General features: G+C 44.2%; 1 protein-coding gene across 8 annotated transcripts; it reads right to left on the bottom strand.

The window, feature by feature from the left end:
* Nucleotides 1-92,942: 92,942 nt before the first annotated feature.
* LOC137321684 (doublecortin domain-containing protein 2) lies at nt 92,943-263,590 on the bottom strand. Of its 8 annotated transcripts, none has more exons than XM_067984226.1 (16): nt 262,894-262,997; nt 261,703-261,910; nt 259,487-259,606; nt 250,953-251,242; nt 247,734-247,782; nt 238,493-238,569; nt 217,563-217,694; nt 204,204-204,350; nt 164,801-164,855; nt 130,116-130,181; nt 126,643-126,814; nt 121,962-122,020; nt 118,424-118,891; nt 104,792-104,861; nt 104,024-104,086; nt 92,943-93,732 (listed from the first exon to the last, which is right to left on the bottom strand). In XM_067984226.1, exons 4-15 carry the CDS (start codon nt 251,237-251,239, stop codon nt 104,064-104,066), a joined length of 1,605 nt encoding a protein of 534 aa, XP_067840327.1. In that variant the 5' UTR covers nt 251,240-251,242; nt 259,487-259,606; nt 261,703-261,910; nt 262,894-262,997; the 3' UTR covers nt 92,943-93,732; nt 104,024-104,063. The 8 variants fall into 8 exon arrangements, with proteins under 8 accessions (XP_067840327.1, XP_067840325.1, XP_067840320.1 ...); XM_067984224.1 differs by having other exon boundaries at nt 121,917-122,017; nt 262,894-262,995; XM_067984219.1 differs by having other exon boundaries at nt 121,917-122,020; nt 262,894-262,991.
* Between the last annotated feature and the right edge of the window lie 24,768 nt (nt 263,591-288,358).

Below are 288,358 nucleotides of genomic sequence, written 5' to 3'. Positions count from 1 at the left end.
TCTAGTGAAAATAATACTAGAGTCACCAGATTGCCTGGAGACCAATGGCTTGCAATGCTCATTGAATTCCTGCACAGGAAACCATGAATATTTTTCAAGTATGGTCAAATCTAATTAATTTAGCCAAAGGATGTCACAGAGAACACTCGGGACTAAGCCCCAATTTTAACTCGGGGCCCGAGTGGGACATGCAGTGGTTGAGGAGAGGAGCAAGCTGGCATAACCACGCCAATGTGAGACGGGGCCATTTTAATTCCCGGGCCTAACTTCTATTTGTCATGGGCTGCCTTATGACGATCATATCAGGAATTGGGCAGCCTGCCCACCTGCCACACACTCCCGAGCCCTATTTAAAACGAGGTTGCATCCATTTCTTGGATTTTTTCATCGTTCAACTCAGCAAGATATATTGGCTACTGAAATGAGTAGATGGTCTGCCCCTGGCTTTTCTGAAGTCTCCCTTGAGGTCCTGGTGGAAAAGGTCAAAGCAAGAAGGGAGGTAGTGATCTCCAATAGCCCTATGAGCATTACAGGGCCACAGTTGTGCAGACCTGGACAGGGGTGGCTGACAGGATCAGTGCCACCAATATCACCCCCACGACATGGCTTCAATATAAAAAAAAAGGTTCAATGGCCTTACAAGAGCAGCAAGGGTGAGAACAGCTCTTCATCTCTCCAGCTCTCTCAACAGCACCTCACAATATCCCTTTCGCCCCCCTCTCCCACCACTCTCAACAATTCCCTGCCCTCCATCACATTTTTCAAAATATAATCACAAGGGTACACTGCAACACCTCTCTTCCTCGTTCCAAACACACTCACTTCTTCCTTTCCTCTCTTCACACCACACACTAACACCATTCTCTTCTCACATATTACCTGTTGCACAGCCACCAATTCCTCGCAGCACCTCTTCCTCACTTCACCACCTCCCCATCCTCATTCCATTTGGCTTCTTCACCTCTCAACACATGCACAATATGCACAAGCCCCACACATCTCCACTTACCTTTTAACAGCCACTCACTGACTCTCACCCTCTCTTTCTGCAGATCAAGACAGAGCATAATTTGAGGGAGAGGACCAAGACGGGTAGAGGAGCAGCATCATCGCCCTCACCCAGGCAGGGCAGGAAGCCTTTGAGATCAGTGGACCACGCTGAGCCAAGAGTATCGAGGAAGGCGAGGCTAGCAGCATATGTGAGCAGGGTGTCTGTTTTTTACTTGAAACCCTTCATTCGTCTCATCAAATATGCAGCAAGCTTCACGACTTCAAGCTACATTTTCAAGACTCTCAACTCCTCATGTCCAGCTTCCCTGTGCCATCCTAACTCTTGTCCCTTTTCTCTTTCCTCTAGGTCCTTCTCAGCAGAAAAAAAGCTGTGGAAGACGACACCTCAGAGAAGGATACTCTTCCTCGGGGTGCAGCATCACATGCTCCATTCCTCTCAAGCACCAGCTCAGAGATTGACACCCCGGTTGGGTTGGGGTGTGAGATAGAGGGGTCTGCACTTGGTGGAACATCGAACCCGAGAGGGCAGCAGCAGGTGCTGGTGGCAAGGACATCCAAGAAGAGAGCTTACTAGAAGGCAAGGTCCTCTCCCAGCTCTGCTGAGGAGGACAGAGGTGAGGACTTTAAGGGCCCAGCCATGAAAAGAAAACTGCAGGCCTTACACAAGCAGTTATATCAAGTATTGGAAGACCTGCCCAGTAGTTTCCGCACTATGGCTGAAAGTGTGGAGAAGCCCACTTCCAGCCTGTATGGTATCATCTCACATGGTATCAGCACCGTGCATTCTACAGTGGAGAATGTGATCACCTCCAGAGACGCTGCAGCTGGGCCCTCACAAAGGGAGTCAATATCACCAGCCTTTGCAGCTTTGTGATGGAGAGGATATGTGGTCAAATATGACACTGAGGTTGCAAACAGTTTGGTTCAGCCTGAGACGGTGACTGGGACGGGGAATGGAAACGGTGGCCAAGGAACGAAGTTTGTGATGGGAACCAAATACAATGGCTACAATCTTCCCAAAGTTTAATTGGAGGAAATTGCGGCTCATCCAGGACCAAATGTTGGACAAGCAGGTTGACAACGCAGAGGCAGTGGAAGTGTGAAGAGAGGTGATGGGGAGGTAGAGCAGAGTTTCGTCAGCGTACATGTGGAATCTGATGTTATGTTCTTCAGATGATGTCACCGAGAGGCATCATGTAGATGAGAAATAAGAGGGGACCTAGGATAGATTCTTGGGGGACTCTAGATCTAATAGTGTGGGAGTGGGAAGGGAAGCTATTGCAATAGATACTCTGGCTATGACTGGATAGTTAAGAGTGGAACCAGCCGAGGGCAGTCTCGCTCAACTGGACGACGGAGGAGAGGTATTGGAGGAGGGGGGTGTGGTCAACAGCGTGAGGTTGCAGACAGATCGAGAAGGATAAGGAGGGACAGTGCACAGAGGATGTCATTTGTAACTTTGATTAAGGCCGTTTCAGTGTTGTGGCAGGGGCAGAAACCTGATTGGAGAGGTTCAAACGTGGAGTTGCAGAAAAGATGGGCATTGATTTGGAAGGCAACAATGCATTCAAGGATTTTGGAGAGGAAAGGGAGGTTGAAAAACATTATGGATTGATCACTTGAGTGTGAAATAAATGAAAGGCAATTATTAATCTTTGCAATTAAATGAATCACCTTTATCACATTTGGCACTTTGGATTGCGTTGTGGTTTAATCATAAAATCATACAAAGCTACGGCACAAAAAGAGGCCATTTGGCTCATCGTGCCCGTGCCAGCTGAAAAAGAGCTATCCAGCTTAATCCCACTTTCCAGCACTTGGTCCATAGCCCTGTAGGTTACGGCACTTCAACTGCTCACCCAAGTACTTTTTAAATGAGTTGAGGGTTTCTGCCTCTACCACCCTTCCAGGCAGTGAGTTCCAGACCCCCACCACCCTCTGGGTGAAAAGAATTCTCCTCAGCTCCCCTCTAATCCTTCTACCAATTACTTTAAATCTATGCCCCCTGGTCACTGACCCCTCTGCTAAGGGAAAAAGTTCCTCCCTATCCACTCTATCTAGTCCCGTCATAATTTTATATACCTCAATTAAATCTCCCCTCAGCCTCCTTTGTTGCAAAGAAAACAACTCCAGCCTATCTAATCTTTCCTCATAGCTAACATTCTCCAGCCCTGGCAAAAACCTCATAAATCTCCTCTGTACCCTCTCTCGTGCAATCACATCTTTCCTGTAATGTGGTGATCAGAACTGTACGCAGTACTCAAGTGGTGGCCTAACCAATGTTTTATACAGTTTGAGCATAACCTCCCTGCTGTTATATTTCTATGCCTCGGCTAATAAAGGAAAGTATCTCGTATGCCTTTTTAACCACTTTTTCTACCTGTCCTGCTACCTTCAGGGATCTGTGGACATGCACTCCAAGGTCCCTCACTTCCTCTACACCTCTCAGTATCCTCCCATTTATTGTGTACTCCCTTGCCTTGTTTGCCCTCCCCAAATGCATTACCTCACACTTCTCTGGATTGAATTCCATTTGCCACTTTTCTGCTCACCTGACCAGTCAATTGATATCTTCCTGCAGTCTACAGCTTTCCTCCTCATTATCAGCCACATGGCCAATTTTTGTATCATCTGCAAACTTCTTGATCAAGCCCCTCACATTCAAGTCCAAATCATTAATATATAACACAAAAAGCAAGGGACCTAGTACTGAGCCTTGCCGAACCCCACTGGAAACAGCCTTTCAGTCGCAAAAACTCCTGTCAACCATTACCCTTTGCGACCTGCCACTGAGCCAATTTTGGATCCAACTAGCCACTTACCCTTGGATCTCATGGGCTTTTACTTTTTTGACCAGTCTGCCATGTGGGACCTTGTCAAAAGCCTTGCTAAAATCCATTTAGACTACATCAAATATGTTACCCTCATTGACTCTCCTCGTTCCCTCCTCAGAAAATTCAATCAAATTAGTCAGGCACTGGCAGACTCTGAGAGGAAAAAAAAATTGGAGTATGCCTATTATCGGATGTAGGTAGCACAATCCACTATTAATCCATGCCCGATGGCCCCTACGCAGGCAGCACGTGAATTTCATGCCGCCTGCTAATTAACATGATAGCTCCACGCAGCCTCTCAGCAGCACAGGTAGTGCTGGCTGCACGGAGGCTGTTTCCAGTTGGGTTCCGCAATAGGAGAATGAGGAAGCCGGAAATGGGGCGTGCTCAGCGCATGTCATTGGCAGCCTGCACCTCTTAAAGGTTCAGGTGCACATTTTAAATAGGACATGCACAGTCCACTGGGAGGAGGGAAAGATGGCCGGAAGGATGCCTGGACCTGTGCAAGAGCGGGCCCCAAGCTTCGCCAATGATGCGTTGGAGGCCCCGGTGGAAGGGGTGGACGAAAGGTGGGCCAACATGTACCCGCAGGGTGGCAGGAGTCCCTCCAGACTCCAGACATTGGGAGGCTGTGGCCCAGGAAGTCAACGCCAGGAGAATTGGACCACACACGTGGGTGCAGTGCCGAAAGAAGTTCAACCATTTGACACAAGTAGTCAAGGTGAGTGAACATAAGCGTCAAGTGGCACAACCTACCAACTGCACTACTGCTCCATGCATCACACCCCCCACCCCCCCGTCACCCACCCACCCAACAAACACTGCCCGTCCATACGCAATGCTGCACTCGGCATGCTGCATCTCACCCGCGCATAGTACCACACTTGCAGGCCACACAACCACCACTCACAGGTCACACACACTGGCAGCTATTTGAGCATGACAGGCACATCACCCACACACCTTGCAGGATACTGACTGATGCACTGCCCTCTGTCTTGCAGGAGAAGGTGGCGCATAACAGCCGGCAGCGGGAGAGACCTGAGGGAGGACAGGCACGCCTACACGTCCCCACCCCTTTGGACGAGACTGTACTTCAGATCATGACCGCATGCTGCGCTGGAGGTCCCGATGAAGGGGGTCTCTGCATATCTAATGCTCCTTCTTGTATCCCACATCTCCCTCCTCCTATAAACTTTTCTGACTCGTGCTGCAGATGCTGTCAGTACGCACGTCTTACTTGCTCCACTCCCCGCTCCACAACTCAACCTGTTTTCCTTTGTCATTGCAGATACCCAAGAACACGTGGCGGCACCGTCCGAGGAGAAGGAAGAGGACGACACTGAAGCCACACCATCACTCAATCTGACACTCGCATCCACCAGCTCAGAGACTGACACTGCACTTTGTTTAGAGGCTAGTATAGAGGACGGATCTGCACATGGTGAGACACCAGGCACAAGTGCGCAGGAGCCGGGGCGGGGGGAACGGATACTGCAGGTGCCAGCTCGCTGGAGGCCGAGGTCACTCACTAGTTCTGCTGAAGAGGAGTCATATGAGGACTTCGATGGGACAGGCTACAGAAGACGGCTGATGGGCGTACACCACCAAATGCTTGGGGCACTGGAAAGCCTGCCAGAAAGCCTGCGCACAATGAGAAGGGGCATGGAGGAGTCCAGCTCCAGCTTGGCACAGGGCTTTGCGCAGAGCTTGGAGCCCATCTTTTCCAACATGGAACGGGTGGTCACCTCCATCAGCGCACCTGTGGAACCCACCATGATGCAGTGTCTGGTGACTGATGTCACAGCATCCATTGCAGCACAGACCGACGTCATCAAAGGTCTGCAAGTTATGGTTGCAGCTCAGAATGCTGCAATGGAAGCTCAGACTGCTGCTATCATGACTCTGGGGACCACTGTTGAACAGGGCTTCCAGGGCATCACAGCACTCCAGCAATCCGTTCTCTAGCTGATCACCAGGATTGCTGAGGCGCCGCCCCGGGAGATGACAGTTACGCCATGGCAGTCGGACCTTCTGTCCTCTCTCAGGACGACAGCCTTCCTGCTCCCACCCCTGCCACTCCCCCAGTGCCCTTGTTGTTGCCTATCAGCCAGCCAGGCCAGACTGCTGCAGCCCATGCTGAGATGGTGCAGTCTGAAGCCGGGCCCTCCCGGCCCAGAGCTGCTCAAGGTCGTCCTCCAAGGCCATCTGCACACTCCTCCATTGAAAGTCAGCAGCCTCCCACCACCCATGCTCCAGCCACTGGGGAAGCACCTCGTAGGAGCACTAGGATAGGTAAAGGCACACAGACAACATGCACTAAGGGAATGCACAAGGGTGAATAGTCCTTTTCTGTTTCCATAATTTTATTTGTTTATTGATAAATGTGACTTTGATTTTGTATTTGGTGGTGGTTTTTATTTGTGCGATGAGCTGATGGAGAAAGCAATGTGCAATCAGATGGAGGGTGATTTGATGGTCATGTGGGAATGGACAGGTGGGGAGTGTAGGACTGTTGGTGAGTTGGGGGATATAGTTGACATTATTGATAGCGGGCACGGATCCACTTCCTCCTCCGGCTCCTCCCCCTCCTCCTCCTCAACCTCTTCCTCCTCCTCCTCACCTCTGGCTCAGGGTCTTCTCTGATCATTGGTGGCAAAGGCTGGTCCCTCATGATGGTGAGGTTGTGCAGCATGCAGCAAACCACCACAAATCTTCCCACCTGCTCAGAGAAGTACTGCAGGGCTCCTCCAGACCGGTCCAGGCAGCGGAAGCGTTGTTTGAGGAGGCCTATGGTGTGCTCCACGATGTTGCATGTGGCAGCATGACTCTCATTATAGGCTTGCTGTGCTTGTGTGCGTGGGTTCCTGTCTGGAGTCATGAGCCACAGAGTGAGGGTATAGCCCTTGTCGCCCAGTAGCCAGCCTTTGACTTGCCGAGTCGGGTGAAAGATAGCTGGCACGTTGGACTGCCGCGTGATGAAGGCGTCGTGACTGCTCCCAGGGTAGCGGGCATCGACCTCCATGATTCGATGCGCGTGGTCGCACACCAGCTGCACGTTCAGGGAGTGGAAGCCCTTTCAGTTCACGAAGACAGCCGAGTTGATATGCGCGGCACGCAGGGCAATGTGCGTACATTCATTGGCACCCTGCACCATGGGGAAGCCAGCAATGCGGGTGAACCCCCGTGCTCACTCGTTCTGCTTGTCTCACTGGAGAGGAAAGGTGATGAACCTGTTCCTCATCTTGTACAGTGAGTCTGTGACCTCTCTTATGCAGCAGTGCACTGCATACTATGAGATGTTGCACATGTCACCAACAGAGGCCTGAAATGATCCTGAGCCGTAGAAATTCAGCACCACAGTGACCTTCACAGCCACAGGCAATGCTGTCCTTGCCCTGCTCTGAGGCTGTAGTTGTGGCCGCACCAGTTGACAGATCTCAGTCACGGCTTCCTTGGGTGAACCTCAGCCATCGGATGCAATCCTCCTCGGTCATGTTGAAGTAAGAGAATTTGTCCCGGAAAGCCCTCATTGGATTTTGCCTCCTGCTCAGTGCCCTGCGCCTCCTCGCCCTCCCTTTCCTCGTAGCTTGACCTGCTGTGCGTGGCCTCTCTGCAAGCTCCCAGTCGTACTCAATGCTCAGCGGGAGCCCTAGCAGACCGCCCATGGTTGCCAGGAATGTTATTCGACCACGGTTGTAACTTTCCGAAACGTAAGGCAGTACCTGCCAAACCATTTTCAAATGTACTGTAGGAACTCTCAGTAAGCATAGGGAGCTTCAAAAGAACACTTCCTATTCCACCAGCAGCCAGAAGCAATAATCCAGCGACTAACCTGCAACACCTGCATGATCCCTTTAAATAGCACTGGTGGGGGGTCCTCCAGGCACTCTCAGATATGTTCAGTTTTACGTGGTTAAGACTGTGTGTTAAGTTGAGCGTTAAGGTCCAAAATGGTGTCTATCACTTTAAATCAGCATTGCACACTGATTGTACGCATTTTCTCCTTACTTTACATGCTGCCAGCATTCGGTATTTGCGCATGGGCTAACTCCTATAACAAGATGGCGTCCTATGCATGTCACACTGGAAACGTGCATGCGCAGCCAAGACGCCATCTTGGCACTTCAGGAGGATGCGTAGCCCCAAAATAACGGGCGCTACAAGGCCCAATTTCTAGCCCTCTGAGTCTGCATTGTCACAATGTCATTGATACTACTTCCACCTCCGTAACGGGCGCCTCAGCTCATCTGCTGCTGAAACCCTCATCCATGCCTTTCCTATCTCCAGACTGGACTATTCCAATGGTCTCTTTGCTGGCCTCCCATCTTCCACCCTCCATAAACATGAGCTCATCCAAAACTCTGCTGCCTGTATCCTAACTCGCACCAAGTCCCGTTCACCCATCACCCCTGTGCTCGCTGACCTACATTGGTTCCTGGTCTGGGAACGCCTGGATTTTAAAATTGTCATCCTTGCTTTCAAATCCCTCCATGGCCTCGCCCCTCCCTATCTCTGTAACCTCCTTCAGCCCTACAACCCTCTAAGATCTCTGCGCTCCTCCAATTCTTGCCTCTTGCGCATCCCCGATTTTAATTGCTCCATCATTGGCAGCCGTGCCTTCAGCTGCCTAGGCCCTAAGCTGTGGAATTCCCTCCCTAAACCTCTCTGCCTCTCTCCCTCTCTCCGCCTTTAAGACGCACCTTAAAACTTACCTCTTTGACCAAGCTTTTGGTCACCTGTCCTGATACCTCCTTGTGTGGCTCGGTGTAAATTTTGTTTGATAACGCTCCTGTGAAACGCCTTGGGAAGTTTTACTACATTAAAGGTGCTATATAAATGCGAGTTGTTGTTGTTGTTGTTGTGGAAGTTAGCTGATTGATTTGAATGTTCTTTAATGCAGGATGAAAGAAATGGTGAAGGATATAACAAGAACTGTTAATACAGAGGAGCTCTATGCATCTTACGAGGGGTAGTGAGTGAGCAGATCACCGGAATCTCTGAGCAATTAGCTTATCCTTCACATCTCTTGCTGCAAGGTGTTAAGATGGCCCTCTGCTAAAAACTGCTCCCTCGCCTTCCATTTGATTTTCCTCATCCAATGAGGACTACCACTGCTGCAGTTCCTCTTCCAAATGCAGGCCTTTCTGTATGGGGAGGTTGTGCAGTATGCAGCACACCACAATGATGCGGGAGTCTAGGTTTATGGCTGTATAGGTTTATGGATGTATGCATAGGTGTATAGCTGTATGTGTAGGTGTATGGCTGTATGTATAGGTTGATGGCTGTATGTGTGGGTTTATGTGTGTACAGGTTTATTTTTATTTTAAGGCATCATCCGGGTGCAGTGCAAAGAAGAAAATCGACAGAGAGGATAGTATTCTTGTAACAGGGCCCACCCGATTTCTCCGTCCGTTCGCTAAATGCAAAGAAAATAGGGTGGGCTCTGTTACAAGTGCGCGATCCTCCTCTCCCGAGGTTTTCACTGTGCTGCCCCCCAGGCGATGCTTTATACGAGGTGCTACCGATTATGACCTGTGCCTCAATCTCCGTCATAGAGTGAGGCAATGACCTTCACCTCTCTCTATCTGCAGTCTGCTGAAGAAAAGAGAAACTAGATGAGAATGTGGATGTCTAGTGTTGCTACGGTGTTAATCATGGAAAATTTATCGGATGATGTATTTCCATCATTAACATTTCATTTGAATATGTTCGCTATCAGTTCCAGGGGAAATTCTGGAAGTGGCAGCAGAGGCCAACAGAATGGCTCCCAACCAGCCTGAATCCAGCAGGGAAGGAAAGGCAAATCCTCAGAAAATCAGGGCCTGGGGCTACTGGTAAAAGAATCTAGCAGAGAGTAAAGATCCCATTATAAGTGTTATGTCATTCTATAAAACAGTCCTGTTACTGCTTGTGGTAAATGCTATTTTATTTATAACGCCCACATTTAATATCGAACCATGGACTGGTGAGAAGCAGAATGTATCCCGCTACCTGAGATACTGCGTCTTTTTTATTGATTTAATTTGCTGCTTAGACAATAATATATAGAATTAATGAATCAACGCAGTTTTACCAAGTTGGCAGAATACAGCAATGAAAATTACACAATATAATGGTTATTTTATATTTATAAAGTGTCAACTGCTTCCACCATTAAAAATAAGGAATGCAATTAAGCTGAAGAAAGCAGTTGTCAAAAAAGAATCCAAACTTCTCCACATTCTTACTGCAACATTCAATTTAATGAAACTGCACATAGCACAACATTACCACTCATATATTTCTTTAAACTGGGAGGATGCACTCTCTTTTAGGCCTGCGTCTTTTCACAAAGACCCAGGCTTGTGAGCAAATTGACACTTTTTTTCTGCAGCCATAGCTGGATTATGCCTATTGCATGGCGATTTAGCCAAATCAGAAGTGTGAAAGAAGCACAATTACATTTATGTCATCATTGGCTACCTTTTGCGAGCTCCCTCCCCTGTATGTACCTGGAAGGATCCTGTGGCATAAAAAGTGAGGACAGTGATGACCACTACAGTGTAGATGATTGACTGTCCCTGTCTATTCTGGTGAACCAAGCATCGTACGTCAGTCACTGCATTCCTGCTGAGCCCAAGTCTTGTCGTGCATTGTTCCTCCAGGTCAAAGATTTATTTTACTTTATTTGACGATTTGTCACAAAAGTCACCATCTGAGTATGTAATTCATTTTTTGTCTGAACTTGCAACCCAGTCACATTCTATTACCACCAAGTGCTTTGGGAGGAATAGCTGCAAAGTTTAAATGTTTATGCTTTTCTCCTCTCTCACTGACCCCTCCAATTTTTTCCATTTTTTCTTATTTAAAATAAAAAGCTTGAGAAACGATGATTTTCACGATGCCACTACCAAAGTGCTATTATCTGTGATCTGTGAATTAAATGATGTTGAATTAATTCAATTTATTCTCTCTGTCCCCTTTTCCCACTGGCTCAACATTAAACTCCAGAAATATTGTGAAGCGAAAACCAAATGGACTTTTTAAACTTCACAGCGCTGAACTAGTTTTGCATTGCATGCCTTGACGCAAAAAGGGATTAGCACCATTACTAAAAAAAAAGACTCTCCTTATAGAATTCAAAACTAAAGCATAATATGGGGAACAATCTTATACCGCACATAAACAGATGCTGCAATTTTCCTAGCTATGGAACCCTGCATAGTTTGAAGAATCCATCAAACATATCCCAGTGATTACCATTAAAGTAAATGGGTTTCAAACTAAATTGAACCAAACACCCAACATAAAATAAACAGAAATTCCTGGTTTGACCAGTTAAATCAACAAATAACTATAGGCACACTTAATAAATTAATCAAATACATTACAACTTTTGGTAATCGTTACTCTGTAGCCTTAAGAGCAACTATCGAAGAGCAAAGAGCAAGAGCTGAAAGGTTAGTCACTAATATGCTCAGTATTTGGTATTGTCCATCTGAGTAATGAGTTCTGAATTTAAAAAGTTAGGCCATTGCCAGTGAGCAATATTAATGAGGGGCCGTGATGTAGCTGAGGACAGACAATTGTTGTGGGATTTCTCTCCTTTTATAATTTTCACATGTGAAATATAATTTGAAGTGTTCTACAAATCCGTTACTTTAGAGCAGAGGAGGAGCTTCTCTGCAAATGCGACTGCAGCCTTGCCTACCAAAAAGGCAAATGGAATCCTGGACCTGCCCGAACAGCTCACAGGGACTATGTGCAGCTTCCCATGACAGCAAAAATTACTCAGTCAGACAGAAATAACAATGTTGGTCAGAACAATGAATGACCTTACTCTTGTTTGAAATGTTAGATTTTGTTGCCTTTTAAGAACCGATTGCCTTATCGAGGTCACAGATTTGAAAAATGAATTAAGTGGCCCCGTCAAGGGAAGGAGGGGAAAGAAACTAAATCTAACATCCACAAAATAAATTAGCTAATTCCCCCTTCTTTGGCTGAGGTATCAACTCTGACTGTATCAGTGTCATTCATTAAACAAGGTAACATGATACAAATATTTGCGTGATATTTGCATTTTTTCCTGATATGGTACTTTCTTCATAGTTGCCCTTTGGGAGGAAAAATCTTAAATAACTACAAATATTCTGAGAATAATTAAGAGTTTGCTTTTTTCTTCAAAGTAGAGGGTAGATCATTGGAGATGACATCATCTTCCTAATCTTGATCACTGCTCACACACTGAATATTTATTATAGACAACGAGAAAGCAGTGTTGCTTCCTGTGGGAAACCAGCATGATTCTGGAATTTTAAATGACAACTTTACATTACTTGATTGTATCAGATCCAAAAATTAAACAAATTTACGTGGCAATTATTAACCATAAATTTATGTGCATTATATCAGGTAATGACTCAATGTCAAATAAATGTTAACAGCTGAAAAGAAAGGTTATAAATCTACACAAACAAGAAATGTCTTTAATGTATGATTGATATCATCAAATTACATTAGCAGCGTAAAGGAGCAGAACTACAGGGGTAAATTTATGAATTCGAGCTCCTGGCATGGAGTTCTCCCCACCAGGAAACGATAGTGAATTCAGGCACCACTCTACATGATGAACGGAAAATCATGGGGAGGGGGGCGTCTAAATATGTGCTCCCGGTGGGGGACGCTCCATTCCAGGATTGTAAACTCATTAAATGACCCCTTATATTTCCTAACATAAACCTCAGTTGTCAAGTCATTTAATAGGTATGTAGAAACAGAGGAACAGGAGTAGGGCATTCAACCCCTCGAGCCACCATTCAATTAAATCACGGCTGATCTGTATCTTAACTCCATCTTTCTGCCTTGGTTCCATAACCCTTAATACCCTTTCCTAACAAAAATTTATCAATCTCAGTTTTCAAATTTTCAATTGACCTAGCCTCAATAAATTTTGGGGGGAGAGAGTTCCAGATTTCCAGTACCCTTTGTGTAAAGAAGTGCTTCCTGGCATCATTCTAATTTTAAGGTTATGCCCCCTTGTTCGGGACTCCCCCACTAGAGGAAATAGTTTCTCTCCATCTACTCTATCAACTCGTTTAATCATCTTAAACACCTCAATTAGTTCACCCCTTAATCTTCTATATTCAAGGAAATACAAGCCTTGTCTATGTAACCTTTCCCCATATTTTAACCCTTTTAGCTCTGGTTGATTCCATGCTATTAATCTGATTGAGCTGGTTCTCTTTAAAATCCCAAGCCTGAGCTCCGCTAATGACTTAGATGATAAACGCACTGCCAATGCTAAACTGAGCCATGCAGACCAGGAGGGTTCCAGATTTGATCCCCAGTCTGTGCCGAGTTATGCAGTAAGAGGACTGCAATTGGCCTCAGTCTTCCTGGAATAGGGAGTTTGAAAATCAGACAGTGTTGCTGTTCACTTGCGCTATCAGTGACTGGAAAGTGCGCATGTTGGAAGAGGAACAGGCTTGACTATGATGACTATCACAGCCAAATAGCCTGTGGACACTCACTGTCTGGGCTCACAATTGAGGTATTGGAGAACAGCCAATGGATCAATGCAGAGGAGGAGGAACATTGGGGAAGAAATATTTTTTTAAATCCTAATTCTTACACTCATTATTATTTCCCCCATTCTTAACTTATCCCATTTTCTTCTCTACACTGAGGATGACTAGAGGATTTACACCTTTTCCACTCTGGATTTGCTATATCTTTGCCTAGGAATTATGCTTGGCCTTTGTGTATGGATTTTGTTTTCTCTTGCGTTATCATTATTATTTTGCTGTTGTCCTCATTTAGCCAGTGCTGGGGAGATTGCCCAGTTTCAATTACCAGTGGTCTTTGCCCTGTAACTGAAGCAGAAGTCATGAATTTCAGAAATTACTTTCGCAAGTAACAGTCAGAGATACGTTGATTCTTCGAAGAATGCAAGTAGAGTAGAGCATTGCTTTCTGTGATGAGGGAAGGGGATAATCAACTCTATTCGAGATCCTCAAGCATATAGAAGAAATATATTTGACAACGTATAGACCTGTAGCCTCCGTTTGAGATATGAACTAGGAAATATTTATACGAAACATACAAACACATTTGACATGCACTGCATTCCCATTACTTCAGAATCTGTATAGTATTGTGTGTGACACAAACACATGGAGGTAAATTTAAACTTCCAGCCCGGAAGGGAGCGGGGGGGGAAGATTTCCGGGTGCGAAACCCGGAAGGTAAGCAGATGGGTCGCGATCTGCTTAATGAGGCCCGACGATGGCATTTCAGGTTTCATGCCCGGCAGCCAGCCTGATTGACAGGCTGGCTGGCTGTCAGGCAGGAAGTCCTGCTTAGTAGGCCGCAACCGGGGATCAGAGGGAGAGAGGGAGGGATCATAGGCCAGGGAGAAGAGCGGGGTGGGGGGGCAGGGAGAAGATCGGCCGGGGGGTGGGGGGGTGCGCAGGGAGAAGATCGAGATGGGGAGGGGGCTAAGAAAGAGATCAGGGGGTTGAGAAGAAAATCGAGGGGCTGAGAAGAAGATCGGAGGTTGCTGGAGGTCAGGTGAAGAGTCGGAGGTAAATGGGGGGGGGTCCACCATCGGGGGCGGGGGCATCATCGGGGTGGGGGGGAGGGTTGGCCGATTGCGGGGGTCCTGTCGGCCAGGTGAGCTTGTTGGGCCTGAATGAAGCACTCCTGCTCCTCCAGGCCCACAAGCAGTGCAATAAAGGGATTCACCTCGTGGATCCGGCCCTTCCTGCCTGCTTTCACCTGATGTGAATGGGAAGCAATGGGAAACCCGAACAGGTAAGGTTAAATTCATTTTATTATTCCAATACACAAAATATTAAGTACCTCAAGTATCTCAATGAGGTACATTGCCCTTTTAAGTATTGGCCCGCTGGCTTTGAGTGGGGATGGTACTTACTGATGTCCTGCTGTCCACACATAGACAAACCTGCCTGGATTAAACCCAGAAGCAGGCGTGTTGGAGCCGGGATGCTGTCCCCCTCTGAAAACCGCTTATTATTTTACTCCCCACCTGCCCCCAACCCACCTGTTCTTGGGGGTTAAAATTTACCCCATGAGCCCCGATTTTAACTCGCATTCAGGGCAGGCAATATGCTGGACAGCCGGGAAGGAGAGTTGAATGTGAGGCCTGGGCCATTTTTACTCCAGGTCCTCATTAGCATTTGGCAGAGCTCACTCCCACCCAAAACCGGCGGGAGTGACGTCAGCGGTGGTGGGTTGGAGCGGGAATTTGGGCGGGAGCTGAGGACCCAGGCGAATGGTCTCCGGCATAAAGTTGTTGCTGGCGGGGGGAGGTTTTGAAAGGAGATGCCGCCACTGGGTGGGAGAGGCAAGGTCGGGGCTGGGGAAGCTCAAGGACTCCTTGCTGGGTCCAGCGGAACACTCCTTCTCCTCCTGCCCTACAAGCAATCCTCAGAAACGTTCATTAAAAATATTTGCCTAGTCTTCTTCTGGCCAGTCTGCTGACTCCCACTAGGTCTGGCGGGCAGGATGGCTCCGGTGTGGGCCTCCTGATTTTCTGAGTTAAAATTGCGTTGTGGCACCGATGACATCATTGGGCTGCGACTTTTGAATATAAAGCACGGGCGGGCGGCCATCCCGTGCCTGTTTCCAGGTGAGTAAAAATGGCAGCAGTCGGGATTGCCATGTGAATGATAAGAAGTAGTTGAGGTGACTAGCATAGAAGCATTTAAGGGGAAGCTAGACAAACACAGGAGGGAGAAAGGAACAGCAGGGTATGCTGGTAGGGTTAGATGAAGAGGGGTGGGAGGAGGCTCGTGTGGAGCATAAACACTGGCATAGACCCGTTGGGTCTAATGGCCTGTTTCTGTGCTGTACATTCTAGGTAATTCTATGTAATCTGCCCAGCGCAAATGCACTGGATGAGCTGGGCTAAAACCCATGCTTGTAAAATAGTGAAAACAGATATACATACAAAAACATTTCAAAATTCTTGATTATACTCACGGCCCATGACGACAACAACAACAGCTTGCATTTATATATCGCCTTTGACGTAGTAAAACGTCCCAAGGCACTTCATAGAAGCGATTATCAAACAAAATTTGACACCAAGCCACATAAGGACGTATTAGGACAGGTGAGGTCAAAGAGGTAGTTTTTAAGGAGCGTCTTAAAGGAGGAGAGAGAGGTGGAGAGGCAGAGAGCTTTTTGAAGGCAATTCCAGAGGTTGGGACCTAGGAAGCTGAAGGCACAGCCGCCAATGGTGGGGTGAAGAAAATCGGGGATGTGCAAGAGGCCAGAAATGACTATTTAGATACCAGTTTTTTCAGACATTCTGGAGATGTTTTACATTTTACAATACCACCATAATAGTGCTGGACGCAAGAGGCACCAGCATGTTACTCATTTGCAGTGTTGTTATCGCAGGCAGGGTGAGTGATTGTTTTAATTTTTTTTTTTAATTGGCTTTCTTCTTCAGCTCTGCTGCTACGGGTGTTGGAGCCTGCTCAATGAAAAAAAGTTACAGAAACGTGTATCAAACAAAAACAAATGGTGTCATTTAATTGTCATTCATTTCTGAAAAGCAAATATGAAAATGTTTCTCAGTAATATCTGATGTGAGCAGGTAATGTGAGAAATCAGCTATTAATTTGTAGGTAGCCCTAATCATGACATGAGCAAATAAATCTATCAATCATATCAATTCCATTAAAGCATTTCCAAGCATTTGAAAATATTGATATTATCTGTAGATGGTGAAGTATTGTGCATAAGCTCCAAGCCAAAAATAAATCACATGCTAAAAGCTATCGTCATAAACAATAAACTCAGAAATTTCTCAATAGTGATAACCATTTAATCCAATGAAATCATTTGTGCTGCATAAATTGCAATGTCAAAATATTAAAGAAACGTAGCATGGAGATTATTTACGAACAATTGCTGGTGATTCATTAATGGATATCAATACTCCTGTACATTGGTGACATGCCAGATTAATTTTAACAGAGGTTTCCAGGATCATAGCTGTATGTCACCATGTGCTAAAGTACAAAAGACAAAAGGGATTTCTATCAAGTCAAGATGGATTAAAAGCTGCATCTTGTAATGTTGTATTTCTGTATGATGCTGTTCAAAGAGATAAATACTGCAAGTAAGCAAAGCCCTGCCTGCACCTGGCATTGGTGATAACTATATTGATGGACAATCCATACAGATAGTCAATCTTAACCTCCATGTCCACGATTAGTTGGATTCTATTCTGATCGCTTAGATCTGAGCTGAATCTGATGTTCTTATCATTAATGTTTTCGTATCTCAAATCAGGAAATGTATCATGTAAGAAATGTGATTTGTATACTGTAAGCAGACATCTGTCTCAACTTTATTAACTTGCTAGTGTAAAGCATAGGTTTTCAGACTGGGCTCCCAGGACACTGTGGGGTAATTGTAACTTTGGCATAGGAGCAAAACTGGCGGTAGCCGATCGGCCGCCTGTTATGCACCCTGCCCGATTTTCCTTCCATTGGCGGCCGAAGTTGAAATCACCCCCAGTGAGTTTCTAAAGTTAAGACAGAGGGTCACTGCGAGTGCGTCAGTAGTTGCAAGGGATCGGCCACAGTGATAAATTTGAAAAGCCACTGATGTAAAGAAGGATAGTTCGCTCAGAATGCATTCCCTTTTGAACAAAACTTAATTGGAGCTGAGGCGGTAGTTTTTTAACCTGAGCTAGAGCAGGACTGATTAATCTGCACCATGTAGAGTTTAGGTCAAGAAGGTTCTGTCATTTGAAACAAGTCTTAATTTGTAGCTTTACTGTAAATGGGGCTTTAAAGAAGCACATGCCCCTCTGTTTCAACCAAAACAGTGTGAAGGCAAAAATCAAATCTGAATTTCTAATGCCTTTGCAGAATCTGACTGAGATGACCTTTGTAAAGTATCCAACACTTTTTACCCCTTTTAGAGTTTTTAAAAATCAGCTAATGAATTATTAAACCCATTACTTCTTAGTACTGGTAATTAGGATATGTGACTTGCATCTATCTGTTCATTGTTCTCTCCCCTCTTTGTTTTGGTCAGTCTACAACAGGACTCACCTGCCTTCTCTGTTCAGTTCTGATGAAAGGTCTCCAGGCAAAATATTAACCTATCTTTTCTTTTTATAGATGCTAATGGACCTGCTGTTTTTTTCCCCAGCATTTTCTGTTTTGTTATGAAATTTGAAATATTATTCCAGAGAACGTCTTTACGTTAAAAAACATGTCCACACCACATTAAAATTAGTTTACTCAGCCCACAAGGAATTGCATGAACTGATTACCTTTGCTGGTCCTTTTTACCCATTAGCAAGAGACAGTTGTATGAAGGGAAACAAAAGGGTCAACGCTGTTTCATGTGCCCAGAATTAACCATTGCAATCATTGGAACCCACCAGCCCCTTTATTTAACAATGTTCCTGCAAGCAGCGAAAAAACTAGTCCAAATCCAGGAGATTCGCGACTGCCGCTGCTTTGGATGGGGTGGGGGGGCAGAACTTGCATATTCAACTTTTCAGAGTTATATCATATTTTCCTTGGACTTTTGTGGCTGTAACACTTGCATTCATCATAGTTTCGCCAGCACTATGGCGTTACGGCCTAGGAAATCCCCAGCCATAATTTTTTTTAGAAACATGAATAGGCCATTAAACCCAACAAGCCATCTGGTTGTCAAAGATTTGTTGAAAACCGAAAAGCTCTTTCTGTACACTTTGGATTAACTGCCTAGAACCTCTGCTCTGCCCAGTCATGGATTTTATTAAATGTTTCATGCCATTTTAACTCAATCTAATGTAGTTACAGATACAGAACCTGCTACATGAACAATGCCTCAGCCTCTAGATCACTAGATTGGTTTGGATGAAGAGTACACTTCAGTCCATTTCGTTCATCCTTCCAGAATACCAACCTGACCATCTTCCAATCATAGCTTTTAACATTTCCTTAAATCAGCTGCCGTTAACCACCCTTTCTCAGCAACCAGTCCTAGCTGTTGGCCAATCTCTGCGAAAAAATACTTCCTCACATATTTTCTAAGCTTTCCCTTCACAACCTGTAATCTGTGTGACAAATTTGGGTCTTCCCTAGATACCTCCTTGGATTTAGTGGCATCCGTCACTCCCATATGTGACCCCATGCCCCTTATATGCCAGAGTTGATTCACACTGCCTAATATCTACTCATGCAATAGTGTAATCCATGGGTGTCACAATAGTACCCTCTTGTGATCTGAACCAGGATATTCATGTTGTCTGCACATCTTGACGGGGGTCTCCAAACACTTCAAGGCTGGACTAAGAAACCATCTGGTAAGACATGGCCAGATACAAATCATTAAACTATTTTATTTCATAGGCAGTGAACGTACAGAACAACAATTATGAAGTCACTTAATTCAACCAATTCAACTATCCTTCACGAAATAATAAAAAGTAATCAACACACTATGCTTTCCTGCATCCATGTGGTGCTTAGCCAATCCCACAGGACTCAATCTTATTTAATAGCCTTTTGTGCACCACTTTGTCAAAGGCTTTTTGAGAATTTCGACCACATTTCTGACACCCACCAACTTAGAACTTCCACGAAATATTCAAACAGGTTGGTGAGGCAGGACCTTCTTTTCCAGAGGCCATGTTGAGATTCCCGAATAACCTCTTCATTGTCAAGGTGGTTGCGCAGGGCAATAATTCAGAATCGGGAAATGACAGGCCCATTAGTGTGACTTTGGTTGTAGGGAAGTTGTTTTTCTTTATTCGTTCATGGGATGTGGGCGTCGCTGGCAAGGCCAGCATTTATTGCCCATCCCTAATTGCCCTTGAGAAGGTGGTGGTGAGCCACCTTCTTGAACGGCTGCAGTCCGTGTGGTGAAGGTTCTCCCACAGTGCTGTTAGGTAGGGAGTTCCAGGATTTTGATCCAGCAACGATGAAGGAACGACAATATATTTCCAATTCGAGATAGTGTGTGACTTGGAGGGGAACATGCTGGTGATGGTGCTCCCATGCGCCTGCTCCCCTTGTCCTTCCAGGTGGTAGAGGTCGCGGGTTTAGGAGGTGCTGTCGAAGAAGCTTTGGCGAGTTGCTGGAGTGCATCTTGTAGATGGTACACACTGCAGCCACAGTGCGCCAGTGGTGGAGGGAGTGAATGTTTAAGGTGGTGGATGGGGTGCCAATCAAGTGGGCTGCGTTGCCTGGATGGTGTCGAGCTTGCTGAGTGTTGTTGGAGCTGCACTCATCAAGGCAAGTGGAGAGTATTCCATCACACTCCTGACTTGTGCCTTGTAGATGGTGGAAAGGCTTTGGGGAGTCAGGAGGTGAGTCACTCGCCGCAGAATACCCAGCCTCTGACCTGCTCTTGTAGCCACAGTATTTATGTGGCTGGTCCAGTTTAATTTCTGGTCAATTGTGACCCCCAGGATGTTGATGGTGGGGGATTCGGCGATGGTAATGCCATTAAATATCAAGGGGAGGTGGTTAGATTCTCTCTTGTTGGAGATGATCATAGCCTGGCACTTGTCTGGCGCGAACGTTACTTGCCACTTATCAGCCCAAGCCTGGATGTTGTCCAGGTCTTACTGCATGCGGGCTCGGACTGCTTCATTATCTGAGGGGTTGCGAATGGAACTGAACACTGTGCAATCATCAGCGAACATCACCATTTCTGACCTTATGATGGAGGGAAGGTCATTGATGAAATAGCTGAAGATGGTTGGGCCTAGAACACTGCCCTGAGGAACTTTTGCAGCAATGTCCTGGAGTTGAATGATTGGCCTCCAACAACCACTACCATCTTCCTTTGTGCTTGGTATGACTCCAGCCACTGGAGAGTTTTCCCTCTGATTCCCATTGACTTCAATTTTACTAGGGCTCCTTGATGCCACACTTGGTCAAATGCTGCCTTGATGTCAAGGGCAGTCACTCTCATCTCACCTCTGGAATTCAGCTCTTTTGTCCATGTTTGGACCAAGGCTGTAATGAGGTCTGGAGCAGAGTGGTCCTGGCGGAACCCAAACTGAGCGTCGGTGAGCAGGTTATTGGTGAGTAAGTGCCGCTTGATAGCACTGTCGACGACACCTTCCATCACTTTGCTGATGATTGAGAGTAGACTGATGGGGCGTTAATTGGCTGGAGTGGATTTGTCCTGCTTTTTGTGGACAGGACATACCTGGACAATTTTCTACATTGTAGGGTAGATGCCATTGTTGTAGCTGTACTGGAACAGCTTGTCTAGAGGGGTGCAGCTAGTTCTGGAGCACAAGTCTTCAGCACTACAGCCGGAATGTTGTCGGGGCCCATAGTCTTTGCTGTATCCAGTGCACGCAGCCGTTTCTTGATATCACGTGTGAGAAGGGATCATTAATATAGCACTGCGCAACCACCTTGACAATGAAGAGGTTATTCGGGAATCTCAACATGGCCTCTGGAAAAGAAGGTCCTGCCTCACCAACCTGTTTGAATATTTCGTGGAAGTTCTAAGTTGGTGGGTGTCAGAAGTGCGGTCGAAATTCTCAAAAAGCCTTTGACAAAGTGATGCACAAAAGGCTATTAAATAAGATTGAGTCCTGTGGGATTGGCTAAGGAACTGGATACATTCTTGTGGACAGAAGGTAGTTATTAATGGTAGTGGGTTACATGGAAACCAGTCACTAGTGGAGTCCTGCAGGGCCGATGCTCTTCACCATCTTTCTCGTTGATCAGGATGAAGGTGTTGAGAGAACTGTCTGCAAGTTCGCAGATGATGCAAAAGATATGTGCGGGTGTAAAGACCTTAGATGAGAAATATAGATTGCAGGCAGATCTAGGGGAATAGGCCTGTATCTGGTAATATAGATAGATGCGGCATAATGCACTTGAATAGGGGCAAGTCCAAGTATGTATACACCTGTTGGATTGCGCGATCAAGGCTGCTGAGTGAAAGAGGGACCATGGTGTTGCAGTAAAAGAGTCACTGAAGAACCATGACCAGTGCCATGAGGCTATTGTAAAATCAAATGGAGTGTTAGGATGTGTTACCAGGACTATTAAATATAAAACAAAAAATACTATTCCGTCCCTTAACAAGGCCATATAGAAGACTCAGAATGTCAAAAAGGATCCTGTGCAGTGCAACAGTATCCTGCAAGCAGAAACTAGGTGGACAGCAAATGAGATTTAAGGAGGTGCTCAAGTATAACCACAAGCTTTGTAATATAAATGTTTAAAGCTGGGAAAATCTTGAAGGTAATCCCACAGGGTGGCGATTTTAGCATGGTGGCGGGAAGCCAGCGAGTGGGTGGATTTGCACGTGGGGAACCCAGAAACAAAGTGAGCACGATTGCAGTCAATTACCTTTGCTTCCGTTTTACATCTCCAAGCTGCACAATGGGCCTTCTGCGCACTCAAACGGCACGATTTAAAGCACACTATTTAAAGGGCCAGTACAAGAATGGATTTTGAAGGAGAAAGGAGAAATGGAGTTCAGAAGAGCAAATGCAGTGCCTAGATTTACAATGCCTCACTGGAAGTACTGTTGGGTGCAGTGAGAAACAGGAGGGAAGTAATTCACCCCAGTGATGGGAGGAAGAAGCCTGGTTTTGTCACCAAGAAGGCGTAGCTGGGGGTGGCAGTAGAGGTGAGCAGCAGGAGCACGGTGCTCAGGCCTTGGGTTCAGTGCAGGAAGCGGTTTAATGACCTAACCAAGTCAGGAAAAGTGAGTACATTTACTGATTCACCCACATCCTGTGAAATACACCTCCCCATTCCCCCCACCCCACCACTACCACTCACCCCAATCCTGATGCAATGTGGTGCATCTGTCTGATAGTCACCCTTTGATGCACCTGCTTCATTGTCAGCCTGACCCAGAGCAATGCATCCATCAGGTGAACACATCATCTTCACTCACTCACAGGTCTGTTCTTTCCCCCCTAGGAGAAGAGAGCACAAAATGCAAGGGAGTGGATGAGGGCTGGAAGTTGACCACCACAAAGAGTCCAGCTGACAGAGGAGGAGGCAATAGAGATAAGTCAGACCGCTGCATGCCTATCCTTCGGAGATGGAGAGACTGGCAACCCGCAGATGGTTGATGACAGAACTTTAACATCTTTCACACACATGATGAATTGATTTTATCAATGATTGAACTGTTCCGGACCTCAGTATAATCGTCGGAAAGATTGTCAATTTTCCGATGAATAATTAATATCAGCTTCTGTTGTCTTCCAGGGCCTTCACACCTTCAAGAGGGAGGAGCTGCGATGGAAGAAAGCAATTCATCAGAGGAGCTCATTCCTTCACATGACATACAGCCATATACCAACACAGATACTGGCACTTCAGTGGGTCATGTTAGACAGTTAGTTGGGTTGTCACCTGGTGATTCACCACTCACAAGTGAGCACGAGAAGACACTGGTGGCAGGGACAGCTGTGGAGAGTCCGTGACGGGGGCACACTCCTCTCCAAGCTCTGCTCAGTTGGTCACAGATGCTGAACCCTGGGGGCTATCGTTGAGATTGAGAATGATCGAGCTGCACCTTTGCGAGGTAATGGAAAAAGTGCCACGCACACTCTCCACAAGAGCGGAGAAGATGGAGGCGTCCAATTCCATCGCTAGTGGATTGGATCGTGACACAGGTAAGTGCGGGAATGTCTGCGATGGAAGGATAGCCTCTATTGAGCTTCAAGCTTGGCTCTCAAATGAGTCCATGCAGAAAGAGAAAGGCTAAGCAATTGTAATTCACCAAGGGTATGTACAAGGGTGTTTGACGAGCTGTCATGTTGTTAATTTAGATATCTTTTTGTTATGGCACATTAAATTTAATAATTATCACCACCACTGCCACGTCTTGCCCATTATTGAGTCCCTTTTGTGAATTCGACCTTTCATGGGCCACTCATTGGGCACATGTGCAATGGGTGTATGCGTGGTTGAAGGACTGTTTTGTGCAAAGGGAGGGGGGTGGGCACTGGTGGTTGTTGCAGGCGGCCTGAGAATTTCAAAGTCTTCAATTTGCTCATCTCATTAAGAGAACCTGTTAGAGATGAGGGAATCCCTGGCATCATGGGCAGCAATGTGCGCAGCTGCTCTGGCGGTGGGTTCCCCATCTTCATTTTCCTCCTCCTCCTCCTTGTCCTCCTCCTCCTACTCCTCCTCATCCTCTTCCTCTTCCTCTTCCGATGAGGATGCTTCATGAGTGCATTCGACCTCCTCCACCCGTAACCCTCTCTGTTGCACTATGTTGTGCAGGACACAGCACACGATGATTATTCTGCACACCCTTGCTGGCAAGTACTGAAGGGCTCCCCCAGATCTTTCAAGGCACCTGAAGCATTCCTATGGCTTGTTCAGTGACTGACCTGGTGGTGATGCGGCTCTGGTTGTGCCGCTCTTGTGCCTCGTTGGTGGGGTTTCTCACAGGTATCATGAGCCACGACTGCAGGGGTATCCCTTGCCTCCAAGGAGCCAGCCCTTAAGTCTGTCTTCTGCGTGGATGTTGGACTCACAGAAAATGAATGAATCATGGCAGCTGCCAGGGAATCTGGCATACACCTGCAGAGATCTCTTCCGGTGGTCGCACACCAGCTGTGCATTGATGGAGTGATATCCTTTATGAACATTCCTGGCTCATGTGGAGGTCCTCGGATTGCTACGTGTGTGCAATCAATTGTGCCTTGCACCCGTGGGAAGCCAGCCAGAGAGTGGAAACCCACTGCCCTCTCAGTCTGGCCGAAGTCATCGTGGGGGAAGTTGACGTGGTCGGATGCCCTGGCAAATGAGCCATCCGTCACCTGTCATGTATACACTTATGTGCAGTCGACTGAGAGATCCTGGAGATGTCATCGGTGACACCCTCGAAGGATCCGGAGGTGAAGAAATTAAGTGCAGTGGTGACTTTAACTGCGACGGGCAATGCGTGGCCACCAGCCGGGAACAACTCTTCATGAAGGAGCCTGCAGATGTCTACGACCATCTGGCGACTCAATCTGAGCCTGCGTACGCACCTCCTTAGAGAGGTCCAGGCAGATCTGGCTGTTGACCCTCTCACGAGGGTAGTGCCTCCTGCGACCTCGGCCCTTCCATTGATCACTTCTCTGTTCTTCTCCAGGTCCTTGTTGCACACCGCTGTCTTGTGCACCTGCAGATCCCAGAACTGCGCAACGTGCCTGCTACAGATGGTGATGTTCCTCCTCCTCAGATGTACTGTAGAATAGATCCATTGCGTCCCCATCCTGATATTGTCAGTTTGAGGGGCTCCAAAATGTAGGTAAATTTGTCTGAACACAAGAATTCTCAGTCTCAACAAAGAAATCTCAGTCTAAACACAAAGAACTCCCAGTTTGCCTAAGAGAATTGAGTGTCCAGCTGCAATACCTCACCTTTTATTGAGAAGTGTCCATCACTGGTTTAAAGGGCCAAATGAGCTTCGGCTGCAACTCGCCTCCGTTTCAATGCGTGTTTCAGAAGCCACGGGAGACACGATCAGGAGAAGATAAATCCGTTTCTGTTGCAGAATCCACAAAAAGTAAATTACCTGAAGTGTTTCAACTACCAGGACTGGCCCTTTAAATATGGGCCTGCTGGCTTTAAGTGGGGACAGGACTTCCAGGTTTCTGCTTTGCGTGCGCATCCAAACGTGCCTGGGTCAAACCCGGAAGTGGGCGCGTAGGAGCTGGGTTGCGGTCCCGCTCTAAAAACTATTTTTACTGCCTACCTGCCCCCAACCCAACCATTCTTGGGGGTTAAAATTACCCCCCTGGTATGAGCACCAGTACGTTCTTTGCTTGAAGGAGAACTGGCAATAGTGGAAATGTGAACAGCAATCTGTCAACCCTGGACTGTTTGTGCCTATGAAATGTGTAGGAGTGTTTTTTTCTCTCCTATTGGATTTAAAAGTCTCCAACATAATCGACTGATTTTGTTTACAAGGGTCATCATCTTTGAGTATGAAAAACTATGCCCTCCGCTTTGTATTTTTTTCCCCACTGAACTTCATTTGCCACTAATCAGTTCAAGCACAAACTTTGTCAAACACCCTTTACAAATCGTGGCTACCTCCTCTGAGCCAACTGTCCACCCTACTTGTTGTCTTCTGAAAATTTAACTGCTTTACATTGAGACTGCGATTTCACATCGTTATGTAAACCACAAACTGGAGTGCCAGCAAGGATGCCTGGGGCACTACCAATCCATACCTTTTGACTATCCTCTGCTCCTTTCCCTTCAGATAGATACTGATCCATCTCCATATCTTATTCTTGACATCCACCAGGCTTAGTTCTTTTTGAAAGGTGTCTCCTGTGCATTACTTCAATCAAAAACCTTTTGTAAGTCAAGGTAAACTGTTTCATATGACTCGCCCCTGTCAATTTGGATTATGATTTAATCAAAAGTCTATCAGGTTGGTGAGTAAGATCTACATCTTCTAAAGCCATTTATTAAGTTATTTTCATACAAAATATTTCATGCATTTTGTTTCTAAGGCATCAGCCTTGGCTCAGTGGTAGCACTCTCGCCTGCAAGTCCGAAGGCTGTGGTTTCACGCCCCATTCCTGGGACTCGAGCACATAATCCAGGCTGACATCTCACTGCAGTACTGAGGGAGCGCTGCACTGTTGGAGGTGCCATCCTTCAGATGAGGTGTTACACCAAGGCCCCATCTGCTCTCTTAGGTGGATGTAAAAGATCTCATGACACTATTTGAAGAAGAGCAGGGAAGTTATCCTGGCCTACATTTACCGCTCAACCAACACCACCAAAACCAGAAAATATTACAGTTTGTGGGACCTTGCTGTGTGTAAATTGGCTGACACATTTGCATATATTACAACAGAGACGAGACTTCAAAAGTACTTCATTGGTTGTGAAGGATTTTGGGACATCCTGAGGTCATTAAAGGCATTATATAATTGCAATTTTTTTTTCTTAATTGTTCATTGTATTAGTTTTCTGATTATGGAGGTGAGACTAGCAGTCCTGTAACTGCCAGGCGTAATTCTGTCACCTTTCTTGAATCCAAAAAATACATTTGTATGCTTTTGGTCGTTCACATTATGCACTGACAATGTCAAAACAACTGTCAGATCTTCATTCTTCTCTTGTCTCTCTAAGTACCCTGGCATATCATTCATGTGTCCCAGGGGATTTAATACTTTTCAGCCCCACAAACCTATCAAGAATCTGTTTCACCACTGTCACAGTCCGAGAGCACGGATGACTTGTGTTTGATCTTGAATTCTTTGTTGTGTCAGTAACTATTCCTCAGAAAGTGAATGTGAATTGCAGTATGAAAACAGCTGACGTCTTCTCTCATCAGATAAGAGCCAATTTTAAACCACTCTGCCCGGCTCTGAATGGGGCCGTTACGATACAAAAATCACGGTGCTGAACCTACACCCCCGTTCCCGCTACAATTTTGCTCTGAGTCTTCACTAGAGCAGCCAAGGTGCCCACCTAAAGCCTTATTAATGTATTTAAATCAAGATCCTATGGTGTTAATAGGACCCCAATGCCATTTTCAGTGGAAAAAGCAGAACTAGCCGGTAGTGGTGGACAAACCTGGCATTTGTAAGCGTTATTTAAATGGGCACTCACCTGCAAGTACTCATATCATTGGAATCTGTTTGCAATTTACCTGGCTGGATTTCTTCAGGAGTTTTTCGTTTGGAAATTGCTGATTTTCTGACTTCTTCTGCTTCAAAACTTTCAAGGAGCCTGGGGTGGGACTGCACAGTGCTCAAGATGGAAGTAATCCTAACCACTCTACCCTGGTTGCAGGAAGAGGACCGAGAAGCAGCAGGAGCAGCAGGTCAGAGAACCACAGGGAGATGCTGTTGGAGCTCTGAGGAGACCACAAATAAGGAGGGCTTCTCGCTGATATCCTTACCCTGTTCAGGGGATCTATAGGCTCCGAGTTTCAGTTTTTTGAGGAGCAGTGGATCAGGAGCCTAAGCTTGTCCAGGGAGGCTGTAACAGACCTGTGCAGCCTCTTACAGCAAGACATGCAACCTGCTCTCCCAGCTGGCCATGCATTGCCTGGGCACGACCCTTAATTTTTTCACCTTAGGCTGTTTCTAGGCTGCAGTAGGTGACATCAGTCATATTTGTCAGTCTGCAGTCCATGCCTGCATCAAGCAGGTCACTGATACCCTCTTTGCCAAGGCCAACCAATTCGTAACATTTCCTGTGGACGACAACAGCCAGCAGGAAAGGGATGTAGGGTTTGCTGCTGTAGCAGGGTTCCCCCATTTCATGCTGTCATTGACGACACCCATGCAGCTATCAGGGCACCCCCACAATGAGCCATCTGAATGCCTGGTAGTTCACCAGTTGGTTCCACATTCAACTCCTACTGAGGAAGCAATACATAGCATTTCACAAATCACAAGAGCACTTTAAAGCAGTTTAGGAAAGCACATTGAACAGTAACACCACATGCACTAGAACATCACATGCAGTCAAATATCACAACTACTCATTCACTGAATAAAATTATTTCACTTGAAATATATTTTGGAGTCTGTCATGTGCTGAAGAGGAAGTTTCTTTTGAAAGAAAAAAAGAGAAAGAAAGAAGAAAAAGAAAGAACGAACAAACTCGCATTTATATGGCATCTTTCAGGACATTCCATGTATTTTTGAAGTGTAATCACTGTTGTAATGTGGGAAACACAGCAGCCAATTTGCGTACAGCAAGGTCCACAAACTGCAATGAGGTAATGACCAGATAATCTGTTTTAGTGATGTTAGCTGGCAGATAAATATTGCCCAAGACACCAGGGAAACTCCCCTGCTCGTCTTTGAAATAGTGCGATTGGATCTTTTACGTTCACCTTAGAGAGCAGACAGCGTCTCGGAAAACATCTCATCTGAAAGACGGAACCTCCGACAGTGCAGCACTCCCTCAGTATTGCACTGGAGTGTCAGCCTAGATTATGGGCTACAGACCCTGGAGTGGGACTTGAACCTACAACCTTTGAAGTCAGAGGCAAGAGTGCTAATTTTGAGCCAAGATTTAGGAGCTGTTAGGCACACCTAAAAGTAACTAACAATTCCATATCTACACATATAGTCCAATAGACTTTTATGGCACTCATTTGTATGGTATATGGAAGCTATATGTTATATATCCCTCCTCCACAGGTCTTGCTGGCTGCAGTAATTCATCTACTGCTGATTCCATGCAGCTGTGATGATAACTCTGGTGTACTATTTCACTTAGATAAGTGCTGTGGACAACATTTGACATCTTGCCTTTCCTTCGCACTCAAGGTCTGAATGTGAGTACACAGGTGAACGTCCTTTCCAGAACTGAGCAAGGATGCAGCCGGTGCGGTTGCTCACTCTGGCTGCTCGCTCTGGCTGCCTGCCTCTCTTCCGTGGCTTTTCTCGTGCCCGGGTGGCCCTGGAGAAGGAGCACGTGGAGTCCGCCGGTACGCTTGAGGCCTTCTGCGACCGATGGACTCCGCAGGGACTGGAGTGCATAGTCGATGCAGGAGATTACATTATTATTTAATTTGATAAGTTTTCGTTGTCCTTTTATATGATTTGGGTGATTTTTGTACGTGCCCCTTTAAAAAGGAGGCACTTTTGTTAGTTTTCTTTTATTTGGGTTGATGACACTGGGGCAACCCAGTGTCTCCTTATTGTTTAATTAAAAAGAGTAGAACTGAGCAATGCTGATAGATTCTATGCAGATTGGTTGTTAACAAGGCCTTAACAATCCTTAATAAGAAACTTAAATCACCACAGCCATGGCAGAAGTGAATAGTACTCAGTCAATTTACCATGACTTCTTCCCTGATCAGTTATTCCCAGTCAGGCTCTGTGAGCTGCCAAGGTAACAATTAGACTATTTATTTTCAGCTTCTGTTGTCCACGGTAAAAAGGAAAATAAAAAACATCGTCCAAGAGATGAAAAATTACCTTTTATATAATAAGAAGGCTTAGGAGCACTCGTTTTTTTAAAATGATATTGAAAAATGAGTATCCCACTTTTTATTAAAAAACAGAAGATTAATTATCACATCCATTGGAAGGGAATACAATGGTTGGTGCGAATGTGTGTTTTATTCAGATTAAAATACTATCATCTATCTTTTCCTCTGGTTATCTAGGAAAAATGGCAATGCAACACACATTGCGACAATTTATTATTGAATATAAAAACATAAAGATACTGAAACAATGGAAATATCACTGAAGCTTAGAATGCCAAGAGAGCTCAATTAAGGATTAGAATGAGGATGACACTGGCAGAATAAAATTTACAAAATGTACATACCCTCATTACTGGTTATATATGTTCCTGTTTCCCTGGAATAAAATTAATGCCACTGAGAATATTTGAGTCTTTAATCACTACAATGTATTAATAAAAAAATAAGCCCTTGGGATTAAAGGGACAGTGGCAACGTGGATACAAAATTGGCGAGGCGACAGAAAGCAGAGAGTAGAGGTGAACAGTTGTTTTTCAGACTGGAGGGAAGTATACAGTGGTGTTCCCCAGGGGTCAGTATTAGGACCACTGCTCTTTTTGATATATATTAATGACCTGGACTTGGGTAGAGAGGGTATAATTTCAAAGTTTGCAGATGACACGAAACTCAGAAATGTAGTTAACAATGTGGAGGATAGTAACAGACTTCGGGAAGACAGAGTGACTGGTGAAATGGGCAGACACATGGCAGATGAAATTCAACACAGTGTGACGTGATGCATTTTGGTAGGAAGAATGAGGCAAGGCAATATAAACTAAATGGTATAATTTTAAAGGGGGTGCAGGAACAGAGAGACCTGGGGGTGTCCATACACAAATCTTGACAATTTGAGAATGCTGTTAAAAAGCATATGGGATCCTGGGCTTTTATTAATAGAGGCATAGAGTACGGTGAAGCTTTATAAAACACTGGTTAGGCCTCAGCTGGAGCACTGGGCCCGATATTAGGAGGGCGGCGGGTAGCCAGCAAGGGCTCGACTGGGTGCATGGGTAACCCGCCCAGTAAAATCAGTGGGTTCCCCACGCGATCGTAAGTAAATTGAAGCCACTTATCTTGGCTTCCGGCTTTCGCGCTGGAAAGCTGCGTAGCAGGCGGACTGCGCACCCGCATCATAGGCTATCAGCTGGAGGATCCCTATTTAGAGGGACACTCCTCCACTGACTGATGCTGCAAAAAGGAGCCAAAATTACAGCATGGAGCAGCCCAGGGGGAAGGCTGCTCCCAGGTTTAATGATGCCTCACTCCAGGTATCATTGGATGGGGTGAGGAGGAGGGGGAGGACAGAGATCTTGACAGATCTTCTCCCCGGTGGACAGGAGGAAGTGGCCTGCCTCTGCCACCACGAAGGCCTGGCTCGAGGTGGCAGAGGAGGTCACCAGCACCACCAACATATCACGCACCTGCATACAGTGCAGGAGGCGCTTCAATCACCTAAGTAGGTCAGCCAAAGTGAGTACGCTTACTCATTCCCCTACACTCCGTCTGCCACATCACCGCCCCCGCCCCACATCTCCTTCTGCACTGCCAACACTACACTATCACATCACTCCTCACACCCACTCAAAGCTCATCTTCATCTTACCTGCACTTACCTTGCCAGTACTCATCCCACCACTACCACTTAACCCAATCCTCATACAACCTCATGGCTCTGTCTCATACTCACCCTCTCATGCATCTCTTTCACGGTCAGCCTCACCCCACCTGCCACTACCTGTGCTGCAGCCACAGGGCATGCATCACATATGTGTAGTAGGAAGCGTAAGGCAAACGTGTCGTGAACATGAAGGGGATGCACAAGGGTGTTTGAGGGTTTGTCATGGTTTTTACTTATATTTGATTTCTGATCAACTCACATTACATTTTATATTGTCACCATTACTACCACGTCTTGGCCATTCTTGACTGGCTTGTGCAATAAGGCCCTTTCATGAGGTTCTCCATGAACACCCTTGATACCACCCATTGGGTCACCCTGCAGTGGGTGTATGTGTAGTTGCACGACTACTTTGTGCAGGTGCCTGTTGCGCTGCACTGTGTTGTGTAGCTCCTGATGATGTGAGTGTGAGGAGGTCCGCAAAGTAGGTAAATGTGTTTGGACAGCAGAGTTTCGGGTATGATTTAATAACTTGGAGTGTGGAGACAATGGTGTGGCAGGCAAAACTTTGTCTGAGGTGACAGAGTGCCCTGCTGCAATGAATGAGGGTTTACCCTGCACCTGTTAAATGGACCCTTGCAGCTGGAATTCAGTTCTTTTGTCCATGTTTGGACCAAGGCTGTAATGAGATCTGGAGCCGAGTGGTCCTGGCGGAACCCAAACTGAGCATTGGTGAGCAGGTTATTGGTGAGTAAGTGCCGCTTGATAGCACTGTCGACGACACCTTCCATCACTTTGCTGATGATTGAGAGTAGACTGATGGGGCGGTAATTGGCTGGATTGGATTTGTCCTGCTTTTTGAGGACAGAACATACCTGGGCAATTTTCCACATTGTCGGGTAGATGCCAGTGTTCTAGCTGTACTGGAACAGTTTGGCTAGAGGCGCAGCTAGTTCTGGAGCACAAGTCTTCAGCACTACAGCCGGGATGTTGTCAGGGCCCATAGCCTTTGCTGTATCCAGTGCACTCAGCCGTTTCTTGATATCACGTGGAGTGAATCGAATTGGCTGAAGACTGGCTTCTGTGATGGTGGGGATATCGGGAGGAGGCCGAGATGGATCATCCACTCAACACTTCTGGCTGAAGATGGTTTCAAACGCTTTAGCCTTGTTTTTTGCACTCACGTGCTGGACTCCGCCATCATTGAGGATGGGGATGTTTATAGAGCCTCCTCCTCCCATTAGTTGTTTAATTGTCCACCACCATTCACGACTGGATGTGGCAGGACTGCAGGTGGGCACCTCATTTTTAGGTACGCCTGGTGCTGCACCTGGCATGCTCTTCTGCATTCCTCATTGAACCAGGGTTGATCCCCTGGCTTGTTGGTAATGATAGAGTGAGGAATATGCCAGGCCATGAGGTTACAGATTGTGCTGGAATACAATTCTGCTGCTGCTGATGGCCCACAGCGCCTCATGGATGCCCAGTTTTGAGCTGCTAGATCTGTTCTGAATCTATCCCATTTAGCACGGTGGTAGTGCTACACAACATGTTGGATGGCCCCCTCAGTGAGAAGATGGGACCTCATCTCAACGAGGACTGTGCAGTAGTCACTCTTACCAATACTGTCATGGACAGATGCATCTGTGACAGGTAGATTGGTGAGGACGAGGTCAAGTAGGTTTTTCCCTCGTGTTGGTTCGCTCACCACGTGCCGCAGGCCCAGTCTGACAGCTATGTCCTTCAGGACTCGGCCAGCTCGGTCAGTAGTGGTGCTACCGAGCCACTCTTGGTGATGGACATTGAAGTCCCTCACCCAGAGTACATTCTGTGCCCTTGCTACCCTCAGTGCTTCCTCCAAGTGGTGTTCAACATGGAGGCGGACTGATTCATCAGCTGAGGGAGGGCGGTAGGTGGTAATCAGCAGGAGGTTTCCTTGCCCATGTTTGACCTGATGCCACAAGATTTCATGGGGTCCGGAGTCAATGTTGAGGACTTCCAGGGCCACTCCCTCCTGACTGTATATCACTGTACCGCCACCTCTGATTGGTCTGTCCTGCCGGTGGGACAGGACATACCCAGGGATGGAGATGGAAGAGTCTGGGACATTGGCTGAAAGGTATGATTCTGTGAGTATGGCTATGTCAGGCTGTTGCTTGACTAGTCTGTGGGACAGCTCTCCCAATTTTGGCTCAAGTCCCCAAATGCTCATGAGGAGAACTCTGCAGGGTCGACTGGGCTTGGTTTGCCTTTGTCGCGTCCAGTGCCTCGTGGTCCGATGCCGGGTGGTTCATCCGGTTTTATTCTTTCGAGTTATTCAAAATCATGAAAGGTTTTGATAGAGTAAATAAGGAGAAACTCTCTCCAGTGGCAGGAGGGTCAGTAACCAAAGGGCACAGATAACTTTCAAAAGGGAATTGGATAAATACTTGAAGGGAAAAAATTTACAGGGCTATGGGGAAAGAGCAGGGGAATGGGACTAATTGGATAGCTCTTTCAAAGAGCTGGCACAGGCACGATGGGCCAAATGACCTCCTCCTGTGCTGTATCTACTATTTAATCATATATTCTTGATTCTAGCTCCTCATTGAACTTCAGAAAATATCTGGAAAAGAAAATGGGGGAAAATAAATTCTAGTTGACAATGTTAGGTTGTAAGCAGCTATTGTATTTTGGGACTTTTACCTATTTGGCCTGTAAGGGATTTTGGTTTAATTTATATTGTTATTGATATAAGATCAGGTTCACTTAATAAAAGGTTAATTTCAAAATTTGCAGCATTCTTTTTTAACTTATCATTAAAAAGCCTTTAGTCACTGGGCAATGGATGGTTGGGAATGTTAATGAGCTATCCTGAAGTGTAATTGTTTACTTTTGCAAATTGCATATTGCGTCGGCGTTAAGACAGTGGGAATTCATTGAGCACATCCCCAGAATAATTCATACCCTGATGCTAAAATGGATTTTCATTCAATATGCCTGATGAGGGGGGGGGGCTTAGATTAACAGACAGTAGGTGCCATGAAGTTCCACACTAAGGGGACTATTTTTCATTTAAGGTGACAGCTTTGATTGATATCTCGGTGGACCATTCATTTTCACACTGAGTTGAGGGAGAAGTTAGAGGACAGTCTTTGCCCATCTCTCTCTCTGGAAAGGGCTGCCTGGAACATCTCAGTATTAGTATTATCCTACCTGGAGCTAGGCCAAGAGTATGTGCTATGTCCTGTCTGGAAATGGACCAAGCGTGGAGCTGGATGGTATTTCCTACATGGAACTAGTCCAAGATTCCATGAAGCATAACTGAATCTGACCCAGTATTTCATGGTTTCTGTTTACACAGTTAAATTACATTATTAGCGAAGCTTGTTTTTTTTAGCTTAATTAATCTTTCGTATTAACTTCACATTAACTCTTAAAGTGCTGGCCCAGCATTCATTGCTGATGTTTAAGACAGATGTCAAGGAAAAAAGTCAGAATGATTAGAATATAAAAAAGATGTACAATAATCCTTTTGTGCTTTCAAAAATTCTAACCTTGTTGTCCACATCGCGGGATCAAACATGGATATTATTTGTTTCTCTTTTTGCAGTTCAGGCTGTAGTTGCACTGCATTACCTGGCCGAGACCAATAACTTTAAAGTGCAATGAGCAAGACTGGAGTTATACTACAAGTTGCAATTTGTACTCTACCCGCCATGAGAGAGCTCTGCTTATATTTGTTTGCACACATGCGTGCAGAGCTCCAATGACTAGCAGGTATTTTTAAAATTAGGAGAGCACAGGACATCAAAAAGACTCAGTGCTAAGTGTATAAATGATCCAGGAAATCCATTGGCCCACTGGAGTGCTTTTAAATCCAACTGGAGTTATAGGGAGACAAATTCAACTTACAGCCGCCCGTTTTGCACCCATAAAATGGGCATTAGGCCTCTGCATTTCATCTCATGCCCGATGTAGACCAGAAGTGTGCCAGAAACTATATTGGCTCAGGTGACTTTTATTTGTTTAGGGCTCCAGCCTGAAATAGATGTTAAGCTCCTAAAATATGCAAAAAAGATATCCTATAGGACCCTGAATGCGAAATTCAGGCAGAAATGGGCGGAGCTTGCACTGCACATGCTCTGCCCGGTTGTACCAGGTCCAGAGGCCACTCAAAACAAAAGCTCAGGAAATTTTCATTTTTTATTGATGTGAGCTCAGGAGAAGCAGAGTTGCTCCTCCTGGGCCCACCAAAAAAAATTCCAGCCCACTGTCGGTGTGTTCAAGGCCCCCCTCCTTTCCAAGAATTGTCTCCCCCCTCCCAGACTGGCGAGCTGCTTTAGGGCGACTATTTGGTGCCCTTAGCTTGATGGCAGCATTTAAATGAGGCCCGAAGCTGAATTTTGGCTTGAGCCTCAGGCCGGCACGGCCCATCGCATGGAACGGTCATTTCACTGGTTTTGCGCTCATTTATGGCGCAAGTCGAATTTCTTCCCTGTCCTTGTCTCATAATCAACAGGAAAAAAAACAAGCTGAAAAAAAGCCAATGCATGCTAGGTAAGTTATTCTGCACTGTGTTTCTTGTTGTAGCAATGTTAAACAAATTCTGAAGAGACTTCACTTAGGATTGAAAGGAAGGACGAATAGAAATACCACCAGGTTGACACTAGGCATGAGAGTTTGAAATGAGATTCAGATTTTGATTCCTGAACTTTGGATTATTCATTTAAAAGAGAAAAACTCAACTTGGACACAAATAGCTTCCTTAGAATGTAAATAAAAGCTAACACCTCCAATATACAGACACCCACTGTACTATCATGGACGATGGACAGAAAGTCCTTTCTCCACCCTTTATAGTGCCAGGCAAATGAGTACGTGAGACACACCAGATATACATCTTCAAAAAGGACAGACCACTGATGGACATCCCTCACCTTCCTCAACACCCACAAAAAAATCACTGGTGGCGTAAACAGGAGTAAAAGCTGACATCACTCTGTGTACCCTCCAGAAATATTCTACACAAAAGCTAGCAGCATAAAACATTGCAGGTTGTTTACAATACAGCACAGAACAGCTGGTGTTTTACCACCTCTTAGTATTGGTAAAAAAATAGTGCTGGAGAAATTAATGGGACTGAAAACCGATAAATCCCCAGGGCCTGATAATCTGCATCCCAGAGTACGAAAAGAGGTAGCCATGGAAATAGTGGATGCATTGGTTTTCATCTTCCAAAATTCTATAGATTATGGAACAGTTCCTGCAGATTGGAGGGTGGCAAATGTAACCCCACTATTTAAAAAAGGAGGGAGAGAGAAAACAGGGAATTACAGACCAGATAGCCTAACATCAGTAGTAGGGAAAATGCTAGAGTCTACTATAAAGGATGTGATAACAGGACACTTAGAAAATATCAACGGGATTAGAAAAAGTCAACATGGATTTATGAAGGGGAAATCGTGCTTGACAAACCTACTGGAGTTTTTTGAGGATGTAACTGGTAGAATAGATAAGGGAGAACCAATGGATGTGGTTTATTTGGATTTTCAGAAGGCCTTTGATAAAGTCCCATATAAGGGGTTCGTGTGCAAAATTAAAGCACATGGGATTGGGGGTAATATACTGGCATGGATTGAAAATTGGTTAACAGACAGGAAACAGAGTAGGAATAAATGGGGCTTTTTTGGGGTGGTAGGTGGTGACTAGTTCGGTACCACAGGGATCAGTGCTTGGGCCCCAGTTATTCACAATATGTATCAATGATTTGGATGAGGGAACCAAATGTAATGTTTCCAAGTTTGCTGATGACACAAAACTAGGTGGGATTGTGAGTTGTGAGGAGGATGCAAAGAGGCTTCAAGGGGATATAGACAGGATAGGTGAGTGGGCAAGAACATGGCAGATGCAGTATAGCGTGGATAAATGTAAATTTATCCACTTCGGAAGAAAAAACAGAAAGGCAGAGTATTATTTAAATGGTGATAGATTGGGAAATGTTGATATACAAAGGGACCTGGGTGTCCTTGTACACCAGTCACAGAAAGCAAACATGCAGGTGTGGCAAGCAGTTAGGAAGGTAAATGGTATGTTGGCTTTCATTGCAAGAGGATTTGAGTACAGGAGCAAGGATGTCTTACTGCAGTTATACAGGGCCTTGGTGAGACCACACCTGGAGTATTGTGTGCAGTTTTGGTCTCCTTACCAGAGAAAGGATATACTTGCCATAGAGGGAGTACAGCGAAGGTTCACCAGACTGATTCCTGGGATGGCAAGACTGTCGTATGAGGAGAGATTGGGTCGACTCGGCCTGTATTCACTCAAGTTTAGAAGAATGAGAGGGGCTCTCATTGAAACGTATAAAATTCTGACAGGGCTAGACAGACTGGATGCAGGGAGGATGTTTCCCATGGCTGGGGGTTCCAGAATGAGGGGTCACAGTCTCAGGATACAGGGTCGGACATTTAGGACTGAGATGAGGAGAAATTTCTCCACTCAGAGGGTGGTGAACCTGTGGAATTCTCTACCACAGGAGGCTGTGGAGGCCAAGTCACTGAATATATTTAAGAAGGAGCTAGATAGATTTCTAGACACAAAAGGAATCAAGGGGTATGGGGAGAGAGCGGGAATACGGGAATATGGTATTGAGATAGAGGATCAGCCATGATCATATTGAATGGCGGAGCAGGCTCGAAGGGCCGAATGGCCTACTCCTGCTCCTATTTTCTATGTTTCTATGTTTCTATGCAACAAGTTATTCCTTTTCTTTACAAGGCTTCTGCTCTACTTGTACATGTGGGCCCCGATATTATCAGGGAGGCGGGATGGTAGCCCGGGTGGGGGGGTGGCGGGGGTGTGGGTGCCTGGGCGCGTGGGTAACCCGCCCAGTGAAATCGATCCATTTCCCACGCGATCGCAGGTAAATTGAAGGCACTTACCGTGGCTTCCGGGTTTCCCATCGTCAACCTGCGCAGCGGGCGGACTGCGCACCCGCATCACAGGCTGTCAGCTGGAAGAGCCCTATTTAAAGGGGCCGTCCTCCAATGCTGCTCCTGCAATAAAGAACCAAAATTATCAAATGGAGCAGACCAAGGAAAAGGCTGCTCCCAGATTTACCGATGCCTCACTTCTGGTCCTACTGGATGGGGTGAGGAGGAGGAGGGATATTTTCTACCCGGCGGACGGGAGGAAGTGGCCTGTCTCTGCCACCAAGAAGGCCTGGCTCGAGGTGGCAGAGGAGGTCACCAGCAACAGCAACGTCTCCCGCACCTGGATCCAGTGCAGGAAGCGCTTCAATGACCTAACTAGGTCAGCCAAAGTGAGTACACTTACTCATTCTCCTACACTCCGTTTTCCACATCACCACCCCCACCCCACAACTCCTTCTGCACTGCCAACACTACTCTGTCACATCACTCCTCGCACCCACTCAAACCTCATCCTCAACTTACCTGCACTTACTCACCTCCCCAGTACTCATCCCACCACTACCACCCAACCCAATCCTTATACAATGTCATGGCTCTGTCTCACACTCACCCTCTGTGCATCTCTTTCACGGTCAGCCTCATCCAAACCAATGCATTCAGCGGTTGGCCACGTCACCATCCCTCACTCACGCCTCTCTACTTTCTCCCCTTATAGGAGAAGAGAGCCCAGAATGCATGGGAGAGGGTGAAGACCGGAGGGGGACCGCAACATCTGGTCGTCCTCACAGACACGGAGCAGGAGGCTCTAGAACTAAGCCGCACCCTCGAGTGCCTGTCCGTCGGGGACGCCGAGACTGCCACCCGACAAACGGCTGGTGACAGAACTTTAACATTCAGCATTCACAATAGCAAATCATGTTAACATGCCTTGACATCTTCAGCACCTCAACATCTGTCATCATGCTTAATATTGCCTTCTGTTCTCTTACAGGGCCTGCAACGACCGCCGTGACGGCGGAGGGCGATTCCTCAGAGGACCAGCCGGCCTCTGAGGGGGCACCGTCACATCTGAGTGAGCCATCCACCAGCCCAGATACACACACCTCGGTCGATCCCCGTCCTCACTTAGTTGGGGTCGCACATGGTGAGTCACCACACACGTGAGCACGAGCAGACACTGGTGGCAGGGGCAGCTGTGGAGAGTCCGCGTCCGTGGGAGCACTCTTCTCCAGGCTCCACTCAGCTGGACGCAGATGCTGAACCCTGGGGGCCATCCTTTAAAAGGAGAATGATCGAGGGGCAGCTGTGAATTTGCGAGGTGCTGGAACAGGTGCCACGCGCATTCTCCACAATCACACAGAGGATGGAAGAGTCCAACTCCTGCATGAGTGGAATGGTGGCACAGGTACAGGAGGGAATCTCTGAGATACTGTCACAGGGATGTGAGGGCATCTCTGAGGTAGTGGTAAGTGCGGGAATGTCTGCAATGGAGGGAAAGCTAGCCTCCATCGAGCTTCAAGCACGGCTCACAAATGAATCCCTTCAGGCCCTGACAACGGCCCTTCGGACTCAGGGTGAGCAACATTCTGCCGCCTTCAACAGGCAGGCAGATACTCCGGCACTGGCCTTGCAAGGCTTCACACATGTCCTCCAATCTGTCGTCCAGCAGGGTGGTAGGAGTGATGTGGGCCTGGCCCAGGAGAGGGATGATGGCGAAAGGGGACATGGAAGTGGGGTCACCACTCACAACGCCCCCACGTCTCACCCGTTGCCCCCCTCTCAACCAGTACCTGCAATGCTGCCTCCTCTCCAGGTGGCCGAGTCTGCCCCTGCACAGGTGCAGGTGGAGCAGTCTTTGGAGGGGCCCTCACGGGCACCGAAACCCAGAGGCCGTCGGCCCAAAGCATCTAATCAGTCAGGGCATGAACAAGAGCAACCTGCCAACACCTCTGCTGCAGCCTCAGGGGAGGCACCACGTAGGAGTACTCATAAGCGTAAGGTGAAGGTTTATGAGCACAAAGGGGATGCACAAGAGTGTTTGACGGTTTGTCATGTTTTCTATTTATATTTGATTTTTGTTAATGGCACATTAAATATTATTATTGTCACCACTACTGCCACGTCTTGACCATTCTTGACTGGCTTGTGTAATAAGTCCCTTTCACGAGGCTCACCATGAACACCCACACTTGATGCCACCCATTGGGTCACCCTACAGTGGGTGTATGTGTAGTTGCACGACTATTTTGTGCAGGGACCTGTAGCGCAGCACTGTGTTGTGGAGCTCCACGTGGCGGAGGTGGGCGGCGTGTCTGGCGAGGCTGGTGATGTTGCTCGACCTCAGATGAAGTGATGAATGCAGCTATGGCGCCCCCCATCCTGATGGTGTGAGTTTGAAGGGGTCCGCAAAGTAGGTAAATGTGTTTGCACAGCAGAGTTTAGGGTATAAATTCATAATTTTGAGTGGAAAGACAAAGATGTTGCAGCCAAATCTTTGTCTGAAGTGACAGAGTGCCCTGCTGCAATAAATGAGGTTTTCCCCCCAACTGTCAAATAATCCTTTGCATCTCCCACTGGCTGCTGGCTGAAACACATCTGCTCCAACAGGGAGTGTTTCCCACAGCACAGGAAACACTCTGAGGATCCTTCAAAATTGCACCCCTGCCAAAATCTCCACTCAATGATGTCTGTCAAGTACCTCAAGTATCTAAATAACAATGTAAAGTAGCATCCTGCTGGCTTTAATTGCCGGTGGCTGCACACGCACCCGAACGCGTCACTGGGGAACCCGGAAGTCAGCGAGTTGGAGCCAGGCTCCGATCCCGCTCCAGGATTCCGCCATTTTAGGAGCCCCCCCGCCCCCAACGCACCCGCTCGGCCATCCGAAAATCGGCCCCCTAGTGTCAGTTGTACGTTCAGAAGACATAAAGAAGGAGTCCTCATTGGATGAGATTCTTATCAGATGCTAGCTGAACCTCAATAAAAGGAAGGAGGTGCCTGGAGTAAAGAGAAGCAGCTGTAGGCCTGGCCTAGCAACTTAAATCTGACTTTTACACTCTTTAAATACTTTTAGACTGGGAAATATCTCAGAGCTGGTGCAATGTATGTTTTCAGTTACGCACATCAATGGGGTTTCGGCCACACTTCTGACGAAACGGTGGAGCGGGAGCAGCTTCGAGGAATTTCCTGGCCTTGGTTTCTTTAAAATTTGCCCTGATATTTTGTTTTAAAATTATAGGACCAATAGTGAGTTGCTTGGTGCTCATAGCACTGATGCAGATTGGGCACAGGTGGCTCGTATCATCGGGTGCTGAGGCCTGAGACCTGCTGTGCCCTGTTACAAATATTATGGGATAGTGTGGTGGGGAAGTTGCTGTGGTGCTGAGGGTATACGCAAAAAACATGGTGAAACTCATTAAGGCCTCAGAAAAAAAATGTTAAGGAAGTTGCTTGCCCCATAATGCAATCTCAGCATCTGAATAATGCAATGAGAGCTCAATGCCCGTCCAGTCATGTTCCTTATGGTGAAGTCTGTTTGGTAGTTCTATCAAGTAGCTGTATATTGACCCATCAATTTAACTGTTATTTAACGGTGTCCTTGGGTTTCAGCATTGCAGCTATTCACACTTATTTAAAGCTGAGCGCCAATCAGCCTTCTGTTGGGTGTTACTGAGAGAACTGTAATCGAGCTCTGCCTAATTAGGACACTGGCCATCCCTCTCTAACTGCAGGCTCTGGAGTAGGGAAGGATCAGACCAAACATGCAGCTCAGGCCAGCCTAGGTATCCAAGGTGATTGCATCCTAATGTGCCTTTCATAACTTTGTCCTGCAAAGGAACAGGTGGAGAAGAAAACCTGCCTCAACCAGTGGCACAAGAGGACCCCAGCCATCCACCACCTTATGTAAACCTATGAACATGCCACATACAGGCATCTTGTGTTGGCTGTATGCTTGGTGTTTGTTTCTTGCCACATTTCTTAGGCCATTGGGGAAAAGCATTGACAAGACAGCAATAGGCCTTTGGAAAGTAGAGCACTGTGCATTCTCTCTCTGTGACGCTCCACCAAACTTACAATAAAGTGCATTGAAAGGCAACATTGTAAAATTAAGTAAAATGTGAGCGGGAGTTACCGTGGCAACCTTTCATAGAGCAGCAGATTTCTTCCTCATCTGCTCCCAGAATCTTGTCAGAGGTGACACAGTGCTTACTCTTTCTGCTACCTCCATCCAGGTTGCTTTCTTGCTCCTCTTCAGAGAGGGATGCTCATCTGCTCAAATAAAAGACCACGTTCTATCCTGGTCTTTGTGCAAAAGGACCTTTAAAACTGCATCTTGGAAGGGTCCTGGTCTTGCTGTAGCCATTTCTACCTGTTAGTATCAATGCATTGGTAAGGGACCAGCAATCCGTTAAGAGCTGCTGGTGGAAGATAAAAGCAGTTCCTTACTTCATGCACTGTGCAGCAGGAATGCTGCAGAGGATTTGATCTTGGGTTATAGCGTGAGGTCGACTAATAGCACTACATTTGACACCCAAAGAACAACGCTACCACAACACTGGAACCGCATCATCAGCCCCTAAATCACTCTGAAAAGCCAAATTCTATAGGATGCTACAAGGACAACAATTTACATTTCTAACATGGTCCTCACATAAAGAAAACCCGTCAGTATGTTTTACAAAGCAGAGAAGGAGAACAGCAAGTGAAAAAAGGGTAATGGAAATCTGGAACTTTCTCCCCCAAAAAGTTGTTGAGACTCGGTCAATTGAAAATTTGAAAACTGAAATTAATAGATTTTTATTAGACAAGGGTGCTGAGGGTTACGGAACCAAGGCGGGTAGATGGAGTTAAGATACAGATTAGCCATGATCTAATTGAATGGCGGAACAGGCTCGAGGGGCTGAATGGCCTACTCCTGTTCCTATGTTCCTAAATAATTTTGGAGGGGTGGTTGAAAATGCAATCAAAGAGAAAGGTTTTAAGAAAACTTTTGATGAAAGTGGCAAAACAAAGTAGTTTTGAAAGTGACTTCCAGAAGGCAGGGTTGTAGTACGTTAAAGATTGGTCTCTGTTGGTACTAAATATTGGGAAGACTGATGCCATTGTCTTCGGTCCCCGTCACAAACTCCATCCCCTAGCAACCAACTCCATCGCCCTCCCTGGCCACTGTCGGAGGCTGAACCAGACCATTTGCAAGCTTGGCGTCCTATTTGATTCTGAGTTGAGCTTCTGACCACATATTCGCTCCATCACCAAGACCACGTACTTCCACCTCCGTAACATCGCCCGTCTACACCCCTGCCTAAGCTCATCTGCTGCTGAAGCCCTCATCCATGCCTTTGTTACCTCTAGACTTGACTATTGCAATGCTCTCCGAGCTGGTCTCCCAGCTTGCACACTCCGGAAACTTGAGCTCATCCAAAACTCTGCTGCCCATATCCTAACTCGCACCAAGTCCCGTTCACCCATCACCCCTGTGCTCACTGACCTACATTGCCTCCCTATCCGGCAATGCCCGATTTTAAAATTCTCATCCTTGTTTTCAAATCATTCTATGGCCTCACCCCTCCCTATCTCTGTAACCTCCTCCAGCCCTACAACCCTCTGAGATCTCTGCATTCCTTCAATTTTGGCCTCTTGTGCATCGCCGATTTTAATCGCTCCACCATTGGTGACCGTGCCTTCAGCTGCCTAGGCCCTAAGCACTGAAACTCCCTCCCTAAACCTCTCCGCCTTTCTTCCTCTCTCTCCTCCTTTAAGACACTCCTTAAAACCTACCTCTTTGACCAAACTTTTGGTCATCTGTCCTAACTATGTGGCTCGGTGTCAAATTTTGTTTGATAACGCTCCTGCGAAGTGCCTTTTGACTTTTTACTACATTAAAGGTGCTATATAAATGCAAGTTGTTGTTGTTGGCCCAGTGGAGGGAAAAGAGATCAGTGGCAATCGATGTCAGAGGAGATGAGCGATTGTGCAAGGACATTCATTTGGAGAAGATTGCTCAGATAGGGCGACTTGAGGTGGCTTAGGGTTTTTAAAACAAGACCAAGGATCTTGAAATCACATTGCTTGGGTACAGGAAGCCAGTGGAGCTGATCAAGGATGGGGATGCCATGTGTGGGATTTTGTGTGCGAGAGGAGATTATGTTATAAACGATGGAGTTGGGAGGCTGGCAAAAGAGGATTGGCAAACTCAATCATTCAACAAAAAACAAAATATTGCAGCTGCTGGAAATGCTGAGAACATTCTGTGGGGAGAAAAGACAAGTCTACATTTCGAAAGAAGAGTCCATACCTGAAACGTTGAGGTATCTGTTCTTTCTACAGATGCTGCCTGACTGGCTGTGCGTTTCTGGCTTCTTCTGTTTTTGACTCAATCTTTAAGGTCATGGATTAGGGTTTTAATAATATTGAAGAAGAGGCAATGATCCTCTGAGGTGAGGAAGTGGCCTTGGCAACAGACTGGATGTGGAAGAGGAAACACAATTTGGGATCAAACAGGATGCCAAAGTTTCACCGATTTAGTCTACGGACCAAATGCGGGAAAGCGGGATTAGGCTGGGTGGCTCATTTCTCAGCCGGCGCGGACATGGTGGGCCAAATGGCCTCCTTCTATGCCATAAATTTTCTATGATTCTATGATCTTCTATGATAGTCTGACGAGAATTCAGAGAAGTTGATGAAGTCAAGGCCAACAGTGGACTTACCAAACCGTTAACGCCGCAATTAGGGGCTGATGGGAACTGAAGAGGGTGGCTTTGATTTTGATGGTGAAGGCAAAGAGGTGTCATCACCATCCATGTGGAGGTTGTCCCTGATGATGTCAGAAATGCGTTGATACACAAAAGACGTGGATAAGATACTCTGTAGAAAATGGAAAATTCCCCTTCAATATCCTGTTTTAACACAATGCAGAAGTGCTGGGTCCTTGAAGAGTTAATACGCCACAGTAACTGAGCTCAGTGACGGTGCTAATAATGGCTAGGGTCAGATAGCACAGCATCAGCACAGTACAAAATACAGAGCTGGAAATACTGAGTATTTAAACTGAAAACTTATATTGCACCTCCCATGAATGGTGGATTGTCCTGCTATAAATTGCATGATTTTGAACAAAGCAAGTCACTTGAGGATTTATAATTGGGTGGAGGTTAATTTGCCAAGCTAAGGTGGGTTCACTCGATAACTGTATTTATGTTGTCACTCCTGCACATATGGTTCAATTAGTAATTGGCCAGACTCCTCCCTGATGGTTTTCTTTAAAACCATAAATCATTTAAGAATCCAGTAGTTAAACGCAACAGAACTTCGAACAGATGTGACAAACTGAGATTGTGGAACTGTCAGTTTTTGAGATTTGATTATACGATAAATATTGTTTGACAGCTGACATTCATCGCTCACATTAGTAATAATCAACCATTGATTCCTGCCTTGCAATGACGTGCGCTTTATTGATATTTGAGATTGAACCAAACACAATGAAATGGAGATTTTATGCAATCTATTCCATCAAATGGTGACAACATCTAGAAAGGAGAATATAGTGTAAACATTTTCTAAAGCAACAAAACAGGCACAAGACTAAAATAAATTTCAGCCATGCAACTTGATTCTTAAACAAGAGGTACTCTATCTAATCTACCAGCTTGCCTGCACTCCATTTCAAATCTAGCAGAATTTCAAACTGTATAATATGCCTTTAAATATACTCTAGCCCTTGTTTGTAAAGACAAATAAAATGAATGTTCCCTGCAGCTAAGAATAAAGCTAAAGTATTAATTAGTGTTCACATGACCATTAGTAAAAGAAAAGCTCTTCTATACAGTATATTCTTAAAGTATCAGCCATTTTACACTATCGTCCAAAGTCAAAATTACTCCCTTTGTCTAAAGTAGGTTTAGGTTTTGCGAGAAATTGGTAGATTTAGGATCAGAGCCTTTCCCCTTTTTCACGTTTTGTATGAAGGTCCCATTTCACTACCTGGACCATAATCTATTCAATGGATTCACACTGTTACAAGCAGTCGTGGGTTTTACTAATGTGAATAGAATTTTGGGAAATATTTGGAAAGTATTCAAAGGAAGAGTACAAACTAAAGAATTTTGTATCAGACATTTATAAACGCGTGGGAGGGGTGAGTTTCTGGGGGGTGGGGGGACCCAGAAGCTTCTCCCTCCCCGCTGCCCGAACTTTGACGGAAGAATTGTGAAAAAAAACCTGGAAAATGGTATAAACTGGGTTTCCGTGGCTCTTCCTGTCGGAATTTACCCCATGGACTGGTAGGGGCAGTTTAGAGAGCTAATTGGAAAATCATTGTAATCATTTAACTCGGATGACTGAGGTCTCATTTTTGGAAATTTAGATTCAATTGTTAGTTTTAGACACAGTTTCAGTTAATGTCTGTTGTAATAGAAATAACGGTCTTTGAACAGCCACCCGAAAATAATGCCGGTTTGACCAATGGGATTATTCCATCACATTGACACCTTTTTCACAAATGTGACACCTTTTTATGCAAATTCCGAAACCATGTGGATGTAATTCACTATTAACCATTCTCAGCCTGTGCTTCTGATTTATGGGGTAAATTTTAACTGCAAGAACGGGTGGGTTGTGGACAGTGGGAAGGTGAAAATTGTAAAAAAGTAAAACCCGACCCCAACCCGCCCGCTTCCGGTTTTAACGGAGGCGGGTCGGGAGGCCGACGACCAATCCAATCTCAGGAGGCGGATCGGTCAGTGAAATCTTCTAAAGAAACTGCAGGCCTCCATTTTAACAGCATTTTTATTTTTAACTCTTGTGGGCCGGGATTCCCAGACTTCCTGATTCTCGCCACGTAAGAGGAGTCGAGAAGGGCCGGATCAACAAGTAAGTGCCTTTATTGCACTGCTTGTGGGCCAGGAGGTGCAGGAGTGTTTCCTCCAGGCCCAACAAGCTCACCTGCAGCGATCTGACACATGCGATTGGCCAATCCCCCCCAATGTCTGACCCCCCCCCCACCATGATCTCCAACTCCTCCACGATCATCAACCCCCCCACGATCTCCAAACCCCCTGCACGACCTCCGACATCCCCGCGATCTCCGACATCCCCACGATCTCTGACCCCCCCGTGATCTCTGACCATCCCTACGATCTCCGACCCTCCACCACAATCTCCGCCACTCCCACGATCTCCGGCCCCCCATGATCTCCATCCCCCACCCCTCACGAGCTCTGTCCCCCCCGATGACCGACCCCACCGATGACTTCCCCCGATGACTCACCCCGATGAGCGTCGACCCCCCTATCTGACCCCCCTTGCCGATGTCCGCCCCCCGATGACCGATCTCCCCCCCACCGATGACCGGCACCCCTCCCCCGATCTAAGATTTACCTGCTGGCAACCGCCCCCCTCTTACTTCATCCATCCAGTATGATCCTAAAGATCTCTCTCTGCAGCATCTAATTGATTCTTAAATAATTCTAGGGTTTTCAGCTCCACTCTTCTATCTGTGAGCCTATTCCAAGTGTTCATCATTCTTTTTGTGAAGAAGAACTTCCTGACATCGGTCCTAAATTTACCTTTTATTAGTTTGAACCTATGGCCCTTATTGTGCTTTCGCAATTTAACTTAAAGTAATTTTCTAAATTTGTCTTTTCCATACCATTTACTATTTTATGTACCTTTATAAGATCATCTCCCAAACGCCTCCTTTCAAGGGTGAAAAATTCAACTCTCCCCAGTCTTTCCTAGCAGTTCTACCTCTAACATTAGCGATCAGTCTTGATGCTCTTCTCTGTACTGCCTCGAAAGCTTATGTCTCGATGACCAGAACTGGGCACAGTACTCAAGGTGTTGGTCTGACCAGAGCTCGGGACAGTTTGGTCGCAATGTACTCTTGCATTCTACTGCTTCCACTACATAGTTCAACATTTTATTGACTCTGTTGATTGCTACTGTACATTGGTTGGACATCGAGTCTTCAAAGATTTCTGCGTCTCTTTCAACTTCATCCTTAGTCATTCACGGAGTATGTGTGTTACTCATCCATCATGTGACTTTATGTGCTGCACACAGAAAAATTAAGCTTTGAATTACTAGAAATATTCTGCAAGAATTTCCTATGTGGCAAATTTGGGAATAAAAGTACTTTATTGTGGGATCAGAGAGAATTAAGATCGAACCAGAAATCAAGTGTATTCAAATTGGCAGCACTCTGCTGTAAGATTGAGAGCAGAGTGAGGGGTTTGCTTTCAATTAAGTGCAAAATTTATGAGGAGCTGATAAAGACATCTGGTCATCAGGAGGCCAGTCAGATCATTTGAAAGAGTGTTAGCACAATTGAAGAGAGGCAAAATCACAAATCATACGGCAAGTGCATTTGAATAGAAATTGTGGTATAATGAGGAGCATTTTAATGAGGATGGACTGTGATACGCTGTGCACACAAATTAAAACCAGAGCTGTATTATTGAATTACTGAACAATAAAACTACATGACACATTCCTATTGTGGTCCAGAATCATCACAGTAAAACAACAAGTTGTAGACCTATTGAAATATTAGATTACTACACAATAAAAGTAGATAGAGTGAGTAAGGCAGTCAAACTGAGGGATTACTGTACATGCCTTTTGCAGCGTTAAAGGAAAAAATTCCTCAATTACAGCCTTGAGGCCTCTAAAACTAGACCCTACCCGTTCCTCACTCTATCCCTTAGATTGAAAGCAAACCTTGAAATGCATAGGCAAGAGTGACATGGGACAATCTATCAGTAAAATTGCAACCAGCCTTCATTGTCCAGCTCAGTGGGAGTGCCCTCATTTGGTTCCACTCTTACCTATACAACCATAGCCAGAGCATCTCTAGCGATAGCGTCTCATCCCGACCCCACAGCATTACCTCTGGAGTCCTCAAAGGGTCCATCTTTGGTGCACACCTCTTCCTCCTCTAAAAGCTACCCCTTGGAAACAACATCTGAAGGCATGGGTCAGGTTTCACATGCATGCTGACGACACCCACTTCTACCACCTCTCTTGAGCCCTCCACTGCCTCTGTGTTGTCAGACTGCTTGTCTGACATCTGGTCCTAGATGAGCTGCAATTTCCTCCAGTTAATCATTGAGAAGACTGAAGTCATCGTTTTCGTCCCCCGCCACAGACTCCGTACCCTTTCCACCAATTTCATCCCCCTCCCTGGCCATTTTCAGATTGAACCAAAATGTTTGTGATCTCAGTGTCCTATTTGACCCCAAGCTGAGCATCTGACTCCATATCCTCTCCATCACAAAGAACACCTCCTTCCACCTCCGTACCATCGCCCGTCTCTGCCCCACCTCAGCCTATCTGCTGCTGAAACCCTCATCTATGCCTTTGTCACCTCCAGGTTCGCTTATTCCAATGCTTTTCTGGCCGGGCTCCCATCTTCCACCCTCGTTAAACTTCAACTCATCCAAAATTCTGCTGCCCATATCCTAACTTGCACCAAGTCCCTTCACCCGTCACCCCTGTTTCCCCTTTGCTTCCAAATAAAAATTCTCATCTTCAAGTTCAAAGGCTTCCCTATCTCTGTAATGTCCTCTAGCCCAACAACCCTCCGTGAACTCTGTGTTCCTCCAACTCTGGCCTATTTTACACCTCTAGCGGCCAGGATCAGATCCTACTGATTGCTGCTGGAGAGCAGTAGTCAGTATGTCCTAAAGAACAATGATCATCCTGGGTGGGAAGGAATATACCAGTGAAGTTACTCCAAGTGGTTCTTTTATCATCTTCAGCTTGCCCAGGTATTCCCACAGACTCTCCGGTCCACGGAGGTCCCAGCACAGGTCTTTGCACCATGTTTCTGCTGGCGCCCCTCCAATGGGTCAATATGGCAGGAAAGTAAGACGAGAGAATGGGAGCACCCCTTCTCACCTCATTAAAATACTAATGCTGGGCTTAGTCTAGTCCAGTGTTGTCCATTATGTTAACCATGTGGCTAACTGGGAATCCAGATGTGGCTAATTGCATTTCTGATTCAAAAATAAAAAAGAAGTAATAGACACCGTGTTGGGCATGCGATCTCAATACTCAAATTCACGCGGTGTATGTGTGTGTGCTTTAAGCTTTTTGTGCATTTGTTGGTAAAATGGTAAGATGAAAAGCAGAGTGTGAGAGTGCTTTTTGGTCGCTGTGAGTGCTTTACTTCCTTGGTTACTGAATGCTGGTCGATGTTCATTAAGTAAACATACACATGTGAAGTTCATTTACCTGTATTATGTAAATATATGTAATTTTCTACTAAAATTAGTGCATGTGGCTAAAATGAATCCGCCTTTGTTCCACCTGTGGCTAGTCAGCAATTTCTATTGGACAACACTAGTGTAGTCTAGATGTAGGTCCAGTTATGTCCATTTGGGACACCCCAGGAAATTCCATATATAATTGGTCTCCTTCCTTTTTCCTCTTTACAGTGCCTGGGGAGCACCAATTTGTCAGGCACAGTGAGAAAAACCCACCTCTCATTCATTATTATATATTGTAGCCACCTTATGAATTATTTTTTAGTTAAATTGAACATTGGTCTATGCAACTGCTTTGCACTAATTGGATTTTTTAAAAATCCCAAATGGAACTATTCTGTAATAAAATGGGCATTTTATTGCTTTCTTCTTTGTGAGGAATATTGTTTGAATAAGGTACTCACTCTTTTTTAACTTTGTCTTGCCTGACACCTCTGCAGCCAAGAGGATGGGAGCAGTCTGTTTCCAATGTACCCTGTAGTCAGCTGCTAGAAGGGGCCCAATTATTACTCTGCTTTCCAATTCCACCCCCCCTTCTCCCACCCCCCCCCCCACCCCACTGTTTGGTGCTTCGGTGCTGAAATCACTTCAGATCAAAACTGAGCAGAATGGGTCACCGCGTTCTGTGGTACTTTATAATACGCAGTATTTGTTTGCTAGGTAGTCTAGAAAAAGTGAAAAGTGATAAATCATAACATTCCACACAGGTCAGGAATACCGACAGAATGACCATCACCTATTTCATTCCACAGTACACAACCAACATCCACAGATGGTGAAGTCAGCAGTCTACATGTGTAGGAGAAACACAGGCTCTAGGATTACGTGACATGCTGCAGCAGTCCTGAACATGAGCAATGGAAAATTGGATATTGAAAACCTCTTTCCATCAAGCAGATCTCCCTGGGGGACATATAATATCTTAAAACATTCCTCACATCCATTAGGAAATTCTCATTTTCTTAATTAAAACATTGAGGCAGAGCTTGGGGACAGTCATTAGTTTAGAAGATTTTGAAGTAGCCACACTGTGGAGCCATGAGTAAATTGGTGGATGGAAAATTCTCTCAAGTAAATGCCAACCAAGCAATTATGAAACTCAACTATGGTAGAACCACTAAAGTGGAACATATTAAAAGGGTTTGTTCATTGATGTGTCGGTTTTGCTTTAAGATCATCCAAATACTTTAACATCATCCAAATAATACGAGAACCTTCACCACACGGACTGCAGCGGTTCAAGAAGGCGGCTCACCACCACCTTCTCAAGGGCAATTAGGGATGGGCAATAAATGCCGGCCTCGCCAGCGACGCCCACATCCCATGAACGAATAAAAAAAAGGGCATTTCAAACGACAAATAAACGTCTTAGAATATGATTAAAATTTGATATACAGCATCGTCATGCATTCATGAGAAGACCTTTTTGTAACCAATTACAGAGAGCACCAAATTACACCACTAAAAGTTACCTTTCCCTAAATCAACTGTAATGACGGTTCCATAATAGGTTTTAAAACTGATTCTGCAGTGGACTGATAGTTTTAAATATGAGTTAAACTGACTTTATGAATTGCTGTTGCTGAGAATGGTGAATGAACACAAGACATTTTTATGACAGTCCTCTGTCTACTATATTAGGGTTCATTTCCACATCGTTCACCTGAGGAAGGAGGTAGCCTCCGAAAGCTTGTGAATTTAAAATAAAATTGCTGGACTATAACTTGGTGTTGTAAAATTGTTTACTACTATATTAACTCACAGAGGTGGTAACTTGCTTAAGAGGAACAGATTTGAACTTCACCAATCTGGCCAAAAGTTTGGAATCAGAACTGTCCCGGGCTGCCAAGTTACAGTGTTTTTAAAAGTTGTTATCATTTAGAAATGTGCCTAATTAAGTCTAAGCTGACGCAATTTTTGCTATTTTCTTTTAAAAGTGCCCCAGTGGATTCTTTGAGTAGAAATACATTCTCGAGTGGATCCTTCCAGTCGACGATTGTTGCCTTGTATCAGGAAGCTGTATCTTCAGTTGGTTGTGAATGCAGCTTCTACACAAGCCCCAACAATCGGCAAGTTTCATCTCATCAGTGACTGCTCAAGATACATTTTGGAGTTGATAAATCCATTTACATGTTAGGAATATAGTGATTGTTTGATTCATTGGATTCACTGTCATTGCTCCTACAGAGAGAACACTGAGAGCAATAATAATCAAAGACCTGATTGGATCTCTTCGACACTTTATTTTATTGTACTTCTTTTTAAAATTGAATTTTCAAGAGTTGGCAGTCGCACATGTATTTTATGAAGACACTGTACATTTTGGCTATAGTGCTTGTGAGAGGAATGCATCAATATTGGTTTCCTGGCATGCTTACACTAGGAGCAGTGAGAGTTTAAGGATTGAAGTGATTTGTTTTTCTTTGCTGCATGAGATCCCCCTGAGTCAGGGAATGAGAAGCCTGCCTACCAGTGGTTGGGGTCACTGGCTTTGCCTGCCTATGGGTTGGCTGCTATTGCCCTTCCTAGGCACTGTAGACTTCTCGACTGCCTGCTTCATTCTTTTGTTCTTTTTCCTTTTCCTCAAGCATCCCGTTTCCTAGCAGATCCACACCTTTTCTCTCTCAGAGTTATAACTGAAGTACTGAACTGAAACCACAAGAAAAAAAGATTACAAAGCAACCTGGAATGTCCCAACAAAGAAATATCAGGGCTAATTCCCATATCGAGTACTCCCAGCAAGGAGCGGCACTGCTGAGAGCACTGGTTAAGAAGTTACAGGCCCACAGAACATTAAATTTAAATGGAAAGAATATCAGAGGCTGTGGCCTGCGTTTTCCTGACCAGTACTCCCCACAAGTACTCCCTACGCGCTGCCCCTGTTTGAGAGCACCTGATCGGGGAATCAACCCTTAAATGTAAAAATAGCAAAAAGGAAAGTGCCCTCATTTTTGGTGAGTTAAAATCTTGGGAACAAACCATATACTCTCTTTGATAGCTTGTTATGTTATCATTTCACCGACTGTTAATTGTTTCGAAATCTCCAATCCTTCTAACCTGCAGTTAACTTTCAACAATAATCTGATAGTATTACGTGTTTAGTCTAAAATCTTTGGAGTTGATTTTAACTCTACCCACTCGGCAAAAACCGAGTGGGTGGGCAGTTAAAAACCAGCAGGTTACTGAGTTTTGCAGGTGGTTGAGGCGCCCGCCTAAAGCAGGTGGGAGCCTAATAAATATATGCAAATCAGGGTCCTATTAAGTTAATAAGCCCAGATGCAATTTTAACCAGGGCCTGATTGGGGTATCCACGGTGGCCATTCCGGCTAGGCAGAAACAGTTCTGAAGACAGAAGAGACCCTGTCAGATAAGTCTAAAGTTGCAACCACTTCCGCCCTGGACTTCCGCCATTCCCTCACACAAGACCCTCCCGAAATCACTTATCTGGAAGCTGGCAGGCAACTAAGGGCCGCCCGATTTTCGAGCCGACAACCGCTCTGCACCCTCTTCATGCCCGTGCTGGGCAGGAAGTGGATCAACAGCATTTAAATGAGGCCCAGGAGTTAAATACCTCAGGCCTGAAATTTAGGCCAGCGAGTCTATTTTGCACTCAACCCACTGCCTGCCTGCCCAAAACCCTTAAAATCGATCCCCTTGTCTATTGTTATTTTTTGACATGGTGAGGGCTGAATTTGTTACCTTTATTAGTATAGTTATTAACAATTTGTATAGCAATGGCACTAAAATCCATTTATTTGTCTGATGCAGGTTTTTCAATGGAGTCCCAGGCGGGGTCATTTCCATTGGCTAGTTTTCATTTTTATTTTGAAAATTTGTTTAAAGACAATTGTTCAAAGCAGAGACATTCTGAGCACACATCTCACAACAATAGACTAATTAACACTTGCACCGGAACCAAACTACAAAATATAAGTCCGCAAAAGTACCGCTGGTGATGTTATTGCATGAACATTTAATACAGTTGTATTAAAAATGTCTCCACTATTTTAGTGGAAGAGTTACCTGGTTTATTTTCAGTTGGTTAATGCCTCCATTAGAATAGAGAGAGGAATTCGATGTGTGTGCATTAAATGTTCATAAAATAATATCACTCACAGTAATTTCTGAACTATTACGCGACATTAAAGCCATCTTTTGGGTGTTAGCACACTGTCCCTTCACCTCTGGGATCTAAGTGTGAATCGAGTCCAGACTGTTGGGATGAAAGTTTGTGCTACCTGATGGCTGTAAGGGTCCAGTGCAAAATGAGTTTTGGACATTATGAAGCAGTTAATGGTTCCAGAGGCCCACGGTACAAAGAAAGCTCCCTCTGGTTGGACACTAAATTGGCAATCTCGCTCAGAGAAGCCAGAAGGAAGGTTGGTAGAGGAAATTAAAAAGAGTGTCCCCTGATAAACTTTCCTGATCTTTGAGATAAACCACATTTATTTGGCCCCATAGAGAAAGTTTTATTCTGCATCGAACCATTCTTTCTCAGACCTCGGAGAGCATTACTTTCACACCACAGGGCCAATAATCCTCGGCCCTTACATCCCAGTGAAAATGCCAAAATGCACCCATCTATGACTCCCATCACTGACCCTGCCAAAATTGGTCACATCATTTAAATAAGATGGAAAAGGGCCCACTCCACAAGGGGTGCTTGCCATGGTGGAGAGGCTAGAATCCCCACTGAGGGTGCCACGTACAAGGGTGCCAGCCAGCCCCGGATACATATGTACAATTGCCCATCAGCCTCCTAATACAAAGAGGCCATGAAAAAGGAAAATAATGCATAAACCTTTGGGGATCCAGGCTATGTCCCAGGCCTGGATCCCCAAGGTGGGCCCAATATCTGCTGTTGGATGGGCCAGTGTGCCTGGACCCCTGGACGAGTCTGCCACTCGTCCTCCACGCTGGAGAACCAGAAACTCCTGGCCTGGGAGTCTCCGCTTTCAACCATGGCCTTGTGTGATGCAAGAGGAAGGTCTATCCCCGACAAGGCCTAGTAGAAATTCCCATGGAAGGCTGGGAAGTGGATACGATGGGACCCAGCCTAATTTGTGGCTCTTTCGCCAAGACGCCCTCTGGAGTTACGACAGGAGTGCACCGACATTTCAGCCCTGGTTGTCTGAAATGGAAAAGTTTTTATTCCCCACCAAAAATGGTTTGGGGCCTATTTCATGAATGTGTTCTCCCACTCTAATCTTATTCATTTTTCCCTTTTCCCCTCCTGCTCAGTGTACATGGGTTTGTTTTCTTCCTTACTGCAAAAGATCTCCCTGCACATGAGAAATGCTGTAGAAATGCAGGTTGTTGTTCATGGATCATTTGTCCAGAACAGTAGCGAGCATTGATGTTAAACTAACTGCGACATTTCTTCTAAGATTTACAGTTAGTTTATCATGGATCCTTCCCAGTGTACTGAACAATATCTAGCCAATGGAGGGGCACAAAGAGCTCTGAAAATAACTACTCTCACTTTACAGTCACTGCAGTAGGAACTGTGCCCTTATTTTTCTCAAATATCTTATGATAGGCCGCATAGCATCACTGGTACCACTCAAGTCCATGTTTCAACCATTTTTATTTTGACTTAGATTTTTTTCTAGTTTTCATAAATAGCTCTAGTTCACAATTTTTATTTGCTTTCATAAATACATACTTCTAGGTCGCTATACTGCAAAACTAAATAATTACTGCACGGAATATTTACAAAATGAATGCAACTCAAATGGAGTCTCCATTATGATAAAGTCCTCTTACTGTCCCTTGCTAGTTACTGTCAGTTTTTCTCTCTATGGTTGGAAGTGGCTGTGAAAAGAAATACACCAGTGTATAGTCAACGACTGTTGGAATAGTGATCTGGGATTCAGTAGGCGAATATCAACTCCAAAATGGTACATGATTATAAAACAATACAATATAGCTCTGGGCAGAATCTTGTGAGCCGTTGGTAAAAAATGTAATATATTTTGCTTCCTCAAATGAGAAGTGGTGTCAAATAAACAGCCTGTTTAGTGTCATCCAAGAACTAGGGGTAGAGATTTCCACAGTTTGGTTTTGGGGCATCTGGCTGGCCACCCGTTTGTGCCAACGGGAGGCAGGGTCTATTTTGAGAGCCGGGCCTTGTTAACATAGGACTGCAGGCAGAAAATGAGTGCTCCGGGGTAGCCAGCCGACACCGGGCTGCCACGATATCGGGCGGCTGGGCCCAGCTAAAGGTAGGTTGGGGGAGGGTCCGTTCTTGGGAGTGGGGGGAGGGAACACTCTTGTTTCTCCTGTCCCCACAAAAATAAATAAGCACTTATCTTTGGGCTCCTCTTCGGCTGGAATCTCGGCTGATACTGGGAAAAAAAGTCGGGGAGTGATCCGAGTCGTAATTTGGATGAAGTAGCTGAGGGCTGCCAGTGTCCACAATGGCCACTGACTTCAGGCGAGGAGAAATAAGAAGACAACTTTGGAGAGATTATAAAATGAATGTAAATTACATCCAACTTAAATTTAGCATGTTTCCCAGCTAGTTTTTTTTCTCTCAAAAGAGTCAAAAGCAGTCTTCCTAGGCAAAAATGAATGAGCTATTAATGAGACTTCACACTTTATATCAAGAAATATACATCCCATAAATAGACAAACAACACTTATTAAAGTAGAGATCCCACTCGGCAGTAACTCATCAGTAATCGTGTCGGAGGGAACTGTAAATAATGACTCACTGAGATCAATGCAGCAGGTTCCGTCTACTCCACCTGACATGACTTGCATCCTACTCATGCGAGTACAATGGCTTATCTGATCTGACCTCTGCAAGCTCATTGTCTACATCCTCTGGGGTGTATGTAGCTATGCTGGTCCTTGCAACAGGTGGTGTGAGGTACTATTTGCTTCTGTAACACTCGGACTGCTTGCTGGCTCTTGCACCAATATAGATAAACAGGAAAAGTGCATGTGTTATAATGCTGGGTGTCTGCGACATTTTGAATAGTGCTTGTGTAACAAAACGGTTGTTTTTCAGAGTGGAGGGAAGTATACAGTGGTGTCCCCCAGGGGTCAGTATTAGGACCACTGCTCTTTTTGATATATATTAATGACCTGTTCTTGGGTATTGAGGGTAAAATTTCAAAGTTTGCAGATGGCACGAGACTTGGAAATGTAGTAAACAATGTGGAGGATAGTAACAGACCTCAGGAGGATGAAGACAGACTGGTGAAATGGGCAGACACGTGGCAGATGAAATTTAACACAGGGAAGTGTGAAGTGATGCATTTTGGAAGAAAGAGGAGAGGCAACATAAACAAAATGGTACAATTTTAAAAGGGGTGCAGGAACAGAGAGACCTGGAGGAGCATATACACAAATCTTTGAAGGTGGCAGAACAAGTTGAGAAGGCTGTTAAGAAAACATATGGGATCCTGGGCTTTATTAATAGAGGCATAGGGCAGCATTTTAGCACCCGCTATCGGGTGCGTTCCTGGCGGGGGGGCCCCGAAAATCGTGAAATCCCGGAGCGGGACCAGAGCCCGCCTCGAACCCGCGCACTTCCGGGTTCCCCGCTGACACGCCGGCGTGTGCGCGCAGCCCCCGCTGGTGGGAATCCCGCAGGCAATTAAAGCCAGCGGGGTTCCACTTGAAGGTATTTATTTTGCCTGTTCAGGTCATTAACTGACCTGATTAAGGGATTATGTGCGGAGGGGTGGGATTTTAGAGCAAACTGGGACTGTTTCCCACACTGGGGGAAACACTCCCAGTTCAAATGGACCTGTTGCAGGTGTCAGCCTGTGGCAGCTGCAGAGGTCCATTTGACAGGTGGGGGTGGGGGGGGAGAGACCCTCAGCCATTGCAGGAGGCCACTCTGTCACTTGGGACAAAGTTTGGCCTCCACCACCCTCCTCCTGACAATCAAAGTCACCAACCTGCACACTTACCCCGGGGTCCGGAGACATGTACCTACCTTGCGGACCCCCTCAGATGTACATCTTGCGGATGGGGGCCACCGTAGCTGCAGTCATGACCTCCTCGGAGGGCGAACAGCATCACCGGCCTCACCAGCCTCGCCATCCACGCCGTCCACCTCTGACACGTGGAGCTCCACAACAGAGTGCTGTGACACATCCACCTGCACAGCAGGAGGGAGGGCTACCGCAGAGAGAGATGCGTCGCAGAGGGCACTACCCTCGCCACAGGGTCCACAGACCGAGGCTCAGCCTCCTGGACCTCTCTGTGCAGCAGTGCACACGGAGGCTCAGAGTCACTCGACATGTAGTCGTGGACATTTGCAGCCTCTTTCATGCCGAGCTGCTCCTGGCTGGCCCGAGCACCATCTTCTTACCTGTCGCTGTCAAAGTCACCACTGCCCTCAACAACTTCTCCTCCGCATCCTTCCAGGGTGCAACCGGGGACATCACTGACGTCTCTCAGTCGTCTGCGCAAAAGAGCCCTGCAAATACACCTACACCCACTCTGCAGTGACACAGTGGGTGGCATCAGTTGTGGGTCTTCATAGTGATCCTCAGGAGAGGGCATTATTGCACAAACCAGACAAGATTCGCGAAGGCGTGGCAGTAGTGGTGCCAATATAATATGTAATGTGAGTTGGTTAGAAATTCAATATAAGTAACAACCATGACAAACCCTCAAACACCCTTGTGCATCCCCTTCATGCTCACGACACGTTTGCCTTACGCTGCCTACTGCACATATGTGATGCATGCCCTGTGGCTGCAGCACAGGTAGTGGCAGGTTGAGTGAGGCTGACTGTGAAAGAGATGCACGAGAGGGTGAGTATGAGATAGAGCCATGAGATTGTATGAGGATTGGGTTGAGTGGTAGTGGCGGGATGAGTACTGGCGAGGTGAGTAGGTGCAGGTAAGATGAGGATGAGGTTTGAGTGGGTATGAGGGGTGATGTGACAGAGTAGTGTTGGCAGTGCTGAAGGAGATGTGGGGTGGGGGCGGTGATGTGGCAGACGGAGTGTAGGGGAAAGAGTAAGTGTACTCACTTTGGCTGACCTACTGATGTCAGTGGAGCGCCTCCTGCACTGTATGCAGGTGGGCGATATGTTGGTTGCGCTGGTGACCTCCTCTGCCACCTCGAGCCAGGCCTTCCTGTTGGCAGAGGCAGGCCACTTCCTTCCGCCCGCCGGGGGGAAGATCTCTGTCCTCCCTCTCCTCCTCACCCCATCTATTGATACCTGGAGTGAGGCATCATTAGACTGGGAGCAGCCTTCCCCCTGGGCTGCTCCATGCTGTAATTTTTTCTGTTTGTTGCAGCATCTGTCAGTGGAGGACTGCCCCTTTAAATAGAGCTCCTCCAGCTGACAGATCTTACTGCGCATGCGTATCCCGCCCGACGAGCAGATCAGCAGTGGGGAACCCGGAAAACCAGGTAAGTGGATCCAATTATGCTACGATCGCGTGGGGAGCTGACTGATTTCGCCGGGCGCGATAGCCCCGCCGCCGAGAACCCGCAGCCCTGGTAACATCGGGCCCATAGAGTGCAAAAGCAAGGAAGTCATGCTGGACCTATATAAATCATTGGTTAGGCTGGAGTATTGTGTTCAATTCTGGGCACCACACTTTAGGAAGGATGTCAAGGCCTTGGAGAGGGTGCAGAAGAGATTTACGAGAATGATACCAGGGATGAGGGACTTCAGTTATGTGGAGACACTGGAGAAGCTGGGGTTGTTCTCCTTAGAACAGAGAAGGTTACGGGGAGATTTGATAGAGTTGTTCAAAATCATGATCTGGTATTGACAGAGTAAATAAGGAGAAACTGTTTCCAGTGGCAGGAGGGTCAGTAACTAGAGGACACAGATTTAAGGTGATCAGCAAAAGAGCCAGAGGCGACATGAGGAATCATTGTTTTACACAATGAGTTGTGATGATCTGGAATGCACTGCCTAAAAAGGGTGTTAGAAGCAGATTCAGTCGTAACTTTCAAAAGGGAATTAGATAAATACTTGAAGGGAAAAAATTTACAGGGCTATGGGGAAAGAGCGGGGCAATGGGACGAATTTGGATAGCTCTTTCAAAGAGCTGGCACAGGCACAATGGGCCAAATAGCCTCTTCCTGTGCTGTACCTATTATGATACTATGATATATGATATACTGTGGCGCTAAATGGCCTAGTATACTCTCAATATGGCGGGCATGAAGCCCAGGCACATTTCCAGCCAGACGTGTGCTGCCCGCCATATTGGATAAGGCAGATGAGTCAATACTAACAGGAGCAATCGGATTTCTAGGCCTGTGTGTCATGTTACTGTGAGTGAGTGAGCAAGTGAGTAAGGTGGGAAAGCACAATAAGAGAGGATGGTACCAGCACTCAGCTTGAGGAATGCTTCACCTTTCCCCAACCCTCTATACTTTCAATGTCAATAAGACCAGTGTGGCATTCTTGATTCCTGTCAGAGGCCTGAAAATTGGGACCTCTACTACTGCCTACATTTGTTCCTTGTTGTTTTGTGTCAACTTGTCTTGCAAGCAGAGACTTAGGGGGGAATTTTAAACCCCCAGGATGGGCGAAAGAGGGGGTTTAAATTTCAAAAATCGGAAACCTGACCCAAACCCGCCTCCAACGTGCCCTCTTTTGGTTTTAACCGAGAAGGGTTGGGGGCGGGCGACTAACCTGCTCTCGAGAGATGAGCCGGTTATTTAAATATGTTAATGAGGCTGTATGCCTCAAATTTTATCAGAGTTTTATATTTAATAGCTGCGTGCCGGGTTTCCCAGGGTTCAGGAGCTGAAGGGAGGCGAGAATGACCGTATCCATGTAGCTAAGTTGTTTTGGAACAACTTTTAGTGTGAATCCCTTTTAAGATGTTAATGTGACAAGTACTTCAGTTGTGTGTTGCAGCTACAATGTGTGCATGTTGTAGCATGGACATGCAAAGCTAGCAATTTAAGGACAGTAAGGCTGTCCGTGTGCCTTGTAGGGGAAGCAGTAAATGTGTAATAGATCAACGGGCTACAGTTTGTGGCATATGTACTTGGGCCATCTACCAGGTACATGGTACCAGTGGACAGCCTTATTATGGCAACGTTCTTCAGCCTCTGCCAACTTCTTATGCATTTGATTCCAATTCTGCAGGTATTGGACAGAGCACTAATTCTCACTGCTACCTCCTCCCAGGTATACTCATAGTTCTCCCCTGGAGAGGGTGCCTTGGAGAGGCAAACCTTGCATCCTTCCTTGCATTCACCTCACGTAGCGGCAGGTCTATTGCTGGTTCTGTACGTCGGGCGGGGGGGGGCGGGGTTTGCTGGTGTGCTCCACAACTTTCCCAGATTCTGGCTGCCACAGTCACCCTAAGTGCCCGTGCTTCCTTTTAAACAGCTGCAGCATAGTTCAAAAATCCTGGATCCATGCATGTGACTTCGACAGAGACAGCCCAAATGCTGGGGATTCACAATGAGGAGTTGATCGGGAGTGAATGCGGAAGAATGGAAACGGCTATGAACAGTACACCAGGCAGATGCCCCACTGTAAACCGTTCTGCCCCAGGAGTGCCTGTAATGGAAAACCTATCCTATAAAGCGCACAGTTTTATTTTATGCTGGTGATATGATTTACAGCCTTGCAAGACTGATGAAATAATGACAATAATGTAACATCTGAGAGCAATCTACTTTCGTTATAAATGGGATGTGACTGAATGTTCACAAATGGGACAGTGTTCGATCATGTGACTGTGTTTTATAACTGCGGTGACCTTTATCAGTGACCTCATGCTGCAACTTAAATCCATCAGGCTGACAGGGCTCTCTCAAAGTAATAAAACAATGAAAGAAAAACTCTGGTGTTTGAACCTTTCACTGGAAGCCAATTTTGTAATTAAGAAGGTAGTGAGTCGCTAATGATGTAGTTGATGTAAGTTTGTTCACATTTTGCTTTGTTAAAGTAAAGCAGCGTGAAAACAGTGTTGTCTGATATGGGAGGAAATAAATGTTCATATTATTTTGTATGAACGTCATGCGAGTCTTGAAGTGTTTCTGATAAATCTCTACATAAATCTTTGAGGATTAGTATTGGATTTTAAAGGTTGCTGTGAGATTTTCATAGGAATCACAGACAAATTGTAACTTTTTTTGTGTTGAGAGTGGGTTTGTGAAGGACCTTTAAGGGAATCTCACTGAGTGCGAAATTGCCCAGGAATCAGATTGAATTTAAACATTTAATAAAGGATTTTTAGCAGGACAGTTTTGTATTGTATTGGATTACTAAGGAATACTCATGCGCAAAAAAATGACTGTAGATAATGTAATTACAGTTTGAAATAAATGAGTGTAAAATTATTTTCTACTCTTGTTAAAAATAAACATCTGTTTATAACTAATGTCATATAATTCATGCAAATTCTAAACTAGATATTTATCATAGAAATGTGGTTCATTTGCTAAACACTTCTTTAAACACTGAAAATTATGGTAGTAGCCAAAATTGTGATGGTCTCAAGTTTATTCAGTGAAGTAGCATTGAGATAATCAAGTCTACTGGCAGGTAAAAGTTCAGATTTCCACTAACCTTCAGACAAAGAGCAGTAGAAATCTGGAACTCGCTCCCCCAAGAGACTGTGGATGCAATTGAAATTTTCAAGACTAAGGTAGCGAGATTTTTGTTAGGTGAGGGTATCAAGGGATATGGATGAAAGGTGGGTGAATGGAGCTGAGGTACCTATCAGCCATGATCTAATTGAATGGTGGAACAGGCTCAAGGGGCCGAATGGCCTACTGCTCTTTCTATGTTCCTAAAATGTGCTTAAATGGCACTGACTTAAAAGCCTATCATTTAGAAGGAAAAGCAACAACATTATAGGATTAGCAACAATATGGTTTTATGGGTACAATGATCATTACTGTTTGTGAGACACTAATTACATGAGGACTGGTAATGAGCACCTGAGGGCCAATAATGAGCAAAATGATATTATAACTATTACTATCAATTTTTAGTTTCATATTACTCTCTTCCTCTGATGTTTTTCTATCTTGGACTATAAGGACAGTCAATGTTGTGATTGTGCTTTTTAAATGCTCGCTGAGTCTCATATAAATATGAGAAAGGTTGAATTTTATAATGCCTCATCACCTCTTTCAGCCCGGCCCATGGGCGAGGGTGGGGGGGTCACTCTTCCACGGTCTTGTCCACACCCGGGTTGCCCTGGAGAGGGAGTATGAGGTGTCCACTAGTACGTTTGAGTCCTTCCGCAACTGGTGGGCATCGCAAGCACTGAAACGTCTTATAGACACCAGAAATAATATTATAATTTAGTTATACAAGTTTCCTTTGGTTTTGTTGAAAGCTTATTTTATGGTTAAGTCCTTTTATTAGTTGTGCCCCTTTAAAAAAAGGGGCAGCATATTTAAAATTGGTCTCTTGTTGATGACACTGAGGCAACCTAGTGTAATCCTTATGGATTGTTAGAAAAAGGCATCACCTCTTTCAAAAATACCCTAAAGGGCATCACATCCAATGAATTTTGTCCCATTTTTTGCTGGACAGCAGAAGCAAGTTTCAACTCCAGAAACTGAGCTAAACTGAAGATGCTGAAGTTGTCAGCAGTACAAGGGTAATTTTACGAGAATGGCTGGTGGTGGGGAGCCCAATACTCAGAAAATAATTCCCTTTACATCCAAACCAAAAGGCTTCTGAATAAACAGCTGACAAAGATATAATGGTTTGGGTTACTTTTGCACTCTATACAAGTAAGCAAGTGTTTGCATAGGATCTTAGCCAGGACTGGTGTGCGGATATTACACAGTGTGCTGAGAGTTCGGTAAGTGTGGGAGTTTAAGGGTTAATCTCTTTAAATCTAGTGCATATTGCTTCAACTGTTTCAGGTCAATTTAAAAGTTTAAATTTCTAAGTTTCTGTCAGGCTTCAGCAGAGAGCTGCTGCAGCAAGTTAATTGGTTAGCTAGATTCAATTGGGACCTGAAGGTGGGGCAGGCCTGACTCATCTGAGTCTCAACTGTAGAAATACAGGGGCCTGTCAGTGCGGACTGCACGGTGTGCGGATATTACACAGTGTGCTGAGAGTTCGGTAAGTGTGGGAGTTGGGGGAAGGAGGTGCTGCTTTGCCTTGCTTTTCCAAACTTTTCCTGCAGAGCGGTAGTGGACCTGAGAGTAGAAGACTGAGATTGTGGAATAAAAGCAGCAGCAGACCTGCACCAAGAGACAACTACTGTGCGACATCACGGACTTAACTCCTGGACCTAAGATAAATAAGAAGCAAAAAGTAATCCAAGTGGGATGTCACCAAGGAAGAGGTAAGTGATTGGCTGGTGAGTATTTTCCTGCTGAATTTGTCTAAGGTTAGAGTTTGTGGATTCTTGGGTCTCTGTTGTGTAGTGGGGGACTGCTGTTCAGCAAGGGCCCTTGAGTATACCTTTTAATTGAAGTGAAATTGGTGGGATTCATTTAATTTGAATTAATTAGTTAAAGGGTAAGTCATGTCAGGACAGCCCAGCCCCGTGTTATGCTCTTCCTGCTCTATGTGGGAATTCAGGGACCCTTCCAGTGTCCCTGACGACCATGTGTGCGGGAAATGTATCCAGCTGCAGCTACTGATAAACCGCATTGCGGCACTGGAGCTGCGGATGGATTCATTAAGGAGCATTCGCGATGCTGAGAACGTCATGGATAGCACGTTTAGTGAGATGGTCACACCGCAGGTAAAGGTTGTACAGGCAGGAAGTAATTGGGTGACCACCAGGCAGAGTAAGAGGAGCAGGCAGGCAGTGCAGGGGTCCCCTGTGGCCGTCCCCCTCTCAAACAAATATACCGCTTTGAATATTGTTGAGGGGGATGACTTATCAGGGGAAGGCAGCAGCAGCCAACTTCCTGGCACCAGGGGTAGCTCTGCTGCACAGGCTGGGAGGAAAGAGTGGAAGAGCTATAGTGGTAGGGGATTCTATCGTAAGGGGAACAGACAGGCGTTTCTGTGGCTGTAAACGTGACTCCAGGATGGTTTGTTGCCTCCCTGGTGCCAGGGTCATGGATGTCACTGAGCGGCTACAGGGCATTCTCAAGGGGGAGGGTGAGCAGGCAGAGGTCGTGGTCCACGTTGGGACCAACGACATAGGTAGGAAGGGAGATGAGGTCCTGCATCAAGAATTTAGGGAGCTAGGTAGCAGATTAAAGAGCAGGACCTCAAAGGTTGTAATCTCTGGATTACTCCCAGTGCCACGGGCACTGGGAGTAATCCAGAGTATAGAAATAGGAGGATAGAACAGATGAATGCGTGGCTAAAGAGTTGGTGCAGGAGGGAGGGTTTCAGTTTCCTGGATCACTGGGCCTGCTTCTGGGGAAGGTGGGACTTGTACAAGTCGGACGGGTTGCACCTGAACCAGAGCGGGACAAATATCCTTGCGGGGAGGTTTGCTAGCACTGTTGGGGGGGGTTTAAACTAACTTGGCAGGGGGATGGGATACAGAGTGGAGCTACAATAGGGGGTGATGTGCAGCCAAATATAGAGAAAAAAACAAGTCAGCTTGGAAGACAGGGCAAATATGTGAGGGCAAGGCTGGATGGCATCTATTTTAATGCAAGGAGTCTTGCAAATAAGGTGGATGAACTGAAGGTGTTGATAAACACATGGGAGTATGATATTGTTGCTGTCACAGAGACATGGTTGAGGGAGGGGCAAGACTGGCAGCTCAATATTCCGGGGTACAGAATCTTCAGGCGAGACAGAGGGGGAGGTATAAGAGGAGGGGGGGTCGCAATATTAATTAAAGAATCAATTACTGCCATAAGGAGGGATGATATATTAGCAGGTTCCTCTAATGAGGCCATATGGGTGGAGCTTAAAAACAAAAAGGGGACAAGCACTTTGATGGGAGTGTACTATAGGCCCCCAAACAGTCAGGGGGAGATAGAGGAACAGATATGTAGGCAAATCTCAGAAAATTGTGCAAATAATAGGGTAATAATAGTGGGGGATTTCAACTTCCCCAATATTAACTGGGATACTCAGAGTGTAAAAGGCTTAGAGGGTACAAAATTCTTAACGTGCATCCAGGAGAGCTTTTTGAGCCAGCATGTAGAAAGTCCTACAAGAGAGGGGGCGGTACTGGACCTAATTCTAGGGAATGTGGCCGGCCAAGTGGAAGAAGTGCTAGTAGGTGAGCACTTTGATGACAGTGAGCATAATTCGGTGAGATTTAAGGTGGTCATGGAAAAGGATAGGGAGGGGCCGGAAATAAAGGTTCTAAATTGGGGGAAGGCCGATTTTAATAGGATAAGGCAGGATCTGGCCAAAATGGACTGGGATCAGCTGCTTGTAGGAAAATCCGCATCGGAGCAATGGGAGTCTTTCAGAAGGGAGATTGAGACCATACAATGGCAACATGTTCCCGTAAAGGTCAAGGGTGGTTCCAAGAACTCCAGGGAACCTTGGATGTCAGGGGATATACGAGAATGGATTAGGAAAAAAAGGAGGGCTTTTGGCAGATACAAAAGGCTAAAGACGGAGGAAGCCCTAGAGGAGTACAAAAATTACAGGGGGATACTTAAAAAAGAAATTAGGAGATCAAGGAGGGGCCATGAAATAACACTGGCGAGCAAAATAAAGGAAAATCCTAAGATGTTTTATAAGTATATTAAGGGTAAGAGGATGACTAGGGAAAAAATAGGGCCCATTAGGAACAAAAATGGCAATCTGTTTGTGGAGCCGGCAGATGTAGGAGGGGTTCTAAATGAATTTTTTGCATCTGTTTTCACTATGGAGAAGGACGATGTAGACATAGAAATACGGCAGGGGGACTGTGATATACTCGAACATATTAACATCGAGCGGGAGGAGGTATTGGCGGTTTTAGCAGGCCTAAAAATGGATAAATCCCCAGGCCCGGACGAAATGTATCCCAGGCTACTGTGTGAGGCAAAGGAGGAGATTGCGGGGGCTCTAACACATATATTCAGAACCTCTCTGGCCACAGGGGATGTGCCAGAGGACTGGAGAACCGCTAATGTAATACCATTATTCAAGAAGGGGAGTAGGGAAAAACCGGGGAACTACAGGCCAGTGAGCCTAACATCAGTGGTAGGAAAATTATTGGAAAAAATTCTGAAGGACAAAATTAGTCTCCACTTGGAGAAGCAAGGATTAATCAGGGATAGTCAACATGGCTTTGTCAAGGGAAGATCATGTCTGACTAATTTGATTGAATTTTTTGAGGGGGTGACGAGGCGTGTGGATGAGGGTAACGCAGTGGATGTGGTATACATGGATTTCAGTAAGGCCTTCGATAAAGTCCCGCACAGGAGACTGGTCAAGAAGGTACGAGCCCATGGAATCCAGGGTGCCTTGGCACTTTGGATACAAAACTGGCTTAGTGGCAGAAGGCAGAGGGTGATGGTCGAAGGTTGTTTTTGTGACTGGAAGCCTGTGGCCAGTGGGGTACCACAGGGATCGGTGCTGGGTCCCTTGCTGTTTGTGGTCTACATTAATGACTTGGATATGAATGTAAAAGGTATGATCAGTAAGTTCGCTGATGATACAAAAATTGGTAGGGTGGTAAATAGCGAGGAGGATAGCCTCAGTCTGCAGGACGATATAGATGGGTTGGTCAGATGGGCGGAACAGTGGCAAATGGAATTTAACCCGGAAAAGTGCGAGGTGATGCACTTTGGAGGGACTAACAAGGCAAGGGAATACACAATGAATGGGAGGACCCTAGGCAAGACAGAGGGTCAGAGGAATCTTGGTGTGCAAGTTCACAGATCCCTGAAGGCGGCGGAACAGGTAGATAAGGTGGTAAAGAAGGCATATGGGATACTTGCCTTTATTAGCCGAGGCATAGAATATAAGAGCAAGGAGGTTATGATGGAGCTGTATAAAACACTGGTTAGGCCACAGCTGGAGTATTGTGTGCAGTTCTGGTCGCCGCACTACAGGAAGGATGTGATCGCTTTGGAGAGGGTGCAGAGGAGATTCACCAGGATGTTACCAGGGCTGGAGTGCTTCAGCTATGAAAAAAGACTGGGAAGATTGGGTTTGTTTTCCTTGGAGCTGAGGGGGGACATGATTGAGGTGTACAAAATTATGAGGGGCACAGATAGGATGGATACTAAGGAGCTTTTTCCCTTCGTTGAGGGTTCTATAACAAGGGGACATAGATTCAAGGTAAAAGGCGGGAGGTTTAGAGGGGATTTGAGAAAGAACTTTTTCACCCAGAGGGTGGTTGGAGCCTGGAACTCACTGCCTGAAAGGGTTGTGGAGGCAGGAACCCTCACAACATTCAAGAAGCATTTGGATGAGCACTTGAAATGCCATAGCATACAAGGCTATGGACCAAATGTTGGAATATGGGATTAGAGTAGACAGGGCTTGATGGCCGGCGCGGACACGAAGGGCCTCTATCCGTGCTGTATAACTCTGACTCTCTATGACTTATAGATACTTTGAACAATATATACTTTGAACTTCCCCCCTAATGCTTCTGACCATAATCTCACACGCCTGTACACTTGCCAGTCATTGAAATTATTCCAATATCTAACTGACATGAGTTGGAGTCCAGAAATAAAGTATCCTTTTCCCAACAAAGGACCAAGAATTTGATTAGCAGCTAGAACAAAGCTGCTGCATCCTGGCCAACGCACAAATCAAAGAAACAGCCTCTACCTTGAAAATGGAGTTGGGCTGCAGTCTATATTTCTGAAGTTTGGTGAGGAAATATAGCTTCCATCTAATTCCAGCCATTTCTAGAACAAATTGGGGTAGAAATCGAAATATGATGCACCTATTTTTTGATTGTAAAACGGGCGCAAAGTATTCTAATTTAGCAATGAGACGACCTGTGCCCAATCTGCGCAGGCGTTGGTCCCACTGCTAAACTCGGGGTGGGGGGAACCATTTTTTAGGTGTCTTGGGTGGATGCCTGAAAGAGGCATTAGGCCCTTAAATATGTTATTGAGGGGCCTAACAACTGTTGATGGGCCCCTCTACAAATTTGTTACCGATGAGTGAGCAGGCACAGGCCTGCCCCACTCAGGATTCTTCAGCGGCCTTCGTGACCAGCAATTAATGGTTAGATTTTTTTTAAAATGTTAAAACCCTTTTATGGAGCCAAGATGAGGAATAGTGCTCCCCCCGACTTCACAGGCCCACCCCCACCCCTCCCAGAACGAACCTGAGGACCACTGCAGGCAGCCCAGAATTGATTTTCCTCGCAACAGACGCTGGCAGCTAGCCCTGAAGATGTAGATGAGGCCTGAGGCACAATTTCGGGACAGCCTCAGGACTCTCTGGGCGTGAGCTGCTCGTAGGCCCAGACTAATTTCTACCCCAAGTACTCTATATATTTAATGTGATATTAAAAAAAAACAGAAGGCTTCAGACCGTTACAGCCTTCATCTGAGAACATTCATACACATTTTGTTTGAATTCCTGTTTATCAAAAAAATGACATTTCTGAGAATTTTCAAATTTCTAAAATATTATTTTTGCTGGAAAGTGCAGAGTCAGATTTTACCCGATCCTTTGCTAAATTCAAATGATCAGATTCCAACCCCCATTTGATAGATTTCATAATCCTTAATAACAGTTTAGTGGATAAATGTGCTATGCGTCGTACTAAACTATATAGACCATTAAAAAAAGAACTTGCATTTATATAGCGCCTTTCACAATCTCAGGACATCCCAAAGCGCTTCAAAGACAATCAAGTATTTTTAAAATGTAGTCATTTAGGGAAACGGTGCAATTAATTTGCACACCGCAAGGTATCACAAACAGCAATGAGATAAACAACCAGGTAATCTGTTTTTTTAGTGATGTTGGTTGAGAGATAAATATTGACCAGGACACCAGGAGAACTCCCCTGCTCTTCTTTGAATAGTGCCATGAGGTCTTTTACATCCGCCTAACAGAGCAGATGAGGCCTTAGTTTTATGTCTCATCAGAAAGACGGCACCTCTGGCAGTGCAGGGCTCCTTTGGTATTGCTCTGAAGTGTCAGCCTAGATCATGTGCTCAAGACTCTGGAATGGGCGAGTGCTGAGCCAAGGCTGACACTTGTCAGTGCTAAATTAGTCAATCCTGTCAGTGCTAAATTAGCCAATCTCAAATTGGGTGCCAGTGGAGCATTACAATTATCCACAGCATTCTCAGGCTGGAGAAGATTAAAATCAGAGGTCCTGCACCTGTTTACTATCTACCAACCCTTCCTGAAAGTATACTCAGGCTGGATGAAGAAAGGTTCAGCCTCAGCTGAGATGATCCCACAGTTAAATATACTCCTAAAACTGGCTGACAAATTTACACTTGAAGAATAGCTGTTTGGATGAGATACCAGAGGGCCATCATCATCCATGGAGTCATGTCCAGCAAGAATCCTCCCCCCTCCCCTCCCCTCCCCTCCACCTCCACCCAAAAAGATCGATCCAATTCAAATACACTTCAGCTTACAAAAGCTGTTTGTTGGCTCATAATCATAATAGCTCCAACATATATCATGCAATTCAACTGTGATCATTCGCAACTATTCTTCACCTTGTCAAAATATCTAAGTCCAAATACAGCTTATAGTCTGTTATTAATATTGTCTGCTAGACATCATTACACACAAAATGGGACAGGAGACAAACTCAAACTGATACTCACCTTGGGACAAGGATATGTTCATCTGTTTTGCAATGAAACACCAACCATGCCTGATGGAGTATAAAAGATGATCTCTCTGATGTAATGCAGTAACTCGTAACAAAATGATATCTCGAGGATCATTGATTAAGATCCATGAATACACTTTTATTTATGATCAGTTTCACAAATGCAAATAAAAAGGTTTTCCTATCGACCGACATGAAGTATTCACTCAGTAACACTCTAGAAGTGTATTACATTAAAAATAGATTTCTAATGATTTTTAATTGATGTGTCTTTCAGGATGGGGTAATTGGAGAAAACTGTGTTGTGCTGTCACCAGTTCACTTGGTTAACATTTGAGTGGGAATGTAATTTTTATCTCCGAGATTTTAGGGCTGTATCAGCAATATAAAGTTAAATAATGATCACAGTACTGATTCAGTCAGTGTGTCCAATAATGTCTCTGTCAAAAACATGCTGTGGCACTTCAGATTTCTTTTGGATCAAAGATCTAGTAAATTAGGAACAATAGAGTAAATTAACCAACCTGCTGAACCTTGTCTAACAGGTGGCCCAGTTACAACCATTCCCTTCTTGTCGGGGCTCTCTGCAAATTCCACATGGCCATTTGCTACTTCGCACAAATTACCTCAGTGATGCACACCTCAAGGCCTGCTTATCGTCAGAGGACTGGGCAGCTATTTGCAAATACTGTACTTTGAAATTGATATTGTTATTTTGAGACTTATACTTCTTTATCACTATTTGGGTTTTACCATCTCCTTGCATGACTGGTTTTAAGATGAGAGTTTAAACAGTTACTATATATCAGAAACACAATCTTTTCAACAATTGATACTCTCTCCCTAACCCCTCTCCATCTTCTGATCCTCCTGCTTAATGTCCATTTGTTATCCACTACCCTGGAAAGTGCTTTGAGACGTAAGTTGCTGTTTTCACATCAAAAATAAGTTAGTGGTCAATAGACCAGTAATAATCATCCTAAAATAAAAATGAAGCCCTCCTTCCCTGCCCCGAACTATAACTCGTGCATTTTTTAGTTCTTGGGATGTGACAAGGTAGTATTTATTACCCATCCCTATTTGTCCTAAATCAACCATATTATGTGGAGTCACATGTAGGTCAGACCATGTTGGAGGGGAGCGGGGGGGGTAAGAAAAGGGGCAAAATCCCTGTTTATTTTTAAGCTGCAGCTTGTACTTCAAGGTTTTGACTCTTCGTGGCTTTTCAAGGATGTTGCAATCTGATTGGTCAATGGAAGATTTCGATCCTCTCGTTTCTCCCATGGGTCCTAGCTTCGCTGGAGTTAACACTGGGCTCTTCTCCACTTCCTATTAGAGGAAGTGCCCGCAGTAAGTTAGTGGGTGAGTCGAAATCTATGGAGCGGTAAACACTGTTCGTTCGCCACTTGGAGCGATTTATGGGCCAATATAATTCGTTGGCCATCTCCACTTTTGTTTTAGTTTAAACTTTATTTCATGAAGAGAATCTTACAAATCCAAACAAGAAAGTAGTCAAATATTTATCAATGAATAGTTAATGTGTAAGCATGTTTTTTCTGGAAATTCTTTAGAGAAAGATCATACACTGCCTTGCATGTTGATGCAGTTGTAGTACATATTCTAAACACAGCATTTACTGTATAGTTATGCGTATTTGTTCATGCTTCAGAGGCAGCAGAGTCATGGTAGTGTAGTGGATAGTCAGGCACAACTGAACAAGGGCTATCCAGCCTTTCCTGAGGGCATTGTTAGGTTGTATCACTGTTCTTGTGGAACTGGGAGAGGGTAATGGTGTTCTTCCATTTCCTGCCTGGCATCAGTCTGTCCCTCCCTGCGCAGAGGTGAAGAGATGTGTTTGGGCCTCCAAGAAGGGACATATGTGCTTAATCCGCATACTTGCGTCCTGCTTGTCCATCTCCCCCCATCTTTTGTAAACTACGTTGGCTCCCAGTCCCCCAAATTCTCATCCACGTGTTTAAATCCCTCAATGGTCTCATCCCTCCCTATCTCTGTAATCTTTTCTAGCTCTATAGCCCCCTCCCAGAAGTTTCTGTTCCTCTGACTCCAGCCTCTTGTACATTTTTCACCCCACCATTGGAGTCCTTCAACCACCTAGACCCCATGCTCTGGAATTTTCTCCCGAAACGCCTTCATTTCTCCACTGCCCTCTCTTCCTTTAAAACTCTTGTTGATCCTCCTCCTTTGTTTCAGTATTCATTTATCCTTATGTTTCTGTGAAGCACCTGGGTACTTTGTTCTATGTTAAAAACATTGTATAAATGCAACTTGTTGTTGTGGTGGGGCAGATGTGACTTCCCCACAGTGGGGAAGTAATACTCCACATTCTCAATCTCGCTGAACAGCCGTTCACTATTTTAATATTTTTCCTGAATCCGTCACTTGTTCCAAGACCTTGGTTATAATTTTACAGTGGAGACTCATAATTGAAAATGAATATTGCATAAATAACAAGTTATTTTTTTGATCAGCACTCCCTGAGCTGTATTAACTCCCAAAGTACATTGTATTGCTGTAAAATGATCACATCTGCCCATTAGAGTCCTGCAGCTGTTATGAATATTAACAGCCATATCTCTTCACCTCTGCCCTCCGCTTGAGGTGCGACATGCTGTGCCCAGGATGAGGACTCTTGCCAGCTATCTCAGTAAATATACCTAATGTCCACATATATAAAATAACATCCACTTTATCATTTCAGGTGACACTGTACACTAAGTGAAGACTCAGAGCTCAAACTGTTCAATAACAGTTAGTACTGGCATGACTGCACACCACATCTACAGGCTTATGACAAGAGTCTGATGGTATTCCTACAAAAACACATTTCTATTACCAGGATCCTACAACCAACCAGTTCATTACATTTTCTTCACAACTTAAAAGTCTCTCTTTAATGGTAGTTATCCAAATGCATTTTTCTTATATTGTGAAGAAATGTATCTACAATACAAAATTTGTATGAATCTTTATTAAAAAAAAAAACAATAAATGCAGCAATCATATATACTGGAGAATAGATGTTCTATTGCAGTGTAAGTCTAGATATGGTCAACTTTTTCTTGGAAGAATGATATTTAGGCCCCGATATTAGAGTGGAGGCAGGATGGCGGGAGGGGGGGGTGAATGGGCGCGCGGGTAACCCAACCAATAAAAATGTCCATTTCCCACGCGAACACGATTCAATTGGATCCACTTAACGTGGCTTCTGGGTTCGCTGTCCGAAAGCTGCGCAGTGGGCAGACTGCGCACCCGCATCACAGGCTGTCAGCTGAAGGAGTTCTATTTAAAGGGCCATTACATCAGTGGCTTTTCCTGGACCAATACCCACACACCACAATGGAGCAGCACAGGGGAAAGGCTGCTGCAAGATTCAGTGATGCCTCACTCCAGGTGCTACTGGATGGGGTGAGGAGGAGGAGGGATGTGTTCTACCCGGCGGACAGGAGGACGCGGCCTGCCTCTGCCACCAAGAAGGCCTGGCTCGAGGTGGCAGAGAAGGTCACCAGCAGCAGCAACATCTCCCACACCTGGATCCAGTGCAGGAAGCGCTTCAATGACCTAACTAGGTCAGCCAAAGTGAGTACACTTACTAGATTCTCCTACATTCCGTCTTCCAAATCACCGCCCCCACCCCACAACTCATTCTGCACTGCCAACACTACTCTATCACATCACTCCTCACACCCACTGAAAGCTCATCCTCAACTTACCCGCACTTCCTCAGCACTTCCTCACCTCCCCATTAGTCACCCCACCACTACCATTCAATCCAATCCTCACACAATGTCATGGCTCTGTCTCATACTCACCCTGTGATGCATCTCTTTCACGGTCAGCCTCACCCAAACCAATGCATTTATTGGTTGGCCACTTCACCATCACTCACTCACGCGTCTGTTCTTTCTCCCCTTCTAGGAGAAGAGAGCTCAAAATGCACAGGAGAGGGCGAGGACCGGAGGGGGGCCACAACAAATAGTGGGACTCACAGAGGTGGAGCAGGAGGCGCTGGAGATCAGCCACACCCTCGAGTGCCTGTCCGTCGGGGACGGTGAGACTGGCACCCCACAAACATCTGGTGAAATAGCTTTAACATTCATCACACACAATAGGAATTGATGTTAACAATGCTTGCCATCTTCAGCACCTCAGTATGCTCATCGCAACATGACACATCTGTAATGATGCCTAACATTGCCTTCTGTTCTCTTACAGGGCCTTCAGCGTCCGCTGTGATGGCAGAGGGCGATTCCTCATAGGACCTGCCGGCCTCTGAGGGCGCACCATTACATCTTAGCGAGCCATCCACCAGCGCAGATACTCACACCTCGCTGGGTCCGAGTCCTCAGTTAGTTAGGTTGGCACCTGGTGAGTCACCACACACGTGAGCACGAGCAGACACTAGCGGCAGGGGCAGTTGTGGAGAATTCGTGTGGGAGCACTCCTCTCCTGGCTCTGCTCAGCTGGAAGCTGATGCGGAACCCTGGGGGCCATCCTTTAAAAAGAGAATGATAGAGGGACAGTAGCAGATTTACGAGGCACTAGATCAGGTGCCACACGCACTCTCCACAATCGCGCAGAGGATGGAGGAGTCCAACTTCTACATGAGTGGAATGGTGGCACAGGTATGAGGGAATCTCTGAGATAGTGTCACAGGGACGTGAGCAACTCCCTGAGATAGTGTCACAGGTGAGTGTGAGAATGCCCCCGATGGAGAGAAGGCTAGCCTCCATGCAACTTCAAGCACGGCTCACAAGTGAGTCCCTTCAAGCCCTGACAACAACCGTTCGGACTGTGTTGTGGAGCTCCAAGTGGCGGAGGTGGACACCGTGCCTGGCAAGGCTGATGGTGTGAGTTTGAGGGGGTCCGAAAAGTAGTTAAATATGTGTTAACAGAAGAATTGTGAGTGAAAAGCAAGAATTTTCAGTGAAAACACAAAGATCTCTCAGCCAAAAGTTTGTCTGAAAAAACTGAGTGCCCTGCTGCAAGAACTCACCTTCTCTCCCCATCTGTCAAACAAGTATTTGAATGTCCAATTGGCTGCTGGCTGAAACAGGTCTGTTAGAACATAAAGTGTTTCCCACAGCACGGAAAACACGCTGAAGATGTTTAAAAATCAGACCTCTGCCTCAATGTGGACAAAATTAAGTACTTCAAGTACTTAAACTATCTAAACAACTGTGTACAGTATCATCCCGCCGGCTTTAATTGTCGGTGGGACTTCCGCATTCGGGCGGCCCGCGTGCACCCAGACCGGTCGATGGGGAACCCGGAAGTCTGCGGGTTGGAGCCGGGTTTCGAACCTGATCAGGATTTCCCCGATTTTCGGAGCCCTTCCCCCCCCCCACCCCTCTCAACGCACCTGGTACTTCACTGGAAAATTGAGCCCTTAGAGTCTGCTTGTCACAATATAGGATATTGGCCAGAAAGTGGTGAGCATAATTGTGACTGACTGGTATTACTGTGGAAATAAATCAACGAGTCATCTCATCGGTCTACTTTTGTTGTGATGTTGTTTTGAGGTTCCTTTCTGTTCAATAAACACTGAAGTTTTCTTCCCCAAGATCAATATTTCAGGAAATAGTAGCTCGCCATAATTCAAAATTCCATTTCTGAAAGCATCTGAAGCTGTTCCAATAAATGCCATCTATTCCTTCCAGAACTAAATATTCTGTTCTGTCTCTCCCGAGCAACTAGTAATTGTTGTATGGAGATAGAACGCATCAGGTTGGACCGGAGAGGGGGGGGGGGTGACTTGCTATCACAAGCATTTCAATCTCGGTAGGGATCTATATCCAGTCATTTCTGAAGAAATTGCTCTGGCAGACAGAGCCAGAGGCAAACGGCTACCTTTCCTCTGATTTGTTACCCGTGTTTGCATGATTTCACACTTAATCCATAAGTTGAGTTGTCAGCTGGAAAATATGCCACAAAATTAGTAATCTGATGTGCAAAGATTGATCGGCAGAGAGCAAAAAAAAAAAATCAATTAAAATGGCGCACTGCTGCAATCTGAGCTCTTTCTTCCTGGAACATTGGGATGCAGCTATAATGTAGTTTGCACAATGGAGCCCTGTGATTTTCTAATATTCATCCATTAGCTTAGTGAATAGCAATCTTAGAAAGCTCCTCCAACCATCTCAGTGTATTTGTCTCTGGAGGTGGAACATTATAAATTCTGGATGTCCAGTAACCGTTAGGGCTTCTATCTGCTGTCACTTTTCCTTGGCTTGATGATGGCCGTCTGCATAATCCCAATGATCAGAAATAATGAGAAGGGGGGAAGAAATAAACCTCAAAGATGCATCAGTCTTAAAATGACTTCATATTATGCTAATTACAAGTGAAATGTATTCACAGAATAAGTTTAGCGAGTAGCTATGTACAGCAATGGTAAACATTTTTAACATCTTCGGAACAGAATAACCTTTTTCCCAATACCCTGTAAAGCCCTAAGTCAGTATTTTCCCAATTAAGGTACTGTGTCCAATATCTAATTCCGTGCGTTCTTTTTAATGAATCCATTCACCTGCTTACAGAGAACGCTGTAAACTAGATTTGCTAAAACTAATGCACGGAAGAAAACATCAGGGCATGGGTAATTTATGAGTTGAACTCTGTTATTGATCTTTTAGCCAATATCAAAGTAGGCTTATTAGGCTATATGTTGTGTTTTTAAATACTGTTTCCATCTTGCAGAGATTAACATGGATCAATAAGGGATGAATAAGATGCGTTTGACTAAGGTCTACATTTCTAAATCTGCTGTAATTTATGACCTAACAGGAATCTATCTAACACAAAGGACAAACAAAACTCTTCTTTCCAATATGACTTGTCTCTCAGTCGATATCAATCCATTAAATATAACAGTGTGTAAATGTGTTTAAAATCTGCTGTCAGAATGAAATGTTCATTAATTGGTTTCATAAGAACATAAGAAATAGGAGCAGGAGTAGGCCATTTGGCCCCTCGAGCCTGCCCCGCCATGCAACAAGATCATGGCTGATCTTCTACCTCAACGCCATTTTCCTGCCCTATCCCCATATCCCTTGATGCCTTTAATATCTAGAAATCTATCGATCTCTGTTTTGAATGTACTCAATGACTGAGCCTCCACAGCCCTCTGGGGTAGAGAATTCCAAAGATTCACCACCTTCCGAGTGAAGAAATTTCTCCTCATCTCAGTCCTAAATGGCCTACCCCTTATTCTGAGACTGTGACCCGGGTTCTAGACTCCCCAGCCAGGGGAAATATCCTCCCTGCATCTACCCTGTCAAGCCCTGTAAGAGTTTTTTTGTAAGAGTTATATTTCAATGAGATCACCTCTCATTCTTCTAAACTCTAGAGAATGCAGGCCTAGTCTACTCAATCTCTCCTCATACGACAATCCCGCCATCCCAGGAATCAGTCTGGTGAACCTTCGTTGCACTCCTTCTATGGCAAGTACAGAAGGAGTGCAACGAAGGTGCAGGTGGAGCAGTCTTTGGAGCGGCCCTCACAGGCACCGAAACCCAGAGGCCGTCCGTGCAAAGCATCTCATTGGTCAGGGCATGGACAAGAGCAACCTGCCACTACCTCTGCTGAAGCCACAGGGGTAGCACCATGTAGGGGTTCCCGTAAACGTAAGGCGAAGGATTTGTGAGCACAAAGGGGATGCACAGGGATGAAAAACGAAATGTCATGTTTTTGATTTATTTCCCTTTGTTTTGCAAAAAATCATTAAAAATTGTTATCACCACTACTGCCAAATCTTTGCAAATCTTGTCTGGTTTGTGCAATAATGCCCTTTCCTGAGGATCACCATGAGGACCCACACCTGATGCCGCCCACTGTGTCACTGGAGAGTAGGTGTAGGTGTATTTGCAGGACTCCTTTGTGCGGACGACTGAGAGACGCCGGTCATGTCCCCAGTGGCACACTGAAAGGATGGAGAGGAGAAATTGTTGAGGGCAGTGGTGACTTTGACAACGACAGGTAAGAAGATGGTGCTCAGGCCAGCCAGGAGCAGCTCGGCACGAAGGAGGCTGTAGATGTCCACGACTACATGTCGAGTGACTCTGAGCCTCCGTGTGCACTGCTGCTCAGAGAGGTCCAGGAAGCTGAGCCTCGGTCTGTGGACCCTGTGGCGAGGGTAGTGCCTTCTGTGACGCATCTCTCTCTGCGGTTGCCCTCCCTCCTGCTGTGCAGGTGGATGTGTCACAGCACTGTGTTGTGGAGCTCTGTGTGTCAGAGGTGGACGGCGTGGCCACTGAGGCTGGTGATGCTGTTCATCCTCCGAGGAGGTCATGACTGCAGCTACGGCAGCCCCCATCCGGAAGATGTACATTTGAGGGGGTCAGCAAGGTAGGTACATGTGTCTGGACACCGGGGTAAGTGTGCAAGTTTGTGAATTTTATTATGAGGAGGAGGGTGGTGGAGGCCAAACTTTGTCCAAAGTGACAGAGTGGCCTCCTGCAATGAGTGAGGGTCTCCCCACCCCCCCCCCCCCCACCCACCTGTCAAATGAACCTTTGCAGCTGCCACAGGCTGGTGGCTGCAACACGTCCATTTCAACTGGAAGTGTTTCCCCCAGTACGGGAAACGGTCTCAGTTGAGTTGAAAATCCCACCCCTCCTAAAATATCCTACAAATCAGGTCAGCAAATGACCTGAACTATCTACTTAATTGGTTTAAGTGGGATCCGGCCGATTTTAATTGCCGGCGGGAGTCCCACATGCGGGGGCTGCGCGCGCATCTCAGCGCGTCACTGGGGAACCCGGAAGTGGACGGGTTGGAGCCGGGCTCCGGACCCACCCCGGGAATCCCCGATTTTCGGAGCCCCCCCGCCACGAACCTGCCGGCTCGGACGTCCGAAAATCGAGCCCAAAGTATTTGTTTAATTTCTCTGCCATTTCCTTATTCCCCATTATAAATTCTCCTGTCTCTGTCTGTAAGGGACCCACATTTGCCTTCGCCAGTCTTTTCCTTTTTACATACCTATAGAAGCGTTTACAGTCCGTTTTTATGTTTCTCGCTAGTTTACTCTCAGATTCTATTTTCCCTTTCTTTATCAATTTCTTGGTCCTCCTTTGCTGAATTCCAAAATGCTCCCAATCCTCTGGCTTACTGCTTTTTCTGACAACTTTATATGCCTCTTTCTTTGATTTAATATTATCTTTAATTTCTCTTGTTGGCCATGGTTGGACCACTTTTCCTGTTGGGTTTTTGTGCCTTAAAGGAATATATATTTGTTGCAAATTATGTATTAATTCTTCAAATGTTAGCCATTGCCTGTCTACCGTCATACCTTTTAATGTAGTTCCCCAATCAACCACAGCCAACTTGCACCTCATACTTACATAGTTTCCTTTGTTTAGATTTAAGACCCTAGTTTCGGATTGAACTACATCACTTTCAAACTTAACGAAGAATTCTATCATATTATGGTCACTCTTCCCTAAGGGCTCCTTTACAACAAGACTATTAATTAACACTTTTTCATTGCACAATACTAGATCTAAAATAGCCTGTTCCCTAGTTGATTCTTCAATATACTGATCTAGAAAACCATCTCATATACATTCCAGGAATATATCCTCCACAGTATTAGAGCTAATTTGGTTTGACCAATCTACATGTAGATTAAAATCCCCCATGATGACTGTATTACCCTTGTTACATGCACTTCTTATTTCCTGCTTTATACTGTGCCCTATATTACACTACTGTTTGGTGGCCTATAAACAACTCCCACCAATGTTTTCTGCCCCTTGCTGTTTCTGAGCTCCACCCAAACTGATTCTACATCTTGATCTTCTGAGACAAGATCCTTTCTCACTATTGTACTGATCTTATCCTTTATTAGCAGTGCTACCCCAACTCCTTTTCCTTTTTGCCTGTCCTTTCTAAATGTCGAATATCCTTGAATATTCAGTTCCCAGCCTTGGTCACCCTGCAGCCACGTCTCTGTGATGGCAATTAGATCAGACCCATTTACTTCTATTTGTGCCGTCAATTCATCTACTTTGTTGAGAATGCTGCCTGCATTCAGATAAAGTGCCTTTAATTTTGCCTTTTTAACATTTTTTCCTATTTTGACCTTATTTACTGCTGGCCTTTGTTCCCGCTGCCTTCCAATTTCATTTACTACTTTTCTGCCTTCCACTTCCAGCTTTGTTACTCTCCCTTCCGAATCTCCTCTCAGGTTCTCATCCCCCGGCCAAGTTAGTTTAAACCCTCCCCAGCAGCGCTAGCAAACCTCCCCGCATGGATATTGGTCCCGGCCCTGTTGAGGTGCAACCCGTCCGACTTGTACAGGTCCCACCTCCCCCAGATCCGCTCCCAATGCCCCAGGAATCTGAAGCCCTCCCTCCTGCACCTTCTCTCCAGCCACCCATTAATCTACTCTATCCTCCTGTTTCTATACTCACTATTTCATCCACTCACTGTTTCATCCACAACAAAATAACATTTGTGCAGCTGTATATCATGCACATTAGAATCAAACAGATCTTTTTGTGTTTATAATGGAGCATATTATGACCTTTAACCTGACACTGGTACGGCAGCCACGGCCTTTTTGTCATCAAGTTTGAATGGAGTGCTAAACAAAACAAGTGCACATTATTGTGACACTAGAAAAACACAATAACGCGCAGAGCAACCAAACCCTGTGGCAACATTTTATCTTGCTTCACGTTTATTGGGCATGAAATGGATCAACAACTTACCAATTTTGGTTGCTGATTGCATGAGTATGAGAAGTGTGTCAGTCGCCATATTGGTTAGGCCGCCCTTTAGCCATCCTGGACGCCCACCTGAAACGAGTGTTAGACCCACTGCTTATGCAAATGGAGGGCCTAACACCGTTTCAGGCCCCTTTGCTAATTTGGATCGTGTCTGACCGCAGCATGCACTGTGAATGATACAGTTACTTTCCTCAGGCCATGGAGCAGCCAAACCAGCGGTCCTTAAAAGGGATTCTGGAGGCTGCTACCAAAAAGGTAAGTTTACTTACTTTAATGTGGAGCCAGGAAGGGTAGGAGTGCTGCTTCTGGCTCCACATTGAACTCCCCTCCCCTCCTGATCTCCTCCCCTCCCCCTGGACTTATCGTGGGCCTCCCCGACGGCTAATCATCCTTCTCAAGTCGCCTCCTGATGATGCAAGAGTGGTTTTTGCGTGGTCCTCTTGCGTTAATAGTTTCAGCGTGGCGGTCTTTGCTTCCGCTGGGTTTGCACCTAAGTTCGAGCTCGATGGACCATACTGGAAGCAGGCTCAACAACACAAATAAATCAAGGTACACCACTCACAAATAAGCAAAGTGATTTGAATTTTAAAAAACTACTAGGGGATGCAGGCTACACAAGAGCCCAAAAATATATAGTCACTCATTTTTCCCAGCAGTTCAAAGTCGGGAGGTTGGATGTAAACTGCAAGCCACCAAAAGATAGAGCAGTAAAAGCCTGCATAGAAAGAGCCCAAGTTCGAAAATAAATTCTCACTTAACAGCCTCGATTTTAAAGGGGGTGAGGTGCTGATATGGTGGGCCCGAGCCCCGAAGCGGGCGGTGAACCCGGGGAGTCAGGAGGATGTGGAGGCCCGGCCGATTTTAACGGCTGAGCGTCATTACCATAACTTTCATCATAGTCCCGCCCGAACTGGGCCAAAGTCACTACCTAGCCGGTGGGCAGGAGTGGAGGCAAGAATGCTGGAAATCACTGGGAGAGGTTACGGGCCGATTCTTTTTCAACTGGTCAGTCCAGTAATGCTGATTGGATTTCTCAGTGTTCATTGACAAAATCAAGCTGAAGCTGGGATTTTCTGAGAGGCTTACAAAGAAAAATCAGCAGACTATCCATGAATTCATCCGAAACGTATTGGCCCAGAGATTGCTCGGATCGGTGAACCAACAGTGCTCGCCACTCCATAGATTTATACTAACCCACTAACTTATCGTAGTCTTTACTGCCGGCACTTCCTCTAATAGGGAGTGGAGAAGAGCCCAGCGTTAAATCCAGTGAAGCTAGGACCCGCGGGAGAAGAGCCCTGCGTTAAGTCCAGTGAAGCTAGGACCCACGGGAGAAGAGCCCTGCGTTAAGTCCAGTGAAGCTAGGACCCACGGGAGAAGAGCCCTGCGTTAAGTCCAGTGAAGCTAGGACCCACGGGAGAAGAGCCCTGCGTTAAGTCCAGTGAAGCTAGGACCCACGGGAGAAGAGCCCTGCGTTAAGTCCAGTGAAGCTAGGACCCACGGGAGAAGAGCCCAGCGTTAAATCCAGTGAAGCTAGGACCTGCGGGAGAAGAGCCCTGCGTTAAGTCCAGTGAAGTTAGGACCCACGGGAGAAGAGCCCAGCGTTAAATCCAGTGAAGTTAGGACCCACGGGAGAAGAGCCCTGCGTTAAGTCCAGTGAAGCTAGGACCCATGGGAGAAGTGAGAGGATCGATCTCTCCCCTCAACCAATTAGATTGCAGCATTTTTGACAAGCTGCGAACAATTTCTGGAAGCTGGAACATAAAATCCAGGAAGTGAAAGGTACAACACTGAAATCATTTGTAAAACCAGTTATAGGCAGCAAAAAAAAAGAGAGGGTAAGAAATAATCAAATTAAATAAAAGAGGCAGAAGGAAAAAAATGTTTTTAATTTAATTTTTAAAAAAAGCTGGGCCAGAACTTGCTTCGACCGGCGTGGCAAGGCTCTCCACACCTCCTGCGGATAAAAAGTACGAATGTACCTACTGCACGGTCCACGATGTAAATTTGCTGGATTCTGAGGTCTTCCTCAGTGGTGCGTTGTGATATCAGTGCAGGCCATGTGCGCATGGAAACACTGTGGGACTGCAAGCCCCGCCCACAAGCAGGCAAGTTAAACTCATCAATTTAAAGTGACATTCCCTATGTCAGCCTAAATAAAAATTTAACATAATAGCATACCTTATTATAAAAAGGCAAGGAAATGATTTATATTGTACTGAAACAGATGGAAATTACAAGTTAAAAAATAAATAAAATTTTTATTTTTTAATTTTTTTTTAATGATCAAAAAATATTAAAATAAGAATAATTAGACATTCCACATTTTTTCAATGTAATTTTTTGTTGTTTTGCAGTCATTATAAGTCTCCGCGCTTTTAAAAGGTAGTGTGGGGCTGGTATTTTCAAGCTTACTTTCTCGTGGCGTAAGTATCTTTGTTCCAGCTGGGCAGATGGGTAAAGTTTACGGTTGTTTGGTGATTGTGTTTAATTGTATATGGTTGTGGCGTAGTTGGCCCTTTAATACGGACTGTCAAAACGCCATTGAACCAATCAGTGCAAGTTTGCGTTTCCCAGTTTTTAATGCGCACGTGCGCGTTCGCAAACTTGCTCCGATGGATTTGACGGCGGTTGGGATGGACGCCATTACAGAGCAGCTACCAAGGTAAGTAAGTTCTGGGCCAATGTTTTAATGACCAAAAATAATCAAAATAAGGAGTATGAGACTCCACATTTTTTAAAGTTAATTTTTAGTTGTTTGGCAGTCATTAAGACTTACCAGGCTGTTAAAATTTAGTTTAGATCAGGTATTTTTAAGCGTTCCTGTTTTGTGGCAATATTAGTTAATTTCCAGCTTGGCAGTGGAGCAAGTTGGCACTGGTCCATTGATTCCACTGATTCTAGCCGGCGATGTCCCTTTAATTTGAAGCTGTCACATCGCCGGCGAACCAGGAGGAGCAAGTTCTGGATTTTCGGATTTCACTGCGGATGTGCGAATGCCAGAACTTGTGCCTCCATTTCGCCACTAACAACGTGAGCGCTGTTGAGCTCACCATTCTCTTTTAAGCAATTTCCAGCCCATTACTTTTAATAATGAACCACTGATTTTAAAGGTATTTATTGTATGCCTTTCTAGTAAAACACGTATTTTGGTCATTTTAATTTAATATTAAAATATGTCCTATATTCAATAATTGCATATAATGCCAAGCATTATAATCTCCTATGCCTGCAAGTGCGGGCAGGCTGAGAGGATTGTCATACTATTTATAAGGTGATAAAAGTGGCAAGTGAGAAGTATTGCTCTTACAGAAAAAGGTTTATGACATTGAAAATGAGAATTCACAATCAAAAAGCACTTGCTATGAATTGATGAATTCATAAAACTACTTTTTTTCTTGAATGTAACAATGAATTATTGTTTAGGTAAGAAATTTAACTTTAGGTAATAGTCAACCAGTGCAAATTTGTCAGGTGTGTGACAGGTTCTCATGTCACCTTGACGTGAACATTGTATTTCATATGCTATATTGAAACTGTACTTTTGTTATTTGTTTGTACCTACATTTAGAATTAATAGGATCGGTACTGACATTATTAAAGCCACAACTTCAGCCACTCTTTCCTCAGCAGATTGGATTCAATGGGGCAATTTTAACCTAACTCACTGGGTCGGGAAACCCACGGAATCAGGTGCAACGCTGGTTTTACACCCTGCCCAATATTACTCTCAATTGACTTCATTGCAGAATAAAAATGGGCATGGTGTTAAACCAGCATTGCACCCAATCCCCTCAGTTTCCTGTTGGATGGGTTAGGTTAAAATGAGAGCCTTGTCTGAGGCTCTCCTCTTGTACCTCCAAAACCCCAACCGCTGACTGCAATCTTCCCCTATGCCTTTTTCTTGACTTCATTGAAGTTTTTTTCTCACTGTCCTGTCAGCCTCTTTTCTGGTGAGAATTCACCTTCAAATGACTCAGAAACAAGACTGAAGGTTGGTAGGAAAATTCATGGTGGTCTTTCCCCTCAGAAACTTCTTCCACAATCAATCCTACTTCCTGCTCCTGACTCTCTATGGTAAAGGTGTCATCAACTGTAAAAATAACCAGTTTGTGTTGTCTTATGTAACTTATAAGGATGTTTCTGGTTGGTTAAGCTCATTAAAACAATTGTTGGAAACATGTTTTCATTAGGTGGCTAACTTGCTGGGCTGGATTTTCACTCCCTTACCCCACTGGACTTACATTAAAATAGCAAATGTTTGATTTTGCTCCATTAATTTTAATTTCAATCTATGTCTATTGATCAAATGTCCACTGACCAATTTTTTTTTCAGTTTGGGAAAATCTCTGTTGTCTCTTCAAATGGCCCTGTTTGTGTTTACTGTTTGATAACACGACAAATGGTGAAGCAATACAAGAGAAACCTTAAACAGCTGAAACAGCACCTTGATAATTTTCCTCTGAAATGCAGTATCTTTGGTTCATTTTAAAATATTTGTCTCATAGATCTTTGGAGGACTTTTGAGATAATGGTGTAGGGGCAGGAAGAGAAGCTATTGCTGGAGACGCTCTGGCTACGATCAGATAGTTAAGAGTGGAACCAACCAAAGGCAGTCCCATTGAGCTGGACAACAGAGGAGAGACACCAGAGGACGATGGTGTGATCGACGTGTTAAAGGCTGCAAAGAAGTCGAGAAGGATGAAGGGGGATAATGGACCACGATCACAGCCACAGAGGATGTCATTTGTGACTTTAATTAGGGCCGTTTTGGAGCTCTGGCACGGACAGAAACCTGATTGAAGAGATTCAAACAGGCAGATGCAGAATGTTGAGCATGGATTTGACAGGCAACAACACATTCAAAGACTTTGCAGTGTAAAGGGAGCTTGGACACGGAGCAGTAGTTCGCAAGGACAGATGGCAGGGTGGGTTTTGAATGCTGAATATGCTCAAGTCTGTGGCCCTTGGACCAGGGTAGTTTTTCCCATTGAGCCTCCAATGACAAGAATGTTAGACAGATGGTCACTTAACATGGTTTGTGCTATCTCTAACAGCCGCATCCAAACTCAGTATCAAAGTGCCTTGTAAATGTTTCCTTCCTGTCCTGATACAAACATCAATCCCTTCAGTGATGCCAAAAAATATTGTAAACTTTAGCTTGGGATTTTTATTTAACAGTTTAACTGCTGTAAAAAATAAAATCTTTTTATTATTGATTTTTTTTCCACTACTCACATGCTACCATTGTTATTTGTAAATAGTCTCTAAGCCCTACTACAGATTTGAGCACATATTCTAGGCTGACAGTTCCATGCAGTACTGAGGCAATGCTGCATTGTTGAAGGTTTGTTTTTTAGATGAGACATCTCCCTGCTCAGTTGGAAGTGTAAGATTCTATGCACTATTGAAAGAACATAGGGAGAACTCCCTGTGCTCCAGCCAACATTCCAATACATTAGAACATAAGAACATGAGAAATAGGAGCAAGAGTAGGCCATACGGCCCCTCGAGCCTGCTCCGCCGTTCATTAAGATCATGACTGATCGTCGACCTCAATTCCACTTTCCTACCCAATCCCCATATCCCTTGATTCCTTTAGAGTCCAAAAATCTATTGATCTCAGCCTCTGGGGTAGAGAATTCCAAAGATTCACAACCCTTTGAGTGAAGAAATTCCTCCTCATCTCAGTCCTAAATGTCCGACCCTTATCCTGAGACTATGCCCCCTAGTTCTAGACCCTCCAGCAAGGGGAAACAGTCTCTCAGCATCTGTCCTGTCAAACCTGCTCAGAATCTTATATGTTTCAATGAGATCATTTGGTGATACCACCAAAAACACATGACCTGGTCATTCATTCATTTGCTGTTTGTGTGCACAAATTGGCTGCCACATTTGCCTACAAAATAACAGTGACTACATTTTAAAAAAGTAATTCATTGGTTGTAAAGTGCTTTGGGACATCCTGAATGGCCAATACATGAAACTTTCTAGATACTTCCACAGTTTCAATGAGAGGCAGCTAGCCTTTTTTTTTGTTATCCCACTGCTTGTACTCAGAAACTGATTATGTGAAAGTTTGTTTGGTGGCTGGACAATCGTCCTTTGAAAGGTAATGTGTACAGACTGGTAGAAGTCAATGAAATTCATTGGCCTGGAATTTGTTCTGAGCGGCGAACGACGCTCGCTGCTCATTAAATTTAAACTTACCCACAAACCATCCACAGGCTTTAATGTGGGAATTTCCTCTAATGGTGAGCTGCAAAAAGTGCAGCGTCCTTTCCCGGGAATCTGTGAGCTGTATGAGTGGGGAAAGGGTCTCTCTGTCCCCTCAAAATCAGATTGAAGTATCCTTGGCAAGAACCAGGAAATGAAAGCTACAACAGTAAATTCAATATAAAATCAGTTAGAGAAAGTGAAATAAAGAGAAGGTAAGAAATACTGAATTAAAAGACAGAGATAATAGAGACAGAAAGCAAAAGTAAAATAATAAAAATTAAATGTTCTTTTTAAATGTCCAACTATTAAAATTGGAAGGAATGAGACTCCACATTTTTAAAAGTAAATTTTCAATGCCAGAGAGGTTGATTGGCAGTCATTAAGACCATTAAAAGTTAGCTTAAATCGTTTTCTGTGTAGATTAGTTTGTTTCCAGCTGGGCAGGAGATCAACTTCAGGTTGGTCCATTCATTTCACCTGCGAGCTGCCTTCCTGCGCAGCTTTCAGAGGAGTAGGGCATCTGGTAGAGCCCCTTCCGAATTTACACAATTGACTGCTCATGTACGCTCACTGGAAGTTGCTCTTCCATTTGCCCTTAAATAACGGTGGACGCTGTTCGGGTCTCCGTTATTTTTGGAGCAAATTCCGGGCCATTATGTTTAATGGCTGATCCATCGGGAGACGTGCTTGAGAGAAAGATAGTTAATGGCCCAGAAATTCGGGCCTATGTTTGGGAGTGCAGGGAATGCAGGGAACATTTCCTGTGCCTGAATGGTGAGGCCCAAGGGTCCCCAGATTTCAGGCCTCAGGCCTCATTATAATGGAGCTGGCGAGGCAGCTAGATCTGACGTTGTGATTTTTACCACCTTTTGGAATACACACAAGAATGTAGTGGGCCTCCCACATGGTTGAGTATCATAATATATTTAAAGAATAATTATTTGTCCTATGCTACAGTGTCCCAGTCATGGCACATATAAGTGTGCAGGTTTCATTTGTGAGGAACAAGGTCTGCTAATGGAAACCTAGGGCTGAAAATTCATGTCACTTTGGCCAGGATCCTGATATGCTGGGTGGTTCAGGGATTCCAGAGGGCCTTGCAAGGGATTGAGCATCCAGCTGCTCAAATATGGCCAGCGACGCTGGAGGGGATGGGACAGGGACTTCCAGGGCTGAGATCAGCTGAGCACAATATCAATGGTCAGTATGTAGAGTCAAGCCAGGCCACCAAGCTAGCCAATTGTGAGATGAGGGTCCAAGCCTGGCCTGGATCCTGAAATGTTTTAAAATAAATGTTATGATTATTTTAGCCTCTTTGTAAAGGGTCCTGATGGGCAGGTAAAAGTATTTTTTTCACAGGGACAAGATTCTCAGCCTCCTGGGACAAGCACCTGAAGCACTCCCCTAACGAGGTACATGCCAAGGCCATGTAAATTTTTTTTTTTATTCGTTCACGGGATGTGGGCATCGCTGGCAAGGCCAGCATTTATTGCCCATCCCTAGCGAGATTTTTACAACTGAGTGGCTTGCTAGGCCATTTCAGAGGGCAATTAAGAATCAACCACATTGCTGTGGGTCTGGAGTCACATATAGGCCAGACCGGGTAAGGATGGCAGGTTTCCTTCCCTAAAGGACATTAGTGAACCAGATGGGTTTTTACGACAATCCGGTAGTTTCATGGCTATCATTACTGATACTAGTATTTTAATTCCAGATTTTTTATTTAATTAATTGAATTTAAATTCGCCAGCCGCCGTGGTGGGATTTGAACTCGTGACTCTGGATTTTAGTCCAGGCCTCTGGATTACTAGCCCAGTAACATAACTACTACGCTACCGTACCCTGGGTGACCTCCCCCTGATTCCATTAATGTTGGTGAGGTCAGCTCTGTAGGTCCCGGGTGGACACGTCCCAACACTTACTGTGTCGCCCAGGCAGATTTTTGGCCCCTTTGTCTTTTGCTGTTTGCGCAAATTAGAAATGTTGGGAGAAAATCTGAACTGTAATGCAGCGAAACCTGTAAATTACAGACACCTAAGGGATTAGCATCAGCTGTCCTTTTTTGCAGGTGTCCTTATTTTCAAAATGGTCATTGTATGTACTGACAGGGGCTGTGGGGGCGATTCAAACCCCGATACCGGCAGGGACAGGGGCTGTGGGGGCGATTCAAACCCCGATACCGGCAGGGACAGGGGCTGTGGGGGCGATTCAAACCCCGACACCGGCAGGGACAGGGGCTGTGGGGGCGATTCAAACCCCGACACCGGCAGGGACAGGGGCTGTGGGGGCGATTCAAACCCCGATACCGGCAGGGACAGGGGCTGTGGGGGCGATTCAAACCCCGATACCGGCAGGGACAGGGGCTGTGGGGGCGATTCAAACCCCGATACCGGCAGGGACAGGGGCTGTGGGGGCGATTCAAACCCCGACACCGGCAGGGACAGGGGCTGTGGGGGCGATTCAAACCCCGACACCGGCAGGGACAGGGGCTGTGGGGGCGATTCAAACCCCGACACCGGCAGGGACAGGGGCTGTGGGGGCGATTCAAACCCCGACACCGGCAGGGACAGGGGCTGTGGGGGCGATTCAAACCCCGACACCGGCAGGGACAGGGGCTGTGGGGGCGATTCAAACCCCGACACCGGCAGGGACAGGGGCTGTGGGGGCGATTCAAACCCCGACACCGGCAGGGACAGGGGCTGTGGGGGCGATTCAAACCCCGACACCGGCAGGGACAGGGGCTGTGGGGGCGATTCAAACCCCGACACCGGCAGGGACAGGGGCTGTGGGGACGATTCAAACCCCGACACCGGCAGGGACAGGGGCTGTGGGGGCGATTCAAACCCCGACACCGGCAGGGACAGGGGCTGTGGGGGCGATTCAAACCCCGACACCGGCAGGGACAGGGGCTGTGGGGGCGATTCAAACCCCGACACCGGCAGGGACAGGGGCTGTGGGGGCGATTCAAACCCCGACACCGGCAGGGACAGGGGCTGTGGGGGCGATTCAAACCCCGACACCGGCAGGGACAGGGGCTGTGGGGGCGATTCAAACCCCGACACCGGCAGGGACAGGGGCTGTGGGGGCGATTCAAACCCCGACACCGGCAGGGACAGGGGCTGTGGGGACGATTCAAACCCCGACACCGGCAGGGACAGGGGCTGTGGGGGCGATTCAAACCCCGACACCGGCAGGGACAGGGGCTGTGGGGGCGATTCAAACCCCGACACCGGCAGGGACAGGGGCTGTGGGGGCGATTCAAACCCCGACACCGGCAGGGACAGGGTCTGTGGGGGCGATTCAAACCCCGATACCGGCAGGGACAGGGGCTGTGGGGGCGATTCAAACCCCGATACCGGCAGGGACAGGGGCTGTGGGGGCGATTCAAACCCCGATACCGGCAGGGACAGGGGCTGTGGGGGCGATTCAAACCCCGACACCGGCAGGGACAGGGGCTGTGGGGGCGATTCAAACCCCGACACCGGCAGGGACAGGGGCTGTGGGGGCGATTCAAACCCCGACACCGGCAGGGACAGGGGCTGTGTGGGCGATTCAAACCCCGACACCGGCAGGTACAGGGGCTGTGGGGGCGATTCAAACCCCGACACCGGCAGGGACAGGGGCTGTGGGGGCGATTCAAACCCCGACACCGGCAGGGACAGGGGCTGTGGGGGCGATTCAAACCCCGACACCGGCAGGGACAGGGGCTGTGGGGGCGATTCAAACCCCGACACCGGCAGGGACAGGGGCTGTGGGGGCGATTCAAACCCCGACACCGGCAGGGACAGGGGCTGTGGGGGCGATTCAAACCCCGACACCGGCAGGGACAGGGGCTGTGGGGGCGATTCAAACCCCGACACCGGCAGGGACAGGGGCTGTGGGGGCGATTCAAACCCCGACACCGGCAGGGACAGGGGCTGTGGGGACGATTCAAACCCCAGTAACGGCAGGGACAGTGGCTGTGGGGGTGACTCAAACCCCAGTAACGGCAGGGACAGTGGCTGTGGGGGTGACTCAAACCCCAGTAATGGCAGGGACAGTGGCAGTGGGGGTGACTCAAACCCCAGTAATGGCAGGGACAGCGGCTGCGGGGGGTATTCAAACACCAGTAACGGCAGGGACAGCGGCTGCAGGGGGTATTCAAACACCAGTAACGGCAGGGACAGTGGCAGTGGAGGGGGATTCAAACCCCGATACCAGCAGGGACAAATAGGTATCCAGTAATAATCCATCGGTCATTGTGATCTTCAGACTCAGATACCGTACATACTTTGAACATTTTAAAGTGTGACGTCAGACTGTGTCCCGTGTTTTAAGGTGTAAAAGGGATTGGGACGTTGAAGGCTGTCCGTAGTTTGTAATTTGAGAGTGTCAGTGGTTTCAGAGTGCGTCTTGTATCCATTACAATGTAAATTATTTGGTACTGTCGCTAAGTGTGCGTTTTTTGCAGGTGTCCATTTTTTGGGAGTGTCCGTTTATACAGGTTTCACCGTACCTTGTTCCATCCCAAAAATGGAAACTGACCATCTTCTTCTGGTTACTTTGGAGGAGGAGAGAGTCACACAGGAGAACTTAGGTCGGAGGTCAGGACACCTTGGGCAATAAATTTAACAAACCAATGTTATCACGTCTCAGTCTAGGCAGGTTTTAATTTTTCCCACAGGAAGACTGGATGACTGAAAGCCACACAAGTTGACCAGGAATAACAACCGTCACGCAAATGTAACAAGAATTCTCAAACAACAGTTTCCAAACCTCATTTATTACTTGCTTGTGAAGGACATAGTGTTTGCATATTTAATCCAACAGAGAATCCAACACAAAAGGATCTGAGAGGCTTAATTGAACTGTAAATTCATATGACTTACAACTAACATAATGCTATTCACAAATCAAACATATCTAAAAGCTCTATAATTCAGTCAGTCCTGACATAAACATTGCTTGGCAAGAAAGTGTTCAGTGCTAACTAAGATGCTATGTTATGTCTGTACCGTTGCAACTCCTAAGACACTGGAGTATATAACAAAAGCCTTCTCATTATTTATAAAGTTCATTAAACTGTGACAAAGAAGAATGTTACACTGATTAGATTTTTGAAAGTTATTACTTTATTCTTCTCAATGTAATCATCAAATTAATTCATCTCCTGAGACTGTAATTTTCTTGCAAATGCAATTATATTTTACAGTTAGCCTGCTGATTAGGCAAAAACAGAAATAATTAATCAGAAAATTACAAAAAAGAACTAATCACTGACATACATAGTGAAAATTATATCCTCATCTGTTATACAATAATGAAATGTTACTAACACATATATTAGTCAATATGCATCGGGAACACACAAACTGTGCTTGATTTTTTTTAAATTAATACATTTAAAATAAGCATTTTAATAAGCATTAGAAAGCTGAAGCTTCATCTACAAGTCTATTGATGGATTTACAGCATGATTGCCCATCACTGCTGAAAACGTCTCTTCAAGATGTTATTTTGTTCTTCTTCAAAGGCTTTTTTTTTAATATGTTAAACCCTACAAGTAAACAAAGCAAAGGAGCATTATAGGAAACTAGTTACGTACTATTAGAAGCCGCGATTGCACCTGGTTATGCATATACAATCCGTGTGACACTGCTAATTTGTTGCTGAATAACTTGCGCCAGTAAATATAATTAGATCTTTAGTACCCTGGACTGCTCCAGTAATGGTGTGTGTTCCTCGTACCAAAAGCATTGTGACCAGACAAACGTAGATACATGGTAGATGATATTTATGCTCAATGATCACATCATTGCATCAGTGTACTATTTCCTGCCTTGCCAATGTGGAAAAATGAGGACATTGAAACTTACATCTACTCACTTTAAAAACTGAAAGGCAACTCCTTTCTCTGTTCCCAGTTGACATTCTCTTTGGCAACCTGGATGTAATTTTAACATTGGGCGATGTGTAAACTGGGCGATTCCGAATGAACCGCCCATTATACACCAGAACCGATTTTCCTTTTCATTGACTACAATTGGACAAGGTGTAGAACGGGTGGCCTATCCGATATTGTCCAAAGTTGAAATTACCCCCATGTTTGCGAGTTCACTGTAGTATTTCTTTTAATCAAATCTTTAAATTCACCATGGTGCATTAGTCCCTGCGCCTGGACGGTAAGGCACGAGCCACCTCCGATATTGGGCCTTGGGCCTCATTTACACTGAGGCAGCTCGGACGCAAGGCACGATTGAAGATCGGGCCGCTGCTGGCATCGCAGCAGCCCTCAGATAAGTGAGGAATGTGGGGGGTCCGGGAAGTGGGGGGGGAGGGTGGCAATCAGCAGGAGGTAGTGATGGCGATCGGCGGGAGGGTGGCAATGGCAATCGGCAGGAGGGTAACAATGGCAATCGGCAGGAGGGTAACAATGGCGATTGACGATCAGCAGGAGGGTAGCGTTGGCAACCGGCAGGAGGGTAACGATGGCGATCGGCGGGATGTCTGGGGGTCAGAACCCCTTTAACAAAAGACATTTGAAGGAAAGGGTTAACTGTGTCCCTTTTAAACAAAGACATTTGAAAACCTGCAAACACAGTAATGTAGTAAACTGTATTCTCGCAAATCTTGTTTTTCCCTCAATAACACTGATGCCATTGGAGAAGTATGAGTTTCGGGATCAAAGACATTTTACTGTGGATAGATATCTAGATTATTAAATAAATAAGCTAGATGGATAATATTGAGCTTAAAGTGTTGTCAGGCTTTCAAAACACACAGGCTTTTGGAAACACAGGGCACTAAATTGGGCCATGTAGCACCCGTTGTTTCAGAACTACACGGCCTCTCCAACATCCAAGATGGCGTCTTGGATGCACATGCACGTTTCCAGCGTGACATGGGCTGGACACCATCTTGGTATAGGAGTTTGCGCAGGCGCAGATAACGAACGCTGGAATCATGTAAAGTAGGGAGAAAATGGCTTCACTCATTGTGCATCGCTGATTTAAAATGATAGACAACATTTTGGGACTTAACGCTCAACTCACCGCACAGTCTTAACCCTGACCATCTGAACGTGTCTTAGAGTGCTTGGAGGACCCATCACCAGCGCTATTTAAAGGGGCCATGCAGGATTTACAGGTTAGTGGCTGGATTATTGCTTCTGGCTGCCGAGACATTTGTAACTGTTTTTGGAGGTCTCCTAGACTTCAATACTAGGATGCGGGGACATAGCCTAATATTTAGAACCAAGACGTGCAGGAGTGAAGTTAGGAAATGCTTCCACATGTAAAGGGTGGGAGATGTTTGGAACGCTCTTCTGCAGATGGCAGTTGATGCTAGCTCACTTGTGAATGTTAAATCTGAGATTTCTGTGAACCAAGGGTATTAAGGGATATGGGGCTAAGGCGGGTATATGGAGTTAGGTCATAGATCCGCCATGATCTCATTGAATGGTGGAACAGGCTCCAGGGGCTAAATGCCACTGCCACTTGCTGCCTCCTGATATGCACCACCTTCTCCTGCAAGAAAGCGGGACGTGTGCCTGGGTGATGTGCCTGTCATGGTTGAATAGCTGCCAGTGTGTGTGGCCAGTGAGTTGTGGGTGGGCGGCTTGAAACAGTGGTAATGTGTAAGGGTGAGAGGAAGCATCTGATTGGAAGAGTTGAGTACTGATGGAAAGAGTTTATTGGTATGTGGGGGATGGGGGGGTGTAGTGCGTGGTGCAGTTGGTAGGAGACGCCACTGGACAGTTGACCTCACTCACCTTGACCACTCAGGTCAAAGCAATGAACTTCTTCCTGCACTGCATCCATGTTCATGATGCAATGCGCCTGGCACTGACTTCGTCCCCTGCTGCCTCCCACTGCCTTTTGGATATATGTCTGGAGGGCCTCTTGCCCCCCCCCACTACCCCCCACTGCGGATATAGGATGTCCCTCCTTCTGTCCACCTCTTGCACCTAAGGTCTCGAGTGCATCAACAGAGAACCTTGGTGCATGCACTCTCGCAGGCCTGGTACCAACTCAGATCGGCAGATTGGTGAGGTCTGGTGGGCAGATTGGAGGTTGTGAGATTTAGTAGTGCGCAACCTTTATTCAATGTTTTAACATAACTCATCAGTACCAGCTACCTTTAAGAGATTTCAAAGAAACATCCTCCCTTTAAGAGATTGAGCTTCCCCCTGGTGGTGGAATGTACGAAGTGCATTGATTCCACGTGCAAGGCCTGGAAAGGAACGCTGACTGCAGGTAAGCCCTTGGGTGGGTCGAAACTTGCATCCTGCGTGCGCGGGGGCCATTGGGCGGGGCAATAGCACATCACGCTACCTATGCCCAAAAACGGCCCCTATCAAATTTTTTCCCCCACAAGCTTTTCAACACAGAAGGGGGTAATGTAAGGAAAGGCAACACGGGCATACATCAAAGGCTTCGGATCTAGAAAGCAATGATAGGTGTGGAAAGGCATGGACCTCTCATTCCTATCTGGTAATCTGTTCAAAGAACTGGGATTTGTAAAACATCAAATAGTATTCCATCCAGCATACGGTCAAGGAATGGATTTGAAACCACTGAAGCAATCAAAATTGGAGACATCTGGACCATTACGAATCTCTGTATAGAAATGAAAGTGGCTATCTCTACACAAAAGGCCATAAACAGAGATAGTAAAGGGGCCTTTTATGTTCCATGGTTCCAGCACATGGTCTTTTCTACATCAAAGGGTCTCAAGTCACATGATCAAAGCATAAACTGTCAATCATTGAGGTATGTTAATAATTGAGGCACAGCGACAGGGAGCGATTGGACAAAAAGAATGACCCTCCCCAATCTTACGTCCTATTGGTAAAAACAATATAAAAAGACTTTGAGAGAAGTCTCTTCACCACACTGCAGTCCAACATCATGCAAGAAGAGGACCTTGTGGACTGAAGAGCTGATTAACCTTCAGGCATCAATGAGCAAACCCTTGATTTAAAGGTTGTATCTGTATTAATGATTTGCCTGATGTGTGTATGAATTGTTAAGTTGTTACATAATAACATTATGAATTACTAAGTGTATAATGCGATTTTATAGAGGAAAGTCATATGTATGGTTTGATTGTGCTTCATGAATGCTTGGATGAATATCATTAAATAATTACTTTTGATTAACAAAACTACCATGAGTGAGGGTGACTTTTTTTTGACTATTCATACAGTGTCCAAGAACCACAGGAAATAAGGAATTCCCTACATACGGTAGTGGCGGTGATCGGCGGGAGGGTAGCGGCGGCGGTGATCGACAGGAGGGCAGCGCCGGCGATCGGCGGGAGGGTAGCGGTGGCGGTGATCGACAGGAGGGCAGCGGCGGCGATCGGCGGGAGGGTAGTGGCTGCGATTGGCGGGAGGGTAGCGGCGGCGGTGATCGGCGGGAGGGCAGCGGCGGCGATCGGCGGGAGGGTAGTGGCTGCGATCGGCGGGAGGGTAGCGGCGGCGGCGATCGGCGGGACGGCAGCGGCGGCGGCGATCGGCGGGAGGGCAGCGGCGGCGGTGATCGGCGGGAGGGTAGTGGCTGCGATCAGCGGGAGGGTAGCGGCGGCGGTGATCGGCAGGAGGGTAGTGGTGACAATCGATGGGAATGTAGTGCTGGACGATGGCGGCCCACGTTCTTTGGGCGCGGGGTAGTATCGGCTGACTCGGCAAACCAATCTTGCAGTGGGAGCCTCAAACAGGCATTAGGCCCCTTATCTGCATATGCACAGGGTTGAACGCCTGTTTCAATATGGCAGGCAGCGCACTTCCTGCCTGCCATATAAGAGTCTAAGGAAGCTGTTTAGTGCCTGAAAAACAGGCTCTCTGTGGCCCAATTTCTAGGCCTATGAATATATTTTAAAAACCAAACCAGTGCTGCTATGAAATCCAGTTTTCCAGTCACACTTTCAGACAGGCTTTCAGAACCTGAAAATCTGGAGGTGCAAAATGTATCACTGCAATATTTCACACACCGATGTGACATACAATTCGTGTTTTAAAGTTATTTAATAGGACTTTTGAATCTCAATGGATCTCAAGCAGCCACCTATCACCCAAATGCAGCTCTGGATTGTCATTAACATATGATCTGATAATCTCTTCTTTAAGATTGAATTATGATTGATTTGGTCCATCTATCACTATCTCTACCATCACTAGTTACTTTGCTCTTATCTGCACACTAATTACCAAAAACAATCTTTTTTTTGCATTCACGAAATTCCTCACACTTCAGGATCGAAACACCGAAACCCTAAGCAAAGTGTAAGAAAGAGCTGTGTCCTGGCCAACACTTCCATTTAAAAAAAGAACAGATTATCTGGTCATTGTCCACTTGATTAGTTTTCAGGGGAATTTGGACAAGGAAATTAATGCTTCTTAAAGTGGCAGATCAACAGGTAGTGTGGGAGGGCAGAACATGATAGAATAATTACACACTTCAGGCATTATGCCCCTTGAATATGTAAACCAGGAGCATAACGCATGTTAAAGGACCCCTTTGAGAAATTAGTCACCTCAGGATTCTTCAGCAGCCGCCAACCAAAGGTAAGTACTTAAAATTTAGTGTTTGAAGAAACACCTTCCTATAGATCCAGGAGGAGCAGGCTTGCACGACCTACTCCACAAAAGTCGAGGTCCCCACCCAGTAGCCCGCTCCAACCCCTCCTTCTGGGATTTACCTGAGGGCCGCAGCCCGAAATCTAGGTCTCCCTTCGGGCAGGCTGCCTGTGGAGGCGAGACCAGCGTCAGCCCCAATTATTGAGGTGTGGTCTGAGGACCTCGCTCCTCGAGCCCCTTACCACAGGTGCCTGCTGCCTCCACAGCACTGAGTCAGCTCCCGAAAAGGCGCACAGGCTAAGTTCTACACACTAATACTTGTCTTGTGCGCTTGTTTACCTATTTCTGTGCTCCTATGAGGTAGTTCCCCAGTGGATACAGCTTGGGAGGTGGAAAACCGCTGGACGTCCACTGAGGATACTTGAAATGGCCATAGTGGGCGACCTCAAGGAGCTCTGGCCATTGAGGACCTGGTTGCAGACTCCTGGAACTCAGCTTCAGATGGGGCTGCCTGGCCCAGCTGGCTGTCTGGCACCAACAAGGGCACTGGTTTAGAAGCTCGCAGGAGAGCAGGCGTACTGTCATCCTGAGAGAATTGTAAACAATTTTACAACACCAAGTTATAGTCCAGCAATTTTATTTTAAATTCACAAGCTTTCGGAGGCTTCCTCCTTCGTCAGGTAAATGCCTCTCCCATGGAGCCAATGCCACACTCAGGGGGCTGAGCCTCAGCGCTCCCACTACTCTGCGTGAGTGCGGGCATGCGGGGAGGCTCGAATCCCCTCTTCACACATTCCTTCAACCTTTGTAAGCCAGTGGAGATGCTGGACCCCAGAGCCAAGATGGCAGTAGTCCGAGTTCCCATCGGAGCCGTCAGCAGAGGCTCCATCAATGTGGGTCCCCCTGCAGTGCTCATAGAGCTGGCCATCCACTCCAGGGTTAACTGCATGGTCTCGATGCCAGGCACGAAGATAGCATGCAAGTTGGAGCTGGGCTCCTCCATGCTCTCCGACATTGTGCGCAAGCTTGCTGGCAGGCAGCCCAGTGCTCTTAGGCGCTCTGTGTGGATTGCCATCGGTCTACTAATGTATGGTGGGGCCTCAACGTCTTCATCTGTACCCTGTGCAGCAGGACTAAGAGGTAAGCTCTTCCTCCGGCGAGCTGCTTCCTGGGTCATCCTATCCCCTTGCCCTTGCTCCTGTGCACTCATGCTTGGTGCATCTCCACATGCAGACCACTCTAGCCAGCTCACTGAACTACGCTCGGTGTCAGTCTCCAAGTTGGTATCTGCAAGTGTAAGGTCAAATGACAGCTCCTGATCTACAGTGCTGCCCTCTTCTTCTTCTGCTGCTCCCTGGGGGCTGAGTGGAGCTTCTGGACCTGAAATGAAAGAAAGGGACAAGAGTTAGCTCTTGGTGGTAAGGGTAAGCAGTGACAAATGAGTGGCTTCTGAAAACAGCTGCATTCTGTCATGTATCATGTGTAAGGCTGAGATTTAAGTGAGACAAAAAGGAGGGGAAGATGGCTTAAAACCCTGCAGGACTTGTCCTCCAGCCTCGCCAGACACCATGCTACATGCCACGATGTCCATCACCCGCTCTTCATGAGGGGACAGCATAGGGATGAAGTGTGACCCTCCTTCTGTAGCTGTCTGCTCCACATTATTGCATATTAGCTTGCCCTGCAAGAAAGAAGAAGGTGCGTCAGTGTTCGAGTAGCGAGAAGTTTTAAGACTGTGCATATGGGGGTAGATTAGTGTGTGAAAGATGGCAGAGGTGTGAAGAGGGGAAGGATGTAATAGTGGGAAGAGTAGCAAGTGCAGTTTGCAGCAGCAGGAGTAGAAGGAGGTGGAGTGAAGTGTGCTGCAATGATTAGAGGAGAGTGATGGTAATCGAGGGAGGGAAGGGTAGTGAGTGGTGGGGCTAAACATAGAGTAATGAGATATGAGTTAGGAGGCTTACCTTAACTATCCTCCTGAGGTCATTGAATTTCTTCTTGCATTGCAGCCATGTCCTGGGGGCGATACTTCTGGCACTGATGCACTCTGCCACTTCTGCCCACTCGTGCCAGGCAGCATGCCTGGATATCTTCCTGACGCCTGGTGGATAGAAGATGTCCCACCTCGTGCTGACCTTCTCCACCAAAACCTCCAAAGCAGCATCAGAAAACTGGAAGCCCTTGCAGCTTCTACTGTGCTAGGCATTGTCCTTAATCTTCATTGACAGTTCCTGCAGCCAAATTGCACCTCCTCTTTGAGGTGCAGGCTGCCATTAAATGGCACCAGCAACACACAAAATTGACATTCCCAATTAGGCGAACTGCCAATGAAGAGCGCAAGTAGCACTAGCAGCCCGCCTATTGGATTTAACTAATGAGGGGAGCGAATTTGGGGCTTTCTTTGCAGCCATGTGATCGGATGTGCTCCGACCACGGCGCCCGTTCTGCACACAAAAAACGCGCTAAAAGCAATTTCTACCGCTATGACTTATTATTAAGAATTTTGCTTAAGTCGCCCCTACAGATCAGGGAACGACTTCTGCCAGCATTCCACCCCCGCTATGACCCAAACCCAGTTTCCTGGGTCGAGAGTGATTATCTATTCGTGGCATGCTTCAACTGAATGCCTGTCAAAAGGCACAAGGCCACTTAAAGGAGCAGAGGCGTCCTGAAGACCACAGCGAATCTTCTACTGAAAGTCTTGACTGAGATCAAGACCTCCAGCGGGTATGAGATCAGGCTGAAATGGACGGAGTGAAGGCCGAAATGAGGCCTTTTCCCTCCATCATGAGACTTTGAAGCCTTCCCAACGCTACCCCTGGCTTTGCCTGGCAATCCTAAGGGGCAATGGTAAGAGAGTAAGTCAGGAGGGAAATGGGCAGAAACCAAGGCCTTGCCTCTCCACTGGCATTTGCATGTAGTTGTTGGGGAGGAGGCTGCCAGCAGTGGTTCTGATGGGGTGGGAGGAGAGAAATTAAGGTTGTGGCAGGGAGGTGGTGGTAGGCCTTGCCATCTAATTTATGCCACTATTTTGGACTGCGAATTTCCTTGGGGTTGCTTCCGTTTGGGGCTTGAAGCAGGGAGAGTGTGACAGGGTGACAGGGAAAAGGAAGACAGGGACTGGTGGTCGGGGGATGGGGGCGCGGGCGAGAAAGGGAGATGGCTAATGGGTCAGAGACTGGGAAATGGGGGTCGGGGATTGGGGTTTGGTGGTGAGAAGGGACTGGAGGTAGGGAGGTTGGACCTCGGGTGGGGGGCAGAGTGGGAGACTAGGGACTGGAGGTTGGGAGATTGGGTCTCAAGCAGATGAGCAAGAGGGAGAACATAAGAACATAAGAAATAGGAGCAGGAGTAGGCCACATGGCCCTTTGAGCCTGCTCCGCCATTCAATCAGATCATGGCTGATCTTCGACCTTAACTCCACTTTCCCGCCTGATCCCCATATCCTTTGATTCCCCAAGAGTCCAGAAATCTGTCTGTCTCAGCCTTGACTATATTCATTGAGTCAGCATCCACAGCCCTCTGGGGTGGAGAATTCCAAAGATTCACAACCCTCTAAGTGAAGAAATTCCTCCTCATCTCAGTCTTAAATGGCCGACCCCTTATCCTGTGACCATGCCCCTAGTTCTAGACACTCCAGCCATGGAAAACAACCTCTCAGCATCTACCCTGTCAAGCCCCCTCAGAATCTTATATGTTTCAATTAGATTACCTTTCATTCTTCTAAACTCCAGAGAGTATAGGCCCATTCTACTCAACCTCGCCTCATAGGACAACCCTCTCATCCCAGGAATTAATCTAGTGAACCTTCGCTGCACCGCCTCTAAGGCAAGTATATCCTTCCTTAGATAAGGAGACCAAAATTGTACACAGTACTCCAGGTGAGGCCTCACCAAAGCCCTGTACAATTGTAGTAAGACTTCCTTACTTTTGTACTCCAACCCCCTTGCAATAAAGGCCAACATTCCTGAGGCTGAGGAATGGGATGGGGTGGGCAAGGGGCCCAGCCTTTCCTGCAGAGCCGGGAGCAGCAGCAGCAACATGGTGAGTGGGAGCAGCACCGAAAGAAGAGCAGCCAGGGGTGAGTGAAACCTGAGGATCTTACTGTGGGTAAGTAGTGAAAGATTGTTTCCACTGGTGGGTGAATGGGGAACAAGAGTACAGAGACTGAAGATTTGCACTGTGCGCAGGGAGCTGCTCGCCCCGATTTTAATTTGCAAGCTCTAATATATGGAGGTGTGAGATGCAGGAGAGCCGAGTATGGGCCAGCAGTGGCCCGCAGAGGTGCTATGGAGCTGGGAGGGGCACTCCTGCTCCTCCACCCTTCACGGAAGGCAAAGTATAAAAACTTCCCCTACCATTTCTTCCCTTTAAGGACCACTGTTTAGGTCACTGTAGAACTGCATGAATTAGTGTCAGGACTCGCGTGATATAGGCGCCACCTTGTTTTTCATGCATTTTGCATATTTAAATTGATCCAATGCTTGTTTCAGGCAGCCGCCAAGTACGCCTAAAAACAGAGGATCAATATGGCCATGCCGCTGGTGCAGATTAGGTGAAGGACCTTGCGCCCAGAAATTGATACACATTGCCCCTGTTTCTCGCCCAAAGGATGGGCAAAGTGCATGCCAATTGCTACCCCAGTGCGCCCAAATAACTTTTGCTGAACGTGGCCCTCGCCAAGTGCCAGGATGTCAGATCAGGCCCACCATGTAAATTGGGTAAGCTGAACCTAGCTGGACAGATTCACAGATTTAGCTAATTAAACTCCAGCAGTACCCCGGAAACACTTGGGAGCCCTCAAGCCTCAGCTCTGCCAACCTGCACCTAAGTTTTCTGGATTTAGAAAAAGTGGGTAATCCCATTAGTTATGATATTTACCCAACAGGTGCATTTTACAGCACAATGAGCGCGTAACAAACTAATTAGTGCAATATTCAATTACATTTGCTCATGAGATAACGGATCCTCAATGTCTTTGGTCTATTACCTGCATACTGCTGGGAAATATGTAAGTCTTTAGACCCATCATTTTGGCTTATTCATCACACACAAAATGATGCATGACATCAATGCAGCAGTTCTTTTCACCTTTCCCGCCACAGATGCTGGCTTAGTTCCCGCCAGTAATCAGCACCTCTGCATCAAACATGGGGAGCTAAACATTGCTCTGCTGCTGCATTCTAAACTTAAATAATTAGCGCACCCTGTGTTACTTCTGAATTTTTAATTTAAAGTTATGGAAGATCATCCTGAGAACACCGAGACTCACCACATGCTTCATCTAGGGTCTGGAGCAGGGGACACTGTCCTCATTTGTTATCTTTATAACCCTCTGAAAAACACATAAGAGCACAAAGTCATTTTAATAAACATGCATGAAAAAGCTTGACATGAATTAATACACTTATTTTACGATTAGTGAATTCATCTCTTTCCAGTGAGAGCCTAATGTACTGAAGTTCTTAATTCAGCAAAAATACACTAATGCTAATTTCCACTAATTCTATGTGATTAATGGTGGACAAAAATCTGATGGTGTTGCCAAACAAGCTATGGTGGCCAGATGTTTATAAAACAGAAGAATAATTTTCCTCCATCTAGATCACTTAGCTTCATAAGCTTTGTGTTATTTGTTCATTTATTTTCATATAAAATCTAAGGAAGAATAGAGCACAGCAGACATGCAGCACTAAATAGCTGATGCACTTGCCTAAAGTGAATTATATTGTTTAATTTCAAGCTTGTTAATCCAGTCCTTGTACTGAATCAGTCATTGTGTATGAATACTCAAGTACAGCTTTTTCATTTAGAACTAATTTCATGGGGTATTGAGAGTATATTTTAAACATATTAGTGTATCAGTCCCTGACTGAGGTCTATAAACTGACTCAAATCAATGGCAGGTTTTACAGAATAAGGAGTTCTTTTTGTACGTATGTATTTTATTTGCTGAATCGCTACTGAAATCTAAATAAACTGCCATCTTGTTTTTATAAAATACTAAATCTTACGAAGTCTGTACACCTGAAAGACCTACCCTTGGACTTTGCTGACCTCCTGAAATGAAATCCAAACAGTTTTCTGAATTTCTCCTGTCCCCTTGGTGCCTGGAATGTAAACCACGGTTTTTCAACCAGTTCTTCTCATTTCCTTAACCTATAGCACAGCTAGAGCTACAATTAACTGGCCCAGCCACTAAACATGAATGTTCTACCAACCAAAATTGCAGAGAGGCGTTATCCCTCTTTATAGGGTTACCTCTGGAACATTCTAAACCCAGTCAATTAACAGCCAGCTCCAGCAGCACCATTTTTCATTTTGCTGCTTGTAACATTTTTCGGAGAGCAAAGCTGGCGGAAGAAAAATCTTCAGAAGATCTTTTTATTTGGTAAATTTTGAACCTGATATGTAAGACAGCAACTAAGATACACAGTTTTGGCTTCAAGGAAAAGGGGGACATATCTATCACAAGACTAAACCAACATGGGAGAACCTTCACCACACGGACTGCAGCGGTTCAAGAAGGCGGCTCACCACCACCTTCTCAAGGGCAATTAGGGATGGTAATAAATGCTGGCCTTGCATGGCCAGCGACACCCAAATCCCATGAACAAATTTTTTAAAATGGATAATTAATTACTTTCCTTTCTAGGGTAACTTACTGCTGCATTCTTTAAACATAATTTGGCCAGGAATAATGCTATTTTTCAATTTTACATTTTGCACATTATTGTTAACTATATTACTGATCATACTCAAACCTGTACAGGTTTATCTGCAGCACATAGTTAACAGGAAGCAATACAGCATATGCTGTAGTACCACACCATTACTTCAAAGACAATCGTAACCTCACCCATGAACTTGAAGGAGAGGTGGTTAGGCAAAGTGTGAAGCAGAACCCATCGGGGACTGAGAAAAGTAACAACAAAAATAGACAACTTACGTTCCGTCTAAGAACGTATTGATACCAATGATACCAACAGAAAGAAGCAGATGCATCTCAGGGTCAATCCCTGGGATGTGCTGAATTAGCTGATCTCAGCCAGGTTAGAAATGAGGTCACTCTAGTGGACTCAGTGCTCCAGCCTAGCGAGGAGACAAAAATCAGCCAGGGCTCCTGCTCCTGATCATTGTTCATTTGGAAAGTATGCTTCTGTGGACATCAGGTGAGAGCTTGGCTCTCATGCCCCCTGTGTTTGAATTGCTTACCACCTCTCACTGTATGGATTTATGCATGAAAATTAGCCACTTGGATGAGGTACTGGGTAGTGATATTTGACCTGTGGCCCAACACAAATCAGTACTTTCAGGAGAGCAGAGGAGAAAATTGAACAAAAAAAAGTAAACAGGAAGTGGCGATGTTAGAGAGGGATTCCCCTTTAGAGAGGGATTCCCCTTTAGTTGGCATCATTGGAATTTGTACATTGACTATTTGACTCAGCAAATCGATAACTCCATAATGAAACCTTCAAATTGTCATCATTTTAACAAAGACATTTCTAAGTGGGGAAGGGTATTATGTGGTCACATATAGGGGTAAATACTTTACATTCACAGCATTTAATTATAGGATTACCTTCTCCTTAAGAGTTAAATATGGCTGTTTGTTTAAATAATGCATTAAAAGAAAGGAGATCATTAGTATGTTGCCTTAGCAACTGTTATAAATATCGACTGAAAATGTTATCAGTTCTATCCTGTTCCATCCCAACTGCAGGATTCTCACATTCTCCTTTAGAGATGAAGGTGAGATCTACCCTTTGGTGAAGATGAGATAGGTAAGGCCAGGTTTAACAGTACAGGATTGGACCACTGACATTTTCCTCTTCCTTCCCCCACCCTAAAGATGGGGTGCTCCACTATCACCAAGGTCTCTATCTTGAAGCCCGACCAAAAACTACAAGTTAATATTACATGCACAGGCCTGATTCTTAAAGGTTCTAAACGTTGTCCAATTGCAAGTGGAATTCACACTTATGATGGGAGTTTGCTGCAGAAAGCCACCAGTAACTTTTTTAGTTTGCTCACGAGTATTCTTTGTGAAAACATTTGCATATTTGAAAACAACAATGAGGAAAAGTTGACTAAGAACCAAATTGCCACAATCTTGCTAGTCGTAAATGACCTTGGGTCACCAAATTCACTTGGGGTTTTGAAAATCCTGTATACTTAAATAGAATAAGAGTACGTCGTTAAACCTCCCACCCAAGCATATTCTGATGCCAAGTGTGAAAAGCTCATGAATTTCTTTATTCTTAAAATTAGATCTGCTCAGCTGCCTAAGCCTTCACTTGCTCCTCTGCTTCCTCTGCTCCTAACCACACCCTGCCCCTTCCTGCCTCAGCCCTAGATCCCACCCCCACAATACTTTGCAGTTTCACCCTCATCTCCCCTGCTTATCTCACCAGATTCATCGCCATGAGACCCACCACATTCTCCTTTGACCCTTTCCCAACTCAGCTCCTAATCACTCAACCAGCTCTCATTGCCCAAGGCTCATTGGCATTATCATCTGGCATCCACCTTTCAAAGCTCCTGCTCCCACCCCCTCTCCTTAAAAAGTGGGTAGAGGGTTCCCCCAGAACCCTCTACCCACTCCAACTATTTCTCTCTCAAATTCTCAAACACGTCATTTCCACTTAACTTGCATCGACCTCTCCCATCACTCCCTGTTTAAATCTCTTCATTCTGATTTCCATCCAGCCCACAGCACCATGGTCAAGGCATCAATTATATCATGGGCCTCTCAGGAGCTTTCAACATCAACAACCGTTCCATCCTTTCCTCTATGGTTCACCTCCATGGCACTGGTTCCGATCCAAATATAGCCAGCTCATCTCCTGCAATGGACTTCTTTTCCCAAGCCTGTACAGTATGGCCCAAGGTCTCATCCATGGCCTCCCTCTGTTCTTCATATGCATGCTGACTCTTGGCAACAAGGATGGTTTCAGCTTCCATATGTACACTGAATATACCCAGCTTTACTTCTCTGCCACCATCCTTGACTCCACAACTTTTGTTGTACTGTCTGACCACCTGTTTGACATCACGTTGTGGATGAGCCAGAATTTTCTCCAACACAGCACTGGCAAGACAGAACCAATCTTCTTTTGATTTTCACCATATATCTTACACCTCAGCCTTCAATTCCATCGTCCTTCCAAAATGCACGCTCAGACTGAACCCGATTGTGGATAACTTTCAAGTCCTGTTTGACTCTGATGTGAGCTTCAAACCTCAGATCTGGTCTGCACCAAGAACGCATATTGTCACCTCCACAGCACTGCCCACTTAACCTTCCTCCACTGAAACTCTCGTTCACGATTTTGACATCTCCAGAACTGGCTTTTCTGACTCTTTCCGAATTGACCTCCCAAATTCCCCCACACAAACTCCAACTGATCCAGAACTCTACCATCCACATCCTTTCTCCTATTAAGTCCCGCTAACCTATCATTCCTATCCTCAAAGACCTTTATTAGCTCCCCATCCTCCAGTGAATTGATTTTAAAATTCTCATCCTTACCTATAAATCCCTGCAATGTCCTATCACCACTCTACCTTTACAACCTCCTCCAGTCCATGTCCAAGTTCACTTCTTGTACAGTTCGGATTCAGGTTTATTGTGCACACTATCCTCCCTCCGCTTCACCATGGGTAGCGGAGCCTTCAGTCACCATACCCAAGTACTCCAAAACACTCTTCCCACATCCCTTCATCTTGCCATATCTCTCCTTACTTTTAAAAGCTTCCTCAAAGCCTACTTCCTCAACTGCACCTTCCCTAACCCCCCTCACAAACTCATGCTCGCTGTCCGTTTCCTCTTTGTAAAGCACCTGATGACAATTTATTACATCAAAGGCACTACATAAATGTACATTGATGTTGTTGTTCTTCTTCTTCATGTTCACATGCTAGAGGTAGAATCTGAAGTGTAATCGGAGCTTAATGTTTTCCATCAAGTGTAAAGAGCTAATTGTTGTTCATTGACCAGTAAGTACAGATTTTGATATCATGCAATTGTTTGAGGAAAAAGGACAACAATGTTTTTAATGGACAACAATATTCCATTGGTTTGAATATGAGTTTAACAATTTTCTGTCCTGAAGGTCATACAGAAATAATATTTTGAGGGTTTGGATTCCTGTTCATGTAATTTTAAACTTTACAGCATATACCAACTGAGAGTACAATAGCCTGGAAATTATGGTGTGCAATATTATTGTACAATTGCTTACTGCACTTTTATCAAACTCCTCACCCTTCTACTTTAACAGAAGCATTAATATTTTACTTTAAATAGATTAATGTCTCTATTAAAATGGTAGACAGAGGAATTTAGTGCAAGAGCGTGAAGTGTTCATACAATATCGCACATGATTTTCAGCCCAATATTATAAATATGAAAGAGGTCATATTAGAGAGGATAAATATATATATTTTTAAGATTTTGCATATCGTTTGTGGAGAAGACAATGGGCTAGAAATTCGTTTTGGCCTGTTTTTGGCACAGAATGACTGGTGCTCTTGGAATGCGCACCAGAAGCCAGACGCCCTAGGCTCGGCCGAAATTGGGCCTTGGGCCTCATCAGCATATTTATGGCGGGCTGTGGATGCCAATTGAGCATCCAGAGACAGCTTGCCAGTAAAGAGGACCAATTATGCTTTTTGCCTTGCCAGCTGCAGCCCTTGGCAGGTGGGAGGAGTACAGAGGGGGCCTAGTGCGGGCCAGGGTACTGCTCCTCCTAGCTCCTCATAAGGATAAATTTAAAAGAAAATAATTACCGTTTTGGTGGCAGCCTGCAGCAGTCCTTTTAAGCACCTCTGGATAGACCGCTGAAGAGCCCAAAAACCAATGCCCATTTTTACCCTGTTTTTATCGTTTCCACTTCAACACAGTGATTGGCTTATGCTACCTACTGCAGGAAGATGGTCCCCGAGAATACAACAGTATTACCCGGAGCTGTGAAGGTGATAATCGCCTTAAATTTTTATGTCACAGGATTCTTCCAGCCCACAGAAAAGAATGGCAGCTGGTAGGCTATACACAGACGTATGAGTCACAGATGTCATGTTGCCAGGGGTAGCACCCGTATCCCTTTCCAAGGGGGAAATAACCCAACAGCTTGAGAGGGCTCAGAAAGTCTTCAGACTGGCAGGATTTTCTCAAGTGCAGGGTGTTATTGCTGGAACCCATGTAGCCTTCAGGCCTCCACATGAGAACCCCACGGCTTTCACAAACAGGAAGACCTTTCACTTTATAAATGCCGACGTGATTAGTGACCACAGAAATATAACTTTGCATAAACATGCTTATTTCCCAGGCAAGGGAGCAGCCATGACTCATTTACTCTATGGCAGTCCACCATGTTGAAACTATTTGAGGGACTCCACTGAATGACCAGCTGCCTTTTTAGAGGCCAGAGCTACACTTTGTATTTTGGCCAGTAACACTAATCTGGAACTCTCACCGCACCCCCCACCACACACACACACACACACACACACACACATTCACCACACACTGAGCGACAGAGCAGTAATACAATGAGGCCCATGCCACTATCAGTTAATGTAGAGCATACCTTCAGCATGCTGAAGCAACAGTTCTACCATTTGGGCCAGTCAAGCAGGATGCTGCTGTACAGTCCAGCCAACGTGAGCATCAGCATCACTGACTGCATGCTTCACAATTTTGCAATCTAAAGAGGTTTTGGGATACAGGTAGCACAGATTGACCAGAGACCCAATGTCATCCTCTCCAGAACAAAGAGGAGGTAGAGGAGGAGGAGGTTGATGTGCAGGCAGGCAAGTAGACTGAGACTCATTTTGGGCAATGGTGTAAAACGGGCAATATCGGATCAGTTGCCCGTTATACATCTTTGCCGACTGAAGTCAATGGAAATGAAAATCGGGAGAGATGTATAACGGCGGCTGATCTGATGTCGCCCGTTTTACACTATTGTCCAAAGTCGAAACTATGTCCACTGATTGCGAACTACTTTCAGTGAAGGACAACTTTTGGCACTGTGCAGCTGTGGATCAATGATGTAAGCACGCACATTCCAAGCACTCAAAGTGATCTTCCCAGGTTCTGTACCATACTATCAGTAAGGACTTTTCAAACCCACACCCCAAAAAGAACACTACATGCAACAGGAAATTACATTTATCCGCATTTATTTCTATCTCTCCAAAAACTCCTATGCTCAACACCCATGTTTCCCCTTGATTTTTTTCACAAGGTATGTTTATCTTACTCCTTAACCTTAGACTGTGAGGAAGTGCTCCCCAATTGGGAGGAGCAACTTTGGTGGCAGGTTGGTGTGGGGAGCTGCAGCCGTGTTGGGTTGGTCATGGCCTGGATCCTCCAGATACAGGGTGATGCAATGTCCCTGCAACAGCTGAAGCTACATGCACTCATGCTGTGGCTTCAAAAATCTGCTTGCTTTCGGACAGCTCCTCAGTCTATCAAGAGGCCTAGCTGGAGAGGGATCTTCTGTGGTCTCCTTGAGAGGAGGCCACTTCATTGGACCTTCTCCTCGCTATGCATTTTGAGCCAGAGCCACTGAGCTGAATGCCTCACGATCTGCAAGAGAGCAATCTCCAATGCGGTGAAGTCCTAACAAAGCATTCATTCTAGACAATAGTGTAGTGAGTCTTGTAACTGGGTGTCCAAAGTCTCAGCCACAGCACAGAGAACATGGTCCCCCGCTGCTTTGGGGCTCCCTTACAGAAGGCAATGAAAATGCCACTTGCTCCATAGTTACACTGCATTTCAATAAATTCCTCCTGTGAAACTGTAGCGATGTCTGAGGTGTTCCTGCACATTCTTTGACAAATACTGCAGGCTGCTGATAATGTGCTCAAAGGATGTTCTGAAATCCTTCTGCTTCTGCATTAAACTCTGAAAGCAGGACCAGTAGGATACCAACCCCTTGCCCATGCTGCTGACAGATAGTATCGGCTAATAGGCTGGCCAACTGATTCATCTCTCGTTCCTGCCACCGTCACTTGTCCTCCTTATCTGTGCATTGTATTTCACCCAGTGCCCCTTCATCCAACTCACTAACATATACTTACCTGGCTGCTAGTATCTGTGTTGGTGCTAGGGGCAGGTGGAGTGCTTGTCGCAATGTTCTGTCAAGTGCTTGTGCTGGTGGCACTACTCCCTCCTCATCATGAAAAAAAGGCAGTACAATTTACAATGCATCCCCCAGACAATGGCTTCCAAGATAGGTAAGGTGATAAGAATTTAGTGCTTCATGCAACTGAGTAGCATATGTCGGCCCCGTTGTGAGGACTGGGTAAGGCAGTAACAATATGAAGGATCATAACAAATGGAGGATACTTGCTGAGTGGTGCCACATCGACTCCAAAGTTGTTCTCTCCAATGCCTCCACAGCTTTTGGCCACATTGGGCAAATGCTATCTCCTCACAGGTTGTCAGCTGCTTTAGTTGGGCTGGCCCATCTCTTGTTCTCATTCACTCCATAAGGCTGTGGGTAGCCGAGACCTGGAAACAGAGCATATTGATGAGCACGTTAGTTTGTGAATGACCAATGGAAAAGGGACCCTTTTGTCTTGAGCACTTCCCTCCCCAGCCCAAACTTCTCCCAGTAATCTGCATGCTGCTTTTCCTGCCAGTTCTCTTTTGGTGATGGCAGCTTCTATAGAATGAAAATGTGTGGTGCCAAGGGCACAGTAGAGTGTGGAACCTTTACAGCTGGGACTACACCTTGTATGATGAACGAGTATGCATGTACATTTCAATGAATACACCTACCTTGGGACTTCTTCTGACGCCACAGAACTCCTTCTGCATTCGTATGCAGATCCACTTGACTTCAGACACAGCAATCACTTATTGGGCAACTTCCTCCCCCCTTGCACCTTTGTTTCTTTTGTGGGGAAGAGGTGGTGGCCTCCTGCCCTGAAGATTGAAACCTTCCGTTGTCACATCTCCTGCAACAGCACCTCCAAAGCTTTAATGCTGACTGCTGACATGTTTCCCATGGCCACCTTCTTTATTAGCTAGCTACAACCCTTTAAGAGCTGCTGACTAGCCCAATTATCCTATTGGCAGACAACCAACAATAAGGCCTCACTCCCTGTGCACATTTTTCACATGCATAAACCCCATTCTAATACAAGACCAACTTGGAAAATCTGACCAGGCAAGCTCTTCGCACTATATGTGGGCTTGGAAAATCAGGGCTACTGCCCTAAAATGAACTCCGATGGATATTATTCGGTCTGAATCATGGTGAAAAACATGGGGAAAGGCGGCAGTTCTGTCGTTTAATTATTTACTTTCACTTTATGGAAATTAAAATTGAAAGTCTAGTGGGAGTACTTCTTTTTTTTAATTCGTTCACGGGATGTGGGCGTCGCTGGCAAGGCCGGCATTTATTGCCCATCCCTAATTGCCCTCGAGAAGGTGGTGGTGAGCCGCCTTCTTGAACCGCTGCAGTCCGTGTGGTGAAGGTTCTCCCACAGTGCTGTTAGGAAGGGAGTTCCAGGATTTTGACCCAGCGACAATGAAGGAACGGCGATATATTTCCAAGTCGGGATGGTGTGTGACTTGGAGGGGAACGTGCAGGTGGTGTTGTTCCCATGCGCCTGCTGCCCTTGTCCTTCTACGTGGTAGAGGTCGTGGGTTTGGGAGGTGCTGTCGAAGAAGCCTTGGCGAGTTGCTGCAGTGCATCCTGTGGATGGTGCACACTGCAGCCACAGTGCGCCGGTGGTGAAGGGAGTGAATGTTTAGGGTGGTGGATGGGGTGCCAATCAAGCGGGCTGCTTTATCTTGGATGGTGTCGAGCTTCTTGAGTGTTGTTGGAGCTGCACTCATCCAGGCAAGTGGAGAGTATTCCATCACACTCCTGACTTGTGCCTTGTAGATGGTGGAAAGGCTTTGGGGAGTCAGGAGGTGAGTCACTCGCCGCAGAATACCCAGCCTCTGACCTGCTCTTGTAGCCACAGTATTTATATGGCTGGTCCAGTTAAGTTTCTGGTCAATGGTGACCCCCAGGATGTTGATGGTGGGGGATTCGGCGATGGTAATGCCGTTGAATGTCAAGGGGAGGTGGTTAGACTCTCTCTTGTTGGAGATGGTCATTGCCTGGCACTTATCTGGCGCGAATGTTACTTGCCACTTATCAGCCCAAGCCTGGATGTTGTCCAGGTCTTGCTGCATGCAGGCTCGGACTGCTTCATTATCTGAGGGGTTGCGAATGGAACTGAACACTGTGCAGTCATCAGCGAACATTCCCATTTCTGACCTTATGATGGAGGGAAGGTCTTGTTCAAAGTAAAACTACATTTTACAGAAGAAAATAGTAGGCATCCTGCAATGGCTAGTCCAATCCACTTACCTTTTCTTCTCCCACTTGTGCGTCAATACCTGTCTGGTGTCTAACCTAAACCTTTTTCCAATCACAAATCTTAGTCTCAATTAAGCCTTGGTTACGCTCTAGGCCTACGATAATGGAGCTCCACAGTTGATCATTTTTTAGAGCTTCAAGCTTCTCAAAATTCAATCAATTATAGTCCCTTATTACTCAGAAAGACTGCTGTGGCAGCGAGAGGGGAGGTGACTATGGAGGAATGCAACCAGAACCTAAGTATGACAAAAAAGGGTTGCTTAATAATTATGACACAAGTTTACAATCTCTAGGACATTAGGGCATATGGAGTAAAACAAAAAATAAAATACACAATCAGTTTATGCAAATCTCTGTTAAAGAAATTATTTCTTACCTCATTAACTGATCAAATAGTAAATAAGGTTAAAACCACTAACAAAAAGCAGAATGTTGCTAGCCACCAAAATATTCATTAGCTGAGAGCTGCTGCAAGGCTTTAGTACAATATAACTACTGTCTGTAGCCAACCTTGTCCCAGTTGATTTAGACTTTAATGCTTAACATAAAAACAGAATTATAGGAAGTAATTATAGGTATCCAACACAAAATACAGTCAGAGTGAATTTGAAGTGATGGCAGGATGCTAATACCTAATTAGAACAATCTGTAACAGCTTTTTCCATAGGTTTATCAACTCTGTTCAAACTATTACATGGGTGACCAGCATGTTATGACATAGAATCATAGAATTCTCGAATCATACAGCACATTAGGCCATTCGACCCATCGTGTCTGTGCCAGCTCTTTGAAAGAGCTATCCAATTAGTCCCACTCCCATGCTTTTTCCCCATAGCCCTGAAAATTTCTCCTTTTCAAGTATTTATCCAATTCCCTTTTGAAAGTTACTATTAAATCTGCTTCCACCACCTTTTCAGGTAGCGTATTCCAAATCATAACAACTCACTACGTAAAAAAAATTTCTCCTCATTTCCCCCCTTGATTTTTTTGCCAATTATCTTAAATTTGTGCCCTCTGGTTACCGACCCTCCTGCCAATAAAAACAGTTTCTCCCCATTTACTCTATCAAAACCCCTCATAACTTTGAACACCTCTATCAAATCTCTCCTTAACCTTCTCTGCTCTAAGAACAATCCCAGCTTCTCTAGTGACTCCGTATAACTGAAGTCCTTCATCACTGGTACCATTCTGGTAAATCTCCTCTACACCCTCTCTAAGGCCTTGACATCCTTCCTGAAGTGTGGTGCCCAGAATTGAATACAATACTCCAGCTGGGGTCTAACCAGTGATTTACAAAGATTCAGCATAACTTCCTTGCTTTTGTACTCTATGCATCTATTTATAAAGCCAAGGATCCCATATGCTTTTTTAAAAGCCTTATCAACTTGTCCTGCCACCTTCAAAGATTTGTGTATGTGAACCCCCAGATCTCTCTGTTCCTGCATCCCATTTAAAATTGTACCATTTAGATTATATTGCCTCTCTTCATTCTTCCTCCCAGAATGCATCACTTCACACTTCTCTGTGTTAAATTTCATCTGCCATGTGTCTGCCCATTTCACCAGTCTGTATGTCCTCCTGAAGTCTGCTACTATCCTCCTCACTGTTTAGTACATTTCCAAGCTTTGTGTCATCTGCAAACATGATTTTAATTCTAATCATTTTTATGATTGTTAACATGACAGATGACAGTGTTAAATATTGAAGAATGGAATATCTGCTGCAAAGAACAAGTTGAAAATACTCTAGATATTCCCATGGCAAAGGTATGATGACCTGGAAGTATGAAATGTATTTAGGTAAAAGGTTGCAAAAACAAAACAGAAGCAAGATTTTTTTTAAATTAAAAACAAAATATAGGCCAACCAACAAGAATCTACACGCTACCTATCCAAACTCATCCTCCCTTCCAACCCCCTCCCCATCTTCAAATGAATTATCCCAGGAAAGGAATCAGTAGCTTGACTCCCCAGGGTCAGTCAGTGAGATCCAGCTGGCAATAAAAAAATCTTCAATCTAGAAAAGGTCAGGGCCCGTTGACAATCCCACAGAATTTTATTCCATGAGCCCTTTGTTAAAACTTCTCCACCAGGTGTTGTAGAGTAGTGCTCTTCCAGGCACCTTCATGGCAGGCACAAGGGGGTGATTTTAAACCCCAAGAACGGGTGGGTTGGGGCAGGTGGGAGTTAAAAATAGTTGTTTTTTGGGTCACGACCGCAACCTGGCTTTATTTCCAGGTTTAACATTCTGCGGAAAATTACAGGCTTCCCACTGGGAATGCCAAGTCCAAACATTTTGCGGTCGCGACCCAGAAAAACAACTATTTTCAACTCCCACCCACCCCCAACTCACCCGTTCTTGGGGTTTAAAATCATTCCCAATCACTCTAATACTTAATGAGGCGAGAGACTGACCCAGTATATGCCACACAGACATGAAGGGCTAGACTTTCCCCTGCTATTTTGTCCAAAATCAGGTGCTATAGAAGTGGCAGAGCATTGAAAATGGATCATGGAGGCCTTCACTGGATCCCCACTCCTGATTGTGGTGATTCAGATTTTTCTTCCCCCTTCCCTGCAACAGGGATTTCAGCCACTTAACCCTTGACTGTTCTGTCACATTTAAACGATGGCAGGGACCGGGGATAGGGAAACCAGCCAATTTACCAGCCTTCTTGTCACTGTACTGCCAACCCCAAGTAAGACCAGAAGAAAGGTGGCGTTACTTGCTGGAGCAATTATGGGAAGATAGGTCACTGTATCAGGGAGAAGAGCAGATTATGTCCACATCTCTCGCTGTCCTGCCCCCCTCACACCAGAATCCTTGATGTGAGCTCCTTAAGAACCGTTTCACAAAATTCCAGTACAGTCTTCAGGGGCTTCATTCCCCTGTAAACTCTCTCCACCCACGTTGGGGAGCTGCAGCAAGTTCTCCACTGCAGCACCACTGCATTTCCTCAGCTGGAAGTGGTGGACTTCCTCCATAAAGCAGAGATACCACCAGGAGCCCACCCTATTTAATAAGGCACAAACCAGGAAAATGGGTCAGCGCAGTGGGCGTAAGTCCCACCCCGAACTTCCGGAGATTAAACTGCTCCAGAGGAAAATCCAGACCATATTCTTCGCTTATGGTTCAGCTTCTTTCTCAAACACTTGGGCCTAGAAATTTGTTGATACCACGCCCATTTTACAAGCATAAAACAGGTGCCTAAGTGTCCAATATGGCGGGCAGAATACACGCATGTATTCCGCACCAGAAGTGCGCCGCCCGTCATATTGCTAAAGGCTGAAGTATAGGCGTTCAGGGCCTGCACCTGAAGCAACCTGAAAGTCCGGGCCGACTGCATTCAGAAATAACCAAGTATACATATGGCCTAACCAGTGGTCCTTAATGGGAGGCTGCTACCAAAAAGGACAGTTTTAAAGAAAATTAAAATGTAAAAATACTTACCTGAATGTGGACCCGGGAAGAGCAGGAGAAATTCGTCAGCGATGAGCGGGGCAGGCATTTTAACTGTCCACCTGCTCTGTTTCCGCCGGGCGAGTAAGGTTAAAACTCCCCCCAAAGATTAAGCTTTCCTTGACAACTAAAATCAATAGATTCTCAATCAACAGCCTTTTACTAATCCACACCATGATCTGTCCTGTATAAGTGACATAATCAGAGTATATTCGAAGAAGGTTAAATATGTTACAAAAATGTAAGAGAGTTTAAATATAATGTTATAATGTAACATTAGAAGTGGCCATTATAAAATGGATCAGACATTTTGATATGTACAGAATAAAAAAAGTCATAATTGAAGTTCTGTACTGTTTATAATGTTTATGGTCATTATTTTCTAACTGTTTACTAAATATTCTGTCCCATAACCCAGGAACAGTAGAGTAACCTGCCTCTTTCGACATTCCAATTCCTGGTCTCATTAAAGGTTTGAGTACCTCTTTGAAGAGTACCACAACCAGATCCCTGTTAGGTCTTCAATTTTACATTACTAAACTTTTCCTCTCTTTATCTGCACCTAAGATTAATGTCACTAATAAGAAACAAACCTGCCAAATTGTACTCTTTTATTCCCAAAAGGTTGTGATTGGTTACACAATGTTACTGAGTTACTTGTGTTTTGCTTTTTGTGGCTTCACACAATTTGTTTGACTCAAAATATATAAACAATTTTTAAAAAGCACCATCTGTACATTCTTAATGAAAACTCCATCGCAACAATTAACCATTGCATACTTATAGTGCAAATGCAGGTCATTAAAGTCCTTTTCGTTGCTAACCTTTTCTAACTCTGAGACTTCATCAACGTGCTCTTGCTTCTCTGCCTGCTCGTGCCATGTTTCAGATTCATGTGATCCCGGATCTTTCTGACCAGACTGTAAGCTCTTTTGTTCTGAAGCCACACCTGCAATGTAGTCATCATGGGCTGGGCTAGAGTCTTCTTTCCTTGGATCCTCCAGTTGGCTATGAAGTCCATCTGTTGCTGAAGGTAATGCATTTGAAGTTCCTAGTATTCTGGTGTTACGATCAAGATTATTGGACAGGCTATCCTCTTTAGTTTTACTGTATTCGTTTACATTTTCAACTAATCCATCCTCATCTCCTGTCCACCCATTTGGATCATTCCATTGCTCTTTTATATTCCCATAACCTTCTACTCCATGATGCAGGTCTTCTTTATGGTTAGTTGTAGATGTAATGTTATCATAAGGTGGTATTTCTTCTTCATGAACAATTTCAGCCTGGACCTGGAAAAAGAAACACATTTATTTTTGCTAGGCTAGAAATTACATTTCCATTGTCATAGTCTACAAATGGAGATCCTTACAATTCTAGTTGATTGAGTGTTCAATAATCTGCATGATTTAAAATCACAACCTTCAGGTTGAGCATCAAGTGCTCCATCATTAAGCCTACTGGGTTGCAGCTGGGCAGGAAACAAGAAAAAGCTTAGAATCTAATAGGAAATCTTTCTCTATCACTTTTATTCCTTAACCTTACTCTCCATTACAATCTTTCTTGTTTTCACTATTGTATCAATGGTACTATGGTCACTGCTCCTCTAAACTTTTCTCTCTTGTTCCTCCTAAGCCCCAAATGTGCCATCTTCCTTCTTCCTGCCTTCTCACTGGGGGTCATTTCATGATCCCAAGTTACTAGAGTGGACCTGTGCTCACAGGAAGCACCTGTCGGATTTAGGGCTGCAGTATTAGAACCTCGATTCTGTGACTCCGGTGAGTGCTCTCTGCTGGGAGCGCGGGAATGCGGAATTACCCCTGCTGTGTTGAAGTCATAACATTTCACACTGTCTCATACTCAAACTCATTCATTAACTAGGAACTCAAATCTGTGAAAATTCTTACTGCCCTCATTCTTCCCTTCCTCCTACAATTCAGGTTTTTAATATCCAAACTTGGCATCAATGCTTCTTGATTTATCCCGTCTTTGCTCCTACCATTTTACCCTCGTGTGGGACGATTTTCCTGGCCCTTGCGCCTAGGAACTGGACATTCTGCAGGCACAAGAGCCAGGAAAAATGGGCAGAGACCCGAATCGCCAGGTCTGCATCCCTTTAGCATCGCTCCAGGATTGTCAGGGCTTTTCCATGGGAGCAGGGCCAGGCCTGTACCTGTAGGAGGCACAGTCCAGACAGAACCAAACTAATGAGGTGGGCGAAGGTTTTCCCAGCTTTCCGACTCTAGTGCTGCATGTGAGGCTTGCTGGGCACCAAGCGCATGGGTGGCCTAACAGAGGATCACCCAGAAAGAGCTGGTTTGCCCCTGACCTCCTCAGGGCTGCCAAGGCAGGCCGAAGGTCTGCAGGTGAGCGCTGTATTATATTTTTTAAAATCCTTCTCCCAAGAATTTTAATGGACAGTTGGGACGTCACGGCTGCCAATCTCCGAGGCCAGAGAAGCAGCTGTAGACGTGAGAGGACTGCAGCTGCTCCTGATTTGACTTCCCCTGCTGCCGGCTCTAAGCCCTGCTAGAGGGCAGACCTGCAATGGGGCTTAAATGACCCAGGAGGGGAAATCCAGGTGCAACTGGGACTAGACACATGCAGCACACTTGTTCCTATTTAGCAGCTAAGCACTGAGAGCCCAGAATAATCAGTCCCATAATGTCCTGATCTATGGGCTTAGCTGTTCAACTAAATTTCTTTTTAAAAAAATAACCAGAGCCCTTTTCTTGTGGGTTAACAAATTATTCATTCAGCCAACAAATCATTTCACTATTTGTAAGCAATAGGCAGGAGGGGGGAAATCTCTTTAGTCAATGCCGCTCAATGCGCACTTTCTTTAAACCTACAGTATATATAGATTTGTTAGGCAATTTATACTTTGTTTGAAATATCTTGTTTGTGAAACCATACATTGCAAAATAATCTTTTAGATCAACAAAAAATGACATTATGAAATAATTATGTTGAAAAATGTATTTTCACATGGTGTTTCTTTTAAAAAAGATTAGTACTGTACTTACAATTTAAAAATTGCTTCATAAGGTATAGTGCAACTCTTGAGAGACACATAACTTCTAATAGCTACCCCATCAATTTGGTGCACATAAAAATTCAATTAAATTTGCACATGACTTCAATGTGAATTAATTATTAGACCATGGTATATGTTCTGCATCCATCACAGTCAATGCCGTGTTAGATGATGGAGTGCAGAAAGCCATTTACAATCACGGTTACCCCAGACCACTTCATCAAAGGAACAGGGCAGATAAATTATTTTGCACGTGCAGCAAACTGAAGGGCATTTTGTCTTGGTCTAAAATAAATAAATATTGTCCAGTAAAATACACGTGGATCAAATTGAAAAAGGAGGGCTTGCAAATTCTTTCAGACATATTTATAACTCGTCTGCTGTCTGGCAACTTTTGGAACTAAATGTTGTATTTCCACATTTCATGCAGCAACAATATTTCCCCACCAGATGCTTGGTCAGGAACTGAAGATGTGCTTGAACATTGTTCTATCCACTTGAGATGTTTTCCAACCAGTAGGATCTCACTTAATGACTGATGTATACAACTGAAGTAGTAAGAGTGGCTGTCTTGTACATTTTCTGATAAGTTGAGAAATACACATTTTACTATATATGGTTAATGGTGAGCCCCCAGGTTGTTGGTGATGGGGGATTCAGCGATGGTAATGCCGTTGAATGTCAAGCGGAGGTAGTGGTCCTTGTTTGGAAACAGCAATCACTTCCAGTTATTTGTATTTAATAACCTATACTAACACGCAATTTCAACTCCTTAGTAAAACAAAAAAAATAATTTATTTTCTGTTAAATGGATCCAGACATCCTCCTCCTACCAAAAAAAAGATGGGCCAAATTTAAGGACTAATCAGGGGAGAGGCAAGTGAATGAGGCTTCTTAGAGCACTAGGGAACACAAATTCAGACCCCATAAGACCACTAGGCTATTCTGATACAGAACCGCATCGGAATGTGAGGCATCTCAGAAGGAATAACCAATAAATCACCATGGAACAAGGATGTAGATTCCTCTAACAGACTAACCTGAAAAGGAATTTGGTTAAATGGATTGTTAAATGTATGCATAGACTGCCAAAGAAAGCAGATAAAAAAATTAAATGAAAATGCTTAGAAATAGCTAGTTGATAGTTACCAACACCATCTGGTGAAACACATGGAATTATGTATGTTTTTTATGCATCTACAGAATGGACAGACTAGAAAAAAAGCCCTCCATGTATGTCAAAAGAATGACAAAAGCTACAGTATTGCACACATTCTAACCTGATCAATAGGTAGATCCACTCTCATATCAGCATCTTCTCTCACCTCAGCAGCACCTTGGGTTTCTTTCCGAGTGTCTTGAGCTTTAAACACACCATTGTCTTCTAAACCAAATAAACATAATATTCATCTTGTTACACATGCACAGATATAAGCATGTTACCTTTAAGTGTAGTAATCATACTTTCAGTGAAGGTATACCATTTACTACGTGAAAGTGAAATAAGCCAGAAAAATCACTGTCCCTTTAAATTTAGACCATGAACATGAAATTCGCTGTGTAAGTTTTTTTTTATTCGTTCATGGGATGTGGGCGTCGCTGGCAAGGCCAGCATTTATTGCCCATCCCTAATTGCCCTTGAGAAGGTGGTGGTGAGCCGCCTTCTTGAACCGCTGCAGTCTGTGTGGTGAAGGTTCTCCCACAGTGCTGTTAGGAAGGGAGTTCCAGGATTTTGACCCAGCGACGTGAAGGAATGGCGATATATTTCCAAGTCGGGATGGTGTGTGATTTGGAGGGGAACGTGCAGGTGGTGTTGTTCCCATGTGCCTGTAGCTCTTGTCCTTCTAGGTGGTAGAGGTCGCGGGTTTGGGAGGTGCTGACGAAGAAGACTAGTCTGTGGCACAGCTCTCCCAATTTTGGCACAAGTCCCCAGACGTTAGTGAGGAGGACTTTGCAGGGTCGACTGGGCTTGGTTTGCCTTTGTCGTGTCCGGTGCCTAGTGGTCCGATGCCGGGTGGTCCGTCCGGTTTTATTCTTATTATGACTTTTCGTAGCGAGATTTTACAACTGAGTGGCTTGCTAGGCCATTTCAGAGGGCGATTAAGAATCAACTACATTGCTGTGGGTCTGGAGTCACATATAGGCCAGACCGGGTAAGGACGGCAGGTTTCCTTCCCTACAGGACATTAGTGAACCAGATGGGTTTTTACAACAATCCGGTAGTTTCATGGCCACCATTACTGATGTTAGTATTTTAATTCCAGATTTTATTTAATTAATTGAATTTAAATTCCGCAGCTGCCGTGGCGGGATTTGAACTCATAACTCCGGATTATTAGACCAGGCCTCTGGGTTACTAGTCCAGTAACATAACCACTATGCTGTACCCGTAATTTTACCAAAAAATGATCACCGTTTCTGTACTCACACCAACGCTCTTGATCACATCATCGACAATATGAATCTCACCCCTATAATTCTGTGCTCATGTTACTTCTTTGGTGAAATATTCCAACAAGATCAGATACCGCAATTATGGGATGAGCTCTACTGAAGAAAGCATCATCCTCTATATCATACTGGAAATCTAAATGATCTAGAAGATTACTATGCTGGAAAATTGCCTGTTGAGTATGTTATAGCTTTTCTGAGAGCAATGCAGGCTTGCATTCCATTCTCCAAATTTCACAGTATGCGTTAGGCTAAGAGTTTGATTTACAGGGCACCAATTATTTCCAGAAAAATCACAGGTGGTTTGCTTCAGTGAATACCTATAGACTTTGCTGTACTTGGGGCTTTGTGTTCCCTCATGCAGTGAATACAGGAAAATCAGGCAGGGAGAAGCCCATATCCCTAATGGAGCCCACCATATCTTCTGTCGATTAATTTAAATGGACGAAAAATTGGGTAGGCTCCTTTAAGGACTTGTGCTCCTCCCAACTTAATTTTCCTGTATTCACTGTGCCCAAGCAATACAATATTCCCAGCTGCAGGAACAGGAAACTCTGCCCCTTTGTTTTTTGAATTCATGGGGTTATAGATATTTTATTATGTAATGTAATTATATTGTAATGCTGGTGTAATTATAACCAACACACCTCAAAAATACAAAAAATGACGGCCCTGCTTTTCCTCCCTTCACTTCACCCCAGCGTAATTTGGGTGCATACTTTTCACAAAGCACCTGACTTGACCTTCGCTGAATCTGACAGCTTCTTCAGGTTCAGCAGTTTTAAATATGTTGATGAGCCCCAGGCCAGATCTACTGGATGAGAATCGGCCCTCGTTCCAAATCGGGACCAAAAACTTGTGTGCGGTGCTGCAGTACCCAAAGGTCTGTAGCAGTATTAAGAGGCAGTGGAATTGAGGAGATGCACAGGAGAGGCACATCAAGTACAAATAGGATGGAGTTACAGATCACCACCCTTTTCCTGCTAATGCCCAGAAACTAGCACACATAGAGGCATTAAATTGAGGACTATCAGCCCCTTTATTTTCAAAGAATGAAACACTTTTGACTTCAGTGCATCAAATCTTGTGTGTTTTCTCTCTCCAGAGGTTGGCTGGAATAACCTCTCTCCCAGAGTACTGTTCCACACAGGATTTCAGTATTAGTAGCCATTAGGAACAGTACACTTAGCACTACTAAGTGCTTACAATTGCTATACTGTTTCTATTGATTGCAACAAGGGAACTCCTGTAATTTTCAAAGTTGTAAAAAGAAGATAAAATATATTCTATCTAGCCTTATATAAAGAACCATCCAGTTCTCAACATATGGATTATCAAGATCACCCAATAGAGGCGGTTATTTCACAGGATTTGGGAAGAGGGCTGGATATGAATGCTGTATTTCTGAAATTTTGCTACTGAACTACCAATTAGTTTACCCAGAAAAAGGCTCAAGAACTTCAGCCCAGCAGTTCAAGTTATCAAATATTTAATTCCAACCAAGTCATGATTGGAACTCCTACGATTTCTGGTCACTCAGAACATCCTTGCCTCGAAGGGATGAGTTTAATCAAATTTATCCTAGACTTCGAGTCAGAGAGCCGCCCAACACTGTGGCATTTCACCTCTAGAGCAAATGACAAATTAACATTTGTTGTCTCACTCTGCCTGAGCCACACTTTCTGATAACCTGTCATGAAAATGGCATTGATAGTGATCATGGAGGAGTCTGCTACCAAGAGCATGCCACCTATCTTTCGTATTTTTTCACCTTCCCTTCCTAAGAACATAAGAAATAAGAACATAAGAAATAGGAGCAGGAATAGGCTATATAGCCCCACGAGCCTGCTCCGCCATTCAATCAGATCATGGCTGATCTTCGACATCACTTTCCCGCCCAATCCCCATATCCTCTTCTCACAATGTTGACTCCTGGCTGGTGTACGAATCAACAGGTTCTGGTTGTTGTCCAGTACCTTGCCCAAGTGGCCATTATTCATGTGCAAACCTTGACAATAAGTGTTGACAGGTTATTTGACTGCAGGAAGCATCATGGCCACCGAAACCTGCCCCCCTTTTCAATAGTCACACACACTCCCAATCACTATCCAGCAGGGGTTGCCGTTTCACTTTAAAATGTTATTGGTCGGGAAGTTGACAAGTGACATGCTAATGAGGCCCAGCCATTAAAATCGGCCGAGCCTGCCTGCTTCCCCTCCCGGACGGGCACTCTGCTTGCTTTGCCGCGTCCCCCCCAACGCCCCCCCCCCCCCCACCAGGAGTTAAAATCAAGCTCTTTAAAATATCTAAAGAATTCAGGCTGTAATGACCTGCCTTTAACATAAAAGTTGAAAGTTTGAAAACAGCAGAAAGAATAACCAATTGAATCATTGAATCTTACAGCACAGAAAGAGGCCATTCAGCCCATCATGCCTGTGCCAGCTCTTTGGAAGAGCTATCCAATTAGTCCCACTCCTCTTTATCCAATTGCCTTTTGAAAGTTACTATTGAATCTGCTTCCACCACCCTTTGAAGCAGTGCATTCCATTTTTAATCCTTTTGTGACATTTTAATTCTAATCTGTTAGAACTGCTTTTAGATTATTTCACGTGGGATTTTATTAAATTCGGATTTTTTTTAAAATATTGAATCAACCTGACTGTGCATTTTTTAATGTGTCTGAGGACATGTAACCCTCTACTTGTTCTTCTCTAACTTTAAAAAATGTCACCAGCACTTGGAGGCCAGTGAGCAGGTTCTATCTGTGCAATTCCGTAAACGTACGTGGAGCTCCACTTCCCCTGATTAGAGTGCAGTACAAACAGGGTCAAAGAGAAGTTGCCCTGCCAATCAACATCAGCCTCCTTGGAGAGGACAAGTTACAATAATGAGGTCCCACACCCCAAAAGTCACAATCTTTGGTCAAGTTCCAATCCCGCTGCTCACTGCCCCCATAGAAAACGGGCAAATCAGTAAGACCTGTGGCCTGCTGTAGTTCAATTCTTACAGCTGCCTTTCTGTTCTAAAAGTACATTCAAAAGTTATTTTTGTTCTGGGGTTGCACAGGGATTTCGTTGCATATTGCTCCATGCTTTAGGTTATTTTCATGTGCAGGTCGCCCTTTTTGCATACTTCCTTAATTCCTTCATCAACCTTTCCTACAGTGTTATTGATTGCTGCGTTTTGCTGGCAGTGCCCACTTTACAGGAAGCCTTTTACCATTAATGAGAAGAGCTCGCCTCTCAATTTCCGACGAGGTCGGCCCTCCCCACTGCTGGCACAGGAGCACTTGGGCCGCAGCCTGCCGTAACTTTAAAATTAACATTAGTGTCATTAAAAATAGTGTAAAATTGAAGTCTTGGCATGATCACCTAGAGTACCATTTTAAAATACTGTAAAGGGCAAGGCAAAACAAATTGTGCGTTTCTTTTTCCTCTCATATTCTGCCACAGGGCAGTGAGGGGAAGGTGTTTCTGAAATAACGTTTTGGGAAAAAACTACTTTAAGAAATGAAATGCGCTTAATTTTGTTTTCAAGAGATTTGTTGAAACTCACCATATCCTGCCAAATGTTTGTGGTGTTTGACCTTCATGGGCTTTGCACGAAAAATGGAGTTTTTCTCCCGAGACGGCTTTGCTTCCAGATCTTTTGATTGCCCTTGGACTGTTTGTGGAGGTCCCATAAGCACTTGTCCATCTGTTGTAGAGTGGGAGCTATCACCTTCAGACTAGAAATGAGGGAGAAAAACATTTCCCATGTTCTTAAAATTTTTATTTCTACATAAAACAGATACAATAGCTTGCATAATAATTATGCACTGCGTATTCATTTTTCATTAATCTTTTTTTAATGATACATAAAGCTCATGGGAGTAGTCAGTCATCGATTTTCCCTTAATTCCTGTACTGTCTCATGGAACAGTCTATCAATCATAGAACTGGACAACCTCATGATTTACTGACTGATCATGGCAGCGTAGCATTTGCAATACCTCTTGACTACATCGGGAAGCACAGGGCACTCTGTGCCACAATCCCAAGGCTGTAAAATAGTCTTTGCAGAAAATGATCCATTTGATTTCTTCATTACCCCATTTATACAAAAATCGTCACTCTAATTGAACCTGAGATGGGGAGGGGGATTGGGGTGCAGACTTGGAGTACAGTCCAGAACAATAACATTGCTCGAGTTATGTTCTGTGTTGCCTGGAAATAGTTTTCCTCCTATGACTTCATAAAAAAAGTTATTTTTTTGGATGTGAAAGGGTTCACAAAGATTACATACCTCTTCTCAAAATATAAATTCCTCTCAACAATTCACCAAGAAAGCATTGCTATTTTCAACCTTTATTGTGCTCAGCAACATGAGGGTCTGTCAGCACTGTGAAATGGAATGCTTTTGCATTTTAGGCACCATGTATTAGTAGTCAATATGTACCAAATCTGTTATATCAATCAAGTGCTGAGTGAGCAACAACAATAATTTGTATTTATATCACACGTTTAAAGTAGAACAAATGTCCCAAGGTGCTTCACAGAGGTGTAAACAGAGGAGAGAAAAAGTTGCATCTTTCAGCCCCAACAACAGGTTGCTGCCGTATGGGTCTCAGCTATGTCTTTTTGTGGGTTATGTCGAACATTCCTTGTTCCAGTCCTACTCAGGGCCCCTCCATCACCTCTTCTTCCGGTACATTGATGACTGTATCGGCGCCGTTTCCTGCTCTCGCCCAGAACTGGAAAACTTCATCAACTTTGCTTCCAATTTCCGCCCTTCCCTCGCCATCACATGGTCCATATCCGACTCTTCCCTTCCTCGACTTCTCTATCTCCATTTCTGGAGATAGGCTGTCAACCAATATCTATTATAAGTGCATGGACTCCCACAGCTACCTAGATTACATTTCCTCCCACCTTGCCTCCTGTAAGCACTCTATTCCCTTCTCCCAGTTTCTCCGCCTCCATCGCATCTGTTCTGACCATACCACCTTCCAAAACAGTGCTTCTGATATGTCTTCCTTTTTCGTCAACTGAGGATTCCCCTCCACTGTAGTTGACAGGGCCTCGACTGCGTCCATCCCATTTCCCGCACTTCTGCCCTCACCCCGTCCCTTCTCTCCCAGAACCATGATATGGTCCCCCCTTCCACCCCACCAGCCCCACATTCAACGTATCATCTTCCATCATTTCCACCACCTCCAGCGCGATCCCACCACCAAACACATCTTCCCCTCCCCTCCCCTTACAGCATTCCAATGGGACTGCTTCCCTCGTGACACCCTGGTCCACTCTTCCATCACCCCCAACACCCGCACTCCTCCCCTGGCACCTTCCCATACTAGCGCAGGAGATGCAACACCTGCCCTTTCACCTCCTCGCTTCCCACCATCCAGGGCCCCAAACACTCCTTCCAGGTGAAACAGCGATTTACTTGTACTTCTTTCAATTTAGTATACTGTATCCGCTGCACACAATGCGGTCTCCTCTATATTGGGGAGACCAAACGCAGACCGGGAGATCGCTTTGCTGAACACCTCCGCTCTGTCTGCAAACGTGACCCTGACCTGCCGGTCGCTTATCATTTTAATTCCCTGTCCCACTCCCACTCTGATTTCACTGTCTTTGGCCTCTTACACTGTTACAATGAAGCCCAATGTAAGCTCAAGGAAGTGCACCTCCTCTTTCGTTTAGGCACTTTACAACCTTCCGGACTCATTGATTTCAATAACTTCAGATCATAACCACTGCTCCCATTTTGTTGGACAGCAAGTGCTGATAATGGTTCTGCTGTTGCCATTTACAACTACTCGAGACCCATCTTTTGTTTCTTAACCTGTCCCCATTACCACCTTCCTTGCCTTGCACCATCATCCCTCTTGTCATTTTATCACTTTTGCCCTCTACCCTATCACAGACCTTCCCTTTTGTTCTTTCCTCCCCTCCCCTCCCTCCCCTCCTTTCCCTGGCTCTGTACTTGCTTAAAAACTTTAACTCTTTAACATCTTCCAGTTCTGGCGCTATGTCTTCGACCTGAAATGTTAACCCTGTTTCTTTCTCCACAGATGCTGCCTCACTTGCTGAGCTTCTCCAGCATTTTCTGGTTTTATTTCAGATTTCCAGCATCCGCAGTATTATGCTTTTGAACAAGTCTTACACCAGCCTCTAAAAAGCACTCTAACTACATCAGTGTGAGTTTTGTACTTTCCACACCAGCCATCCTCATGACCCTTAAGAACTGGAATGAGACCGCCTGAGATCATTTCCCTTACATCTAACAAAGAAGAGACATTGAGCTCATCTGGCTTGACTGATTTTAAAGCCAGGCTCCAGAGATAAAAAAAGACAATGATAGATGTCAGTATTGTAGAGTGAAACAATATCCAATGTCACCTTGAAACATTTTAGCTTTGATATAGTATGGATCAGATGGATCAGATGCACAGTAAAACTGTCTCCGTACAGCCCTCACAATGTGTCCTAACACCAATGTCAAAACAGTACTCCCTCCTGCACTAATGTAAATTTTTCCACATCTCACACAGCCACTGTATGGCTTCTCTGAATGAAATTGATGAATTATGGTCGTTTTGTGATGTGAACTCACACCCATGAACTTGGTTAAGAATGTCGCAATTCACCTTACATGGGATCTTTACAGCTACCAGAAGGGAAACATTTGTTCCATCAGTCTGAGCTGGATTCAAACTCTGGTCCCAATGAGTCAATACCAAACAATAATCTATAATCAAAATTACGGTGTGTCGGGTCAGAAAGAGTCAAAACATTAAGGTGGTGAAATTGGTCTTTGCTATCGACTTCAACGGAAAAGATAATTGGGCGCAGTGTAAAATGGGTTGCCTATGAGCCCGCTTCACGCTACTGGTGTAGACCAATTTCACCCACTAAGTTTCTAGCACTCAGCACCTTCTATCCCACAAATGTACAACATTGGTACAGTACTTATATAATGAGGCCTAAAAGTGGGACTGCTGTTTTCCAAAATAATCCACTGGTGGACAACAACCAGTTTACCTGTTGGGGAGAGGACAACAATCCAGAATCACTTGATCCACCATGGGATATGTGATGTAGCTCAAACTGAGAAAACAAAAATTCAAATTAATGGCAATTTAGCAGAGTTACAGGCCTAAACTTTGGGACAGGGAACATACAAGTCCTAAAAGCCAATGGAGAAAATTAAAATGTTTGCATTATTCCAAAACTAAGCAAAAGGGCATTGATGATTGCCATAGGCTACAGCACCTTATAGATATACTTTGGTTTCTACTCTGGAGCAAGGATTAAAGGCCCAATATTGCCTCTATAAAGTCATTAGCAATTTCTCCCTCTGTTGAACATATAATGCAGTAAAATTAGTTGGGAGCGAAATTGGGCCATGTAGCACCCATTTTGTTGGCGTTATGCGGACTCCTAAGCCCCGAAAATGGCATCCAAGGTGTGCGCACACACTTCCTGCATGACGTGCGCAGGACGCCATATTGGTAAAGGCGTTTGTGCACGCGCCCCTAAAGAACGCCGGCAGCATGTAGAGTAGGGAGATTATGACATAAATCAGTGCGCAACGCTGATTTGAAGCAGCCGGTGGCATTTTGGAACTCCTCACTCCAGCCAACGCATTGTCTTATCCTCCCACAGCTGAACAAGACTTAAACAGTATGAAGGACCTCCCACCCAGTTGTATTTGAAGGGATAACACAAGCGTTACAGGTTAGTTACTGGATTAGTTATTCAAGCTGCTGATGCAATTGTATGTGTTTTTGGAAGCTTCCTATACTTGAAGAAAGTTGCAATATCCTATAGAGTGGTCTGGCTGGTCTTACAGTACTGTTAGTGGCATTTAAAATAGTGTGCTGACCAAAGCTGCTTCCAGACATGGGTGACCTCTGGGAATTGAACATGATTGGGAGCATGTAGAGAGGCCATGCAGAGCTGGACAAGCTGCCAGAAGAGGGAGGAGGAGGAGGAGGAGGAAGTAGAGTAAGAGGCAGGGAGGCAACAAGGTAGATGGGACCTGTCTGCCAGGACTCTGCGTGACCTCGTCGTTGACCTACGTCAGTAAAGTGACGACACCAGTAACCTCAACGACATCTCCCTATTCATCAACAGCCTTACCTTTCCTCTCCCACATGTCCATCAAATTGACCTCCTTATGATTACACTTCCTCCCTCAGCTCATCACAGAAATAAAAACCACCACCAAGTACGAATTCATAGCCACATTTATAGATTTACACATGAAATGATTCAAACAAATTCATCCTTGTGCATTCCTTACTGCCTGTTGTCCGTGTGCCTATACCTTTACTAGTGCTCCTACAAGGTGCATCCCCAGTGGTTGGAGCATGGGTGGTGGGAGGGTGCTGACCTTCTATTGAGCAGCGTGCAGATGGCCTTGGAGGACGATCTCGAGCAGCTCTGGGCTGGGAGGGCCTGGCTTCAGACTGCATCATCTCGGCCTGGGCTGCAGCAGTCTGGTCTGGCTGTTGACAGGCAACAACAGGGGCACTGGTGGAGTGGCAGGGGTGGGAGCAGGAATGCTGTGTCCTGAAAGCGGACAGCAGGTTCATCTTCCATGGCACCACTGCCACTCTCCCGGGGCACACCTCAGCAATTCTGCTGGAGAACAGATTGCTGGACTGCTGTGACGCCCCAGAAGCCCTGTTCCACAGTGGAACCCAGAGTCACGATAGCAGCAGTCGGACCTTGGATGGCAGATGTTTGTGCTGCAACAGAAGTTGTGACATCAGTCATCAGACGCTGTATAATGGTGGGTTCCACAGGTGTGCTGATAAAGGTGACCACCTGTTCCATGTTGGAAAGGATGGGCTCCAACTTCTACATAAAGCCCTGTGCCAAGTTAGAACTGGACTCCTCCATGCCCCTTGTCATTGTGCGCAGGCTTTCTGGCAGGCTTTCCAGTGCACAAAGCATTTGGCTGTGTACGCCCATCAGCCTTCTTCTGTAAGTCATCATCTGACTCCTCTGCAGCAGAACTAGTGAGCGATCTCACCCTCCGGCGAGCTGGCACCTGCAGTATCCGTTCCCCCCGTCCCGGCTCGTGTGCACTTGTGCCCGGTGTCTCACCACGTTCAGATCCCTCCTCTATCCCAGCCTCTAAAATATGCGCAGTGTCAGTCTCTGAGCTGGTGGCTGCGAGTTTAAGATCGAGTGACAGTGTGTCTGCATCAGCACTGTCATCTTCTTTTGCCTCCTCTGACTGAGCAGGTTCCATTTCTTGGCTATCTGAAATGACAAAGGGACACAGGTTGAGTTATGGTGAGTGGAGAGGAGAAAGTAAGACGTGCGTGCTCACACCATCTGCAGCACGTGAGTCAGAAAAGATTGTGGGCTGAGGGAGAAGTGGGGAGTGAGAAGGAGGATTAGGTATACAGAGACCCTCATCATCGATCCCTCCAGCACCGCCAGTGGTCACGGCCTCAGCGACGGCCCGTCCAATGATAGACAGCACTGTCTCCTCCATGGGGGTGAGGACGTGCAGGCGTGCCTGCCCTCCCCCATGTCTTTCCTGCTGCCTAGTGTTGTGCATCACCTTCTCCTGCAAGTAAGAGGGAAGTGTGTCAGTGAGTATCCTGCAAGATGTTTGGATGATGTGGCTGTCATGGTTGAATAGCTGCCAGTGTGTGTGACCTGTGAGTTGTGGGTGTGCGGCTTGCAAGTGTGGTAATATGTGAGAGTGAGATGCAGCATCTGATTCACAGGGTTGCGTACTGATTGAAAAAGTTTGTTGGTAGGTGGGTGATGGGGGGTGTAGTGCGTGGAGCAGTGGATAAGGCTAGTGGTGCAGTTGGTAGGAGATGCTACATAACAGTTGAACTCACTCACCTTGACCACTCGTGTCAAATCATTGAACTTCTTCCTGCACTGCATCCATGTGCATGGTGCGATGCTCCTGGCATCTACCTCGTCCACCACAGCCTCCCACTGCCTCTTCAGCATATATCTGGAGGGCCTCCTGCCCCCCTACGGATATAGGATGACCCTTCGTCTGTCCTCCTCTTCCACCAAGGCCTCTAGTGCATCATTGGAGAAACTTGGTGCCTTCCTGCAGCCACAGTGCACGAATGTTACGTGCTGCCTGCATCGCAACCAACGGGGGTTATTCAATATAACCCCCTGTGTCTTGAAAATTTAGTGCCGTGTTTAGATTAGTTTACACCCCAAAATAGTGACAAAATATGAAACAGAGATTTAACTTATCCCTCACCCAACTGGAGAAATAATCCAAAAGAGTACAGGTCAGAAGGAGGGATCATGGACACTGTTGACACAGTGAGATTTTTAAGGGGACCTGCAAAGCTATGAGGATTCCTTTGTCCAGATATTAGAGAGTTGCACTGTCAAGGTAGCTGATAGCTAAATTACCCACCATCAAATTAAACATGTTTGTTGTTATTGTTAAACCACGATCAAGTGACATTTCTAATCCATATATCAATGTTGATTGCTATCAAATGGGAATCGAATAGGTTACAAAAGAGGTCAAGAACCCAGCCACTTTTTCTTAAAACACTATCCAATATGAAAAGATCAACAAACTGAATATTCTGGCATGCTTAAGGTGGATGAGTTGTGATACCTTTTAGGAATACATGCACTCAACCCATTAATAACATCTGCACTAGAAAATATCACTCACAAAAATACAGAGGCAAGTCCCTCCAGAGATTTTGGTGCTCAAACAGGAACTTTACTTATGTTATTCAGCTTAATCCGTCATTACATTTTATAGATTTCTTGATTTTTACCGAAGGTCTTATACTTAAAAAGCGCACGTACAGATTGAGATGGATTCTCCTCCATATTCCCACTTGAAATGGGGCAGGATAATGACCAAGAATGAGGCAAAATCAGGTGATGAGGTCTACCAGCACCTCACTGTCTCGATCTCAACTTCCATCCACCCTCCCCTGGCCTCAAAGGGACTATGACTAGTCCCACCCTCCCCTTCCCCTTCCACACACACGGCATGCAAATGCTGGTGGGCCCAAATCCCTGAACCATTTCTCTCCCACCTGCCCCAGTAACTGTTGGTACGTGTGACTGCCCTGGGAAGGCGGCATGAAGCTTGTAATTCAGGGATCTTCTGCCCCGTTAAATGCCCGGCCGTCTTCTCTGACGTCACACTGGCGATCCAGCTGCAGCATCACTGTGGATTTTGTGGCCAGGCACTGGCGGGCTCCACCTTGGTAGTGGGAATCCTGCTGGGAGCCCACTGTGCATATCCGGTGCCCCCGATCCAGGGAAAGGGGGCAGGATTGTGGTGGAGTCAGAGAGGAACATAGGAACAGGAGTAGGCCATTCAGCTCCTCGAGCCACCATTCAATTAGATCATGGTTGATCTGTATCTTAATGCCATATACCCGCCTTGGTTCTGTAACCCATATTATCCTTGCCTAACAAAAATCTATCAATCTCAGCTTTGAAATTTTCAATTGACCTAGCCTTAACAGCTTTTTGGGGGCGAGAGTACTAGATTTCCACTACCCTTTGTGTGAAGAAGTGCTTCCGGACAAAACCCCCGAACGGCCTAGCTCTAATTTTAAGGTTATGCCCCCTTGTTCTGGACTCTCCCACCAGAGAAAATAGTTTCTCTCTATCTACCTGATCAAATCCTTAAATCTCACCCTGCCACTATCCCAACCAAAGAGGAGAATCTCACACATCTGATTCTTGTTCCAGTATCTGTCTGCAGCTATGTAGCATCATGATGTATTTCACATGCTTAGTGTTGCTGCTCACAACATGACTGCCAGTGTTGCTGAATGAAGTCATTTGTAGTTGTGCCAATGGACAGTAAGTCCAGCCTCTGATACAACTCAGCAGACTTGATTTGCAGTGAGACAAGTTATTCGGTGCTCCTTTCTCAGAACAAATTAACCAAACTCAAAGTAAACCTTACCAGACAATTAAGTAGAGAACTCTTTGATCACTTTCCTCCTTTTGAGGAAGGTCTTCCCTTAGCACAACAGTAAATGTTAATAGTTTCTCCCAAAAAAGGAAGCATTTAACACAACTAGTGATAGCCACTATCTTCAATAACGCCACTGCTTATTAATAATCCACGGGAAAAATGATCCAACCATGGCTAACTAGAGGAATTAAGGATAGTATCAGACTAAAAGAAGAGGCTTACAATGTTGCCAAAAAGAGTAATAAGCCTGAAGATTGGGAGGGTTTTAGAAATAAGCAAAGGACGACCAAGAAATTGATAAAAAGGGAGAAAATTGAAAATGAGAGTAAACTAGCAAAAAATATAAAAACAGATTGTAAGAGCTTCTACAGTTATGTAAAAAGGAAGAGATTAGCGAAAGTAAACGTGGGTCCCTTAGAGGCAGAGACAGGAGAAATTATAATGGAGTATAAGGAAATGGCAGAGATGTTAAACAAATATTTATGTCTATCATCATAGTAGAAGTCACAAAAAACATGGAGGACCAACGGTCGAATGAGAGTGAGGAACTTAAAGGAATTAAAATTAGTAAAGAAAAAATACTGGAGAAATTAATGGGACTAAAAGCAGACAAATCTCCTGGACCTGATGGCCTACATCCTAGGGTTTTAAAAGAGATAGTGGATGCATTGGTTTTGATCTTCCAGAATTCCCTAGATTCTAGAACGGTCCCTGTGGATTGGAAGGTCGCAAATGTAACCCCGCTATTCAATAAAGGAGGGAGAGAGAAAATGGGGAACGATAGGCCAGTTAGCCTGACATCAGTAGTAGGAAAAATGCTAGAATCTATTATTAAGGACGTAGTAATAGGGCACTTAGAAAATCATAATATGATTAAGCAGAGTCAACACAGTTTTATTAAAGGGAAATCATGTTTAACAAATCTATTTTAATTTTTTGAGGGTGTAACTAGCAGGTTAGATAAGGGGGAACCAGTGGATGTAGTATATTTAGATTTTCAAAAGGCATTCGATAAGGTGCCACACAAGAGCTTGTTACACAAGATTAGGGCACATGGGTTTGGGGGTAACATATTAGCATGGATTGAGGATTGGTTAATGGACAGAAAACCGATAGTAGGAATAATCGGGTCATTTTTGGGTTGGCAGGTTGTAACTAGTGGGGTGCCGCAAGGATCAGTGCTTGGGCCTCAGCTGTTTACAATATATATCAATGACTTAGATGACGGGACTGAGTGTAGTGCATCCAAGTTTGCTGACGATACAAAGCAAGGTAGGAAAGTAAGCTGTGAGGAGGACGCAAAGTGACTGCAAAGGGATATAGACAGGTTAAGTGAGTGGGCGAGAAGGTGGCAGGTGGAGTGTAATGTGGGGAAATGTGAAATTATCCACTTTGGTAAGAAGAATAGAAAAGTAGAATATTTTTTAAAAGGTGAGAGACTAAGAAATGTTGGTAGTCAGGGGTATTTGGGTGTCCTTGTACATGAATCACAGAAAGTTAACATGCAGGTACAGCAAGCAATTAGGAAGGCAAATGGTATGTTAGCCTTTATTGCAAAGGGGTTGGAATATAAGAGTAAGGAGGTCTTGCTGCAATTAAATAAGGTTGTGGTGAGACCACACCTGGAATACTGTGTATAGTTTTGGTCTCCTTACCTAAGGAAGGATTTCCTTGCCTTAGAGGGGGTGCAACAAAGGTTCACTAGATTGATTGCTGGGATGAGAGGGTTGTCCTATGAGGAGAGATTGAGCAGAATGGGCCGATATTCTCTGGAGTTTAGAAGAGTGAGAGGTGATCTCATTGAAACGTATAAAATTCTTAGGAGGCTTGACAGGATCGATGCTGAGAGGCTGTTTCCCCTGGCTGGAGAGTCTAGAACTGGCAGTAACAGTCTCAAGATAAGGGGTCGGCCATTTAGGACTGAGATGAGGAAAGATTTCTTCATTCAGAGGATTGTGAATCTTTGGAATTCTCTACCCCAGGGGCCTGTGGATGCTCAGTCATTGAGATCAAGACTGGGATCGACGGATATTTGGACACTAAGGGAATCAAGGGATATTGGGATAGGGTGGGAAAGTGGAGTTGAGGTAGAAGATCAGCCATGATCTCTCTGAATGGCGAAGCAGGCTCAAGAGGCCGTATGGCCTACTCCTGCTCCTATTTCTTATGTTCTTATGTTCTTTATAAGCGGACCTTTTAAAGGTTTTTTATTGTCGATATAAACAATCTTTTAGGGAATCGTGCTTTTCAATTTGTCAGGGCAATAATGACCACGAAGTTTGGAATTTCTGGTCGTGAATTGGATGAAAATCATCATTGCCTGTCAGCAGTAATAGTACTAAATGAGCAAGTAGGTGCAAGTCCACAACACAAAGCTGACTAAACTTCAACACTAATTGGAACTAAATGTCAGTTTTGCTCAGAGAAACCACAAGGATGATTTACAGGGGCAATGGAAATGTCACCCTAGTTCTCTTCTGAGGTTGAGGGGTGAGACACAAATTTGATGCAGAATAGCAAGAGCTTTAATGTGCATTAAGTCCATGTTATTCAACCAGACGAAATCGAAGTTCTCAGCCGAGGGCTCAATTTCTGCCCCACTACCAAAATGGACCCCACTAGTCTCACGGCGGACACAGAGGAATTCATCAGGAGAATGAGGCTCCGGGAATACTTCCACAAACCCCAAGATTTCAGCAGCGAACCCAATGAGACAATCAACGATCCGGAACAGCAGACAGAGGGATCCGCGGTACAGCAACCGAAGAGGAAAGAGTCACACTGGACTCCTCCGGAGGGTCACTGCCCTCAGCTTGACATGTATGCTCAAGCTGTCAGGAAATGCGTCAATGCCAGATTCATCAGCCGCACTCAGAAGACAGTCCAGAATGTCACCTGAGCACAACGCAACGCCATCAACGCTCTCAAGACCAACCGCAACATCGTCATCAAACCAGCGGACAAAGGAGGAGCCATCGTCATACAGAACAGAACGGACTATTGCAAAGAAGCATACCGACAACTGGACAACCAGGAACACTACAGACGGTTACCCGCAGATCCGACCAAAGAACATACCCACCAGCTCAACAAACTGATCAAGACCTTCGATCCAGACGTTCAAAGCATCCTACGCACTCTCATCCCACGTACTCCCCGCGTGGGAGACTTCTACTGCCTCCCAAAGATACACAAAGCCAACACACCCGGACGTCCTATCATATCAGGCAATGGAACCCTGTGTGAGAACCTCTCTGGATACATCGAGGGCATCCTGAAACCCATCGTACAGGGAACTCCCAGCTTCTGTCGCGACACGACAGACTTCCTACAAAAACTCAGTACCCACGGGCCAGTTGAACCAGGAACACTTCTCACCACGATGAACGTTTCGGCACTCTACACCAGTATCCCCCACGATGACGGCATCGCTGCGACAGCATCAATACTCAACACCAACAACAGCCAATCTCCAGACGCCATCCTACAACTCATTCGCTTCATCCTGGATCACAATGTCTTCACCTTCGATAACCAGTTCTTTACCCAAACACACGGAACAGCCATGGGGACCAAATTCGCACCCCAATACGCCAACATTTTCATGCACAAGTTCGAGCAGGACTTCTTCACTGCACAGGACCTCCAACCAACACTATACACCAGATACATCGACGACATTTTCTTTCTATGGACCCACGGCGAGGAATCACTAAAGAGACTACACAATAACATCAACAAGTTCCATCCCACCATCAAGCTCACCATGGACTACTCCTCAGAATCAGTTTCTTTCTTGGACACACGAATCTCCATCAAAGACGGGCACCTCAGCACCTCACTCTACCGCAAGCCCACAGACAACCACGATGCTCCACTTTTCCAGCTTCCACCCTAACCACGTCAAAGAGGCCATCCCCTATGGACAGGCCCTGCGAATACACAGGGTCTGCTCAGACGAGGAGGAACGCGATGGACACCTACAGACGCTGAAAGACGCCCTAGTAAGAACGGGATATGACACTCGACTCATCGATCGACAGTTCCGACGGGCCACAGCGAAAAATCGCATAGACCTCCTCAGGAGACCAACACGGGACGCAACCAACAGAGTACCCTTCGTCGTCCAGTACTTCCCCGGAGCGGAGAAACTACGCCATGTTCTCTGCAGCCTTCAACATGTCATCAACGACGACGAACACCTCGCTATGGCCATCCCCACACCTCCATTACTCGCCTTCAAACAGCCACCCAACCTCAAACAGACCATCGTTCGCAGCAAATTACCTAGCTTTCAGGAGAACAGCGTCCACGACACCACACAACCCTGCCACGGCAACCTCTGCAAGACATGCCAGATCATCGACACAGATACCACCATCACACGAGAGGACACCACCCACCAGGTACATGGTTCATACTCCTGTGACTCGGCCAACGTTGTCTACCTCATACGTTGCAGGAAAGGATGCCCCAGAGCATGGTACATTGGCGAGACCATGCAGACACTGCGACAACGGATGAACGGACACCGCGCAACAATCGCCAAACAGGAGGGTTCCCTCCCAGTCGGGGAACACTTCAGCAGTCAGGGACATTCAGCCACCGACCTTCGGGTAAGCATACTCCAAGGCGGCCTTCGAGACACACGACAACGCAAAATCGTCGAGCAGAAATTGATAGCCAAGTTCCGCACCCATGAGGACGGCCTCAACCGGGATCTTGGGTTCATGTCACGCTACACGTTACCCCACCAGTGAACAAATGTTATCTGTTTTTAATACAACGGGTCATTTGCTGTCTTTTCGATGTTTCTGCCTCTCTCTCTTTTTTTTTGGTGGTTTGTATATTCGGGGGATCTGTAGGTAACACCTGTCTGTCTGCACACTGATTGCCTTGGCAACGGGCAGTTGAAAACACTGTCTGTAATCACCAAGCATTGTTCTGTGATTTATAAATGCGATAGGTTCGAGGATTTCATTTCCACATTCACCTGAGGAAGGAGGAAGTCTCCGAAAGCTTGTGAATTTCAAATAAAATTGCTGGACTATAACTTGGTGTTGTAAAATTGTTTACAATTGTCAACCCCAGTCCATCACCGGCATCTCCACATCATGTTATTCCTGATCTAGGAGTGCTTGATACCAAAGTGGAAAGCCACTTAATTCTTCAGCACTTATTAGTCTCACTTTAATGGGCCCAAATTCACTTTCCCCAAATACAAATACATACACCATTGTAAACAGGCAATTTTGCATGTGCTTATATATTGTGGGGTAGATATTACAAATTAACACTCTTAGTGCAGACTTACATGAGCTGGGAGCACAGTTTGGGAATGTGAGTGTGGAGATCAGCACACCCAGCACAATTTTCATCCATCAAAATTGATTATATTTTTATACTACTTATAACCCTATTTTGCAAGTGTGCTTAGGACTTTCAATGACATATATAAAGGAAGTGATGGCCTCTTACTTTGCACATGGCCAACTTTTGGCTCCAGCATGGACAGATGATCATGTGGGGCACACTGATCCTATGCCCTAATTCCTAAAATTCACTCCTATTGAGCAAAGCACTATTTTGTAAAATCTAGTTTCTTTCTTCCTAAAACTATAAACAAGGTAAAAATGCCCACAATCCACGCTCACTTCACTTTGTAGTCAGTTAATCTTATTTCTAGCTTGTATGCTGTAAAGGTCCAAATCTCCCAACTCTCACTGGCCTCCATTTCCCAGACTTATGCTAGTTTCCAACCTGAGCATTAAGGATCAGTTCCGTTATTACCTGCACTGAGTCAACTCACTATTGTTGTTCCTGAGCACTTAGATATTAGCCCATCCAGTGAGCACCATGTTAATTCAACACTCAATCTTCTGATAATTTAGTGAGCAACAACAGCAAGAGGTAAGTATCTAGCCGGGGCTTCAGAGGAAGGCTGCAGTTAACATAAGAAACTATGTTCCTGGCCTCAGTCTACCAATGAGCAATACCATTGAAAATCTACATAAATATATTAAAAAATATAGGGGCCAATTTTCCCGGCATCATCCAGGGAACACAAATGGACCAAATACAGAGGGATTTGGATAGATTAGAAAATTGGGCTGAACTAGTGGCACATAAATGCAAAGTATTTCCACAATAGTCAGGGGAAGGAGAATAAATTGGTAATATAAGCTCGTCAATCTGTCAATAGGGCACAACACAGGGATTTGGGAGAGTCCTCATGGATAACTTGTGGGCAGCCAGTAAAAATGCTTGCAATTTCCTGGAATGGTTTCTTTTCCTACCTTCACATGGTCACCTCTGGTGTCCGCCAAGGTTCCAACCTTGGACGCCAAGGTTCCAACTTTGGACCCTTCCATTCCTTGTCTACATCTGGCCTCTCAACAACATTATCTGTAAGTATGGGATCAGTTTTCATAAGTATGCTACGGGGTAAGAGCAGGGGAATGGGACTTACTGGATTGCTCTTACAAAGAGCCGGCACAAGCTCGATGGACCGAATGGCCTCCTTCTATGCTGTAACCATTCTATGATTCTATGCTGGTAGCACCCAGCTTTACCTCTCCTATCCACCCTTGACTTCATGACTCCATGACAAGTATGGTGCTTTTCAACTGCTTGTCTTATATCAAGTTGTGGATGGGGCAGAATTTTCTCCACCTTAACATTTGCAAGACTGAAGCCATCCAGTTCGGCTCCCAACAGAAATTCCCTTTCCTGGCTCCTGATTCCATTTCCCTCACATGAGAAGAGGCAACTGAATCAAAATGTTTGTCCTGGAAAAAAGAAGGCTCAAGGGAAATCTTATTGAGGTATTCAAGATTCCAAGGAGTATAGGTAAAGTGAAACCTAATAATGTGTTTGACATAATCTCAAATTCTACAATGAGGCACAAACTCATGGGCAGAAAAGGGAAGGTAAACAGAACATTTAGATTCAACTACTTTGCACAGAGGGTGGTGAATATGTGGAAGCAACCACCCAGGAAGGCACTGGAGGCAGGAAGTGTCAAAAATGTTCTGAGGGGAGGTTGAGGGGTAGGAGATGTAGTGTATGCACATTCGCACTTTACAATTGTCAGATGAACTGTAATGGGCTCTTCAGGTCCTGTATATTCCAATATTAATATATATATTTTTATATAATATAATCATTGGAAACCTGATCTGTTCATTTTATAGTTGTGTCAAAAATAGTTGGGCGGTGAAGGAGCCAGATTATGGTTTCTACTCTCCTAGAACCATATACCATCACATATCTTCCAGAGGTGGGGAGGATAGAACAGAGGAGATTTTATTTTAACTTGAAAATTTTGAATGGTCCTTTAGCAGCTCCTTCAATATTGAAAATTCTTTATATCACTCAAGTCAGTGTCATACACTGGGCATGTTACACAGAAACTGACAATTTTTACATCTTCTCTTCATCTTCAACATGGCAAAACTAAGAATTATTTAAAACAATACAATTTTCCTTTATCCCTAAAGCTGTGCGAGTGCAGCTAAAGGATTCATTCTGAAGAAGTTTCTTGATTCACCAATCCTTGTCTATGTCTTCAGCTGGTTTCTTAATCTCTGCTGGGTGTTGTCCTGCTTTGTGAATGTTTCTTTCATTGCTTATGCCTTCCGATTATGGAGTTTCAAAAGGACCATCCACAATCCTCAACTTAAAAAAAAACTCCCCTCCCCTCCAGAAGATATGAGTGCCTTGGGACGTTTTACGACGTTAAAGGTGCTATATAAATGCAAGTTGTTGTTTAATTTAAAATCTGCAAAGTTTTGGAGTTCTCATCGATAAAACTACAAACAGTAAAAGCCAATAATTCTTTTCTCATTTCTTTGTACAGCAGTTTACTGGGCAGCTTCTGCTTTACCATTGTAAAAACCCATCCAGAGTTTTTCTTTTAATCAAAATAAAATTTAACTCAAGTATTAAACAGGTTCAAATTGTTCAGTTCCCCTGGGTCCTTTAATTGTTATACAAAAAATGAGTGTTGTGAAATCAGTTTCATCTTTGCTTTTGGCTTCAAGCTATTAAACAATACCAAATAAGGGAGTCAACGCACCACAGGCAGAATGGAAAGAGTGGCGTCACAGAACAGCAGGTAGGTGATTAGTTGGTGAGTATTACTGTCTTTTTCTCTCTAAGTTAGGGCAAGGCTTTAACTAAGAACTTAAATCAATAACTTTAACTAGATAAATTAATTAGTTAATAAAACTAAGACTAGCGAGAGATTAAAAACTCTATAAAGTATATAAATGAATTCTGGTTCGACAAGCGATGGCAGGGCAGGTGGTCTGTTGTAACTGCAGCATGTGGGAGTTGGTGGAGAGCAGCGTGATCCCCAGCAACCATATCTGCAGTAAGTGTCTGCAGCTCGAGGAGCTTCAGCTCAGAGTTGTTGAGCTGGAGTCCGAGCTGCAGACATTGCGATGCATCCGGGAGGGGGAGAGTTACCTGGACACTTTGATCCAGGAGGCAGTCACACCCCTTAGATTAGGTAGCAGTTTAGATTTGTTCAGTGTTCAGGGAGAGGAGAGTATGACTGCGAGTCAGGCAGGAATGGGGACCCAGGATGCAATGACGGAGGAGCCTCAGTCCTTGACATTGTCCAACAGGTATGAGATACTTGCTACCTGATGAGAGCAAGGACTGCAGGGAGGATGAGCAAACTGACCACGGCACCATGGTACAGGAGGCCATTCAAGTGGGGGGGGGGGGGGCGTGAAAAGGAATGTGGTAGTGGTAGGGGATAGTATAGTCAGGGGGATAGAGACTGTTCTCTGCAGCCGCATCTGAGAGTCTCGAAGGCTGTGTTGCCTGCTCAGTGACAGGGTTGAGAACATTTCCTCGCAGCTGGAAAAGAACTTGGAGCATGAGGGGGAGAATCCAGTTGTCGTGGTCCACATAGGAACCAAAAACATAGGTGGAACTAAGAATAAGGTTCTGCTACGACAGTTTTGAGGAGCTAGGGACTAAATTAATTAGCAGAACCTCAAAGGTAATAATCTCTGGATTACTACCTGAGCCACATGCAAATTGGCATAGGGACAAACAGATCAGAGTTAAATGCGTGGCTCAAAGAGTGCAAAAATAAGAGGGCAATAATAGTAGGGGACTTCAATTACCCTAACATCAAGAACATAAGAACATAAGAAATTGGAGCAGGAGTAGGCCAATCGGCCCCTCGAGCCTGCTCCGCCATTCAATAAGATCATGGCTGATCTGATCCCAACCACAAATCTAAAGAACACAAGAAGTCGGAGCAGGACCCGGCCACATAGCCCCTGGGCCCTCTCCGCCACCCACAGGGCATTGACCGATCCGAACTCAGCTTCATGTCCAATTTCCTGCCCGCTCCCCATAACCCCTAATTCCCTTTACTTCTAGGAAACTGTCTATTTCTGTTTTAAATTTATCTAATGATGTAGCTTCCACAGCTTCCTGGGGCAGCAAATTCCACAGACCTACCACCCTCTGAGTGAAGAAGTTTCTCCTCATCTCAGTTTTGAAAGAGCAGCCCCTTATTCTAAGATTATGCCCCCTAGTTCTAGTTTCACCCATCTTTGGGAACATCCTTACTGCATCCACCCGATCAAGACCCTTCACAATCTTATATGTTTCAATAAGATCGCCTCTCATTCTTCTGAACTCCAATGAGTAGAGTCCCAATCTACTCAACCTCTCCTCATATGTCCGCCCCCTCATCCCCGGGATTAACCGAGTGAACCTTCTTTGTACTGCCTCGAGAGCAAGTATGTCTTTTCTTAAGTATGGAGACCAAAACTGTATGCAGTATTCCAGGTGCGGTCTCACCAATACCTTATATAACTGCAGCAATACCTCCTTGTTTTTATATTCTATCCCCCTAGCAATAAAAGCCAACATTCCGTTGGCTTTCTTGATCACCTGCTGCACCTGCATACCAACTTTTTGATTTTCTTGCACTAGGACCCCCAGATCCCTTTGTACTGCAGTACTTTCCAGTCTCTCGCCATTAAGAAAATAACTTGCTCTCTGATTTTTCCTGCCAAAGTGCATAACCTCACATTTTCCAATATTATATTGCATCTGCCAAATCTCTGCCCACTCACCCAGCCTGTCTATATCCCCTTGCAGGTTTTTTATGTCCTCCTCACTCTCTACTTTCCCTCCCATCTTTGTATCATCTGCAAATTTTGATATGTTGCACTCGGTCCCCTCCTCCAAATCGTTAATATAGATTGTAAAGAGTTGGGGACCCAGCACCGACCCCTGTGGAACACCACTGGTTACTGGTTGCCAGTCCGAAAATGAACCATTTATCCCAACTCTCTGCTTCCTGTTCGATAACCAATCCTCCACCCATGCCAGAATATTACCCCCAATCCCGTGATTTTTTATCTTAAGTAATAATCTTTTATGTGGCACCTTGTCGAATGCCTTCTGGAAGTCTAAATACACTACGTCCACTGGTTCCCCTTTATCCACCCTATACGTTATATCCTCGAAGAACTCAAGCAAATTTGTCAGACATGACTTCCCCTTCATAAAGCCATGCTGACTTTGTCCTATTAAATTATGCTTATCTAAATGTTCCGTTACTGTCTCCTTAATAATAGACTCCAAAATTTTACCCACCACAGATGTTAAGCTAACTGGCCTATAATTTCCAGCCTTCTGCCTACTACCCTTTTTAAATAACGGTGTTACATTAGCAGTTTTCCAATCTGCCGGGACCTCTCCTGAGTCCATGGAATTTTGGAAAACTATCACCAAAGCATCCACAATCCCTACTGCCACTTCCCTCAAGACCCTAGGATGGAAGCCATCAGGTCCAGGGGATTTATCCGCCTTGAGTCCCATTATTTTACTGAGTACCATCTCTTGAGTGATTTTAATCGTATTTAGCTCCTCCCCCCCGAGAGTCCCCTGTTTGTCCAGTGTTGGGATATTCTTAGTGTCCTCTACTGTAAAGACTGAAACAAAATATTTGTTCAGCATTTTTGCCATCTCCATGTTTCCCACCATTAATTTCCCGGTCTCATCCTCTAAGGGACCTATGTTTGCCTTAGCCACCCTTTTTCTTTTTATATAACTATAGAAACTCTTGCTATCTGTTTTTATATTTTTTGCTAATTTCTTTTCATAATCTAACTTCCCTTTCTTAATCAATCCTTTAGTTACTTTTTGCTGTCTTTTGAAGAATTCCCAATCTTCTATCCTCCCACTAAGTTTGGGATTCAAACAGTGTGAGGGGCACAGAGGGTGCAAAATTCTTGATCGGTGTCCAGGAGAACTTTTTTAGCCAGTACGTGACAAACCCAACAAGAGGGGATGCAATTCTAGATTTAGTCCTGGGAAATGAAGATGGGCAAGTGGGTGAAGTGACAGTGGGTGACCATATTGGGGATAGTGACCACAATTCAGTTAGTTTTAGCATTATTATGGAAAAGGGCAAAGTTAAATCAGGAGTAAACGTTTTAAATTGGGGGAAGGCAAATTTTACAGAACTAAGAGGTGATTTGGCAGAAGTGGTCTGGACACAACTACTTGAGGAGAAATCAGTGGCAAGCCAGTAGGAGGCACTTAAAAGTGAAATTCTATGGGTACAATGCAGACACATCCCCTCAAAGAAAAAGGGTGGCACTGCCAAATCTAGAGCCCCCTGGTTGTCTAGAAGTATACGGGGCAAGATGAAGCAGAAAAAGAAAGCTTATGACTGTCACAGAAAACTAAATATTGCAGAAAGCCTAGAGGAGTATAGAAAGTACAGGGATGACATAAAAAAGGAAATAAGGAAAGCAAAGAGAGGGCATGAAAAAATATTAGCTAGTAAGATATAAGGAAAACCCAAAGATGTTTTATCAGTACATTAAGAACAAGAGGATAGCTAAGGAAAAGGAGGGACCTATCAGGGATAATAAGGGTAACTTGTGTGTAGAAGCAGAGGATGTGGGTAGTGTTTTAAATGAATATTTTGTCTCCGTATTCACCAAGGAAAGGGATGATCCAGGCATAGCAGTTAAAGAGGAGAGGTGTGAAATATTGGATAAGGTAAACATAACGAGAGGGGAAGTACTAGAGGGACTGGAATCCTTGAAAGTTGATGAGTCACCAGGGCCGGATGGATTGTTTCCTCGGCTTTTGAAGGAAGCCAGGGAGGAAATAACGGATGCTCTGAGGATCATTTTCCAATCCTCACTAGATACAGGGGAGGTACCGGAGGACTGGAAGACTGCAAACGTAGTACCATTGTTTAAAAAGAGTATGAGGGAAAGGCCAAACAATTATAGGCCGGTCAGTCTTATCTCAGTGGTGGGCAAACTATTAGAATCAATACTGAGAGATAGGATAAACTGTCACTTGGAAAGGCATGGTTTAATCAGGGATAGTCAGCATGGATTTGTTCAGGGAAGGTCATGCCTTACAAATTTGATTCAATTCTTTGAGGAAGTGACAAGGAGGATTGATGAGGGTAGTGCAGTGGATGTTGTCTACATGGATTTTAGTAAGGCATTTGACAAGGTCCCACATGGCAGACTGGTCAGAAAGGTAAAAGCCCATGGGATACAGGGAATTATGGCAAATTGGATCCAAAATTGGTTCAGTAACAGGAAACAAAGGGTAAAAGTTGATGGACGTCTTTGCGAATGGAAATCCGTTTCCAGTGGTGTGCCACAGGGCTCAGCGTTGAATCCCTTGCTGTTTGTGGGATATATTAATGATTTGGACTTGAATGTAGGGGGCATGATTGGCAAATTTGCAGACAACACAAAAATTGGCTGTAGATTCCAAGAAGATATCAATGGGTTGGTGGAGTGGGCGGAAAAGTGGCAAATGGAGTTCAACCCAGAGAAGTGTGAGGTAATGCACTTAGGGAGGGCAAACAGTAAAAGGGAATACGCAGTAAACGGGAATATATTGAGGGGGTAGAGGAAGTGAGAGACCTTGTCGTGCATGTGCACAGTTCCCTGAAAGTGGCAGTACAGGTAGATACGGTTGTGAAGAAGGCATACGGAATGCTCTCCGTTATTAGCCGAGGTATAGAATACAAAAGCAGGGATGTAATGATGGAACTGTATAAAACGCTGTTAAGGCCACAGCTGGAGTATTGTGCGCAGTTCTGGTCACCACATTACAGGAAGGATGTAATTGCTCTGGAGAGAGTGCAGAGAAGATTTACAAGAATGTTGCCAGGGCTTGAAAATTGCAGCTACGAGGAGAGATTGGATAGGCTGGGGTTGTTTTCCTTGGAGTAGAGGAGGCTGAGGGGAGACTTGATTGAGGTGTACAAAATTATAAGGGGCCTAGATAGAGAAGACAGGAAGTACCTATTTCCCCTAGCGGAGAGTTTAAGAACTAGAGGACATAGATTTAAGCTGATTGGCGGAAGGATTAGAGAGGACATGAGGAAAAACTTTTTTACCCAGAGGGTGGTGGGTGTATGGAATTCACTGCCCGAATTGGTGGTAGAGGCAACACCCTCAACTCTTTTAAAAAGTACCTGGACTTGCTACTAAAGTGCTGTAAGCTGCAGGGCTATGGACCGGGTGCTGGATGGTGGGATTAGAATGGACACCTGGTTGTCCTTCGAGCCGGCGCGGACACAATGAGCTGAATGGCCCCCTTCTGTGCTGTATCTTTTCTATGGTTCTATTGTGGTGTGGGAGGAAGGGGCTTTGATTCATTGAGGCACTGGCACCAGAATTGGGAAAGAGGGAGCTGTTCCGACGGGACAGGCTCCACTTAAACCGGTCTGGGACCAACGTCCTGGCGAATCGAATAACTAGGGCTGTAGATAGGGTTTTAAAGTAAAAATGGGGGGGAAGGGGTCAGGTGAGGGGAAATTTAGGAATCTAATGGGAAAAGTTAAGACACTAGAACAGTGTAGTGACTAGGGTAAAGATATGCAGAGTGTGGCAGGAAAGGCCAGCGAGTTTACCAATAATAGTGCAACAACAAGTAGGAAAGAAATGATCAGAAGTCAAAATTAAAGGCTCTTTATCTGAATGCATGAAGCATTCATAACAAGATAGATGAATTAAATGCACAAATAGAGATAAATGGGTTTGATCTAATAGCCATTTCAGAGACATGGTTGCAAAATGACCAAGGTTGGGAACTAAATATTCCAGGGTACATGACATTTAGAAAAGAGAGGCAGAATGGAAAACGAGGGGCTATAGCGTTAATAATAAAGGATGACATAAGGACTGTGGTGAGAAAGGATCTTGGCTCAGAAGATCAGGAAGTAGAATCAATATGGGTGAAAATTAGAAATAACAAGGAGCAGAAAACACTGGTGGGACTAGCTTACAGGCCCCCCAATAGTAGCAATACTGTTGGACAGAGTATTAATCATGAATTAATAGGAGTTTGCAACAAAGGATCATGGGGGAACTTTAATCTGCATATAAACTGGGCAAATCAAATTGGCAAAGTTAGTTTGGAAGACGAGTTCATAGAATGTATTCGAGACGGTTTCCTGGAGCAATACGTCATGGAACAGGCTATTTTAGATCTTGTATTATGTAATGAGATAGGGTTAATTAGTAAACTCACAGTAAAAGAACCTCTGGGGAAGAGTGATCATAATATGATAGAATTTCACATTGAGTTTGAAAGTAACGTACTTAAGACAGAAACTAGAGTCTTAAACTTAAATAAAGCTAATTACATAGGTAGGAGGGGCGAGTTGTCAAAGGTAGATTGGGAAATTAAATTAAAGGGTTTGACAGTTGAAAAGCAATGGCAAACGTTAAAGAAATATTTCAATATTCTCAACAAACATACATTTCATTGAGAAATAAAAACTCCACAGGAAAAGTGATCCACCCGTGGCTAACTAAAGAAGTTAAGGAGAGTATTAGATTGAAAGAAGAGTCCTATAATGTTGACAAGAAGAGTAATAAGGCTGGGGATTGGGAGAGCTTTAGAAACCAACAAAGGACAACCAAAAAAATTGATAAAGAGGGAGAAAATAGAATATGAAAGTAAACTAGCAAAAAATATAAAAACAGATTGTAAGAGCTTCTACAAGTATGTAAAAAGGAATAGAGGCTGAGACAGGAGAAATTATAATGGGGAATCAGGAAATGGCAGATGCGTTAAACAAATATTTTATATCTGTCTTCACAGTAGAAGACACAAAGAAGCATATCAGAAATAGTAGGGAACCAAGGGGTAAATGGGAGGAAGGAACTTGAAGTAATTAATATCAGTAGAGAAAAAGTACTGGACAAACTAATGGGACTAAAAGCCGACAAATCCCCTGGACCTGATGGCCTACATCCGAGGTGTGGAAGAGGTGGCTGCAGAGATAGTGGATGCATTGGTTATGATCTTCCAAAATTCTCTAGATTCTGGAATGGTCCTAGTGGACTGGAAGGTAGCAAATGTTACCCAGCTATTCAAGAAGGAAGGGAGAGAGAAAACAGGGAACTACAGGCCAGTTAGTCTGGCATTGGTCGTCGGGAAAATGTTGGAATCCATTATTAAGGAAGTGGTAACAGGGCACTTAGAAAATCATAATATGATTAGACAGAGTCAACATGGTTTTATGAAAGGGAAATCGTGTTTGACAAATGTATTAGAGTTTTTTGAGGATATAACCAGCAGGGTAGATAAACGGGAACCTGTGGACGTAGTATATTTGGATTTTCAAAAGGCATTCGATAAGGTGCCACATAAAAGGTTGTTACTCAAGGTAAGGGTTCATGGGGTTGGGGGTAATATATTAGCATGGATAGAGGATTGGTTAAAGGACAGAAAACAGAGAGTAGGAGAGTTGGCAGTCTGCAACTAGTGGGGTGCCGCAAGGATTGGTACTTGGGCCTTAGCTATTTACAATCTATATGAATAACTTAGATGAAAGGACCGAGTGTAATGTATCCAAGTTTACTGATGATACAAAGCTAGGTAGCACAGCAAGCTGTGAGGAGGACTTAAAGTGTCTGCAAAGGAATATAGACAGATTAAGTGAGTGGGCAAGAATGTGGCAGATAATATAATGTGGAAAAATGTAAACTTATTCACTTAGGTAGGAAGAATAGAAAAACAGAATATTGTTTAAATAGTGAGAAACTATTAAATGTTGGTGTTCAGAGAGACTTGGGTGTCCTCGTATAAGAAAAACAAAAAGTTGGCATGCAGGTACAGCAGGCAATTAGGAAAGCAAATGGCATTTTGGCCTTTATTGTAAGGGGGTTGGAGTACAAAAGTAAGGAAGTCTTACTACAGTTGTACAGGGCTTTTGTGAGACCTCACCTGGAGTACTGTATATAGTTTTGGTCTCCTTATCTAAGGAAGGCTATACTTGCCTTGGAGGCGGTGCAACAAAGGTTCACTAGATTAATTCCTGGGATAAGAGCGTTGTCCTATGAGGAGAGGTTGAGTAGAATGGGCCTATACTCTCTGGAATTTAGAAGAATGAGAGGTGATCTCATTGAAACATATAAAATTATGAGGGGGCTTGACAGGGTAGATGCTGAGAGATTGTTTCCCCGGGGGGCTAGAGAGTCTAGAACTAGGAGGCATAGTCGCAGGATAAGGGGTCGGCCATTCAAGACTGAGATGAGGAGGAATTTCTTCACGCAGAGGGTTGTGAATCTTTGGAATTCTCTACCCCAGAGGGCTGTGGATACTGAGTCATTGAGTATATGCAAGGCTGAGATGGTTAGATTTTTGGACTCTAGGGGAGTCAAGGGGATAGGGCGGGAAAGTGAAGTTGGGGTCGAATTTCAGCCATGATCTAATTGAATGGCGGAGCAGGCTCGAGGGGCCATATGGCCTAGTCCTGCTCCCATTTCTTATCTTCTTATGTTCTTTTAAACTGTTGGTACAATTCCCCAAAGTGGCAGCAAGTGACTGCTTTTGTTATCGAGTATTTAAGCATAGCAAACCTATACATAATTATCAACTACCATTGTTTCAACAGTTTTTTAAAAAATACCTTACTGTCAGGGTTTATTCCCAAGCTACCCAAAGATCTCTCGTTTGGGTTGGTTGGACTTCTTGATGCATCTCTGTAGTGAATGCTCACTCTGCTCCTGTGCACTGACTGCGTCCACTTGAGCTGCTAAGACCCGCCCACCCTCATTAACAATGATACTATTATGTGGTTGCATGATTTTATGTTAATTATTACATAATTTTCTTATAATAATTTTTGAAAAGCAGAACAATGGAACAACAAGAAACTATATTAGGAAAACCATCTGTTGCAATTGTTTAAAATGGAAATGCATTAAGAGTTAGAAGGAATATTAAGGAGAAATAAAGGATAAGTCAGATAGGAAGGAGTATTTTTTTCAAAATGGATAATATTAAGATTTTGTTTTTATAACCAGGCATGAAACAACGTTGCCTCAAAGTATATGACTGCTCCGATACTGGCAGTTCTCCCAGATCATGAGCAGATGTTTTCTGCATGCTGTGTGTTACTGTTTTTTTTCTACATTCTTCCTGTTTTATCTTACTTGTTTCCATATATACACACACACATACTGAAAACAGTGATGGTAGCATGAAAATAATGACAATATTAGAATATTTTGATCCCTGGTGATAATACTTCTAAAAAATGGGCGCTAAATTGGGCCGTGTAGTGCTCGTTGTTTCGGTGCTACACAGCCTCTCCGACATCCAAGATGGCGTCTTGGATGCGCACGCACATTTCCAGCGTGACATGCGCTAGATACCATCTTGGTATAGGAGTTAGCGCAGGCGCAGATAACGAACGCTGGAATCATGTAAAGTCGGGAGAAAATGGCTTCAATCAGTGTGCAACGCTGATTTAAAGTGATAGACACATTTTGGCACTTAACGCTCAACTCAACGCACAGTCTTAACCACAACCATCTGAACGTGTCTTAGAGTGCCTGGAGGACCCCACATCAGCACTATTTAAAGGGACCAAGCAGGATTTACAGGTTAGTGGCTGGATTATTGCTGCTGGCTGCCAAGACATTTGCAACTGTTTTTGGAGGTCTCCTAGATTTGTATACTAGGATGCGGGGACACATTTAGAGCCAGGACGTGCAGGAGTGAAGTTAGGAAATGCTTCTACACGCAAAGGGTGGGAGACGTTTGGAACGCTCTTCTGCAGATGGCAGTTGATGCTAGCTCACTTGTGAATGTTAAATCTGAGATTGATAGATTTCTGTGAACCAAGGGTATTAAGGGATATGGGGCTGAGGCGGGTATATGGAGTTAGGTCACAGGTCCGCCATGATTTCAATGAATGGCGGAACAAGCTCGAGGGGCCAAATGTCACTGCCACGTGCTACCTCCTGATATGTGCCACCATCTCCTGCAAGAAAGCAGGACGTGTGTCTGGGTGATGCACCTGTCATGGTAGCCTGTGAGTTGTGGGTGGGCGGCTTGAAACAGTGGTAATGTGTAAGGGTGAGAGGAAGCATCTGATTGAAGAGTTGAGTACTGATGGAAAGAGTGAGTTTGTTGGTATGTGGGGGATGGGGGGTGTAGTGCGTGGTGCAGTTGGTAGGAGACGCCACTTGATAGTTGACCTCACTCACCTTGACCACTCATGTCAAAGCATTGAACTTCTTCCTAAACTGCATCCATGTTCATGATCTATGCGCCTGGCATTGACTTCATCCCCCGCTGCCTCCTGCTGCCTTTTAGATGTATGTCTGGTGGGCGTCTTGCCCCCCTCCACCCCCCCCCCCCCCGCCTTCTGCGGATATAGGATGTCCCTCCTTCTGTCCACCTCTTACACCAATGTCTCTAGTGCATCAGCAGAGAACCTTGGTGCATGCACTCTCGCAGGCCTGGTACCAACTCAGATTGGCAGATTGGTGAGGTCTGACATGCAGATTGGAGGATGTGGGATTTAGTAGTGCGCAACATTTATTCAATGTTTTAACATAATTCATCAGTGTGTAAACATAGGGGTGGGACCTGCATCTGTGCTTTATGTGTGCAATGTCTGATCTCCGTTCAGACTCCGTCCAGACAGTAGACTGTTATTTTCAGCAAATAACAGGCACCAGCTACCTTTAAGAGATTTCTAAGAAACATCCTCCCTTTAAGAGATTGAGCTCCCCCTGGTGGTGGAAAGTGTGAATTCCATTGATTCCACGTGCAAGGCCTGGAAAGGAACGCTGATTGCAGGTGAGTCCTCGGGTGGGCCGAAACTTGCGTCCAGCCTGCGCAGGGGTCATTGGGCGCGGGGTAATAGAACATCACGCTACCTATGCCCTAAAATGGCCCTCATCCAAGTTTTCCCCCAATTTTTTTAATATTTCCTACTTCTGCCTCCAACTTTCACGCCTCGTTCAGCTGTTGCTGTCTGTGCTAGTCATCTCCATGGTTTTTATAAATCCTGCCTTGAATCCAATCAGCCAACAGAATGATGATTCCTAAAAGTTTTCTTTCCATTCTCATGCTGTCTTTTTCTCCCTTTTCTCTATTTCTCCCTGACTGTCTGTCCTTCTCTCTCAAAAATTTATCTTTCATTTTGGTTAGCTCTCTTTTGTATGCTTTTATTCTGCATTCCTCCCTTTGGTGCCTCAGCGAATAGTCGAAAAGGCCAAGGTCTGCTCCAGTCTACGTTGCCTGCAAAGTGCATTGTTTGGAAGGAACTATTTGAAAATAGCTATCAAAATTCTTAGAGAAAAATCCATAAAAAATCATGGAGAACATACCTGGGCAAAATTTTGCTGTAACATGGAAACAATGTTAAGAAAGAGGAAAGAAAATATCAGCATTTATACAGCACCTTATCATGTCTTCAAGACATCCCAAAGATCTTCACATACAATTAATTCCTTTGATGTGCAGTTACTGTTGTTGCATAAACAAGTACAGCAGCTACATCACACACTTCAAGGTCCCACAAACAGCAATAAGGTGAATGAGCAGTCAATTTTTTTAGGTGGTGTTGGTTGAGTGAAGAATGTTGGTGAGGACACTGGGAGGAAATTCCTGCTTTGCTTCAAATAGTGCCATCAGATAATGCCCACCCTTATCAATAGAAAGAGTTTTGGTTTAATTATTACTTGTTAATTAAAAATGTTGGAACTTATTTTTAACTTTTTAGTTAAATGTTATGTTCATTAATGTGAGGGATATTAATGCTAGGGAATGGAACACTTTTTCATTTAGGGTATCTACTGTCAGCATCAGGTACAGGCCAGCAGTAACAGAAAAAAGCTCTCATTAATCTGACCCCACGTAAGCTTTAGACCTGACTTGAGAAGAACGCCCACTGCTGAACCAGTGTTTCATTTCCCACGCCAGCTAACCATGTGACCTCTCTGAGTGAGACTGACTATTTGGTATTAATCAGTGCCGTATTAGAGGCAGTTTTTGTGTTGTGGACAGGGTTGAAACTACTCTAAAGCCTATTTCACATTGTATCCTTACAGCCAATAGTTAGATGAGATGTTTATTCTGGGCTGAATTTGAACCCAAATATCAGAAGTGAAAGTGAACCAATGAATTGCATCAGCTTATCTCTAGAACGTTGTTGCATTTGTATAGTTGGCCGGAACCAGGGATTAGGCCATGTGTGAAATTGCAAAGTGGATGAGAGTTAATATTGTTGTAAGGAATTCCACAAAGTATGTGGCCAACCTATACATGGTTCTTGAATTAAACACTGTTGAAGTTTACTCCAAAGTCAATTCCTTTCCTTATCAAAAAAAATAACCACTGTCATCCAAAGGCATCAGGCTTTATTCTTGAGTAGATCAATTCTCTCCTAAGAGACTCTACATACTTGATTATTCTGCACAAATCTAATCTAATCATTTATTAAGGTGGAAAGTCAGGTATAATGTTTAAACTGTGACATATTTCCTTGCTGTTGTGGATTGATGAGATGACTTTTTAGCATTGATTATGAAATATTGGCTATCTGCAGCATCAATTATGTTTAGTGGGAAGCAGTGGCAATTATGAAATGCCATGACATATCCATCATTTTCTGCGCTGGATTTTTTTTTGCTTGCAGAATGACAGCCAAATTCAAGAAACCGTATAGATTCTCAGTACAAGAAATAATATGATGACTTACTAAAAAGTAAGAACCTTACAATGAAATGTGTATAATAACTGAATATGCACTTTTCTAATGTTTGTTATAGCTCCACATTTATCAAAGTGTCAATACAGCAATACGCTTGGCTTTTAGTCAAAGTCAATGGCAAATTAGAAATTGTTATTCGACCAATTTCTTGTTTGAATTCGAGTAACATGCCCTATGAGTCAAAGCTTTTTGTTCTTGTTATATATTGGGTTACTTAACAACAGGGAGCAGCTGGAGGCAAGTGTCGTGAGAATATCTTTTGATGATATCAACTAACTCTGATGAAAACAAGAAATAGTGTAGGGCCAAACACAATTCCCTGAGTAACTCCTGTGTAAGTGGTGTTCTACAAATGTCAACCCGTTGAACCTGGGAGCACAGAAAACATAAAGGAACAGTGCTGGTAATTAAAAGATTTCTGACAACCTAATGCATGCTCCAACTTTTACGCTGGTTTAAGATTCAATTTGTCCAGATTGCCCACAAAACTGGCCACGCCCCCAGACCACTATTGCGAATTTCCACCGATTGCACTGGTTCGGGAAGGCTTTTCAAATTGCACTCATTTCCTTAGGCACTAGTAGGCACGTTTTAAAAGTTTTTACATAACAAAAAATATTTCATTTACTAAGAAACTGACGGGTGTACATCAATGAAAGTAGTAAATGGTTCAGTATATATTTTTTTAAGTCATTTTCAGTGATTTTAAATCAGGTTACTCGCAGGTGGAGGACTGAACAGGCTTATTAAAATGAGTATTTTTTGTGGTAAACCCATTTTCAGTTGTATTAATAAAACTGCACCAGGTTACAACTCTTAAATACATCAAAGAATATTTTTTAATGGAAAGAAAAAATAACGATTACATTCTATTATGCTGCCTGATTGCGCAGATTCATGGAAGATTTTGCATTTGTGATTATGCAAATACATTTTATCGGAAACTTGAACTGTGAACTAACCAGCGCAATTTCAGGCGCAATTTCCCTATTGCGCCCAAAGCAGAAACTCTACCCCTCCTTTATTTTTCTGCAATATTTGATTTGATAATATTATCTATTATATTAAAAATTATAAATCCATTCATACAATTCCTGTCAGCTTTATCATTATAAATTCCTATATCCACTGGCGCGTAATCACAGCGTGACAAGCTTTACATAGGCAGTTTCCATTATATATGTGGACAAAGGAATTTATAATGGAAAAAGTTGACAGGAATTGTATGAAGATTTTTAATATATTACTCATCAATCAAGTAGGCTTCAGGTGAAGGTGAGGATTTAGAGAGCATCGGATAATTAGACCTTATTTTAAAGTCATACAATCTGTCTCTTTTTATATCTTTCCATTATAAATTCCTATGTTCACAATCATAATTGAAACTGCCTATATAAACTTGTCACGCTGTAATTACACCCATCCACCAATGGAGGCATTGCAGCACCATGACTGGGAAGAGGGTGTAATTACACTATGAGAAGTTTACATAGGCAGTTTCCTTTATAAATGTGGACATAGGAATTTACAATGGAAAAAATTGACAGGAAGTATTCACAGATGAAATGTTTTTAATATATACTAATTAATCTCTCAGGGCATTGCACACAGTAAGTCAGAGAATATGATCTCTCTCTTACACAATGCCGTCATTGTGTTGCTGTTTCTTTCTCTGTTTCTTCTCCTCTGATTCTGTCTCTCTCTTTCCCTTCTGCTTCTGCTTCTATCCCCTTAACTCTTTTTGCTTCTTTCTCTGTCTTTTGCTTATTTCTTTTCAGATGGGAGGTGGTGGGTGGTATAGAATGTTGTGACAGGAAAAGGAACCACCAACATCTGCAGACAGCATTTTGATGGGAGTTCCGGGGAAATGCAGCCCTCAGTGGCCCTTTTCCCATCCCCTCACGCAACCACTCATGCTTCCCTTCATCCCTCGCTCCCATTGTGTCCCCTAGCCCTTCACTACCCATCTCCATTCGGAATTTCCTGATTTCCCTTTACCCAGTCCATCATTGCCAGTGAGTAAAAACATTCTATCCTGCTCTGTGTGTAGAAAGAAAGGTCTTATATTCATAAGAACATAAGAAATAGGAACAGGAGTAGGCCATACGGCCCCTCCAGCCTGCTCTGCCATTCAGTGAGATCATGGCTGATCTTCAACCTCAACTCCACTTTCCTGCTCGATCCCCATATCCCTTGATTCACTTAGAGTTTCACACCATTTAAAAAATATCCTGTTTTTCTATTCTTCCTACCAAAGTGAAAAACCTGACTTTCCCCACGTTATACTCCATCTGACACTTTCTTGCCCATTTAGCACCTTTCACATCCTCAGGATGTCCCAGAACGTTTCACAGCCAATGAGTTGCTTTTGAAGTGTGGTCAGTGTTGTTTTGTAAGAAAACACGGCAGCAAATCTGTGCACAGCAAAGTCCCACAAACAGCAGTAAAGGAAATTAACTGTTTTGTGGAGGTGCTAATTGAGGGATAAATGTTGGCCAGGACACCAGGAGAATTCCCTTGCTCCTCTTTAAATAGTGCTACGAGATTGTTTACATCCACCTACATGGGACCTCAGTTTAATATGCGTTCCAAAAGAGCACCTCAGACAATACAGCACTACGTTTAGTACTCAGGTACCTGTAGTGGAACTTGAGTACTACTGCATCAAAGACAAGAATGCTACCCTTGGGCCAAGTTAACATGACACTAAAGAAAAAAAATGACCATCTGCAATCCCATTAAAATATCATATATACCAACTAAAGTTACATTTCCCTTCAGTCCTTTTGATTTAATTCTAAAACACTTTCTAAATCAACTATAACTTGAACAGGATCAGCTTCCACTTTTCTTTTAAATTACTGAGCTACAGCAGACCTGTCAAATGTCATTCATTTTGGTTTATAAATGTGGTTTATTTTGATGTGTGTTACTGTTAAAAATAAACTTAGCTTCATATATTTGAATGGGTTGGCAAGCTACATGTACTTTTATTACTCATAAATGTCACTCCTTAGGGATGCATGTAGAACATTTAAAATCGTACACCTTCCTTCTAAATGCTGCTTCCATCCCTTTTGCGTACATTGGCCTGTGAATTTCCAGAGTGATCCGGGGACATGCTTTCTCAGAAAATGTTGAACTCTACATATTTTAAATGGTTAATTTTAGAATGCTTCTTATTCCATAATTGATAGATTTTTCATCTAGAAATAAATGATGAATTTAGCCCTGATTTTAACTCGGGGCGGGAATTGGAGGTGCGAGGGCTCAAACGGGCATCGATCCATCCGGTTCTACGGAGCCTGAGCCCCGAGAGGTTTTAACTCCCGAGCCTCATTTGCATGCTCCGATACAGACTTCCCACCCAAAGCTGGCGGGAATGACGCCACCGCCTTCAGGCAGGGGTGGGGGAGGTCAGGCCACCGCTGGGAACACACACAAACGGTCCTCGGCCGAGGTAAGTCAGGAATATGGAGGGGGGAATCTGGAAAGTCCCTGGTCGGAGGGTGTCAGGGGAAGCCCGGGGCCGGCAGGCAAGGCCCAAGGTATCCCTGTTGGGCCAGGAGCAGCACTTTAAAAAGTTTTTTAAAAGCATTTACCTGGGCTGCCTTTAGCCTGGATGGTGCCTGCTGCCAGCTTTACTAGCAGCTTTGAAACCGTTTCTTAGTCAAGCCCACGGTTAAAATACCGTGCGCACCCAAATTACTTAATTGGGATGCGACTTCGCCATGTAAATTAGGCCTCCACTCTTCTTTGGCAGACGACCTTCCAGTGCCTTATTTCAGGCTATTTAAGATGGTGGGGGGGAGGGAGCGGCGCAGGAACACGTCAGGAACACGGCGCAACCTTCCCCCGCAATCTTAACCCACGACCCCCACAACCCTGTCCCTATCAGGCGGAGGGGTTAAAATTTTCCCTTAACAAAAATACGAACATATGAACATACGAACTAAGAGCAGGAGTAGGCCATTCGGCCCCTTGAGCCTGCTCTGCCATTTGATAAGATCATGGCTGATCTGATTGTGACCTCAACCCTACTTTCTTGTCTACCTACTATAACCTTTGACTCCCTTGTTAATCAGGAATCTATCTAACTCAGCCCTAAAAATATTCAATGACCCTGCCTCCTCCGCTCTCTGGGGAAAGGAGTTCCACAGACTCACGAAAAAATTTCTCCTCATCTCCGTCTTAAATGGGAGACCCCTTATTTTTAAACTGTGGCCCCTACTTCTAGTCTCTCCCACAAGGGGAAACATCCTCTCAGCATCTACCCCTTCTAGTCCCCTCAGGATCTTATATGTTTCAATAAGATCACCTCTCATTCTTCTAAACTCCAGTGTATACATACCCAACTTGTCCAACCTTTCCTCATAAGATAGCTCACTTATCCCAGGAATCAGTCGAGTGAACCTTCTCTGAACTACCTCTAAAGCAATTATGTCCTTTCTTAAATAAGGAGACCAAAACTGCACACAGTATTCTAGATGTGGTCTCACCAATGCTCTGTACAACTATAGCAAAATATCTCTACTTTTGTATTCCATTCCCCTTGCAATAAATAACAACATTCCATTTGCCTTCCTAATCACCTGCTGTACCTGCAGGCTAACTTTTTGTGATTCATGTACTAGGACACCCAGATCCCTCTGTACCTCAGAGTTCTGCAATCTCTCTCCATTTAAATAATATACTGCTTTTCTATTCCTCCTGCCAAAGTGGACAAGTTCACATTTTCCCCCATTATACTCCATCTGCCAAATTTTTGCCCACTCACTTAACCTATCTATATCCCTTCGCAGACTCCTTATGTCCTCTTCACAAATTACTTTCTTACCTACCTTTGTGTCATCAGCAAATTTAGCAACCATACATTCGGTCCCTTCATCTAAGTCATTGATATAGATTGTAAATAGTTGAGGCCCAAGCACTGATCCCTGTGGCACTCCACTCGTTACATCTTGCCAACCTGAAAATGACCCATTTATGCCTACTCTCTGTTTCCTGTTAGCCAACCAATCCTTTATCCATGCTAATATGAGCTCTTATTTTGTGTAGTAGCCTTTGATAAAGCCTTTATCCACGTTGCTTGTTACTTCCTCAAAGAACTCTAAAAATAAATGACAAAAGCTATCCAGTGACTCTCCCACCCTTCAAAAGCACTTTACCTCCTATCACACGGCACTTTCCTCCCATCACAGAGTAATTTCCCCTCTTCACAAAGTATTCTCTTCCCTTCATAGAGTCACTCTCCCCCTTTCCCTTCCCTTCCCTTTGTTTACAAACCTGCTCTCCAATCTCTCACATGCACCTCACTGCCAGTCTGAACTCCAGCTCCAACCAGACATTGCTGCCTCACTCAGGGATAGGATTACCTGCTGGTTATGCAGGCAGAAAATGCTGTTCTGGCATAAACCATGGCAAAACCGAGAATTCCCGCCACAGAGCATGGCACACCATGATGAAACAACAGGCTGAAGCCCAGCAAGGAAGCAAGCAAATCAGCTGTTGCACTTCAAGCACGGACTGCAACAGCACTGGAGAATTTTAGCTATGGTGACAGACTGGATAGGCTGGAGTTGTTTTCCTTGGAACAGAGGAGGCCGAGGGGTGATTTGATTGAGGTGTACAAAATTATGAGAGGCCTAGAGTGGATAGGAAGGACCTATTTCCCTTAGCGGTGGGGTCAATAACCAGGGGGCATAGATTTAAAGTGATTGGTAGAAGGATTAGAGCGGAAATGAGGAAAAATGTTTTCACCCAGAGGGTGGTGGGGGTCTGGAACTCACTGCCTGAGAGGGTGGTAGAGGCAGAAACCATCAACTCATTTAAAAAATGCCTGGATGTGCACCTGAAGAGCCGTGACCTGCAGGGCTACGGACCAAATGAGGGAAAGTGGGATTAGGCTGGGTGGCTCGGTTCTCAGCCGGCGCGGACATGATGGGCCGAATGGCCTCCTTCAGGGCTGTAAATTTTCTATGATTCTAATTTGTCGCCCTAAGGGGGAAAAATATATACGTTTGCTTCCAGTGCACATGCCTACCTAATCTTAACACCTATCGTGCTTAACGTTTCCCTGGCTTTACTCATAGTGTGTTTGTTTAACTGTATTACTACCGGTCAGTCACTCAGGTGTGACTAAGTCCACAGGCTACTGTCAGAGTAGCTCCTGTGTTCTTAGTCATGCCCAGTCAGCTTCAGGCACACAGCCTAATAGTAAATGTTGTACTTCAAAGCGGCCTTTGTAAAAGAAATAAAACTGCATTCAGATGTGGGCAGTTTCACGGCATTCAAAGGCACTCCCCCCCCCCCACCCCCTGGCTTGCGAAGCAAGGCCATGGCTAGAGGGGAGTTAGTGTTGGTGCTATAAGCTAAAGCCCCAGCAGAGCCCCTCCATCGCACAGCAGTCATTATAACTGCTGGTCTGGACAACACGAAATGCTGCTGTGCTGTTGGTTGAGGACCTGCTGGTTTAAATAAAAAATTCAGATCTGCATTTTTTAAAAAACAGAGTTAATTAGCATTAGGAAATAATACAGCTACTTTGTGTCATATTGACTTTGAATTTCCCACTTTGGTAAAAGAGCCGTGGAAACCTCGGAAAAATGGCGTAGACACCATTTACACCGTTTTTGCAGGGTTTCCGCAGCTCTTCCTCTTACATTACTGCGGGAGAGCCCCTGCAAAAATTTACCTTCATTATCTCTATGTATTATAAATATGATAGCCTGCCAACGTGCCAGATAATTTGCTGAGGTTCACAGTTTTGGCACTGTTTCTATATTCCTTCAACTATTCAATTATTCTATTTAATTTGCAAACAGTGGGTGGTCTGCACATTTGGACAGGAGTGTTGTATTTTTGAGTTTTTATTACAAAACTAACTTCTATGTAATAAGCAATTCTCTAATCTTTCGTTAAATGCATGTATACGGTGTTAGGAAGAGGCAAGAATACTTTGCATTGGTGCTGTTAGCGTGTAGGTTTTTTAATCTCCATATTACAAAAAGGATACAGAAGCACTGCAGAAAATGCAAAAAAGATTTACAAGAATGATACCAGAACTAAGGGTACAACTATCAGGAAAGACTGAACACAGGCTGGGACTCTTCTCTCTAGAAAAGCGAAGGCTGAGGGGTGGTCTAATAGAGGTCCTTAAAATTATGATGGGGTAGCCGTAGAGATGTTTCCACTTGTAGGGGAGTCCAAAACTAGGAGTCATAAATATTAGATAGTCACTGATAAATCCAATAAGGAATTAAGGAGAAACTTCTTTACTCAAAGGGTGGTGAGAATGTGGAACTCGCCACCACAGGGAGTGGTTGAAGTGAACAGCATAAATGCGTTTAAATGGAAGCTAGATAAGTATAAGTGGGAGAAAGGAATAGAAGGATATGTGGACAGGGTGAGATGAAGTAAATAGAATAGGAGGAGGCTCATGTGGAGCATTAACACCGGCACAGACCTGTTGAGCCGAATGGCCTGTTTCTGTCTGTAAAAGATTATGTAATTCTATGTAAATCTTAGTAATCAAAAATATTTATTCAACACACTGGGGGTAACTTTGACTTTTGGCAATAGTGTAAAACAGGCAATATTGAATCAGCCGCCTGTTAGACATCTCTCCCGATTTTAATTTCCATAGAAATCAGTAGAAATGAAAATCGGGAGTGATGTATTATGGACGGCTGATCCGATACCGCCCGTTTTACACTATCACCCAAATTCAAAATGACCTTCAGTGTATTCTCATCCAGGACAAGATACACGAATCAGCTTTGATCCTGTATAAGGTGCTATCCGGGTCCTGAGTGGTACAGTGAGAGACTCCTGAAGGGAGCAGGCTCGGCAAGGTCCCGCCATGGCTATCTGGGGCTCCCAAAAATCCTAAGCACAGCCCTAAAGGTATATCAAGAATCCATGTACATACAGTACATAAGACTTGCAATTAACTCTATGATTAAAGTTAATTGATGCTGTATTTTAGGTTACATTTTTGAGACCATTCTCTGGATATACAATATATTCCTTTCAATTCATGCCTGTCAGGGGCCATGCAAAATACATGATTTAAAGGAACTGCAAAATGAAGGCAGTCAGAAATGTGCTTTTTTCATACTTCTCGGTCAGACTGATTAACATCTTAACATATTTTCATAATAAATAGTTTAAAGGAGGCTCAGTTTAGAACATACTTAATTTGTTTTCTTTCACACTTCTCAGCTAGACAGGTTAGCTCCTTGTTGTACTTTGATAATACATAATTTGAGGAAAGTTCAATCTGGATTGCACTTAATTTGTTTTCTTTCACAACTCTCAGTTAAATAGTTTTAAATAAACAGCATTCAATCCAGATTCATTACTCACGTAGCAATGAGTTAGTCAGTTACATCTTAAAAGAAGCATTCTAAATAATATTGTGGAACCTTGCACATTTAAAATTTTACTAAATTTCAAAACTCACTAATTTTACATTTTAAACATTATCAATATCTTACTAATGTCTAAGAGAGTCAAAAAATCAGTAGAGAATCTGTTCTTCATCAATTGTGAAATATTTGAAGGATGTATGACTATGTTAACACTTCTGACCTATCTCACTTTAAAATGCTGTAGAGGTGATAGATTTATGTGATTGAATTATTGCAGCAGACTCCAGCCTAACTGAATAATAAATTCAATCATAATAGAACAGGGGGAAAAAAAGTAAAACCATACCTTTCCCCTGACCTTTCGACCTCTTCTGATTGGAGGAAGCAGATCGGAGTGAAATCTGTAACAAAATGCACATGTGTCTATAACCACCATCATAAACCTGAGGTCAGCATTCATTGTCTTGCCACTTATGTCATTCTCATGTTCATGTTCAGCCAGCTCGTTTATTAATCTGGGAACCATTTCAAGTTCTTCCCCTTTGCTCTATAGCATTTTGAAAGTCATTAAATTTGATAAATATCAAACAAGCAATGTATAAATGCCATGCTAATCAAAATAAATTGAATAGAACTAACAAAATGAAGGCTTTATGTAACTAACATTATAAATGCTTTGCAAGAACACAGGTCCTTTATTCAGATGTAAAAATATAAAATAAATTAACAAGGACTTGCCTAGGAGGGTACTCAAGTGATAACTGTACTTAACCACAAGCAAACAAACAATTGATAGATTTCCAGGTAGCTTTAACCGTTTACATAAAATGAAGAGGAATCACTGTAGCTTGGATTAATGTTTTCTCTTATTCTCTTAGTAGCAGTTTGGAGAGACTCTATGTGTGAACACTTCCCTTCAACCAAGCTCTCCATCACCCTTCCGAACTCTCCCACAAAGGCTCAGCTTCTGTTTTTTATCCTCTGTGAAGCACCTTGGCGCATTTTTCTAAGTTAAAGGTGCTATATGAAAGAAAGTTGTTGTGTTGTGCACCTGCCATGAGACCCAAGCATTTCTGTATGGTGGACTCTGTTCATGTACTAGGGAAAATGTTACAGTAACTTATTTTGATGCTGCAAATTGAGAGACCGTGCAGTTGGAGGGGCAGGGTCTGAATTAGTTACACAGTCCAATGCAGAATTACTCTTCAAGAATGGTTCTGTTCACCATATGTAGCGACATCTTGAATACATGGTGCCAATTTTCCTGTCCATAACACCCTGGGGTGGATTTTGACTTTGTGCGTTAGTGTAAAACGGATGCTATACGATCAGTAGCCCATTTTACATCTCTTCCATATTTATTTCTATTGAAGTCAATGGATTGCAATCTGAAATTGGTTCCCCCCCCCCCCCCCGCCAACCAAAGCAAAGATGAGGACAAATTCCTCCCCTGCTTTCAGTGGTAGTAGAGGAAACAATACATGACAGTGTGTCCATCAGCCACCTGTCAAGATGCCTCCAACCATATCTACAGATGTTGGTCTTTGAAGGCCAGTCATCTCAGCCCCAGGACATCGCTGCAGGTGTTCCTCAGGGCAGCGTCCTAGGTCCAACAACTTCAGCTGCTTCATCAATGGCATTCCCTCCATCATAAGATCAGAAGTGGGGCTTTTGATTGATGATTGCAGTGTTCAGTTCTATTCACAATTCTTGAGATAATGAAGCAGTCCATGCTGCATGCAGCAAGACCTGGGCAATATCCAGGCTTGGGCTGATAAATAGCAAGTAACATTTGAGCCATATCAGTGCCAGAAAATTATTATCTCCAACAAGAGATTCTACCTCCCCCTAAGATTCAATGCCATTACCATCACCAAATCCCCCACCATCAACATCCAGGGGGTCACCATTGACCAGAAACTTAACTGGACCTGCCACATAAATGCCGTGGCTGCTACAGCAGGTCAGAGGCTGGGTATTCTACGGCAAGTAACTCACTTCCTGACTCCCCAAAGCCTCTCTACCTCTCTACCACCTACAAGGCACAAGTCAGGAGTGTGATGGAATACCCTCCACTTACCTGGATGGGTAAGCTGCAACAACACTCAAGAAGCTTGACACCATCCAAGACAAAGCAGTGAGTTGATTAGCACCCCATCCACTGACTTAAACATCCACTCCCTTCACCATCGGCGTCCCGTGACTGCAGCGTGTACTATCTACAGGATGCACTGCAACAACTTGCCAAGGCTTCTCTGGCAACACCTCCCAAGGCCGCGACCTCTTCCACCTAGAAGGACAAGGGCAGCACGTGCATAGGAGCACAATCATCTCCAAGTTCCATTCCAAGTCACACACCATCGTGACTTGGGCATATGTCGCCGTTCTTTCATCATTGCTGGGTCAAAATCTTGGAACTCCCTATATAAAAGCATTGTGGGAGCACCTTCACCACATGGACTGCATTGATTTAACAAGAAGGCCCATCACCACTTTCTCAAGGACAACTGAGTATGGACAATAAATGCCAGCCTTGCCATCGATGCCCATCTCCTGAGAAAGTATTTTTAAAAAGTGGGACTTTAAAGGAACCTGGCATTAAATCCATATTAACTGCAGAATCAGCTTGCTACTTTTAGGGGTCCTCAAGTTTAAAAAACATGGACATATTAAATGAAGATTACTGGACTAACAGAAGCATGTAGCTAATGACTCGGGACGGTAAAAATCCATAGCTGATTCAGGATTTCCACTGAACAAACATGAATAATTGTACAGAAGCATTGAGAAATAGCCCATGTATGCTTTCTTTTAAAATGGATAATATTCTAATGCCAGTCTTGACCACAGACCAAGGGAGAAGGTTTCTGCTGGTCGCTATGTCTTAACAATATCGACGTAATAGGAAGATTTCCTCTTATTGGTGTTTGTAGTGAAATCATAAACAGATTCTTTGAGAACACTTTTACAACTTCCCTGAAAATAACAAACAGGTGGATTTTCCTGACTTTTGTCCCCAGAAAATATCAATTCCCCAGGCACAAAGGCCAGGAAAAAAGAGAGAAGAGACCCATTATATTAGATTTCTGGTACCTTTACGTTGTCCTGAGATTTCCAGGGCTTCCCCAGAGGGGCGGAGCAGAGCATGCAACTGCAATAGGTGGTAGCCCAGCCTGTCAGTGCAATGAAGCAGGAGAGAACGATCCCAACCTTTTGCCTCAATTACCTGGGAGCGATTTTGAAGTAGCACCCAAAACAAGCACAAAGTCGGCGAAACAGCCCCACCACCAGTCCGTTCATGCCAGTGCGAGGCCTGACCCATTTTAAGGCTCCGCTCATACGCTGAGCTGGCCGACAGGTTGGATCCAGGAGGTGAGGGAGGCGATCCCGGTGGGAACTTCATACGGGCAGGCAGCTGGCTGTTTTTTTCTCGGGGATCCGCAAGGAGCACTCCTGCTCCCCTGGGCCCACCAAAATAAATTAAAAGATTCCTGAGGTTTTTTTCTGAGCGGCCTCCAGTCTCTTTAAGGACTGCTGGTTAGGCCGCTCAATGCCTGGCATAAATGGGCACGTTCCTCTCATTTGTACCTGAAAATTGCAATCTGGGTCCTACCACCAGTATAGAAGCCTGATTTGCATTTTTAAGCAGCCTCCCACCTGTTTCAGGCATGCGGGCTCGTCACCCATTTATCGGCCTGCCTGAACATTGCATCAGATGGGCATTAGGCATTAATGGGTCAGCTGAGGTGCCCCCCCTCCACAATTTTTAATTGCTGGATGTCCGTTTTTCAAGTTAGAAACAGGCAGCCGGCAGTTGAAAATCATTTCCCCCCAATCTTGTAGCCTGAGGACAACCAGATAGAGGGACACCCCAAGAAGCTAGTCGTAGATCAGTGGGTCCAAGGGGGCCCAGGAGAAAGCGAAGAGGAGTCCAAAGCTAGGTGCCCACCATATCTTTAGCCTTGGGGCCTTCTGACTACATCCCTCAGGCTTGCAGCTGTGCTCCTTTCTCCTTCCCCATTGGCCAGTGCAAGGCCCTGCCAAGATGTAGGCATATCCTGGGGAGTGCAACTAGGCCATGATAATGGCCAGAAACACCAATTTTGGCCTCAGCTGGGCCTGGACAGGCACAGCATACTTGATGCACACTACACCTGTCTGTCACTGGGGCAGAGAGCAGGTCAAGGAAAATCAGCCCCAAAATCTTCCCATTATACTCAGGATGTCATTAATATGCAGCGACCAGAGAAAAGCTCTTCACCCTCTGTTGGGATATTGTCAGGGCAAAGTGAATGTGAAGTCAGTTACTCTTGCTACATTACACGGTGCTGCACTCTAAAGTTAAATTAGGCCACAGACATATAAGGCAATGTAGCAGCGATAATGCTTTAATATCTTTCAGATGTGTATTTATTTCACAGGTGATTCACTTTTAGATTCTAAATTGGATTCTTAAATGATAATTAACTGTGTTGAATTATCACATCACTAGACAATGAAATTGTCATTCACACTCAGAGGACAAAACCAATAGTTAATTTTGCACGAGAAAGGGTGAACTGATTTTTTTTCCCACATGAACAAGATGAAAGAGAATATAGCTTAAAGACAGTTTGTCCCATTAAATTCATTTTAATGTTAATAAATTCTATCGAACACACTTCACAAAATATACTAAAATGATTCTAACTGTGGTTACAATTAATTATGACTCCCTATAAAAATTTTAAATGTCTCTGATTTTCACTCTCTATTTACCAACATTAACCATAACTGTTAAGCCAGCCAGTAGATAGGACAGAAACGCATGCAAGTACATATTTTATATATAGCATATAAAATGAACCTAAACTGTATATTAATGTACATATATATCTAATTATACAAATACATAGTGGAATTGAATTCTTAAGTGATAATTAATTGTATTGAATTAGCACATAACTAGGCAATGAAATTATAATTTACACTCATGGGACAAAATCAATAATTAGTAAGGGATTTTCTTTCAACTGAAAATTGGCTAAGATTTCAAAGTTTCTTTTCTTTAGGTTCTCAAGATACCATGGAATGAAATCTACACTTTTTAATGTGCTCCCTTTAGAACACCTCACCTGAAAGAAAAGACTTGCATTTATATAGTGCCTTTCATGACCTCAGGACATCCCAAAGCACTTTGCAGCCAATGAAGTACTTTTGAAGTGTAGTCATGTAATGTAGGAAACACGGCAGACAATTTGCGCACAGCAAGGTCCCATAAACAGCAATATGAGAATAACCAGATAATCTGTTTTAGTACTATTGGTTGAAGGATAAATATTGGCCAGGATACTGGGGAGAACTTCCCTGCTCTTCTTCAAAATAGTGCTATGGGATCTTTTACGTCCAACTGGGAGGGCAGTTTAATGTCTCATCCAAAAGACAACCACCTCCGACAGTGCAGCGCTCCCTCAGTACTGCACTGGAGTGTCAGCCTAGATTTTGTGCACAAGTCTCTGGAGTGGGACATAAACCCACAACCTTCTGACTCAGAGGCAAGAGTGCTACCACTGAGTGAAAGTGGTCACTCATGCTTGTATATGGTCTCGCTCGTATCAGCATCACTCAGCCACCTTTCCCAAGTAACTGGTATTCCTGTATGACTTATGAAATGAATGTTGGGAGGTTAATCAACTGTTCAGGGACAAACTTGATCCTGTCTTCACACATGTGTACTTTTCAACGGGGATAGTTTCCCCTCCTTAACCCAGTCATTTCAACATATATTCTGAATTGACTTTAGAGACACTCTGGATGACCTGGTGAATGGAAATTGATAACCAACCTAAGGTACACCGATGACACAGTACTGACTGCAAAGATTTCCAAGATAGGTTTTGCTCACATTTTGCTTAGTTTTATAATGTTGTCTGACACAGCACCTGAGCTGCGCTTCAGTTTAAGTTGGGAGCAGTATCACAGAAGGAGCATATACAACACTCTGGAAACCTGTTCATAGTAACATGTTTTGGGCAGGAGAAGAGTATTGTTCTATTTCACCTTCCAAACCTCCCTTCAGTTTCCTAACTATGATTCAGGAACTAATAACCTTGTGTCCCCTTTCCTAATAGGAATTCAAGATCTTGTTTTCAACTCGCCGTAGCTTTCTGTTCCAACACCCCTGCTGGTAATCTGCACCATAATTCTAGCACCAACTTGAAACTGTGCCCCCCTTCCCTCCGTGTCCCCCCCCATCCTCACCCAAGTTTGCTGGTGGAGTCAGTTCTAAGGGCTATAAACAACAACAGCACCAACACCAACCCCTCCGTGTATGTTTATTTTCACAGGGCTATGAGGGATGGGCAATAAATGTGGCCATGCCAGCATCACCCACATCCAAAGAACAAATAATACCTATTAAAAATTCCTCTTTCCAACATATATCATTTTCCTATCTGCTTGGAGGAGAAGGCTGCACAGAACAGGTGGTGCTGCATACAGAGCAGAGGGGGGATGGACGCCAAATATATGACCCTTACAAGGAGAGATCCTTGGAGAGTCTGGACACGGAGGCAATAGCAGGAATGGATGGGAAAGGGCAAGATCAGAGGCCATCACCAAGGTCATGGCCAGTATCATCCTTTGTTTTTCATTCTTTATCATCTTTACTCAATCACTCATCTAGAAACCGAAAATACAATAAAGAATAGTCAGCACGGTTTTCAAAAGGGAAGGTCATGCTTGACCAACCTTATTGCATTACTCGAAGAAGTAACAGAAAGAGTAGATAAGGGTAATGCAGTGGATGTAATATACATGGGCTTTCAAAAGGCCTGTGATAAGCCACCACATAGTAGACTCATGACTAGGGTCAGAGCATGTGGAGTCAGGGGACAAGTAGCAGAATGGATTGCAAACTGGCTACAAAACAGAAAAGAGAGTAGGGGCTAAAGATAGTTACTCAGGCTGGCGGATGGTGGGAAGTGGTGTTCCACAGGGATCGGTGCTGGGACCACTAGTGTTCATTATTTACATAAATGATTTGGACTCAGGAATCAGAAGTACATTTTCAAAATTTGCGGATGGCACCAAATTGGGGGTTTTGTTAATACCAAGGAAGACTGCAACAAAATACAAGATCACATTAACAAACTTGCAGAATGGGCATGTAAATGGCAAATGAATTGCAATATAAATAAATGTAAGGTGGTGCACTTTGGTAGGAGGAATAAGGAGAGCAACTATTCCTTGGAAATAAGTGTCTAAATGGGGTAGAGGTGCAAAGACATCTCGAGGTGCAGATTCACAAATGATTAAAAGTAGGAATGGAGGCTAACAAAGCACCGGGGTTCACTTCTACAGGAATAGAATTGAAAAGCAGAGAAGTTATGTTAAACTTGTATAAACCTTAGTTGGACCACACTTAGAGTTCTATGCTCAGTTCTAGTCTCCATATTACAAAAAAGATATAGAAACACTAGAGAAAGTGCAAAAAAGATTTACAAGGATGATACCAGAACTGAGAGGGTACAACTATCAGGAAAGACTGAACAGGCTGGGGTTCTTTACCCTAGAAAAGAGAAGACTGAGAGGTGACCTGATAGAGGTCTTTAAAATTATGAAGGAGTTTGACAGGCTAGACATAGAGAAGTTTCCACTTGTGGGGCAGTCCAAAACTAGTGGCCATACATAGAAAATAGTCACTAATAAATCAAATAAGGAATTCAGGAGAAATTTCTTTACTCAGAAAGTGGTGAGAATGTGAAATTCTCGATCACATGGAATGGTTGAGGCGAATAACATAGGTGCATTTAACGGAATGCTAGATATGAACTTGAGGGAGAAATGATAGAAGGATAAGTTGATAGGGTGAGATGAAGGTGGGAGGAGGCCCATGGGGAGCATAAACACCGGCATAGACCTGTTGGGTTAAATGGCCTGTTTCTGTGCTGTAAAATTCTATGTAATTTAATCCCTCACGCACAAGCATACACTGCAGTTTAACACACCGGAATATTTTGCTATATAAGTGCTGCTTGGAGGGGTGTCTTAATCCCAACATTCTAAACTCTGTTCTTCTGCTCCTTTAGGTACCCAAGAGGAAGAGGTGACAGAGTCCAATATGCAGCCTGAACCAAACATTTCACAGAACCTACTCCTACAGTGGTCAGCACCATCCAAGGGAAGGGTCATTTAGAAAGTAGCAGAAGGGAGCACTCGGTGAAGCATAAAGCACAAGGGAGGAATAGCAAATGCAAGTGCAATTGGAGTTGCTACAGTCTTCTGACTGGAGGATCAGCCCAAGGGCTCCAGCAGTGTTGAGCCCAAGGCTTCAGAACTCACAGGTCCTGCTTATAAACACAGTTTGATAACTCAACATCATCAGTTTATGCAGTCATCAGAGAGTATCCCAAGCAGCTTGTGCAGTTTGGAGGAGTCCACAATCTGCATCTGCACAGTACTGTATGACCATCTGTCCAAGACCACCATGGAGAGTGTGTTATCTGAAGCACAGTAACCCCCGGTCCCCTCCCTCCCACCCCTGAGATCCTAAACTCAACCATAGCTTCTTATGTGGCTCGGTGTCAAATTCTGTTTGATAACGCTCCTGTAAGCACCTTGGGACATTTTACTATGTTAAAGGTGCTATATAAATGCAAGTTGTTGTTAACAAATCCTATGACTAAGGAACTTGAGACCTGGAGCTCTGATCTACAGCAGCATGTCTTCTTTGTAGTCACTATGATAAAGATCCCAATAATGCAGAGTTTCAACTCCGTCATAGCTGGTCAGAGATCTGCACTCATTCAGGTCTCTGGTCATGCTGAGAGTGTGCCTGGCAGCAGGGGATGGCAGGAGCTTTGTATGGATGATACTGTTACCTCTGTAAGCAAAGCCACATTCACTTCATCCAGCCACCCTGTTCAAGTGACTACAGATGTGGTACATAACACACAGGCCCATACAGCCATCACATCAACACATCAAAAGAAGATGGTGGACCACCTCCATCCATAGAGGAAGACAGAGAAATCCAGCAGCCATCCACCTCACTTCTTCCTCCCAATGGGGAAAACACTTAGCAAGGACATGCAGTTAGAAAGTAGAAGATGCACACCATACTCTCTCACCAAGGGGAAGCAAACACACCTGCACAACACTGTAAGGGTTATAAAAGTCAAAATAACTGTAATCTTTCCTGACAGTTCTTTTTGTATGGGGTAGCTTGAGGTTGTTAGGAAGCAATTCAGTTGTATTCATGGGTTTTGATGTACAGCTGGAACCAATGGAAGCAATGTTTTAATTGTCAAGGGTATTGGGCACATGTTTGCTGTGCCTTGGGTGTTTTTGGGGAGGGAAATCACTGCGGTACTAGTGGTACTGGCTCAAGGGAAAAAATGTTTTACTAGTTTTTTTTCCATTTAAATGACCCAATCAGTACAATCAATCACTCGACTACGACATCAATCTAACATTAACATTTAATTTGAATGCACCTGCCATCACTTCGAAGGGAAAATCCTGCAAGTGGCCACAGAGGCCAAGAATCGGCAAGGTGGCTCATCGCTAGAATTCCCGCACCCAGAAATGGACCAAAAATGGATGGGAAAAGCTCAGAAAATTTGGGCCCATAGATCCTATTTAGGAAGAGCTCAATTATAGTTCCCTTAGCTAACGGCCATAGATGGCAAATGAGGTACGATTTTAAGAGGTTGTGATCAGCTGTAGTCGTAAAACCCATGGACACTGTGAATTAAATAATGAAATCGCTGCATCAGCCTGCGTCAACTTGACACAACTATCAAGTAGTCTCCTCTTTAAGGAACAGAACCAACCATGGCTGAATAAGCCAAACATCCAACGGCCCTTTATATTAGCATTGAGCTCCAGCAGTGCTTTTTAGTACGAGACTGAATTATGGAATAAGGACGTTATTTGCATTTTTTAAAACCTTAATGAACCTAACGCACGCCTGGTACACAGGCACTCAGCAGCATCGGCGTGTCCCTACTGCGTTACATCACACTAAGCACAGTGGGCACACAGCAGGTTTCAATACCTGATAAGACAGAATGCCTACACCCGAAGAACATCAGCACTACAGGTGGCAAGCATCACATTATCAGCTCCATAGTGTCATGAACTGGGAGATCTCTCATGGTTGATTTTAATATACCAGCAGCATTAGGCACACAGACTTCTCATCCCTCAAAGAGGCCCATACACTCTAATTATTAGCATAATCAGTTCTCTTTGAAAGTTAACAAATTGTACTCAGCAGTGTGAAACTCTGCATCCTGTCACAGCTAGCAGCTTGTTTAAGGGAGCTTGTTAAGATTTAGAAATAATGTTGTTTACAACTGGAGTATCTTCTGGCACTGAGCTCCCAAAAACGCAGCTAAGTGTTTAATTTTCCTGGATTGTTGTGCCTCCATGTCAACACATCAACCAACCAACTCATCACTTATGTGGATTTTAGTAAGTTACTCTAAGTTTGCTGCTAAAGACAGTCTTTAAAAAACTATATCCTTAAAACACAAGAATCCTTCAATGTTAGCAGTTCTGGAATTTGACTGATAATGTTTGGGTGGTGTAGAAGTCTGTAAGCAGGCTGCTTGCATATTACAGTAAAAGACTGAGTCATTTCCAGAGTTTGTCAGAAGGAGCTGGGAGGACAACAGAGGGCTCAATTTTACAGGGAATTTGTGGGTGCGTCAGGGGTGGAGGGGCTCCAAAAATCGGGGAAATCCCGTTCGGGTTCAGAGCCGGCTCCAACCCGCCGACTTCCGGGTTCCCCGTTGACGCGTCTGGGTGCGCACGCCTCCCAAATGCGGAAGTCCCACCGGTAGGATGATACTTTACATATTTGTTCAGGTACTTTAAGTACTTGAGGTACTTAATTTTCTCCAGATTTTGGCAGGGGTGCGATTGTGAAGGATCCTCAGCATGTTTCCCATGCTGTAGGAAACACTCCATGTTGCAACAGACGTGTTTCAGCCAGCAGCCAGTGGGAGATTCAAATGCTTAATTGACAGATGGGAATAAGAGGTCACTTATTGTAGCAGAGCACTCTGTCACTCCAGACAAAGTTTTGGCTGCAAGATCTTTGTGTTTGCACTGAAAATTCTTACTTTCCAATCAAAATTCTGCTGTTCAAACATATTTAACTATCATGCGGTCCCCCTCAAACTCACACCGTCAGGATGGGGGGGGGCGCCATGGCTGCATTCATCACTACATCCAAGGACGAGCAACATCACCAGCCTCGCCAGGCACGGCGTCCACCTCCGCCACCTGGAGCTCCACAACAGTGTTGTGCCACAGGCACCTGCACAAGAGCGCAGAGGGCAACATCAGAGAGAGCGACGTCGCAGGAGGCACTACCCTCACCACAGAGTCTACAGACAGAGGCTCAGCTTCCTAGACCTCCCTGAGGAGCAGTGCATATGGAGGCTCAGAATGAGTCGCCAGGTAGTCACAGACATCTGCAGCCTCCTTCATGCCGAGCTGCTCCCAGCTGGGTCAAGCAGCATCTCCTTACCTGCGGCTGTCAAAGTCACCACTGCCCTCAACTTCTTTGCCTCAGGATCATTCCAGGGTACCACCGGGGACATCGCCGGGGTCTCTCAGTCGTCTGCACACAACTGCATAAGGCAGGTCACCGACGGTTTGTTTTGCAGGGTCTCTCACTACGTCAACTTCCCCATGGACGATCTCAGCCAGACGGAGAGGGCAATGGGATTCCACTCTGTGACTAGCTTCCCACGGGTGCAGGGTGCAATCGATTGCACCCATATAGCAATCCGAGCACCACCACATGATCCAGGACTGTTCATCAACAGGAAGGGCCATCACTCCATCAACATTCAGCTCGTTTGTGACCACCGCAAGAGATTCCTTCACATGTGCACCAGATTCCCTGGCAGCTGCCAACATCCCGCCCCTCTTCCACGCACCAAACACCTCTAAGGGCTGGCTCCTTCGGGAACAAGGGCTGCCCCCTGCACACGTGGCTCATGACACCTCTGAGGAACCCCATCAACGAGCAACAGCGTCAATACAATGACAGCCACATCGCCACCAGGTGTACAATTGAGCATGCTATAGGGCTGCTCAAGGTGCAATTTAGGTGCTTTGATCGTTCTGGGGGAGCGCTTCAATACGCACCAGGCAGAGTGGGACGCATTATAGTCGTGTGTTGTGCCCTGCACAACATGGCACAACAGAGAGGGGTGCCGCTTGAGGAGACCCCATCCACGTCTGCCACCCACATTGAGGAGGAGGAGGCAGAGAAGAAGGAGGAGGAGGAGGAGGAGCAACCAATGGGCAGAGCAGCGGCTCACCTGGCTGCTCGTGAGGCCAGGGAGTCACTGATATGTGAATGCTTCTCCTAACATCAGAAAGTGTGAAAAGTCCGGTCCTCACAACACCGGATAGAGTAGCGCCCACACCAGCACCACCCCCCCACCCCCCCACCCCCTCCACCCCTCCCTTGTCATAACAGGCCTGCAACTACACATACACTCACTGCAAAGTGACCCAATGGGTGGCATCAATGGGTCGCCGCTCATGTTGAACCTCATGAAAGGGCCCTATTACAGAAGCCAGTAAAGAATGGCCAAGACATGGCAGTAGTGGTGACAATAATAATATTTAACATGAGTTTAACAAAAATCAAATATAAATAAAAAACATGACCAATCGTCAAACACCCTTGTGCATCCCCTTCGTGCTTACAAAACCTTCGCCTTTCGCTTCCGACTACTTCTACGTGGTGCATCCCCTATAGCTGCAGCAGAGGTAGTGGCAGGTTGCTCTTGTTCATGCCCTGACCAATTAGATGCTTTGGGCCTATGCCCCCTGGGTTTTGGTGCCCATGAGGGCCCCTCCAAAGACTGCTCAACCTGCATGTGCGCAGGGACAGACTCGGCCACCTGGAGAGGAGGCAGCATTGCGGGTACTGGTTAAGAGGAGGGCAACAGGTGAGACGTGGGAGCGCTTTGAGTGGCGTCCCCACTTCCATGTCCCCTTTTGCCATCATCCCTCCCATGGGCCAGGCCCACATCACTCCTACCACTCTGCTGGACGACAGTTTGGAGGACATGTGTGAAGCCTTGTAAGGCCAGTGCTAGTGTATCTGCCTGCCTGTTTAAGGTGGCAGAATCTTGTTCACCCTGAGTCCAAACGGCCATTGTCAGGGCCCAAATGGACTCATTTATGAGCCGTGCTTGAAGCTCAATGGAGGCTAGCCTTCTCTCCATCGCAGACATTCCCGCACTTACCCGTGACAGTATCTCAGAGATGCCCTCACGTCCCTGTGACAGTATCTCAGGGAGTTGTTCATGAGCCTGTGACACAATCTCAAAGATTCCCTCCAGTAGCTGTGCCAGCATTCCACTCATGCAGGAGTTGGACTCCTCCATCCTCTGTGCTATTGTGGAGAGTGCGCGTGGCACCTGATCTAGTACCTCGCAAATGTGCTGCTGCCCCTCGATCATTTTCCTTTTAAAGGATGGCCCCAGCTGAGTAGAGCCTGGAGAAGAGTGCTCCCACCAACGCGGACTCTCCACAGCTGCCTCTGCTACCAGTGTCTGCTCGTGTTCACATGTGTGGTAATTCACCAGGTGCGAACCCAACTAACTGAGGACTAGGACCCACTGAGGTGTGAGTATCTGTGCTGGTGGATGGCTCACTCAGATGTGATGGTGCACCCTCAGAGGCCAGCAGGTCCTCTGAGGAATCACCCTCTGCCATCATAGCGGTCGCTGAAGGTAAGAGAACAGAAGACAATATTAAGCATGATCACAGATGTGTCATGTTGCGATGAGCATACTGAGGTGCTGAAGATGGTGGGACATGTTAACATCAATTGATATTGTAAGTGCTGAATGTTAAAGTTCTGTCACCAGCCGTTTGTCGGGTGCCAGTCTCGGTGTCCCCGACGGACAGGCACTCGAGGGTGCGGCTCAGCTCCAGCGCCTCCTGCTCTGTGTCTGTGAGGACGACGATTTGATGTGGACCCCCACCGGTCCTCGCCCTCTCCCGTGCATTCTGGGCTCTCTTCTCCTATAAGGGCAGAAAGTACAGTTGCATGAGTGAGTGATGGTGACGTGGCCAACTGATGAATGCATTGGTTTGAGTGCAGCTGACCATAAAAGAGATGCATCAGAGGGTGTGTATGAGACAGAGCCATGACATTGTAGGAGGATTTGGTTAAGTGGCAGTGGTAAGATGAGTAATGGGGAGGTGAGGAAGTGCTGAGAAAGTACAGGTAAGTTGAGGGTGAGCCTTAAGTGGGTGTGAGGAGTGATGTGATAGAGTAGTATTGGCAGTGCAGAATGAGTTGGGGGGTGGGGGCGGTGATGTGGAAGACGGAATGTAGGAGAATCAGTAAGTGTACTCGCTTTTGCTGATCTAGTTAGGTCATTGAAGCGCTTCCTGCACTGGATCCAGGTGCGGGAGATGTTGCTGCTGTCACCTCCTCTGCCACCTCGAGCCAGGCCTTCTTGGTGGCAGAGGCAGGCCACTTCCTCCCGTCCACCGGGTAGATCACATCCCTCCTCCTCCTCACCCCATCCAGTAGCACCTGGAGTGAGGCATTGCTAAATCTAGGAGCAGTCTTTCCCCTGTGCTGCTCCATTGTGGTGTGTGGGTATTTGCTCCAGGAGCAGCCATTGGAGGACTGCCCCTTTAAATAGAGCTCCTCCAGCTGACAGCCTGTGATGCGGGTGTGCAGTCTGCCCGCTGCGCAGCTTTCGGACGGCGAACCCGGAAGCCACATTAAATAGCTCCAATTGACTCGCGATCGGGTGGAAAACGGACATTTTTATTAGGCGGGTTACCCACGCACCCAATCACCCCCCCCCCACCCCCGCTGCAATCCCACCTCCATGCTAATATCGGGGCCAGAGTCTCTTAAACAGTTCTATGTATTATATAGTGTTTTGTACTCCTAATTTATCTATACCATTGTTTCAGTAAGTTCTGTAAATAAATTTGATCAGTAATTTTAGGCTGTGTGAAATTAGTCCAACATTTGATATTTTCCACCTTTCAGATTGACAGAATTCGTATTGGGCATTCCATTTCAATCCCAGTAAACAACATGCCGTGATCAGGGTTAATTGTTAGACCAGAGTACGGTAACACAGTGCAGTAGAGAGTAAAAGAATCAAGTTTCGGGTCGTAAGCAAAGTATTCTGTTTATGGAAAGTGTTTGCACAAGAAAAGGGTGTTGGAAAAAGGCTGGATTCCAGCATATGGACTGAAAATAAATATTAAGAAGGCAAATCAACAGTAATCACAAAGAAAGAGGACCTCCCAGAAACTGACCTTAGAATGGACAACATGGAAACACAGCAAGCAAGCAAAAGTGTTTACTTAGGTAGATTGCCGAAGCAATGCAGAAGTTAAACAGATTGCAAAGGAGACATTTAGCAGCATGAAGGAGTTACTGTCACTGTAAAATTGAGCTGGTGCTCAGCATTGTACAAGCGTGAAAATTAGACCTGGAACACCTCAGTATGAAAGCTGGAGGTGTTTGAGTTGTGGTGCTACAGACATGTGTTGAAAACTATCAAGTCTGCACCAATGTTTTTCTCCACGAGCCACCTAGTCTATCCTACTCTCCTACCTCGCTCACAACACCCTTTAATATTCCTCTTTTTCAACCAACTATCTAACTCCTTACTAAAGTACTTAAGAACTGTACTTCGACAATGGTTTGCAGCAGAGAATTTCAGATTCTAATCACCTGCTGTGTACAGAAACTTTTCCTAGCCTCCCCTTTAATTATTTTTGTTGTTATCTTAAATTTGTGTATCAGTGCTCCTGATACTGTCTGTGCCTGTTCAAAGGCTTTTTCATTGATCAGTTTCCTGGCCTTCATCAGTGGTCCTTGCTGTACATCTGTTGGGATCATCATGTATCACTCTACCTAGCACAATCCCTTCCCGGCAAAAACCATCATCACGTACGCATGCATAAGATTCAATCTGATTCTGACAAAAGACTGTCACACACTTACGCTCCTGGCTCCAATCCTGACATGAAGCCTAATTATGTATCAGACCTCCTGACTCAATCTATTCCTGGCAAGGAGGCCTTGTCATGTATCAATGCTCTGGCTCAATCCATTCATAGCAAGAGGCCTTGTCAAGTGTCAGTGCTTCTGATTCCACTTCTGGCAAGAGGCCTAATCATGTATCAGTGTTCCTGGTTGTAGTCCGAACAGGAGGCCTTGTCATATATCAGTAGTCTTGGCATCATTCTGACAGGAGCTCATCAGGTATTAGTGCCCCTGGCTCACTCCAGTCCTGGCAATAGACCTTGCAATGCTCCTGGCTGCACTCCTGCTAGAAGACTAGGTCATATATTGGTGCTCCTGGCTTGCGAGTTAGTCATGGATTATGCTTCTGGCTGCATTCCTGTCGAGAGAATTTGTATCACTGCTCTGGATAAAAACAACCTTGTTGTGCTTCAGTTTTCCTATCAAGAAGCAGTAATGTCTCAGGACTCCTGGGTATGCTCCTGGCAGGAAACCTTGTTGTATTAATGACCCTAGCTCCAACTCCATCAAGAGGTCCTATCATACATCAGTAGACCTGGCTGCACTCCTGTCAGAAAACCTACTCATGTATCAGTGGTCACCTCACAACCTGATAAATACAAGCATAAGCCTGATTTGCCAGCTGTGATCTTTGCTTATTCTCAGTCAAATGCCGTCAGTGATTGTCTCTGGTCCACAAGCTAGGAGGTTTGTTTAGTAGAAACAATATAATTTTAGCCACATTTACCTCCCATCCGCAATCACCTGAAGCTGATAAACTCTCCCAAAGGAAGGTGCGAGTGTTAACACCAGAGAATAACTAAGGTCTTTGAGCATCGGTGACGGTAACTTGTTGAGATTGAGTTCAGCTAACTGAGATAGATGTATTAGTGTGATGCAAAACTCTGGCTCTTGAACTGCTAATCCATTTATTAGAACAGTATGTTAAACTGCTTGGACTACAGGGCAGTGCCTGTTCTGCTATTTTCTCATTGCTGCCCCTTCCCCCTCCCCCCTCCCCCATTCCTGCCATCAGTAGTGCAGGATAATACAACCAGCAGATAAAGCCACAAATGCTGTCAGTGGTTGTCTGTGGTGCACCAGCCAGGAAATTTGCTTAGTAGAAACAATCTAATTCTAGCTGCATTTACCTGCTATCCTCAATCAGCTGGATCCCCAGGTGGACCTCACAACTGCCAGTAAGTCAGCCGATATTCCTGGTTTGACCAAGCATACCTGCGCCAACCATAGACTGACTCCTTGTGAAGGCCTGGGGCACAGGAACTCCATGTTCAGAGTGTCAGCCCCCCTTACGATGATGGCATTGTAAGAGACTGGCAGACGCTCCATCCACTCAAGGTCACCTCAGAAATCTGGGCCCAAGCTGAGAACCAGGCCAATTCAGGTCCCAGCTCAGTTTCCGGCAGACTCCCACCGAAGTTATGGCAGCAGTCTGCCAGAACAGCCATAGATTTTAAGGGTCTGGGACTGGCCAGAAGATCTTTACTGGTCCTGTGCATTCCTATGAGTTTATGAATTACTTTGAAAAGCAGTGACTGTTATATAGTTAAACATGATAGCCATTTTGTACACAGCAAGATCTCACAAATATCAATGAGATAATTAACTAGTATTGATTTTTTTTGGTGGTTGATTGAGGGAGGAAGGTTTGTAGGATATCAGCAGGACTCCCTCCATTTCTGTGAGTAATAGGATAGGATCTTAAACATCCTTCGGAACCAATGAAATAGGCAGGTGCTGCATTGATTAAGTGTCTCATTCAAGGGATGACATCTCTGACAATCTGACAATGCAGCACCCCCCAATACTGCACTGGAGTACCGGACTAGATAATGTGCTCAAATCCTGGAGTGGAGTTCTGACAAAGACACAAGAGTGCTACCAACTGAGTTAAGCTGACACTGACAGATTGATGGGTCAGAAGAGTGAAGCACTTGTAAATGATCAGCTGGTGAAGAAAGGTGACGTTGACCAGATTTTTGAAAGAAAACGGCTTTCAAAAAGTAAATTGTATCGTTGTTACTATTGTTAGAGATGGTTATAATATTGATGGTTTCCTCAGCTCTCAGAAACGACAGCTGAGTATTGCAAGGAGAACGTTTGTGCAAATTTTGTTTCTAATGAATTTGGACTGGGGATTACATTAGATGGATTATCAACAATGAAAGTAGAGGAGCACAACTGTAGGATTGTTCTTTTCTGTTTCAATTTGAATATAAGCCACTTCCAACAGAACAAGCACAATGTAGCCTAGTGAGTTTACATTTATCTGGAATATATAAACATGTCCAAATATTTTGATAAGGAACATTATAAATGTTTCTATTCAGGAAAGTCTATTAATGTTGAATTAATCATATCATTAGTCACTGGCTCTTTGATAACTGCAATTCACATCTAAGTATCTTTATAATACGTGACAGTGCAGTCAATAATGCAACGTAATACAAGTTTGAGAATTTTCCCATCTTAATAGATAGTCGCATTATCACACAATTGCTTGCAAATGTTTTATTGGTTTAAGTTACAAAATCATTTAATAGCTGGATATATAACTTAGCAATAAAAATGAGAAAGCTACCAAAATTGAATTCAGCCTTCCTATAAGACATTTAGAATCATAGAAAGGTTACAGCACAGAAGGAGGCTATTTGGCCCATTGAGTCTATGCCGGCTCTATGCAAGAGCAATCCAGCTAGTCCCACTTCCCCGCCCTATCCTCATAGCCCGCAAATTTTTTGAAGTACTTATCCAGTTCCCTTTTGAAGGCCATGGTTGAATCTGCCTCCACCACCCCCTCGGGCAGTGCATTCCAGATCCTAACCACTCGCTGTGTAAAAACGCTTTTTCCTCATGTCACCTTAGATTCTTTTGCCAATCACCTTAAATCTACGTCCTCTGGTTCTTGACCCTTCCGCCAATGGGAACAGTTTCTCTCTATCTAGTCTGTCTAGACCCTTCATGATTTTGAATATCTCTATCAAATCTCCTCACAACCTTCTCTGTTCCAAGGAGAACAACCCCAGCTTCTCCAGTCTATCCACGTAACTAAAGTCCCTCATCCCTGGAATCATTCTAGTAAATCACTCTGCACCCTTTCTAAGGCCTCACATCTTTCCTAAAGTGCGGTGCCCAGAACTGGACACAATGCTCCAGTTGTGGCCGAACCAGTGTTTTATAAAGGTTCATCATGACTTCCTTACTTTTGTACTCTATGCCTCTATTTGTAAAGCCCGTATGCTTTTTTAACCACTTTCTCAACCTGCCATGCCACCTTCAATGATTTGTGTACATATACCCCCAGATCCCTCTGTTCCTGTACCCCTTTTAGAATTGTACCCTTTAGTTTATATTGCCTCTCCTTGTTCTTCCTACCAAAATGTATTACTTCACATTTTTCTGCGTTAAATTTCATCTGCCACGCGTCTACCCATTCCACCAGCCTGTCTATATCCTCTTGAAGTCTATCACTATCCTCCTCACTGTTCATTACCCTTCCAAGTTTGGATCATTCTCTGCCTATGATCTTGCTATCCACATCACAATTACAACAGGCATGAGATTGCAAATTTACTTTCCTTGCACAACAAAAGACTTCCCAAGTTTGCCATATCAGACTGTCCTCAAGGCGCATGTGCTCTAAAGTGTTCACACAAATCAAAGAAAATATGATGAAAGGGAAATGAGTAACAACGAGGCTAACAAGCTGTCCATTTAATATCTGAGATCTTGGTTCAAATCCAGCCTTGACTGATGGCAGTAAAGGTCATACATAAAATTAGATTGGACAGTCTCAATCCAGTTCCTAATGGACAGCACAAAACTGCCTGTAATTAAGCACTAATTAGCACTCATTCAAAAAGGGCACAGGATGGCTGCTACAGAGAATGGATACATGTCACATTGGTGCAGAAAAGTAGGTTGAACTCTTCTGAGGTTAGGCTGAGGCATATTATTGGTGCAGAGTAAAGGGAGCTTTAGTCTGATTCTAATTACATACCTGACCTTGGATGATGCTGACATTAGGTGCCTCAAGGAGAAAGTGTTCCATTCCCTTCAACAAAAAAGTCATTAAGGTATGGTTAAACATCTTTTACAGACTCATAATGGATACCACCAGTGTCCCATTTAGGTGTTGCTTTGTCAGTTGTCTCAATTGGTAGCACTTTCATTTCTGAGTCAGAAGGTTGCAGGTTCAAGCCCCATTTGAGCTCATAATGTAGGCTGACATGAATGAATCCTGTTCTGTGGATAAGATGTTAAATCCAGGTTCTGTTTATCTGTAAGGTGCTTATTAAAGAAGATAAGCAAAGAATTCTTCCAATGACCCGTTCATTCTGCCCTCAAACAATACCACCAAAGAATAGATTAACTGGTTAGTAATCTTAATTCTATTTGTGGCATCTTGCTGTGCACAAAATGTCTGCCATGTTCACCTACATAGCAACAATGACTGTACTTCAAAAATGATTCATTGTAGGAACATCCTGGAAGACATGATAAGGTGCTATATAAATGCAAGTTCCTTCTTTCTTTTAATGGAGAATAACCCTCTTCTTAAACAAAATATTTGTTCCATTGAGAAAAGGTTTTGAGGAACCAAAAACATTTAAAATAGAAATAGAGATAGATGTTCCATGATGTCTACGAATGCAACTGGAACATTGGTCATCGGCGAGAAGACGGAAAGGGGATTGCGGATGCGAAACCAGAAAATAAGTGGGCGACCCTAATGAGGCCAATCAATGGTTTCGCACCTGACAGTAAGAGGCGCTGCACATCAGAGATGGGGAGGGAGAAGGAGAGAGGAATCATCGGGCTTCGGGAAACATCGGATATCGGGGGGGTAGGTGGGAGTCTTCCAACCGACATCAAGATCGGAGGGCAGGGTGGGTGTCCTCCAGCCGACATCAAAGATCGGAAGTGGTGGTGGGGGGGGGAACTTGTCTTCCAGCTGACACTGGAGATCAGAGGGAGTTGTCCTCCAGCCGAAATCAAAGATCAGAGATCGGGGGCTCCAGGCAGCATCGGTTTTAAGATTTTATGTTTGTTAACTTTTTATAGCATGGAAAATGTCGTTTTATTTAATTTATTTACTGTATTCACCAGGTGTGAATCAGAAGCGATGGGAAACCCGAACAGGTAAGGTTAAAATCATTTTAAGTGTCCAATACACAAAGTATAAAGTACCTTAAGTATCTCAATGCGGTACATTGCCCCTTTAAGTATCAGCCTGCCGATTTAAGTGGGGACGGGACTTCCTGGTGACTGTTGTGCATACGCACGCAGATCTGCCTGGGTCTAATGTAAAAATGGACAGGTTGGAGCCGGGATGTCAGCCTGCTCCTAAAAACATCGGTTTTGTCTGCCCCCCCTCCCCCAACCCACCTGATCTCGGGGCTAAAATCATGCCCATTGTGTCTGGGCTTTACGCCCACCTGACCTACACAGGGCCAACACTAACAAATTTTCCAAAGTCAATCCCCAATTAGATAATCAGTGCAAGCTCCCAGCGTGCTGACATTGGCTGCCTCAAGTACTTGCTGGGTGCTCGCCAGTTGCAGGGTGCCCGCAGATTCAGGCTGGGATATCCAACTTTGACACAGGTAATTAAAGGGCTGCAGCAATTTTTTAAAGTAAGGAACATTTTCTGGCAGCCAGAAAAATTAGAAATGTTGCCCTACTTTGCTACTGCTATTATGGAGCTGTGCCAAGGAAGAACTCCCAGGTTTGGAGATGCAGCTGTTCAGGTGCTGATGCAAGAAGCAGGGGAAAGAAAACTGGCCCTGTTTGGCACTTAAACGAACCCTCCCCACAACAGACTAGTCCATAGTGTCTGGCAGGAGATGACACAATGCATAAAAGCAGGCTCTAGCATCCATAGATTGTGGCGCCAAATTGTGAAATTTTTGGGCCGAAGGAAACAAACCAAGGTAAGGCGATGAGCAGCAAATAGAGGTAGCAGCGGAGGAGCAAGAACCTGCTGGCACAAGGTCAGTTTGAGTCTTTCCTCAGCTTCAGAGTCAAGGGATTCAGACTTTATGGGGCCTTCTAATAAAAGAAGGCTGCTATCAGAGCACAATAATCTTAAGGAGTAATATGAAGCTATCAAAGCACCCTGAAAGGTGTATCAACAACTATGGAGGAGGCTATTATCTCTGGGCCATCTAGCCCTTCATCTCAAATTATACTAGATCTGCCAGAAAACAGGCAGGATTAACCAGCTACTGCAGCAGCAGACGTGGCAGGACTATTTCATGACCCAGCAGGAGGTACAGAAACCACCCATGGTCAATCTCAAGGGTCTCCCATGGAATACCAGTAGCCAGCCACCTCATTTACTCCTCTCACTGGGGAACCAACTAGAAGGAGCACTAAAGTAGGCTCCAGAGTGTGCACGCCCTACATCGTCATGAAAGGGAAACACCAGGGTGAAAAAACATCAAACACACATCCACTGATCATCGAGAGGGAAATGGATTGCTTGCACTTATTAGACTTTAGTCCAGAAAGTAGTGCAGAATAAGGTAGCAGCAAATCTAAGGGTGAGATTCTTTGGGGGTGATGTATCAGGCCACTACACAGTACACATGTAGACAGGACTGGTAGTGAATTGGGGAATCAATCACTTGGCACATTTCTCCTCTATCAGTCTCACATACTGCTCTCCTGGCCGCAAAGGTCTTTCTACAGCAACATCCTCAGAGGTTCTGTGAGTGTCATCCTTTGCTGTTGGCTGCAGATGGATCTCCTCCATCATTTGCCCTCTTTGTAAACAAAACTGTACACCATATAACATAGACAATGATGATCTTGTAAACCCTGATAGGGCCTGCAGCCTGCAGTGGACACATGTGATCTGTCCAGAGATCTGAAGTGCTGTCTCAAGATGCCAACAGTTTGTTCTACGATCATAGTGTTTTTTTTTACTTTATTGGGGTTTTCCTCATTTATTTTTACTTGTCTGTTTCATGCTCATTTTTTGGCATCAGACTGTTTCTAATTCAGGGGGTATATGTGGAAACAAAATCATTCAAATATTGTTTGCAAAATCCCTGGAAAACCCACTGTGATTGAAGAATTGACAAGAATTCAGAAACAGGAAAATGCATTATAACAATACAAATGCACATTACAGCTTAGGGAGTCACAAGGTACCTAATACGTACTACTGAGTCCCATGCAGGACAAATTAAAATTAATGAGGGAGTTGTTTTGAAAGCACCCAGTTGCATTATTTCATGGTTGAAGTGATACTCGATGAAAGAAAGCATGCCAGGGAGATCAGCAAGCATCAGCAACAACAATCATATCTGTAGGCCCTGGCACACCAGGTAATGACCAAGGACAACTGGTTCCACAGGCTGTGGGTCAGGACTAAGCCAGTGGTAAAATTGTACCATCAGCTGCAAGAACATTTGTTGCCAACTAGCAGAGGAATGACATTGCCAGGGCAAGAAAGGTAACCACTGTCTTCAACATTTCTGCCTCAGTCCCTTACAGGCTAGAATATGGATCATCTGAAGTATTGGCCGAGGTGTTGGGTACACATGTAAGAAACAGATGACTGATGCATTGGTCAGCACGGCTAGCACTTTCATCTCTCTTCCCACTGAATAGCAACAGAAGCATGACAGAGCTGCCTCCTCTCGCTGCACTGCTGTATTTCCCAAAATAGAGGGATTATTGATGGCTGCTATGTGGCCATCCCAGCATCAGTATCCTGCACTTCTTCTGACACCAGGGGCACAAAGGACAGCAGCATGGCAGCAGCGGGGGGGTTGTCAATGTGCACGCAGCAAACCCAGAATATAAAAACTTACCGTTCCCCACGCGATCACGAGTTAATTAGTGGCTTCCAGGTTTGCCATTCGAAAGCTGTGCAGTGGACGGACTGCGAACCCACGTGACAGACTGTCAGCTGGAGCATCTACATTTAAAGGGCCATTGCTCCAATGGATTTTGCTGGAGCAAAGACCAAGAACACAGGTGCAAGGCTGCTCCAAGATTTAATGATGCCTCACTCCAGGTGTGGAGATGCCGGTGATGGACTGGGGTTGACAATTGTAAACAATTTTACAACACCAAGTTATAGTCCAGCAATTTTATTTTAAATTCACAAGCTTTCGGAGACTTCCTCCTTCCTCAGGTAAATGTTTCAGGACCTCCTGAAAATTTCCCTCCTCCTCCTCACCCCAGCCAGTAGCACTCCAGGTGCTACTGGCTGGGGTGAGGAGGAGGAGGGAAATTTTTTTTACCCGGCTGACAGGAGGAAGTGCCCTGCCTCTGCCACCAAGAACATCAATTCATGTGTGTGATGAATGTTAAAGTTGTGTCACCAGACGTTTGTGGGGTGCCGGTCTCGGCGTCCCCGATGGACAGGCACTCAAGGGGGAGGATGATCTGCAGGACCTAATCCTCTGTGTCTGTGAAGACCACTATATGAGGAGGCCCCCGTCCAGTCCTCGCCCTCTCGCATGCATTTTGCACTCTCTTTTCCTAGAACATAGGAACAGGAGTAGGCCATTCAGCCCCTCGTGCCTGCTCCGCCATTTGATAAGATCATGGCTGATCTGTGATCTAACTCCATATACCCGCCTTGGCCCATATCCCTTAATACCTTTGATTGCCAAAAAGCTATCTATCTCAGATTTAAATTTAGCAATTGAGCTAGTATCAATTGCTGTTTGCGGAAGAGAGTTCCAAACTTCTACCGCCCTTTGTGTGTAGAAATGTTTTCTAATCTCACTCCTGAAAGGTCTGGCTCTAATTTTTAGACTGTGCCCCCTACTCCTAGAATCCCCAACCAGCGGAAATAGTTTCTCTCTATCCACCATATCAGTTCCCCTTAATATCTTATAAACTTCGATCAGATCACCCCTTAACCTTCGAAACTCCAGAGAATACAACCCCAATTTGTCTAATCTCTCCTCGTAACTTAACCCTTGAAGTCCGGGTTTCATTCTAGTAAACCTACGCTGCACTCCCTCCAAGGCCAATAAGAAGGGGAGAAAGTGGCCAGCCAAGGTGGCACAGGAGGTCACCAGCAGCAACAACGTCTCCCACACATGGGTCCAGTGCAGGAAGCGTTTCAATGAGCTAACTAGGTCAGCCAAAGTGAGTACACTTACTGATTCTCCTGCATTCCGTGTTCCACATCACCGCGCCCCCCCGGCTCCCAACAACTCATTCTGCACTGCCAAGACTATTCCATCATATCACTCCTCACGTCCACTTAAGGCTCACCCTCAACTTACCTGCACTTCCTCAGCACTTCCTCACCTCCCCATTAGTCACCCCACCACTACCACTCACCCCAGTCCTCATCCAATGTGATGTCTCTGTCTCATACTCACCCTCTGATGCACCTCTTTAACAGTCAACCTCACCCAAAGCAATGCATTCATTGGCTGGCCACTTTCTCCCCTTGTAGAAGAGAGGGCAAAATGCCGCGAGAGGGCGAGGACTGGAGGGGGGCCTCCATACATGGTGGTCCTCACAGACACGGAGGAGGAGGCCCTGCAGATCAGCCGCCCCCTCAAGTGCCTGTCCGTCAGGGACGCCGAGACCGGCACCCCACAAATGTCTGGTGACACAACTTTAACATTCATCACACACAACATGAATTGATGTTAACAATGCTTCCCATATTGAACACCTCAGTATGCTCATCACAACATGACACATCTGTGATGATGTTTAATATTGCCTTCTGTTCTCTTACAGACCATTCAACGACCGCAGTGACGGCAGAGGGCGATTCCTCAGAGGAGCTCCTGGCCTCTGGGGGCGCACCATGACATCTTAGTGAGCCATCCACCAGCGCAGATACTCACACCTCGGTAGGTCCTAGTAGGCAGTTAGTTGGGTTGGCACCTGGTGAGTCACCACACACATGAGCACAAGCAGACACTGGTGGCAGAGGCAGCTGTGGAGAGTCTGCAATGGTGGGTGCACTCCTCTCCAGGCTCTGCTCAGCTGAACGCAGATGCTGAACCCTGGGGGCCATCCTTGAGGGACAGCAGCACATTTGCAAGGTACTGGAACAGGTGCCATGCGCACTCTCCACAATAGCGCAGAGGATGGAGGAGTCCAACTCCTGCATGAGTGGAATGGTGGCAGAGGTACGGGAGGGAATCTCTGAGATACTGTCACAGGGACGTGAGCAACTGTCTGAGATAGTGTCGCACATAACTGCTGAAATGTCTAAGATAGTTTTGCATGTAACTGCTGAAATGCCTGATAGTGTCGCAGGTAAGTGCAGGAATGTCTGCGATGAACAGAAGGCTAGCCTCTGTTGAGCTTCAGGCACAGCTCACAAATAAGTCCATTCAGGCCCTGACAATGACCGTGCGGACTCAGGGTGAACTACATTCTGCTGCCTTAGACAGGCAGACAGATACATTAGCATTGGCCTTACAAGGCATCACACATGTCCTCCAAACTGTTGTCCAGCAGAGTGGTAGGAGTGATGTGGGCCTGGCTCAGGGGAGTGATGATGACGAAAGGGGACGTGGAAGTGGGGACGCCTCTCAAAGTGTTCCCACATCTCACCTGTTGACCCCCTCTCAACCAGTACCTGCAATGTTGCCTCCTCCCCAGGTGGCCGAGTCAGCCCCTGCACAGGTACAGGTGGAGCAGTCTTTGGAGGGGTCCTCATGGGCACCAAAACCCAGAGGGCACAGGCCGAAAGCATCTAAGCAGTCAGGGCATGAACATGAGCAACCTGCCACTACCTCTGCTGCAGCCACAGGGGATGCACCACGTAGAAGTGGTAGGAAGAGAAAGACTAAGAATTTGTGATCACAAAGGGTGTGCACAAGGTTGTCTGACAGACTGTCATGTTTTTCATTTATATTTGGTTTTTGTTAAAGTTACATTAAATGTTCTCACCATTACTGCCACATCTTGCCCATTCTTGACTGGCTTTTATGATAGCGCCCTTTCATGAGCTTCACCATGAACGGCAACACTTGATGCCACCCAGTGGGTCACTTTACAGTGGGTGATTGTGTAGTTGCAGGACTGTTTTGTGCAGGGGCGGTGGGGGGGGGGGGGGCGGCGATGGTGTTGGCGCTGGTCTTTCCATGTGGTGTGAGAACTGGACTCTTCTCACTTTCTGATCTCACGAGAACCGTTCACATATGAGTGACTCCCTCACGAGCAGCCAGGTGAGCCGTTGCCCTGCCCATGGGTTCATTCTCCTCCTCCTGCTCTTCCTCAATGTGGATGGCAGATGTGGATGGTGGATGAGGGAATGGTACCTCCTCAACTGGTACCCCTCTCTGATGCGCCATGTTGTGCAGGATGCAAAACACTACTATAATACGACCTACTCTCGCTGGTGCATATTAACGCACACCCCCAGAATGATCGAGTCACCGAAATCGCATCTTCAGCAGTCCTATCGCATGTTCAATTATAGACCTGGTGGCGATGTGGCTGTCATTGTATCAACACTGTTGCTCGCTGATGGGGTTCCTCAGAGGTGTCATGAGCCACGTTTGCAGGGGGTTATCCTTGTCCCCGAGCAGCCAGCCCTTAAGGGTGTTTGGTGCATGGAAGAGGCCTAAGAAGATTCCCTCAGAATGATGGAATCGTGGCAGCTACCAGGGAATCTGGCGCACACGTGAAGGAATCTTTTGCGGTGATCACAAACGAGCTGAGTGTTGATGGAGCGATAGCCCTTTCTGTGGATGAACACTCCTGGCTCATGTGGAGGTGCTCGGATTGCCATATGCATGCTATCGATTACACCCTGTACCCGTGGGAAGCCAGCCACAGAGTGGAATCCCACTGCCCTCTCTGTCTGGCTGAGGTCGTCCAGGGGGAAGTTAACATACTGCGAGGCCCTGCGAAACAAGACGTTGGTGACCTGCCTTATGCACTTGTGTGCAGACGACTGAGAGACCCCGGCGATGTCCCCGGTGGCACCCTGGAGGCAAAGAAGTTGAGGGCAGTGATGACTTTAACAGCGACGGGTAATGAGATGCCGCGAGGCCCAGCCGGGAGCAGCTCGGCATGAAGGAGGCTGCGGATGTCTGCAACCACCTGGCGATTCACTCTCGGCCTCCGTATACACTGCTCCTCAGAGAGGTCCAGGAAGCTGAGCCTCAGCCTGTAGACCCTCTCACGAGGGTAGTGCCTCCTGCGACCTCGCTCCCTCTGTTGTTCCCCTCTGTGCTCTTATGCAGGTCCCTGTGGCGCAGCACTGTGTTGTGGGGCTACAAGTGGCAGAAGTGCACGCCGTGCCTGGTGAGGATGATGATGTTGCTCATCCTTGGATGAACTGGTGAATGCAGCCATGGCGCCCCCCCATCCTGATGGTGTCAGTTTGAGGGGATCCAAAAAGTTGGTAAATATGTGTAAACAGAACAATTCTGAGTGGAACCAAGAATTTTCAGTCTAAACACACAGATTTTCCAGCCAGAGACACCTGAATGCCCTGCTGCAATAACTTTCCTTTTATCCCCATCTGTCAAACAGGCATTTAAATGTCCAACTGGCTGCTGCCTGAAACACGACACCTTGAACATGGAGTGTTTCACACAGCACGGGAAACACGCTGAGGCAGAATGAAATTCCTTTCCCTGCCTCAATCACCATAAAATTAAATACTTTAACAAGTTGAAATATCTTAATGACTGCTTTAAGTATCAGTCCGCTGGCTTTAATTACCGGCGGGACTTCCGGATTCCTGAACCGCGCGCACTGTGCAAGACGCGGAAGTCAGCGGGTTGGAGCCGGTTTCCTTACCCGCTCCGGATTTTCCCGATTTTCATTTCCCTCCTGCCCCCAACGCACCCGGACTTCTATTTGAAAATTGAGCCCAAGAACTTCCTTATCCTTCCATATGCACTGTCACTCATCCGTTGCGACCTCTTCAACCTCATTAACTGTATCCTTTGGTGTGTATGTAGCTGTGCTGTGCCTGGAAATGCTGATACAAAGGATGCTGAGAAGTTCTGACCTGTCCTGGGCAGGCTCTTGTTCCAAGCCTACAATGACAGAAAAGGAACAAATATTTCAAGAAGTGTCCAACCTGCTCTGAAGAAGGGACTGACCTGAAACATTGACTCACCTGTTCTCTCCATGAATGTTGACTGACCTGCTGTGCTTTCTGCATTTTCATTTCAGTTTTCCACATTTGTATTTTTTTTATTTGAAAACTAGTCGATCTCCCATGGCATTGCACACAGAGAGTCAAGAGCAAGTGTGGTCTTCAGACAAAGTAGCATTAAAAGGGTAGCGCATAATTGCCTGCCAACATAGTTCGGTACTAAAATTAACCCTTCATTTATCCAGCCTACCCAGCACAACTCCATAATCCAGGCATGGCTTAGTTGACAAATAAGTCGAGAAAAACGGGACGAAATTTTTAAAAATGCTTCTTTGCAATAAGTTTTTATCTACAAAGAACTATTTTTAAAAGATATTAAATTTCTACAAATTAACACAGGAACAAAAAATATGCTAAAACTTTAAAAGAAGTATTGAAACCACACGAATTGAGAGGGGTCAATTTGTTCCTATTCAATGCAATGTTTCATATGAGGAGGGGGAGTATGGAAGCAGCAGCAAGAAAACAACATGGTGCCAAAAACGCAATGGAACCTGCCCGGCAACGGCAAACGCAATGGAACCTGCCCGGCAACGGCAAACGCAATGGAACCTGCCCGGCAACGGCAAACGCAATGGAACCTGCCCGGCAACGGCAAACGCAATGGAACCTGCCCGGCAACGGCAAACGCAATGGAACCTGCCCGGCAACGGCAAACGCAATGGAACCTGCCCGGCAACGGCAAACGCAATGGAACCTGCCCGGCAACGGCAAACGCAATGGAACCTGCCCGGCAACGGCAAACGCAATGGAACCTGCCCGGCAACGGCAAACGCAATGGAACCTGCCCGGCAACGGCAAACGCAATGGAACCTGCCCGGCAACGGCAAACGCAATGGAACCTGCCCGGCAACGGCAAACGCAATGGAACCTGCCCGGCAACGGCAAACGCAATGGAACCTGCCCGGCAACGGCAAACGCAATGGAACCTGCCCGGCAACGGCAAACGCAATGGAACCTGCCCGGCAACGGCAAACGCAATGGGATCTAATGAGCAAATACAAACACAATCGAACCTGCCCGGCAAATACAACCAAAATGGAACCTACCCGGCAAAAGTAAACTTAATGGAATCTGTCCAGCGACTGCAAGCACAATGGAATCTGTCCACCAAATGCAAACACACAATGGGATCTGCCCAGCAAATGCAAACACACAATGGGATCTGCCCAGCAAATGCAAACACACAATGGGATCTGTCCAGCAACTGCAAACACAATGCAACCTGCCCAGCAAATGCCAGCTACCATTTTCACAACACTAAACTTTAAACATATCTGCCTCAGTGGCCCATTAAATTGAGTTCTAGACAGTAAACAGATTTTGTAAAACCATTGATTAAAAACTTTCAACAGAGAAAAAATCTACAAAAATAATCACAGGAATGAATGCAAAACTAATTTCCAGACATCAAAAACAGGGCGGTAATGGAACTATTTCTATCCTTGGACTAACATTAATTTTCATTTATCTAGCCCACCCACTACAACTCCATAATAGCACCAGGCACAAATCGTGTCACAAAAAACAGATTTAGAAAAGAACATTTTTTTAAAAAACAAGTTTCTTTTTAATGAATTCTAACATTTTTTATCTACAATGAACTATTTAAAAATATATTCAATTTCTACAAATACATATGGGATTGAAGATATAGAAAATCTTCTTAAAAAATTAAATTGAGAGGAGAAAGGTAAATTTTATTTAGGTAAAAATAAAAATATATGAAAAGAAAGAAATTCACATTATAAAGGCACTGTGCGTCAGATTATAATCAATGACCTTCCAGTTGGCCATTCTGTGGATGAGATTCTAAGGCTCCGATTCACCGACGGACATGGAGAAGTTTGCCCTGCTGACTGGAAGCTTTTCCATGACACCATCGAGTCTGGCATGCGTGACAGCAAAAAGTTCTTCAATAAGATTAAATGTTGTATTATCAAGGCACTTGTGAAGACCCATGTAGAGACTGTTACACACGAGGATGTTGAATGTCAGTATCTGTGCTCTAAGTAACAAGGTCCAGTCATAATCCTGCAAAATGTTTTTTTTACTGTGCCAGAATAAAACTTGGATTGTAAGAGAAAAAAACCTTACCAGTTCTTACCAATTTAAAACTAAAGACCACAAATCCAGTTAAAACTTTTCTGCAAAACCGACAGAAACTAATTATAATTTAACAAATTCACCATTTATAGGGTTGCCAACCCTCCAGGATTGTCATGGAGTCTCCAGGAATTATAGATTAATCTCCTGGACTCTGCTGTGAGCAACGTGGGAGAAAAAGCATCGGCACATCTCATTTTCTTTGAACACTTCCATTTATTAGTTATACAAATATTGGAGATGGGAAAAAAAGGTTGTATGACTGGACAGGGCAGTTGGAGGCGGGAGGTCATGTGATGAAACCTCCCAGAATACACCCAACTAGAGTTGGCAACCCTACATATATATCTTTACGAATAGCAGCTGCTATGTGGAACACCACGCTGGACAAATCTGTGACAGGCAAGGTGTGACATGCTTTAATAATGAAAATGCCTACCACAGTGCCATCTACTGGCGTGGTTAATACTGCAGGTGTTATAATGAGATTTTCCTCTAACCGCAAGATTTACATGAAAGTTTTCAATGAAACGCACGCCCCGTACCAAAATTAATATATGATAGATATTTGAATGCTGATTCCAAGGTGCACCTTTTAACAGAGCTCAAATTATGAGATACTCTGTATGATGTTTGTGTGATTGTGTGCATACCCATTTGGGAGGAAGTAAGAAGGGAACAGACATAAGAACTAGACGACACCAAGTTCCTTCCTCTACTCCGTCCATGTAATTTCTTACTTCAATGGAAATAAAAATGGGGAGAGATATAAAACAGGCTGCTAATTCACTGTCACCTGTATTACACTATCGTACAAAGTCAAAATTAACCCCAGTAAGCCCGATGTTACATTGTTTTCTAAGATCCATGTTACACCACATAATGCAGAATGTATTATTCTGCTGCTAAGATGAAGTTGTGTCTCTTTAAAGTCACAAAGTCTAATTGTTATTAAATAAACACGGAATGATGTTAGAGTTTAATTGCTCTTGAGGCATATGGTCATAACCCTGGCTTTTTTTAAAGCATGATTTATAAAGCCACTTAGAGGTTACAGATATTCGGGCTCCTATGTCAAATGACAGCCTTCGTTTCTTTGTGCTTTTTTGAAGTGTGAAACAGAAATGTGAGTGTGAAACAGAAATTTGAGTGTGAAACTTCAAGTATTATGGAGAACTGCAATGGTTAGGAAATGTATACCAGACATACTAGCCTTGAAACTCCAGAAGATTACCACCGGTCTCCTACTGTAATTTTGGCAAGAGGCAGCAGGAACCCCAGAAAGACAGCATGAATGGCCATTTGCATCCATTTCCATCGATGCTCTGGGGTTTTTACCAGTCTTACGCCAAAGATACACCAGGGGCTCGATTTTAGTAGCGGGTTCCCTGTGCGTTATCGGCAGGGTGGGCTCGAAAATGTCAATTTCCACGTGCGGGAGCGGATCGCGCCGCGATCCCGGCCGCTTCCGGGTCCCGCACTGACGTGCGGGGCTGCGTGCGCGGCCCCCGCTGGTGGGAATCCCGCAGGCAATTAAAGCCAGCGGGGTTCCACTTGAGTGTACTTACCTTGCATGTTGAGGTCATTAAATGAGCTGAATCAGCTGTCATAACAGGAAGTGTGGGATTTTACCTTCAACGCAGAGTGTTTCACACACTGGGGGAAACAGTCTCCCTCCAACCAGACGTGTTGCAGCCAGGAGCCTGTGGCAGCTGCCAAGGTGCACTCCACAGTGGGGGAGAGCGCTCACCCACGCAGGAGGCCACCGCGTCACATAGGGCAACCCCTGCCCCACACCACCCCCCGCCAAGCCAGAGGACAGACCGACGTGAAACCGCAGCCCCAGTTCGAGGAACCACCTACCTACCCTGCACAACCCCTCAGACCAACACCTGCCAGATGGGTGGTGCGTGGACACCCTCGGAGGACGAACAGCATGACCAGCCCCAGCAGCCTCGCAGTCCACGCCGTCCGCCGCAGAGACGTGGGGCCCCCCAACACGGTGCTGTGGCACGCCCACCTGCACAGCAGGAGGGAGAGCAACCGCAGAGAGAGATGCATCGCAGGAGGCACTACCCTCCGCACAGGGTGTACAGACCGAGGCTCAGCTTCATGGACCCCTCCGAGGAGCAGTGCATACGTTGGCTCAGAGTCAATCGCCAGGTAGTCGCCGACATCTGCAGCCTCCTGAACGACGAGCTGCTCCCGGATGGACGAGGCAGCATCTTCTTACCTGTCGCCGTCAAAGGCACCACTGCCCTCAACTTCTTCGCATCCGGATCCTTCCAGGGTGCCACCGGGGACATCACCGGGGTCTGTCAGTCATCTGCACACAAGTGCATAAGGCAGGTCACCGATGGGTTGTTCCGCAGGGCCTCGCACTACATCAACGTCGCCATGGAAGAGCGCAGGCAGATGGAGAGGGCGGTTGGATTCCATGCCATGGCTGGCCTCCCACGGGTGCAGGGTGTAATCGGCTGCACCCACATCGCAATACGGGCACCTCCGCATCAGCCAGGGCTGTTCATCAACAGGAAGGGGTATCACTCCACGAACGCCCAGCTCATCTGTGACCACCGCCAGAGATTCCTACACGTGTGCACCAGATACCCCGGCAGCTGCCACGATGCCTTCGTCCTCAGGGAGTCCACCGCCCCGCCCATCTTCCATGCACCAAACGCGGGCAACGGCTGGCTCATCGGTGACAAGGGGCCTCCCCTACACACGTGGCTCATGACGCCTCTGAGGAACCCCATCACCGGGCCGGAGCGTCGGTACAATGACAGCCACACTGCTACCAGGTCCACAATTGGGCAGACCATAGGGCTGCTCAAGACGCGCTTCAGGTGCCTTGATCGTTCTGGGGGAGCGCTCCAATACACACCATTCAGAGTGGGACGAATCATAGTTGTCTGCTGTGCCCTGCACAACATGGCCCAACAGAGAGGGGTGCCGCTGGAGGAGGCCCCATCAACACCCGCCACCCACATTGAGGACGGCGAGGAGGTGGAGGTGGAGTTGGACGCGCGCGAGGAGGAGGAATGACCCATGCGCCGAACCCCGACTCACCGAGATGGTCGCCGGGCCAGGGAGGCACTCATACGTCAACGGTTCTCCTAGAGTCAGACATTGCGAGGCGTTCGCATCTCCTCACCTGCACATGCGAGGGGCCATACCAGCCCCCTTCACTGAAGAGTGTTGCCAGTACTCCTGCACCCACAGCAGTGTGCCCAATGGGCGGCAGCAGGTGTTCGCCGTCATGATGGGCTGCACGGAGCGCACCTATTGCACAGGCCGCAGAAGAATGGACGAGAGGTGGCAGGAGTGGTGAGAACGATAGTGTTTAATGTCGACAAGGTGCAATACTTTTAACAAAAAGTGTACAAATTAACAGACACCCTGGTGCATTCCCTTTGTGCTTACAACGCCTTTGGAGTTCTTCTCCGGGTACCCCTACGTGGTGCTACCCCTGTGGCTCCAGCAGAGGTAGTGGCAGGTTGCTCGTGTTGTTGCCCTGACTGGGTAGATGCTCTGGGCGGACGGCCCCTGGGTTTCGGTGCCCGTGAGGGCACCTCCACAGACTGCTCCTCCTGCACCTGTGCAGGGGCAGACTCGGCCACCTGGAGAGGAGGCACCATTGCGGGTACTGGTTGAGAGGGGGGCAACGGGTGGGACGTGGGGGCACCTTGAGAAGTGTCCTCGCTTCCATGTCCCCGGTCACGATCATCCCTCTCGTGGCCTCGGCCCACATCACCCCTTTCACCCTGCTGGACGACAGTTTGGATTGCATGTGTGAGGCCTTGCAAGGCCACCCCTAGTGTATCCGTCAGCCTGTTCATGGCGGCGGAATGTTGCTCACCCTGGATCCGTACAGCCATTGTCAGGGCCTGCACGGACTCGATGTGGAGCTGTGCGTGACGCTCGAGGGAGGCCAGCCTGTCCTCCACCGCAGACGCTCCCGCACCTACCCGCGACACTGTGTCGCCGGTACCCTCCTGTGCCTGCGCCACCAATGCCCGCATGCAGGAGTTGGACTCCTCCATCGCCTGCACGATTGCGGACAATGCGCGCGGCACCTCTCCCAGTACCTCAGCAATTAGCTGGTGCCCCTCGACGACTCTCCTTTTCACTGGTGGCCCCTTGGGTTCAGCATCTGGGTCTGGCTGAGCAGAGCCTGGAGATGAGTGCTCCCACCGACGCGGACCCTCCGCGGCTGCCCCTGCCACCAGGGTCTGCTCATGCTCACACGTGCGCGGTGATTCACCAAGTGCAACCCCAACTAGTTGGCGAGGGGGACCCACCGAGGTGCGTGTCTCTGCGCTGGTGGATGGTTGGCTCACATGTGACGATGCACCCTCAGAGACCGGCATGTCCTCTGAGGAATCGCCCTCCTCGCACGAAGCGCTCGCAGACGGCCCTGCAAGGGAACAGAGGGCACTATGAGGCATGTGCACAGAGGTTGCGGTGCGCCAGATGCCAGGTGATGCTAAGGTCATTCGCGATCATGAGTGTTGAGTGTCGGCTGTCCCTTACCGGCCGATGCTGTAGCGCCAGACTCGCCATCGCCCGCCGACAGGCAAAGTTGCGTCCCGCTCAGCTCGAGCGCCTCCACCTCGGCATCCGTGAGCTCGAGCACGTGCGGCGGGCCCCCTCCAGTGCGGTCCCTTTCCCGCGCGTTCTTGCATCTCTTCTCCTGTGAAGGCAAAACACAGATGCGTGAGTACGTGCAGATTGCATAGTGAGATGCCTGGAGCATCGGTGTGGGTGGGTTGCGCGTGGGGCGGATGGATGGGAGGATGCGTGTGCCACATGCCCGTCCCATTGCATGGGGTTGGGGCGTGTGGTAGTGTTCCAGTGGGGACGGCGATGGTGGGTCAGTGCAGGCACGGTGAGGATGGTGAGTGGGTGGCTGTGAGGATTGCTGTGGGAGCGCTGTGGTGGCTGTGCAGACGGGGTTGTGGGGTGTTTGGCGTGATGATCGAGACGGGTTCTGGTGGGGGGGGCCTTCGTGTACCCACCTTGCCGGACCTCGTGAGGTCGTTGAAGCGCTTGCGGCACTGCTCCCAAGACCTGCTGGTGTTCGAGCTGCTGCTCACCTCCGCCGCCACCTCTGCCCATGCCCTCACTTAGGGCTGGAGCCAGGGCACTTCCGTCCGTCCCTCAGGAAGAGCGTGTCCCTCCTCCTCCACACACCATCCAGGAGGAGCTGCAGCGCGTGGTCGGAAAAGCGGGGCGCAGCCCTACCCCTGGGTTGCGCCATGGTCCGCTTCCTGGTGCTGGATGCAGGGGGGGCTTTGTGGGACTGCCCCTTTAAGTGCGGCTCCACCATCGCGCTGGCGTCACTGCGCATGCGCAGGCGGCCGGCGCACAGCTGGCCTGCGGCGAACCTGGAACCACGGCTTAACTCAATCAATTATCCTGCGATCGCGCGGGGGGCGCCCTCAATTAACCGTCCGCGTTTTCCAGGCTCCCGGAGGACCACCAGATGGGAACCCGCAGGCCTGGTAAAATCGGGCCCCAGGTCACAATGGTAGACCGGCAGAATTTCTTTTTTATAATATTGTGATAGATAGATAGACAGGTAGATAGATATTCATTGTAGACCACTGTATCAGCATGATCAGTCTAATTTATTTCTAGCAGTGTATGACACATCATCTTCTTTTACCTTCGGCCATCAGAATGGGGCATCCAGGCCACAGGCCTCTCCATAACTGGCACTGATGTCACGCCATGACAGACAGGAAATGGAACTGTGATATTGAAAGGAACGGGTAATATCAGTTTTTCCTTTCCTCAGCGACAGATACTAGATTAAGAAAGCCTTAGGCTGAGAGATAAAATCATTTCAGAAGATTAAATGACACAAAGTCTGTAAAGTTAACAGTCTTTGCAAGGGAGGCATTTGTGTCTCATTGCGAAAATAACACAGAAATCCACAAGGGATGGTGCAGTGGCTGTACGTAACTTGAGACTCTTCCCCCCCACCCCCCCCCCCCATTCTCTTCTTCTGGGTACTCAATCTCTGCCATCCTATGAGGAGGTGCTGAAGAAAAATCAGAGGGAAAGCCACCCCAGGACTTTTTGTGTGTCTTCTTGTAGCTGATTCTAGAACAGCATTAATGGAGACTTATACACCAATTTGCTCCCTCATGTTAATATTAAAGGAGACAATTCATCCCAATAACTTAGCCTCACTTAGGGCTGGGGTCAGACTATAGGCAGCATTGTTGAAGAAAGCGATCACCCAGCACAGCCATTCACATTCCAATACTTAAAGCTTACTCAGTCTATTTGTGTACATACTGATATAAATGACAGTTCATGCTTTTTATTTAATGTAGAGACTAGGAAGCAAACTATCCAGTCTACCTTTGAATTAGGCTCACATGTGGACTACAGTATGAATGGCCAGAAGAGTTAATCACCAATGCAACAACATTTAAATGCTGAACCAAGAAGGACCAATTTCAGTTCAGGAGAATGGATCTGAGGGGACTCTACCATTGAATCAGAATCATAGAATGGTTACAGCACAGAAGGAAGCTATTTGGCCCGTTGAGCCCATGCCAGCTCTCTGCAAGAGCAATCCAGCTAGTCTCACTCCCCCACTCTTTCCCCGTCGCCCTGTAAATTTTGTTCCTTCAAGTACTTATCCAATTCCCTTTTGAAAGCCACTATTGAATCCGATTCCAGGCAGTGTATTCCAGATCATTACCACTCGCTGTGTAAAAAAGTTTTTCCTCATGTCGCCTTTGGTTCTTTTGCCAATTACCTTAAATCTATGTCCTCTGGTGCTCAACCATTCTGCCAATGGGAACAGCTTCTCTCTATCTATTCTGTCTAGACCCCTCATGATTTTGAATACCTCTATCAAATCTCCTCTCAACCTTCTCTGCTCTAAGGAGAACAACCCCAGCTTCTTCAGTCTATCCATATAACTAAAGTCCTTCAACCCTGGAACCATTCTAGTAAATCAAGACCAGCATCAAGTTCTCAATCTAAGTGCTCAGGACCTCCATGTGTGTCCATGTCTCTTCTCCTACCCTCATCTGCAGGTGCCTGTTCCAAGTCTGAGGGATCCCATCCGACATCTTCCCTCCATCCCCATTTCCTGTTCCCATCTGCAGTTGCCCTGCATCCTGGCTGAAGGAATTAAGGGGCTGAAATTCTGGTGGCACCAGTGCATTTTGTCCAGTACATTGTAGACTGCTGCCGTACAGAGGGACCTTCCCGGGTTTTCCACTGTCACCTCACTTAAACGCAGCTGCTGTGCTCCCAGCACAATTTAAGTCAGGCACTGCTAGTGGAGAGGTCAGGTTTTCCTGGGCAGGAGCAGAAAGGAGCTTCTTAAATTGGCGACGAAGTTTGAAGTTGAGCATTTTCTGCCGTGTTTTGTGCTGCGATAAGACAAAAGCCTGCTAATGTCCAAGGGACCAAGCAGGAGAGCCTACCTCAGGCAAAGTAAATGCAGCATGAATCTGCTACATTTACACTGTAGCTATACTAATAGGGGTTGATTTTAACTTTTAGGCGACCGACCAACCGTTCGCCTACTCTCAAAGTGCAGACGCCCCGACTTCATTTACATCGGCGAGCTGCGGGCAACAAATGGACGTCTCGCATCGCCCCAGCCGCCATACAAGGCAAGTTTGGGAGGAGGGGAGGGTGACGATCACAGGTTGGGGTGGAGGGGGTTCCAGGGCGACAACAGCCCAGGTTATTTATGCAGGGCTCCGAGGAGCATTCCAGGCTTCACAAAAATTATTCCAAACTTACCTTTGCTCGGCCTCTTCAGCTCCATTGCCCCTGGATTAGAGTCTGCACGGCACACGCTCTGACCAGTTCCAATCATAAATGGCAATCCGGGGCCTATTTACATCATGTTAAAAGGCTCTACCGCCTGAAATGGTTTGGACGCCCAGCAGTAGGCTCCTTTCAAAATGGAGCCAGTTGCATTGTCAGGGTTAACAGGCGGTAAGGTTACTATCCCTATTTTGAGTCCATTAATGACCAATTAACACCAGGCGAAGCAAGTGTAAAATAACCCCATGGTTTGAATGCACCCTAAATTATGCAGATCTAATTGTTTTCTTTACACCGGAGGATTACAGGGCAGCACACTGCGGTTACAACTATATCACTACGTCATCACACTGAAGTTTTGATACATTGTCTGCAGTAAAAAAAAAGATAAAATATTATTTTCGTAGCATCCTCGCCAGCTCCAGTCAACAACTTTGATCTTGGAGATCTGGCATTTATTTTAAAAATATTAGAAACCAGTATCTCACTCCTGAGGAATCTTAAAACTTATGTGGGCCTTCTTATACCTAACCAATGAGCAGCATTTAATTTCACATTGCACAATATAATTTATGCATTTTACAACACACTACTGACATAGTAAGCTTTTAACCACACATTTATTTGCTCAGACGTCACAGGACAAACATTGCAATGTTTAGAACTTACCCTTGAGTCTCTCGTGCTGTCAGTTTCTTTGACATGACTTGATAATAGGGCAGCTTCTTGAATTTATCTGATCCCACGGCCACATAATACTGGTTGTTGTCTAATTCAGCCGCACCTAGCAAGGGTCTTCCATCTAGTGTACAAAGTCTGTACATTTACACAAAAAAAAGAGTTTTACTGTCTTTATCAGAAGAAACGGATCCGATTCAGAGGATTTGTAAGCAGCATTTGTGCAGGAATCAGATAGTCAATTCATTATCATCAATATGCCATTATTTCCATGAACCTTAATCTTTGGATGCAAAACTCTATCGAATAACTTCTGAAAATCCAAGTACATTATATTCAACAGATAATGTTTGGCTATTTAGTTACTTCCTCAAAGTGGATTCTTGGCTCTTCTAAAACTTTTTTGACCATCCTTGTATGGCTCGTCACATGATTGTTGGTAACAACCTGCAAAATGCCCTTGAGTATTCCTCACTCCAGAGCTAGACTAGTTGGTTCATAATTCTCGTTCTCATCTAACTCATTTTGTGAACATTATCATAACATTTATTATCCCCCAATCCTCAGGTACAACCACTATACTGTCAGAGTTACTGCATTGGGAACTTTAGGCCAGTTAGCCTGACATCAGTAGTAGGGAAAATGCTAGAATCAATTATTAAGAACGTAGTAATAGGGCATTTAGGAAAATAACATGGTCAACACGGTTTTATGAAAGGGAAATCATGTTTGACAAATCTATTAGAATTTTTTGAGGGTGGAGCTCGCAGAGTAGATAAGAGAGAACCAGTGGATGTAGTATATTTGGATTTTCAAAAGGCATTCGATAAGGTGCCACACAAGAGGTTGTTACACAAGATAAGGGCTCGTGGGATTGGGGGTAATACATTAGCATGGATTGAAGATTGGTTAACGGACAGAAAACATAGAGTAGGAATAAACGGGTCATTTTTGGGTTGGCAGGTTGTAACTAGTAGGGTGATGTAAGAATCAGTGCTTGGGCCTCAGCTGTTTACAATATATATCAATGACTTAGATGAGGGGGCCAAGTGTAATGTAACCAATTCCCTTTTGAAAGTTATTATTGAATCTGCTTCCACCACCCTTTCAGGCAGTGCATTCCAGATCATAACAACTCACTGTGTAAAAAAAATTCCCCTCAACTCCTCTCTGGTTCTTTTGCCAATTATCTTAAATCAGTGTCTTCTAGTTACCGACCCTCCTGCCAGTGAAAACAGTTCCTCCTTATTTACTATATCAAAACCCCTCATGATTTTGAACACCTCTATTAAATCTCCCCTTAACCTCTGCTCTAAGGAGAACAATCCCAGCTTCTCTTGTCTCTCCACATAACCTCACTCCTGGTACCATTCTGGTAAATATCCTCTGCACCCTCTCCAAGGCCATGACATCCTTTCTAAAGTGTGCTGGCCAGAATTGGATACGATACTCCAGCTGAGGCCTAACCAGTGTTTTAAAAAGGTTCAGCATAGCTTCCTTGGTTTTGTACTCTGCCTCTATTTATAAAGCCAAGGATCCCTTTCTCAACTTGTCCTGCCACTTGCAGATAGATGCAAGTAATCTTGTGGCCAATTTTCCCGTTACCCCCACGCCACAGCACCATTCAGGCAGAGCGCAACTAATTTTCCATTCCTCTCTAGACAAACCCTGGAAATCCCAAGGCAATATGAAGGAGGTGGAGACCCAGCATCATGTATCTCTGTCTCCATTTCCTCTCCTTTGCACTTTGAGCGTTCACCAGAGAAATTGGCCCCATTGGTCCAAAAATGCACTTTAACACCAGCATTTGAACAGCACCTCTTACTGTACCACTGTGATACTTCCATTTCCTATAACACCAATCATAGCCTGCTTTTTAGTTTCTTTCCTTGGCTGATTGGTTGTAAAAGACCCCATGTGAAATGCGCTTTGGCAGTTTCAGTGAGGTGAAAAAGAAACACATTCATTCGAAAGTGAAATAAAAATAGAAAATGCCAACGAAAAAATGCACAGCAGGTCATAAGCATCTGAAAGAGAAAAAGACAAGCTAGTATATCAGATGGGGCCTGTCAGCAGAGTCCTTCAGTAGTTTATGATGAAGGATTACAGTCAAAATATTAACTTACCTTGCTGTTTCAGGTGCTAATTAACCTGCTGTGTATTTCTCATTTCTGTATTATATTCTCCAAAAACTAACGGGACATCCCAAAAGGGGCAAAACTCACAAAAGGAATTTGTCAGGCTCACTCCTTTGGTAGCTGCCGGACATTCTACTGCCAAACTTCACGATATATAGTACATCGAAACATTAAAATGATTTCCCAACAAAACAAGATCATTAGCAAATATAAAAAACATATTCCCAAGTATTACCCAGTCATGGAAAGTCTCTTGATACTAAGCCTTATTTCGATCCCTCCTCTGCTGCTGGATTGCAAGGTTATTCATCCAAGCTAATAAATTCTGCTAATTCAGATTCCCCAGAAAGCAGAGAGGCTGCCTCTTCCAAATAACAGGGAGTTCAGAGCAGACAGGCATGGTGCTGCACAGGGAGTGTAATGTTTTTGTCTTTGCATCATTAAAACTCACTTTCTCATTACTCCATGTGTCACAGACTGATTAAAAGACCTCACAACACACAGAAACAAAAGCAAAATACTGTGGATGCTGGAAATCTGAAATAATAACAGAAAACGCTGGAAACACTCAGCAGGTCATGCATCATCTGTGGAGACGGAAGCAGAGTCAACGTTTGAAATGTTATCTCTGTTTCTCTCCCCACAGATGCTGCATGACCCGCTGAGTGTTTCCAGCATTTTCTGTTCTTATCTCACAACACACAGGTTGCACAGTCTGCATCAGTAAACCATTCCACTATTTTGAAAGGGAGACGCTTGTAAACTGAAACAGTTTACTCAGAAATAAATACCCCTAGTGTGTTACTGTGTTGGCCAGTCTAGAATATAAAAAGCCTTTATTCACCATCTGAAAATGCCATTTTTTCTCCTTTGTGTAATGAATTATGGGAAGTATTAATTCATTAAGCCAACTTGTGCCCTGTAGTGGCATATTTTAGATCATAAGCAAACCAGATATTTATTATGCTATCATAAATTAAGAAGTTGAATTAATGCTGTGTAACATTAATAGTAACACATTAAAGCATTGATATGAAATTCTTTTATATGCTATTTTCATGAAAGTGTTAACTTTTTTAAGGGTTGATGCCTTGTTAAAATAGTATACAGAGAAATTTCATATAAATGTATCAACATAATTGTTATTACTATCACACAGCATGATTTCAACCCCAAAGATTATGGGGACATTTTTATAGTACTACAGAGTTTAAAACCACAATATCAAAGTTTAATGTGTGTGATTCATTTAGGCTGTTCCCCAATTTCCCATATTTGAATAATTTATTTAGGATGTGGAGACTGTAGACTTTATTACGAGACAGTCTTTTAATCTCTGCAGCTACTGTGTGTACAGCTGTAAAAATATTTTAATGGATTGTCACAAGGCTAGTTTGAATTTCCACCTCTGACTCATTAAGATTGTAAAGATTTCAAAAACCTATATAAATAAAGGTCTTACATCTAGCATAGGGAATAGGAAAATGTTCATCACAAAAACAACAACGTGCATTTATATAGCGCCTTCAACATGGTAAAACGTCCCAAGGTGCTTCACAGGAGCGTTATCAAACAAAATTCAACACCGAGCTACACAAGGAAATATTAGGACAGGTGACCAAAAGCTTGGTCAAAGAGGTAGGTTTTGAAGAGTGTCTTAAAAGGAGGAGAGCGAGGTAGAGAGGCGGAGAGAATTAGGGAGGGAATTCCAGAGCTTATGGCCTAGGCAGCTGAAGGCACGGCCACCAATGGTTGAGCGATTAAAATCGGGGGTGCGCAAGAGGCCAGAATTGGAGGAGTGCAGAGATCTCGGAGGGTTGTAGGGCTGGAGGAGGATACAGAGATAGGGCGAGGCCATGGAGGGATATGAAAACAAGGGTGAGGATTTGAAACTATCACTTCAAAGTACAGTATCACACTTGAAATCCTGTTGGCTCAAATATAATATTCATAAAAAAGCAACAAACCATAGCAACTAATTATTAACTAAAACAATGAGATGGCCTTTATTATTGCTAACATGGGAATGAACCTGCAGCACGCAGCAAATACAACAGGCAAGAAAACCAGTGAAGAAGAACAAGAAAACAGCAAATAAAGCTATCAATAAATGAGTAGCAAGAGTACAACAAATTATTCAAAATATTGTTTGAAAGTGCTTTCAGCCACCATCTTGGTTTCTCAGTAGCCTGAGGATTTAGTGCTAAAAGTAAAATTTCGAACATAATAAACATATAAAAAGTTAAATAATTCACAACAAAATCAATAAACTTATTCACAAAGCTATCTTTTATGTGCGTGAAAATCCGCAACAACATTTCCCTCCTCAGGCTAGTTGATAGGGAAGCTCAATCAGATGGCAAGACCAAAACTCCCAGAAAGCATCATTGTTAACTGCACTACAATTCCCAGAATGCACCAGTGTCACTGTGCCTGTCACTCGAGTGAACCATAATACCCCTAATACAGTCACCTTCTGTTCAAACTGTACAGGGGTCAGACTTACAAACAGGAATGAATTGTAAAAATATCCTATTATAAGCACCACTAATTTTATCGAAGCACAAACACCACTAACTGTCTTTAAGTCATTGACTGGAGTGGGGATTGGAAAACCGCAAACGTAATACCCCTATTCAAGAAGGGAGTGAGACAGAAAGCAGGTAACTATAGACCAGTTAGCCTAACATCTGTCATTGGGAAAATGCGAGAATCCATTATTAAGGAAGTCGTAGCAGGACATTTGGAGACTCATAATACAATTAAGGAGAGTCAACATGGTTTTATGAAGGGGAAATCGTGTCTGACAAATTTATTAGAGTTCTTTGAGGAAGTAATGGGCAGGGCGGATAAAGGGGAACCAATGGATGCAGTATATTTGGATTTCCAAAAGGCATTCAATAAGGTGCCACATAAAAGATTACTGCACAAAATAAGAGCTCATGGTATTGGGGTAATATACTGGCATGGATAGAGGATTGGCTAACTAACAGAAAACAAAGAGTCGGGATAAAAGGGTCATTTTCAAAATGGCAATCTGTAACTAGTGGGGTGCCGCAGGGCTCAGTGCTGGGGCCTCAACTATTTACAATATATATCAATGACTTGGATGAAGGAACAGAGTGTCTTGTGGCCAAATTTGCTGATGATACAAAGATAGGTGGAAAAGCAAGTTGCGATGAGGTCACAAATTGTCTGTAAAGGGATATTGACAGGTTAAGCAAATGGGCAAAAATTTGGCAGATGGAATATAATGTGGGAAAATGTGAAGTCATCCACTTTGGGAGGAAAAATAAAAAAGCAAATTATTATTTGAATGGAGAAATACTACAAAATGCTGCGGTACAGAGGGATCTGGGTGTCCTCGCACATGAAACACAAAAATTCAACATACAGGTGCAGCAGGTAATCCGGAAGGCAAACAAAATATTGGCCTTTATTTCTAGGGGGATGGAGTATAAAAGCAGGGAGTATAAAAACAACTGTACAGGGTGCTGGTGAGACCACACTTGGAGTACTGCATACAGTTCTGGTGCCCTTATTTAAGGAAGGACATACTTGCATTGGAGGCAGTTCAGAGAAGGTTCACTAGGTTGATTCCGGAAGGGTTGCCTTATGAGGAAAGATTGAACAGGTTGGGTTGAAACTCATTGGAGTTTAGAAGAATGAGAGGAGATCTTATTGAAACATACAAGATTCTGAGGGGACTCAATAGGGTAGATGCTGAGAGGATGTTACCCCTCATGGGGGAATCTAAAACCAGGGGGCATAGTCTCAGAATAAGAGATCGCCCGTTTAAGATGGAAATAAGGAGGAATTTCTTCTTCCAGAGGGTCGTGAATCTTTGGAATCCTTTACCCCAAAAAGCTGTGGAGGCTGAGTCATTGAATACATTCAAGGCTGAGTTGGACACATTTTGATCAGCAAGGGAGTTAAAGGATATAGGGAAAAGGCGGGAAAGTGGAAGTGAGGTAAAAATCAGATCAGCCATGATCTCATTGAATGGCGGAGCAGGCTCGAGGGGCCGAATGGCCTACTCCTGCTCCTATCCCTTATGGTCTTATGGACTGGAGTGGGGAATAAAACACCAGGGCCTAGAAATTAACTCCTCACATGAGGGGCAGGAGAGGAGGTTAAAAATTAAAAATCGGGGAACGTGTCTCCAACCTGTGCCCGTTGCCATTTTTGCACTGCGTGTTGCGAGCCATGTGTGTGTCCCGTCTCGGAGAGGCGGGACACTTCATTATCATATTTAAATCAGGCTCCCACAGTACAGTTGGTGCCAGCCGGGTCTCTCAGGGCTCAGGAAACATGGGTGGCGAAATGGAGACAGGAGCAGCCGGCTTAAGAAGGTAAGTGCTTTTTAGAGTGCTCCTTGTGGACCAGGAGGAGCAGGAGTGCTCCGCCAGGCCCCTCAAGCAAACCTTAGGCCTCCCTTCTGCCAATCGCGGCCTCTCCTCGCTGCGGTGATCATCGACCCCCCCCCCCTCACCCCCTCATCCCCGACCAATCCCCAATCTCGTGCCTCCTGATTGCCGGGCTCTGACCCCTGACCCACCCCCACCAAGCTCTGATCCCAAGCCCTGATCTCTCCCTCCCTCCTTCCCGACTGCCGGGCTCTGACCACCTCCACCCACCCCCCCACCCCCCACCCACCAAGCCCCGATCTCTCCAGCCTGCTGCTGGGCGGGAAACTGAATAAAAAATAATAATGAGGAGCTGCCGTTAATATCGACAGGACCACCACATCCCCGGAATTTCCAGACTCCCCCCTCCCCCCGCTATTGAGCACCCCCTTTCCCTCCCTGCCTTCCCGTAAATATTCACAGAGCGTATCAAACTTCCCAGTTGTAAGCTCTGTCCCCCACAACCGGTTAGACTTGTTAAAAAAGGTAAAAGATACGAATTGGGTCAGTCAATCAATTGGTGAATGCAACAAGAGATCATTGATACATTTCCAATAATGGTCACTGTTAAAAATTCGGGTCTGCTGTAGATACTTTCGCAGGTTTAATGGCTTTGGTTGTTCCCATAAGCGGTCTGAGAATCTTTCTTTTGTAGGATTGGCTCACACTGCCCTATATTTACAGGTATGATAACAGGTCCCGGGGAAGTAGCAATCCTACCCCATTGTCACCTAACCAGATGTCCGTGACTTCCACTTGTTTATCTAGTCAATCCCTCTGAGCCAGACCATGTTTACACCAAGTGAGGCAAGGCTTCCTTCGAATTGTTAAGCTGCCTTATTCCACAGTAAGATAAATGTACAGAGTTATAGTTATGATCAGATTCAATCAGTAAATATCTTTGTGTAATTGCACAACAATCACGGACATGCCAGGCCATTCTACTTCAGTAGGTCATCTTACTTAACTTAAACTCCTCTGAATTCTGACTTTTTGAGCCTGCCCCTTCTGAGGCCTTTCTGCCTCAGCCACAGCTAGACTGCTTCTTAGGTATCTAACATTAAGCTTTATTTCCTGACTTTTAATAGTTAGAATGGTTGCACCGGACAAGCCACCAAATTCTATTTATTTATTATTGATGGTCTATCAGGAAACAGCACCAAGGTTAGCTCAATAGCATCTGAAACAGTGTCACAGACTCCTTTTTTTTACTTGCAGTAATACACTATCCTTCAAAGTACAACATTAAAAGTAATCCTTTTTCCAAATCCTTTCAGTAGAAAATTGGACAAAAAAATCCTGATAGGCGCACTCCCACTTCGGTTCCTAATAGTGTAGCACCTTACTCTGACAGCAAGTGAAGGATCTAAAAATTTTAAAGTAGCTTCACAAAAAAAAATTACTGAACTGTGGGAGCAGATTTTGACAAACCAAAATTATGTTAACGGGGCAGTAATGGCCTCAAAATGGGATTGGTCGAATTAGCAACATTGGCCACCACTGTTTTTAAAGGGGCCATCCCATGGTTGAACAGAGCACCTGCCTGTTTCAGGCAATAGGCCTCTTCACTTCGCAAATCGGAGACCTATGACGTAATTTGGACCCCAAATGCAATTTTAAAGGATGGAGCACGCACCACGCACAGCGCACAGTCCACCCAGGTGTCCTAGTGTTGAGCAGCCAGCAGCGGCCTTTAAAGGATCTGTTGCTGGCCACTCCAGAAACAGCCCAAAACTTTCTCCAAGTTACATATTTGTGAAACCAGGAGCAACAGGAATGCTCCCTGTGGCTCCACAAAAACACTGCGGTTCACTGCTAGCCCAAGCTCACCTCACACACCCCCACCCTACTTTCCTGCTCAGTATAAGACCTGGCCAGAATTCCATGTGGTAAAGAATTCAAATACCAGGGAACATGAGCTAAAAATTGGAAAGTTAGGAGTAGGAAGGGAAATCAGGTAGAACTTGTCACCCAATGGTTGTGGAATAAGTTACTTGGGAAGGTCACCCACATGATGGATATAAGTAAATTCAAGAAAAAAAATAGTTTCTGGAAGTGGAAGTGATTGACGGGTGTGGTGAGAAGGCAGTGGGTGGAGTTGATCTATGGCGAAGTATCAGACTAGTTGAGTTTAATAGCTTTTCCTGTTCCCTCAAATAATTTTTCCATGCTGTTTAACATCGCATCTTAAAGAAGGCACCTCTGACAATGGAGGAATAGCTTAAATTGTCAGTTAAGAGATCTGTATCCTTGACTGCCAACTGTTGTTTTCCCCTCCCCTCTTTGTTTTGATCGGCACCATAAAAGGGTCAGTCTTAAAGTATCAGTTCTGATGAAGGGTCCCTCCGAAATGCCAACCTGTCTTTCTCTTCAGATAATGACTAATGCGCTGTAATGCTCCAGGATTGTCTGCTTACATTTTACGTGAGGATATTGTAGATTGCATGCACGTAATTATTAGGTGATGGGAGTTGAACACACAGAGGACAATGGATGGCTGCCCATGAATTACAAGGCACATGGTCACATGCTAACAATGCCATAGATCACTAGAGTGAAGCTCCATTCATTTAGAAACACCATCAGAGTCTAGAGTCTCAATTACTCCCTTATTTTGACTCAGACACATTTGTTGCTTTATAAATCCAGATTATCTTTTTTTTAAAAGAAAAATTTTAAAAGCTATGGGGAAAGAGCAAGGGAATGAGACTAATTGGAGGGCCCTCTCAGAGAGCTGGCACAGGCACGATGGGCCAAATGGCCTCATTCTGTGCTGTAAAGTTCTATGATTCTATGGCTTTTCTATTCAGAGAGAAATCAGGACATCACAGGGTAAAATTGGGTGTCTGGACTAGGGTGTGAAAATTGGGACACTCCTAAAAAAGTACTGGCAGTAGACGAGTAAACATGTAGTTTGATTTTGTAACAGATTTCAATAGAAGTCAGCAAAAGACGGCCATTAAAATGAGCATTTCGCCTTCTAACTTTTATAGTCCGCCAAAATGAATTGTCAATGATAGTTAATGAGATCGTGCTGAAAAAGAGACACAGGGATTTTCTCAGCCTCCTAATTGCAGTGTATTTAGCTCAGTAGGAAGAATTTTACTTAATGGGAACAATGTGATAAAAGAGACAATTTAATTTCCACTATGGCATTCCAATTAACAACCTTCAATGGTATTCACATTCACAGGTAGAAGACTATATATATTAATTGCCTAAAAGGGAAAAAAAAACTGAATGCTGGAAATAAAAGCAGCAAGTGCTGGAAAGGCTCAGAAGGTCAGTGGGCATCGGAGGTACAGTCCTCACCGCTTACAGCCGGCGCGTTCGTGCAAAAGCGATTTGCCCGCTATAAGGATGGCTGGTATAACGTGACAGCATTAATAAAATTAAAAATTAAACCAGAAAACTTTGATCTCCTTGATAACCCAATGATCCCAATGGCATCTGGTGGAGGTAGTTTGTCCACTAAACAATAAAAGTTTTTTTAAAATGCCTGCAAAGACAATATACAAGAAAATATTGCCCTTTAACATACCCAGCTTAAGTGGCAAATTTGTTGAAGTATCTGGCTCAATGGATTAATTTCTACTGATGTTAATTTGGCTTCTTCACAGAACTCAGTAACTCCTCAAAGCTAATTCCCTCAGTTCTATTGCAGCCCTTGGTTTCGAATCAGTGTGTGGAGTGCAATACGCATTTAGCAGACCATCCTTGGACACAGATACTTTCTTCAAGTTGGGAAAGCACAGAGAAACTGTCCGCTTTATTACTGCATTAAAAAAATTCGATACATAGTTTTCTAAGTTTCTAGGTGATCTATTGGGTCTTAAAATGCAGCTTTGGGCTAAAGTTTTACTACACCAAATAGACACCAGAGCCTCCTGGCTTTAATGTGCTTGGGGGCCATACTGTGATTTAATGTAATTATACAAACAGATGTTTCTGCCCAAAATAAACAGAGCACTTAAGACACTATAACCAACAACTTTGAAATTGACTTCAATGCAAATAGATAATGGTTATCGCTTTTTGGCTAATATAAGCGACTGGCCCTTTTAAGTGGTGGGGACTGTATTCAGGTTTCAGGTGTATTGTGAAGAAAGTTCTGATAATTGGTAGAGCCTGTTAACAACTGCCAACTCTGCATTATCCCCTGACCAGGTAAACAAAGTTCACACATACAAAGGTCCAACGATCTGCAGCTCAATACCAGCTAAATGTTAACAATAGCAGAGTCCACAGCTGGTCCTGGAGGTGGTCTCACACAATGTTGCTTTCATTCAAGAAGAAATTTTAATTTTAGCCTCTTCTCTAATCTCATTTTATTTAGTCTTTTTGAAGAAATTCTCTTCTAACTTTAGTCAACTGTTATTTTTCCCAAATTTTCATCATATTTTACTTTTAATCTTAGAAGCAATTTAGTCAAAAATTCAGTGTTTGCTTTTCATGTTTTCATTCCAGTCTTTTCATGTTTTTTTCTCCCCGAAATTTATGTTTCAAAATGAATCATAATTGTTTCTCTTCCCACACAGTTCAGAAGACCACAAGAAATGTTAAGAAATAATATATTATTATTTATTGAATTATTTTATTTGCCTATTTCAATTTCCAACATTTGTCCTGAAAATTGCAGACTACTCCCCAGTGCAATCTCAGTCCTACAAATAATTTTAACTTTAGCTGTAGTCTTGGGCCTGATATTAGGAGGGAGGCGGGTTGCCAGCAAGGGGTCGACTGGGCACGTGGGTAACCCGTCCAGTAAAATCGGTGGGTTCTGCACGCAATCGTAAGTAAATTGAAGCCACTTATCTTGGCTTCCAAGTTTCACGCTGGAAAGCTGTGCAGCAGGAGGACCGTGCAGTCGCATCATAGGCTGTCAGCTGGAGGATCCCTATTTAAAGGGGCAGTCCTCCACTGACTGATGCTGCAGAAAGGAGCCAAAATTACAGCATGGAGCAACCCAGGGGGAAGGCTGCTCCCAGGTTTAATGATGCCTCACTCCAGGTCCTACTGGATGGGGTGAGGAGGAGGAGGAGGAGGGATATTTTCTCCCCAGCGGACAGGTGGAACTGGCCTGCCTCTGCCACCATGAAGGCCTGGCTCGAGGTGGCAGAGGAGGTCACCAGCACCACCAACATATCACGCATCTAGATACAGTGCAGGAGGTGCTTCAAACACCTAAGTAGGTCAGCCGAAGTGAGTACACTTACTCATTCCCCTACACTCCGTCTGCCACATCACCGCCCCCACCCCACATCTCCTTCTGCACTGCCAACTCTACTCTATCACATCACTCCTCACACCCACTCAAACCTCATCCTCATCTTACCTGCACTTACTGACCTCGCCAGTACTCATCCCGCCACTCAATCCTCATACAATCTCATGGCTCTGTCTCATACTCACCCTCTCATGCATCTCTTTCACGGTCAGCCTCACCCCACCTGCCACTACCTGTGCTGCAGCCACAGGGCATGCATCACGTATGTGCAGTAGGAAGCGTAAGGCAAATGTGTTGTGAGCATGAAGGCGCTGCACAAGGGTGTTTGAGGGTTTGTCATGGTTTTTACTTATATTTGATTTCTGATCAACTCACATTTCATATTATATTGTCACCAGTACTGCCACGTCTTGGCCATTCTTGATTGGCTTGTGCAATAATGCTCTTTCATGAGGTTCTCCATGAACACCCTTGATACCACCCATTGGGTCACCCTACAATAGGTGTATGTGTAGTTGCACGACTACTTTGTGCAGGTGCCTGTTGCGCAGCACTGTGTTGTGTAGCTCCACGTGGCGGAGGTGGACGGCGTGCCTGGCGAGGCTGGTGATGTTACTCGTCCTCCAATGGAGTGATGAATGCAGCAATGGACCCCCCCACCCCCAGCCATCCTGATGGTGTGAGTGTGAGGGGGTCCACAAAGTAAGTAAATGTGTTTGGACAGCAGAGTTTAGGGTATGATTTAATAATTTGGAGTGTGGAGACAACAGTATGGCAGGCAAAACTTTGTCTGAGGTACCAGAGTGCCCTGCTGCAATGAATGAGGGTTTACCCCGCACCTGTTAAATGGACCTTTGCAGCTGCCAATGGCTGCTGGCTGCAACACGTCTGTTTAAACAGGGAGTGTTTCCCCAGCATGGGAAACACGCTCTGGGTAGTCCAAAATCCGAATCCTCCTAAAATCTCCAACTAATGAGGTCTGTAAACGACCTCAAGTACCCAGATAATGATCTTAAGTGGGATCCCGCCAGCTTTGATTGCTGGTGGGAGTCCCGCATGCGGGGGCTGCGCGTGCACCGATTCACGTCATTGGGGAACCCGGAAGTGGGCGGGTTGGAGCTGGGCTCCGGACCCGTTCCAGGAATCCCCAATTTTAGGAGCCCCCCCCCCGCCACGAACGCACCTGCTCGGCCATCCAAAAATTGACCCCCTTGTCTCTTTATCTTATTCGAGTCTTATTTTGGTTTTAGCCTTCATAAGAAATTTAGTGCTAATTTTAGTTTAGTTGAAAATAATAAAATAATTTTGGATAATAACTAATCTTTCTCATTTCAGCCAATATAAACAATATTATTTTCCTCACACTATTTTCATTACTTTGATCTGAGTGACCATAAACACGAATTACACTACATAGCTCATGAACTATGTGAAATGACATGCCAATTACATCTCTATTTCTTACCCGTTGATACTTTTTAAGAATCTCCAACAATGACACAGAACTCCAGTAATATCAGAAACACGGTGAAATATCACATTGTCATAGCTTGACTAATTAATGAGAGTAAAAGTCTACCTCTGAACAGCTCCAGTACGTAAGTGGACTTTCTCTGTAATCAAGGCAAGGACACGATTCCAGTCTTGAATAGTATATTTTGGTAGAAGTAATCTCACAGGGGGAATCAGCAGGTCTCCATTGGTAAAGATGCTGATGGGGGATAAAAAAATAGATGTAAACTGCTGTTAGTTCATAAAATTATTTTTCCCGCCTCCAAAGGCAAATCTTACACCCGAACAGAAACTCATTGCCAGTGAGCAGAATATCAGAAAATGCGGGAAATATTCACCAGGTCAGGGAAAAACAGGGGTCGGCCGACATTTCAGGCCTCAAGTCTCTTCCTCAGGACCAGGAGATGTTACGGATGATCAGAATTTAAAAAGAAAGAGAACAAGGAAAAGGGGGAAGAGAAAAAAAAAATAGAATGGCCTGTGAAGTGCTTTGGTGGAGAACAGGAGATGATTAAACAGCAGTGATATTAGCAGGAGACAAAAGGAGGTATATAAGGCATAGTTCATGCCTTACAAATCTGACTAAATTCTTTGAGGAAGTGACAAGGAGGATTGATGAGGGTAGTGCAGTGGATGTTGTCTACATGGATTTTAGTAAAGCATTTGACAAGGTCCCACATGGCAGACTGGTCAGAAAGGTAAAAGCCCATGGGATACAGGGAAATGTGGCGAATTGGATCCAAAATTGGCTCAGTAACAGGAAACAAAGGGTAAAAGTCGATGGATGTCTTTGTGAATGGAAATCCATTTCCAGTGGTGTGCCACAGGGCTCAGTGTAGGGTCCCTTGCTGTTTGTGGGATATATTAATGATTTGGACTTGAATGATTAGCAAATTTGCAGACGACACAAAATTGGCCAGTGAAGAGGATAGCTGTAGACTCCAAGAAGATATCAATGGGTTGGTGGAGTGGGCGGAAAAGTGGCAAATGGAGTTCAACTCGGAGAAGTGTGAGGTAATGCACTTAGGGAGGGCAAACAGTAAAAGGGAATACGCAGTAAATGGAAGTATATTGAGAGGGGTAGAGGAAGTGAGAGACCTTGGAGTGCATGTGCACAGGTCCCTGAAGGTGGCAGTACAGGTAGATAAGGTTGTGAAGAAGCCATACGGAATGCTCTCCGTTATTAGCCAAGGTATACAATACAAAAGCAGGGATGTAATGATGGAACTGTATAAAACGCTGGTAAGGCCACAGCTGGAGTATTGTGTGCAGTTCTGGTCACCACATTACAGGAAAGACGTAATTGCTCTAGAGAGAGTACAGAGAAGATTTACAAGAATGTTGCCAGGGCTTGAAAATTGCAGCTACGAGGAGAGATTGGATAGGCTGGGGTTGTTTACCTTGGAGCAGAGGAGGCTGAGGGGTGACTTAATTGAGGTGTACAAAATTGTGAGGGGCCCAGATAGAGTAGACAGGAAGTAGCTGTTTCCCCTAGCGGAGAGTTCAAGAACTAGAGGACATAGATTTAAGCTGATTGGCGGAAGGATTAGAGGGGTCATGAGGAAAAACTTTTTTACCCAGAAGCTTGTGGGTGTATGGAATTCGCTGCCTGAATTGGTGGTGGAGGCAGGGACCCTCAACTCTTTTAAAAATTACCTGGACCTGCGCTTAAAGTGCTGTAAGCTGCAGGGCTACGGACTGGGTGCTGGAAGATGGGATTAGAATGGGCACCTGGTTGTTCTTCGAGCCGGCACGGACACGATGGGCCGAATGACCCCCTTCTGTGCTGTATCTTTTCTATGGTTCTATGGTTCTACGAAACACACAGCAGCTTTCGAGGCGTTAGATCAATGCAAATGGAAATAAAAACGGGGAGAGATGTAAAACGGGCTGCCGACTCGCTATCACTCGTTTTACACCATCGCACAAAGTCAAGATCTACCCCAAGGTGTGAAACCCCAGTAAAGCTGGTTTCCATCCCAGTTTCCAGTTCTGAGGCTCCTGGGACACCTGACTTCTGCCCCAAGAAGAAACACAAGTTCTTGGCACCCATCTTTATGGCCTGGGTAGGGAAAGCAGCTGAACCGCTACAAATTGTTTTCTTTACAATGGTATCACACGGGACTTACTTCAGCGTGTTCCAAAGATAGAAAGACTTGAACTTTGACAGCACCATATCATGTCTCTCAAAAACTGCTCAAAGAGCTTCATATCCAATTAATTACTTTGAAGTGCAGTGATTGTTATGTAGGCATTAATCCAGCAATTGACTAATGTAGAAAAAAATGTTTGCCAAATGTTCATAAAGACATTCCTCCTTTAAAGAGGAAAATTACTGTTGAGAGAGCACTTTCAATGCAATCTGCAATACCTGGTCAACAATGAATTTTGAACTCATTGACATCTTTCAGTGGAATCCAGGATGAAATGAGTTTCCAATTACCGCTAACTTTATGACAGATGCTCTGACAGATGTAAACAGCTGCTGCAGATCTCCTGCCAATTTCAGCAGGTAATTCAGTGCTGCCCGATTCACCACCTGAATCTAAGTGGAAGCCTCTTCCACTCCTATAATCCATAGAATTCATGGCCTTTACACTACTGATTATGTGGAACATAGCAGTCTGCCTTTTTCGAGGTTCTAGCAACAATAACAACTTGCATTTATATAGTGCCTTTAACGTAGTAAAACGTTCCAAGGCGCTTCACAGGAGCGTTATCAGACAAAATTTGACACCAAGCCACGTGAGGTGATATTGGGACAGGTGACCAAAAGCTTGGTCAAAGAGGTAAGTTTTAACAAAGCGTCTTAAAGGAGGAGAAAGTGGTAGGGAGCCAGAGAGGTTTAGGGAGGGAATTCCAGAGTTTAGGGCCTAGGCAGCTGAAGGCATGGCCATCAATGGTGGAGTAAAGAAAATCGGGGATGCGCAAGAGGCCAGAATTGGAGGAGCGCAGATATCTCGGAGGATTGTAGGGCTGGAGGACGTTACAGAGATAGGGAGGGATGAGGTCCTGGAGGGATTTGAAAACAAGGATGAGAATTTTAAAATCGAGGTATTGCTGTACCGGGAGCCAATGTAGGTCAGGGAGCACAGGGGTGATGGGTGAACAGGACTTGGTGCGAGTTAGGATACAGGCAGCAGAGTTCTAGATGAGCTCAATTTTATGGAGGGTGCAGGTGGGAGGCCGGCCGGGAAAGCATTGGAATAGTCATGTCTGGAGGTAACAAGGGCATGGATGAGGCTTTCAGCAGCAGATGAGCTGAGGCAGGGAAAGAGACGGGCAACATTACAGAGGTGGACGTAGGCAGTCTTAGTGATGGAAAGGATATGGGTTCGGAAGCTTAGCTCAGGGTTAAATAGGACGCCAAGGTTGCGATCAGTGCTCACTAGGTGCACTATCCTCTATCTGATCCTGGAGCACAAACGGTGGAGTCGGTTGTAAACTGGACCTCCAGCACTTTGTCTTGGGAATGTTTCAATAGGGTCTGATACACACAGGCCTTTCATTGTCTTAATTCCCCAGTTTGTTTACCCATACATCCAAATTATTTTACACAGTCTGAACCACAAAGAAACTTCATAAAACACTCATTAAAATGTGCATCTGCTGTCGGTCTGAGGATTGCAATGTGGTTAAGGAACTCACTAATGGAAGCAGCCATTATGTGGAATCAGACACAGGGCCTCTCACTGACTTATTGGACCCCACCAGAATTTTGCTCTCAAGTCTGTTAAAAGTGTAAGACAGACTTCCTCTTAAAGGTAAGTTGTTGCCATGTAACTAAACCAAACTCAGCTGTCTTGTAGCATTTATTCTTGTGAGGTGCTTTAATACCACAAGTAGCAGCTTTGTGTATGATAACATCTTAAAATCAAGTTACAGTTTGGGTTATCATTCTTAAATTATATTCCAGAATCTACAGTGACATCTTCTGGTGTAATTCAGCATTATATCAATTTAGTGCTTTGTTACTGGGAAGTTTCTTTTCTTAGTTTATACCGAAACAACAGTTTGATTATCAACATTTCGAAATTTCATTTAAGTATCAATAGGGTAACCATTTCCATTGCTGGCTTTTCAAAAATCTGACAATAGCGTTTGCATCTGCATGTCCTGACCTCAGTGGATATTTCAGGATCAGCCCTAATTTAATATTCATGGTGAGTTCCCATCCTGGATTGGCCCTCCTCCTGGGAGCTTTCTCAGTGAGGGAGAGGGGAGGGGAGAGGAGAAGCAGAATTTCTGGTGCTGCTACAGTTCTTAAAGAGCCTGCAGTAATCAATGAAAAGGGAGGTTTATCTGTAGCAGGCAAAATTTCTCCAGAGCTTGGAAATATCCTCAAACAACAAAGAGGCAGCAAGCAAGAACCCCACACTTTACAGATGTAACTGTGTAGCTTCAGGAAGTGTTGATAGGAAATATGTTTGGAACTCCAGGATATCCTCTTTAAAAGACAGCAGTGCAGACTGTGTGGGAGAATGTGGCGTAACTTGTGAATGCTGTGCCCAACACACAGAAAACTCTCTGTGGTCTATCCCTATGATTTGAAGAGTGCCCTCTTCGCAGGCTTGAAATAGCCTTCCTCCCATTTGGGTTTTCCTCATTTTGTGTGCTGCCTTGACATGCAAGCAGAAAAGTAGTGATGAGATATTGGAAATTTGAACAGCACATATCTAAGTGCCCATCCTGCACCCCAGTGTGTGTGAATAAATGAACTTGCATTAAGCATCTAGGTTTTCTCGTTTTTTTCTAGATGGGCAAAGTATGCATGCCACAAAGTGTTTCCTCGCAACCTGCACCACCTTAACTGCAGCCACAAAGCATTCTGACAGCTTTACAGCTCTTCCAAAGCCCATGCTCCAGCAGGGCACACTTTCTAGATGCAACTTCAAATTAGATCTATTGTCGCACTTGCATCTTTAAAAGTACGTTCGGAAAGCGTTCTTCCGAAAAAACCTAGATGCTTGATGCAAGTTCATTTATTCACACACACTGGGATGCAGGATGGGCACTTGTGCTGTTCAAATTTCCAATATCTCATCACTACTTTTCTGTTTGCATGTCAGGGCAGCACATAAAATGAGGAAAACCCAAATGGGAGGAAGGCTATTTCAAGCCTGCGAAGAGGGCACTCTTCAAATCATAGGGATAGACCACAGAGAGTGTGAGCAGGGTGAAACCAAAGCCCTCACTCCAAGCTCAGGACTGGTGCCATCCTTTTCCTGTTATTCTTTCTCCCACAAATCATGCACACAGGTATGCACTCAAGCACAACGTGACACAAAGTTTACTAGCACTTAAGTATTGTTTGAAGGAGTATCTTACAGTCAGGATTCTAACACATGATTCTGGGTTTTATACATAGGATATAAGAGCGAGGAAGTGATGTTGAATTCATGCAAGTCATCGGTTAGGCCACAGCTGGAATATTGAGTGCATTATAAAAAGAAAATTAGAGCCATGGAAAGGAAAGAGAGATTTTAGAAAAAAAATGGGACTTCCTTCACTGGAACAGAGAAGGTTAATGGGGAATCTAATGAGGGTTTTTAAAATTAAGATTTTGAGAAGGAAATAGTAAAAGATTGTTCCCAGTGGTTAATGAATCATTAACAAGGGGTATAGGTTCAGGCTTATCACTAGAAGAATGAGGTGGACATTTTTACACATAGATGGTTATTAGAAAATGGAATGCTTTTCCACAATTTGCAAGTTCTATTGAGGCAACTATTCAGGATACCAGAAGAACTCTCTGCTCTTCTTCAAATAGAGCCACAGGATCTTTAATGTCCATCTGAACCACCAGAACAGGTAGATGGGAGCTGGGTTCAACACCTCATCCAAGGAAACCAATCTGGTACCATTCTGTGTCCGGAGCTCCAATACACCATACTTGTGTTTCAGATCCCATTGGCAGGGCGAAAGGACGTTGCAACATATCTTTGTTCAGGTTCTGCACCTCAGTGTCATTTTAATCCTTTCAGTAAGCAGATCACTGGCACCACCTAGTGGATCATTTTTGCCAAACAAGATTCACCACAAAGCCTTCGAAAACTGTCATCTCGCTCACTTATCCCAAAAAAACGCAAGATTTGTTATTTTCCATTTTTTTTCAGCAATTAAATAGAGACAGAAATCTTGTAACTATTATTGTGTGTTTTTTTTTAAATATCTCACACAATTACAATAATTTTATAAAGATGTTCTCAAAGACCTAAAAAATCCTTCTGCTCATTGTCTCAGTGGGTAAATGCATGCCCAATAGCCACACAGATCAAGGAAGTGCCAGTTTCAATCTCTGGTCTGGGCCGAGTTAGTTGATCTCAGCCAAGGTTGCAATAGGGGCTTTGCAATTGGCCTCAGTACCATTGGGCTAGGGAGGAGAAAAAACGGCCAGGTTGCCACTTTTGATCAATATCCAATAAACACTGCGGGAAAAGTGCTTGTATGTGGACATCAAGTGAGGACATGCTCAGGCTAGGCTGTATTGCATGCACATCACAATTAAATAGATTGCCAACATTCAGTTTCTAAGTTTAAACATAAAAAGGTAATTTCCTGAAACTATAGAATTGTATTCCAGCGGAATTCAGTAGAGGGCAAAAAATTTAAAAGTAAATAAATCCCTTAGCCCTCAAAGAGTTAAATCTATGCTCAGTTATTCATACTTTCCCTGTAATCAAAACCTATCACTATTTGAACAAACAAGAAAATTGCCAGACATAATTTCCATCTAATTTGCCATACATAAAACATTTAGCAACACATTTGTAATCTGACACACAATCAGCAGGACTAATTTCTTTAGCACCAATCAGTAATAACTTTTCACTCTGGTCCATTGATAGCTATGAAGACATTGGTGTCGCAACTCAATAAAACACATTTGGGAAATGGAAACCTTTCGTCCTTCAATTCCTTTTAACAAAGTAATAAATCCTGCCACATTTCTCAGTGATATCAGGGTTGTTAGCTCATAGCTACAATAGTGCATTTCTTAATGATAGGATGATGATGGGTCATATGATTGTGCTGTGCCAAGGTTAGTATGAAAGTGCAATACCATGGGGTGATATGATAGGAGCGTGCCATTGTTTGTATGATAGTACTGTGCCATGGGCAGTTTGACAGTACTGTGCCATTGTTTGTATGATCATATGGTGCCATTGTTTGTATGATCATATGGTGCCATTGTTTGTATGATCATATGGTGCCATTGTTTGTATGATCATATGGTGCCATTGTTTGTATGATCATGTGGTGCCATTGTTTGTATGATCATATGGTGCCATTGTTTGTATGATCATATGGTGTCATTGTTTGTATGATCATATGGTGCCATTGTTTGTATGATTGTATGGTGCCATTGTTTGCATGATAGTACTGTGCCATTGTTTGTATGATAGCACTGTGCCATGGTTTGTATGATAGTATTGTGCCATGGTTTGTATGATAGTACTGTGCCATGGTTTGCATGATAGTACTGTGCCATGGTTTGTATGATCATACTGTGCCATGGTTTGTATGATAGTATTGTGCCATGGTTTGTATGATAGTACTGTGCCATGGTTTGTATGATAGTACTGTGCCATGGTTTGTATGATAGTACTGTGCCATGGTTTGTATGATAGTATTGTGCCATGGTTTGTACGATAGTACTGCGCCATGGTTTGTATGATAGTACTGTGCCATGGTTTGTATGATAGTACTGTGCCATGGTTTGTATGATAGTACTGTGCCATGGTTTGTATGATAGTACTGTGCCATGGTTTGTATGATAGTACTGTGCCATTGTTTGTATGATAGTACTGTGCCATGGTTTGTATGATAGTACTGTGCCATGGTTTGTATGATAGTATTGTGCCATAGTTTGTATGATAGTATTGTGCCATAGTTTGTATGATAGTACTGTGCCATGGTTTGTATGATAGTACTGTGCCATGGTTTGTATGATAGTACTGTGCCATGGTTTGTATGATCATACTGTGCCATGGTTTGTATGATAGTACTGTGCCATGGTTTGTATGATCATACTGTGCCATGGTTTGTATGATAGTACTGTGCCATGGTTTGTATGATCATACTGTGCCATGGTTTGTATGATAGTATTGTGCCATGGTTTGTATGATAGTATTGTGCCATGGTTTGTATGATAGTATTGTGCCATAGTTTGTATGATAGTACTGTGCCATGGTTTGTATGATAGTATTGTGCCATAGTTTGTATGATAGTACTGTGCCATGGTTTGTATGATAGTACTGTGCCATGGTTTGTATGATAGTATTGTGCCATAGTTTGTATGATAGTACTGTGCCATGGTTTGTATGATCATACTGTGCCATGGTTTGTATGATCATACTGTGCCATGGTTTGTATGATAGTATTGTGCCATAGTTTGCATGATAGTATTGTGCCATAGTTTGTATGATAGTACTGTGCCATGGTTTGTATGATAGTACTGTGCCATTGTTGTATGATAGTACTGTGCCATTGTTTGCATGATAGTACTGTGCCATGGTTTGTATGATAGTACTGTGCCATGGTTTGTATGATAGTACTGTGCCATGGTTTGTATGATAGTACTGTGCCATGGTTTGTATGATAGTATTGTGCCATAGTTTGCATGATAGTATTGTGCCATAGTTTGTATGATAGTACTGTGGCATGCTTTGTATGATAGTACTGTGCCATGGTTTGTATGATAGTACTGTGCCATAGTTTGTATGATCATACTGGGCCATGGTTTGTATGATAGTACTGTGGCATGGTTTGTATGATAGTAATGCGCCATGGTTTGTATGATCATACTGGGCCATGGTTTGTATGATAGTACTGTGCCATGGTTTGTATGATAGTACTGTGCCATGGTTTGTATGATCATACTGTGCCATAGTTTGTATGATAGTACTGTGCCATGGTTTGTATGATAGTATTGTGCCATTGTTTGCATGATAGTACTGTGCCATGGTTTGTATGATAGTACTGTGCCATGGTTTGTATGATCATACTGGGCCATGGTTTGTATGATAGTACTGTGCCATGGTTTGTATGATAGTAATGCGCCATGGTTTGTATGATCATACTGGGCCATGGTTTGTATGATCATACTGTGCCATTGTTTGTATGATCATACTGTGCCATGGTTTGTATGATCATACTGTGCCATGGTTTGTATGATAGTACTGCACCATGGTTTGTATGATCATACCGGGCCATTGTTTGCATGATAGTACTGTGCCATTGTTTGCATGATAGTACTGTGCCATGGTTTGTATGATAGTACTGCACCATGGTTTGTATGATCATACTGGGCCATTGTTTGCATGATAGTACTGCGCCATGGTTTGTATGATAGTACTGTGCCATGGTTTGTATGATCATACTGTGCCCTAGTTTGTATGATAGTACTGCACCATGGTTTGTATGATCATACTGGGCCATTGTTTGCATGATAGTACTGTGCCATGGTTTGTATGATAGTACTGTGGCATGGTTTGTATGATAGTACTGTGCCATGGTTTGTATGATAGTACTGCGCCATGGTTTGTATGATAGTACTGTGCCATGGTTTGTATGATAGTACTGTGGCATGGTTTGTATGATAGTACTGTGCCATGGTTTGTATGATAGTACTGTGGCATGGTTTGTATGATAGTACTGTGCCATGGTTTGTATGATAGTACTGTGCCATGGTTTGTATGATAGTACTGTGGCATGGTTTGTATGATAGTACTGCGCCATGGTTTGTATGATAGTACTGCGCCATGGTTTGTATGATCATACTGTGGCATGGTTTGTATGATAGTACTGTGCCATGGTTTGTATGATAGTACTGCGCCATGGTTTGTATGATCATACTGGGCCATGGTTTGTATGATAGTACTGTGCCATGGTTTGTATGATCATACTGGGCCATGGTTTGTATGATAGTACTGTGCCATGGTTTGTATGATAGTACTGTGCCATAGTTTGTATGATAGTACTGCACCATGGTTTGTATGATAGTACTGCACCATGGTTTGTATGATAGTACTGCGCCATGGTTTGTATGATCATACTGGGCCATTGTTTGCATGATAGTACTGCGCCATGGTTTGTATGATAGTACTGCGCCATGGTTTGTATGATCATACTGCGCCATGGTTTGTATGATCATACTGTGCCATGGTTTGTATGATCATACTGTGCCATGGTTTGTATGATAGTACTGCACCATGGTTTGTATGATCATACTGTGCCATGGTTTGTATGATAGTACTGCGCCATGGTTTGTATGATCATACTGCGCCATGGTTTGTATGATCATACTGCGCCATGGTTTGTATGATCATACTGCGCCATGGTTTGTATGATCATACTGTGGCATGGTTTGTATGATAGTACTGTGCCATGGTTTGTATGATCATACTGCGCCATGGTTTGTATGATCATACTGTGGCATGGTTTGTATGATAGTACTGCGCCATGGTTTGTATGATCATACTGTGGCATGGTTTGTATGATAGTACTGCGCCATGGTTTGTATGATCATACTGTGCCATGGTTTGTATGATCATACTGTGGCATGGTTTGTATGATAGTACTGTGCCATGGTTTGTATGATCATACTGTGGCATGGTTTGTATGATCATACTGTGGCATGGTTTGTATGATAGTACTGTGCCATGGTTTGTATGATCATACTGCGCCATGGTTTGTATGATCATACTGTGGCATGGTTTGTATGATAGTACTGTGGCATGGTTTGTATGATAGTACTGTGCCATGGTTTGTATGATCATACTGCGCCATGGTTTGTATGATCATACTGCGCCATGGTTTGTATGATCATACTGTGGCATGGTTTGTATGATCATACTGTGGCATGGTTTGTATGATAGTACTGTGCCATGGTTTGTATGATCATACTGTGCCATGGTTTGTATGATCATACTGTGGCATGGTTTGTATGATCATACTGCGCCATGGTTTGTATGATCATACTGTGGCATGGTTTGTATGATCATACTGTGGCATGGTTTGTATGATAGTACTGTGCCATGGTTTGTATGATCATACTGTGGCATGGTTTGTATGATAGTACTGTGCCATGGTTTGTATGATCATACTGTGCCATTGTTTGTATGATCATACTGTGGCATGGTTTGTATGATCATACTGTGCCATTGTTTGTATGATAGTACTGTGCCATAGTTTGTATGATCATACTGTGGCATGGTTTGTATGATCATATTGTGGCATGGTTTGTATGATAGTACTGTGCCATGGTTTGTATGATCATACTGTGCCATGGTTTGTATGATCATACTGTGGCATGGTTTGTATGATCATACTGCGCCATGGTTTGTATGATCATACTGTGGCATGGTTTGTATGATCATACTGCGCCATGGTTTGTATGATCATACTGCGGCATGGTTTGTATGATAGTACTGTGCCATAGTTTGTATGATCATACTGGGGCATGGTTTGTATGATCATACTGCGCCATGGTTTGTATGATCATACTGCGCCATGGTTTGTATGATCATACTGTGGCATGGTTTGTATGATAGTACTGTGCCATGGTTTGTATGATCATACTGTGGCATGGTTTGTATGATAGTACTGTGCCATGGTTTGTATGATCATACTGTGCCATAGTTTGTATGATAGTACTGTGCCATGGTTTGTATGAAAGTATTGTGCCATTGTTTGCATGATAGTACTGTGCCATGGTTTGTATGATAGTACTGTGCCATGGTTTGTATGATCATACTGGGCCATGGTTTGTATGATAGTACTGTGCCATGGTTTGTATGATAGTAATGCGCCATGGTTTGTATGATCATACTGGGCCATGGTTTGTATGATCATACTGTGCCATTGTTTGTATGATCATACTGTGCCATGGTTTGTATGATCATACTGTGCCATGGTTTGTATGATAGTACTGCACCATGGTTTGTATGATCATACCGGGCCATTGTTTGCATGATAGTACTGTGCCATGGTTTGTATGATAGTACTGCACCATGGTTTGTATGATCATACTGGGCCATTGTTTGCATGATAGTACTGCGCCATGGTTTGTATGATAGTACTGTGCCATGGTTTGTATGATCATACTGTGCCCTAGTTTGTATGATAGTACTGCACCATGGTTTGTATGATCATACTGGGCCATTGTTTGCATGATAGTACTGTGCCATGGTTTGTATGATAGTACTGTGGCATGGTTTGTATGATAGTACTGTGCCATGGTTTGTATGATAGTACTGCGCCATGGTTTGTATGATAGTACTGTGCCATGGTTTGTATGATAGTACTGTGGCATGGTTTGTATGATAGTACTGTGCCATGGTTTGTATGATAGTACTGTGGCATGGTTTGTATGATAGTACTGTGCCATGGTTTGTATGATAGTACTGTGCCATGGTTTGTATGATAGTACTGTGGCATGGTTTGTATGATAGTACTGCGCCATGGTTTGTATGATAGTACTGCGCCATGGTTTGTATGATCATACTGTGGCATGGTTTGTATGATAGTACTGTGCCATGGTTTGTATGATAGTACTGCGCCATGGTTTGTATGATCATACTGGGCCATGGTTTGTATGATAGTACTGTGCCATGGTTTGTATGATCATACTGGGCCATGGTTTGTATGATAGTACTGTGCCATGGTTTGTATGATAGTACTGTGCCATAGTTTGTATGATAGTACTGCACCATGGTTTGTATCATAGTACTGCACCATGGTTTGTATGATAGTACTGCGCCATGGTTTGTATGATCATACTGGGCCATTGTTTGCATGATAGTACTGCGCCATGGTTTGTATGATAGTACTGCGCCATGGTTTGTATGATCATACTGCGCCATGGTTTGTATGATCATACTGTGCCATGGTTTGTATGATCATACTGTGCCATGGTTTGTATGATAGTACTGCACCATGGTTTGTATGATCATACTGTGCCATGGTTTGTATGATAGTACTGCGCCATGGTTTGTATGATCATACTGCGCCATGGTTTGTATGATCATACTGCGCCATGGTTTGTATGATCATACTGCGCCATGGTTTGTATGATCATACTGTGGCATGGTTTGTATGATAGTACTGTGCCATGGTTTGTATGATCATACTGCGCCATGGTTTGTATGATCATACTGTGGCATGGTTTGTATGATAGTACTGCGCCATGGTTTGTATGATCATACTGTGGCATGGTTTGTATGATAGTACTGCGCCATGGTTTGTATGATCATACTGTGCCATGGTTTGTATGATCATACTGTGGCATGGTTTGTATGATAGTACTGTGCCATGGTTTGTATGATCATACTGTGGCATGGTTTGTATGATCATACTGTGGCATGGTTTGTATGATAGTACTGTGCCATGGTTTGTATGATCATACTGCGCCATGGTTTGTATGATCATACTGTGGCATGGTTTGTATGATAGTACTGTGGCATGGTTTGTATGATAGTACTGTGCCATGGTTTGTATGATCATACTGCGCCATGGTTTGTATGATCATACTGTGGCATGGTTTGTATGATCATACTGTGGCATGGTTTGTATGATAGTACTGTGCCATGGTTTGTATGATCATACTGTGCCATGGTTTGTATGATCATACTGTGGCATGGTTTGTATGATCATACTGCGCCATGGTTTGTATGATCATACTGTGGCATGGTTTGTATGATCATACTGTGGCATGGTTTGTATGATCATACTGTGGCATGGTTTGTATGATAGTACTGTGCCATGGTTTGTATGATCATACTGTGGCATGGTTTGTATGATAGTACTGTGCCATGGTTTGTATGATCATACTGTGCCATTGTTTGTATGATCATACTGTGGCATGGTTTGTATGATCATACTGTGCCATTGTTTGTATGATAGTACTGTGCCATAGTTTGTATGATCATACTGTGGCATGGTTTGTATGATCATATTGTGGCATGGTTTGTATGATAGTACTGTGCCATGGTTTGTATGATCATACTGTGCCATGGTTTGTATGATCATACTGTGGCATGGTTTGTATGATCATACTGCGCCATGGTTTGTATGATCATACTGTGGCATGGTTTGTATGATCATACTGCGCCATGGTTTGTATGATCATACTGCGGCATGGTTTGTATGATAGTACTGTGCCATAGTTTGTATGATCATACTGGGGCATGGTTTGTATGATCATACTGCGCCATGGTTTGTATGATCATACTGCGCCATGGTTTGTATGATCATACTGTGGCATGGTTTGTATGATAGTACTGTGCCATGGTTTGTATGATCATACTGTGGCATGGTTTGTATGATCATACTGTGGCATGGTTTGTATGATCATACTGCGCCATGGTTTGTATGATCATACTGTGGCATGGTTTGTATGATCATACTGTGGCATGGTTTGTATGATAGTACTGCGCCATGGTTTGTATGATCATACTGTGCCATGGTTTGTATGATCATACTGTGCCATGGTTTGTATGATCATACTGTGCCATGGTTTGTATGATCATACTGTGGCATGGTTTGTATGATAGTACTGCGCCATGGTTTGTATGATCATACTGTGCCATGGTTTGTATGATCATACTGCGCCATGGTTTGTATGATCATACTGCGCCATGGTTTGTATGATCATACTGTGGCATGGTTTGTATGATCATACTGCGCCATGGTTTGTATGATCATACTGTGGCATGGTTTGTATGATCATACTGTGGCATGGTTTGTATGATAGTACTGCGCCATGGTTTGTATGATCATACTGCGCCATGGTTTGTATGATAGTACTGCGCCATGGTTTGTATGATCATACTGTGGCATGGTTTGTATGATCATACTGTGGCATGGTTTGTATGATAGTACTGCGCCATGGTTTGTATGATCATACTGTGCCATGGTTTGTATGATCATACTGTGCCATGGTTTGTATGATCATACTGTGCCATGGTTTGTATGATCATACTGTGGCATGGTTTGTATGATAGTACTGCGCCATGGTTTGTATGATCATACTGTGCCATGGTTTGTATGATCATACTGTGCCATGGTTTGTATGATCATACTGCGCCATGGTTTGTATGATCATACTGTGGCATGGTTTGTATGATCATACTGTGGCATGGTTTGTATGATAGTACTGGGCCATGGTTTGTATGATAGTACTGTGCCATGGTTTGTATGATAGTACTGCGCCATGGTTTGTATGATCATACTGTGCCATGGTTTGTATGATAGTACTGCACCATGGTTTGTATGATCATACTGTGCCATGGTTTGTATGATCATACTGTGGCATGGTTTGTATGATAGTACTGTGGCATGGTTTGTATGATCATACTGTGCCATGGTTTGTATGATAGTACTGTGGCATGGTTTGTATGATAGTACTGTGCCATGGTTTGTATGATAGTACTGCGCCATGGTTTGTATGATCATACTGTGCCATGGTTTGTATGATAGTACTGTGCCATGGTTTGTATGATAGTACTGTGCCATGGTTTGTATGATAGTACTGTGCCATGGTTTGTATGATCGTACTGTGCCATGGTTTGTATGATCATACTGGGCCATGGTTTGTATGATAGTACTGCACCATGGTTTGTATGATAGTACTGCACCATGGTTTGTATGATCATACTGTGCCATGGTTTGTATGATAGTACTGCGCCATGGTTTGTATGATCATACTGTGCCATGGTTTGTATGATAGTACTGCGCCATGGTTTGTATGATCATACTGTGCCATCGTTTGTATGATAGTACTGTGCCATGGTTTGTATGATCATACTGTGGCATGGTTTGTATGATCATACTGTGGCATGGTTTGCATGATAGTACTGCACCATGGGGTTGTGTAATTGTACTATGCCATAGGTTGTATGATCATACTGTGCCATGGTTTGTATGATAGTACTGCACCATGGTTTGTATGATCATACTGCGCCATGGTTTGTATGATAGTACTGCACCATGGTTTGTATGATAGTACTGCACCATGGTTTGTATGATCATACTGGGCCATGGTTTGTATGATAGTACTGTGCCATGGTTTGTATGATAGTACTGTGCCATGGTTTGTATGATAGTACTGTGCCATGGTTTGTATGATCATACTGGGCCATGGTTTGTATGATAGTACTGTGCCATGGTTTGTATGATAGTACTGTGCCATGGTTTGTATGATAGTACTGTGCCATGGTTTGTATGATAGTACTGTGCCATAGTTTGTATGATAGTACTGTGCCATAGTTTGTATGATTGTACTGTGCCATGGTTTGTATGATAGTACTGCACCATGGTTTGTATGATAGTACTGCACCATGGTTTGTATGATCATACTGGGCCATGGTTTGTATGATAGTACTGTGCCATGGTTTGTATGATAGTACTGTGCCATGGTTTGTATGATAGTACTGTGCCATGGTTTGTATGATCATACTGGGCCATGGTTTGTATGATAGTACTGTGCCATGGTTTGTATGATAGTACTGTGCCATGGTTTGTATGATAGTACTGTGCCATGGTTTGTATGATAGTACTGTGCCATGGTTTGTATGATAGTACTGTGCCATAGTTTGTATGATAGTACTGTGCCATAGTTTGTATGATTGTACTGTGCCATGGTTTGTATGATAGTACTGTGCCATGGTTTGTATGATAGTACTGTGCCATGGTTTGTATGATCATACTGTGGCATGGTTTGCATGATAGTACTGCACCATGGGGTTGTGTAATTGTACTATGCCATAGGTTGTATGATAGAACTGTGCCTTAGCATGGTATTTCTTTTAATTTATTCGTGGGATGTGAGTGTCGCTGGCAAGGCCGGTATTTATTGGCCATCCCTAGCTGCCTTCTTGAACTGCTACATTTTAATGATTTGATTCAACTGAATGGTTTGGTCGACCACCTCAGAGCACAATTAAGAGTCAACCATGTTGAGAGAGGCCAAACTGGGTAAGGACGGCAGGTTTCCTTCCTTAAAGTAGATTGGTAAACCAGTTGAATTTTTATGACAATCTGACAGCTTTGAGAATTCAAATTCTCAAGCTGCCATGCTGGGATTTGAACTCACATTCTCTGGATTATTAGTCCAGGCCTCTGGATCACAAATCCAGTAACATAACCACTATCGTACCAAACCCCTGGTATGATAGTATTAGGTTGTATGATGATACTGTGCCACTGGGTGGTATGATAAAGAAAGAACTTCTATAGTGCCTTTCATAACCTCAGGACGTTCCAAAGCGCTTTACAGCCAATAAAGTACGTTTGAAGTGTAGTCACTGTTATAATGTAGGAAATGCAACAGCCAATTTGTGCACAGCAAGATCCCACAAACAGCAATGCAATAGTGACCAGATAATTGGGTTTTTAGGTGTTAGTTGAGGGATAAATATTGGCCAGGACACTGGGGAGAACTCCCCTGCTCTTCTTCAAAATAATGCCATGGGATCTTTTACATCCACTTGAGAGGGCAGACTGGATCTCGGTTTAACGTCTCATCTGAAAGACGGCACCTCCGACAGTGCAGCACTCCCTCAATACTGCACTGAGGTGTCAGCCTAGATTATATACTCAAGTCTCTGGAGCGGGACTTGAACCCACAACCTTCTGACTCAGAGGTGAGAGTGCTACCACTGAGCAACGGCTGACACGCACAAGTAATGTGCCATGGGGTGGTGTGCTAGTACTGTGCAATGTGTTGTATGATAGTACTGTGCCATGGTGGTGTGATAGTACTGTGCAATCTGTTGTATGATAGTACTGTGCCATGGGGTGGTGTGATAGTACTCGGGCAATGTGTTGTATGATAGTACTGTGCCATGGGGTGGTGTGATAGTACTCGGGCAATGTGTTGTATGATAGTGCTGTGCCATGGGGTGGTATGAGAGTTAAGAAAAATACTTGCTTCTCAATCAGCCTCCACTAATGACCTTGGCAAGGCATTAACAAGCAAAAATCAGCCTTATTTCTAACCTTTCACTAATGCTCCATTTTTGGAAGCAAAGGAATCCTGAAAGGTGTACTAAATATGAATGAGCAGTCTGTAAGCGTGTCATTGGCAGAATGGGTCCATTACTGGAAATAGCTCTCGATTACAAAATTCTGTACCAATATTTCTGCAATCACATCATCTCCCTCCGTGCTGTTCTCCTCCTCTTCCTCATCCTCTTTCTGTGGACCTGCAATTCCTCCTTATTCTGCTGAGTGTTCACTCCTCTTTGGATTGGAAAATTATGCAATATGCAGCCAATCGTGATTATTTTGGTGACTTTGACTGGACTGTAGAGCAGCACCCCATTTGAGCAGTCCAAACAACTGAATTATTGCTTCAGCATCGCTATAGTGTATTTGACAGTGACTTGGGTAGTCACACGCCCGCACTGTATCTGCTGTGTGGAGGGGTCCTAAATTGGAGTCATTAACCACGGCTTCAAAGGGTAGCCGTTGTCTTCTAACACTAATCCATTTATTCTCTTGTGACCTTCTGATAATGCAAGCACTGTAAACTTCTGCAGAATAAAAACATTACGAGTGCTCCCCATACAACAGGCATAAAAGGTACAGGATGAGATTTCTATCACCTGAAACAACATGTTCATTTATAGAATGATACATCTTCCTGTTAGTGTATGCATTTGAGTTGTACATGTGGAGGTCTGGTAGCCACATGGGTTCCATCTAATAATGCTCTGGAGTCTTGCGAAGCCTGCCAGGTAGTAAAGGTCATGTGCCCTATCCAATTGTCTTTTTTTCATTGGGAAGGTGACAAAGGCGTTTCCCCTGACAAACATGGTGTCAGTCACTTGCTTTATACAGGTATGAACTACAAACTGCCTTCTCTGACAGATGTAACCTGAGTGGTCTGCAAGGATCTTGTTGCATAGAAGTTTATGGTGGTGTGCTAGTACTGTGGAATGTGTTGTACAATAGTACTGTACCATAGGGTGGTATGAGTGTTAAGCTTACCAACAGTCGATCATATCTGCACTAAAATACTTGCTTTTCAATTATACTTCACTAATGAACATAGCAAGGCCTTAACAAGCAAAAACCAGCATTAGTGACCTATGGTAAGAGCTGTCCAAATCCTTGAGGTTGTTATTAATAAACCCACAGCAGATGGCATTGCTCAGTCGCTGCCTCTGTAATGAACTGGAGGTGGTGACGACAGGTTTCCTCTGACATACCCCAGGTTGAAGTAGAATGGTCTGTAAATATGGGCCCTTAGGTATTAACAGCTGTGAGCATACTGCCAGAGTTGTCTTTTAGGCCTAAAGATTTTGTTCCCGTCACAAACTCGGTCCTCCTCATCTAATTCATACAGCACTATGGGTTAAGCCCAGTTTTGTAAGGTGCAACTTGCACTGCAGCAATAATTGGCAAGAGTGCACAAAAGTGTGATTTAACAAACTGAAGACTTCAGCAAAAAGACAGAAATACAAAAGCAAATAAAAGCATGCACAATGTTCAATACAGGAGTAAAGAAATGCTCACAGACAAAAAGCTAGGCTTCAACATTAACGGTAAGAAGCACTCGAAAGCAAGCCAGGATAATTTAGCTGTTGTGTGCCCATTTTATATGGGCAAAGTGCATGCTGGAGACAAAGCCTTGCCCAAAGTTGTGAAATTCAGCATAGGACCTCATTTGCCTAAATACAGCATTTAAATGGGGCCTGTACATGCCTGTAGCACAACCTCATTTAGCCCTCTAACATCACATACTGGCAAATCGGGCGCATGAGGTTGAGTGTCCAATTTTCCAACCAGCACCCGTCACACATGGAGCTGCAAAAAATCGCTCTTCTTTCATATGCCTCCCAAAGAGATTATTATAATGAAAGTCCATGCGGGTTGCAATTAACTTCTATTTTCCTGTTCATGTTATCAAGGAGAGTTCAAATTACACCCAAAATGGGCCAGAATCTAGCCTAAACCTCAGCCAAGTCACACATGCAGAATTGGTCCTGATTTTAACCAAACCAGCCGCAGGTGCTGTTGCCAAATTTAGCCATCCCAATCTATACAGGAGGCTCATAACTAACTTCTTTACCAACTTCATTGACCATTTCCACTGTAATGCCTACCATATGTTCTGTCCACTTTTCAATTGAGTAAAAAAATGGTTGGCACATCTGCATACAGTGGAAGTAATTTTGATTTTGGCCAATAGTGTAAAATGACCTCTATCGGATCAGCCACTGCTATACATCTCTCCCGATTTTCATTTCCACGGACAGAAAAATCGAGAGAGATGCATAACAAGCAACTGATTTAAGATATCGCCCGTTTTACACTGTCACCCAAAGTCAAAATTGCCCCCAGTGTCTGATGTTTTGGTGAATACTACACACATTTGTACATAAAGTTTATCTGCATTCACAGGCTTGCATACTGACTCCAGATTGTAGCACCAGGTCCTGTGCATTATAAGATACACAGGGCACTGGAGATTTAATCATGTGATATTGCAATTAGAGTCTAACATTTCTATGATGAAATAGATTTCACAATTAATTTGGTTTACACCTAGGGAAAATATATCCATCTAGTTTTTTTAAATCAGTCAAGCAAAATAAAAGAAACTGCAGGCAGAACACGAATTAAAATAAATTGGATCCATTAAGCAGCTTTATAAACAGGAAATCATTTGTTTCAGCAAAACACAGCTGCCGTTTTTCTTTGGTGTTGCACCATTAAAATATTTATGAATTCACACCGCTGAGTATTGACTACAGTGTTGTATTTCCAGGTCTAAGATGCCCCACACCACTTCTGTTGCCTCTCCTTTTGACAAAGGGTGAATCTAAAAAAAGGAGAGGTTTCTCTCACTGTTGTCGTCCAACACACAGTGTGTGTCGATCCTTAAGGATGAGAGAAAAGCTACCTATACTTAAAATTACCCGTGCCTCACCAAGCACCTTTTCCTTTGTGTGCAAAAGGGTAAATATTCCAAAAAAAATGTATACTGACTTGATGGTACATGGCTCATAGTTGTATTTCCTCCATCGTGCAGAAACAATAATCCGGCTGTGAACAACTGGTTGAATCTGAAAAAAAACACACGGTTAACGTGCTTTACAGTGACCTACTAGATCAAACTGAACCAATATGTTAACTGGTGTAAAGCTGTAACAGTTGGTCTGATTTCTTTCAGAAATTATTCCTCCAAAACACTACGGAAACAAGCATATTATAAATTGATCCCGGCAAAAGAGAATGTATTTATTTTCATCCAAAAACTCTCTTCCCGTCACACAAAAAGACTACACGATATCCAATAACCCTTTGGTCCTGCTTATAAAAAAATCCTCTTATCTTGTGGTACAATGCTCATGTCAAAGCCAGCAGTAGTCAAATGGAAACAAAACTGAGACAGCTGATGTCCCGATGTGCAGGCATTAAGGCACTTTTCTGGAGGTAAATTCATTTACCACCCAAGCGTTAATGCTGTATATTTTGATACGTATCATCTTATCTCAACTCTGCTTTTTGATGGTAAATCAGAAGATTTTACAGTCAGAACAGTATTTTGAATGCTGATACCATCCAAATGTAATCATCTAATTAGGCCCAATTTGAAACCTGTAGGTTCATTCCCTTAATGATTTAGAAATGAACTATGTCGGAGATTTGACTGGAGGTACTGAAGAATTTGCTATGGCAACATAAAACAAAACAAACAAAATGAGTCATGCAAGCATGTGAGAAGCAGCAGATCCATCTTCAACAAGTCTGGGGTACTCCAGCAGATCGCAAGCTGTCCACCATAATAAAAGAGCTGCAAAAGTGGCAAACAGGGTACCATGAGAAGGTGTTAATGCTAATGTTGGGGAGACAAATGCACTAAATATTCTTGCTGATCTTACAATCAGCTCAGCTATCTCAACATTATCAAGATGTAAACAGAAATGCACCTTAGTATTGTATCCGCCATTTGGATCATGCTTGCAGCAAAACTAATTCTATTGAAAGTGACAGTCAGTTAAGTTTTACTTCTGATCCGCTTAATAAATATTATGATGGCTTGCCTAAAACAAAATCGAGGTTAGAAAATATCATGCGATTTATAACAGTTTACCCACTAGGCAGAATGCTAACAGCCTCGAACAAGATTCAGAATCAGTTTTATGGGTTTCACCTTTAGCACAAAGCTACCCAAGAGCTTCCAGAACATTCAGCCGGGCACAAAACTGCCTGGGAGATTCCAGAACATTCTGACTGGAACCGGAGCCTTCAAGGGCAACGGCAGGAGCCGCACAAGTGGCCAAGATAGATCCTTCAGCTTACAATAGATGTGCTTTACTGATTGAAACTGATTCATCCTTTGCAAAAGGGTTCTGATCCTGAGACCTACGTATTTTCCATAGCTGAACTGCAATTCACACTTTCCAAAACACCACTGCTAACTAAGTTTGGGGTAACTCTAGGCCTCACTAGACCTGTCAGCAACAGCTAAGAAATTGAGAGAAACTATATATTGTGTTGAATGTGGAAAGTGTTTCACAGTGTTAAGAAACACCAGCAAATCCACACCTTAGGGTGAATAATTCTGTCAGTTAATAATATCTGCTTAATTACCTTGCATACTCATTAATGTTAGTACTAAGATGATGTTAATCGATTAATAATATATGCATTAATAAAGAAATGTTATTTTATGATTTTGTTGTCGGACTTCCTCTTTGATGATTCAACAAGAAGACATTAACTCATTCACTCAGCAGCATACCACATGTCCTAAAAAGGAAGATGGCTTGTGTAACTGTTAAAGTAATTTAGCCCAGTTAAAGAAAAAAAAGAAAAATTTGCATTTCTATAGTGCCTTTCACAGCCTCAGAACTTTTGAAGTGTGGTCACTGTTGTAATGTAGGAAACGCAGCAGCCAATTTGCACAAGGTCCCACAAACAGTAATGAGATAATGACCAGATCATCTATTTTAGTGATGTTGGTTCAGGGATAAATGTTGGCCAGGACACTGGGGAGAACTCCCTTGCTCTTCTTCAAAATAATGCCATGAGATCTTTTATGTCCACCTGAGAGGGCAGATGGGGCCTCAGTTTAATGTCTCATCCGACTATTCAAGCATGCTAATAATTTCTGGACATGGATCTTGAATTGGCAGATGGTTCTTTGATGAGAAGTTACGGCGAAGAGGTTGAAGATTTGTCCAGTGTCTTTTAATTTAATGTTCCTTACAAGGTGTATGGGTTTATCGATCTACAGTTCTTTTTAATACAATTGTTTTACCTTAGCAAATAAATTTAGGGTAGTTCCCACTTGTAATAAGTTCTGGAATATGCCAGGAAAGAGAAAGCATGTTTTTTTAGCAGCAGAGCTTAATCTGCTGGTAGATGAAGTTTTAAAATGACAGAGAGAAGTGTTTTGGTCCAGGAAAATAGCTCTATACCTCAGCAACCTTGCAGGAACTGCTAAAATTAATACTGGCATCTCAAATATTAAACAAGATAGACATCAATTACAGAGTTCATTAGTGCTCCAATAAAAACTACAGTAGTTGGACAAGTTCTCCTGTGAATTTTCCAAAAGAAAATGTTACACAGCAGTACAAAGGCTTCATTATCCTCAGTCGTTCTCAGTATATTCTAAGATAGTCCTAGAGTGATTGTTCGCTCACTGCTTGTTCATTATTCCTTTCTTACAGTCTAATTAGGTTCCTAGAGTTTGTGAAATGAGCTCAAACCTTCTGAAAGATGGTGAATTGGATGTTAATAAGAACTCAACCCATCAACTTGAAATAGTGGAAATACTGTCATGTGAATTGGGTAAGATTAGTCAAGAACTGATGTACCAAAACTAATACCACTATAAGTAATGATAAAGTTGCTATGTATTTTTCAAAGGGGGAATTACATTCATCTAAATTGATACACAACAGCAAGCGCTTATATTATTGTTATACCTGAGGGAAAGAGAAATGGAAGTGATGCATTTTAAACAATGTCACCACATGTCACACCATCCAGGATATAGTTCCTTGAGACCATAGTCCAGGCATACACACGTTGCATTATATTTTGCAATACGTTGCCAGCATGTGACTAGTGGGGCTCTGAATTTTAGAGCAAACAGGAAAACCCTGTGACTGCGGCCATTTTCACCGAGCCACACAGGCTTATTGTACTTGCCTGCACATTTCTAGCTGCCTGAGGGGAAAGAGAAGTGGGACTTAGATCTATAAGTACATTAGATGGCTTTGATATGTATCATGACATTGTGACAATGGTAATCAATTACCATTGATTACTGGTGAGCCACATCAGCTACAACTGTGACACAGAAGCAGGCATAGCCCTACTATAGTGTTACACCACCCACCTGGATGTGTCTAGCTGGAGGAGCAGCACACAAATCTATTCTAGACTAGGATTTTGGAAAGCAATTCCACTGTTCCATAACAGGATTTTCATGAAATACCTCCTGCTATAGGAGTAAACCATGCACAAATTGTTTTGTGTAACACAAGAGCATTACTATCTTCTCCAGATCCCACTTCTCTCCAGAATTGCTGAGCATGGACAGAATAGGAACAGATACCTTCTGGTCAATTTCCCCTGCAGCAGCACCTGAATATTTCTGTAACCTTTCTTCCACAGTTGCTTTCTTTTACTTCTATAGCAATCTTCTTTCTTTCTAAGTGGATTCTGCATACTACATTCCAGGTAGAAATGAGACACACTTTGGGGTAGAAATGAGACATTGTTGCACCCATTTTACGGGCATAAAACAGGCACAACGAGGGCCAATATAGGGTCAGACGTCCTGCGCTCCGAGGACATCTGAAAGACGTCAGACTTGATATTGGGTCACGACTTTTTTCAGGCATTCCTGGCGGCTGCCTAAAATAGGCATTAGGCCCCTATGTCAAAATAAGGGGGCTGACCCCTGTTTTAGGTCCCCTTGCAGAAACCGGATTGTGATGAGTCAGAGCAAGCACCTGATCTGTGGCCTAAGTAGCAGCCACCAGGTAATCTGTTTTTTTTTAAAAAAAATCAAAACTACATTGCAATGGAGTAGCAGGAGCTGGAGTGCTCCCCTGGCTCCACAGTACTCGCAATCAGCACACAGACAGCGCATCGCGGTTACGAGCTCGAAAACGGGCCATAACCAATTTTTACCCCTTTGATTCTGCAGTGGTTGTAACACGAACTATGAGGAAACTTTAGCATTCTATCATGTGCTCCCTTTGAGCTTATTCTACTACTGAATTTAAATCAAACATGCAGATCTACAAAAAAAATCTTCCAATTTGTGTTAATCTGTAAGCGAATGTATTAACAATATTCTAATTGGAAAACATGTTCTGCTGGGAGCATATTATGCATGGATATCTTGTAACCCAGATCAGAAACTCTACACAGTAGAGTTGTATATGAAGGGATTTGATACAATGGAATTTTATGCTTATATCAGAATTGTATTTGTTCCAGGCTTAGCCAATTGTACTATAGTTGAGTTTCATCCTACACATGCTCCAGTTTGTCCAAAATTTTGCTACCCACATCCTGTCCCACACTTGATCCCACTATGCATATCACCCTTGTCCTCGCCAATCGCCATTGGCGTTCTCCCCATTACACAATGCACAGAATTTTAAATCTTTGTCCTCATGTACAAAATCCCTTCATGGATCTCACTCCTCCCTACGTCTGCGACATCCTCCAGCCCTATGTGCCAAGGTGTCACCTTTGCTCTTCTTATTCTGGTCTCCTTTGCATTCTCCCTCTCCCTCAGCTTCACGTTAAATAGTAGCACCTTTAGCCATACTGGCCCCATATTCTGGAACTCTCTCCCTAGACCGAGGTGCCAATGTAACCCATTGAATTAAACTCACAATGTAATTAAACAGTCAGTGAGTAGTCACCAATACCCATTTAATTCTTTTTTTCTCTGTAAGGTTCACAATTCTAAGTAATAGCAAAGCACAGATGAAGTAACTTATTAAAATAACTGTTCAAAATAGAGGTGAGGAGAAGCAGATTCTACAGTGATGCACGACCACTTTTAAAACTAGCCACTGAAAAGTCCTGAACAATTGGGTCTGATATTCTCCGGCCAGTGCCAGCTAATCATTACATCGCAATCAATACATGGTATCTTTTAGGTATGAAAGTGATTAAATGAGATAGCAGGGGAGCAGAATCAATTATTAATGTTTCCATTTGCAGGAAAAGATTAAAGTAAAAGATAACATGTAATGAGCTGAGACAGAATGAATTAAATTAAATGAATTCACTCACCAAGAACGGTAACGCAAGCCATGCGGGGTTGGAGTATTTGAATTTATTGTTGCATTTTTTCCCAGTTTGGGGAGATAATCAACACTATACTATAATGACTTTTGAGTCCTGTTACTCAGCACATTTTATTAAGATAATTGTGCTGTTAAGCACAGCTCACCTCTGTGGGCTGAAGGCTTGCCTGAAAGTGAATAATAATCTAAACCTTGAAACAGCAGTGGAAACTGAACCTAAACACTAATCCAGCACTAGACAGTGCAATAGTAGATTATAAATGAAAATGGTCAGATCACAAAAGACTTTCAAAAGAAAACAAACACACTGACTGATTTACACAGGTATGCTGTAGACTATGCATTGGAAGTATATATTGCAGACCTGGGTCCTCATCCTGACCTCCAAGACTTTACAGGCATTATAAAAAAAATACTTTTTTATATTGATGGTCTGCCACTGGCGGCAAGTAAACAATAATCCCACTGTCGGCAGCACATGGTAATATAAATGAGGTGACCTCTACACCTTTGACAGCACTCAGGACTTAACCTCTTGTGGGTCCCCAGAACAGAGTTCAGAGAAACGGAAACCAAGCACCTTTCGTTTGTCCTCCAACTGGGACTGGAAGCACATGAGTGAAGTTTAAAAAAAGGATTGTTGGAGATTGGAGTCAGGAGGCCATGAAAATGTGTTCACACCCAACTATGCTACACCGTTTACAGCAAGGTGAAGCCAAAACCGCTTTATATCAACAAAAAATGTTTAGTGTGACTGGACATAGCCTTGAAATTCCAGGTGGGGGGAGTTTCCCCCAATCTCCCACTGTAATTCTGGTAGAAGGTTGGTGGAACCCCCAGCAAAATGGAAATTTAAACTATTTGCCTGGGAGCTGGGTCAGTCTCCCACCAAAATGACAGTTGCAGGTGGGTAGAACCCCCACGGAATTTCCTGGCTCCATCTCTCCTGTTTGAGCACCAGTTTCCCAAAGCCCCGGCAGGGTTACACAAGTGCCAAAGGGGTCAATAGGATCAAGGACACTTTCATACTTTGTTTCACATTTTCACGTTCTGTTTGCTTCACACAGCCTCCAGCACTGGCAAACGCCATGAATTTCTTCTACAAAAAAATTCCACTGACAGGCTGAGCATTGCATTCTGTTTAAGTAGCTCATTATTAGGCACAGACACATTATTGTGATAACATCTATGGGCTTCAATTGACTTTCTCCTGGGCTTTCTTGAAGCCCTATCAGCCCCATCAAAAATGCTTTCTACTCCAGCTGTAATGTATTGCTTTTTCTTTAATTTTCTGCAGTCTTTTTTTAAATACCTCCGCAAGCAATATATAGTTTTCCAACCAAAAAAAAGTGGGTGGGCAATCTGCTCCCAAGCCCATTCTAATATGACACTGCGTCTGATTTTCCTTTGGGAGAACAGCTAATGATCGCTCAGCATCCCCCAGTGACAATACAGCCAAGGTGGGAATTACACCTATACTGGTAGAGTTTAACACACTTGAGAGCTGTGAAACTGGAGACCATCCCCATGTTCTGGTGGTTCATTGGTTGACCAAATGATTTGGTGTGGCATAAAATTCTGCGCTAATTCCCAAGGTTAAGGGAAGATTTAATAAGAGATGTTCAAAATGATATGGGGTTTTGATAGAGTAAATAATGAGAAACTGTTTCCACTGGCAGGAGATTCGGTAACCAGAGGACACAGATTTAAGATAATTGGCAAAAGAACCAGAGGGGAGATGAGGATAAATGTATTTGTGCAGCGAGTTGTTATGATCTGGAATGCACTGCCTGAAAGGGTGGTGGAAGCAGATTCAATAGTAACTTTCAAAATTGGATATATACTTGAAATGGAAAAAATTGCAGGGTTTTAGGGAAAGAGCAGGGGTGTGGGAATAATTGGATAGCTCTTTCAAAGAGCCGGCATAGGCATGATCGGCCGAATGGCCTCTTTCTGCGCTGTAAGATTCTTTGATGCTAAAACTTTCTACATTTGCTGCTTGCAGTATGATTTGCTGCCAAAGCAGCACAATTTTACATAAAAGGCCCGGAGGCAGAGAAAACGTCAGATTCTGAGCCAATCTGAGCGATAACAAATCACTTGTCGCAACAAATCACTTGCCTTGTTTATGAATGGTATTTGTTCGCATGCAAGTACCAGTTTCAGACCTGGACCTGCTTGGACCCACATAGGTCTGACAAACCTAAATTATTTGGTCGAATTACACAACAATAACAACTTGCATTTATATAGCATCTTTAATGTAGGAAAACATCCCAAGGAGCTTCACAGGAGCGTAATCATACAAAGATTTGACACTGAGCCAAAGGAAGAGATTAGGAGGAGTGATTAAAAGCTTGGGTCAAAGAGGTAGGTGTTAAGGAGGTTCCAAAAGGAGAAGGGAGAGGTGAAGTGGAAAGATTTAAGGAGGGAATTCCAGAGCTTAGTGCCTAGATGGCTGAACATCGTTTTCACATCGTTCACCTGACGAAGGAGGAAGCCTCCGAAAGCTTGTGAATTTAAAATAAAATTGCTGGACTATAACTTGGTGTTGTAAAATTGTTTACAATAGATGGCTGAAGGCATAGCTGCCAATGGTGGGGTGAAGGGAGTGTGTAAGAGGCCAGAGTTAGAGGAATACAGAGTTCTCAGAGGATTGGAAGGCTGAAGGAGGTTACAGAGATAGGGAGGGGTGAGGCTATGAAGAGATTTGAATATGATGATAAGAATTTTAAATTTCAGATGTTGGTGCAGTGGGAGCCAATGTAAGTCAATGAGCTCAGGGGTGTTGGATAAGCAGGATCGATGAGGGTTGAGGGAGGGAAGACGGGGACTGAACCATGGGAAACGACCAGGGTGAGAGAGAGTAACTCACATGTTCAGAGCTCTATTCACCAGCATCCAGCTGTGGCTCAGTGATAGCACTCTCACCTCTGAGTCAGAAGGTTGTGGGTTCATAATCCCACTCCAGAGAATTGAGCACAAAAATCTAAGCTGACACTCCAGTACAGTACTGGGGGAATGCTGCACGGTCAGAGGTGCTGTCCTTCGGATGAGGGGTTAAACTGTCTGCCCTCTCAGGTGGACAGAAAAGATCTCATGGCACTATTTCAAAGTCAAGCAGGGGAGTTCTCCCCGGTGTCCTGGCCAATATTTATTCCTCAACCAACATCACTAAAACAAATTATCTGGCCATTATCCCATTGTTGTTTGTTGGACCTTGCTGTGTGCAAATTGGCTGCCGCGTTTCCTACATTACAACAGTGACTACACTTCACAAAAGTGCTTCATTGGCTGTAAAGCGCTTTGGGACATCCTGAGATTGTGAAAGGTGCTATATAAATGCAAGTCTTCCCTTTTAAAAAAATGTTAATGTTAGAAAAGAACTATGAACTATAGCACATAGAAAAAAGAATAAAAATGAAGTTTCCAAGCCACTCTTCTCACTTTTTGGAGTAGATTTTCATCTTTAATGGAAAGAATACCGGGTGGGCTCTGCTAGAGGCATGCATTCCTTCCTGCCCATTTGTCACCTCTGCGCGCCACCCAGGCGATGCTTTGCGGGCAGGTAGTAAAAATGAAAATCTACCCCTTTAAACCTTGCTTTGCATCAGTTGCGGTTTTATCGCGGTGGATGTCAAGTTGAAGCAGTGTGATTCTGATTCCTGGAGGTGTCCTCACACACTACCTGTACTAATCTGATTCAATGAATTCACACTCACACAAACTACGCAGTTTTCATCAATGTGAAGCCAGAGCCATTTTACACCAACATTAAATGTGTAATGGAACTGGCCTTCACTAGTACAGTTAGTACCAAGATGGCAAATTGTTAATGGAAGGCTTGCAACTACTGGATTGGAAAAAAAGATATTAAATAATTACAACCAAAGTAAAATAGGTTATAACCGATAAATTCCACACGTGCAGAAACTCACCATTTCATTTATCTTTTTTTGTGGCTTCTTTGTTGTAATTTGCAAATAACTGAGGAAAAAGAAATGACATTTTGTAAGATTAAACAGCATGGCAGATTAAATCAAGTTTTAAACAAACAGCCATAATGAACATAATTTAAAAGTATTGCTGATTTTTATTATTGTGGAAAAGATCGTTATCCATTCAGTAATATTTATTTGGGATTTTTGCTTGTAGAATTTCTGCCCCTAAACATGTAAATGATAATTATTTCATTTTCCCAATTACTTCAGTTTATGTCCCTTTTTCTCATGCTGTTCAGATTCACATAATCAGACCAACTTCACAATGCATTTCCAAAGAACTCCATCCAACACAAGCACCCCAATACATTCTTTTGTAACAAACTAAACAAGGTAATATATTTGTCTTGAATCTTCTTCCCAAAACCCTTATTCATCATACTTCAAGCAGAGAACCACCACAACAGCTCCCTCTCTGTGCAAGGAGAAATAGTTTATTTTGATTGGGGACCAACCTTAGTAAGTATTGTACTGATACATCAGAGTTATGAATTTATTTGCTTAAAAGCTGGTAGAACAAAGCAATATTTCAGTAGTATAGTTGAATGCAATTTACCTGCTCCAATAAGATACAGTGTGTATTTGGATATACAAAGTTAGGAAAGTGAACATAAATGATTTTCCATAGACATTTCTGCCGAAAGCATTCAACTTAGAAAATACAAGTCTGTCCATTCAATCAGTCGCAAAGACTTCTGTGTCATAATTATGGTTTTATAAACTTACTTAAAGCTGTAAATATGTTAAATACTTTCTAAAGTATTTTCATTTGTGGGTTATTTAGAATGAAAGGGAAGGTACTGATATCATAAAAGGACAGAGATCCTTTTTCTGTCTCTTTCCTGATGTTTTAGGAAACAGGGTTTCATAATTTAAGTTCCCCTGATGGGAAGTGATCAAAACACTGGAAGGGGAGATATTATTATGTTCCGATAAGACCAGTGTGGTTTCAAATATATATCTCTATTTTATTATTTAAGTAGCTATTTATGTTTTAAGGCACCAAAGTACCAACACCACAAGTCTGTCATATATCAACTAGTTGACACCAATAGCAAATCAAATTTAAAATCCAAAATGTACCATGAAACTGCAGAGAGGCAATTTTAACTTGTTGTGCTTGACGTTAATGGGGCAGTAACAGACACAAAATGGCATCAGTAGCCTTAGCACCCTGTTAACCAAAGTGAAGCAGCCGGCGCCATTTTGAAAGGAGCCTACCGCTGTGTGCCCAAAGTGCCTGCCGGTCCCCTGTTAATATGCAAATCAGGGTCCTAAGGCCCCCAGTTGCCATTTTAGGTTGGAACTGGTCGGAGCGTGGGCTGCTCACGCTCCGATCAGTTCCATGGGCAATGGAGCCATAGAGGTCCAACAAAGGTAAGTTTGGAATTATTTTTGTGAGGCCGGGAGGAGCAGGAGTGTTCTCCAGGCCCTATAAAAATAATCTGAGCTGCTGCCACCCCGGAACCCCTCCGTCCACACCACTCTTCCTGCACTCATCTTGCTGTCAGCCCTGGAGGCCCAATATTGCCTCTAGTTAATCCGGCCAGCTGCATCAGGCCGCCTGTTTGATGCCCTGCAAATGAGGCCGGGGCTTCAAAATCGCCGTGGGCATGAGCAATCGGCCAAAGCACTCCACCGATCAGGAGCCCAAAATTGACCCCCATCTGTCTTGATATCCCTAGTTGTGTAGTGACAGCACTGTCCCTATGTTCTTGTAGTATACAGGTGGTATGTGCTGTCTCGATTAACTAATAAGGTAGTCGTGGTTTGTCTGATTCTATAGCCCCAATTTTAACGCGGAGCAGGAATGCAGAGGGTAGAGCCCAGGGCAGGAGGGAAGGGCCCATCACAGTGCGGGAATGAGGCCTGGGCCATTTTAACTTCGCAGCATCTTTTCAATGATTGAAATCGAACACCCGCCCAAACCCAACGTCAATCATTAGGTGGCTGGTGGGCGGGAGCGGGATTTCAGGCAGCAGGAGACCGCCACCATCGACCCGAGGGAACAGTCCCTAGCATCAGATAAGTGTTCGAGGAGATGGGATCGCAGTCACGGGAGGAAGAAGGTGTGCTCCACAGGCCGATGGATGCCTTATCAATATATAACTGTCGGGGGTCGATGATGTAACTTGGACCCCGAGGCAGGGGAAGCCACTCCTGCTCCTCCTCAAAAACTTTAAAAATAAAACCTACCTGGGTCTCTTCGGGCCATGATCCAGCCTGCCTCCAGGTTTCACTGGCGACTCTGGGACTGGGCATCACAGCCAAAATCCTGAGTTAAAATTGAATCAGGGTCCAAATCCAAAGTTATATATCAATGAGGCACCTGTGGCACGCACCTACCCTGCCATCCAAATCGCCAGGGTTAAAATGTATATGAGCGCAAACGCATCGGGAATGTAGGGGGTAGCGCCCAACCGCCATTTTAACCCCGCGAGAAACATTCCTGCTAGATGAGCAGGATTATAATTGGGGTTTATGACTCTGTTTACATAGCAATGGTTTGTACTGTCTCTATAATCCTGGTTCTATAACGGTGGTTTGTACCATCTCAATAATCCTGGATCTATAGCGGTGGTTTGTACTGTCTCTATAATCCTGGTTCTATAGCGGTGGTTTGTACTGTCTCAATAATCCTGGTTCTATAGCGGTGGTTTGTACTGTGTCTATAATCCTGGTTCTATAGCGGTGGTTTGTACTGTCTCTATAATCCTGGTAATGTAGGGATGGTGTTGGTTGTTACTTTTTAAGTTGTGCTTTTTGAGGAACACACAATGTCATTCCCATATTTACCAACAGAATTTGTGAAAAAATGTTCCCGTGAACTTAGTAATAAACTCTTAATCTTGTCCACATCAAGTGTACATAGGTTCTTTATCAATCAACTAATCATTCTACCTAACAAGTAGCTTACAGAATTTGTCAGTATATTAGCAAATAATTTGTTATTGCATCAAAACAATTTTAGAAATATGTTTAAAAACTGCACAGAAGCAGCTCAATATCCTTGCCAATGATCAGTTTGTCAAACACAATAATGTCATGGAATTTGGACTATCAAGCTTATAATATACCAACTAAGCTTGGCACTGCTACATAACTTGCTATATCACTCGGGTTTTTCAAACCAGCGTTACAATAGAAAGTACTCACTCCAGGGTTTTAAACTTCTCCACTCCTGCCGCTACATAGCTGGCTCCGTTCTCCAGATCATCCAGATCAAAGACTCTGTGTCCCTCCTTTGGGGTGTAGATGTTCCTGACTGCCCCAAAGGGTGCGTTAATGCCCTTGGTGACCTGGTTAAGGAAAGTGTCAAAGGTGGAGACTTGTTTGTTGATGAGAAACCTTCTGCCAGTGAAGAACGGATCCCCATTTCGGTAAACTATCACACTCTTAGCTGGCGGTGGCTGCGGGGGAACTCCTCTTGATGCTGTGGCCATGGCCTTTAATAATAATAACAATCATAATAACGATGCTATAAATGTCTGCAGTCACTTTCATTCACAGTCACTGAGTTTAGCGTGGACCATCAAGATTTTGTCTTCTCCATAAGGTCCCACAGTCAAATTGTGTGAAACACAGATGGCTTGTTTGTCTGCTACCTCAATTTTGACCTCACTACGGCAACTAAAGGTAGCAATCACTGAACCAAAAAATTAACTTTTCTGACTTGGGAGGAAAATTTGTAACCTTGAAATAAAGCATAACAAAACACCTTAGATTAAGAAAACGTTCCAGGCTACATTAGATCAGGTTAATGTTTGTACATCAGATATCAGGTCAAGCTAAAGCATTTGAATAGTTACTGTGGTATTAAATGTAAAAAGCAATAATAAGCAAGTAAAGCCGCCTTTCAGAAATGCTAATAAACAGAATCTCCACGTACACCAAGTATTTTAGTCAGTTGGATGCACACCTCAACATCACAATAAGGAACACACATGTGCATTAGTAATATAGCTATCACATTACAACAACTTGTATTTATATAGTGTCTTTAACGTCGTGAACACTGCAAGACATCCCAAAGAAGTGAATGAGGGTATAGTCGAAGAAATTAGATTTGAGGAGACCTCTGTGGGTTGGGAGAGAGGTAACAAGACGGAAGATTTTAAGCAGAGAGTTCCAGATTGTGGAGCCCTGGGTCTGAAGGTTCTGCCACCGATGGTGGAGTGGAGGGAGGTGGGGGTGTACAGGAGACCAGAGTCAGAAGAGCAGAGGCCACACACTGGCACATAGGGCTGGAGGAGGTTATGGAGATGGAGTAAGGCAAGGTCATGAGGGGATTTGGAGAGCAGGGAGCCAATGGAGTTCAGCGAGGATAGATTAGGGAGAACATCACGGCAGTAGTGAGAGAGGATATATCCGAGGGTTCGCCCACGGAGTCGATATGGGTAGAACTGAAAAATAAGAAGGGAGAGATCACGTTGATAGGATTGTACTACAGACCCCCAAATAGTCAACGGGAAATTGAGGAGCAAATATGTAAGGAGATTACAGACAGCTGCAAGAAAAATAGGGTGGTAATAGTAGGGGACTTTAACTTTCCCAACATTGACTGGGACAGCCATAGCATTAGGGGCTTGGATGGAGAGAAATCTGTTGAGTGTATTCAGGAGGAATTTCTCATTCAGTATGTGGATGGCCCGACTAGAGAGGGGGCAAAACTTGACCTCCTCTTGGGAAATAAGGAAGGGCAGGTGACAGAAGTGTTAGTGAGGGATCACTTTGGGACCAGTGATCATAATTCCATTAGTTTTAAGATAGCTATGGAGAAGGATAGGTCTGGCCCAAAAGTTAAAATTCTAAATTGGGGAAAGGCCAATTTTGATGGTATTAGACAGGAACTTTCAGAAGTTGATTGGGAGAGTCTGTTGGCAGGCAAAGGGACGTCTGGGAAGTGGGAGTCCTTCAAAAATGTGTTAACCAGGGTTCAGGGTAAGCACATTCCTTATAAAGTAAAGGGCAAGGCTGGTAGAAGTAGGGAACCTTGGATGACTCGGGAGATTGAGGCCCTAGTCAGAAAGAAGAAGGAGGCATATGACATGCATAGGCAGCTGGGATCAAGTGGATCCCTTGAAGAGTATAGAGATTGCCGGAGTAGAGTTAAGAGAGAAATCAGGAGGGCAAAAAGGGGACATGAGATTGCTTTGGCAGATAAGGCAAAGGAGAATCTAAAGAGCTTCTACAAATACATAAAGGGCAAAAGAGTAACTAGGGAGAAAGTAGGGCCTCTGAAGGATCAACAAGGTCATCTATGTGCGGAACCACAAGAGATGGGTGAGATCCTAAATGAATATTTCACATCGGTATTTACGGTTGAGAAAGGCATGGATGTTAGGGAACTTGGGGAAATAAATAGTGATGTCTTGAGGAGTGTACATATTACAGAGAGGGAGGTGCTGGAAGTCTTAACGCGCATCAAGGTAGATAAATCTCCGGGACCTGATGAAATGTATCCCAGGACGTCATGGGAGGTTAGGGAGGAAATTGCGGGTCCCCCAGCAGAGATATTTGAATCATCCACCGCTACAGGTGAGGTGCCTGAAGATTGGAGGGTAGCAAATGTTGTGCCTTTGTTTAAGAAGGGCGGCAGGGAAAAGCCTGGGAACTACAGACCGGTGAGCCTGACATCTGTAGTGGGTAAGTTGTCAGAGGGTATTCTGAGAGACAGGATCTACGGGCATTTGGAGAGGCAGGGACTGATTAGGAACAGTCAGCATGGTTTTGTGAGAGGAAAATCATATCTCACGAATTTGATTGAGTTTTTTGAAGGGGTAACCAAGAAGATAGATGAGGGCTGTGCAGTAGACATGGTCTACATGGACTTCAGCAAAGCCTTTGACAAGGTACCGCATGGTAGGTTGTTACATAAGGTTAAATCTCACGGGATCCAAGGTGAGGGAGCCAATTGGATACAACATTGGCTTGACGACAGAAGACAGAGGGTGGGTGTAGAGGGTTGTTTTTCAAATTGGAGGCCTGTGACCAGCGGTGTGCCTCAGGGATCGGTGCTGGGTCCGCTGTTATTTGTTATTTATATTAATGATTTGGATGAGAATTTAGGAGGCATGGTTAGTAAGTTTGCAGATGACACCAAGATTGGTGGCATCGTGGACAGTGAAGAAGGTTATCTAGGATTGCAACGGGATCTTGATAAATTGGGCCAGTGGGCCGATGAATGGCAGATGGAGTTTAATTTAGATAAATGTGAGGTGATGCATTTTGGGAGATCGAATCGGGCCAGGACCTACTCCGTTAATGGTAGGGCGTTGGGGAGAGTTATAGAACAAAGAGATCTCGGAGTACAGGTTCATAGCTCCTTGAAAGTGGAGTCACAGGTGGATAGGGTGGTGAAGAAGGCATTCAGCTTGCTTGGTTTCATTGGTCAGAACATTGAATACAGGAGTTGGGATGTCTTGTTGAAGTTGTACAAGACATTAGTTAGGCCACACTTGGAATACTGTGTACAGTTCTGGTCACCCTATTATAGAAAGGATATTATTAAACTAGAAAGAGTGCAGAAAAGATTTACTAGGATGCTGCCGGGACTTGATGGTTTGACTTATAGGGAGAGGTTAGATGGACTGGGAATTTTTTCCCTGGAGAGTAGGAGGTTGAGGGGTGATCTTATAGAAGTCTATAAAATAATGAGGGGCATAGATAAGGTAGATAGTCAAAATCTTTTCCCAAAGGTAGGGGAGTCTATAACGAGGGGACATAGATTTAAGGTGAGAGGGGAGAGATACAAAAGGGTCCAGAGGGGCAATTTTTTCACTCAAATGGTGGTGAGTGTCTGGAACGAGCTGCCAGAGGCAGTAGTAGAGGCGGGTCCAATTTTGTCTTTTAAAAAGCATTTGGACAGTTACATGGGTAAGATGGGTATAGAGGGATATGGGCCAAGTGCAGGCAATTGGGACTAGCTTAGTGGTATAAACTGGGCAACATGGACATGTTGAGCCGAAGGGCCTGTTTCCATGTTGTAAACTTCTATGAAACTATGTATATGGCGAGCAGGGCTTTGTATAGGATAAGGTGCAACAGTGGAGCTTTGAATTGAACTTTATACAGAAATAGAGCTAGAAAGGACAGCAAGAATTGTAGAAGTTGAGCCTGGAGTGATGAAGGTGTGTCCAGGTACGTTTTGAAAATTATGCATTTAAATCCACATATTTCTGTATAAATAGATTGTGCAATGAATGGTTTCCATTTAAGTTGTGAAATCAGTTAATCACCAGCTGCAACATAAAATAATCATCACCTGAAGCTCCAGTATATATGAACAAAGGAGTACTTCACTCCAATTGTACAATTTGAAATATGAGCTGTTGGAACAATATCGTTGTTAATTAACATATAGGATAATAGATATTTAGGAGCATGTTACAAGGCTGCAACACATCAAGGAACACATAGGCATTACAAGAATGGAACGTACCAAAGGATTGATAAATTTGAAAATCACAAGCTGATATCACCTTTAAACACACTGCAATGTTTTTTTATCTTGCTAGGCTGGCCATCCAAGGATGCTAAGGAGTTTTGGCTCACAACATGCCAGAGCTACATGTTGGAGAGTGGGTGGTGGTGGACAAGTGTATTCAGCAGTTTGATGAGACAGTCCACCCACTGAGATAGTTATTCTCAGCCAATTTGAAATGTAAGGATGTGACACACCTATGTAGTGATGGAAAGCAATTTCTGACCCGGCCTCTATAGCAGAGGTGTCCCATCCTGTTTTCCAAGTGCAGGGCCTCTTTCTTTTATCAGGTGACCTTGTGGAGGATCATGGAACTGAGGTGGCATTCTTCAGGCTTTCTCTGCTGCCCACTGTGTTATGCCCCTTGTCCGTTGGAAGGCATTCCACAGTGTCAGCGTATCCATCCCTCAGCTTCTTCCATTTCTTCTTCTTTGTCTTCATCAAATCAGACAAGACAATAGCACCTCCTCCTGGGAATTCAGCCAAGGTTTGGGATATGAATGAATCATCTCTGTAGATCTATGAATATGTCATTTCTGAATATATGACTCTGGGCTCAAGATCATCTGACGGGTATTTTTTATAAAAGGGCTGCTGAATTGAATTACATTTACTTGCAAATAAACTACGAAATGAAGATAAAAGAGGAAAGGTAATACTATAGGGGCAATTTACAAAATTGTCATCCCAGCAGGTGAGGGTCCTGGCTGGAAGTGTGATTTTGTAAAATTCGACCTTGTATATAATGCATTACTGACATCCATCTATATGTCTGTGAAGACTTCCAGTGTCAACCTTTTCCATTATAATTTCCTATGTCCACATTTATAATGGTAACTGTCCATGTAAACATAGTGCACTGTAATTATACCTTTCACCAGTGGTAGCACTATAGCACCTTGGTTTTGCATCTTTCAGCTCCTCAGCCTGTACTAAAGAAACATCCATATGCTCAAAGCCAACTCTACTTCTCTGCTTCCAATATTGCAGAAAGTCTTGCTGTTTAACCATGCATAATAACATAATATTAAAATATTATAATCAAAATAAGCATAATGTATAACTATAAATAGAGATTGAACGGTTACTATGTGCTCTGGTCCAATTACCCCTTACCTTCTAACCCTGCTTCATCTGAAGATTACACTTGGTCTTGATCCCCCTGTGCAATGCCACGGGAGATTGACTAATATCGTATATTAGTATAAATAAATTACATGTGGTTGACATTCTAAATAGTGAATTAAACATGACATAATTTTAGGAAATAACTTACCTCAGGGACCTGGCTGGTGCAGTGAGTTAGATACTGGCATTTTACCTCGGCAATCTGAGTTTAAATATAATTCAGATTGATAAGATGAAAGTTTCCTCTATTCGCTGGCTGTAAGAGCGCTAAGTAAAAAATAATTGGAACATTCTCAGTCCAATTACCTGTGGGCCCACAGCACTAAACTTCCCCAAATTGAGCATTAATTAACATAAAATAGGCAATCTCATGCAGAGAAGCCAGAGGATGATTGGTGTGGGAATTGAAAAAATGTTACACCAGTGGAGCAGAGTGTGCTCTTCCAGAACTGAGGCACATTGCTGGGCAGAACAAATGATCTGTATTCTGTATCTAACTGTACTGTGGCTGACCTGGGAGTGATGTTCCAGGGAAGCAGAGAGATCCATCCCACAGATCTAACGTGCCTCACCTTGATGAGCTCAAACCCCACAAACAAAAAAGAAAAATCACTTACTGGAATCACCATCATCTACCTCATAATCTACATCTCCTCCCAATTAAGCTCAACGTAAGTAAGTTCCAACACTATCTCCTTTACAGGAATTAAGGGTCTCAGGTTGTGAAGCAGTCCGTGGCTGCGTACAGCAAGACCTGGACAACATCCAGGCTTGGCCTCATAAGTGGCAAGTAACATTCGTGCCGGACAAGTGCCAGGCAATGACCATCTCCAACAAGAGAGAGTCTAACCACCTCCCCTTGACATTCAACGGCATTACCATCGCCGAATCCCCCACCATCAACATCCTGGGGATCACCATTGACCAGAAACTTAACTGGACCAGCCACATAAATACTGTGGCTACAAGAGCAGGTCAGAGGCTGGGTATTCTGCAGCGAGTGACTCACCTCCTGACTTCCCAAAGCCTTTCCACCACCTACAAGGCACAAGTCAGGAGTGTGATGGAATACTCTCCACTTGCCTGGATGAGTGCAGCTCCAACAACACTCAAGAAGCTCGACACCATCCAGGACAAATCAGCCCGTTTGATTGGCACCCCATCCACCACCCTAAACATTCCCTCCCTTCACCACCGGCACACAGTGGCTGCAGTGTGTATCATCCACAAGATGCACTGCAACAACTCACCAAGGCTTCTTCGACAGCACCTCCCAAACCCGTGACCTCTACCACCTAGAAGGACAAAGGCAGCAGGCACATGGGAACAACACCACCTGCACGTTCCCCTCCAAGTCACACACCATCTCGACTTGGAAATATATCGCCGTTCCTTCATCGTCGCTGGGTCAAAATCCTGGAATTCCCTACCTAACAGCACTGTGGGAAAACCTTCACTACACGGACTGCAGCGGTTCAAGAAGGCGGCTCACCACCACCTTCTCAAGGGCAATTAAGGATGGGTAATAAATGCTGGCCTTGCCAACGACGCCCACATCCCATGAACAAATAAAAAAAAATTAATTTCCATGGCCTCTGCAAGCCTCATGCTCAAATGCAATCTTACTTTTAGCAGTTTACTAGATTTCATTGAGCTGTTTTGCCACATCATATCATTTTTTTATATGTTGACATAGAGACTGTTTTCATCCACTCAGCCACCTTTTCCTACATCTACAGGCTTTAAGGTTTGATCAATTCATGGCCATATAATTATTGCTAACGTTCATTTTTTTTGTAGTAAAATAAACAACAACAACTACTTGCATTTATATAGCACCTTTAACATAATAAAACGTCCCAAGGTGTTTGCCAGGAGCGTTATCAGACAAAATTTGACATTGAGCCACGTAAGGAGGTATTACGACAGGTGACCAAAAGCTTGGTCAAAGAGGTAGGTTTTAAGGAGCGTCTTAAAGGAGGAGAGAGAGGTACAGAGGCAAAGAGGTTTGCAAAGGGAATTCATAGTTTAGGGCCTCGACAGCTGAAGGCATGGCTCCCAATGGTGGGTCGACAGAAATCGAGGATGCACAAGGGGCCAGAATTGGAGGAACGCAGAGTTCTCGGAGGGTTATAGAGCTGGAGGAGGTTACAGAGATAGGGAGAGGCGAGGCCATACAGTGATTTGAACACAAGGATGAGAATTTTAAATTCAAGGCGTTGCTGGAACGGGAGCCAATGTAGGTCAGCGAACACATGGGCGATGGGTGAATGGGACTTGGTGCGAGTTAGGATACAGGCAGTAGAGTTTGGATGAGTTGGATGCTGGTGAGTTTCATGATCACAGTTTTCTTCTCACTTTGTTTTGCAAATTAGATTTATTCTGCAAAAGCATGATTACTTTATGCTTATTAAGTATTTATTTTAATATTTAAGTTATTTTTTATTTATTTTCCCCCTAAAGTCTCCCCACATCGTTCATCTTCCTTAGTCAATAGGAAAGGCCTATTCCCAGACCTCTGCTAATGGCACTCCGGTGAGAGTGCTAAGAGGTGCAAAAGATTAACCCAGGTGACTGATGCTCCATTTTCAAGGATGCCTAAAGTATTAGGGAATGGAGGGCATTTACCCCACCATTGGCAGGACTCACGCAGGGTATAAAGAGATGCACGAACTCCTGTCGGTGGAATGTGGATAACTGTCAGAGCCGCATGTTTGGCGTGAAAATAGTTGTCAAAAATCCCATTTTTCTTTCCAATATTACTTTGTTTCTGCTGATTCTGTTTTTTTTCCTTCTTGTGAGAAAGCACCTGACCTCTGCTTGGCAACTCCCCCACAAAAAGCACCACTGTTATTTGAGAACAAACAACATGATGAAACAAAGGCACTAAGCCACATCCTACCAGTCCATGCAGCACATGGGATCTCAATACACTGTGCTATCATGATGCTGTGCTCTTACTTTTAGAAACCAAAAAAAAATGTCAATCGTTCGTTGAAATGGCATGGAGTGGTGGGACGAGCTCCCAGTTTGAGCTGTATCCTCACAGGGAGGCAGAGAAAATCTAGGACAAGCCCACCTGAGTTGCTCTGATACACCTCCTGGTGGCCACTTTCAGGACAAAAGTGGCAGTGACTCAGAAGCCGGTCCTCTCTCTGATTGCTCTCTCAGCCAGATACGTTGTATTGAACAGGGACACCTATAGGGGGGAATAAATCAAGATAAAATAATTACCTTTAAAAAATTTGAAATCAATAGTTCATTTAAAAGCTCACTTATTGTTGGTCATGCACCTAGGTCACCAATCATTTAAATATTTATTTTATTTCCCATGAGGTTTATTTAACTTGGTTGGAGCACTGAAAGTCTCAACTTAAACTGAAAGGAATGTTATTAGGGATGATAGTATTGGACATCAAAATCTTGCATTAACGGTAAAGAATTTTTCACCTTTTGATGACCACCTCCACATGGAGCAAATTAAAACCCAATGTCACTGCCACTCAAATCAAATCATTCCATCACAAGCACAAGCCATCCATCACTACAGGTCAAGAAAGCTGCCGTAAGGCAAAAGAAGTCCACTCACTGAAATTAGTTTTGTTTCCCATTGAAAATATACAGTGGATGGCCTCATCGCTAATGAGTTATCTGCTCAGTCTGGCTTGTGGAGATATTTACTCCACTGGCCATGATATTTTATCTATATACAGAATTTCATCACTTGTGTATTATTTAGTTGGGTCTCATTATTGGATAAATCTATCCAACAGCTGGATGGCCTCCTCTGTGCTGTAAGATTCTATGCTTCTAACTATCTATCATGCATTCCTTATTATAAAAGCCACTTGGAGATATACCAGTTGAAATAAAAATTACTGTCTGTAGCAGGTAATTAATGTTGTACAATTCATTCATTAATTAGCTCGGGAGTTCAGTTTTTTCTATCCATTCTTTGCATTAAATTCCTGTCTGCACAATTTTAACACAGCCATTAATCCAATTAACATAAACAGATGAACAATAGAATTAAAAGGGCACAAACAGGAGTTTAAAGTGAACCCATTAACTAGTGCACAGTGAAAATTACCCCCACCACCCTCCTTTCCATCCTGTGAGTTCTACATCCCAAAAGGTGCTACAGCATGTGGTGCTACTTTGGTAAAGACCCCATGTGCATCAAACGGACCATCAACTTTATTTATCATAGATATTAACAAAAATCACTATCGTCTAAATGTTGTTCTTCGGGTCTGGTCTGGGTTATAGGGGTTCTGCTGATATACATAAATCAAACTTTGTTCTTGCATTTTAGGACATTATTCCAATCCTATAATTGGATTACAGTTTACTCCTGATCATTTCATAGAATCATAGAATCATACAGCACAGCAGGAGGCCATTCAGCCCATCATGTCTGTGCCGGCTCTTTCAAAGAACTATCCAACTATTCCCACTGCCCGGCTTTTTGCCCATAGCCCTGCAAATATCTCCTTTTCAAGTAAATATCCAATTCCCTTTTGAAAGTTAGTATTGAATCTGCTTCCACCATTTTTTCAAGTAATGCATTCCAGATCATAACAACCCACTGCGTTAAAAAAATCTTCTCATTTCTCCCTTAGATTTTTTGAAGTTATTTTTTGTGCTAACATTTTTTGAATTGTCAAACAAATTGAATTAAGCATTGTAAACAATAAAAATGGAATCATCAGATAATAACTAAGATTAGTAGACTGCACTGGTTGTCACGCACTGGGGCAGCATCCAATTTCCTCTGTAGATCCACTTGTGTAACCTTACTATAAAATCACATCACAAGGTAACGTCCTCTCGATTTTCTTCTTAAAAGAACTTAAAGATGCTCAGATTCACTTTTGACAGCGGAATGTGTTAGAAATACAGCAGCTTGATAGTTGCACTATGACTTCGTTGTACTTACCAGAAAATTGGTGGAATTCGTGAATTGTAGTAGAATTAACTGTGTTTTACACATTCTGATGTGTTTGATCAACACGTAAACATATGCAATCCTGTACCTTGAGGATAACTATTATTAGCCGGTCCTTACAAGGGTTTTTTTTTCAGTACACTTAGAAATGAGTGTTCAGTGGGTGTCTCCAGGTTTGTTAAAATACAGACGAATGCAATTGCGTAAAGTGTGGGGAATTCAAGTTCATGGACACACACAGTCCTGCCCTTTGAACAATACAAGTGAGGGTGTGAGAGAGAGTCAGAGAGCTGACAGAATAGGTGGAGGAAAAAATGAAGCAAAGGGTTTCCGCTGAGCTCACTTACTCTAACCGTGTGATTGAATGGCAGTGGATGTCTTGTGCTGTCTGTGCGCCGCTTCGCTCGCTGTCCTTGGCCCCACTCCCGGCTTGCTGCAACCGCTCAGTGTTGGGAGTCAGCTGTTGTCACGAACATCCATTCCGCTGTTGATTTATTCCGACTCACACGAAGTACTGGCCCTGGGCAAACAACGGGCCCGCTCCGACTTTCCTTTCTTCCATTGGTCGTTTTAAAATGTTTCCCACAGCCAAGGGCAAAAAGAAAACTTTTCAATGGGCTGTTTAATGAGGTGGAGATGCCGGTGATGGACTGGGGTTGACAATTGTAAACAATTTTACAACACCAAGTTATAGTCCAGCAATTTTATTTTAAATTCACAAGCTTTCGGAGATTTTCTCCTTCCTCAGGCAAACATTTGCCTGAGGAAGGAGAAAATCTCCGAAAGCTTGTGAATTTAAAATAAAATTGCTGGACTATTGGTGTTGTAAAATTGTTTACAACTGTTTAATGAGAGCTCACTCATCTTACTTTAAGTCGTTGGATTTTTCTCACCTTCACATTCTTTCCAATAGTTTTTTTCTCTCCCACCCGCATTCCTCTACTCGCTTTCCCTGCCTCCCTCAGTTTTTCTCTCACTCCTTTTCTAATCCTCTGTCCCCCCACCCCGCTGGTTTCCCTTTCCCTTATTCACTCTCACTCAGTCTGAATTTCTCCTCTTCTCTCTTATTATCCCCCTGTCACTTGCCCAGACCCTTACTCACTCCTGGCCCCAAAATGATTTGAGACTGTTCAAAATGCTTTGCAGGAGTTAACCCAAGAGAATGTACTTGCCACTTTGAATAATATTAACAGTGGAACCCTAGTAATACTTGTTGGTGACATAACCTCCCAAACCCACGACCTCCGCCACCTAGAAGCACAAGAGCAGCAGGTGCATGGGAACACCATCACTTCCAAGTTCCCCTCCAAGTCACACACCATCCTGGTTTGGAAATATATCACCGTTCATTGTCACTGGATCAAAATCCTGGAACTCCCTATACTACAGCATTGTGGGAGTACCTTCACCACACAGACTGCAGCAGTTCAGGAAGAAGGCCCACCACCACCTTCTCAAGGGCAACTAGGGATGGGTAATAAATGCCGATCTTGCCAGCGATGTCCACATCCCAAGAATGAATAAAACAAAATTCTTACCCGCTCTGCCACTGATATGGATCTTCCTAGCACCATCTCTGAGGAAGATTTCAGGTTTTCAAAGTAGTGGTCAATTTTAGAAATGCTTGATTTCAGTACTTATTGTTCACCCTAAGGTTCTGGTTCCATGATTGACTGGAACTCAGGAGCAAAGACCAAAGGCCAGAAACATCATTACACAAACTGTGCACTGCTGCAATTAATCTCCACTACAAGAAATATGACCATCTTTATAGCAAAGTAAAGTACAAAGTTTTATCCTCAACCCCTGTTCTCTGAAGGAGAGAAACAACTTTATGAAAACTGCAACTTTGACATGATATATCAATAGGTAAACTGCTTTAAACATAAACGACTCATGGGAACTACAAGGCTAATGTTAGGGGAGCATTTTTTGAAAAGGAAACTGGAGGCCCCTTTAACTATCTTGCAAAACAATGTTACAAAGTCTACTACATGCCTTACATGGGCATAATTAGCAAATCATTAATCTTGCTTTTTTAAATTAAATTTAGCAACCATTTTTTGCCACTGAAACCAGATTGAGAAGGACTATCCTGAAACCGATAACAATTGTAAATAAAGAACGGTTTAGTCTACATCTGTACAATCATGGAACAGGCCAGCTTCACTGCACCAGCTCTTCTTACTCAGAAACTCTTACATGGATAATACCTACTTCACCTTCTCAGGGGCTGCGATTGTTGCTGTTAATCTTGGACACAGTGCACAGGTCTTATCGTTGAGTCACGTCTGACAGACTAAGATATCAATACACAGCTTTCAGAAGGTCTGAAATCACTGAGACATGTTTTGGAGTCAAAGAAGAAATATGCAACATGAATACCTATATAACTGACCACTGTTGCTTAGTAACTCATAGATTGTCTCAAGTTTATGACTGATTCTATTTTTGGAATGGTGGCAGGAAGGATAATTTTTTAAACACTGAAATAAGGAAGGTAAGAGAATGCCCTTTTTAAAAAAAGTATCAATTGGTAAATATTTTATAGCCTTTAATGAGTTTTCTGATATCTGAGAGTGCAGTCTTTCAACCATCACAAAAGAATTGCTCATTTAATGCCTTGCAGTTGGCAAAGATGTGGAAATGCACAGATACTCTGGAGTTTTGCTTGATTACGTTTGGGAGTCCGGGAGAAATTTTGCAGAACTTTCCCTATGCAGGTTAAGTTGAAGTAGAGTCCATGATACAGTAGATTATACAGGGTCTATGGAAGCAGTGGGTGTGATGAAAAGGAATGGCCTTTTCTCATTCCATTTATTCTCATGCTGTATAGAGTGTGAGTGAGACTCACAACTTCACTCTCAAACAGCAGAGAACTCCCTCAAAAAATCTTAAGAACAAAATAGGCCAGAGGACATTTTTATTGAGTAAATATATGAAAGGTCAAGTTCCATTGTGCAGAACACCATCAAAGTTGAAAAGTGTAGGAGAGAAAAGGTAAACTCAGAAGTAGGAATTTGGTGATGCTAAACCTCAATTTTAAAAGTCTGTAAATTGTAAGAACAAGAAATGGGTGAGAAAGGTATAGTTTTGGGGTCCTGAGAAAGAATGAGTTAGAATAAGAGAACCATAGAAGTTTACAGCATAGAATGTAGCCATTTGGCCAATCATGTCCATGCCAGATCTTTGCTAGAACAATCCAAGACTGCCCCATGTCCTCCCAATAGTCTTATATCTTCTGCTATTTCAAATATTTATCCAATTTCCACTTAAAAGGTGCAATATTCTGCTTCAACTATTCCCTATGGCAACACATTCCATGCTCCAACTCTTTGCATCAAAAAATTTCTTCTAATCTTTCTCCTTAGTCCCAGCAACAATTTTAAATTGATGACCCCACATCAATGATTCTCTAACCAGAAGATAGAAATAGGAGTAGGCCATTCAGGCCCTTGAGCCTCTTCTGCCATTCAATTAGATCGTGGCTGATCTGTATCTTAACTCCATTTAACCGCCTTGGTTCCATATCCTTAATACCCTTGCCTAACAAAAATCTATCAATCTCAGTTTTGAAATTTTCAATTGACCCAGCCTCATCGACTTTTTGGGGGAGAGAGTTCCAAATTTCCACTACCCTTTGTGTGAAGAAGTGCTTCCTGACAAAACCGCTGAATGGCCTAGCTCTAATTTTAAGGTTATGCCCCCTTGTTCTGGACGCCCCCTACCAGAGTAAATAGTTTCTCCCTATCGACCCTATCAAATCCTTTAATCATCTTAATCTTCTATACTTGGGGGAATACAAACCTAGTCTATGCAACCTTTCCTCATAATTTAAAATCCTTTTAGCCCCAGTATCATTCTGGTAAATCTGCGCTGCACCCCTTCCAAGGCCAATACATCCTTCCTGAGGTGCGGTGCCCAGAACTGAACACAGTACTCCAGATGCAGTCGAACTATAGCTTTATACAACAGTAGCATAACCATCATCCCTTTGTATCCCAGCCTCCTTGAGATGAAGGCTAACATTCCATTAGCCTTTTTAATTATTTTTTGTACCTGTTCACTAGTTTTTAATGATTTCTGTACATGGACTCCTAAATCTCTCTGCTCCTCCACGGTTCCTAGCTTCTCACCATTTAGAAAATACTCTGATCTATCTTTCTTAGGTCTAAAGTGGATGAACACACACTTCCCCACCTTGAACTCTATCTACCACAGTTTTACCCACTCACTTAATCTATCAATGTCCCTTTGCAACTTTCTGCTCCCATCTACACTATATAGTTTTGTCAGCAAACTTTGATATACAGCTCTCTATTCCTTCATCTAAATCATTAATACATACAGTGAAAGGCTGAGGCCTCAGTACAGATCCCTGGGGGACATCACTAGTCACATCCTGCCAATTGGAGTACATACCCATTATCCCTATTCTCTGTCTCCTACCTCCTAACCAATTCCCTACCCATATCAGTAGGGTGCCTTCAATTCCCTACCCATATCAGTAGGTTGCCTTCAATTCCACGTACTTCCATTTTTCCTACCAGTCTCTAGTGTGGAACTTTAGTGCATGCCTTCTGGAAGTCCAAAGAAATAACGCCCATAGGCATTTCCTTATCTACCACATTAGTGGCCACCTCAAAAAATTAAACTAGGTTAGGCATGACTTACCCTTTACAAATCCATGCTGGCTCTCTCTGATCAGTTCATATTTGTCCATGTGCTCAGTCACTCTGTCCCTAATAACAGATTCTAGTAAATTGTTTTCTTATTCACCCAATCAAAATCTTTCATAATTCTAAAAATGTTAAATCTCTTAGATTCCTTTGCTCCAGTAGAAATAGTCCCAACATCTCAAGTCTCTCCTCTGCCTGGCATCATCCTGTGCAACGAATCTCAATTTCAACACAGCAAGGAATCAGGGAGGAAAGGAGTATGTAGAATAGTTTAGAAAGAAGAAGGGAGAAAAATTCAGAAGATCACTGTATTACATTGCATAGATTTACAACGAGCCTACAGCACAGAAACAGGCCATTCAGCCCAACTTGTCTATGCCGGTGCTCGTGCTCCACACAAGCCTCCTCCTACCCCTCTTCATCTAACCCTATCAGCATATCCTTCTATTCCTTTCTCCCTCATTTGCTTACCTAGCTTCCCCTCAATGCATCTACGCTATATGCCTCAACTGCTCCTTGTGGTAGCGCATTCCACATTCTTGCCTCTTTGGGTAAAGAAATTTCTCCTGAATTCCCTACTGGATTTATTAGTGATTAGCTAATACTTATGACCTCTAGTTTTAGACACCCCACAAGCGGAAACATTTTCTCTGCATCTACCCTATTAAATCCTTCCATTATCTTAAAGACCTCTAAGAGGTCATCCCTCAGCCTTCTCTTTTCTAGAGAAAAGAGCTTCAGCCTGTTCAGCCTTTCCTGATAAGTATATCCTCTCAGTTCTGGTATCATCCTTGTGAACCTTTTTTGCATCTTCTCCAGTGCCTCTATATCCTTTTTATAATATGGAGACCAGAACTGTGCACAGTACTCCAAGTGTGATCTAACCAAGGTTCTATACAGGCTTAACATAACTTCTCTGCTTTTCAATTCTATCCCTCTAAAAATAGCCTTATTAACCTGCGTCGCTAATTTTAGTGATTTGTGTATCTGTACCCCCAGATCCCTTTGCTCCTCTACCCCATTTAGACGCTTATTTTCCAAGCAGTATGTGGCCTCCTTATTCGTCCTTCCAAAATGTACCATCTCACACTTATCTATATTGAAATCCATTTGCCATTTACACACCCATTCTGCAAGTTTATTAATGTCTTCCAGTATTTTGTTGCATTCTCCCTTTGTATTAACTATATCTCCCAATTTGGTGTTGTCCGCAAATTTTGAAATTGTACTTCTGATTCCCGAGTCCAAATCATTAATGTAAATTGTGAACAACAGTGGTTCCAGCACCGATCCCCGTGGAACACCACTTCCCACCTTTTGCCAGTCTGAGGAGCTACCCTTAACCCCTACTCTCTGTTTTCTGTTTTGTAGCCAACTTGCTATCCATTCTGCTACCTGTCCCCTGACCCCATATGCTGTGACCTTAATCATGAGTCTACTATGTAGTACCTTATCGAAGACCTTATGAAAATCCAAATATATTACATCTACTACATTACCTTTGTCTACTCTTTCTGTTCCTTCATCAAAGAATTCAATAAGGTTGGTCAAGCATGACTTTCCTTTTTGAAATCCATGCTGACTACGCTTTATTATATTTTTGGTTTCTAGATGTTTTTCTATTACATCTGTGAGTAAAGATTCCATTATCTTTCCTACCACCAATGTTAAGCTAACTTGTCTATAGTTCCCTGGACTTGTTCTATCACTATTCCCTTTTCTAGTGAATTTTTATATGTATAGTGTCTCTACTATCTCTTCCCTAGCTTCTTTTAATATGCGTGGATGCAATCCATCCGGACCAGGGGTTTTATCCTCCCTAAGTTTGACTAGTTTATCAATTATCTCCCCCCTTTCTATCTTAAATGTCTTTATATCTTTTTTGATCTCTTCTTCTGATGTCATACCCACCTTGTTAGTCTCCCTGGTAAATACTGAGGCAAAGTAATTATTCAATATTTCTGCTATTTTGCTGTCATTACCTGTGAGTTTCGCTTGTGTATTTAGTGGCCCTATCTCTACTCTGATTTTTCTTTTGTTATTTATGTGTCTGTAGAACACTTTACTATTTCTTTTTATAATCCTCGTTAATTTAGTTTCATAGTTCCTCTTTGCTTTCCTAATTGTTTTTTAGACTTCTTTCCTAACCTATCCGTATTCCCTTTTGTCATCCTCTGCTTTATCGTCTATGTACTTGGTGTATGCCCTTTTTTTGTTTCAATTTTATCTTTATCTCTTTATTCATCCATGGTGTTGCATTATTGGCTAGTTTGTTCTTGTTTTTTAGAGGAATATATTTCTCCTGAACTCTATTAATCACCATTTTAAATATTTCCCACTGCTGTCTATCATCATTTTTTTCCCATTTACATTCCCTAGTTCCATTCTCATCCCCTCAAAATTAGCTTTTTTACAATCTATTACTTTGATCTTTGTCTTTGTTATGTCTTTCTCAATCATTATTTTAAACCTTATTATGTTATGATTGCTATTGCCTAGATGTTCCCCTATGCTTACTTCTGTTATCTGCTCTGGCTCATTTCCCATTACTAGATCCAGTAGTGAATCCTTTCTTGTTTGGCTTCTTATGTACTGGATAAGAAAGGAGTCTTGCAAACATGGTAAAAACTTCATTCCCTTTTCTCCTTTTCCTACCCCTTCTTGCCAATTCATTTGGAGGTAGTTGAAATCTCCCATGATTATTATTCTATGTCTTTTACTCATTTCATAGATTTGCCTACATATTTCTTCCTCCACTTTCCTTCCACAATTTGGTGATCTGTGGAATATACGTATTAACGTGATTTTTTAAAAATTCATTCATGGGATGTGGGCGTCGCTGGCGAGGCTGGCATTTATTGCCCATCCCTAATTGCCCTTGATTGATCCCTTCTTATCCTTTTTCTCAATCCATATGGATTCTGTTTCTATCTTAATGTTACTTATGTCCCTTTTTTCTACTGCCATTATGTTATCTCTAATTAGTACAGCTACAACCCCCCCCCCACCTTCCCCCCACCACCACCACGCCAAGCTTCTTCCTTCCCTATCCTTTCTAAATATGTTATATCCTGCAATATTTAACTACCCCTGCCCCAATATTTAACTATCCCTACTGTTCTTTATTAAGCCATGTTTCAGGTATCTCTACTACATCTGACTCCTCACTACGAATTATTGACTCCAGTTCCTCCATTTTGTTTTGGATGCTGTACACATTGTTGTACATGTAATTTAAGTTGTGAAGTCTTCACAGGGATATAGATAGGTTAAGTGAGTGGGCAAAAATTTGGCAGATGGAGTACAATGTGGGAAAATGTGAACTTGTCCAGTTTGGCAGAAGGAATAGAAAAGCAGTATATTATTTAAATGGAGAGAGATTGCAGAACTCTGAGGTACAGAGGGATCTGGGTATCCTGGTACATGAATCACAACAAGTTAGTCTGCAGGTACAGCAAGTGATTAGGAAGGCAAATGGAATGTTGTCAGTTATTGCAAGGGGAGTGGAATATGAAAGTAGAGATGTTTTGCTACAGTTTTACAGGGCATTGGTGAGACCACATCTGGAATACTGTGTGCAGTTTTGGTCTCCTTATTTAAGAAAGGACATAATTGCTTTGGAGGCAGTTCAGAGAAGGTTCACTCAACTGATTCCTGGGATGAGGGGGTTATCTTATGAGGAAAGGTTGGACAAGTTAGGCCTGTATACACTGGAGTTTAGAAGAATGAGAGGTGATCTTATTGAAACATATAAGATCCTGAGAGGATTAGAAGGGGTAGATGCAGCGGTTCAAGAAGGCGGCTCACCACCATCTTTTCAAGGGCAATTAGGGATGGGCAATAAATGCTGGCATTGCCAGCGACGCCCACATCCCATGAACGAATAAAAAAAGATACTGAGAGGATGTTTCCCCTTGTGGGAGAGACTAGAACTAGGAGCCACAGTTTACAAATAAGGGGTCTCCCATTTAAGACGGAGATGAGGAGAATTTTTTTCTCTCAGAGGGTCGTGAGTCCATGGAACTCCCTTCCCCAGAGGGCGGTTGAGGCAGGGTCATTGAATATTTTTAGGGCTGAGTTAGATAGATTCCTGATTAACAAGGGAGTTAAAGGCTATAGTAGGCAGACGGGAAAGTAGGGTTGAGATCAAAATCAGATCAGCCATGATCTTATCAAATGGCAGAGCAGGCTTGAGGGGCCGAATGGCCTACTCCTGCTCTTAATTCGTATGTTCGTATGTAGGTAACTTAATCTGTTTTTATTAATTGTTCCACTCACTTTATTTTCAACAGTCATTTTGTACTTGTGTCCTATAACTGTATCTGTTCCCTGACCGTTTATGTTACCCTTATTCTTTACCTTGGTCTGGCCTTTACTCACATCTCCTATTTCTTTTCTCTTCATGCTTACGTTATTTTCATCAGACCCCTCCCCGTCTTATTAGTTTAAAGACCTATCCACAGCCCTATTTATCCTTTCCACTAGGACTCTGGTCCCACTCCGGTTCAGGTGGAGCCTGTCCCAGCGGTACAGCTCCTTCCTGTTCCGGTACTGGTGCCAGTGCCCGATGAAATGGAAACCCCTTCTCCCCACACCAGTCTTTCAGCCACGCGTGCACCTTCCTGATCTGTCTATCCCTATGCCAATTAGTATTGATAGAGAGGGACAAGGGAGGCTGTGACAGAGAGTCTAGAGGTGAGAAATGAATCACCATCAGTCAGGTAGAATAGATGATAACTCTTGAGTTCTAGTTGTAATTTTTTAAGTGTATCTGGTTCCTCACTTCTCAGCTCAGGATTGGTGGTGCACCAGAGGAAATAAAATAATATAAAATTGTAGCCTTGCTCATCTCTTATTTTCTTTTTAAATAAATACCTGTCCACTCTTATTACTTTCCATGGCACTAACTCCTGTTAAATTGATTAACGTTTACTGCTGATGTTCATATATATATCGTTTCTGCAGTGTCTGCTCTGAGGGGGAACCAGATACACTTAAAAAATTACAACTAGAACTCAAGAGTTATCAACCTATTCTACCTGACTGATTGCTCCCCGGTTCTAACAGTTAACTACACCCAATAGGGTGAAAGAAATAATTGATCTGTCCTTGAATAAGTGGTGTAGTCACCTCTGAGAAAAAGTTTTTTTTCAAAGCACCTGAAAATAATCGTTAACATTCAAGAAATTCTACCCACACAGTTACATGATTGGTCAGGAAAAATAATTAGTAGCCCACTTTTTGCAATATGTAATTCTGCTATAGAACAAGATACAAGATATTTTCAGAAGCCTCATGAAAGGCCTCATCACACCTGCAACTATATACGATGCTTCATTTCACAACTAGAGATCCTGATTGAAAGGATTTAATTGTACAAATGTAATGCTTGTGCTGGCAGGTGCTGTGTTGGGATAGATGCCAGTAAAGATATGAGTCACTTTGTTAATTGAGTTCTCAGCAGTGACACACACACATATACATACACACATTCTGAGTGTTATCATTCTCTGTCTTTCTTGCAGACTCTCACATTTTCTTTGACTTTTTGCAGTTCACTTGAATCTTTATGGAATGATTATGAACTTTTGTGCTCATCAATATTGGTATCACTGGGGAAATGGATACATTGGCACTTTTTTCACTTTGTGTCAACACATAGGACTCTCAGAACAGGTATAACACAGGTTAGTTGAAGGGTAAACCTCCCATAAGACTGCCCCAACAACACTTCTTAATCTCAACCTCAGACGCACATTCCATAACCCATCACGAAGAGATACATAAGAGTGCCCCTAGACGGCTCGATCATTGATTTTCTTTTGCCCTCCCTCTCCATGAAGAAGTGTTTCACCTCTACTTGGCACTTTCTTCTGACAACTTAGCTGAAATCAAGAACTCACCATTGACTTGAAATTCTCGTATGTGCAATTTTAGCCCATTGATTAATATGTTGGTACAAAATTCCTATGTGCTCTATTTTAACAATGTCATAAGCAAGTTTAAAATAAACAAATTTAATAGCTTTGTTAAAATATCGCACACAGGAATTTGATAAAAATGTATCAATTAGTTTACTAAAAAATAGAACGTACAGGAAATTAAGCCCCCATGTAATTCATTTTATACAGAAACCAACATTGCATCACTTGTATATTAGGGGGACTTAACAACCGGATTCGGCAAGAGACAACTGTAAACAAGGACAGATGTCTCACAAAATTGATCCTTATACCTTTTGGGATCAGAAAAAGACTTGGAGAAGTAGCACTGGGATATCAGATGACAACAGATTTCCCATAGATTAATACATATTCATTATACAATCATGTCAGAAGCACAGACATTGGACCATGATAAGTGGGCTATCTTCTTATCACACCACCTATACAAGGGTCCCTCGGAGAATCAAGTTTGGCCTCAGAATCTTTTTTGTCTTCATCAATGTACATCTCCAAGTTGGTGATGACACCAAATTAGATGGCACAGTAAATAGAGTAGATGGGAGCAGAAAGTTGCAAAGGGACATCGATAGGTTAAGTGAGTGGGAAAAACTGTGGCAGATGGAGTTCAATATGGGAAAGTGTGATGTCATCCACTTTGGAACTAAGAAAGATAGATCAGAGTATTTTCTAAATGGCGAGAAGCTGGGAACTGTGGAGGAGCAGAGAGATTTAAAGGTCCAAGTACAGAAATCACTAAAAGCTAGTGGACAAGTACAAAAAATAATTAAAAAGGCTGATGGAATGTTGGCCTTTATCTCAAGTGGGCTGGAACACAAAGGGGTGGAATTTATGTTACAGCTATATAAAGCTCTGATTAGACCTCATTTAGAGTATTGCATTCAGTTCTGGGAACCTCACCTCACCTCAGGAAGGATATATTGGCCTTGGAAGGGGTGCAGCGCAGATTCACTAGAATGATGCCAGGGCTAAAAGGGTTAAATTATGAAGACAGATCGCATAGACAAGGCTTGTATTTCCTTGAGTATAGAAGATTAAGGGGTGATCTAATTGAGGTGTTTAAGATGATTAAAGGAATAGGGTGGATAGAGAAAAACTATTTCCTCTGGTGGGGGAGTCCAGAACAAGGGGGCACAACCTTAAAAGTAGAGCCAGGCCATTCGGGGGTGGTGGCAGAACCACTTCTTCACACAAAGGGTAGTGGAAATCTGGAGATTTGAAAATTTGCAAACTGAGATTGATTTTTGTTAGGCAAGGATTTTATGGGTTATGGAACCAAGGTGAGTAGATGGAGTTAAGATACAGATCAGCCATCATCTAATTGAATGGCAGAACAGGCTCGAGTGGTCAAATGTGGCCTACTCCTGTTCCTATGTTCTTCCTTTGTTCCTATGGTCTGCAGGGTGTCAGTAAAGGTAACACTGTTCTCTGTTAACAACCTCATTTTCTCAACTGAGATTAGTTTACCATCTGAAAGACAAGCAGCAGTCAACTCATTGCAAATTGGATAGTCAGCAGATTGATTGGCAATAAAGATTGGCTGTAATGTTGTCCACCCACTTCTATCCTGTAAGGGTTCTAAACTTACTCCATTGATAGGAAGCAAACTACGTAGGGAGCCACAGTTATAGATTTCCATTCTGTCACTCCACAGCAGAGCACACTGGTATACTCATATGCCACATTACCAACTGACCTTAATATTTCTAGTTACACTGCTTTTCTTGATATATATTAATGACTTAGGCTTGGGTGTAGAGGGCACAATTTCAAAATTTGCAGATGACACAAAACTTGGGAAGGGTAGTAAACAGTGAGGAGGATAGTGATCGACTTCAAGAGGATATAGACAGGCTGGTGGCATGGGCGGACATGTGGCAGATGAAATTTAACCCAAAAAAATACGAAGTGATACATTTTGGTAGGAAGAACGAGGAGAGACAATATAAACTAGAGGGCACAAGTCTAAAAGGGGTACAGGAACTGAGAGATCTGGAGGTACATGTGCACAAATCGTTGAAGGTAGCAGGGCAGGTTGAGAAAGTGGTTAAAAAAGCATAAGGGATCCTGGGCTTTATAAATAGAGGCATAGAGTACAAAAGTATGGAAGTCATGATGAACCTTTATAAAACACTGGTTCAGCCACAACTGGAGTATTGTATCCAGTTCGGGTCACTGCACTTCAGGAAAGATGTGAAGGCCATAGAAAGGGTACAGAAGAGATTTACGAGAATGATTCCAGGGATGAGGGACTTTAGTTACGTGGATAGACTGGAGAAGCTGGGGTTGTTCTCCTTGGAACAGAGACGGTTGTGAGGAGATTTGATAGAGGTATTCAAAATCATGAGGGGTCTAGACAGAGTAGATAGAGAGAAACTGTTCCCATTGGCGGAAGGGTCAAGAACAAGAAGGCATACATTTAAGGTGATTGGCAAAAGAACCAAAGGTGACATGAGGAAAAACTTTTTTACACAGCGAGTGGTTAAGATCTGGAATGCACTGTCCAAGTGGGTGGTAGAGGCAGATTCAATCATGGCCTTCAAAAGGGAACTGGATAAGTACTTGAAAGGAAAAAATTTGCAGGGCTACGGGGAAAGGGCAGGGGAGTGGGTCTAGCTGGATTGTTCTTGCATAGAGCTGGCATGGACTCGATGGGCTGAATGGCCTCCTTCCGTGCTGTAACCTTTCTATGATTCTATGATTTGAATTCACACAGTTGGTCACCAATGTCTTGAAGAGCTGTTGTATATATCTTGCATCATATAAATAATTAAGACACAGTAAACACTAGCAAATTTCTTCCAGAACAAAGAGCAAAACTATCTGGTTACTTTGTGATCTTCTCCGCAAAGCTCTCTTGCATAATTTATGATTTAATGACCTACAACGTAAATTTGTAAAAAAAGAACTTGCATTTCTGTAGCGCCTTTCGCGACCTCAGCATGTTCCAAAGCGTTGTGCAACCAATGAATTATTTTTGAAGTGTAGTCACTGTTGTAAAGCAGGAAAATGCGGCAGCCAATTTACGCTCAGCAAAGTCACACAAAAACCAATGAGATAAATGATGAAAGATAATGTCTTTGTTTAATAATGTTAGTTGAGGTATAAGTATTGGCCTGTTCTTCAAATAGTGCTGGCACCTGAAAGGGCAAACGGGGCCTAAATTTAACATTTCATCTGAAAAACAGCATCTCCAATGTTGCAGTAGTCAAATCTCTGGAGTGGAGCTTGAAACTGCAACCTCTGACTCAGAATCATGAATGCTACCACTGAGCCAAGGATGACACCTAGTTCTTCCTTTCTTTTTTCTTTGAATCTTATTGTACCATTATCATTTCTTAGCTTTGCAATTTATATTATTAAAAAAAACTGATCATGTCTGTCCTATTGCAACTTAAGCACAGTAATAAATGAGGATATACTTGCTAACTGTAGGTGAAAAAAGATAAAGTGCATTAGTAAGGATAACTGGAAGATAAATTTCTAAAATAATTTATCGCAAATATAGTATCCGGGACAGCCAGAATCTTGGACCACCTTTTTGACTGGATGATATTTTGGATATGTTCAGAAATTTCCACAGCTGTACTGGGGGAACAGGTGACTGGCAAAAACCAAGAGAATGCAAAACCAGTATTGAGGCAGGAAATAAATGTCTATGCACAAGCGATGAAGCGATACAGCAACAAACTCCCCATTTGATGGCTGGTGAAATGGAAATGCTGCTGCATGAATTGGGCACAAGGAGGATTGCACTGTTTGGCATTTCAGGGCACCCTTCCCAGAAGACTGCAGTGCAGCATTCCTGGCAGTGCAGGGTCAACACTGTGTACACTGCCCACATCACCTGGGAACAGACGCGGAAGGTGATGACACATTTTAAGAAATCTGGCTAATATGACTACTCAGCAGTACCATTTACCAGGTGCATGGCACATGTATGGCTGCCATAAAGTGTTATCTGTTAACCTGATACACATTTACTGCTGCCCAGGCCAAGCCCCCACATAACCTTACAGCTCTCTCATTGCTTTTATCATGAATACCCATACTTCAACAGAGCACAGATTCAAGCTGCAACTTACATTTGAACACCTTGGCACATCACATCTTCGATGGGCTCACACATAAAAGCATTGTAACACACTCCTACAGACACATAGAATGAACTACAAGTTGGGCACATGTCTGACACTACTCTGGTGCTGGCTGTTCTCCCTGGCATGCATTCTTTCATACACACATATGAAAGGGAAGGACAGGAAGAGGCAACTGGTCCATCTAGCTTGTCCCATTCAGTCATCAACCCCACCCCCTCCCCACATCCAGTCACGCAATCTCCTGGGAAAGGCAAAAAAACCACTTACACCAATTTAGGAAAGAACTCTGGAAATACCTCGCCAACCCCTGAAGGCAATCAAGCAAGCTCCAGATGACAGGAACAGATATCACCAATTATAACTAACTCTCACCTATCTTCCATAACGTGAGCTAGCTTCCACTCTCTAACTCGTCTAGCACTCTTTTCAAGGCCTAAAGCGAACCCATACTTACTATATGTTTATGCCAATCTATTTCAGAGGTCGATGACTGCAAAAAGAAATATTACTTGCTTCTAAACTAACTCCATATTTTGTACTGATGCCCTCTAGTTCTCCCCTCCCCATATAGCTCAAATAACCTATCCGCTCAAGCAGAATCCATTCCATTCAACATTTTAAAGAGCTCAATCATATCACCTTACCTCAAATTCTATGCTTCTGCGAAAAAGCCCCAGTTTCCTGAGCCTATCCTGATACTAAGAGCCCTAAGACTAGGTATCACTCTGGTGGATTCCTCCTCTGGACCTTCTCCTGGGCCTCAATATCCCCCACTCATGAAGGGGCCAAAACTGAGCACAGTATTCTAGATGTGGCCATACCAAGGCCTTATTTAAGGCAAGTATAAATAGTATTTCTAGGTTTATATTTAACAGCCTAGGCTATATAGCACTCTATTTATTTTTCCTACACCCTTGCAACACTGATCATGGACCTTCAATGTTTCGTGAACTATGATCCCCAGGTCATTTGAAAAACGGGCAGCCAGCAGTTGAAAATTGAAGGAGAGGCACATTGAATGCCCCACTGACACTCAAGGTCCGTCTTATGCAATTTTCAGGCAGGCTGATAAATGAGCCAACAACACGCCCAGCTGTAAATATGTAAATATGTAAATCAGAGTCCTACATTGGTTGCCATTTTCAAGTGGAGAGTATGTCACGCATGCTCTGCCCATTTCTACCAGGCATTGAGTGACCTAACCAGTGGTCCTTAAAGGGACAGCTGGTGGCTGTTTAAGAAAAGGTCCAGAAATTTCTTTGGGAGAATATTTGTGGGGCCAGGAAGTGTTGGAGCGTTCGGCCCCCTCTGGGATCGACTATCCACTCCCAATCTGCTGGCTAGTTCAGCAACGGAACCAACCAATTTCCTGTCCTCCAGCAACCAGCAAGCTGCAGTTTGGCACCAACAACTCTATGGCAACACTCAAATGAGGCTCAAAGCTGAAAATGGCTCAGGCTTCCAGACGCTGGCTTCAGGCAGGTGGCAGGCCGCTACATCGACTTTGCTCCTGTTTCTGGTTAAAGTAAAAAATCACCCCCCTCCTAACCGCCCCCCCTCAAACTCCCTCATTCTGCCACCACTTAATCCATGAAATACAGTACTTGGAGCTTTTGAAAACCAACCCCATTACAGTTGCATCCGTTTATTTGCAAATTGGATAATTGGAATTTCCATTTTAAAGCAACCATTTCTAATGCCCGGTTTTTTCCCCTATTTTCCCAATTGTGAAATATTTCTTTTATTGCAATTCTATTCACTGTAATTCCTATTTATATGCAAGTGCGACGCGCACAAATCCCGCCAAAAAGACCTGTCACCTTTGAACCGGAGGCTTTCACCTCTCAATCTGACTGGGTTCAGTGGTCAATGTGCCTAAGAACCAGTTTGACCTGGTTATCACCTGTTTGTTAGTGTTGTGTGGGTGAAGTAGGAGTGGAATTCGAATTTCCAGATGGCTCAACAAAAAAAGTACCGTGATTTGTTGCTGCATGAGCAAGTGGATGTTTTGAACAATTTGAAAGAATTGAGGATTCAAAAGCTGGTCACACAGAGCATGGCATTTCTGAATCTCAGGTTTCTAGAATTCTGAAAATAAAAGCGGACGTCTTGAAGGACTGGGAAAGAAATAAGAACAGGATAGGAAACAGAAGAGTGAAAGTAAGATGAATGATGTTGATGAAGTGCTGCTTAGGTGGTTTAATCACAAAAGAGCTCAGAAAATCCCACTTGATGGTTGCCTGTTGAAAGCTAAAGCTAATGAGCTTATCAAAGAACTCAGCGTGGAAAGCTTTGATGATCACGTGGATTCCAGTCCACTGGAAAGTGAGACACGACCTTGTTTACAAAAAGCTGTGCAGTGAAAAAGAAAGGAGTGACAATCCTGCTGCTGAGGAAGTGTTGCCGGGTTTGTTAGAAGAGTATCTACCCAAACGTATTTACAATTGTGACGAGACCGGACTTTTCTACTGTGCCCGACAAAATTGCGAATCGCTGGCGAGGGAACATAGTTTGTGGTGGGGGCCCAAGACAATGGTTTTGGTCTTCCCAATATTTAACTGGAAGAAATTGCAGTTCATGCAAGACTGGATGTCGGACATGGAGTATAACAGCTTAGAGGCAGTGGAGTGGTTGAGAGAGGTGGTAGCGAGGTAGAGTTGGCATCTGCGTACATATGGAAGCTCTCCCTATGCCTGCAGAAGATGTCATCAAGAAGCAGAATGTAGATGAGGAAAAGGAGGAAGCCAAGAATAGACTCCAGAGGTAATGATGCGGGGGAGGGATGAGAATCCATTGCTTGAGATGCTATGGCTACAATTTGATAGGTAAGTGCATAACCATGCAAGGGTAGGCTCACCGAGCTCGACAACAGAGGAGAGGTGTTGGAGAACCATGGTGTGACCAACCATGTTAAAGGCTGCAGAGAGGTCAAGGAGGATGAGGAGGGAAATTGCACCACGGTTTCAGTCAAAGAGAATGTCATTTGTGACAATGATTACGGCCATTCCAGTGCTCTGGCAGGGGTAGAAGCTCGATTGGAGAAAATCGAACCTGAAAGTTGTGGGAAGATTGACATAGATTTGGGAGGCAACCTCAGGAGTGTGATGGAATACTCTCCACTTGCCTGGATGAGTGTAGCTCCAACAACACTCAAGAAGCTCGACACCATCCAGGACAAAGCAGCCTGCTTGATTGGCACCCCATCCACCACCTTAAACATTCACTCCCTCCACCACCGACGCACAGTGACTGCAGTGTGTACCATCCACAAGATGCACTGCAGCAACTCACCAAGACTTCTTCGACAGCACCTCCCAAACCCGTGACCTCTACCACCTAGAAGGACAAAGGCAGCAGGCACATGGGAACAACACCACCTGCATGTTCCCCTCCAAGTCACACACCATCCTGACTTGGAAATATATCACCGTTCCTTCATCATCGCTGGGTCAAAATCCTGGAATTCCCTACCTAACAGCACAGTGGGAGAACCTTCACCACACGGACTGCAGCGGTTCAAGAAGGCAGCTCACCACCACTTTCTCAAGGGCAATTAGGGATGGGCAATAAATGCTGGCCTCTCCAGCGATGCCCACATCCCATGAATAAAAAAATACAACACATTCAAGGATTTTGGGGAGGAAAGGGAGTTGATGATGAAGTTGTAGGACCGAAGGATCGAGGATGGGTTTTTTGAGGAGGAGGTGATGCCAGTTGTTTTGAAAGGGAGGGGGACAGTACCCAAGGAGAAGGAACCATTTACAATGTCAGCTAGCATGGGGGCCAGGAAGGGAAGTTGAGTGGTCAGCAGTTTAGTGGGAATAGGGTCAAGGGAGCACCAAGTGGACCTCATGGACAAGATAAACTCAGGGAGGGCATAAGAAATAGGAGAGAAACTAGAGAAAGACATGGGTTCAGGCTATGGCAGGGGGAACCTTGGGGGACGTTTGTCGGTGGACAAGGGGAAACACCAGGAAACAGCAGAGGCAGCTGATCGGATGGTCCTAATCTAAGTAACAAAGAAGTCCATGAACTCCTTGCAATTGTTGTTGGAGGTGAGGGTGGAGGGGACAAGAAAGAGGGATTTAAGGAGACAGTTGGTAGTGCAGAAAAGAAGCTGGGGGTTATTGTTGATCTCCAGGAGGAACCTACAACAGTAGGTGGTTTTGGCAGAGGAGAGTGAGGCCCAATAGTGTGGTCCAGCCAGACCTGAGGATGGATGTCTAAACCAGTTGTGCATCAGGCACACTCAAGTCGGCACAATTTGGACTTGAGGGAATGAAAATGGGAGTCATACCAGGGGGAACAACCAGGATGGGAGAGTAAAGGTTTTACTGGGGACAAGAGCATCAAAAATGGTGGTGAGGGACTGGTTGAGCAGATCGCCAACTGCAGAAATATCGAGGCAATTGGAAGGCCTATGGCTAGGAAGTTGAGAGATTGAAACTGTAGTTGTAAGTAACCTGAGGGATATTTTTTCCAGGGGCGGACACAGAAGGAAGTGGGGTTGGAAGTGGGTAGGGGATGTGTGTGGAAGAAAGTGGTCGGAGATGCCTTGTCTATGATGAAGACCATGGGAGTAGAGAGGCCACATGTAATGGCAAAGTTGAAGGGGTTACCATGAATATTGGTAGGATCTCTGCCTGATCTTCCGTCCATGCCAATCAGAAAATGTGTCCTATATTATATCCGTTTTCCATCTTGTTACTGTGTTCATTGCTGTATAGAAAACTATTCCAGGCTGTTTCAAATGAGGGTCTCAAGGTTTCAGCTTCTATCTGGATGAATAAAACAGTTTAATTAGCAATGTAGGACCTTTAAGGTAGAGAAAAAGTTATTTGATCCAACAAGCATGTCAATTTTTAGTTGACCTCAATCAGATCTTTCTGCCTTCTCATCCCTTACTCAATCCTCTCTTTCTCTAGAAGTATAACTAACTGCTGATGTTATAAAATCAGGCTTCAGGCAGTTACAGGGTCAGCTAAATTGTAATATTCATGGCAAACTCCCAGTATTAGGAACACCTCTGACTGGAAGCTCATCATTTAGAACATGTGGGCCGGGAAATTGGTTTGGGCTCATTTTCAGGCCCAAGATGGTCAGCGTGCTCCAAAAGTTGGAGGCCTGAGGCTCGATCGATATTGGGCTTCAAGGTCTCATTAGCATGTTTCCGGCGAGGTGCAGGTGCCTGTCCAGAGGCTGCTCACTGGTGCACTGGCCTCCAATTTAGGCCGGCTGGCTCACTGACTGGCTGTGGACCTGAAATAAGCCCGGGGGAGAGGCGAACGGGATAGGGGGTGATCGCATGCCGGCAGCAGCTCTCGGGGGTGCTGTGGAGCCGAGAGGAGGACTACTGGTCCACTATGGCTCCACATGAAAGTTAGTTAAATTGAAGACCCTTAGAAAGCGCCACATCTCCCCGCCAGCCTGCTGTCTAGGAGAGGGATGATGGCGGAGGGGATTAAGTGAATGGCCAAAACTGTGACAAGGGATTAAATGAATGGGCAAAACTGTGGCAAATGGATTTTAATGTAGGCAAGTTTGAGGTCATCTACTTTGGACCTAAAAAGGATAGATCAGAGTACTTTCTAAATGGTGAAAAGCTCGAAACAGTGGAGGTCCAAAGAGACACAGGGGTCATGTACATAGATCATTAAAATGTCATGGACAGGTACAGAAAGTAATCAAAAAGGTTAATGGAATCCTGGCCTTTATATCTAGAGGACTAGAATACAAGGGGGTAGAAGCTATGCTGCAGCTATACAAAGCCCTGGTTAGACCACACCTGGATTACTATGCTCAGTTCTGGGCACCGCACCTTAGGAAGGATATATTAGTCTTGGACGGAGTGCAGCATAGATTTACTAGAATGATACCTGGACTCCAAGGGTTAAATTAGGAGTGGAACTTGGGCTGTATTCCCTGGAATTTAGATGATTAAGGGGTAATTTGATCGAAGTTTTCAAGAATTTAAGGGGAACTGATAGGGTAGATAGAGAGAAACTATTTCCACTGGTTGGGGAGTCTAGGACTAGAGGATAGCCTAACAATTAGAGCCAGGACTTTCAAGAGTGAAGTTAGGAAACACTTCTACACTTCTTCTGTATCCAGTCCTGTCAGCATGCCTGTTCGTCCTTGGCATATAGCATTGCTATGGCAGCAGGATTTAAAGTTTAAAGTCTGCAGAGCAATCAATTTGGCATAATTTTTAAGCGTTTTAATTATTTTTAATCCTCAACCAGCAACACAGTGGCTGCCGGCCATGCTAAGCACTCTGGAGGCTGGGGTCAGGCGCATATTTTAGTTGTGAGCAATTAAGAGCCTCATTCTGTTTTAGTTTACAAATGAGTTAAGAACTGTGCACTTGTTTTACAATTTAGGACTTCATTTTCTCAGAACTGTCTATTCAATATATTTATTTTTATGAACATTAGCTACTTGAGATTAGTTTGGGAGATTGTTTTGATACACTTTCAGGGTAGTTTGAGTATTGGGTTAGTACTGGCAAATACTGGGAACACTAATGCATATATAAAAGAAATCCCATCCAGGACAAGATGACCTGCAAGTTCTGCAATCCAGGACAGAATTGAGGCACAATTCCAGCGGAGGCGGGTGCAATCTGGAGTGGAACCCAGGTCCTCCTGGTTTCCACCTATGTAAAGTTGCACTGTAGTGGGCTTCTTTTTGAAGGGCATCTGGGGCCATTCCTTGGTTCCCTGGAAATTCCATCCACAACGCCCACTAGGCCCAGCAGGATCTACATCTGCCAGCAGGTATAACACCCTTTCTGGGCATTAAGGCCCCATCCAAGTTGAAAAGAGGGGTAATTGATTAATTACCTTTACTAAGTTGCCCCTCTAATTTCCTAACAGAAAATTCTTAACCCAATTTTCTTTGGCCTGATTCGGGCCTCGGATGCCCTCTTTCAGAGCAATACAGTGCCCCTTTGACTTCTGCCCCCTCAGTGGTGGGGACAGCTCTGTTGCATCACAACATGTGCACTAAAGATTTAGGACAGGGGTCAGTGACAGGCATAGTGGTGGGCGGAAGTCCCGCCATGCTACACTTCTGCCCCCTCAAAAGGGTCTGCAGAATTTCTAACCTCGTGTTTTCCTGCCATTACTCCTTCCCAATGCTTCGCATGTTGCAGGAAAGTACACAATGGGAGATGGACTGGGATACACTAAAGAAACACAGGCTGCCATAATCTGCGATTGTGAGCTGGTGCAGTGTCAGTCCAAACATCACACCAGCACTGCTAATAGCACTCCACCTATTGATCCCACTGTTCAGCAGTTTGTATCCAAAACACTGCAATGAATTTCAGATGGTGCAGAACGAATACTAAGACCTCCAATGAAGTTGTCAGATTTGAACAAATGGCTATGCCAAATTCTATCAGTCTGGAGATCACTGATGATAATGAAATGCAAGCTATAACCTGCTGGGAGTTTACTGCACTCATATGTCATCTTAACTTTTATCGGTCTCCTACCAGTCCTGAGTAGGTTTATAATGGAGATTGAATTGAATCAGCTAGTGTCATTGTATCCTCGTGCATAAATATTAATTTTTCATATATATCCATTATTCATACCATGTCTAGTCATGCATTCTCCTCCATTAAGGAACTCAACCTCTGTGATTAATTACTTTTTTTGTCCCAATTGTCTCTTTGCGTTACTCTGTTTTATGTGCTGTCATTTTATACGGCATTTGTCAGGGTTGACTATTTCACCTTGATGTCTAAGAGCATATCACTAGATTACTGAGTGTAGGTGTAGTTTATATCTCTCAACCTCTTAAATGTCCTGGTGTGGAGAACAATGACCAAATGTGTACAACGTGACTTTTGACAATTCACAGTGTGAAGCTAACTTGTGTGTGAGGTAAAGCTGGAGCTCATTCTTAAGTGATGACAGCAAGAATGAATGAAACAGTAAGCAATGTTCTTGTTTGAGTTTCTAATTAAACTAATAAGGATTTAAATCTTTAAATCATCACCCAGTAAACAATTTTAGGGGGAATTTTTTTTTAAATAATAGGTTGAAAGGCAAAATGTGATTCAGTGACATGGAATTCCTCACAGAGCAGTGGGGGAGGGTGCAATTGATATTCCCACCAGGAATGTAGACCATTGCTTGAAGCATACAGCATTTGAGAGCTGGTTTATGCTATATTTAGTTTAGATACAGTATTCCTGGGGTGTCCAAACTATGGCTCAGGTGATAAATGGCCCACAAAACCTTACTATCCTATCCCAAAACACTGATGAATCTGTTCCTAGTTGCACTTACACAGCTGGATTCAGGTGCATTGGATCTGACAGTTCAGGAAGGTCTGTTGCCTGAGCTCAGTGATATTCTCTCTCATTGGCAGAAAAATTCTAAATCCATCTTTAACTTAGCTTGAGGAAAAGTGACTTCTGTGTGAATTCAATCACACAAAATGTTTATAATTTGGCGGAGTGTCGATGTTTTGTACTGTAATTGTATATATGAGGCCCACGAAGCTCCGTAGTACACAACGAAGTAGCCCATGGTGATAAAAGGTTAGTCAATCCCTGCTATATTCACACTAACATTGTTTACTTGTATTTTATTTTTAATATTTTGCTACCTTTTTCTGTTTCTGTGGCTGCATTTCCTCCTTTTGGTAGAATTAGACCATTGGGCTACAGAGTCTCAGCAGCTCTTGAAAATGCTGCTCTGATATCAGTTAACAGGAAAGTGTGCTTTAAGGCTGCAATGAGCTATCCAACCCAAAGGTTCCAACCATATATATCAAGGAATTTAAGCTTTACAAGGCCTGCGTACACGATCTAATGCACTGGGCTGGCTGGACTACAGTGGGCAATATGGGCCGGGCTAGATGGAAGTTAAGATCAAATCTTAAGCAGGATGTGCTTCAGATACTAAGTAAGGGTGGGTTGGGTCAAAAAATGCAACCTGCACAGTTGCACACTGCCAATCTATGGGACAGGCCAGCTTTTCCAGTTATTTGTGCATCAATAAGATGAACTGTAAACAGTTCTTTTTTATTATTAAGTAAACTGGGTGAAAGGCCAAGGCCCACCAAGGTTGAAAATAGTAGAAGACAAATCGCGAAGTGGAGGCTAAGTGATGTAAGCTATTTTCTTAAAGCCCAAAGAGTGTAGGAAAGAATGGATGTTCCATCCATTTGAGGCTTGGGAAAGAACGAGTTAGAGTAGGTGGCACAATGGGGATGACGTTCCAAATGTGTGCTGCCAATGAGAGAACGAGGTTCCCCTTCACCAGCACATACTCGGAAAATTGGTTCTACTAGGTCTAGATTTCAATGCAGTAAGGATGTAGGAACACTTAGCAGCTTGTTTGCATAACTGATCAAACTTATGGCCTAGTTATTAAGACAAAAACTGATTTTGATTACAGAGTTCTGAGTGTTGGAATCCTTTTATTTGATCTCTTATGAGTTTCATATTTCCTATATCAAGGTGCATTGCTTTAAATTTCTGAACATTAAAGTCCATCTGTAATTTTTTATTCAAGCAACTTTATTTCTCCAGGTTCTTTTTCTTAATCTTATCAATCTTTCCTGTACTGGGGATAATGACTATACTGCAAGTATCCTCCTCCAAATATAAATAATCCAAACAACAGGCTTTGTAAATAGGGACACTGAATATAAAAACAAGGAAGTTATGCTAAACCTTTACAAATCACTGGTTATGTCTCAGCTGGTCACCACACTTTAGGAAGGATGTCAAGGCCTTGGAGAGGGTACAGAAGAGGTTTACCAGGATTTTACCAGGGATGAGGGACTTCAGTTATGTGGGGAGATTGGAGAAGTTGGGATTGTTCTCCTTACAGCCGAGAAGGTTAAGGGGAGACCTAATAGAGGTATTCAAAATCATGAGAGGTTTTCATAGAGCAAGTAGGGAGAAACTGTTTCCTCTGGCAAGTGGGTCGGTAACCAGAGGTCATAGATTTAAAATAATTGGCAAAAGAACTAGAAGGGAAATGAGGAGAAATATTTTCACACAGAGGGTTGTTAAGATCTGGAACATGCTCCCTGAAAAGGTGGTGGAAGCAGATTCCATAGGAACTTTCAAAAGGCAATTGGATATGTACTTGCAGAGGACTAATTTGCAAGGTTATGGGGAAAAAGCTGGGGTGGGACTATAAATTGGACAGCCCTTTCAAAGAGCCGGCACAGGCACAACTGGCCGCATGGCCTCCTTCTGTGCTGTAAGATTCTATGATTCTATAACAAAGGCCCAAAGCAAACTCCTACAGAAAAGACAGAGGGGTAAGTTTATGTCTTTAGCGTTCCTGGTGCAGAGCTTCATTGTGCCAGAAGCGCATATCAGGAATTTGGGTGCATGTCCAATTTGCAGGCCAATGATTTTCCATCATCAACAACAACTTACATTTATGTAGCATCTTTAACATAGTAAAAGCATCCCAATGCGCTTCACAGGAGCATAATCAGACAAAATTTGACACCGAGCCACATAAAGAGATATTAGGACAGGTGACCAAAAGCTTGGTAGAAGAGGTAGGTTTTAAGGAGTGACTTAAAGGAGGAGAGAGAGGTGGAAAGGATTAGGGAGGTAATTCCAGAGCTTAGGGCCTAGACAGCTGAAGACATGCTGCCAATGGTGGAGTGAAGGAAATTGGGGATGCGCAAGAGGCCAGAATTGGAGGAGCACAGAAATCTTGGAGGATTGTAGGGCTGGAGGACGTTATAGAGATAGGGAGGGGCGAGGCTATGGAGGGGTTTGAAAACAAAGATGAGAATTTTAAAATCCATTACAATGAATGGACAAACTTATCACACGTGAAAAAGGGTTTGCACCTGAAACGTCAATTTGTCTGTTCTCTCCACAGATGCTGACTAATCTGCTGTGTGCTTCCAGCATTTTCTGCTTTTGTTTTTGATTTCCAGCATGTGCAGTATTTTACTCATCACCTTCTGTTTTCTATTGCCTAGCCAGTCTTCAACGCAGCAAGCTAATTCTGTTAAATCCAAGGTTCACTGCCTTCTTTAAATGTCTGAAATACAGAACGTTATCAAGTGTTTTCTGAGAGTGCATGTATATTACACCCATTGGTCAGCTCTCCTCCTCTAACTTTAGTTACCTCCTCAAAGAATTCCAGTAGATTAGTGAGGCATGACCTATTGCTTAAAAATCCATGCTGATTGCCACTTATGGTTTCTGTGCTCTTTACATGAACACTAAAATGTCACGTAAATGCAAAAACATTTTTTCCACAATGGATGTTTGTTGGACTAATTCAGTTGGTACATTTTACAATTCCGTATTTAAAATCTATGCTCAAGGTTATTTCAGTATCCCTAGTAGGGAAATTTCCATAATCCTACAATATTTAATATTGATATTACGCTATTATAAAATACTTAAAAACATGAATGTGTGGATTTTCATGCATCTTTTTTGTCTGGCTCAAATATCCAAAGATGACATAGAAAGGAAAGATATGCTGGTCTTGGATGAAAATTCTTAAAGTGCTTGGCATCCTTCTAATTCTCCTGGCTATGAACTTATTTTACCTGTAGTACATGGAATTTAATATTCATTCAAAAAACTGATGACCAGCATATATATAAATGAGTAATCTACATTTCTTTTTACATTAAAATGTCACTAAAACCTTAAAGGGAAAACACCATCCAGGCTCCACTGTAAACACACCAAATAACAACTTATTCTCTGTTAAATCCAAGGTTCACTGCCTTTTTTAAATGTCTGAGATACAGAACGTTATCAAGTGTTTTCTGAGAGTGCATGTATATTACACCCATTGGTCAGCTCTCCTCCTCTAACTTTAGTCCCCACTTAGTCCACACTTATCAGTGAAGGAAACTAAATAAAAATATAAACTTACTGCACTTAAAATAAAAATTAAAATGTCTGCATTATTTAGCACAGCACACCTTCACTTAATAAATAATTCCTGAACCTACCATTTTAGGAGTCTTTTTTCACCCTGGAGACAAACCTGATATTTTTACCATAAACAAGGACCGCATCGGTTTCTTCAGCAAACCTGAAACACAATCAGTGGAACACAACCCTCAGTTTTTATTTTGTAAGATGAATCAGATACAGACTTACCCTAGCTGCACAGCATGGAAAAAGTAAAACTGATATGTCTTGTTTTTTTCCTTATCATTTTTCTCGCCTCGCACTTCCTCTCTTGGAGGTGGTGGCTCAGGCAAGCTCTGGAGGCGGCAGCAATGAGAAAATGATAC

The sequence above is a fragment of the Heptranchias perlo genome, chromosome 5, assembly GCF_035084215.1.
Source record: "Heptranchias perlo isolate sHepPer1 chromosome 5, sHepPer1.hap1, whole genome shotgun sequence".
NCBI lineage: Eukaryota > Metazoa > Chordata > Chondrichthyes > Hexanchiformes > Hexanchidae > Heptranchias > Heptranchias perlo.
This window is presented reverse-complemented; position numbering and strand designations above follow the sequence as displayed.

Excerpts from the sequence above, each read along its gene's own strand:
- LOC137321684 (XM_067984223.1), bottom strand. The coding sequence starts at position 251,239 with ATGGCCACAGCATCAAGAGGAGTTCCCCCGCAGCCACCGCCAGCTAAG. Across the intron at positions 247,783-250,952 it reads GAGAAGTTTAAAACCCTGGA|TTATTTGCAAATTACAACAA; the intron begins GTGAGTACTTTC and ends CTTTTTCCTCAG. Across the intron at positions 126,815-130,115 it reads TGTTGTCCTCTCCCCAACAG|TCTGAAGGTGATAGCTCCCA; the intron begins GTAAACTGGTTG and ends CCTCATTTCTAG.